The sequence below is a fragment of the Lynx rufus genome, unplaced genomic scaffold (genome assembly GCF_022079265.1).
Source record: "Lynx rufus isolate CCGP_SWC_20201006 ecotype Redwood Valley unplaced genomic scaffold, mLynRuf1.p SCAF_4, whole genome shotgun sequence".
Taxonomy (NCBI): domain Eukaryota; kingdom Metazoa; phylum Chordata; class Mammalia; order Carnivora; family Felidae; genus Lynx; species Lynx rufus.
The window spans coordinates 16,651,700-16,940,057 of record NW_025814856.1 but is presented as its reverse complement, the minus strand read 5'-3'; the positions used below and the strand labels follow the sequence as shown (position 1 = coordinate 16,940,057).

Here is a 288,358-nt window from a genome sequence, read left to right as displayed (position 1 = left end):
CTTTCCCTTTCCTTCTCTCCTTCTCGCAAAAATAAATAAAAAACAGGTAAACATTTTTAAAAGTAAAATGTTTTCTGTCTTGATAGGCTGCCCTCTTTCTAGTCCTTTGGCTAAGGAGAACAGGTTTTCCTAAAGGCTTCTTGTTTCTTTGGGCTTGCTGCTGCCATCTCCTGATCTGCTTGGAACTATACATTTTCTACTACTTATGTTTGTCTCACAACTTTGTACTGTTTTTCATTGTTTAATGCTTATTTATTTTGAAGGAGAGAGAGACAGAGTGTAAGTGGGGGAGAGGCAGAGAGAGGGAGACACAGAATCTGAAGCAGGCTCCAGGCTCCGAGCTATCAGCATAGAGCCAGCCCTATGCAGGGCTCGAACTCACAAGCCGTAAAGATCATGACCTAAGCTGAAGTTGGAACCTTAACCGACTGAGCCATCCAGGCGCCCCTGTAGTGTTTTTTATTGTATCTCTAAATATTTTAATTCCTTTCTTTTAATTCAGACTTATCATGACCTAGTAAAAGTTTAGTTTTTATAAAACTTTCATCATCTCTACTCAAGTCAATTGCTCATAGTTATGGTTTGCTTTCATGTTATTTTGGAGCTTTACTAATATATCATGAACTTCCCTGTAGGTGAGTACACAAATGTAATTATTTTTATTTATTTTTAAAGCACTTGGGACATTCATTCATTCATTTTAAAGTTTTATCTTGAGAGAGAGAGAGAGAGCACCAGCAGGGGAAGGGCAGTGAGAGAGGAAGAGAGAGAATCCTAAGCAGGCTCTGCACTGTCAGCATGGAGTGTGATATGGGCTTGAACCCACCAACCACGAGATCATGACCTGAGCCAAAATCAAAGAGCTGGGCACTTAACCAGCTGAGTCCCCTAGGCGCTCCAGAGCACTTTTTTGAGAGGGAGAGAGTGAGCGTGCACACACTTGCGCAAGTGAGGGAGGGACTGAGAAAGAGAGAGAATCCCAAGCAGGCTCCAGGCAGTCAGCACTGAGCCTCAGGGCTCAGTCTCAGAAACCAAGAGTCAGATGCTCAGCTGACTGAACCACCCAGGCACGCCCATGATTGCTCCATTTTTATTAACTTGTTTATATATTTTGGCTTGTATTCATAGTTTTCCTGATTTTAAAACTATTCTTCATGAAATGTCATGTTTGGCTTATTTAGAATTGTTTTTATGTATGTGTAGTTTTCCTTCATTATACTATCCTTATATCAGGTTTTGGTATTGAGGTTTGATATTAAACATTGTAAAATAACCTGGAGAATTGCCCGTGTTTTCTGCAGCATGAAAAGGTTTGAATAAACACTACTCTTAAAAGGTCTACTAGATGACAGCCATGGAAACACCTAGGGCTGGCATCTTACATTTTATAATCTGCCTTAGTTACCTAATACTTGATGAACATTTTACTTTTTCTAATTAAAAGTGGAATTTGGGATGCCTGGGTGGCTCAGTTTGTTCAGTGTCCAACTTTTGATTTTGGCTCAGGTCATGATTCCAGGGTCAAGCCCTGCATGGGGATCCATACTGAGTGTGGAGTCTGCTTAAGATTCTTCTCTCTCTCTCTCTCTCTCTCTCTCTCTCTCTCTCTCTCTCTGTCTCTCTCTCCCCCCCCCTCCCCTGCTTGCACTCTGTCTCTTTAAAAATAAACTCTTTTTTTAAAAAAAAGTAGAATTCTAGGTTAAAGTGCAGGAACATTTATGGAACTTTGCATTTTATACATGCTAGCAAATTGCCTTCCAGAAAGCTTCTGGTTTATATACCTGTCAATATTCAGGAATAAAAAGAATGTATTTATTTGTATATTTAGAGAAAGTGAGCAAGCAGGAGCAGGGGAGAGGGAGAGAGAGAATCCCAAATAAGCTTCATGCTGTCAGCATGGAGCCCAATGTAGGGCTTGAATTCCCAAACCGTGAAATCATGACCTGAGCCGAAGTCCATAGCTTAACCAACTGAGCCACTCCAGTGCCCGCCTGCCTTTTCTCTTAATACTGTTCTTTTGATGAAAAGAATTTCTTGATTTTTAAATGTATTTCAATTAATCAGTCTTTTTTATTTATGTTTGGTGCCTCTTTTTTCCCTCTCCCCCTCACCTTTTTTAAGTAATATCTACACCCAACATGGGGCTTGAACTTACAACCCCAAGATCAAGAGTGGCATACTCTAAGGGCGCCTGGGTGGCTCAGTCGGTTAAACGTCTGACTTTGATCTCGTGGTTCATGGGTTTGAGCCCCACATCGGGCTCTGTGCTGACAGCTCATAGCCTGGAGCCTGCTTCAGATTCTATGTCTCCCTTTCTCTCTGCCCCTTACCTGCTTGTGCTTTGTCTCTCTGTCTCTCAAAAATAAATGTTAAAGAAAAAGAAATTTTTTAAGAGTGGCATACTCTACCAACTGAGACATCCAGGCACCCCCAAGCCCTGGTTTCTTTTAGTGGAAAATAGTATTTGGAGACCATAGTGTCCTGTAGGAATGTTCACTGCACGTCTAGAGCTTCTCAGTGGATAGAGCTAAGAAATTTATTTTAGATTTAGCCTTAATTTTAATTCCCCTTTTTAAAAAGGTGGGGAAGAAGAAAAACTTAATTTCAGAGCACTTCAGTTAGACACTGAAATAATAGGAGACCTAAGTCAGTGACCCATGCTCCCTTTATTTAGTCCAGATTCAATCAAATAAAAATATTTTATTTGCTAAATATAGACATGTACATGTCACCCTCCTCCCAGTGACATGTTCTAGGTGAAAGTTTTCAGAAGTCCTATTCAGAACCCTGGCCTCATTTTCCACCTTTGATTTGTTACAGATTCTACATCAGTCTTTATCCCTGGCATCTTCCCCAAAAGGGACCATTGAGAACATTTTGGATAATGACCCAAGGGACCTTATAGGAGACTTCTCCAAGGTAATTCTAGGCAGATGCAAGGAGAGCTGCTCTAGTTATGTGATTTAGGCTTTGGGTTGTTTCCTAGAATTCCCCCCCCCCACCCCCTCAGTCTTTCTCCTCTCTTGGGTGGCTCTTACAGTGTCCCCCAAGAGACACAGTTTGAAATTTTTAAAGATAAGAAACAAACACATGATCAGATGTATCTTGGTCTCTGTGGGACTATAGACCTTACTGGTACTGATCAGAGGAAGTAGGAAGCCACCTACCAGCCACCTGGACTCCAACCCAAAGGCCAGGCTCTTTGGGAACTGTGTTGCTGATTATAAAAATAGTCGTGCAGCAAAGTACAAAGAAGCAGGAATAAACCTATAGCCACACTACACATCTGTATATCAAAAGGTTATCTTAAAAGGTCCAAGGTTGAGACTGAATTTCTCCATTGTCCAAAGAAGCATAGCCTTTGAGAGAGAAGGCCCCCGGGGAAGTAGGGAGGAAGATCTGCTGATGGCCTGATATGTATGAATTTGCTGTGTAAATGAGTTGGCTGCCTTTGAGCTGTGGTGAAACATGAGGGTGGAACAGAGAACATGTCAGCAGCTTGCTAAGCCACAGAAGATGTAAAGGCTACCCGATCAATTTCTTACTCATTAGTTTAGCTAACATTTGTTGAAGCACTTGATGTTATGTGTTAGGTAAAGATTCCAAAATGAGACCCAGTTCTTCCCTCACACAACTTCCCATGTGGTCAGTAAGACCTGCTGTGCCACATACGACACGGGAAATTGAAGTGCATGTCCGTGCAATGCAAGCAGCCTTGGAGAAATAAAGGGAGGTTGTCTCGTCTAGAAGACTAGGGAAGGTATGAGTCTGGGCCATATTTCATATTTCAGCCAGGTGAGTGTTGAAGGAATAGGGACACATAGGGGGTCAAAAATAGGAGACAGTTCTAATCTGAAAGGAAGAGTAAGCAAAGACTGGGTGTGTCCTCATTGCTGGAACCTTCCACTTGAATTGAAGCTGTTGGTTATGTTTGTCATAATGACCTTGCATATGGCCATGGGGATGGGTGAGCTCTTGGTTCAGCCACTTGCCCTAGTGAGTAATTGCTGATGTGCCCATCTTTCCCCTCAAGGCCAGGCCAGGTCTCCTATTTTTCCCATTTCCAGTGCCCAACACCATGTTCCTCACAGTTGGCTATGGAGATGAAGGTTCCTGACAAAAGCAGGGAGGAAGGAAATTACCTGAGATTTCTGTATTTACGTTTGGCTTACTAGCTAGTAGTGAAGCCAGCTTTACATATTGGCTCGGCTTTACATTTGACAGTGAGGATAATACACCTTGTAGGTGTGTTTGAAAATGAAATGTCAGGATGTTAATGAAGTGCCTAGATGAGTAACTTGCCTATACTATTAGATTAAGGTTTGTTTATAAAGCTGCGTCTTATCAGGCAGGCAAGCAATATAACTGTTGCATTTATAGGCTTTCAGATTTGCTAAGTCTCTCTCTCTCTCTCTCTCTTTTTTTTTAAGGGTTATCTCTTTCATACGGTTGCTGGGAAGCATCAGGATTTAAAATACATCTCTCCAGAAATTGTAAGTCCCCTTTTTGGATCCTGTCACCCATGAAGTATTTGAATCTACCTGTTCCTGGCAGCCAAAGTTGATTCTCCTGGGCTTTCTCCCCACAGATGGCATCTGTTTTGAATGGCAAGTTTGCCAACCTCATTAAAGAATTTGTTATCATTGACTGCCGGTATCCGTATGAATATGAGGGAGGCCACATCAAGGTATGGGTTCCTGAGGCTTACTGGTGAGCCCTGCTATCATGGGAAGCGTAGAAGGAGCCCTGACAGGATCTGTGATTTTAAAAGTGGGGTGGTGACATGACACCTAGAAGCTTACTGGCTAATGTGCTGGTTCTGAGGACGTTTTCAAGCAGCCTTGACTCCTGGTGCACTAGAGAATATTCCCTGGCCTGGACTACTCTCCACTACCTTGTACAGTAAATGTTCTCTGTCCTGTGTCTTACACCTTCACCATCACAGGCATTTGTAGGTGGTACCACTGATTTCTAAGTCAGGCCTAAGCACCAAAGGGCTTTTGACCAGAAGCCAGCCTCTGGTGACATGTCCCAGTCTATGCCGGGCTTAGCGATGCCTCTCAGTTTGTAGTTGAATTAAGCTGCCTGGTGGAGGGCTGGTGTTGGGACACACTTTGCAGGGAAGAAGTTAACTGGTTATGCCAATTTAATCTTTTAACCAATAAACTAGTGTTGAAATCTAGTAATGGGGTACATTAATACAACAGTAGTGTTTGTCACTGTCTTAATGGCTTTTGAAAGTCCCAAATTCATAAATCTTTCTCAAGCCCACCATAGTCATAACAGAATTCTAGGGTCCCGATTACAGATGACTGTCACAGAATCAATCCGGCAAATATGATACACGCAGGTGCCAAGAGTCTCTATGCCTTCTTCACAGGGTGCGGTAAACTTGCACATGGAAGAGGAGGTAGAAGACTTCTTGCTCAAGAAGCCCATCGTTCCTACTGACGGCAAGCGTGTCATTGTCGTGTTCCACTGCGAGTTCTCTTCCGAGCGAGGCCCTCGCATGTGAGTGCTGCATGGAACTGGGCTCTGGGGCACGGGCCCACAGTGCTTTTGTGGGATGAGGCAGTGGATGGCTCACACTGGCGGCATACTTCACACCAAGGGCCTTCTCGCACGTCCCAAGTCATTTCCATGCCTCAGCCTACACACATGATGCGTAAATGTTCAGTTTTTTAAAAGTTCAAATTCATGTGTAGCAAATGTTTTCCCACATTCTTACCTATTGGGCAGTTTGTTGATTTGATGAACAGCTTTCTTGAGTGTGGCTTTTTAGGCTTGACCTCGCGGTTGCCAAGGGCTTTTGGCCTTATTCAGCCCAACCTTGTCTCTGAGGCTAGCATGGTCCTACTGGAAGGACAGACAGGGACAGCCAGAGAGGGGGTGGGGGCTGGGGCAGGGCGACTGCAGCCTTGACTAGGATGGGCCAAGGTAGACTTCTTGCCAGCCCACAGGCCTGGGTTCTTGTGCAGTCTTTTTATTTTGAACTGGTTCAAAAGTCAGGCCGTTTTTCTGCACGTGCTTCACCTGATTTTCCCAGTGGCTAATGTTGTGCCACATTAGTACACATACAACCACACATAAACAACTACACCAGGAACTTGGCTTACATGACCATCTCCCCATCTACCTCCTAAGGACAAGGACTTGCCCTGCGTTTAGCACAAAACCGTGGTCACAAGAAGTGGGATTTGAGTGAGGACTGATGTTCCTTCACAAGTGGGATTATTCACTCTACAGATACTAACTATTGCCTCTCATGTGCTGGTTAGTGTTCTGGTTACTGGGGAGAACAGCAAAATGTTGGAGAACAAAAAACCCTGCCTTCAGGGAGCTTGCATTTCAGAGGGAGCGGGAGGCAAATATGTCTGTCAGCTACTCCATGTGTTAGAGGTACTTCAGAGACATGACGAGAAGTGGGCGCTCCAGGGCAGGTTGGAGGAACAGCCGTGGGGCCAAAGTAAGCAGGCGGAGTGGAGAGAGGGGAGAGCAGCAGGGACAGGGTACCAAGGGGTGGGTGGGAAGGAGCCACTGGCCATGTGAGGGTATTGGGGAAGAGTATAGGGTGCAAGCAGGTGTCCTGAGACAGAGCAAGCGCAGCCTACTTAAAAGCTATAGGAAAAAAGCCACCAGCTGAGATGGGAGTTGAGGAAGGGACCCTGGGCAAGTTGTCTGGGGGTGTGGCAAGAGTGGAGAATGCAGTGGGAAGCTGGCTCAGGTGCTATCACTGCACAGGAAGTGCAGGTGGTGGCGGGGAGGACACTGGAATGGGGGCTGGGCAGTAGGTCTGTTTCACTTGGAGAAAGGGCAGTTGGGGAGAGACCGTCTACCTTCCACCACCCGTGAAATCTTCACGATCACATGTGGCCAGTAGCTCACAGCTCAACACTGATTGTTTCCAAGAATGAACGTGAAGTTGGGAAGACGTGTGTAAGGAGTCCTACTGCACCGCTGCTGTCACTGTGCTGTTGTCTCACGTCTGTTGTCTCTGTATCAGAAGAGCTAACCCTGCCGTGGCCTTCCTTCTCGATAGGTGCCGGTACGTGAGGGAGAGAGATCGGCTTGGTAACGAGTACCCCAAACTCCACTACCCTGAGCTGTATGTCCTGAAGGGCGGGTACAAGGAGTTCTTCCTGAAATGCCAGGTAAGCTGAGGTCCCTGGAGAGCACGGTCCACCCCTTACCCAGGTTGGACAGCTGGATCTGTCTGGTCATCATGGCTGTTTCTTGCCGGGGATCTGGGGATTTGCTGCGCACAACACGGGCCCTAGAAGCTGCTGCACAGATGCGGGGAGCTGGCTTAACAGCATGAGACAGGCACCCCCTGATCACCCTCTCTTGTCTGCAGTCTCACTGTGAGCCCCCCAGCTACCGGCCCATGCACCATGAGGACTTCAAAGAAGACCTGAAGAAGTTCCGCACCAAGAGCCGGACCTGGGCGGGGGAAAAGAGCAAACGGGAGATGTACAGCCGTCTGAAGAAGCTGTGAGGGTGGCGGGGCCAGACCGCGGCAGCCAGAGCCTCCCCTCCACGCCACCTCTTCCCTCTTTGCTGCAGAGAAACTTGAGCAAAGGGGCCAACAAGTGTGGAGAAAGGGCCTGGGGCTTGCACGCCTCACCCGGTCCCGCACTCCCAGGGTTCCTGCTGGCAGCGCCTCTTCTGTCCCCGTAAGACGTTCACTGCCTCAGGACTGTTTGCCAAGGCTGTCACTCGCCATACAGCACAGTTCCAAGCACCAAGCTAAGAAGTTCTGACTCCTCCCCCCCACCGTTGGACGAATGGCCTGGGGCCTTATTGGGCACTGTCCTCTCTCGTGAGAGGAGGGGTAGGAGAAGGAGAAGGAACGCGAGTGGAAATGCTGCTGGCCAAATACCAAAGACAGCCTGGGAAGGGGGATGGTCTCTGTGGGATAACCCGTATCTTTAATTTATTCAACTTCGTCAATCACTTTAATTTTTTTTTTTTTTTTTAACTCCTGGAGACTTTTATTTAACTGCTTCTTTAAGTCACAATACTGCCATTCTAGGTAGGGTTTTATCATCCCAGGGACTACCTCTGCTTTAAAAAAAAAAAAAGATGGGGGAGAAGAGGCAAACTTGTGTTGAGGGACAGAAGTAGGAGCTCTGTCACCCCAGGAGGCACTGTGGAACTGGGCTGCTGCTATTTAAAGCCAAGGACTGAGGCGCTGGTGGGAGCAGGCACTGGACTTGGACTTGGCCATAGGACATAAGCTAAACCTCCCAGACCTACCTCGAAGGCCACTGAGATCTATGGGTGGGGGCCAGGGGGGGCACCGTGTTCTTCCTCACCCCAGTTCCCTGTGACATTGGCTGGTATAGGAGTCACAGGAAAGCACTTCAGGCAGCTTCCATGGGGCCACCCCCAGGTCAGTGTTGGAACGTGGTAGTGTAGGTGTCCTAGACTAGGGGCGGCAGGGTGGGGGGGCTCTGGGATGGGGGATGGGAGCGTACACCGAGTGTCTTCTATTACTGATACTCTTGAATAGCTTTTAATTTTCTAAAAATAGTCATTTTATGAGTCAAGGAGTATCAAATCAGTGTTGGCTGGGCCACCCAAGGATGAAGAGATGGGCTGGAAGCCCTGCGCATTAGGAGAGGGATGTGGGTGCTGGCATGCAGATGACCATATAGAATGTGTCTCTCAGGAGGCAGCGTGGTGGATTTTGAAGGTAAAACTTTGAGTTTATCATGTTTGAATTTGAGGGACAGGGAGTGATGGCTCATCACTCGTTGCCCCCTCATCTAACCCCATGGAAATGGGCGTCTCAAAGGAACACCTCCTATCCAAGGAGCTGGAGCTGAGTTGGTTGATGCTGGACGTGCATATTTGGTTCCTGCATATGCCCACCCACAGGCACCAGCCTCCTCACCATCTCTGCTCTGTTGGGGCATAGCCAGGTTTTTCTTACACACAAGTGCCAGTCTCCCCTCTTCACTTCCTGCTCTGGAAGTGGGGAGGGAAGCAGTCATAATGGAGACGGCTGGTTGCTCTTCTGGGTTTGAGTTGTATTTGGCTATAAAACAATCTTGTTAGAAAAAGTAAGTGGGGAGGAGGGGAACAGGAGGAGAAAGGAAGGCCTCTTCCCCCTCTCACCACACATTGAGACACATCTCAGTTGGTCTCTAATCTTGTTTATAGGGATTCTGTTGGTTGAATGCCTAGAAAAGGAGGTGGGATGGCCTTCAGATTGTACCAGCTTAGCTAGCATTGCTGACCAACTGTTGCAGGCTCTGAAAATAAAAACAATCCTGAACCCATGCTCTCTACGTAGTTCTTGATGGATTTAAAGAGAATTGTGATTCCCTTCAAGGTTCTGGGACCATACTTGACTAAAACCAGTGGGGGCGGGGGGGGTGGGGGGGAGCAGCCATATTTCCTCAAGAGGCCAAAGGACTCCCATGTGCCATGATTTCAGAGATGGCCAGAATGATCTCTAGTTGCTACCCTGACTCCAAAAACTTGTCATTCAGATTGATTTGCAAGATGAAAGGCACAGCATATACAAAGCTTGCCTGAACCACTAACCTTTCTTTCCAAGATCTGTGAACTCAAACGGATGAAGCAACAGTGCAAAGGAAGGATGCTAAAGACAGGAGTTTCAGTTGTGCTCTGAAGGAGAGGATACTGCAGAAGGAAGTAGGACAGGTGTTGGCAAGTCATGGGCCCACACAACCACCAGAGAGACTTGGAGGTGTGATTGATGCTGGGGGCTACTGGCCAGACTGGATGGCAGCAGGAGCAAAAGTCTATTAATAAAGCAGAGTACACTCTGCATGGAAAATAACTTCTGTTCCTTTTACGTATACTTCAGATCTTCCCTAAACATGTGGTAAATGCTAAAACCTAAAAGATTTACCCTTGGTTCCACCTCCAAGTTAAGCTTCATTTAGACCTTGAATCCCTTCTTTTGCAGCTATAATAGACATTATTCCAGATATTTTTTAGAATTGTAAGACCATGCACGAAGAAAGGAAGTCTCCTATAATCCTGATCTCCAGTATTAGCCTGTTTATGTCAGACGAGAGTGGCGCCTGGCTGGCTCAGTGGAGCATGCAACTCTTCCCTGCCCCTCCCCCCCCCATGTTTATTTTTGAGAGAGACAGAGCACAAGTAGGGGAGAAGCAGAAAGAGATGGAGACACAGGATCCAGGCTCTGAGCTATCAGCAAAGAGCCCGAAGCAGGACTCAAACTCATGAGTTGTGAGATCATGGCTTCAGCCAAAGTCAGACGCCCAACTGACAGCCACCCAAGTGCCCTTGGAGCGCTCTTAATCTCGCTCCAGATTAAGATTGCAACTCTTAATCTCGAGGTTAAAAATTCAAGCCCCAGCTTGGGTGTAGCAATTATTTGAAAATAAAATGGGACGCCTGGGTGGCTCAGTAGGTTAAGCATCCAACTCTGTTTTGGCTCAGGTCATGATCTCATGGTTCATGAGATTGAGCGCCAAATCCGGCCCCTGGCTGACAGTGCAGTGTGTTTAGGATTGTTTTCTTCTCTCTCTGCCCCTTCCCCACGCTCTCTCTCACATTCTCTCTCAAAATAAGTAAACTTAAAAAAAAAAAAAAAAAAGGGATGGCTATAGTCTAATGTATCCCATATTGCAGTCCCTTCCCAAAGACAACAGTCCATATTCCTAGTGAGAAGATACAAAAGTTTTGATTAATTAGACTATATAAACTTTAGGTTTTCAGTGGAAATAGCTGATCACTACTTGTAATGAGTATTATCTGTACATATTTAAAAGCACATGGAAGGGGTGCCTGGCTGGCTCCAACAGACCACATGACTTGATCTCAAGGTCACGAGTGTGAGCCACATGTTGGGTGTAGAGATTAATTTTAAAAAAATAAAATTTAAAGCACATATAGGGGTGCCTGGGTGGCTCAGTCTGTTATGTATTCAACTCTTGAAACTGCTCAGGTTGTAATCTTGAGGTCGTGGGATTGAGTCCATGGGCTCTGTGCAAAGATATTCTCCTGCCCCCCCCCTCAAAAAATTAAATGCCCATATAAAATGTTAATTTGGATATGCTGCTTTTTCTCAATTTTTCAGGATAATTTAAACTCTTTAACATTTGTTTCTGGACCATATACTAGTTTTCCTTAAACACATCTTAACCAAATTATTTGTGAGGACAGTAACTTTCTAGTTTAGGTATGAAAAAGTTTATCCCAAGTGTCCATTCTTATAATTGGGATTTGATTTACTTGTCATGTAGGTGTATATGATTTCTACTATTGCTTTTTTTAATCACCGAGAACTCCAAACATGAATAACCCCTTTTCTGCCCATTTACAACAACTTCAGCAACATCTACTCAGAGCCAATTTTCTCTTCCTCACTCCTCCCTGACTTTGCTCTTTAAATTTACTCTGAGCAGGTAATACTTCTCTGGATTATTGCAAAAGCCAGCTGGTCTTTTGGCTTAGCCTATTGCCACAGTCAACTTGCTAAATGTCTAATTAGGTAGGCCCATCTTACCGGAGAGTTTAATGGCTCCTTGTTGCCTATAAAATCAAACTTGAACTCAAGCCCAGGGGCTAAGATATAACCCAAGCCTTTACCCTATGTTCCTCTTATGCTCCAGTAACAGCCAGTGTTCCATTTCTAGGATGCACCCTGTCCTCTGAGCCTTGCTTCAAAGTTCAGTTGAGAGCTAGTTACCTAAGAATCTTGGGTAAGACAACTCACTAATAAAGTTTGGAGGTAAGAGCGCCTGGGTGGCTTAGTCAGTTGAGTGTCTGGCTCTTGGTTTTGGCTCTGGCCATGATCTCATGATTTCCTGAGATGGAGCCCAGCGTCAGGCTCCATGCTGACGGTGCAGAGCCTGCTTGGGATTCTCTGTCTCCCTCTCCGTACACCTCCCCCACTCACACTGACTCTGTCTCAAAATAAATAAACTAAAAAAACATTGGGGGGTAACTGTGTGCAAGCCATGATCCCTTAGTTCCAATAAAAAATTGAGTTCGGGATCACCTGTCTGGCTCAGTTGATAGAGTATATGACTCATTCTTGGGGCTTGTGAGTTTGAACTTAATGGTTAACTGTCCAGTGTCACTCATTTCCCCCAAGGTAAGTAACCGTTGCCACTGGCATTATGACTGTTTCCCTAGCAAAGAGATATAGAATTGTTTTTCATGTTTTAAAACTACATAAATACCTCCATTTTGTGCACATTCTTCTGCATCTCACTTTGGCTTTTACTACTGTGCTTCTCACACCAAACCACATAGGGGCACTTGGCTCCAGGAAGGGCAAAGCTGGAGTCAGGGATGACTCACGGGCCACACCTCTCCAGCCAAGCAAACTGCAGTAAGTCCCTTCTCCCTCCCTGGTGCCTTTCCTCATAGTTAACAAAGGGCACTTGAAGTAGATACTCCACTGTGACTACTCTCATCCCAACATTCTGTGACTTGGGTATTTGGATGCCTCAATACCGACTTCAGATCTACTTGGAAGAAGGGCATCCATGGAAGAAGAGCTGTTTCTTTTGCGTGCTCATTCAACAAACATTTCAGTTGTGCTAGGTACTGAGGATGAGGAGGTATATAACAGGCAGACTTTGCTCAAGGAACTCACCAACTAGTGGGGGAAATAGTCACTTCAAGACCAAGAGCCCATGCGAGTGACACTTCCATGGAACAGAGGCTAGGAAAAAGGTCTAGAGCAAATAGGGCTTAAGAGGGATGGAAGGAAGCACGCCTCAGAAGAGGTCATGTTTAAGCCTGATCTTGAGTAGGAGTCTCAGAGACCAGGCATTCCAGGAAGAAGGAATAGAAGGGTGAAACAGCACGTATTACATGAATGTAGATGAGGTAGGGGACAAGCTTGGGAGGGTGGGGATGGTGGAGGGGGGAGGACACCAAAAATCTTGGATGTGAAGCTGATGAGTCTGTAAGTTTCAGGATCTCTGAGAGCAGGACTTTTCAGACTTAGCAAAAGAAAGACCTGGGAACTCATTAAAATGCAGATTCTGGTTCCATAGGCCTGGAATGGGGCTTGAGATTCTGTATTTTCTTTTTTAAGAATTTATGTTTTGGGGCACCCAGGTGGCTCTGTCGGTAGAGTGTCCAACTCTTGATATTGGCTCAGGTCAAGATCTCATGGTTCGTGGGTTCAGGCCCCGTATCAGACTCTGTGCTGAGAATGTGGAGCCTGCTTGGGATTCTCTCTCTCCCTCTCTCTGTCGATGCCCCTCCCCTGCTCTCTCTCAAAAAATAAATAAGTTTTAAAAACATATTAAAAAATTATTTTTTAAGTAATCTCTCCACCCAGCATGGGGCTTGAAGTCACAATCTGGAGATCAAGAGTTGCATGCTCTTCCGACTGAGCCAGCCAGGCACCGAGAGACTGCATTTCTATCAAGTTCCTGATGCCACAGATCCTGGACCACACTTTGAGAAGGCAGCCTGTGTGAGGCAGTAGTGGCTGAGGCTGGCTGGTTGGTGAGGAATGACAGGGGCAGAAGCCATGGGCATGGAAGACAAGGGTGCTGGGCACTAGGACCTGGTGGTGGCTGGATGATAGTAAGGGAGAAGGAGAGACCATGATGGTGTCTTGTCTCCTACCTGAGGAACTGGGTAGGCCACTGGCACTTAGAGCAAGAAATACAGGAGGAAAGGAAATATCTGCATTGGGGAACTTCATAAAGCTGCTGGCCTATATTCTTCATAAATGTCAGTGTCATATAGGACAGAGGGGCTGAGGAACTATTCCAGATTAAAGGAGACTCAAGAGACCTGACAACTAAATGAAGTATGGGATCCTGGACCAAAACAAAAAGAAAGTGCTGTAAAGGACATTTTTGGGACGATTGACAAAACTTCAATATGGACTGTTGATTAGGTTAAAATATTGCCTCAGTGTTGTTTCCTGAATTTGAGAATTATATAAAGATATCCTTATTCTCAGGGAATAACACTACAGTTAAGAAGTATGATGTAGGGGAGTCCCTGGCAGGCTTGACTGGTGGAGCCGACTCTTGATCTCAGGGTTATGAGTTCAAACCCACATTTGGGTGTGGAGCCTACTTAAAAAAAAAAAAAAAAGTAAAGGACTGATGTAATTTACTTCCATATGGAATAATAATAAAAAGATGCAAACGTGTGTGTGTGTGTGTGTGTGTGTGTGTAAGAGAGATACAGAGAAGAGAAAGCAAATGGCATAAATGTGAAAAATCAATGACTTTTTTCTTCTTTTTGAGTAAACTCTATGCCCAAGGTGGGGCTTGAACTCACCACCAGGAGATCAAGAGTTGCATGCTCTAACAACTGAGCCAGCCAGATGCCCCCCAAATTAATGACTCTTGATAAAGGATATAAGGGAGTTCTTTGTACCATTTTTGCAACTTTTCTGTAAGTATAAAATTGTTTGAAAACAAAGATTTCAAGAGGCGAGGACTGCGGTGTTCAGCTCCTGTGTGAACAGGGCAGGTGTGGGCAGATGCTTGGGTGGTCAGGGAATGAACATGAGGGAAATGCGCTGGAGAAATATCCAGGCCGGTGACAGCAACATGTCTCAAACACCCTAATGGCACTGGACACTGACTTGAACAGGTGTAGGAGGGGTGGGTGGGTGCAGGTGGGGGTGAGCCTAGGGAAGCAGCCAGAGGTGGGAGGGCAGAAGTCAGCACCCCCGGGGCAGGGACAGGGACAGGGATGGGAACACGGATGGGGAAGGGGAGTGGAGCCATGCGCCGGGCCATAGGAGGGCCTGGGAGATAAGAGAAAGTTCTGCAGGCTGGAGCCAGCACGTGGCCAATGACCTTGGTGAACAAAGGCTGCCCACACTAGGGTGGGGGTGGAGGAGTGACAAGGAGGGAGGAAGAAACGTCAGGGGCGAACAGGGTGATCTCCGACAGTTCTCAGCCTCGATGTGACTGTGACCTGGAGGGAGGATTGGGAGTGGGGATGACCTTGATGATTCTCAGATGTTAAGACCTCGGTTGGTCGTTCCGACTGCCAAATGGTGATGCCTGGACGTCGTGTAAAAGTTCAGTCTAGGGCTCGCTGCTGCACACTCCCACGTCAGGGGATCTCGCTCTTTCCAGGAGGTAGCCCCTTGCAGTGATGGCCAGAGCGGGTCAGCTCTTTTTCTGGCAAAGGCAGATGACGCCTCCACCCACAGGCGTCCTTTGTTCTCGCATTTCCCCCAGCTGGGCTTGCAGCTGCGACCGCTGCCACAGGCGGGTACGCCACCAGATGGCGGTAGTGCCCCAGCTTAGCCTCCCGTGGCGGCTTCCAGCTTCTCTTCCCCAGAACCAGTAACTGGGAGGAGCTGGGGTCTCCGCAGGAGCTCCCCACCCCACCCTGGCTTCCAGCTGCATTTAAGGGCATTTCGCCTGCCCTGAGTGCAGGCAAAACTGTGGCTGTTCCTTGTTCAGGCTGCAGTTGCCAATGCCTAGTTCAAGCACAAGAGCACTGAAAAGTGGAAACAAAAAGGAGGGGTGGGGCTGGATTATCAGTGTATATTTTTATTCTTTTAATAATTATTTCTTTAAGTAGTCTCCAGGCCCAACGTGAGGATTTAAATCACAACCCTGAGATTAAGAGTCATGGGCTGTACGGACTGAGCCAGCCAGGTGCCCCATCAGTGTATATATATATATTTTTTTTTAATTTTTTTTTTCAACGTTTATTTATTTTTGGGACAGAGAGAGACAGAGCATGAGCGGGGGAGGAGCAGAGAGAGAGGGAGACACAGAATCGGAAACAGGCTCCAGGCTCCGAGCCATCAGCCCAGAGCCTGACGCGGGGCTCGAACTCACGGACCGCGAGATCGTGACCTGGCTGAAGTCGGACGCTTAACCGACTGTGCCACCCAGGCGCCCCCAGTGTATATTTTTAATAAATACAGCAAAGTGGTCATTATGGAAGAAACGTCAGATCTTTGTTGGGTTTCTTTCTTTCTTTTTTAAGATTAAAAAAAAATTTTAATGTTTATTTATCTATTTTGAGAGAGAGAGAGAGAGCCCGCATGAGCAGGGGAGGAGCAGAGAGACAGGGAGAGAAAGAATTCCAAGCAGGCTCCACACTGCCAGCCAGCACAGAGCCTGAAGTGGGTCTCGAACTCACAGACCATGAAATCATGACCTGAGCCAAAATCAAGAGCCAGACGCTTAACCAACTGAGCCACCCAGGCACCCCAAGACTTTATTACTTTTAAGTAATTTCTATACCCAACATGGGGTTTGAGCTCACTACCCTGAGATCAAGAATCCCTCGTTCCACTGACTGAGCCAGCCAGGCGTCCTTTGTTTGGTTTCTTTATATTTCATTCATGGTTTATTTTGGATGACAGAGGGTGGGAATCATCTCGATCTTTTCAATGCCTAAACTCCCCCTTGGACGGTGCCAAGCAATTGCTAGGCCCTAATCAAGAAATAAGAAGGCCTACAGTCCAATTTTGGTTTTATTCCCAACTTGCTGTGTGACTCTGAGCAAAACACTTACCTTCTCTGGATTTTACAGGTCTTTTCTATACAGGATGAGCTTGGGCAATACCCCCAACCCTCCAACCCAGGCCTCCTGTGCCATTCCTGCACACATGTCCTCACCTTTGCTGACACTTCTAGGGAACGCCCTTCTTTGTACACAGAACTCATTATTCTTGTAAAAATGAATAATTATTGAAATCTAAAACTCAATTGATGGGTTAAGCTACAGATTAGACCCAACTGAAGAGAATCCACTGGAGAAATATGTTAAGAAATTATTTAGAACACAGCAGTGGGGCGCCTGGGTGGCTCAGTCGGTTAAGCGTCCGACTTCAGCTCAGGTCACGATCTCGCGGTCCATGAGTTCGAGTCCTGCGTCAGGCTCTGGGCTGATGGCTCAGAGCCTGGAGCCTGTTTCCGATTCTGTGTCTCCCTCTCTCTCTGCCCCTCCCCCGTTCATGCTCTGTCTCTCTCTGTCTCAAAAATAAATAAAGGTTAAAAAAAAATTTTTTTTTTTTTTAGAACACAGCAGTAAAGCATAGACTTATAATACATGTCAAGAGAGCCAAAAGAAGTGGAAAGAGAGAAACAGAGCATAATGAGAAGGTCCAGCTGCATCAAATTTGAGTCCCAGGAGGAAACAGTAAGAGAATGGAGGGAAGACAAATTTTAAAGAAAGAATGCCTGCCAGGGGCGCCTGGGTGGCTCAGTCGGTTAAGCGTCCGACTTCAGCCAGGTCACGATCTCGCGGTCCATGAGTTCGAGTCCTGCGTCAGGCTCTGGGCTGATGGCTCAGAGCCTGGAGCCTGTTTCCGATTCTGTGTCTCCCTCTCTCTCTGCCCCTCCCCCGTTCATGCTCTGTCTCTCTCTGTCTCAAAAATAAATAAAGGTTAAAAAAAAATTTTTTTTTTTTTTTAGAACACAGCAGTAAAGCATAGACTTATAATACATGTCAAGAGAGCCAAAAGAAGTGGAAAGAGAGAAACAGAGCATAATGAGAAGGTCCAGCTGCATCAAATTTGAGTCCCAGGAGGAAACAGTAAGAGAATGGAGGGAAGACAAATTTTAAAGAAAGAATGCCTGCCAGGGGCGCCTGGGTGGCTCAGTCGGTTAAGCGTCCGACTTCAGCCAGGTCACGATCTCGCGGTCCGGGAGTTCGAGCCCCGCGTCAGGCTCTGGGCTGATGGCTCAGAGCCTGGAGCCTGCTTCGGATTCTGTGTCTCCCTCTCTCTCTGCCCCTCCCCTGTTCATGCTCTGTCTCTCTCTGTCCCCAAAATAAATAAACATTAAAAAAAAAATTAAAAAAAAAAATAAAAAATAAATAAAAAAAAAAAAAAGAAAGAATGCCTGCTGAAAAACTTGAATCCACAAAATTGAGAAACTCATAACTCCTAAGCAGAGTAAATGAGAAATCTGCACCTGGGCCCATAACGTGGGCAGAGTAGCAAGGGCATGGGATCTTAAGTACTTGCTGAAGAGAAGGCCAGAGCACTTACACAGGGACAGCGTGGTGGCCGCTCACCAGCAGCAAGTCGGAGACTGAAGCCTTCAGAACACTACGCACAAAGTGCCGAAAGTCTGTCTGAACTAGAAGGATGCAGCCGGCAAAGCCACCTTATAAGAATGAGAGTAAAATAAAGAGAATCACAGATAAATGAGAAGAACGAGTTCTGCACCAAGAGAACTGAACTAGATGAACTTCTAAAGGCTACACTTTGGGGTGCCTGGGTGGCCCAGTCTGTTAAGCGTCCAACTTTGGCTCAGGTCATGATATCACAGCTTGTGGGTTCCAGCCCCGCATCGGGCTCTGTGCTGACTGCTCAGAGCCTGGAGCCTGCTTCAGATTCTGTGTCTCCCTCTCTGCCCCTCCCCTGCTTGTGCTGTCAAAAATGAAAAAACATTAAAAAAATTAAAAAATAAATGATATGCTTCCAAAGCACGGGGAAGAATCCAGAAAGAAGGCCAGTAATGCAAGAGGGGACAGGGAACAGGCACAGTGGTAAACCTAATACAGATGCAAGCTCAAACAGACCCTCACTTCACTCTGGTGAGAACAGGGTAGTGGGCAACCCTTGCTCACATGTCCCCTCTAGGCCGTGTGCTCCTGGAGACCCGGGACAATGAACGAATAACAGACAAAGTAACTCTGAGGGTGCCCCACAGCATCCTGATACTGCCATTCGAAATCCTTTCAAGCATTTTCCAAACCTATTTGCCCATGGAGAGTCTCATGGGACTTAGGTTCCTGAGAGCTGACTTGAGGGATGCTGGTTTTTCTTCTATGGGTCCATTCTCACTTGAGTCTCACAGAGTGGGATTTACTCCCATTTTCTGGCTGGGAACATTCTAGCTCAGGGAAGTGGGTGAGTTTCTTTTGGTTACTTGGCTAACAAACAGCAGATTCCAAGTCCAAGGACTTTCCTGACTTTCTCTTCATTCAAGCCGCATCCTAAGATGCACACTGCCGAACCCACTTGCAGAGGGTACACTGACTGGTACAGAGTTGGAAGCAAAGGTTTCCAGAGCCACCACCCCCGGAGGTGGGGGGTGAGCTTTGGAGTGAGTGATTGGGACAAAGCTTCGTATTGGATTTTGCAGGCTTCATCCAGGTAACTCCTGCTGCCACCCAAACGGGGAAGTGAGGGCTCAGCCTCCGAGGCCCTCTCACCTCTGCCGCTGGTCCCACACACCTCACTGTCAAGGCTTGGTCTCTGGCCACAGGAAGGTGAATGGGACATACAGGTTAGGTGACAGACTTCCACGAACACCAGGGTGAGAAAGCAGCTGGGGAGCCTGCACCCCGAGTGTGCAGGGGATTGTGAGGAAAGAGGCCCACAGAAGAGGACCTGGAAAGAAGTACCCTAAGGCCTGACTCATTGTCCCCTTCCTGCAAGGTGCTGCCCCCACCCCCCTCCAAGGAGCACAAGGCTCCTGGGATGAGTGGGAGATTGTTTTCAGGGTCCTTTGTAGCATTCTTCACCTATTTTTGTCTTCTTTTTCTGTTAGAGGTCCTTTCACATGGGACACTTCCTTCCTCCTACACAAAGCAACACAGGGTGCTGGGAAGGGCAGGGCTGGTGTTGGCCGGCTCGCTGAGGACGGGACGAGCCACCCCTCTTGGGCCTTCAGTTCTGTGTTGGGGCTTTGGCTTCTTTTTTAAAAATATTTTTTTTAGTATTTGTTTAGTTTTGAGAGAGAGAGAAACAAAGTATGAGCAGGGGAGGGGCAGAGAGAGAGGGAGACACAGAATCCGAAGCAGGCTCCAGGCTCTGAGCTGTCAGCACAGAGCCGGATGTGGGGCTCGAACTCATGGACTGTGAGATCATGACCTGAGCTGAAGTCAGATGCCCAACTGACTGAGCCACCCAGGAGTCCCTGGGCTTCAGCTTCTTGAGCTCAGAAGCCATCTCTGGGCAACAGCAATGTTGCTGAATTCCCATGAGTCTTAATTCCCTAATTTATGCTGGGAAGCTTGCTTTCCCCCTCTTCCCTGGGCTCACGATGGGTCCCGAATGGTTCAGAACAAGGGGAGAAGTTGGGGCACTTGAATCAAGTTTGAAGAACGAGATAAATTGTCCCCTGCACCTGGGTAGAGGACACCCCTCTGGGCTCAGCTTCAAGGATACCATGTCTCTCCCTGGATCCAGCTGGACACGCACAGGCTCTTGTTTTCTTCAGAGTTCCAGTTCTAGATGAGTTAACATCGTGATTCATTCAGCTGCCGTCCAGTCTCAGCAATCCTGAGCCCGGGAGACACCCTGTCTCTCCCCTGCTCCCTGCCCCACGCCTACCTTGAGGGCAAGGGCAGCCAGGCCGGCGGAGAGCTGCGGCTCCTCACCTGCCTGGCATTCGTCAGCACCCAAACAACAGGGGAAGAATGATGGGCCTTGGCAGCTGCCGGGCTATCCAGCAGGGCAGGGAAGGTGGCCAGGTGGGGCTGAAACAGGGCGCGGCGACAGGCCTGGGAGCTCCAAGGCCTGCCCAGACACCTGGCTGGCCCAAGAGGCCTGGGTGTGTTGATAAGTGTGGGCTGACCCAAAGCCAGGCTACCGAGCACCCGGTGAGCACAGTCCTTGGTGGGCAACTGAACAAATAAGGCAACGGGGGATGGAAGCCTCTGATTGGTTATTTGCAAGATGCAGATAACAGCAGGGTGGTTTGGGAATGAAATGACTTGATACATATAAGGAACTTAGAAGAGTTCTAGTAAGTGCTCAAAAATGCCAGCTATGAGTCTTATGGGCCCAACACATAGGGCACAGCAGGTTCAGTGTCGGTTCATCTCTTATCCTCCACATAACTAAAAAACAACAGATGAGATCAAGATAGCCACAAAAATCACTGCACACTGAGTCCTCACGAAACCCTATGAGGTAAATGTCATCATTGAGCCCACTTAGTCGATGGGTAAACAGTCATGGAGGGGCTGTGACTCACCACGAATCACCAGCTGAAGCTGACACATAGCAAGGAGGTATGGAGTGGCCGCCCAGTGGAGGACCTGGTCCAGCCCAGCTCAGGCAGGGCTGGTGTCTTTCCTTCCTCCGCCCTCTCCCGACACCCACTACCTAAGAAAAGCCTGCTGAGGCAGGTATGAAAATCTGCCTTTCACAGATGGGGAAACATGGCACCGAGAGGTGAGAAGCTGACATTCTTTCCTCAGGTGGCCTCCACCAGACTCTGTCCTCACTCCTGAGCCCATGCCCCACTCGCCCCAGGTCACTTAGGCCTCTCTCACTCCAGGAAACCTTCCCTCCCTGACTCACCTGACTGGGAAGGAACACTCTCACCCTGGGCGCCATTACAGAAGTGCATGGAGCCCCTTCCTTTCTGCGTGACTTTGGTGAACCAGAGAGACTGGGAGTTACTTCCGGAGGGTGTTGGCCAAAGCTAGGAGACTACCAAAAGAATTACTTACAGAAAACTTCATCCAACAGCTATTACTAAGCATCTGCCAAGCATCAGACACATGGGCCCCACCACGGAGAAGCCTCCGTCTGGGGGTTCCTTAACAGGTGGCTTGTTTCAGGTGTTGAGTGTTATGATTTCGGGTGGTGCTATGGTGGCCCAAAGAGGGGACCCAGGTTTTAGATCTTAAGATCAAAAGAGAGAAATTTTTTTTTCTTTTGAACGTTTATTTTATTTTTTTAAAAACTTGTTTTTAATGTTTATTTATTATTGAGAGACAGAGAGACACAGAGCATGAGCAGGGGAGGGGTAGAGAGAGGAGAAGATGCAGAATCTGAAGTAGGCTCCAGGCTCTGAGCTGTCAGCACAGAGCCCGACGTGGGGTTCGAACTCACAAACTGTGAGATCATGACCTGAGCTGAAGTTGGTCGCCTAACCAACTGAGCCATCCAGGTGCCCCACGTTTATTTATTTTTGAGAGAGAGAGAGAGAGAGAGAGAGAGAGCGCGCGCGCGCGCGCGCATGGGGGAGGGGCAGAGAGAGAGGAGACAGAGGATCTGAAGCAGGCTCTGCACTGACAGCAGAGAGTCTGATGCAGGGTTCAAACCGACGAAACTCAAGATCACGACCTGAGCCAAAGTCAGATGCTTAACTGACTCAGCCACCCACACCCAGACACCCTGAGAGAATTCTTTAATAAACTCCAACTTGCTTCCTTCCATGTGAGAGGGTCTTCACCCTCAAGGGGGTGCTATGTCTCTGCCAAGGTCCCTTCAGTCCTGCTCTCTGCTCACGCAGGGCTACTAGTGTAGAAGAACCACGGCTGTGTCGTGTCTCCATCTGTAAAATGTGCACGCAGTGTGATGGAGAGAAAATGCTTATGAAGCCCCTGGGCACAGAGTTGGCACTCCAAACACAGCTTTATTTCTCAGCACAAATGTTAATTTCCTTTTCAAATGCAAACTGCTCAACCTCCCAAGCAGTTTGGTCTCTGTCTGAAGGTCACAGCCAGGTCCGGTTTTGCCCTGCTGGCCTTTCCAGCCTGTTTCCTGCCTCCCATGCAGCCAACTTGTCGGGCGTTCCTCTCAGCAATTTGCTCAAAGCTTTTTGTCCCTGAATATGCTGTTCCCTTGTGTGAAATGCCTTCCCTCCCCTGCTTTGCACAGCACACTCCTGCCGATCCTTTTCACTTGGTTCAGTTCTCCTCCTCCACAGCTTTCTCAGACTCCCCTGGGCAGCATCAATCACCTCTCCCTCTGCTCTCTCGCGATGGCTTGTCCATGCGATGATTTTGCTTATCCTAACTGCCATTTCTCTGGTTCTTTTCCTATTTCTCTGGTTCCCCCTAGTCTTAATAGCTCACCTGAGAGAAACTGAGGTGGATAGAAGACTTGTGTACTTTTTAGGGTATCAGAGCGTGGGGATCAGGATGACCTTCTTTTTTTTTTTTTTTCCAACGTTTATTTATTTTTGGGACAGAGAGAGACAGAGAATGAACGGGGGAGGGGCAGAGAGAGAGGGAGACACAGAATCGGAAACAGGCTCCAGGCTCCGAGCCATCAGCCCAGAGCCTGACGCGGGGCTCGAACTCACGGACTGCGAGATCGTGACCTGGCTGAAGTCGGACGCTCAACCGACTGCGCCACCCAGGCGCCCCTGGATGACCTTCTTGAACCCACAGCTCAGGCAGGGCCCTGTTTGTTGGAATGCTCAAGGTCAGACTTGATGACTCCTCCCAAAACTGGTGCCCCTGGAAGGGCCATATCCTGCCTCTAAGTATCGAGGCTCCCACTGCACTGGGGGTGACCAAGTCCCAGTGAATCCTGCCCATGCACTTGGACAAGGCAAGGCTGGAGGCTTGTGTCTCTATGCCTGGTGCAAAGTGAGGCCTCCTTGGCCAGAAATCCACCTGAATGCCTTTGGCCCTCCGAAGTCTTGGATCCTGGCTTTGAGCCCCCATAGGGGCTCTGAGTCTTGGCTAGAAGGATTCTTAGCTCTTTAATTAGGGCTAAACATATATACAGGTCTCTCCACCCACCCAGATTCAGGGCAGGACACGGAACATCTGGCATCCTCTTTGGCTTCCAGAATCATTGAATACTCTCCTGCTCTGAATCCCACTCCTTCAGATAGAAGGTAGACCTTCACTTCCTCAGTCTCTTTATAGCTAGAGCACCGCAATGACCTGGGCTCTGCTCCATTATTGGCAACTAAGAATCCAGATGGACACAGGCATCGTCCAGATGCAATACCTTGTTCTGGGAAGGCTCCTAGAGTATGGAGATGAGTCAGAACAGACAATTCTAATAGGGCATCCAGGAAAAGACTACAATGAGGGGAGGCGTCCAGGGCTATGAGAGCATCAGTTTTGGAGACTTGCAGGGAGAAGTCCCGTCTTACTCACTTATTAATTGCCCTGTCCTTCTGGCAGTGAGGTGTCCTGTAAAATAAACTGGATTTACTATCTGAAGACTTGAGTTTAAGTCTGTTGTGGCACACTTTAGTTGGTATCTTGGGCAAACTGCCACATCCTCAGAACCTCTGTTTTCTTATCCTCACCTTGAAGGATGTGGGAAGGTTAAACAAGGCAATGTGTGCAAAAGAGCTTTGAAAGTGGTCCAGCACTGCATAAATTGTCACTTTTTCTTTTTTTATAGTGCATTTCATAGGTTCTGGCACACTGTTGGCACCTGAAAGTTTTTACTGAATGGACAAGTGAACAAACAAATAGATGATCAGATGGATAGCAGGCACGCAGGAAATGCTTAAAAATAAAACATAGGGCACCTGGGTGGCTCAGTCAGTTGAGTGTCCAGCTTTGGATTTCAGCTCAGGCCATGATCTCATGGTTTGTGTGATTGAGCCCCACATCAGGCTCTGTGCTGACAACATAGAGCCTGCTTGGAGTCTCTCCCCTCCCCCCTCCGCCACTCTCCCCTGCTCTCTCTCTCTCAAAATAAATAAACTTTAAAAATAAAAATAAAAGTAAAACATGAACAAGAAAAGTGTCACTTTTGGCACACGTATTATCAGTTAAGGAGCCATGAACTTCACATACACTCTTTCACTTTTCATGGTAACCTTGGGAGATGATTATTACCAATTGATCGATGAGGAAACTGAGGCCCAGAGATGTTAAGTAACTTGCCTAAGGTCACACAGCGAGTAGATGGCAGAGCTGGGATTCATAGTCTAAGAACGTCCACTTGCTATAATCTTTTCCACACTACAGCAAATGCCCAGGCATTTCCCAACAGTTTAGCCTAAGTCCCCCAAACTTTCATTACTACATAAAAATGTAACTTTAGACCATCGCTTTGATGCACCTCTTTAACTCCTGGTGTGAGGCCACTGTTTGACTTGGCAGATCTGGGGAGCCAGTCAAAGATAGCAGTTCCTGAGAAGCTGTTTCCCTGAAAGGGTCCTTGTTTCCACCTTCACTGGGGCTAGGAGCAAAGTCTTTCCAGTTCTCTGAATCCCTCTGACCAGGGAGGGGTCCTTAGCACCAATGATTTTCACAGCAGGTACCCCCCCCCATGTCTTCCTATTATCCCTAGAGACTGGCAGAATGCAAAGCATCACCCCCACTGTAGGTAAAAGGCCTGAAGTCACAAGCCTACACAGGAGCACAAACCCAGATCTTTGGGCTCTGAGTTTAGAACCCTCTCTACCAAATGATTTGGCCTAAGATTTTTTTTAATGTTTGTTTATTTATTTTTGTGGGGGGGGGAGGGGCAAACAGAGAGGGAGGAAGAGAGAATCACAAGCAGGCTCCACACTGTCAGCACAGAGCCCTGCACAGGGCTCGATTGCACGAATCATGAGATTATGACCTGAGCTGAAATCAAGACTCAGATGCTTCACCGACTGAGCCACCCAGGTGCCTATTGGCCTAAGATTTGAATCCAGAAACTGGCTGGACACAGGAGAGGTTTACTGGAACTGGAGAGGGGAACTGGCTCGGGACAAAGGGCCCTCAACAGCCTTTGCTCTATCGATTCCTCTAGGGCCCTTGCAAGGGACAGTGTATGTGTGCAGGTTAACAGCTTTGGCGCCATGTGGTAGATGGAAGAGCTTGGAAGTGGAGCAGGAAGAATACTTTCCTGCACAGCAGCCGGGATGTCTCTGAGATATAAGGAACGGAGCCTAGGTGCTTTAGACGCGAAGACTTCCAAGCCAGGGGAGCTGACTGGCAGCAAAGAATCAGGGGGCTTTGGGGTAGAAAACCAGCGTCTGGGTCCTCAGTTTGTTCTAACTGCTGTGCACACCGAGGATGCTACTTTGGGACCAGACAGTGCGTCATCCACAGGGACACTGCAGGCCCAGTGATGCACAGGAGGGATGAGAAGCCCCAGGACTTTCAAGAGATCTGGGTCAATCCTGTTTTCATTCTCTTCCCAGCTGGCTGCTTTGAGCAATTTAATTTAACTGAAAGGCAAAAGCCTTTATTCCCCAACCCTCAATCCAGGCATAAGTTTTGGGGTAACGAGGGGGAGGGCGATGACAGTGGGTAAGGTGAGGCCACAGGGTGGAGGGGCCCGGGGAGGGCTCTGAGTTTGGTCTCAACTGGTTAGCTTCTGGTAGGAGAGGCTGGGTTCTCCTGTTAGCCCTTTGGAATCAATCCCTTGCCTCATACCTCTAGTGGCATTGGCTACAGACACCCGGAGGAGTGGGGAAGAGTCTTGGTGAATTAGGGTTTATCTTTAAAAACAGCATTTGAAAACACATGTCCACACAAGGGCTTGCACATGAATGTTCACAGCAGCATTGTTCACAATACCAAAAACAACTTTAGCACTCATCACGGATGAGTGGATAAACCACCGTGATATACCCATAGGATGGAACACTACTCGTCAGTGAAGAGGGATGATTTCCTGACACGTGCTACAAACACGGATGAACCTCAAAACCATTATGCTGACTGAAAGAAGCCAAACACAAAAGACCACATACTGCATGAGTCCATGTGAATGACCTTTCTAGAAGAGGCAAAACTTAGATACAGAAAGCAGACCAGTGGTTGCCTGGAGCTTGGAGTGGGTTTGGGGCCTGACCACAGATGGGCCCCAGGGAACTTTCTGGGGTGGTGAGAATGTTCTAAAACTGTATTATGGAGATGGTTGCACAATTCTGTAAAGTTACTAAAACTCATCAAGCATTTAAAATGGGTGAATTAAAAAAAAAATGGGTGAATTTTGTGGCAGGTCAAGTATGCGTCAACAAATACCTGAAGTCTTTTGCTTCTGAAAAGTCTGTCCCAGAGCTTCCCTATGTGCCAGGCTGGGAGTAGAGGGCACAACCCCACCCCCTCCTCCTCACAAAGGAAATGAGGGCTGTGGAAACTTTGTCTCACACAGTGGTTCTCAAAGTGTGGCCTCTGGGCCGCCCGCAGCAGCAGCCCCTAAAGGCTTGTTAGAAATGCACATCTCAGGACCTGGCTCAGAACTGCTGAATCAGAGGCTCTGGTGATGAAGTCCAGCGACTGGGGCTTGAACAACCCTCCAGGGGAGTGAGGATCATGGTCTGATGGAAGGGGAATGGACAGCAGGAAGGTCATCTATGTTGAGCACTTACCGCGGGCAGCCAGCCGACCGACAAGCCCTGAGTCACACCATCCTCACAGCAACTGTGTGATGTCAGTGTTATTATCAACCATGTTCTATTTTGTGGATGAAGAAACCAAGCTTCAGACAGGCTGAGAGACTCGTCCGTTAATAAGGGGGCGGGGCTGGGATCTAACACTCAACTTTCTGACTTGAAACACGCCTGCTCCATCACCCCATAGACCTTGTGAATGTGAGCAAGATTCACGGTGTCTGAAAGCCCAGAGACGGGACAGGAGACTTACAATAAATACAGCCCCCTCAGGTTCTATCTTGGAACAAAGCGTGGGTACAAAGAAATAAACAAGAAGCGTAGCACTCAACATGCTGGGTATTTTTTCCTCAAGGCTGAGGCAGCCGGCTTTGTTTAAGGTTATATTGTTTACTCCCAGGGGACAAGAGGGTGGGGGAGTTTAGAATTAGCTGCTTGGACAGAAGCCCAGGAGGTCCTAGCTCAGTTCCTTGGGAGCCTGGAATGTAAAGGGCTGGGGATGCAGAGGGAGGGGAACCTAGGGATCTTGCTCAGAAAGTAGGAGAGCCACGGGGGACCCAGGAGGGTGGGTCTGTGGTTTCCAGATGCACGGATGACATAACGTCTGCCTGCCCTGCATACACCAGTCCTGCTCAGAGTGGCCTTCCAACTGCATCGGGAACAGAGGCCCTTCCCCAGCTTTAGCCTGCTTCTTAGGGGTTAGGCTGTGTCCTGGAGCTGCTCAGGAAACTGAGACTGACCCATCTGGCCTCCCTGCTTAAACCCAGCACTGCCAGAAGCTAGGCTCGATGCCATATGTGTCGGGGAGGGGGTGGTGTCACTTTGTCACTTCTTTTGGTCATTCAGCACTGGCTGCTGCTGTCTGGTTGCCTTGCCTGGCCTTCCCACACAAGATTCACACTCACTGCTTTGCCCATCACGGTCACCATTGACCGTCAGCCTTGATCAAACAGAGAAGCTCTTCTAGCCCAACTGAGGGAAGGGACTTACCCTAAATAAAGGCAGAGCCAATACCGGAGTGCAGAACTCCTGGCTGTGGAGCTATTTCATACTAATAATCCCTATCATTCATGTAATTTCATCATATACCAAGTACTTTCATGTGGTATCTTCCTTGACTCTCTCACTAACCCTGTGAGATGGAGGGTTTATGACTGCTTGATTTATACATGAGCAGCTTAGGGTTTACAGAGTTTAACTGACTTGCTCCAGATCACCAACTGGTAAGTGACAAAGCCAGTGCTCATGCCAGATGCTTGGGCCCCAAGTTATTTGCTTAGCTCTTCATTCTTGATGATATGAGCAAGACTCCCCAGTGCCTAGGGCTCAGGGAGGAGCCAGAGGAATCATGTTAACCACAGGCCCATCAGGATCTATCTTGGAATGAAATGTGGGTATTTGTCTTGCCTGTCGGCCGAACAGGATTCTCTAAATTAAGCAGCTGTGTGTGTGTGTGTGTGTGTGTGTGTGTGTGTGTGGTGGCGGGGAGGGGGGTAGTGCTGGCTAATTCAGTTGGTAGAGCATGCAACTCTTGATCTTGGGGTTGGGAGTTCAAGCCCCATGTTGGGCATAGAGCTTCCTTAAAAAAGTAAAATAAAATAAAATAAAATAAAATAAAATAAAATAAAATAAAATAAAATAAAACAAAAAGAGCAGGTATGGCCCCAGCTTGAGCAAGTGACCTGGGCAAGAGCTGCTTCTGATGGTTGAAAATAGGGCTAGTGACTGACCTGCCTCATAGGTCCATGGGCAGCCTGGAAACAGCTTTCTGCTCCTGCCCACTGTGTTCTTGCCATCAGTCTTTTCTGCATTTTGCATGTTGTGGATGACAGAACACACAAGCTGTCATGGTCAACCTACTCTCCCCTCCAATTGAGCTCAAATATGATGATGATGATGATGATGAGGATGATGATGATGATGATGATATGGCCCTTGATTCCATTTGCTAAGGGCGTACAAGGTTCTGCTACCTTTTATACATCTAGAGGCCTCACAGTTGAAGGAGCCACGACTACAGCCCAAATACAGGGTGACTTTGGAGTGCAAAACATTATACTTCTCTCCCAGGCTTTTAAGGAAGGATGTGGAGCACACCCGTGGGTCTCAGGTCTGGGACAGGAGGGTACAGAACCTGGTTGCTGCTTAATGCCTTGTGGGATCTCAGCCAAGTTCTGTGGGGCAGGGTCTTCCTTCCATACACAGGTTGTTAACTGTTCTCACCTGGATGCTCTGGAGAGCCAAACCAGGCTGCCATGTCCCTTTCTGCAGGCTAGATCCTGGACACGAGTGCCAATTGTCTGGGATTCCCCACTGACACCAGTGCCGATCTCTGGCTGCGTTCTGGGGTGATGTGTGCCAGGAGAAATGCCTGGAGGTGGCTTTCACCCAACCGGCTTGAGCAGGGAGGGGAGTGGCTAGTCATGATGAAAGAGTCAGATGTGTGTTTTGAGCTTGGTGTCAGACTTCCTCAGTTCATCTCCTCTGACTTAACTGCCCCTTATTTTAAATTAAATTAATTTCAATTAATTAGTTTATTTATTTGAGTAAATTTGATGTGTAACATTGTGTAAGTTGAAGGTGTGCAATGTGTTAGTTTGATACATTTATACATTGATACATTGATACATTTATATGTCATAATACAGGCCCATTGTAGAACAAGGCAAAAGGACCCACAGGGACCACCCAGCTGAATGCACACAGGCTCATTAAGGGACCTACCTCGAAATAGCCATAGACCCTAACTGACCAATTACAACCAGGCACAGTTCCTAAGATTACCAAAAAAAACGGAACCTTCCTCAGGTCCTCATACTTCCTCACTCTGCCCTATAACTGTGGCCCCTCATCACTGCCTCCTTGCAGACAGTCTCTCCTTTGCTGTCCTGCCCATCACTCCATTATGGTGTACTCAGTATACTTCTATCTCTTCTCTTCTGCCTTGGGTGAATTCTTTCACTGCCTGCACCACCGGCCTGGAGCATCCCACGTTTGGTAGCCCCCCACCATCCAATTCGGGACACCCTATATCCATGTCATGATATTTATCATATTACATAATTAAAGTACAATGTCATTGTCTATATCCATTGTACTGTGCTTACCTGCCCCTTGCAATGGACTTTCCAGGCCAAGAAAGGGTGCTGACCTAAAGCTATATCCCTTCTCTGTCTAGAGAACACACAATCCACCCATTCCTGCCCAACGGACAGATGGAGTCTGGGTCCAAGGCTTCAAAAAGGCAAAAGCTATGTCATAGCCATGTGGAAGACCCATGTGAGCCCTTTCATTTGTAGAGAGAAACTGAGCCACTGACAGAAGAAGGATTCAGAATGTGAATGTTGAAGCATTAAGAAAAGCTCCAGTTAGGGGTGCCTGGGTGGCTCAGTTGGTTAAGCAACCGACTTCAGCTCAGGTCACGATCTCGCGGTCTGTGAGTTCGAGCCCCGTGTCAGGCTCTGGGCTGATGTCTCAGAGCCTGGAGCCTGCTTCCGATTCTGTGTCTCCCTCTCTCTCTGCCCCTCCCCTGTTTATGCTCTGTCTCTCTCTGTCTCAAAAATAAATAAAAACATTAAAAAAATTAAAAAAAAAAAGAAAAGCTCCAGTTATGCTCAGGGCAAGAATGCTCATAAAATGTTTATTTTTATAAAAAGTGTTAAATACATTCTGATGTAATTGAATGGGGGTCAGGGGTTGGGGGTGGGGATTAGGCATTAAAGAATAAAAAAAAAGAAAGTGTGAAATGGGGTATTACTCAGCCTTAAGAAGAAATGCAAGTCTGCAAGAAGACATGCTACAACATGGTTGAACCTTGAAGACATTAAGCTAAGTGAAATAAGCCAGTCACAAAAGGACAGAATGGACAAATTCACAGAGACAGAAAGAACACTGGTTACCAAGAGCTTGGGGACAGGGAGGAATGGGGAGCTAATGTTCAATGGGATGAGTTTGGGATGATGAAAAGTTCTAGAGATGGCTAGTGGTGTTGGTTGCACAAAAATGGGAATGTACTTAATGTCATTGAACTGTACACTTAACAAAAAAGATTAAAATGATAAATTTTATGTTATGTATATTTCACCACAACTTAAAGTGTTAAGAGAGCTTAATGCTTGAATCCAAACTCTACTACCAAGGATCCTTGGGAAAATAAACTGTTACTTCATCAGGTAAGTTTGTTAAGTAAAATGCTGCTCAGTACTTGTGTGAAACCCTACCTCTCATGAGACTTGGCACTGTAATATTGTGATTTATAATAAATATATGTTTGGTCTTCATCCCTGTTCCTGGCACAGAGCTCTTAAAACCCTTGGAATTTCCTAGGAGATAAGAATGTAAAGGTGACTTAGTATTCAAAATCTATAAAGAAGTTATCAAACTCAACACCCGAGAAACAAATAATCCAGTGAAGAAATGGGCAGAAGACATGAATACATACTTTTCCAAGGAAGACATCCAGATGGCTAACAGACACATGAAAAGATGCTCAACATCACTCATCATCAGGGAAATACAAATCAAAACCACAATGAGATACCACCTCACACCTGTCAGAATGGCTAAAATTGACAACTCAGGCAATGACAGATGTTGACAAGGACGAGGAGAAAGGAGAACCCTCTTCCACTATTGGTGGGAATGCAAACTGGTGTAGCTACTCTGGAAAAGAGCATGGAGGTTCCTCACGAAACTAAAAATAGAACTACCCTACGACCCCAGAAATTGCACTACTAGGTATTTGCCCAAAGGATGCAGGAGTGCTGTTTTGAAGGGGCACATAGACCCCAATGTTTATAGCAGCATTATCAACAATAGCCAAAGTATGGAGAGAGCTCAAATGTCCACCAACATATGAATGGATAAAGAAGATATGGTATATATGTATATACACACAATGGAGTATTACTTGGTGATCAACAGGAATGAAATCTTGCCATTTGCAACAACATGGATGGAACTAGAGTGTATTATGCTTAGTAAAATTAGCCAGAGAAAGACAAATATCATATGATTTCACTCATATGTAGAATTTAAGATACAAAACAGATGAACATAAGGGAAGGGAAGCAAAGTAATATAAAAACAGGGAGGGGGACAAAACAGAAGAGACTCTTAAATACAGAGAACAAAATGAGGGTTGCTGGACAGGTTGTGGGTGGGGAGATGGGCTAAAGGGGCAAGGGGCATTAAGGAAGACACTTGTTGGGATGAGCACTGGGTGTTATACATAGGGGATGAAACACTGGAATCTACTCCTGAAATAATTATTGCACTATATGCTAACTAACTTGGATGTAAATTAAAAAAAATAAAAAGAATGGAAAGGTGTCTTGATATTGATAACAAACTACAGTCAACCCTACCTGAGTTTATGTTAACAAAGTGCTTTTGGGGAGCACCTAAGAATGGGGGCTAGTTGCCAGGAAAATCAACCATGTGATTAAGCTGGAACTTTCAGGCCCACCTCCTGACATCTGGAAGGAGGAGAGGGGCTGGAGGTTGAATCAATGGCCAGCTGCCAATGATTTAATCCACAGTGCCTCTCCTCTGTCATGAAGCCTCCATAAAAACCCAAGAAAAGGATGGGGTTTGAAGAGCTTTTAGGCTGGTGAACATGTGGAGGTGGTGGGAAAGTGGTACCCTCAGAGAGAGCCTAGAGGCTCTGAGCCCCTTCCCTTATACCCTGTCTGATACATCCCCTCTGGGTGTTTGTAAGTTATATCCTTTTATGATAAACCAGTCATCTAGGAAGTAAAATGTTTCTTAGAGTTCTGTGAACTGCATTAGCAAAGTAATTACATCTAAGGAAGAGGTAGTTGGAACCTCCAATCTGTAGCTAGTCAGTTAGAAGAGCACGGATCACAATCTGGATGTGCAAATGGTGTCCAAAGAAGGTAAGGTGAATTGTAGGACACCCATCTGGTGTTGGGGAATTGCTTGATGGTATGGGGAGAAAATACATACTGCAACTCGTGTCAGAGTCAGAACACTAAAACAGGATGAGGTCTATTGACAGATATGATTTGACTAATTTACTCAGCATGTATGTATTGTGGGTGTATCCTGTGAGGAACACAGAGCTTGATGAAGGCTGTTTGGGGATGAGGACCCAGAGGGGGTCCCACTGGACCAGCCAAGAGGGTCCTTGGCTTTGCACAAGGTGGATATCAGAGAGCCGAGAGGAAGTTAGAGGAGAGTTTATTGAAGACATAGAGAATCTAGAAACAGAGCATCTGGGAGACTTGGAAAGAAAAGTGAGTCTTGGTTTTGCTTGGGGCCTGAGGGTTTTTTTTTTTTTTTAATTTATTTTAGTTTTTTAGTAATCTGTACACCTAAGATGGGGCTCAAACTCAGAACCCCGAGATCAAGAATCTCAAGCTCAGGGCTCCTGGCTGGCTCAGCTGTGACTCTTGATCTCAGGGTTATAAATTTGAGCCCCATCTTGGGTGCAGAGATTATTTAAAAATAAAATATTAAAAGAGAAAAGAAAAGAGTCACATGCTCTTTCAGACTGATCCAGCCAGGTGCCCTGGGCCTGGGGTTTTTATTGAGGATGATGGTCTTCTCAGTAATCCAGGAACAAAGACAAGTGTTTAGGTGTCTTCCATAAATCACTCATGCTCTGGACCAGGGGTCTTGATGAGTCAGTGGTTTTGGAAAATGGTTAGTGACAGGACCATTTCCAGGCACTCCTAAGATGTTATCTATTGTGCTGGAAGACTCCAATGAAATCACTAAATCCTTGACCTTTACAGAGAGGACAAACATTATCTGTTCTATAAGGTATGTGGAAGGTGGAGGTGTAAGTCCTAGTAAGAATGGAAGCAGGAAAAGGAGGGAATAAAGCAATTTTTCATGGGGTCCCTTTAGTTTCTCTGTTTCAGGCTGGGGGTTACTAACATTTTATTGGTTTTGTTTAATTAAGGATAGTTTACATACAGTAAAACACAATATGTATACAGGTCAATTAATTTTACCTACATATACATACAGTTAACCACTACCAAGATCAAAAAAAATTCTTACCACTAACCCAGATCAAGAAAGTTCACCACCCTAGAAAATTCCCTCAAGCATCTCCACCCTAGGCAATGATCTCCCCCAGAGGTGATTATTGTTCCAACTTCTATCACCATAGGTTAGTTCTGCCTGTTCTGAATGCTGTATAAATGGAATCACTTATTATTGTATTTATCAACTCCTCTGTGTCCACTTCTCTCATTCAATGTAATATTTTTGTGATTTACCTATGTTAGTGCACATCCCAGTAGTGTTTGTTTGTTTGTTTAGAGAGAGTGTGTGTGTGTGTGAGTGGGGGAGGGGGGCAGAATGAGAGAGAGAGAGAGAGAGAGAGAGAGAGAGAGAGAGAGAATCCTAAGCGGGCTCTATGCTCAGCATGGAACCCAATGCAGGGCTCAATCCCACAACCCTGGGATCACAATCTAAGCTGAAATCAAGAGTTAAGACACTCAACCGACCGAGCCACCCAGGTGTTCTGTAAGTTATTTTTTAAATTGTTGTGCAGTGTTCTGTTTATAACTATATCTCAGTTTGTCTATCCATTCCTTTGTGGATTTTAGGTAAGTTCTAGTTTGGGTTTGTTATGCATGAAGATGCTCTGAACATTTTTTGTAAGTTTTTTTTTTTAGTAATCTCTATACCCAACGTGGGGCTCAAACTCACGACCCAGAGATTAAGAGTCTTGTGCTCTTCCGACTGAACCAGCCAGGCACCCCTCTGAACATTTTTGTACAAGTCTGTTTGGGGCACATGCATCTATTTCTCTGAAGTGTGTGCTTGGGAGAAGAATGGCTGGATCATAGAGGAGTTGTATGGTGGATATTATTAGAATCTAATAGAGTTTAGTTCACAGACACTTCCTGCTTTTTCTCCCAGTTGGTATGCACCTCCCTGCCAGCTCCTAGCATTGCATTTGTTTTTCTCTGCTGGCATTCAGTTTGTCTTTGTTATATTATGGACAAGCCATTCACATGTTCATTTGCATAATGTACATTTCTTGAATGCTAACTATGCACGTGGCACTTGGTACACTGGCTGTGTGAATACAGTCATGAATAAGACATCCATCCCAAGGAGTCTACAGCAGCTAATAGGGGAGGTTATAAAAATAAATAATCATAATACAAAGAAGATGTTAAGTGGCCAAACTAAGGTTGAGATAAAGCATTATAAGAGTTCAGAGATGAGAAACATAATGTCCAGTGGGCACTTAGGATAGCTTCACAGAGGAGACAACATTTGGGTTCAGTGCTGATGGAGAAAAGTCAACTAAAACATGTTCAGGAGGTGCCAGTGTGGCTCTGTCTATTGAGCATCCAACTCTTGGTTTTGTCTTCCGTCATGATCCCAGGGTCATGAGATGGAGCCCCACATCGGGGTCCACTCTGAGCGTGGTGCCTGCTTAAGATTCTCTCTCTCTCTCTCTCTCTCTCTCTCTCTCTCTCTCTCTCTCCCTGTCTCTCTTTCTCGGGGCGCCTGGGTGGCTTAGTCAGTTAAGCGTCTGACTCTTGATTTCGGCTCAGGTAATAATTGATGGAGTTTCTGGGTGTTGGTGGGGTTCGGAGCTGAAGGCCAAGAAAGAATTTTGAAGACGTCTTTGGTGCAAAAAGATGATTTTATTAAAGCACAGGGACAGGGCCCGTGGGCAGGAAGAGCAGCACTGGGATTGTACAGTGATTGTTTATATACTGTGGAGTTGGGGGAGGTAAAGTCAAGAGAAGGTTTCTTAAAGGGATTTTCCTGTGCTAAAGAGGGTTTACAGATTACTGGAGGCCTAGCTATTGTCAAGCTAAGGTTGTTTTTCCTTCTAGCAAAGTATTATCAGTAAGATAGCAGGGAGTTCCTGGAGATTAGGCTATTGATAAGATTGCCTTTTTCTTGTAATATTACTAACATATTTGTAAACTGATGGAAACTCTATCAGTTTAACTGTTTGTTTTCTGTCCTTTCCTTTGTTCTTGGGCAGCCAGGAGTGTCTGAGGAATATCACACATGTCCCATCTTGTGTGTGTGTTGGGCGGGGTATGCTAGTTTGTGCCTGGCCCTCTGCTTGCCTTATGGTCCTTCACCAATGATCTCACCGTTCATGAGTTTGAACCCCACATTGGGCTCTGCGCTGACAGCATGGAGCCTGCTTGGGATTTCTCTCTCTCTGTCTCTTCCCCTCCCTGGTTTGCTCTCTCTCTCTCTCTCTCTCTCTCTCGCTCTCGCTCTCGCTCTCTCAAAAAAAAATACCTCTCTCTGCCCCTCTCCCCTGCTCTCTCTCTTTCCAAAATTAAAAAACAAAAACAAAAACATAAAACATGTTCAGAATGTAGTATAAGGGGTGGGCAGGGTTGAGCTTTCTGGATAGAGGGCACAATGCAGGCCAAAGCAGGATCTGTCAACGTTTGGAGTGTGTGACCCCTTAAACTCATGACGACAGAGCCCACGCTGGTCTAGCAGGCTCACTGCCGTATCCCTAGTGTCTGGCCAGGGCTGGCACACAGAAGGTACTCAATCAAAATGTATTTCTTTCAACAGTGAGTGGTTCAACTTGGCTGCAGCAGAGGGAGCTTGGAAAGAGTCAGTGGGGAGAAGGATAATGTCTTAGTTATCCACTGCTGTGCAACAAATTACCTCCAAACTCAGTGGCTTAATTCAACAAGAAATATTTATTATCTCTCACAGTTTCTGTGGATCAGGAATTCGAGAATGGTTTGGCCAGTCAGTTCTGGCCTGGGGTCTCAAGCCCTGCAAGCTTGTGTTGCCGGGGCCACAGTCATCTGTGGGCCTGACTGAGGCTGGGGGACCCCCGTGGGCCATGGCTCACTTGCACGCGTGGCAGGTTGGTGCTGGCTTTGAGAGCAGACCTCACTTCCTCCCTGCAGCGGCTTCTCCACAGCGCTGCTCAAGTGTCCTAAGGGTATGGTCACCAACGTCCCCCAGAGTGAGCCCTTCCAGAGGAAGGAGCCAGGAGGAAGCTGTAACCTTTTTATTGCTTGGCCTCCCAGTCAGAGCATCACTTCTGCCACATTCTATGCATTAGAAGCAAGTCACTAAGTCTGGCCCACATTCAAGGGGAGGGGAATTCGGCTCTACCTTTGAAAGGAAAACATCTCAAAGGAATTTTTGGATATATTGTACATCACCATGGTGATGGTGGGAAGATTTGTCTGCTCAGAACTCATGGGCTCTTAGGGCCGAGTGGGACCCTGAGGGACCCAGCCTCCTTGGGGGATCCAGTAGTCCTGCCCTGCTGTTATCTACCCAGTGGACCCTGAGCCCTGACAGCAGGTGAGGTAGTAAAATTAAAAAAAAATGAACAAGAAGCAAGCACTGTGCACTGTGGAGAACTCAGAAGTGGCTCAGACCAGGGCAGGGAGCACTTAACTCTCTGGGAAGAAGATAACTGGAGGACACAAAAGCTCCTTCCCCAGGAGAGTCAGGGAAGGCCTCCCAGGGGTGGCCTCTGAGCTGTGTTCTTCCAAAGCTTCTACCCAGCTCACAAGTGTGGTGCTGGGTACACCCACGGAAGGTTAAACATGCACAGCCCGCCTGCTTAGAGAGTGTCAGAGGCCTGGAGGGGCCTCCACCGACCATGGCAACAGACACTGTCCCTGCCCCACATATGCCGAGACCTTCTGAGGCCACTCACTGTTGGCATCCAGCCTTTCAGATGGGTACAGATTTTCCCAAGAGAGAACCGTGAGCCCTTCTGGGCAGTAAGTACCCTGGAGGTTGTGTGTGTGCATCCTTTACCCATCTTCCCCTTTCAAAGGTCCTTCACCGTGGGGTGCCTGGGTGGCTCAGTTGGTTCAGCGCCAGACTCTTGATTTTGGCTGAGGTCGTGATCTCACGGTTTGTGAGTTCCAGCCTCGAATCGATTGGTTGGGATTCTCTCTCTTTCTGCCCCTCCCCCTACCCATGTTCTCTCTTTCTCTCTCTCTCTAAAATAAATAAGCTTAAAAAAAAAAAAAAAGGTCCTTCACTGTGTTGGAATCCTCTCTCCCTCTCTGTTCCCGCTTCTCTGATGGTGCTTGCCCTGCATGCGCCTCGCCATTTCTTAGCTTCTTGACTCTGCATCTGAGAGAATCTGGAAGGCTCTCCCCGCCTATCTCTTTCTCCCCTCAGCAATTGACCCTCAAGGTAAGTTTCTGGATTTGCTCAGTGAAGGGGTGAGTCTGGGCAACTCCTGTTGTCTCTCAAGAAGCAACAAAGTCACCTCTGGGCCTTTTCCATTTGTTGCCCCAGACTGATGAGCAACACTCCACCGCCCCCCCCGCCGCCCCCGCATCTCCCTGTGTGTACTGGCCAGCCAGGACCCCTGGGCAGGCTCCTCAGGGCTGCTAGAGTCTATTTGTGGGGATAATAGTTAGTGCTGGGTGCATAGAACACAGTGAAACTGTTCCTTTTGATACATTGGTTGTAATTTTTTGGAAGTGGCTGTGTGACCTTGGGCAAGTTATTTAGCCTCTCTGAGCCTTAGATTCCTTATCTGTCAAGGAGGGAACATTGTGAGAATTAAAGTTGATGAGTGTAAAATTTCGGGCTATCTCTGAACTCTGTGAAGGTTGAGAAACTGGGGCATTTCTGTCCTGTCCTTCTTGCAGGGCTGGTGTGAGGACTGGAAACAGGGGCTGTGGCTGCTGGACAAAGGAAGGCTGTGACTATTCAGGTAGGTCACTACATGTCCTCTGTGAGCTTTAGGAAATAGAGGGAAGGTGTGGAGGAGAGAAGCTGGGCACCTGTGGTACCCGAGGCTCAGAGACTCCTGATTTGCCAGACTCCTGACTCTTTCAAGCCCAGCCTGGATCAGCCAGGAGCTGGAGCTGGACACTGCAGTGACAGTGACACTCCTGACTGGGAGGAAAGAGACAAGACTATGGGGCTGTGATCAGAAAGACACCTGCAAGTCAAGGGGAAAAGGCACATTTGAAAGCTCTAGAATCCTAGCCACTAGATCACCAGGGGGCTGGAAAATGAATGTTTGAGAGCCTGGAAAGGCTGAGGTCGTGATCTCATGTTCACGTGAGGCTGGTTGCAAGAAGACCAGAATAATGGGGCGACTGGGTGGCTCAGTCTGTTAAGTATCTGACTCTTGGTTTCGTCTCAGGTCATGATCTCTTCGTTTCGTGGATTCAAGCCCCGCATCAGTCAGTGGGGAGCTGACTCCACACTGTCAGCATGGAGCCTGCTTAAGATTCTCTCTGTCTCTCTCTTTCTCTTTGCCCTGCCCCCACTCACACTGTCTCTGTCCCTCTCAAATAAATAAATAAACTTTAAAAAAAGAAAAAAAAAAAAGACCAGAATAGAGAAGTCTTGAAATTGGGAGGAAGCATGGAGGACAAGCAGGCCAACAGAACAAATTTCTAAATGAGGAGTTCCGACTCCCAGTGTGTTCTTGCTGACGGGTGAGCTGCATCTTCTGGACTGTGGCTGAGGGTCAGAGGGCAGGTCAATGGACAGACTACAGCTTCAAAGGGAAAAGGAAGTCTTGAATCCACGAAACTGAGAGATCATGACCTATGTGGGGCTTGATCCCATGACCCTGGAATCATGACCTGAGCTGAAATAAAGAGCTGGATGCTCAACTGACTGAGGCACCCAGGTACCCCTGCCTTTAAAATCTTATCTTTCAGGCTGATTTCCTAAGATTCCTCCTCTAGGAGACTGCCCTTGACCCCTGCTACCATCCATCCCCAGCAGAAACAACTTCTCCATTACACCATTTATCAAAGTCTGACTTGAATTATACAGCCCTGTCTCCTCACTCACAACATTTTATTATGAAACATTTCAAATGTACAGCAAAACTGAAAGAATTTTACAGTTAACACCCATTTCTCTAGCATCTTGTTTCTACTCTTTAACTCTTTATCAAGCTTGTTTTTATTACGTATCTATTCATCTTTCCATGCTGCTATCCACCTATTATTAATCCATGTTTTTTGATACAAGTCAAAATAAATCTAGACATCAGTACACTTCTCTCTAAATAATTCTAGATGTAGGGTGCCTGGGTAGCTCAGTCGGTTAAGCATTCAACTCTTTTTATTTATGTATTTATGTATTTATTTATTTATTATTAAATTTTTAAAAATGTTTATTTCTGAGAGAGAGAGCGAGAGAGCGAGAGAGTGAGCATGAGTGGGGGAGGAGCAGAGAGAGGGAGACACAGAATCCAAAGCAGGCTCCAGGCTCTGAGTGCTCAGCATAGAGCCTGATGCACGGCTTGAACTCACAAACTGCGAGATCGTGACCTGAGCTGAAGTCGGACACTTAACCGACTGAGCCACCCAGGCACCCCTCTTTTTTTTCTTTTAATGTTTATTAAACATGAGAGAGAGACAGAGAGAGAGAGAGAGAGAGAGAGAGAGAGAGAATGCTAGTGGTGGTGGGGGGATGGGCAGAGAGAGGGAGATAGAGAATCCAAAGTGGGCTCTGTGCTCACAGCAGAGAGCCTGATGTGGACCTTGAACCCACCAGCTGTGAGATCATGACCTCAGCCCTAATCAGACACTTAAACTGTCTGAGCCACCCAGTGACCCCAAACATCCAACTTGTGATCTCAGCTCTGGTCTTGATCTCAAGGTTGTGAATTCAAGCCCCCCACTGAGCTCCATGCTGGGTGTGAAGACAAAAAAAAAAAAAATTAAAAAAAAAAATAAATACTTCTAGAGGTATACTATTAATCAGAGCTCTTTTTTACAGTTTTTTTTTTCTATTTTGATGTGAAATCCGTATACAATGAAATACACAAATCTTAAGTGTACATTTGCTGAATTTGGACAAGTGGATACACCTGTGCAATCCACCCCCTATCAACATATGGAACATTATCATCATGCAGAAAGTTTCCCAGCAACCTCCTCCCTGCCTCCACCCTGGGCAACCACTCTTCTGATGGCTTTTCCTGTTTTAGAACTTCATATAAATGAAATCACAGTGTGTACTCTTATGCAAGGCTTCTTCCACTCAGCATATTTTAGACCTGTTACATAAAAGCAGTTGTTTGCTCTTTTTTATTGCTGAGTAGTATTCCATTGTATGGATGTACTATAATTTTTGTTTATCCATTCACCTGTTGATAGATGTTTGGGGTATTTCCTGTTTGGGGCTATTAAGAATGTTGTTGCCATTGTCAACTATAATTAAAAAAAAGAATATTGTTGCAGTGAACATCCTTTTTTTTTTTAAATGTATGCTTAGAGAGAGAAAGAGCAGGAGCATGAGTAGGGGAGGGACAGAGCGAGGGAGAGAGAGAGAATCTGAAGCGGGCTCCCAGTTCTCAGTGCAAAACCAATGTGGGGCTCAAACCCACGAACCGTGAGATCATGACCTGAGCCAAAGTTGGATGCTCAACCGACTGAGCCACCCAGATGCCCCTACTGTGAACATTCTTGAATGAAGCTTTGTATAGATGTATGTTTTAATTTTCTTGGCTAAACGTGGAATTAAGTTGGTCTTTTTCTTCCTCTGGATTGTGAACTTTTTGAGGGCTGATTTAGTCTCTAGCCCCAAGCACAATGCCTTGTTACATGGTAGGTTCTCAGTAGACATTTGTTGAAATGAAACATAATTCAAGCACTACATAATTTTCTTATATTCTATATAATATGCACCTCTCATTTACTATGAGCCCAGTAAGATATGAGCATTATTCCAATCTTCCATTGAGCCTCTGAGGTAGGAATTATCCCATATTCCAAGTTAGGAAACAGGCCAGGAGAATCTAGGTGAGGTGTTGGAAGTCACAAAGTAGGTGAGGGGAAGAGACAGGATTTGAAAGTGATACTGTTTGTGTGAAGCATATTCCTCTATGCTGCTTTGCTTCTCTGAAGGTCTCAGCTCCTTTAAGTGGAATCCTTGGAGTGACTGTCCCAGTTCACCCTTTATCTACTCTCAATGACTAGGCAAAGCAGGCTCTTTCCCTTCCCTCTATTCCCATTAGTCACGTGGAACTCCAGATCTCACATACCTTGACAGAGGCCAAAACTGCACCCCTCCGGATGGAAGGCATACAGTTTACCTCAAAATGCTGAGTGTCAACAGGTAAATGTGGACAGAGAAGTGGAATGGAAAGACCACCACTATGCAACCATCACAGTAGAGACTGGTTTAGGCAAGACTCATGAATGGATGTGAAATCTAGGGGATAATTTTGATGAGGAGCAGGATGTAAGCATGTCTTAAAGTGCCTCTCCACAGATTGCTTATTAGTTCCAAGGGGAAAATACAACAACAATACACTGGAAAAATCAGAAAACACCGTAACTTGATGATTGAAATTCATATCACTAGTGAGGGGCAGATGGACACCACATGCCTCCTGATACGATGCCCTGAGGAGGACATGGCATCATTTCTACTGTATTCTAGACTGAATCTAACCATGAGAAAACATCAGACACCCACATGAAGTACATTCTATTTTTTTTAATTTTTTAATGTTTATTTATTTATGAGCATGAGAGAGACAGAGCACGAGTGGGGGAGGGGCAGAGAGAGAGGGAGACACAGATTCCGAAGCAGGCTCCAGGCTCTCAGCTGTCAGCACAGAGCCCGACGCGGGGCTTGAACTCACAAACTGCAAGATCATGACCTGTGCCCAAGTCAGATGCTCAACCCACTGAGCCACCCAGGTGACCCTAAATGAAGTACGTTCTAAAAGAGAGAGAGAGCGAGCAAGAGAGAGCACTATATTCTTCAAAAGTGTTAATTTCATAAAACGCACATACATACACATGCACATACATACAAACACTGTGAAAATGTTCCATATTAATGAAACCTACAGAGACGTAGCAACTGCATGTAATATTTAATCCTAGACTGGGTCCTGTTTTGGAGGAGAAAAAAATTAGGGACACTACTGAGTCAAGTGACAAAATTGAAATACGGATGGTAGATTGGATCAAACTCCTGAGTCACTTTTAACTTACTGAGTTGATATCTGTATTGTGGTTATAAGATATATATTTATTATTAGAAATGCACACTGAAGTATTCAGGGGTTAAAAGCCATCATGTATGTGATCTACCCTCAAATGGCTCGAAAAATATGTTTTTGTTGTGTGTGTGTAGTACATAGAGCAAATGGGGAAAACGTTGAAAAGAAGTGAATTTTGGTAAAGGGTATATGAGAGTGCTATATACCATTTTTATCCTTGCAGCTTTTCAATGAGTTTGAAATGGTTTCTAAACAGAAAGTTTGGAAAATGCTCTACTGCAAGGTCCCTGGAATCCTAATTCAGTCAGTGAGGACTGTGCTGACAAGAACTCCATGGACATGAGCATCTCTTTTCTAAATATGTTAGTTTGTTCCAACCTGCCAAATGTGTGATCTCAAGCTAAGTGAAAAAGTGCCAAGGACCTACGGCGGGCATCTTCTAAAAGAATCCCTTCATCTTGGTCCCCTCTCAGAACATCTTTCCCAGAGCAGGCTCTCACTAGAGGCTTGTTAAATCAGCTGGGTTGCTTTCGGCTTGTGAGTGATGGTGGTGAGCTCTGAATGGGTCTGAGGGCTGGGTCCTGCCTCCTTCTCTCCTATTGATCTGCTGCATGATGTCAGTCTCCTTATCCATGGGTGATGGGTTTGGACCAGAGCAGAGGTTGTAAATTGGCAACCTGAGAGCCGCCAGTCCACAGACATTTGTCCTACATGGTATTTAATTTAATTATTATTATTATTATTTTTATTTAAGAGAGCGAGAGAGAGACAGAGAGAGAAAGAGAATCCACACTTAGCGAGGAGCCCAATGTGGGGCTCGATTCCACGACCCTGGGATTGTGACCTGAGCTGAAATCAAGAGTTGGACATTCAACCAACTGAGGCACTCAGAAGCCCCTTTTTAATTAATCAATTAATTTTTATGTCCTACATGGTACTTGCTGACATTCAACAGCCAGGACACTGCACATAAAAGTTTCCTCCATCTTCTCCAACCACACAGGGCCCACATTTCCAGCAACTGGCAGCAACTGATTGGAGTTGGGGCATGTGCCCTGTGCTCTCCACAGTCTCCAACCCACTCTTTTTTTTTCTTAATTAAAAAATTTTTTTTAATGTTTATTTTATTTTTGAGAGAGAGCATGAGCAGGGGAGGGGTACAGAGACAGAGGGAGACACAGAATCTGAAGCAGGCTCCAGGCTCCGAGCTGGCAGCACAGAGCCCACTGTGGGGCTCGCCTCGAGCCCACAAACCGGGAGATCACCACCTGAGCCAAAATCGGAGGCTTAACCGACGGAGCCACCCACGCGCCACTCCAGACCACTCTTTTATAACTAATCAGCTTTCTCATTTACAGTTTCTGCTTGGTCTTTGGCCTGGAAGCCCTCAAAGGACCTTCCAGTTCCCATCTTCTCTGACCATATCTGATCTCTTTAGGGATTTCACATGATGAACAAGAGGTTGGATGGAGTGAACAGTGAGGTGCAGAAGAATAACAGAACCAAAATGAGAGTTGTGTCAAGTACAGCGGCTTACAAAGGGCCAGACCGTGGTTCCAGACATTGACATAACCACTGGAGTTCCAGATGGGATGGGATGCTTGGAGTCAGAGTTGGGAAGAAATTAGGAGGTTGTATTTAGGACTGAGGGTCAGGACAGAGGATGGAAGAAGAATTGAGGGAAAGCCAGGTTCCTGGGGAGAGTACCAAATCCCTGGAACTGAGGGCATCACTGTGTGCAGTCTTGGGGTCACAGCTAAGAGCAGTTATGATTTGTAGCCAGGAAGTGGATCCTAGAGAGAAAAGGGAAAGGGAAGAAAATTTCAAAATCAAGGTACAGTGGCAAGGAATGAAATGACGTGGTGTTTAGTTCCAGATCTGCCACCTACTAATTGCGTGATCTTGGGCATATCACGCCTCATCCCTGAATCTGTTTCCTCAGCTTCAGAATAGGGATGACAATACAAGCCCTGCCTAACTCAGAGTTATAGAAGGGCTAACCAGCAGTACCAGAGAGCAAAGCACTTAGTAACTGGGGAAGCACTATCCCAAAGTGAGATAAAATCTAGAAGGTGTAATTGAGCCTTAGAATTCTGGAGCTTGAAGCTATTAGAATTGAAAAGAGTTCAGCAAGGTTACTACATATAAAGTTAACATACAAAAAGGAATAGCATTTCTATATACCAGTAATCATTTACAAAATGTGATAGGAAAAAAATAAAATCATTGTGGTACCTAGGAATTAACCTCACAATAGGGTTGTAAGACTTCTACAGAAAAACATAAAACTTTACAATTTTTATTTTTTTAAATATTTATTTATTTTTGAAAGAGGGGGGAAAAGAGTGCAAGCGGGGAGGGGCAGAGAGAGGGAGACACAGAATCTGGAGCTTTCATTGTCTGCAACGCTCTCATTTGATGAACAGTGAATTTGAGGCCCCAAGAGGAGAAATTACATAGCAAGTTTAGGAGAGAGGGGGGCACTGTGCTCCATTAGTTTTAGAGTAGAACCCCCTTCTGAGCTCCCTCTGGGAATAGGTGAATAAAACTAAGCAAAGGAAGAGGAAAAAGGGAGCTAGTTAGGGGGATTTGTGTAAGGGAATGCCCCCAAACTGTGTGTTTTATCACATTCGCTCGAAAGGGACAGGTCTTTGTAACTAGTCCTGTGGTTACAGGAACAAGGAAACACTTAGGGAACCTTGAAAGAGGTAGTCTCATTTCGAGGGAAAGGAGGTCCCCCATTGCACATTACATAGCATGCACAGTGAATGAAATCACAGAAGTGAGAGGTGAGAAGACCATCTTGTTCTACCTCCCGTGATAGACATGAGGAACCTGAGGCCCAGAGATGGGAAATGGCTTGCCCAAGGCCATACAGCTTGTTCCTGGAAGAGCTGGGACCGTAACAGGGTTTCTTAACTTGTAATGCAGGGGTTTTACTCCATGTGCCAGTTTGGATTGCGTATCCAGCAAATAAGAGACTGATGGTGGCTTATACCATTGGAGACTTATTGATGAACGATGGCTTTCGGAGATAGGGGTTACTTTCCTCACTTTACAAGAGGTCCAGAGGGGGACAGTCAGATAGGTGTAGCTGCCAGAGGATGCTAAGGACCTAGTCTTCTCCTATCTTCCCACTCCTCACCTTCAGCCCATGACTTTTGTCCTTACCATCGTAAGATGGCTGTATCACCTCTAGGCATTGTGTCTGTATTCCAGGCAGCTGAGTTTGTCTTTCTATAAAGACTTACCTGAAAGCTCTGCTCCATCCACTGAGGCACATAGCAATCCCAACTGCAAAAGGAGTCAGGATAAGTGTCCAGGCACTAAAGTAGGAGGTGGCAGGGGACTTTTGAGTAGTTAGTATCTAATGTTTGCTGCATCACTATGCTACACCATTTCATCTCTATCTATCTATTAAATATTTTACTTTTATTATCTTTTTGTTTAAAAAAATTTTTTTTGAATGTTTATTGATTTTTGATAGAGAGAGAAAGAGAGAGACAGAGCATGAGAGGGGGAGGGGAAGAGAGAGAGGGAGACACAGACTCCGAAGCAGGCTTCAGGCTCCGAGCTGTCAGCACAGACTTTATTTTATTTTTTTTAAGTAATTTCTACACCCAATGTGGGGCTCAAACTTACAACTCCCAGGATCAAGAGTTGCTGACTGAGCCAGCCCGGCACCCCTATGCTACACCATTTTATTTTATTTTAAAATTTTTAATGTTTATTTATTTTTGAAAGAGAGAGACACAGTGTGAGCAGGGGAGGGGCAGAGAGAGAGAGGGAGACACAGAATCTGAAGCAGGCTCTAGGCTCGGAGTTGTCAGCACAGAGCCTGACGTGGGGCTCGAACTCACAAACCGTGAGATCATGACTTGAGCTGAAGTCGGACGCTTAACTGACTGAGCCAGCCAGGCACCCCTTTGCTACAGCATCTTAAAGATGAAAGAAGGGGTGGGTGCAACAAACTCCTGCCTGAGAATCAGAAAATAGGTTCAAGTTTGGATTCTGCCACTTATTTGTGGGTCTTTGACATGTATCAGTTACCTCACCTGAAAATGGTTTGGGCTAAATGACCCCAAAAAACCCTTCTGGCTCTTAATTCTATGACTCTATCCTATTCAAATCCTAATCCATGTACTTTTATTTCCCTCTCCCTAGGGAATTCTAACATAAACATTGTAAATTATGATAATTGGTATGTAAATATTGCGTATTTATCTGATAAGTGTTTGTACCAGGAAATTTCAGCCAGAGGTCCCTACCTTGAGAGCATTAAGGTATCTCCATAAACGTATTTTCTTCTAAAAGTTGTAAAGTTTTGGGGCGCCTGAGTGGCTCAGTCGGTTAAGCACCTGACTTTTGATTTCATCTCAGGTCATGATCTCACGGTTGTGAGATTGAGCCCCATGTCAGGCTCCACGCTGAGCACGGGAGCCTGCTTGGGATTCTCTCTTTCTTTCCCTCCACCTCTCTCTCTGCTCCTCCCAAGAGCACATGCATGTGTGCGGGCTCTCTCTCTCTCTCAAAATAAATAAACAAACATTAAAAAAAAAAGAAGTTTATGTTAAATCTGGAGGTGGGGAAACAGAATGAACCTGTACTTCGAGAAAAAAATCTACTAGGGCAGATGCATGTTTACACAAAAATTACCACATATGTGGTGAGTGCTGTGATAGGCAGAGAATGGGTGCAGGACGATGTGTATGAACTGGAGAGGGTGGTGCCTAAATTGTGTAACTTGGACTGAAGCAGGTGGGAGGGAGGGCTTGGAAGTAGCTGTGGCAGGAAAGAGAAAAGGGACTGAACCAGAACAGCATCAGTGTTGGTGGAGATGTTTCTGAGGCAGAAGGAGTATCTGGTAGGCCTGAGGTGGGGAGAAGGGAGGGAATAACTGAGAATGACTTTTGAGTGTCTAGCTTGGGATACATAAAACATGGTGACTTTATCACCTTAAAGAAGGAATGGAAGATTCCAACACTTTTGAATTTTCCCAGCCATCTGACTTCTAAGGAGCTCACAGCTTATTCTATTCTTGAAGCCCCAGGACAGGCATTGGGGCTGGCTACTCCAGGCAGCAGGAAGGATCAGAGTAACTTTTGAAGCTCCCACCTGTGTGTTTTCCTTATAACAGTAAAGTGCATGCTTGGACAAAATCTGTGGGCTTTGGTATGAAATAATGCTAATTTCATCAGGACAGGAAACCTATTTTATTTACCTTTTTATAAATGCCCCTCACTGTGTGGCCTTTTCTGATGTGCAGATCATCATTCAGTATCTGTTGGATGAATGAATTCAGGCTTGCAATGGTAGTTCCCCTGCTCTGGAGTCTGGGTGTGAAAGAGGGGAAAAACTTTGAGTTTGGTCCCAGGACACCTGCCTTATTAATTAGTCATTTCAGTTCTCCGTGATTGGCCTAAAGTTCTTTCCAGGGCTCCAAATTCATAGTTCTATACATTTTCCACTTATCCTTTTATCCTTCATTCCTTCATATTTGTATAGGCTATAAATGCTTCTTTAAAATCATTCTGAGTAGTACTCTGTAAATGCTTGCCAAGTGCTAGGCACCAAGCTAAGTACTTTATTTATATCAACACATTTGATCTGCCTAACAACCCTAATAAGGTAGGTGTGACTATTATTCATTTTACAGTTAAGGAAACTGAGGTACAGAGAGATTAAAAATCTCCCACAAGCTCACATAACTTGTAGGTTGCAGTTCCCAGATTTGCACACAGGGACTCAGGGTCCAGAGTCCAAGTTTACCTCACTATGCTACCTCTAGGTCACCGTAACAGGGGCTATGACAGGCTGGTGACTTGCATTATCTCATTTTTTACTAAGGCAATTAAAGCTTAATTTCCCAAAGTTACACACAAAGTAGCAGGGCTGACCTTGAACCAGGGCTTTCAACCAAGTCCAGTGTTCTTTCTGGTAACCAGCCTGCTCTCTAGGTTAAATGACTACATGTCCCAGTGCCTGGTTGCCTGAGTTAAAAGCACCACACTTGATTGCTGGCTTGTGGTCATTAGATAAATTACTAAACTTGTATTTGTTTCTCATCTGTAAAATGAGAATGGGACCATTGATACCAATTATAAAGCATTGTTTTGGCAACTAAATGAGTTATTGGGTGTCACGTACCTACAAGAGTGCTTGGGACATAATAAGCACTCAAGAGGCGTTAGCTGTCCCTTTTCCTTCTGAACCACTGCTATCCAGCAGAAATATATCGCGAGCCAAATAGGGATTTTAAGTTTAGCGGCCATATTTTAAAAAGCAAGCAAACAAACAAACAAAAATTATTTTTAAAAATGCTTATTTGTTTTTGAAAGAGAGGGAGAGAGGGGCAGAGAGAAGGAGACAGAATCCCAAGCTGGCTCGGCGCTCAGCACAGAGCCCCACCTAAGGCTGATCCCCAAATCATTTTCCTGGTATCAAGGCTTGAACAGAAATCAAGAGGAGGCTGAATCGATTGAGCCACTCAGGTGCCCCATGAAATTATTCTAAATGTGTTTTATTTAACCAAATATATCTAAAACTGTAACCAATTTTGTAATCAACTATCCAGTTTATAATCAATATAAAATTATGAGATTTTTATATATGTTTTCTACTAAGTCTCGGAAATTCGGTGTGTATTCTACACCTACAGCACATTTCAACTTGAACCAGCAACGTCACTTGTGGCTGGTGGCAGCGCAGCCCTGGAGAGGCCCCACACCCGCGTCCCTGTCCCCCTACGGTTCCTTCCCGCGACCAGCTGGCCCGCGCCCTAGGCCCCGCCCCGCGCCCCTCCCAGGTTACATCACAGAGCCCGCAGGCCCCGCGGGCGGGGAGACCCGGGCCCGGCCGCGTGTGCCCGGCTGCTCGCATCCTCCCAGTTCCAGGTACCCAAGTTCTGAAAGAAAGCAACGTCCAGCACAGGACAGCGGCGGCGGTCGCTGTGCCCGCCGGCCGCCCGGGCCCTAGCGGGCGGGAGAGGGGAGTCTGAAGCCCCCATGCGTACCTCGCCCCAACGGCCCTTCGCTCGCGCCGCTACCACTGCGAGGTCGAGGCGGCGGGGCCGGCGCCCATTGGCTTGCCACAGCCCTCCGCCCGCCCCCTCACCGCGCTTATTGGTCGGAGCCGCGGCGCCCGCGGGATAGGCGGTGGCGGCGCCCCGCCCCCGCGCCGGCCCTCAAGAGAGCGACGAGGAAGCGGCCGCCTCCCTGCGCCCCGCCCCACGGGCTTGCTCGGTGGCTCCGGCTCCTCCCGACTTCTCCCGGCTCCTCCCGGCTCCTCCCGGCCCTCTCCCGGCTCCCTCCGGCTTCGGCTCCGACGCGGCGGCGGCGGGTAGGTGCGGCGACAGGCGGGGCCCGATCGGAGGGGCGGCCTCTCCATTCTCCTGGGGGCTGCCCGAGCCGCTCTCTGCGGCTGCCCCGGACCCCGCAAGGCCCGCCCGGGGCGGGGAAGGGCGGTGGCCGCGGGCCTGCGGGACGCGGGGGCGGGAGGGCAGGGGGCCTGAGGGCGTGATCTTTCTAGGCTTCGGGGCGCGATCCCGGGGCCCCTTGGGGCCGAGCGGGCTGAGAGGACCGGCTTCGGGCGTCTGGAGCGTGGGGCTGAGCGGCACGCCTCGGGCTCGGGATGGGGCTGCGCTCGGGGAGCGAGGGTCGGCTGCGGTCTGGGGCCCTGGGTGGGGCTCGGGGACGTAGGAAAACTCAGAGGTCGTTCCGTGAGGCTTTGTGGGGGTCAGTTGAGGTGGAGCTGATGCGAGCTAGAGAGCGTGCCCAGTCCCGGGTTACGGGCGGGGCTGAGGGGCGGTCTGGAGAACCGGGCCCCAGCCTAGGCTCCCTGCGTGCGTCCTCTCCGGCACTGGGCAGACTAAGCGTTGGGTTGGGGGACTAAGTGTGTGGCTGCGAGACGGCGAAGTAAGTATGGGGATGGGAGGATTGGGACTGGGACCGGGAGGGGGCAGTTGGAAACGTTACTCCGAACCGAGATGGTGGTTTAGCACTTGGACCAGGTTCTCCGCTGGTGTGTTGCCTGAACTCTTTTTGGTGAAATTACCCCGTGGGGGAACGTTGGGGTTTTTGCTTCCACCCAGGAACGTGTAAATTAAATGCATTTACTTCTTTTCGGAGGAGGCAGTGATTACGCCTCGTTTTGTGTTTTAGGACCCAAACCTGGGGTGAAACGTGCTTCTCGGGAAGGTTAGTGTTACCCAGCTTTCTTCTGGAAACCCCCTTTCTCCTTTTCCTCCTCTGGTTCGGTTACAGTATTGCTCCCTAGGGCCTCTCGATTCCCTCTCCCTGGCTGCATTGCATTGCAGTGTTTCGTGTGTGTGTGTGTGTGTGTGTGTGTGTGTGTGTGTGTGTGTGTCTCCCGCCCGTTTCCCTGCTGCTGAGCTTTTGGCAACTGCCACTGCGCTTTCCCAGGGATGGTTGTGGCATTGCATCAGGGGATATTTGTGCTTGTAATTTGCTCACTCAGCCCAGGAAGAGGGAGAATAGTATGCTGCAGAGATGGGGGGGGGGGTGCCGTCAGCTCGGCTGGGTAGGCAGAGAAATGGGTGTGGTGAGGGAATACAGCTGCTCTAGGCCTATAGGGTAACACTGCCCAGTCATCAGCTCAAAGAGATTCAAAGAGCAGCAGCAACAGCTATTTTTATAAATCAGTCCTGAATCCAAGCTGAGCACATGGATTTAGAGTGAACAGTTGTCATGCTCTAACTATTACCGGCTGGGTGTTTGGTAGACAACATTGGAGTTGCTAAGCGAGAACTGTACAAGGCAGCCGGTACTTGCAACTTTTTAACTTTGCTCTTCTCACACCTCTCTGGGATGGCACATCTCCCCCCCCCCCCCCCCCCCCCCCCCCCCCCCCCGGTGTCTTTCAAAACTTGAAGTGGTTTGATGGTTCAGGCTACTTTTCAAATGAAATGTTTCTCTATCACTGGTAGTCTTCCTCTCACATTTGGCTTAAAAATAATAAAGCTGTCACCTTTTGAGCACTTGCTATCTTCCGGGCACTAGTAGGTATTTATTTACAGATGGGGAAATTGAGACTGACAGGAATAAGGAGTCACACAGATAGTTAAGTATCAGAAGTGGCATCCATATCAAGGTCTCTCTGATCCTCTCTGCCCTCCCCTCCCCCCAGTAGTTCAGAAACTTGAAATTTTTGATTCACACTGGGGTGACTCAAGTGCTTGAGAATTTATTCATGCAAAGTAATCTCGCTAGAGACTGATAAACCAGATACCAGTTTATTTACATGGAAAGTATAAAGTGCCATGTACACAATTGGAATTAATTATCCACTGGCACCTCCTTTGTTTCTGGGCAGCCAAATCAGTAATAAAAAGGCAGTTGATTATAGAATGGGAACTAAGGGCCCTGGATGTTTTTAGGCGGATTTTTTTTTTTTTTAATGTTTATTTATTTTTGAGACAGAGACAGAGCATGAATGGGGGAGGGTCAGAGAGAGGGAGACACAGAATCTGAAACAGGCTCCAGGCTCTGAGCTGTCAGCACAGAGCCTGACCCGGGGCTCAAACTCATGGACCTCGAGATCATGACCTGAGCCGTGGTCGGCCGCTTAACCGACTGAGCCACCCAGGTGCCCCTTTAGGCGGATGTTTTAATCAAGTTACTGAAACCTAGTGAGTCTTCCTTCTTCTCCCAATTGTGTGAACACATATATTGATGTTTGACAGTGCTGGGAAGATTCTAAAAACGTTTTCCCACTTTGTCTCAGTTGTGTGTGTGTGTGTGTTTAAGTTATTCTCTTCATATATTTGTCATCTCAGCATATATTTATCTGTGTTAAAATTCTCAAAATTACAAATAACCTTACATTACATGTTAACATCATTTTCCATTGTTTGCTTGACAGTGAAGGAAGCACCTGGATTTTATTATGTCTAGGTGGCTTAGCTCTATCTTTACTTTTTGTTTTTTTGAGGGTATGAAAACTTTTTTAATTACATACTCTGGCTTTCAGGGGAGAGTAGGACAGGTTTCCCAAGCTTGCTTGAAATGGTTTGAGAGCTGGGAAAGATACTGCCTTGTGATATTTATTTCGGTTATGGATTGGGGGTATGTATGGAAGTATGTGTTCCCCTGTGTGAAGGGGGACTTGTGTGGTTTGAACCTCTTTCTTACATCAGGTTAGGTGGGTTAGCTTTAGTCAGAGAGAGTGAGTTCTTTTTGATTTCAGTGTCTTGTTCTTTTTCCCAATTTTGTTTTTGAATTTGGCGATCCGTCTTTTATCTCTTTAAATTTGTGAGGTTTAGGGGCGCCTGGGTGGCGCAGTCGGTTAAGCGTCCGACTTCAGCCAGGTCACGATCTCGCGGTCCGTGAGTTCGAGCCCCGCGTCGGGCTCTGGGCTGATGGCTCAGAGCCTGGAGCCTGTTTCCGATTCTGTGTCTCCCTCTCTCTCTGCCCCTCCCCCGTTCATGCTCTGTCTCTCTCTGTCTCAAAAATAAATAAAACGTTAAAAAAAAAAAATTTAAATTTGTGAGGTTGACACTTCAAATTTAGGCATTGCTTTTCTCCATTGTCCTCTTCCTCTTTCTCCTTCTCTTCCTTCTTCTCCTCCTCTTCTTTTTCCCCCCGTTTTTATTATTATTATTTTAAGTAATCTCTGCCCCCAACATGGGGCTCAAACTCATGACCCTGAGATCAAGAGTCATGTATATGCTCCACTGACTGAACCAACCAGGCACCCCCTTCTTCTTTTTTTTTTTCTATTATTTTTAAAAAAATGTTTGTTTATATTTGAGAGAGAGAAAGAGAGAGAGAGAGAGCGAGCCAGTGCTAGCAGGTGAGGGGCAGAGAGAGAGGGAGACACAGAATCTGAAGCAGGCTCCAGGCTCTGAGCTGTCAGCACAGAGCCCAGTGCAGGGATCATGACCTGAGCCAAAGTCAGACATTTAACTGAATGGGCCACCCAGGCACCCCTCCTTCTTTTTTAAAATATTAAGCATGGTTAGTTGATGTGCAGGTTTTATGTTTCCTTAAAATGTAAGAAAATCTTGAGAAGCATTTTGACCCAATGGAAGTCATCTTGGTGGTTCATTTGATTTGGTCCATTTGAGAAGGAAACTGAGGCAGGCCTGGGTGGCTCAGTGGATTAAGTGTTGACTGTTGATTTCAGCTCAGGTCATTTCATGGTTCTTGGGATTAATCCCCGCATCAGGCTCTGTGATGACAGCACGGGGGCCTGTTTGGGATTCTCTCTCCCCTTCTCTCTGTTCCTCTGCTGCTCACGTAGCATGCACACTCTTTCTCTCTAAAAACTTAAACATTTAAAAAAATAAAAAATATTTTATTTTGAGTAACTTTAGGTTTACAGAAGAGTTGTAAAGATAGTACAAAACTGCATCTAGCTTTCCTTAATTTTAACATTTTTTGTAACCATGATACATTTATCAAAATTAAGAAACCAATATTAGTTGGGGTGCCTGGGTGGCTCATTTTTGTTAAGGGTCTGACTCTTGACTTCAGCTCAGGTCATGATCTCATGGTTCATGAGTTTGAGCCCCACCTCGGCCTCTGCACTGACAGCCTGCTTGGGATTTTGTCTCTCTCTCTCTGCCCCTCCCCCAGTTGCTCTCTATTTCTCTTTCAAAATAAATAAAAATAAACTTAAAAAAGAGAAATGAGTATTAGTTCCATATTATGAAGTAAATTATAGGCTTTTCTCTCATTTCCCTAGTTTTTCCAGAGTGATGCTCTTTTTCTATTATAGGATCTGATCCAGGATACCACATTGTATTTAGATGTCTTATTTCCCTAGTTTCTGACAATCTGTGACAGTTTCTTAGCTTCTCCTTGACACCTTTGAAGAGTAGCAGTTATTTGTAGAATGTTCCTGAATTGGGTTTTCAGGTATTTTCGCATGATTAGCCTGAAGTTGTGCATTTTGGGGAAGAATACCAGAGATGGTATGCCCTTCTTGTCACATCATATTGCATATCAGGGGATATCTGATATCAATGTGACTTATTACTGATGTTAACCTGATAATTTGATTAAGGTAGTATCTTCTTGGTTTCACTAAAGTGACTGTTTTTCCATTTCCTTACTTTATTTGTTAGAAGCTAGAAATGAGTCATCAAGTCAAGCCCATTTCTGGGGGAAGGAAATGAAGCTCTACCTCTTTTTTTTTTTTTTTTTTTTTTTTTTTTTTTTTTTTAATTTTAATGTTTATTTTTGAGACAGAGAGAGACAGAGCATGAACGGGGGAGGGGCAGAGAGAGAGGGAGACACAGAATCAGAAGCAGGCTCCAGGCTCTGACCCATCAGCCCAGAGCCCGACGCGGGGCTCGAACTCACGGACCGTGAGATCGTGACCTGAGCTGAAGTCGGACGCTTAACCGACTGAGCCACCCAGGTGCCCCTGAAGCTCTACCTCTTGAAGGAATGAGTGTCAAAGAATTTGTGTCTGAGTTCAAATCACCCACAGTGATTCATAACTATTTTGGGGGAGGTTCTGTGAGGCTATACAAAGATCTGAGTTTCATCCACTAATTTTAGCATTCATCAGTGAAATTTGCCTGCAGCAGCAATTACTGTGTGATTGTAGTGGTGACTTTCTATTTCCCTCATTCCTTCTACATTTATTATTTGGAATTCTTCTGTAAGAAAGATTGTACACTCCCTTCTACCCCTGCCCCTGGTTTATTTAGTTACTCATTTATATCAGTATGGATTCACGAATATTTATTTTTTTCTTTGGGTTGTAATACTGTATGTTGTTGCTAACATTCTTCTGGCTTTGGCCATTTGACACTTAGGTGTTTTTGATATGTTCCTCTTTTCTTTTTTTTTGGAGCACTTTTTACTTCCTGATGCTGCAAGGTGCTCCAGTCTCATCTTGTATTTCCCTGCCCCAGCCCTAGAATCAGCCATTTCTCCAAGGAGCCCTGGTTTCTTTTATTGGAAGAAAATATTTAGAAACGAGGATCTGGTTTCTGAATGAACTAGGTGTACTCACTAATGCTGAGCTGTCACTGCTTCTAGGCCATCCTAGAGGGCAGAGCTAGGAAATACGTGTGTGTGTACTGGCCCAGGTGTACATACATATTTGTGTTTATTTCCATATCTGTCTGGATATGAATGTGAACATGCACTCATACTGGTCTCTCTGACTCTAGTCCAGTACCACAGGTTTATTCTAGCATTCCTCTCCTTGCCTCTTTGTAACTTCTTTCTCTGACAGTGAGAAACTTGGCTCTTGTTATTTATAATAGATTTATTTAACTATTCAGCCTTAGTGTATGTGTAAAGTAGGAAAATGCAGTTTTCGTTATCACATAAAGTAAATTTCCCAAGTATTTTGCAATCGTTAACTAATTCAAATTATACTCCTGTAATATTGGTATTTTAAATTATTGTTTTTTAGCTTAAGTGGAGAGGTGATGTCATTTGCCCTTGGCCAAACAGGAAGTGAGTGACGGCAGCTGGAATTGATGACCTAGTCTCACTCCTAGTGCTATGCTTGATCCCATGCAAAGCAGACTCTTCCTATCAAGTATCTTAACTACAGGTCCTCCTTTATCCCTTCTTGGTGGGATTGCTCCTTTTAATTAAAGAAGTTCCTGGTTTTTAGATTTTTTTTTTTAACTTTTGACAATGTTGACAGCAAGTATAATTCCTTTTCTGGAATTATTTTGTCTCACTTAAGTTTTTTCCAGACTAAACAGTTTTTTCCCCTAGCCACCTCTTATGAAATGTGCTTTCTAAACCTTTTATTATGTTGGGCATCGACTTGTGGACATGCTACAGATCGTATGGTCTGATCCAGGTATTGTGTTAAGCCCTAGAAATGAAGTGATTAAGGAATTCAGAATGATCCCTTCCCTTGGGGAGCTTACCACTTTTTCATCATTGGTGCCTTAAAATAATTTTTTTCAGGGCATCTGAGTGGCTTAGTTGGTTAAGCATTGGACTTTGATTTTGGCTCAGGTCGTGATCGCACAGTTTGTGGGATTGAGCCCCACGTCACGCTCTGTGCTGACAGCACGGAGCCTGCTTGGGATTCTCTCTCTCTCCCTCTTTCTTTCTGCCCCCTCCCCCACTTGCACTCTCTCTTTCTCAAAATAAGTAAACGTTAAAAAAAAATAAGTAAAATAATTGTTTTCTTTCTTTCAATATCCACTTTTCAGTGTTAGCTTATACTTAACTTGTCAGTAAACTCACCTCTAGGTCTTTTTCTCTAGAGCTGTGTTAACCCAAATCTTCATTCTTTTTTTTTTTTTTTTTTAATTTTTAAAAAATGTTTATTTAAAAAAAATTTTTTTAATGTTTATTTGTTTTTGAGACAGAGAGAGACAGAGCATGAACGGGGGAGGGTCAGAGAGAGAGGGAGACACAGAATCTGAAACAGACTCCAGGCTCTGAGCTGTCAGCACAGAGCACGATGCAGGGCTTGAACTCATGGACCGCAAGATCATGACCTGAGCCGAAGTCGGACACTTACCAACTGAGCCACCCAGGCGCCCCTAAAAAATGTTTATTTTTGAGAGAGAGACAGAGTGTGAGTGGGGAAGGGGCAGAGAGAGGGAGACAAAGATCTGAAGCAGGCTCCAGGTTCTGAGCTCTCAGCACAGAGCCCAACACAGGGCTCGAACTCACCAGCCACAAAATCATGACCTCAGTTGAAGTGGGATGCTTAACCGACAGGCACCCAGGTGCCCCCCAAATCTTCATTCTTGATTGGTTGGCTTTCTGATTCTGTGTTGGACTTTTTTACACTTATTTTCTTTCTGTAAGTCCAATTTCTGTCTATTGTTCCAAAGGAGACTTTTTGAATCCTGATTCTATTATCCTGTGCCTTTGTTACCCTTCCTATATCTGTAATTTTGATATGTTCTTTCTATATTTTGATTTGAATAAGTTAAGAAAATGTTCACCTAGAGAGTGCCATGATCAGTTCCTAGTAGTATGTAATTAGAGACAAAACTTAACTTTATTTTCTTCTTGCTTCTGACTTTTATTACTTAAGTGTTTTCAAAGGTTTTGGTTCTCAGTTTCTACTCTAGTTTGTGTGCAAAATAATAATTAAAATATTTCACATCTTAAACTCTGAAGTCACAGCTAGTTATTTCTAATGGTAGTTATTGATTATTGATTGAAGTTAGGCTATATGATTGCTTATTATCACAAAGTATAGGTTCTGACTTATGATTCACATGTAAAATAGTTATGCCTTTTATCTCATTATCTCTCCCCTTCCCCCCATACATGTTGAAACTGTTGTGGAAAAACTTAAAGCTCTTAGGGAATATAATTTAAAGAATGAAACATTTAGGGAGATTGGGGATAGTGGTGAGTGGGAGTAGAGGTTAGAGACCCTTAAGAAAAATGTTGCTTCCTAAAGTGACTCCTCTCTCTGAGCTCTGTTTTTGTTAAACTGAAATTCTTATTCAGATGTTCATTTGGTTAACTCATTTTCTCTGTTAGGAATAGAAATACACTGGGACAATTCAAGAACCCTCGTTCATTTTTTTATAGGTAGAACATATTTTCATTGAAATAGTTTGTATTGGGCATATAAATGTTCCTTTGGATGATAGGTAAATGATTTCTGAATTTAAGGAGGAGTGGGAAAGGGAGAGGGTATGGGGTAAGACAGACTTACAGACTTTTTTCCATGGTATCAGCTCAGGTATCAGCTTTAGAAAGCCTTTCTGACCATTTTCTTAGTCTGGTCAAGTATTCCTCTTCGGTGTTTTCACCAATATATATCTTTGGGCATATGTTATTCTAGGTTAAAAAAAAAAGGTATAATTCACATCATAAAATTTACCATGTTAGAGTATACAAGTCACTTTGGTTTTTGGTGTATTCAGTGTTGTGCAGCCATCACCACTATATGATTCTAGAACATTTGCATCATCCCCAGAAGAGATCCCAAACCCATAAGCAGTCATTTCCCATCCTCCTCCCACTTCCATCCCTGGCAGTCACAAGTCTAATTTCTGTTGATGGATTTGCCCATTCTGGACGTAATCTATAAATGGAATCATACAATATATGGCCTTCTGTGTCTGGCTTTTTTCATTAGTGTGTTTTCAAGGTTCATCCTTCATTCATATTGTAGTACATATCAGTACGTCATTCCTTTTTATGGCTGAGTAATACACCATTGTATGGGTGTTTTGTTCTTTCATCAGTGGGTTGTTTCCACTTTTTAGCTGTTATGATAATGCCTCTATGAACATTTATGTACAAGTTTTTGTGTGGACATATGTTTTTATTTCTCTTGGGTATATACCTAGGAGTGGAATTACTGGGTCATATGGTAACTCTGTATTTAACCTTTTGAGGAACTGCAGACTGCTTTCTATAGTGGCCATACCATTTTATGTTCCCATTAGCAATATATGAGGGGTCCAGTTTTTCTACATCCTCACAAATACTTGGCTATTATAGGTCTTTAAAAAATTAAAAACTTTTTTTTTTATTACATACCGTATCCATTAATGTGTCTTTACGCTGAGACAGTTTAACCTATCCAGATTTAATCTGTCAATAGAAAAAAAAGCCTATTTTAAAATGGCTATGACAGCCAATATCCTTGACTTGGTGCTGGGTAGTGTCTGAATTCTAATAGCTTACGGTTGTTCAAAATATTTCTCAGTTACTCTTTACTGCTTGCACTTGAAATGATTCCTCCAGATTTGTTAGTCACTTTTTGCTCGCTGGCCAGTCTTGTTCATTAGTGTCTCCCCTCTTCCTCCCTCCCTCCTTCCCTTCCTTCCTTCCTTCCTTCCTTCCTTCCTTCCTTCCTTCCTATCATTATCATCATCATCATCATCATCACCTTTTGACCCCCTTCACCTATTTTTCCCACCTACCACCCCTCTGCCTCTGGCAGCCACCAATTTGTTATATGTTTTTGATTCCATCGTAGTGAGTGTGAAGTGATACCTCATTGTGATTTTGATTTCCCTGATGACTGATGTACTTATTGCCTATTTGTAGATCTCCTTTAAGGAAGTAAGTATTAAGGTCCTTTGCCCATTTCGAGTTAGGGTCTTTGTTTTTATTTTGGAATTATAAGAATTCTTTATATTCTAGACACACGTACCTTATTAAATACATGATTTGCAAATATTTTCTCTATTCTGTGGGTTTTCTTCATTTTTTTATAGTATTCTTTGAAGCATAAAACTTTGTAGTTTTTTTTAATTTTTAGTTTTACTTATTTTTCAGAGAGGGAGAGAAAGAGAAACTTTCTAATTTTGATGAAGTCTATTTTATTTGTTTCTTTCATGGTTGCTTGTGCTTTAGGTGTCACAACTAAGGATCTCTTGCCTACTGTAAGATCACAAAGATTTCTGCCTATTTTTCTTGTATAGTTTTAGTTGATACATTTACGTTTTTGGTGCATTTTGAGTTATTTTTTATATATGATGTAAGGGAGAGGTCCAAATTCTTAATTTTTTTGCATGTGGATATCCAGTTGTTCTTGTACTGTTTGTTGAAAAGACTTTTCTTTCTCATTGAATTGTCTTGGCACTCATTTTGAAAATCTCCTGACCTTAGATGTGGGGGGTTATTTCTGGACTCTGAATTCTGTTCCATTGACTTACATGTCTTATGCCAGTACCACACTGTCTTGATTACTGTAGACATTATAGTATGTTTTGAAATCAAGAGGTGTGAGTCTTCCAACTGTGTTCTTTTCAAGATTGTTTTGGGTATTCTGGATCCCATGCATTTCTGTATGAATTTTAGGATCAGCTTGTCGATTTCTGCATAAAAGACAGTTGGAATTTTGACAGGGACTGCATTAAATTTATAGATCACCTTAGAGTGAATTGCCATCTTAACAATGTTGTCTTCCAATCCATGGACATGGAATATCTTTCCATTTATTTACGACTTCTTTAATTTCTCTCAGTAATGTTTTATAGATTTCAGTGGACAAGGCTTGCACTTTGGTTACATTTATTGCTAAGCATTTTATTCTTTTTGATGCTTGGTAAATGGAACTGTTTTCTTAATTTCATTTTTGGATTGCTAATTGCTAGTGCATAGAAATACAACTGATTTTTGTTTATTGATGTGGTGTTTTTCAAACCTTGCTGAATTTATTATCTTTAAGAGTTTTGTGTATGTGTGAATTCTTTGCATTTCCACATTATTTTTTTACTATATATGCTTTTCACTGGATCAAGATCCTCTTGAAGTCAGAGACTGTGACTTGTATTTCATTTTCTTCCCCCATTACCAAATGTATAGTCAGTTAACAACTCTGGGATAAAAATGCCATTGTAGTAGAGTTCATTGTAGCATAATGTCGTAAAATGGCACAGAAGAAAAGTGGGGTATTGTTAAGACTATTTTTACTTACTATAAAATGTTTCCTGAGGTTCAAGAAAGTTAATTCTTCTTACTTCTGTGTCTCCTGTGTACACTTGCCTCTAGTTACTCTTTGTTACTTTGTTAACTCAGAAGTTTTTTTGTTTTTTAACTTAAATTTTAGCTAGTTAACATACAGTGCAGTATTGGTTTCGGAGTAAAATTCAGTGATTCATCACTTACATACAACACCCAGTGCTCATCATAGGTGCTCTCCTTAGTACCCATCACCCATCCATCCCAACTCCCACTCACTTCCCTCTGTCCACCCGTAGTTTGTTCTCTATCATTAAGAGTCTCTTGTGGTTTTTCCCCCCCTCTTTCCCATATGTTCATCTGTTTTGTTTCTTAAATTCCACATATGAGTGAAATTACACGGTATTTGTTTTCTCTGATGGACTTATCTAACTTACCAAATGCATTCTAGCTCCATCTATCTCATTGCAAATGACAAGATTTCATTCATTTTTTAAAAATTAAAAAAAAATTTTAACGTTTATTCATTTTTGAGAGAGAGCAAGAGAGTGAGTGCACAAGCAGGGCAGGGCCAGAGAGAGAGGGAGACACAGAATGTGAAGCAGGCTCCAGCCTCTGAGCTGTTAGCACAGAGCCTGACATGGGGCTCGAACTCATGAACTGCGAGATCATGACCTGAGCTGAAGTCAGATGCCCAACTGACTGAGCCACCCAGGTGCCCCTTAATTTTTTTAAATGTGTTTTTAAAAATTTTTTTTAATGTTTATTTATTTTTGACAGAGAGAGACCGAGGATGAGTGGGGGAGGGGCAGAGAGAGAGGGAAATACAGAATCTGAAACAGGCTCCAGGCTCTGAGCTGTCAGCACAGAGCCCGACACAGGGCTCGAACTCATGAACTGTGAGATCATGACCTGAGCTGAAGTCGGACGCTCAACCAACTGAGCCACCCAGGCACCCCTTAATTTTTTTAAATGTTTATTTATTCTTGAGAGACAGAGTATGAATGTGGGAGGGGTGGAGAGAGGGAGACACAGATTCCAAAGCAGGCCCCAGGCTCTCTGATCTGTCAGCACATAGCCCAATGCTAGGCTTGAACTCATGAACTGTGAGATCATAACTTGAGCTGAAGTCAGACACTTAACCAACTGAGCCACCCAGGCACCCCAAGATTTCATTCTTTTTTTATTTAAAAAATTTTTTTTAAAAATGTTTTTATTTATTTTTGAGACAGAGAGAGACAGAGCATGAGCAGGGGAGGGGCAGAGAGAGAGGGAGACACAGAATCCAAAGCAGCCTCCAAGCTCTGAGCTGTCAGCACAGAGCCTGACGTGGGGCTCAAACCCACAGAGTGTGAGATCATGACCTGAGCTGAAGTTGGACGCTCAACCGACTGAGCCACACAGGCGCCCCAAGATTTCATTCTTTTTGATAGCTGAGTAATATTCCTGTGTGTGTGTGTGTGTGTGTGTGTGTGTGTGTGTGTGTGTGTTTATACTACGTCTTCTTTATCCATTCATTAGTTGATGGACTTTTGGGCTCTCCACAGTTTGGCTATTTTTGATAATGCTGCTATAAACATTGGGGTGCATGTACTCCTTTGGATCTGTATTTTTGTATCCTTTGGGTAAACACCTAATAGTGCCATTGCTGGATCATAGGGTAGCTCTATTTTTAGTTTTTTGAGGAACCTCCATACTGGTCTCCAGAGAGGCTGCACCAGTTTGCATTCCCACCAATAATGCAAGAGGATTCCCCTTTCTTTAATAAGGTTCCGCTTTCTCCGCATCCTTGCCAACATCTGTTGTTTCTTGTATTGTTAATTTTAGCCATTCTGACAGGTGTGAGGTGGTATCTCATTGTGGCTTTGATTTGTATATCCCTGATGATGAGTGATGTTGAGCATCTTTTCATGTGTCTGTTAGCCATCTGGATGTCTTCTTCGGAAAAATGTTTATTTGTGTCTTCTGCCCATTTCTTAACTGGGTTACTTGTTTTTTGGGTGTTGAGTTTGATAAGTTCTTTATAGATTTTGGACAGTAACCCTTTACAGATATGTCATTTGCAAATATCTTCTCCCATTCTGTAGGCTGCCTTTTAGTTTTGTTGATTGTTTCCTCTGCTGTGCAGAAGCTTTTTATCTTGATGAAGTCTCAATAGTTCATGTTTGTTTTGTGTCTAGTAAGAAATTGCTCTGGCTGAGGTCAAAGAGGTTGCTGTTTTCTCCTTCAGGATTTTGATGGTTTCTTGTCTCACATTTAAGTCTTTCATTCATTTTGAATTTATTTTTGTTCATGGTGTAAGAAAGTGGTCCAGTTTAATTCTTCTGCATGTCGCTGTCCAGTTTTCCCATCACCGTTTGTTGGAGAGACCGTCTTTTTTTCATTGGCTATTCTTTCCTGCTTTGTTGAAGATTAGTTGGCCATATAGGTTTCAGTCTATTTCTGGGTTCTCCATTCTATTCCATTGATTTCTGTGTCTGTTTTTGTGCCAGTGTCCTACTGTCTTAGTGACTACAGCTTTGTAATATAGCTTGAAATCCAAAATTATGATGCCTCCAGTTTTGTTTTTCTTTTTCAGGATTGCTTTGGCTATTTGGGGTCTTTTGTGGTCACATACAAATTTTAGGATTGTTTGTTCTAGCTCTGTGAAAAATACTGGTGGTATTTCGATAGGGATTGCAGGTTTTTTTTTTTTTTTTTTTTTAAGTTTTGCTAAGTAAAATTAAGTAATCTCTACACTCAGTGTGAGGCTCAAACTCATGATCCCAAGATCAAGAGTTGCATGCTCTTCCAGCTGAGCCAGTTAGGCACCCCCAGAATACTCTATATTATAAACTTCTGTGTGTTGGAATGGGAATCTTAATTTGGTTTTATGTATTCTCTATGGGATACATGTTCTGGAAATGTGTTCTGTCCTCATTCACAGAATTGTTCATTCATGAACCTAGGAGTATTTAAGATAATATGATTGGTTATGTTGGTAATTTTCTGTTTGCATTATTTCTTGGGTAAACTTAAGCTTGCTCATTTTCATTTTCCTTCTTATCACTAAATCACAGAGAGACAAGAAAGACAAAACATTGGTTGTCAAAGGGCAGGATCTGACCTGTTCTATTTTTATTGTTCTGTCTACCTTTCATTAGTAGATATGAAGAAATGCTTTTAAAAAGCATTCTCTTCTTCAAAAAAGGGAAGAGTAGCAAATTTATATTATTAAAGTGATTTCTTGAAGAATTGCAATGGTAGTGGTGAATAATATATGTAAATTATGGGGTTGCTGAGAATTACTGTATTCATTGTTAAAAATTTAGTGCTAAAATAAATTTAGTGCCAACAGCAATCAAGATAACTATGGTGGCTAGGCCAAATTAGAAATTTCTGAAAGTAGCCACAGGCTGCATGGTTATATGGATGAAGAAAGCAAGAGCATGTAATTGTTCCTTCTCTAATCCATTTCTCAGCACTAGTAGTGAAGTAAAGGGATATAGGATATACCTGTATTATTAAGTCTGCCCTATTTAATTAAGATGTGATCTATGGGGCCACCCAGGTGCCCCAAAGATTAAATAGCTTTTTTAAAAATACATTTTTTTAATGTTTGTTTATTTTTGCGAGAGAGAGAGAGAAAGGGAGAGGGAGAGAGGGAGAGACACATAGTGTGAGTGGGGAGGGGCAGAGAGAGACACACACAGAATTGAAGCAGGCACCAGTCTCTGAGCTGTCAGCACAGAGCCTGAGGTGGGGCTCGAACTCAGGAACCGTGAGATCATGACCTGAGCCAGATGCTAAACCAGTCCAATGCTTTACCGACTGAGACACCCAGGTGACCCAATAGCTTTTAATAAATATGGGTTTTGGCTCAGGTTGTAATCTGTTTCATGGGGTTGAGCCCCATATCAGGCTCTGTGCTGAGTGTGGAGCCTTCTTGGGATTCTCTGTCTCCCTTTCTCTCTGCCCCTTCCACACTCGTGTGCGCTCTCAAAGAAATAAACTTTAAAAAAAAACTTTAATCTTTAATGGATGCATAATGTTGCATCATATTGACAGGTTCTGATTTACTTATTTTTTCCTTGTTATTGCATAAAGACATGTTTTTCATCTTGGGCTGTTTTATGCATAAGGATCTGTTTATATTTCAGATTTTATTATGATAGATTTTCTTTTTTAGAAACATTTATTGAGATGATTTACACAACACAAAATTTACACGTTCATTGGTTTTAGTATATTTACTAAGTCATTCTATCATCATTGGTATCTAATTTTTGAATATTTCATCACTCCAAAAGAAACTTAGTATGCATTAGCAATCACTTCCCTGCCTTCTCCCCCATAACCCCTGGCTACCACTAGTCTACTTTCTTTACAGATTTGCCTATTCTGGCCATTTCATGTAAATAGAATTATAATAGGTGGCCTTTTGTACCTACATCTTTCAGTTAGCATACTGTTTTCAAGGTCGATTCATCTTGTAGCATGTGTCAGTACTTCATTCCTTTTTATGGGCACATAATTTTCCATCGTCTGGATATCTACATTGTGTTTATCCATAAGTTGATTGATATTTGAATTGTTTCTATTTTTAGCTATGTGAATACTACTATAAACATTCATGTACAAGTTTTTGTGTGGATGTATGTTTTCATATCTCTTGGTTATATACTTAAGAATGGAATTGCTGGATTATATGGGAATTAATGCTGTTTCATCTCTTCAGTAACTACCAGACTAAAAGTGTTTTTAAAAGTGGATGCACCAGGGACACCTGGATGGCTCAGTCAGTTGAGCATTCCAACTTCAGTTCAGGTCATGAGCTCATGGTTCATGAGTTCGAGTCCCACATTGACTTGCTGCTGTCAGCCAGCACAGAGCTCACTTTGGATCTTTTGTCCTCCGCTCTTGTTGCCCCTCCCCTGCTCATGCTTTTTCTCAAAAATAAACATTAAAAAATAAAAGTAAGAAGTAAAATAAAATGGGATGCACCATTTGACCTTAACAGCAGTAATGTGTGACGGTCCCAATTAGATTCCAGTAAGTCTCCATATTGTGATAGATTCTTAAATATATATTTAATTACTGGGTCAGAAGGTACGTAAGTGTAAAGCTTTTGGTGCATTTTGCAAAATTTCTTTCTGGAAGACTGCACATTCTTACTTAAAGACCATCTCATCAGACCCTTGTTAGCATTGAGAATTATAATTTAAAAAATTGCTCATAAAAAATTGCTATTTTGATGGAAAAAATTCACTTTAAAAATTTTTATTTATATTTATTAAAATTTTTTTCTTTCTTTTTCTTTTCCTTTATTTTTTTAATGTTTATTTTTGAGAGGGAGACAGAGTGTGAGCAGAGTATGGACGGAGAGAGAGGGAGACACAGAATCTGAAGCAGGCTTCAGGCTAGCTGTCAGCACAGAGTCCGACATGGGGCTCAAACCCACAGACTGGGGGCCAAAGTTGGACACCCAATTGACTGAGCTACCCAGGTGCCCCTACTTATTTATTTTTTAATAAATGTTTATTCATTTTTGAGAGTGTGAGTGGGGGAGGGGCAAAGCAACAGGGGGACAGAGAATCCGAAGCCGGCTCTGCGCTGACAGCAGTGAGCCCGATGTGGGGCTCAAACTCACAAACCTGAGGTCATGACTTGAGCTGAAGTTGGACGCTCAACCGACTGAGCCACCCAGGCGCCCCAAAATTTCACTTTTAACAACATCTGCTTTTCACAATAATGACATCAGTATTGCATAGTCAGATACCTAATAGTTGAAGACAAGATTGGATCACTAAGAATGAGGTTCTCTGATACAGTCAGTTGCCTTATACTCTATCACTGTCTGTTTAGTGTAATTCTCTTGAGCTGTGTATAAGTTAGAAGTGCATGTCAGTAGGCTACTTAGGCATGTGTTCTTTAGCAAGCTAAAATGGGGGTGACAATAATAGGAACAAAAGAAATGATTGAAAGATATTGTGAACAGTTGTGTATACTTAATATGGCTGAGGCTTGCTGAGGTCCCTTATGGGCAAACCAACCAGCTTATTAGTTCATTAGTTCAGGGATGGGGGCCACCTTTGAACAACAAATTGCTCTGGGTCTGAGGTAGACTTGTCACAATTAACAAACTGCAGTTACCGGTGGCAGACAGTTATATTATGGTATTAATGGTACTGGACCAGATGTCAAAGACCAGGATTTGGGTCTTCAGCTATCACATAATAGCTAAGAGGTCTGGGGCAAATCAGTGAATCTGTTTATGTATAAAATCAGAGTGCTCATCATACCTTCCTCACAGGTTGTTGTGAGAATTAAGAGGTATGTGACGAGGATAAGTACCTTTTAAAATACTAATAAGGTATTGTCTAATAATCCAAGTCAAAGAATAGTTTTGGTGCATATGGATTTGATGGTATATCGGTGTTTTCAGTGGAAAATGCATTGCCTCTAGGTTTAATTGAATATTATATATATATATATATATATATATACATATATATATATACATATATATATATATATATATATATATTTACACACACACACAGTAAATTGGCTATTGAAATTCATGGACTTAAGCAACCACTTTGAGGCCCAGAATAATTTTTTTCTTTTTGAGGTCACATCCCGAATTTGTAGCTGAATCAGGACTTGAACTTTAATCTTGAGTATTGTTTTTACTACATCCAGTTTCATACCACGGTTATTTATATATCTCCTAGGTGTATAGCAGATAAGCGCTGCAGATGATTTTAAAAAGTAAGTTGTAACATAGAAGAGAGGACACACACTGACTGTTTTATTTTTTTTTTTTATTATTATTTTTTTTTTATTTTCGGGACAGAGAGAGACAGAGCATGAACGGGGGAGGGGCAGAGAGAGAGGGAGACACAGAATCGGAAACAGGCTCCAGGCTCCGAGCCATCAGCCCAGAGCCCGACGCGGGGCTCGAACTCACGGACCGCGAGATCGTGACCTGGCTGAAGTCGGACGCTCAACCGACTGCGCCACCCAGGCGCCCCACACTGACTGTTTTAATAATGGTGTCATGATTAGACTGTAAATGTTCTACAAATTTGACTAAGTGGATTCATATGGATGCCTTATGTATTTCAGGGGTGCTTTGTTGAATTGACTCATAACCAAAGGTTCAGGTCCTTTCATTAAGTTTTAATTAGTAGAGCTGAATATTTATCATTAACTGTTCTTTAAAGTAGTTCTTCACATGCTTCTTTGTTGACTTTTAAAAAAATACTTATTTAAGGAATCTCTACCCCCAGGGTGTGGCTTGAACTCACAATCCCGAGATCAAGACTTGTATGCCCCTCTAACTGAGCCCCAGACATGCACCCCTGTGCCTTTGAGATTATTCAGTCAGGTAGAAGCATGAAGATTATAGATTCTTAGGATTAAAAATATAAGGACCCTTAGAGGGGAACATAATACTTCATACCTTCGGTATTGTGGTTATTTTTCAGAGCCACATTTTCAGAGACCTTGATAATCTAGAGCCTATCCAGAGGAAGACAGTCTGGCTTGTGATAAAAGTAGAAATTAAGTGACTTGAGGCCCTATTTAAGGAATTAAGATGTTTCACTTGGAGAAGAAGTATGTTGGCAGCTTTTTAAAAAATATATCAAGATCTGGCAAGTGGAAGAGGGATTAGTTTTAGTATTTTGTTTTTTTGGCAGAACTAGAACTATCAAGTAGAAGTTAAAGAGAAAAGCGGAATGGAACTTCCTTAGGTGGTAGTTTCCTGTGACTACTCATGTTAAAGCAGAGCCTGAGTGGTATTTTAGGGATACTGAGAAGCTGGTTAGGTTGAGTGATTCTCAAGATTTTGGTAAGTAAGTGGTTCTTTATTTTATTTTATTTTATTTTATTTTATTTTATTTTATTTTATTTTATTTTATATTTTATTTTATTTTATTTTATTTTATTTTATTTTATTTTATTTTATTTTATTTTATTTTATTTTATTTTATTTTATTTTATTTTATTTTATTTTATTTTATTTTATTTTATTTTATTTTTTTTCAACGTTTATTTATTTTTGGGACAGAGAGAGACAGAGCATGAACGGGCGAGGGGCAGAGAGAGAGGGAGACACAGAATCAGAAACAGGCTCCAGGCTCTGAGCCATCAGCCCAGAGCCCGACGCGGGGCTCGAACTCACGGACCGCGAGATCGTGACCTGGCTGAAGTCGGACGCTTAACCGACTGCGCCACCCAGGCGCCCCAGTGGTTCTTAATTTTATTGGGTACAGATCCCTTCAAGAATTTAACCTACAGAGGTGCCTGGCTGGCTCACTGGTAGAGCATGCCCTCTTGATCTTGGGATTGTGAGTTGGAAGTCCCACACTGGGCATAGAAATTTCTTAAAAAACAACAACAACAAAAAAACAATCTAACCCACAACAAAGACTTTGTCCACAAAAAAGCTTCTAAGTGTGCATATGTGTATTTTGCTGTCATTCTTGAAAAATACTTTTTCTGGGTATAGAATTGTAGGTTTTCTTTTATTTTTTTCCAGCATATTGAATTTATCATTCCAGTATCTTCTGGCTTACATTGTTGCTATTTTGCAGTTAGCCTTGGTGTACATTTCTGTCAGGTATTCTGTAGCATTACTAGTTGGCGATTATCCCAAACTAGGTTTACAATTTGAGGGTCCTTGGCTTATCCAGATTTATGAGGGTGCCAACGCACATGAGGGGTATTCCATGGCCATAATTTCTTAGGAATTTTTGGTTCTTTTGCCACTAAGGCAGGCTTTTGTATTGTCTCCTGTGGTTGTGGGAAGTTTAGGCTTTGGTTTAGATCTGATTCACCTTCAGAGATATAGTGGGGTATCTCCTTATAGGAAAGACAACCTTGGGAGGGCCCTGATTTCTGTCCTGCCTGCCCTGTGTGGCCCCTGAACTGAAGCTCTAGATTAGGGCTTCTCAGATTTTAGTGTGCATATGAATCTCAGGATCTTGTTCTAATGGAGATTCTGAAGGTTCAGAGGGTGGACCAAGATTTTCCATTTTTGATAATCTATGAGGTGATGCTGGTCCTGCTGGTCTACAGATCACACTTTATATACCAAGTTAGATTGTGTTATAATTAGAAGTGTTAGTGGTATTAGTGAGACTAGTGGTGGTAGTGAGATGGTACAGTAATGTATAATCTATAATAACATGTACAGTAATAATGCAGAATGAAGAGTTTTCCAGTATGTGGAGGTGGTGGTGGTCGTGGGTTGTTTGTTTGCTTGTTTGTTTGTTTTGGTGGGGGGAGTTTTGGGTTTCCAGAAAAATGAGTGGGAAGTGTACAGTGTTTCCATATATACAGCCTCCTGCCTCCTCCTCTGATGACCACCCTCCCAACTCAGTTTCCCCTACTTAATCTTGCATTAGTGTGGTACAGTCATCAAAACTGATGAGCCATAGGGCACCTGACTGGCTTAAGTAGAGGATGCAACTCAAATTAGGGTCTTGAGTTTAAGCCCCATTTTGGGCTTGGAGCCTACCTAAAATAAATAAACAAACAAAATTGATGAGCCAGTATTGATACATTATTAGTTTTTTAAAAAATGTTTATTTATTTATTTTGAGAGAGAGAGAGAGAGAAGCAGAGAGAGAGAAGCAGAGAGAGAGGAGAGGGAGAATCCTAAGCAGGCTCCATGCTGACAGCACGAAGCTAGGGCTCAGTCTCACGAGCTGTGAGATCATGACCTGAGCCAATATTAAGAGTTGGATGCTTAACTGATTGAGGTACCCAGGTGCCTCAACTACTGAGCTTTTTACTGTCTCTGTAGTTTGTTTTGCCTTTTCAAGAATGTCATATAGTTAGAATCCTATAGTTTATAGTCTTTTCAAATTGGCCTCTTTAATTTAGCAATATTCATTTAAGGTTCCTTCACATCTTTTCATGGCTTGAAAGCTCATTTTAAATTTTATTTTATTGTAAGAACACTTAACATTAGAATTACATAACAATTCTTAGAATTAGAATTACAAAATTTTAAGTGTACAATACAGTATTGCTAACTATAGGCAAAGTGTTAAATAGCAAATCTCTGGTAGCTCATTTCTTTTTCTTGCTCAATAATACTCCATTGTCTGGGTGTACTATAGTTTATCCATCTACCTTTTGAAGGACATCTTGGTTGCTTCTAAGTTTTGACAGTTTTGAATAAAGCTGCTATAAACATTCATGTGTAGGTTTTTGCATGAGTGTTAGTTTTCAGCTCATTTAGGTAAATACCAAAGAGTACAATAGCTGGGTTGGATGGTAGTGGTATGTTTAGTTTTGTAAGAAGCTGCCAAACTGTCTTCCAAAGTGTCTGTGCCATTTAGCATTCCCACCAGCACTGAAAGAGAACTCCTGGGGCATCACATCCTTGTCTGAGATTGGTGTTGTCAGTGTTCTGGATTTTGGCCTTTTTTTTTTTTTTTTTTTTGAAGTGGGCTCCGCACCCAATGTGGATGGAGCTCAGTGCAGGACTTGAACTCATGACTCTGAGATCAAGACATGAGCAGATATTGGGGTGCCTGGGTGGCTCAGTTGGTTAAGTGTCCGACTTGAGCTCAGGTCATTATCTTGCAGTTTGTGAGTTTGAGCCCTGCATCGGTCTCTGTGCTGACAGCTTGGAGCCTCAAACCTACTTCGGATTCTGTGTCTCCCTCTCTCTCTGCCCTTCCCCTGTTCGTGCTCTGTCTCTCTCTGTCTCTGTCTCTCTCTCAAAAGTAAATATTAAAAGAAAAAAAAGACATGAGCGGATATCAAGAGTCAGATGCTTAACTGACTGAGCCACCCGAGTGCCCCAGGAGCATCTTTTCATACTCTTATTTGCCACTATATATTTTCTTTGGTGAGGTGTTTTTTGTTCACATCTTTTGCTCATTTAAAAAATCTGATTGTTCATTTTATTACTGTTGACTTTATTTAAAAAATTTTTTCTTGGGGCGCCTGGGTGGCTTAGTCGGTTGGGCATCTGACTTCGGCTCAGGTCATGATCTCGCGGTCCGTGAGTTCAAGCCCCGTGTCGGGCTCTGTGCTGACAGTTCAGAGCCTGGAGCCTGTTTCAGATTCTGTGTCTCCCTCTCTCTGACCTTCCCCCGTTCATGCTCTGTCTCTCTCTGTCTCAAAAATAAGTAAACGTTAAAAAAAAAAATTAAAAAAAATATTTTTTTTCTTAATGTTTGTTTATTTTTGAAAGAGAGAAAGAGTTGGATGTTTAGCTGACTGAGCCACCCAGGTGCCGCTCTTTTTTTTTTTTTTTTTTTTTTGAGAACGAGAACGCATGTGCATGCACAAATGGGGGTGGGGGGAGAGAGAGAGAGGGAGAGAGAGGGAGAGGGAATATCCTAAGTAGGCTCTATGCTGTCAATACAGAGCCCAATGCAGGGCTTGATCCTTTGAACTGTGAGATCATGATCTTAGCTGAAACTGAGTCAGATGCCCAATTGACTGAACCACCCAAGTGCCCCTAAGTGTCTGACTCTTGATCTCAGGGTCGTGACTTGAAGCCCTGTGTTGGGCTCTGCACTGGGTGCAGCCTGCTTCCCATTCAGCCAGACCCAGTTAAAATCGAATACACTGATCAAAGTTAGGCAAGTAGAAGAAGAATTTCAGTCTGGAAAGCACTTGGAAGTGGATGGGTATACATAGTGTTTATGTGTGCTTTTTGGTTCTAAAGAAGCACTGCTTTATGCAGATTTTCACGTTACATACATAGTACTTGTAAGCTATACAAGCTTGCTTGCTTTTTAACAAGCCAGCGATAAATTGGCTGAAATGATGAGGTAATATCTTTCTAGCTCATTATAGTCTAAGAATGAGTCACTGTTCTCTGTGAAAAAACTCCAGGAAACCTCACTTTCTTGAAAGCAACTTTTTTGCACTTGAGTTTTAAGGTGTTCCTTGATTTAAAGCCAGTGAAATGGAACTGCTAGGTTTTTAAGCATCTTATATTTTTGAAGTGCTTATATTTTCAATCTAATTCAGTTAGTATTTGTTGACTGTCTAATATGTTCAAGGTTTTAACTTAGGTACTAAGTACATAAGGATAAGTAACTCATAGTCCTGCCTTTACATAAGGATAAGTAACTCATAGTCCTGCCTTAAGTCTAAATATTTAATATGTCAGTTTTTAATGTAGTTTTTTTAAAATTTTAAAAAGATTTTATTCTTTTAAATTTATTTATTTTGAGAGAGAGGGAGAGCTCTAGTTGGGCAGGGGCAGAGAGAGAAAGGGAGAGAGAGAGAGAATTCGAAGTAGGCTCTGCCCTGCTGACACAGAGGCTCAAACCCATGAGCCATGAATCATGACCTGAGTCGAAGTCAGACGACTCTACCGACTGAGCCACCCAAGTGGCCTCCTAAAAGATTTTATTTTGAAGTGATCTCTACACCCAACATGGAGCTTGAATTTACAACCCTGAGATCAAGTCACATGCTGTACTGACTGAGCCAGCCAGGTGCTCCTCAATTCTGTTTATTAAATTCTGTGTGTTTTTTGTTTGTTTGTTTGTGTGTGTATGTTTTGCGTTTTGAGATAATTACAGATTCACATGCATGTATTAAAATTTTTTTTAAATGTTTATTTGTTTTTGAGAGAGAGAGAGAGAGAGAGAGAGAGAGAGAGAGAGAGAGAAAGGCAGAGTGCAAGCAGGGGAGGAGCAGAAAGAGAGGGAGACACAGAAGCAGAAGCAGGCTCCAGGCTCTGAGCTATCAGCACAGAGCCTGATGTGTGGCTTGAACCCACAAACCATGAGATCATGATCTGAGCCAAAGTCGGGCACTCAACCGACTGAGCCACCCAGGTTCCCCATGTTTGTTTGTTTGTTTTTTACGTTTACTTATTTATTCTGATACAGCATGAGCGGGAGAGGGGCAAAGAGAGAGGGAGAGCAAGAGAATCCCAGGCAGCTCTGCACTGCAAGGTGCGGAGTCTGATGCAGGGCTTGAACTCATGAACCCCGAGATCATGACCTGAGTTCAAGCCAGTAGTCCTATGAACCCCGAGATCATGACCTGAGTTGAAGCCAATAGTCAGATGCTTAACTGACGGAGCCATCCAGGCACCCCCACATGCAGTTGTAAGAAAACGATATAGAGAGATCCTTTGGACCCTTTACCCAGTTTCCCCCTGTGGTAATATTTTGCAAAACAATATTACAACCAGAGTATTGACATTGAAACAGTTAATAGTAAATGGTACAGCCACTCTGGAAAACAGTTTGGCTCTTTGCCTAGGAGTGCAGTTGCTGGGGCATATGGAAGTTGCATGTTTAGTTTTTAAAGAGATGCCATGTATATTGATACAGTATGGTGGAAATCCAGGCTTTTCACTGACAATGCAGTTACCTTATTTTACATGTCTGCAGGGATGAAAGTCCTGGCTCCCTTCCTTGGCCTTCTCTGACTCTGCTCTGGAGGGGTTGTTGAGTGCCTCATTCCAGCATGGAGAGGATGGAAGTTGGCTCCCCACTCAGCCTTTGCCGTATGGGTGGTGTTGGGCCACCGTGTTTTGTATGGTGTTTGGCTGGAACACAGTGGCTGTTGTCTAAAAGTTTTGTCTTGCTTTGCTGGTGCTTTGGTTAAAGAGAGTAGGGTTTTGTTGGGGTTTTTCTTGTCTGCACTCAGGCATTTCTGGGTTGCCAGATTCGTCAGTTCCAATGATGAGATCTATAAGGAAAAAAAACAAACCTAAGGAACTTGTCACTGTATTATTCTTCCGTTCCTGAGGTCCCTAGCCATTCTGCCTTCTTCTCTCCACCTTGTTTTATATGAAATGTTAGGTGTGGGAGGAATAGTGAAAAGTAGATCTCTATCTTCCCCAAAGCAGAAGAATTTTATATAGATGTCTTTTTTAAGATTTTGTTTTATTTAATTTATTTTTTATTTGTGTGTGTGTGTATCAGAGAGAGAGAGAGAGAGAGAGAGAGAGAGAGAGAGAAAGAAAGAGAGAGACATGTGGGGGGAGGGGTAGAGAGAGGGGGACAGAGGATTCAGTCTGCTCTGTGCTGACAGCAGAGAGCCCAGTGTGGGGCTTGAACTCACGAACCGTGAGATCATGACCTGAGCTGAAGTCGGACACTCATCCAAGCTGTCCAGACATCCCAAGATACTATTTTTAAGTAATCTCTACACATTACGTGGGGCTCAAACTCACAGCCCCGAGATCAAGAATTGCATGCTCCACTTAATGAGCCAGTACATATAAAAGTACATATTTAATGGAGAAAATTTAGTAAGTACAAAAAGTGCAGAAGAGAATAATACTTTTTTCTAGCTATATTCTGTGAATATGTATACATATTTTTCTTGCCAAAATAAGAACTATTTATACTATTTAAGAAATTTCCACTTAACTGTATTATAAGCATCATTTCTTGTCAATAAATACTTATGTATAATGCCTTTTTTTTTTTTTGTAATACCAATTAAGTTGTAATGTGTACGTTCAGGAGATAATTAGTATCTGTTACTTTCTTAGGTTAAGTGCTTGAGAGTTCCTGCGCAAATAAAGAATATACTGTTTCACATGAGTCTCAGTGTTTAGGCATTGCTTTTTTTACTGAAGAAGTCTGAAGTAGACCAGATTTAGCCATTAGTTTCAGAAATTCTGGGTGTTGGGTAGGTATTTATTTAAATTTTAAAGTTTAAAAATAAAAGTATCCACATGTCTTTAAAAATGCTATTTTCATAAGAATTCTTGTTCATATTTTCCATAATATCATGAGGGGTTATTACTTTGTAGGAGAAAATCAGAGATAATAATGGCTTTCTTGTTTGTTCTTGGAGGAAATAGGAGATGCTAGCAGTGTTTGTTTCAGTGAACCCTAGCATTAGTTTTCTGCTGGAACTGCAAAACATAAGCCAGGATGACTTAAATCTTTTTCCATAGTACAGCTTATTCTTTTTTTTTTTTTTAATACTTATTTTGAGAGAGAGAGAGTGCGAGAGTGGGGGAGGTGCAAAGAGAGAGGGGGAGAGAGAATCCCGAGGAGGCTCTGCACTGTCAGTGTGTGTGTGTGTGTGTGGGGGGGGAACGTGATCCCACGAACTGTGAGATCATGACCCGAGCTGGAATCAAGAGTTGATGCTTAACTAACTGAGCCACCCAGGTGCGCCCCATAGTACAGCTTACTCTAGTTGTTGTGCAGGAAACTTCCACATATTCAGATTTATTGGGGAGTTTAGATTTCATAGATTGGGATTTTTAGTATTAGTTATCCAGGTTCATGTAACAGGTCTAATAAAAAATTATTACTCTATTTCATTTTTTTCTCACTTTGTGTATATTTTTTCTTAGTATGATGTGAATAGCTTCAGTGTAAATCAAATCGAAACCAATATATAAAAATATTATAAAATCACTTTACAAATGAACATAGATCTAAAAGTACGGTATATGATAACTTTTAGTTTGTACTTCTTGAAAGATGAAGGTGCATATGTTATTTGTTTAGATAGCTATCCTTTCAACTTAACGTGGAGCCACTGATTAAACATGAATTATGTTATTGATTATATTTTAAAAACTTACAACTATATTTACTGTTTCCTTTGCAGAAGTGAGAAGTTATGCTGTGAAAAAAATTTTCTTGTGGTGAATATAGCATACTGTATAAACTTGTCAAGTCACTAAGTTGTACACTTGAAACTAATGTAATACTGTAAGTTAACCAAACTCAAAAAAAGTTAAATTTAGAAAAAGAGAGGGGTGCCTGGGTGGCTCAGTCAGTTGAGCATCCAACTCTTTTTCTTTTTTTAAATTTTTTTTTAATGTTTATTTATTTTTGAGAGACACAGAGAGACAGAGAATGAGCAGGGGAGGGGTAGAGAGAGAGGGAGACACAGAATTTTAAGCAGGCTCCAGGCCCCGAGCTGTCAGCACAGAGCCTGACGTGGGGCTCGAACCCATGAACCGTGAGATTATGACCTGAGCCGAAGTCAGTTGCTTAACCAACTGAGCCACCCAGGCACCCTGAGCATCCAACTCTTCATTTCAGCTCAGGTCATGGTCTCAGGGTCATGAGATTGAGCCCCGGGTCAGTCTTCGTGCTGAGCGTGGAGCCTGCTCAGCATTCTCTCTCTCTTCCTCTGCCCCTCTACCCTACTCATGCTCTCCATCTCTTTCAAATAAATAAAAATGAAAAAAAATAAAAGAAATTTAGAAAAAGAGAAAAACTGAAATTACTAGTTTTCATATTCTTTTACAAGAGTTAACCATCAAAGAGATAACCATTGAAAATAAATAAATAAATAAACATTAAAAAAAAAAAAAAAGAAAAGAAAAAGAGTTAACCATTGAGAAGTGCTCAGCAAGCCCTCTTTCCTTTTCACCAGTCTCTGCATCTTGTGGTTTGGGATGGTCATTGCTACCTGACATTGGACCCCAAATATCCCAGATCAGCTTCATCGAGATCATCTGGAAGGTCTTTTGTTTTAAAGTAGGCTCCATACTCAATGCAGGCTGACTTCAAGGCCCTGAGATCAAGACCTGAGCTGAGATTTAAGAGTCAGATGTTTAACTGACTGAGCCAGCCAGGCACCCCATCTGGGGGGTGGGTGATATTTAAAAATAATTTTGGCTTTCTAAATAAACTTAGAAATAAAAGGTGGCACCTGGCTGACTCAGTCCACAGAGCATGCAACTCTTGATCTCGGGGTTTGTGAATTTAAGTCCCATGTTGTGTGTAAAAATTACTTAAATAAATAAACTTAAAAAAATTTTTTTGACTTTCTGCCTTTGATTCTGATTTATTATATCTGAGGTAGAGTCCAGAATCTGAGTTTTAGAAAAAGATTTATTGAAATATAATTCACATACTGTGGGGCACCTGAGTGGCTCAGTCGGTTAGGCCTCTGACTTTTGGTTTCGGCTCAGGTCATGACCTCATGGTTTGTGAGATTGAGCCCCACATTGGGCTCTGCACTGACAGTTTGGTGCCTGCTTGGGATTCTCTGTCTCCCTCTCTGCCCCTCCCTTGCTCTCTCTCTACCTCTCTCTCAAAATAAATAAATAAACATTAAAAAAAAATCATACTCTAACATTTCAACAGCCTAACTCTATAAAAAAAATAATTTACATACTGTACAATTCACCCATTTTAAAGTATACATTTTAGGGGTGCCTGGCTGGGTCAGTTGATAAAGCATGTATCTTTTGCAGGGCCATGAGTTCAAGCCCCACATTGAGGATAGAATTTACTTAAAAGCATTTCCCCCCTAAAAAACAGTATAGGAGCAGCTGGGTGGCTCAGTCAGTTAGGCATCCATCCGATTCTTGTTCTTGGCTTATGTCATGATCTCAAAGTTTGTGAGATCAAGCCCTGCATTGGGCTCTGCACTTACAGCGTGGAGCCTGCTTTGGATTCTCTCTCCCTGTCTCTCTGTCCCTCTTCTGCTAGTGTGTGTACTCTTTTTCTCTCTCAAATAAACATTAAAAAATGTTTTAAAAAGTATACATTTGGGGCGCCTGGGTGACTCGGTTGAGCGTCCAACTTAGGCTCAGGTCATAATTTAGCAGTTTCTGAGATTGAGCCCCACATCAGGCTCTGTGCTGACAGCTCAGAGCCTGGAGCCTGCTTTGGATTCTGTGTCTCCCTCTCTCTCTGTGCCTCCCCTGCTCGCCTCCTCTCTCTCTCTCTCTCTCTCTCTCTCAAAAATAAACATTAAAAAAAAAAAGTATACGAGGGCGCCTGGGTGGCTCAGTTGGTTAAGTGTCCAGTATCAGCTCAGGTCACGATCTTGCAGTTCATGAATTGGAGCCACCTTGTCAGGCTCTGTGCTGACAGGGTGGAGCCTGGAGCCTGCTTTGAGTTCTGTATCTCCCTCTCTCTTTCTGTCCCCCCCCCCCAAAATAAGTAAACATTAAAAAAATTTTTTTAGAAGTATACATTTTAGTATTGTTTAGTATTTTCACAGGATTAAGCATCCAGCACCACAATTTTAAAAGCATTTGTCATTAGGCTACCCTCCCCAACCCTGCCGCCTTGGCAGTTCACTATTTCTTTCTTCCCCTTCCTTACCTCTAGGGAATTACTAATCTACCTTCTGTCTCTATAGATTTGCCCATTCTGGACATTTCATATAAATGGAATCATACAATGTGTAGTCTTTGTGACTGACCTTTTTAACTTAGCATGTTTTAAAGTTTCATTTGTGGGGTGCCTGGGTGGCTCAGTCGGTTAAACATCTGACTTCGGCTCAGGTCGTGATCTCGCGGTTCGTCGGTTCAAGCCCTGCATCGGGCTCTGTGCTGACAGCTCAGAGCCTGGAACCTGCTTCAGATTCTGTCTCCATCTCTCTCTGCTCCTTCCCTGCTTGCGCTCTGTCTCTCTCTTGAATATAAATAAAACATTAAAAAGTTAAAAATAAAGTTTCATTTGTGTTGACTACAGTATTTCATTACTTTTTATGGATACATCATCTTACAAATATCATCTTATGGATACCATGTTTTGTTTATCCATTCATAGGTTGATGGACATTTGGGTTGTTTCCACTTTTTTGGCTATTATGAATAATGCTGTTATGAACATTCTAGTATATGTTTTTAGGTGGATATTTGTTTTCATTTTTCTTGAGGGAATTTCTGGATCATACGGTAACTGTGTAAACTTTTGAGGAACTGCCATATTATTTTCCAAAGTGGCTGTACCATTTTCAGTCCCTTTAACAGAATTTGAGGGTTTCAGTTTCTCCACATTTTATTGTCAACACTTATTATCTGTCTTTTGATTATATATTCATCCTAGTGGGTATGAAGTGGCAGAATCTGAATTTAGGAAAAAAAAGTTTCTCAAATGATTTTGATGGTCTGTAGTAGTAGTTCTCAGTAGTTCTCAGAGTTCTCAGTGATCTTGCCCTCTGGGGAACATTTGACATTGGAGACATTTTTCATTGTCACAGCAGGGAGAGTGGTATTGTCACCTGGTGTATGGCCAGGGATGCTGCTGAACATCTTACGACGCATAGGACAACACTCTACACAAAGAATTATCTGGTTCAATATGTCAACAGTACAGGGATTGAGAAACTCTGGTCTGGAAGAGAATTAGATTTAACAATTGAAATATCAAATTTTTAGCCCTCACATTGGCAGTAGGATATTATCTTACATGATAGATTTATAATTTATATCAAATCTTTGAATTTATTTAGGATATACAGATGAATAGAAAAGGGAACCTTTGGTACCTAAGAGACTTAATCTAGTTTAGTGTAATATAATATATACTCACTGAGAACAGTGGATCGTGGCCCAGAGTCTCATTTGGTACATATTTGTTGAATGAGCAAGATTCGCGGTGATAGTTTGAACTACAATGATTTAGTTATTCATAATTGATGAATGTCTAGATGGGCAGACTCCACATAAGCTGTATTGACTGTTTCCTCCCTAGTCTCTCCACTTTGCCAAAAGCAGTAATCACATAAAAGAATGTACAAGGGAATCTGATTTTATTGTTTATTTCAAATAAGTTGTTTTAATGGAAATCACTTTAAAAGTCTCAGCAGCCCTGTAAGTGAAATTGGAGACTCTCTGTGGTATGACTCACTGACAGAGGATATGTGAATGTATTTGAAATCTTGTGCTTTTCAGAGGTGATAGTATTTAATCAGACCAAATATGGGTCCAAGATCTGTTGGTCTTCCTTCCCCTCATCCCTCCATTCTTTTCTCTATGTTTCTCAATTTTTGTATTATATCATGTATGGTGATGTGAGGGATTAAAGGAAATGCAGAAGTCATCTCTTAAATTTTACAACTTTATTGAGAAAAATCAGACATCTAATTTGTGAATACTATAACAACTTTTTTCTTGTAGGGAAGAGACAGTGATTTATTGAAGTGGATTTTACAGTTAAGCCCACATTTGTGTATGTATATGTGTATGTATGTGAGCTCTGCACCCAGTGTGGGGCTTTAACTCATAACCCTGAGATCAAGAGTCACATGCTCTACTGACTGAGCTAGCCAGGCACCCCCTAAACCCACTTTTAAAGATAGTTACAAAGGTGAAGTTTTCTAAATTTTCTAGAATTTTCTAGAATTTTGACACATGCTGAGTGTTTTTTAAAAAGTTTGTGATAAATTAAGACAAGCGATACTAAGACAGTAAAGCAGGACAGGAATATTAAATGCAAATGGAACCTTTCTAACTGATAAGTGAAAAATAGCATGTCACTATTTGTACTATTTTTTGTAAATGAGAGGTCAAATATCTCTTCATAAATTCATTAAACTTTTGAATTCCTTGAAGAGTTTGTGTCCTGGGCTCATTTGTTGGTTAGGTTTCTGTTGGGTTGTTATTTTTCTTATTTGTTATTTGTTTGTGAGAGCTCTTAGTATATTATAAAAATTAGCTCTTTAAGTATTATTTGTATTAAAACTATTTTCCCCTTTTTTGTTGTTTGCCTTTTGACTTTGTTATTTTTATTTATTTATTTATTTATTTATTTATTTATTTATTTATTATCTTTAGAGAGAGAGAGTAAGAGAGTGAGCAGGGGAGAGGAGGAGGAGGAAGGGGGGGGTGGATAGCTCAAGCAGGCTCCATGCTCAGTGCAGAGCCTGACATGGGGCTCAGTCCCATGACTCTGGGATCATGACCTGAGCTGAAATCAGGAGTCAGATACTGAACCGACTGAGCCACCCAGGGGCCCCATTATGTTATTTTTCTTTAATGAAAAAAATTTTTTTAAATTTTTGCCTGGCCAAATTTTTCAATATTTTGATTTTTTGGGCTTAAAAAGAAATGTGTTTATTTATTTAATTAAATTCTACACCCAATGTGGGGCTCAAACTCATGACCCTAAGATCAAGAGCTGCATGCTCTTCTGACTGAGCCAGCCAGGTGCCCCTCATTTGGGGCTCTTAAACTTTGATAAAGTATTTCTCCCATTAACACAAGGATAATATGTTTCTGAGAGCGTTCTTGATAGGAGAGTTTACAATTGAGGATTTAGTAAGACTTTAATGATTATCCTCTTTTTTACATATGAGGAGAATTTGCTCTGGGCCACCATGGTTCCCTCCCCACCCCAAAACAAGAACTGTGACTCTGCTTTGCCCTACCCCGTGGCTTTAGGCTGGATTGTTTGGCAAGGAAAAGGGGTTCAGATTTGATTTTTAGGGCGATGATTCTGGTGACTTTATGGAGAACTGGGTGAGAGACTGTCAGAGAGGTCTGTTTCAGAGGCTGGTGCAGAACCTGGAAAAGGGAGAGGGTTTAAACCAAGGCACATGGGGATCAATAAGGATTATCAAACACTCTATAGTTTATGATGGTGATATAATTAATTATAGAGGTCATCATTTACTGAACACTTGTATGTACTGGAAATAAAAAGTACTCTCTATGGACTCAACTCTTATAACAACTCCATGATTGCAGGCTTTAAATTTTTATTTTACAGATGAGGAAACTGAGTCATACATGGAGAGATTACATAATTTCCCAAGTTTACGTAGTTGCACAGAGAAGAAGCCAGGATGGGCACGCAGTCGGATTCTGGAATCTGTATTCTTTTTTTTTTTTAATTTTTTTTTCAACGTTTATTTATTTTTGGGACAGAGAGAGACAGAGCATGAATGGGGGAGGGGCAGAGAGAGAGGGAGACACAGAATCAGAAACAGGCTCCGAGCCATCAGCCCAGAGCCTGACGCGGGGCTCGAACTCACGGAGTGCGAGATCGTGACCTGGCTGAAGTCGGACGCTTAACCGACTGCGCCACCCAGGCGCCCCTGGAATCTGTCTTCTTGACTATTATGTCAGTTTGGGGGTTTATTTTTCTAATCACTGGAGCTGTTCAGCAGTGAGAGAGATGCCCTGTGAAGCATCACTTGATGGTCCCCGGTCGTCTACACCAAGGGTCCACATATCCTCTATGGTTACATTAGATTACCTGAAGGAGTTGCTTAAAGTATTGAGATTCTGTGATTTGATATACAGTAGTCCTTGACTTGTGTGGTTGTGATACAAATTTCACTTACCGTGATTTAGTCAAATGACACTCGTTCCCAGATTGCACACTTCAAATTTTACATAGTATATTAGCTGTAATTGCATAAACTTACAAAATTTACTTTTAGCTCTTTTATCTACAAATTACTATATAATTAACAGGTGTGCATCACCACTAGTGATCTGTCATCTCACTTATTTTTAAAAAATATTTATTTATCTATTTATCTATCTTTCTATTTATTTACTTATTTATTTATTTAGAGTCAGAGACAGCACTAGTGGGGAAGGGGTGGAGAGAGGGGGAGAGAGAATCCCAAACAGGCTCCATGCTGCCAGCACAGAGCCTGACGCAGGGCTCGAACCCACGAAACTGTGAGATCATGACCTGAGCTGAAATCAAGAGTTGGAGGCGCAACCGACTAAGCCACCCAGGAGCCCCAGTATTTTATTTAAAGTAGGCTCCACACCCAACATGGGGCTCAAACTCACGACCCCAAGATCTAGAGTCACCTGCTCTACCAACTGAGCCTGCCAGGCGCCCCTCACTTCTTTCAAAGCCTGTTGGTGACTGGTCACTGCAATTTGTTACTCATTTCATGCACAGACAGCCAAGTCTGCAGTTGTGTTGCCTCCACATCTCTCAGGGATGAACCATATAACACTTCACAAAAATGGATCATTAAAGAGGGGGCTGGCCAACAAAGACGAACGTGCAGAAAAGAACCAAAAAGTAGTAACACTGGAAGTCCAAATTGGTCAGAAATGGAGTTATGGAAAAAATAGTTTACTGTGGGAATGACGTTACTGCCATTCAAAGACTCTGGCTATGCAGCTGGAGGAGGTGAAGGTGAGCTTGTCTGAGTAAATGAGGAAGTGGTTTGGTGAAAAAGATGAAGATGAACCAGAGGAAGTGATGCTGGCATTTCAGATACTTTGTGGCACTAAATTAATGAAGGATAAAATGCTGGAAGCTGATCTAAACTTAGAAAGGAGTAGGACAGCTTGCCAAGGCATAGGAAAGATGCCCATTCCAGATCTTAGTTCTCTGATCAGAAGAAGAAGGCTGGCACTGTTCAAACTCCTCTTGGTAGTAGTAGACTTTTTTCAAAGTGATTATGCACTGTAATTTTCTGTGTGTCTGGTGTTTTACACTGTACTGGTTTTTTTCTTTCTTTGTTTTTTTTCTTTCTTTCTCATTTTCTTTCTTTTTTTTTATTATTATTTTTTTTTATAATTTTTTTTCAACGTTTATTTATTTTTGGGACAGAGAGATACAGAGCATGAACGGGGGAGGGGCAGAGAGAGAGGGAGACACAGAATCGGAAGCAGGCTCCAGGCTCCGAGCCATCAGCCCAGAGCCTGACGCGGGGCTCAAACTCACGGAGCACGAGATCGTGACCTGGCTGAAGTCGGACGCTTAACCGACTGCGCCACCCAGGCGCCCCTCTCATTTTCTTATACAACTATAACTGACAGAATTTTTGATGTTCCAACAAAATTTTTAAAGATTACAGAACAATTATAATTTTACTTATTGATTATTCTGATCATTTTTCATGATTTCAGTCTGCACTTTCATTTTTCTGGTCTTGCACTACTGTGCAAAACGAAACCTGCCTATACTTAACTGTCAAAAGTTTTTTTTCTTCAGCTTCTAGTGGTACGTTCTAGCTTTTCCTTGCAGAAGTTTGTGTATGCATGCATCTGACAACAAAGCACGTTTTTTTTCAGCAGGCTTTGCTTTTGGGGGGAAAATTCTACTTAACATAAAGGAAATAAGATATCTATCTTCTGATAATAGGAAGAAAGGAAATAGCATGAAGCTAGTATTCAGGATAATCTCATAGGAAGGAAGATGTTAGTTTCATGTGTGTGGTTCTCTCAGCAGTTTTATTGAGATATTATTCACGTTCCATACAGTTCACCCATTTAAAGTGTGGAATTCAATGGTTTTTAATTAATTAATTTTTAAAAGATTTTATTTTTAAAAGTAATCTCTATACCTAGTGTGGGGCTTGAACTTACAACCCCGAGATCAAAATTAGTATATTCATAGATATGTGTAACCATTACCATGGTCAGATTTAGAACATTTTCATTACTCCCAAAAAAGAACTCTTATTCTTTAGCCATTATCCCCTAATTCTTTCACAGCCCCCACTACCCCCCAGCCTTTGTCAACCACTGATCTTTCTATCTCTATAGATTTGCCTATTCTGGGTGTTTCATAAAAATGGAATGATAGTGTAAGTGGTGTTTTATGACTTGTCTTTTTCACCTAACATACTTTTAAAGTTCATCCATCTCGTAGTTTGTATTCGTACTTCATTCCTTTTTATGGATACTTAATATTCTATTGTATGGATTTACCACAGTTTGTTTATTTGTTTATCTGTTCAGACATTCGGGTTATTTCCACTTGTTTTTAAAGATTTTTTTTTTCTGAGTAATCTCTATACCCAGTGTGGGGCTGGAACTTAAACCCTGAGATCAAGAGTCACATGCTCTACTGACTGAGTCAGCCAGGCACCTCATGGTTGGTTTCCACTTTTTAGTTATGAATAATGCTGTTATGAACATTTGTGTTCAAGTTTTTGTGTGGACATATGTTTTTATTTCTCTTGGGATTATATCTAGGAGTGGAATTACTGGGTCATATGGTAACTCTGTATTGAACCTATTGTGGAACTGCCAAAATGGCCACGCAATTTTACATTTCCATTAGCAGTATATGAGGGCTCCAGTTTCTCCACGCCTTTGTTGAAAATTAATTAACTGTAAATGTGAAGATTTATTTTTGAATTTTCCATCCTTTTCTATTGATCTTTATGTCTGTGCTTGCACTAGTACCACATTGTCTTGATTACTGTAGCTTTTAAAAAAAAATTTTTTTTAACGTTTTTAATTTATTTTTGAGACAGGGAGAGACAGAACATGAACAGGGGAGGGTCAGAGAGAGGGAGACATAGAATCTGAAACAGGCCCGACGCGGGGCTCGAACTCACGTTCCGCGAGATCATGACCTGAGCCGAAGTCGGCCGCTTAACCGACTGAGCCACCCAGGTGCCTGATTACTGTAGCTTTGTAGTAGATTTTGAAATCTGGAAGTGTGAGTCCTCCCCATGTATTCTTCTGATTTCAAGATTGTTTTGGCTACTCTGGGTCCTTTGGATTTCCATACGAATTTTAGAATTTAGCTTGCCAGTTTCTGCAAAGAAGCCAGTGGGGATCCCCTATCAAAATAGGGATTGTGTTGACCCTGTAGATGAGTTTAGGTAATAATTGCCATTTTTAACAATGTTAATTAAGTCTTCTCATCCATAAACTTGAGATGTCTTTCCATTTGTTTAGATCTTTAATTTCTTTCACCAGTGTTTTGTATTTTTCAGAGTAAAAGTTTTACCTGTTTCATGGTAAATTATTTCTAAGTGTTATTTTTGATGCTGTTGTAAGGAGTTATTTTCTTAATTTCGTTTTTGGATTGTTCATTGCCAGTGTTTGGTGCTCTTTTGATATTGACTTTTTTGAATTTAAAATTTTCAGGAATCAAAGGTCTTCTTACTGGCTCGTAATTACAAGAAGTGGAGGCTTGTAGGGTGCTCTTAGAAAGCTTTTATTTTACCATTGGCTTTCAAACAGTTTGTGGTCAGACTTTGAGCTATTACTTGATTGCTTTTGAGTTATAGGCCAATTGTACTTAGGAGTTCCAAACTGATGACTACATATGCCAGTTGTATGGTCAGTGTGACTGTTTTTCAAAAGCCCTTTCAGTTATAAAGCAAATGACTTGGCAACAAAAATGCCTTTCATTCATATCATTCTTTTGTTTTCTTGGTGTGAAGAGCTGTAGTTAAGAGGAATAGTTTTAGATTTTGGTAGTTTACCAAGTTCCATGAGAGGAAGTCTATAAAAGCATTGTTGAGCCTGACAGCTTTCAGATTAAAAACCAATCCATTAGCAAGGCAGGAACCTCTTACTGATACTTCCAATAACCTGTAGCTGAGTGTGGCCATGTTTCTGATAAGTACATCAGAACCATTGAGGGTAGTTTGAAATGCAGATTATTGGGCCTCTATCCAGATTTTCCAAATCAGATTCTGGGATTAGGATGCTGTAATCTAATTAAAGCCATCTTCCCAATGATGTCTCCATTAAAATTTGGAAACTGTTTAAAAAAATATATTTTTTAATGTTTATTTTTGAGAGAAAGAGATAGAGTGTGAGCAGGGGAGGGGCAGAGAAAGAGGGAGACACAGAATCTGAAGCAGGCTCCATGCTCTGAGCTGTCAGCACAGAGCCTGACACGGGGCTCGAACTCACGAACTGGAAGATCATGACCTGAGCTTAACCAGCTAAGCCACTGAGGTGCCCCTGAAAACTACTTTTAATTGTGTATCTCCATTTCTTAAGAGATTGTTTTTTGCTAGAATTGAAATTTTGAGATTGTGGGTCACCGGCAGTTCTTAAAAAAGAAAAAAAAAAAGAACAGAAGACATTGGTGGGGTTTTGGGGTGATAGTGGGGTTTGGAACCAACGACTGGCCAAGAAAGAATTTTTGAAGACGTCTTTGGTGCAAAAAGGTGATTTTATTAAAGCACGGGGACAGGACCCTTGGGCAGAAAGAGCTGCACTGGGGTTGTACAGAGTAACTGCTTATATACTGTGGAGTTGGGGGAGATAAAGTCAAGAGAAAGTTTCTTAAAGGGATTTTCCTGTGCTGAAGAGGGTTTACAGATTACTGGAGGCCTAGGTATTGTTAAGCTAAGGTTGTTTTTACCTCTAGCAAAGCATTATTAAGATAGTAGGGAGTTCCTGGAGATTAGGCTATTGATGAGATACTTGTAAACTGAGGGAGACTATCAGTTTAACCATTTGTTTTCTGTCCTTTCCTTTGTTCTTGGGCAGCCTGGAGTGCCTGAGGAATATCAAACATATCCCACCTGGGAGGGGGGTGGTTTTCAGGGTATCAGCTTGCCTTATGCTCCCTCCTCAGACATCAGTACATTTTATATAGTAAAGATTAGTATTGATTCACGGAACTTCAGTTCCATTTATATGTGTATGTGTGTGAATTTAGGTCATTACATAAGATGAATTTTTTTTTACCTGTGGGTTGTGGTCAAAACAGAAAAATTGAAGACCTCAGAATTAGAAAAATGTACAACCTATTTTATTTTACATTGTTTTGTATCTGCCATGCCCCTGGACTGGGAAAAGTGCTGGTGAGCATGCAGAGATCACTGAAAATCCTTGCTCTTGAGCTCACAGTTTATAAAGAGTAATAGGCCCATAAATAATAGTTTGCCAGTGGTGGACTAGAAGCTCATAACATAAGGAGTGTTCTGGAAGTCAGGAGGTTTTCACAGAGATGGAGCTAGTTGAGGTAGGTCTTGAAAAGGTGAAAAAAATTGAAGTTTTAGTTATTAAGCAAGAGACAGTTATTTTAGGATTGAAGAGGAAGAATCGATACTAAAAATGACTTGTGATTCGGTGTACTGAGATACTTAACCCACTCTTACTCCTATGTTACCTGCACTAATCCTGGTGTAGCTCCTAAGTGCTCCAGAAATTGAAATGATGTTCTAGAACTCTTGTAACAGCCTTGCCTCTTCCTAAAGTCACTCTTTCCTTTCCTCAGAACTTTGTTTATTGGAGTTTACTTGTTTCCTTTTCAGATTTTTTTTTTAAAAAAAGAATGCTCTGAAATTTGTTTGGTCACTGCATTTTTATTTTATTTTATTTTTTTATAAGTAGGTTCCATGCCCAGTTTGGGGCCCAAACTCATAACCCTGAGATCAAGAGTAGTATGCTCTACTGAGTGAGCCCACCAGGTGCCTCTCCTTTTAAGATTTTATTTCATGTTGGTGCTTATATTACTGTCTTCACTGAATATATTTGGAGCCACTAAGCATCCAAGACAGGGTGGGGACATGTACTTGAGGTGGGGGGCCAGGGAAGCTTTATGCAAACTATATCTGCTTTTGTCTTCAGAACACTTTTTTAAAAAAATTTAATTAATTTATTTTTTAAAATTTACATCCAAATTAGTTAGCATATAGTGCAACAATGATTTCAGGAGTAGATTCCTTAGTACCCCTTACCCATTTAGCCCATTCCCCCCCCCTCCCACAATCCCTCCCATAGCCCTCAGTTTGTTCTCCATATTTATGAGTCTCTTCTGTTTTGTCCCCCTCCCTGTTTTTATATTATTTTTGTTTCCCTTCCCTTATGTTCATCTGTTTTGTCTCTTAAAGTCCTCATATGAGTGAAGTCATATGATTTTTGTCTTTCTCTAATTTCACTCAGCATAATACCCTCCACTTCCATCCACATAGTTGCAAATGGCAAGATTTCATTCTTTTTGATTGCTGAGTAATACTCCATTTTATATATATACCACATCTTCTTTATCCACTCATCCATTGAGGGACATTTGGGCTCTTTTCATGCTTTGGCTATTGTTGATAGTGCTGCTATAAACATGGGGGTGCATGTGTCCCTTTGAAACAGCACACCTGTATCCCGTGGATAAATGCCTAGTAGTGCAATTGCTGGGTCGTAAGATAGTTCTATTTTTAGTTTTTTGAGGAACCTCCATACTGTTTTCCAGAGTGGCTGCACCAGCTTGCATTCCCATCTTCAGAACTCTTCTCAGGCTACAGTTCAGTAATCTAATTTAGTCTATCTCTCTGTAGGACATATAGCCATCTTTTTGTTTCATCATATTGTAGGACATACATTCACCTTTAGATGTCAGAGAGCTGGTACATAAACCAGAAGAGATTACCTTACCTTTTGTTCCTTATCATTGTCTGCTGTAGATTCCTTTGTTTAAATTAATCATCTCTAGTCTTTTGATTCTCTGCATGCTTACTGACACATGGAAATTTAGGAAGATTTCACTCTAAACAGTGCTCTTGATCTATTTTGTGTTTCCTGACTGTTTTATTAAAAAAAATTTTTTTTAACGTTTGTTTATTTTTTGAGAGAGTGAGAGAGACACAGAGCATGAGTTGGGGAGGGGCAAGAAGAGAGAGGGAGACACAGAATCCGAAGCAGGCTCCAGGCTCTGCGCTGTCAGCACAGAGCCTGATGTGGGGCTCTAACTCACAAACCCGCGAGATTATGACCTGAACTGAAGTCGGTTGCTTAACCAACTGAGCCACCCAGGCGCCCCGAAAATAAATAAACATTTAAAAAAAGAATTTAAAAAATAGGAATAAAGTTAATCGGCGATGAATGCTAATGCATAACAATTGTATTTTTTTGGTGGACGTTGAGAGAAATTACATTTTGGGGGTCAGGTCAGTGGTGGTTTTGGTGAGAGGAGCTAACCAGTTACTGGCCTTCAGGATCTACGTTACAGTTTTTAACTTTAGGTACTGAATTTTCAAATGAGACTGACATTGTAGTGATTAGAATGCTCTATTTTCCTGTTGCTTTTCTCCTCCCTCCCAATAAATTGGACTAATCTAAAATAAGCCCAATCTTGGCTTATTTTAGATGGGAAAGATGCTGGGTGAGCATGGATTTAGAGCAAGGGAATGAATATAGTTTGGGCTTTTTCACCTAAACTTGAGGAGAGCTAGACAAAATGTCTGTTTTCACATAGCAGGGAATACTCTAAGTGACTGGATTGCTTATGCTCTCCAGATCCTTCGATACTAGTACAGCAATAGTAAGATTTTGCTTTTCTAAGCACTTCCTTTCCCCCTTATCTTTCCCCGTCTGGTACATCTAATGTCATAGGGCAAGAAGTCCTTATATTTGCCTAAATACTGGCCTGCTCATTTACCCATTCCTACTACTGCTCTCTATACTTCTCAGTTTTGGAGGTGTCTTTTTATCTGTTTTAGGGGCTGGTAGGTGGAGGTGCTGGAGACAGTACTTAAATTGCCTCTGCATTTTCAGAGTGTTTCATGATCTTTTAGCTCTGCGTAGAGCTTACTGTAAAAGTTGCTGGGAGAGGCAGTAGTTAAGAGTAGGGGTCTACCACTTTACTAGCTGAGTAACTTTAGGCAGGTTATATAACCTCTAAGTTCCTTGGTGTCCTCATTTTAAATAGGGATAATAATATACCTATGTACTAGAAGTGTTCACCGTAGTCATTGAATTAATATATATAAAGTAATTAGAATAGTATCTGGAATATAAATGGAGAGGATTTCTTATTTTTTATATAGATTGGACCCAAGGTAGGTTCATTATTTGGACCAGAATATGAAGTTTGCTTTTTAATTGCCACAATAATGACTTTTTTCCTGGCATTAAACAATTCTGAAAGTCTTTCTCTTTGTTCCTCTGTGGTCAGACACCAAAGAAAGGGGAAAATTCTGTAGAATCAGTGATTTTTTAAAATGGTCAGTATGTGAGCTGTTTTTTCCCTGTGATTTTTTTTTTTTTCCTTTTCCTTGCTCAAACAAAAATAGCTCTGGTTTCCTGGGTTATCACAGCTTGTAACAAAAAGCTTTTTGATAAAGTTGGCTGTTGGGTCAGTAGAATGAGATCATTCCTTCCTAAGTAGTTTGCAATGTCTCAAGTATTTGTTGAAACAAAAGCTGGCTGGGTAGGCTAACCACACAATAAGCCTGACTGTGGTTATGTTCAGGGCAGGAGTGTGGATTTTCTTTGTGATAAAATACTACTGATGTGTAGAAGGTTAAAGGTACTTGGCACAGTACCTGCTCACTCTGGCTGGCCACGTGTAGAAAGAGATTACAGTGGTAAAGAGGCTCAGGATACACTTATGATTGGAACCTGAGTTCGGGCCTTTTCTTAAGATGTGATAAATTACTTGAAAACACAGCGGCTCTTTTACGTTTGGTTTAGTGCCTCTCTAATTAAAAATATTAACCAGGGGCACCTGGGTGTCTCAGTTGGTTAAGCGTCCAGCTCTTGATTTCAGTTCAGTCATGATCTCATGGCTCATGGGTTTGGGCTCTGTATAAGGCTCTGTGCTGTGCTGACAGTGCAGAGCCTGCTTGGGATTCTCTATCTCTCTCTGCCTCTCTGCTTCTCCCCTACTCATGCATTCTCTCTCTCAAAATAATTAGATAAACTTAAAAAAATATTAAAGACATTTTGAAACTAGACCGAAGTGGATGCCACAGAATTGCACACTTTATTTATTTATTTATTTATTTATTTATTTATTTATTTTTAGGTTTGTTTATTTTGAGAGAGAGAGAGAGAGAGCGAGCGAGCATGAACAGGGGAGGAGTAGTGAGAGAGAGAATCCCAAGCAGGTTCTGTGCTGTTAGCACAGAGTCTGATGTGGGGCTTGAATTCACACACTGTGAGATTATGACTTGAGCTAAAATCAACAGTCAGACACTTAACCAACTGAGCCACCCAGGCTTCCCTAGAATGGCACACTTTAAAGTGGTTACTTGTGTGTTACGTAAATTTTACCTCAATAAAAAAAGAGAAAGACAAATTATTTAATTTTAAAAAAATGTTTATTTACTTTTGAGAGAAAGAGGGAAGAAGAGACAGAGGCGTGAGCAGGGGAGGGGCAGCGAGAGGGAGACAGAATCTGAAGCAGGCTCCAGGCTCTGAGCTGTCAGCACAGAGCCCAATGTGGGGCTTGAACTCACAGACCACGAGGTCATGACCCGAGCTGGTCGGTCGCCCAACTGACTGAGCCACCCAGGCACCCCAAGAAAGACAATTATTAATGACAACTGGGAGGAAAGCTAATACAGTTGACCCTGGAACAACACAGGTTTGAATTGTGCTGGTCCAGTTATATGTGATTTTTATTTGATAAATAATAGTACAGTACTGTAAATGTATTTTCTGTTACTTACAATTTTTTTTCTGTCTTTTTTTGATGTTTACTTATTTATTTTTGAGAGAGTGTGACTGAGGGAGGAGCAGAGAGAAGGAGACAGAATCTGAAGCAGGCTCCATGCTGTTAGCGTAGTGCAGTCCCATGTGGGGCTCCAACTCATGAACCATGAGATCACGCCCTGAGCTGAAGTCGGATGCTTAACTGACTGAGCCACTCAGACGCCCCTACAATTTTTCTTAACGTTTTCTTTTTCTCTAGCTTACTTTATTGTAAGAATTGTATTGTAAGAATATAATGTATTATATAATGTAATATAATGTATATATCATACAAAATATGTGTTAATTGACTGTTTATGGTGTCAGTAAGGCTTCTGGGCAATAGTAGGCTATTAAATTTTGGGGGAGTCGAAAGTTATATACGGAATGTTGTCTGTGTGGGGATCAGCACTGCCAACTATAGTACTAACTTTTAAAATACCATGTAAAATGCCATTACACTAGTGGTCTGTAGCTGTACTACATAGGATTTTAAACCATCGAGATTACCATTTTAGGAAATATGACTATGCATTCTTTTTTTTTTCTTGAGTATGCATTCTTGCTCTTTAAAGCAGACATGTCAGAACACAGCTTTTCATGTCATTGACCACAACTCTTTTTTTTTTTTTTTTTACATGTTTATTTATTTTTGAAGGAAGGAGAAACAGAGTGTGAGTAGGGGAAAGGCAGAGAGAGAGAGGGAGACACAGAATCTGAAGCAGGTTTCAGGCTTTGAGGTGTCAGCACAGAGCCCAATGCGGGGCTTGAACTCATAAACTGCGAGATCATGATCTGAGCTGAAGTCGGTCGCTTAACCGACTGAGCCACCCAGGCACCCCTTGACTACAACTCTTGAAAGAAGAGTTAGTGATTATTGCTTTCTAGGAAAATAAAACGTTTTAGATGTGTGAATTGAGTTCTGATTGTGCTCATAGTATGGGTTTTTTGTTTTTGTTTTTAATTTTCTTTCCTTCTCCCATCTTTCCTGTCCAGTGACTTTGTGATTTAGTTAACCCCAGCCACGAAAACAGAGCCAAAATCCTACAACCATTAGGGACTGTTTAGAATTGATGATGACTTAAATAGCTCTAGTGCAGGAGTTTCTTACTTAAACTCCTACAGCATCCTGGCAGTTAAAGTGAATGAGTTGAAGCTGGCTTAGAATAAGACTATGCTGCATACACTGAGTGGGTGTCTACAGAAGGCATTTCTTTCTCAGCTCCAGTATATTATTGCTGAGTGGGAAGCAAGTTGGTTGTCTGATTGTATCATTTTTTGAATGTATATTTATTTTTGAGAGAGAGAGAGAGAACACCGGGAGAGAGCATGAGCAGAGAAGGGGCAGAGAGAGGGGGACAGAAGATCCAAAGCAGGCTCTGTGCTGACAGTAGTGAGCCCAGTGCGGGGCTCCCACTCATGAACCATGAGATCATGACCTGAGCCGAAGTCGGACACTCAACCGACTGAGCCCCACAGGCGTCCCACGATTTTATGATTTTTTGAAAGAAGCTATGAATTGGTACTTCATGCAAAAATTCCTGGTTTTTGAGACGTTGGCATAGTTTTCCCAAAGCAGTCAGCAAGCCAATACGTGGAGGGCCTTGTTTGACCTAGCATTGCTACTTTATGAACTCTGAATGAGTGCCTCTCTTGCAGGTTCAGCGAGTATTCACCCTGTAGAGCGAACTTTCGGCTGGGTGGGAGATGGAAGACTTTGGTTCTGATTTTAGCTTTGCCACTTATTAGCTGGATGTCTTCCCAAAGGGGAAACCTCTTTGTTTATTTTTAATTAATTAATTAACTTCAGAGGGAGGGAGAGAGAGTGCCTGGAGTGGGGCTCGAGCTCACCTGATGTGGGACTCAAACTCCTGAAGTGAGATCATTACCTGAGCCGAAGTCAGATGCTTAACCAACTGGACCCCTCAGACCCCCCAGAAGAAACTGCTTTGGATCTCATTTGACTAGTTATGAAGTCTGAGAGTAAACTGGATAGTTTAAGTTTCCCTCTTATAAGTGAATAGTAAATTGTAATGTGATGAAAGCTGTATTGAAACATTAGAGCTGATAGTGGAGTATTTTCGTAGTTATGCAGGGCATATCATTTTTATAGTTTGATTTCTTTCCTTTTTATTTTTTATTAAAAAAATTTTTTAATGTTTATTTTTGAGAGAAAGAGAGAGAGAGAGAAGAATGTGAGTTGGGGAGGGGCAGAGGGAGAGGGACACAGAATCCGAAGCAGGCTGCAGGCTCCAAACTGTCAGCACAGAGCTCGATGCAGGACTCAAACTCACGAACTGTGAGATCATGACCTGAGCTGAAGTTGGACACTTAACTGATGGAGCCACCCAGTTGCCCTTGTTTCCTTATTTTTAGTTTAAGCTAATCAGTCGATGGCCATTGTGTATGAGAGTAATGATGTGTCTAGTTTCATTGCTTAAAATCAACTGCATAAGATTGCGGGATGACTTATACCATGTACTCTAACAACAAAACTGGAATTTGAAAAACTACAGTTAGGAATTTATTTTATTTTTTTTTCAATGTTTATTTTTTTGGGACAGAGAGAGACAGAGCATGAACGGGGGAGGGGCAGAGAGAGAGAGAGAGACACAGAATCGGAAACAGGCTCCAGGCTCTGAGCCATCAGCCCAGAGCCTGACGCGGGGCTCGAACTCACGGACCGCGAGATCGTGACCTGGCTGAAGTCAGACGCTTAACTGACTGCGCCACCCAGGCGCTCCTACAGTTAGGAATTTAGAGAGAAGATGGTTATCTCTTCCTTTGACTTCAGACTGTTTTTTTATCCAGAAGGTGGTTTTGTTTGGAAGATTACGATTCTTCTAGTAAAATATTAAAGGCAAAGGAAATAAATTTTTATACTTGTTTTAATTTTTTAAAAATTCCAATTAGTTAATATACAGTGTGATATTAGTTTCAAGTGTACTGTATAGTAATTCAGCACTTCCATATATCACCCTCATTTTTCATACACTCTTGGGAATACAAGTTAATGATATTCATTTGACATACTTAGGTCTGGTGCAGTGATTTTGTAAAAAGTATGTTGATTTGGTTCTTAGCACTGTCTTTGGAAGAGTGTGTTGTTATAAGGGATTTAGTAAAAAACAGACCTCTATCATGAGGTCTAGTCTAAATTTCTGTTTTGTGTGGATGGGAAAAGTTTTTAGAAAAAATTGTGTTTGAATGGGATGTAATACGAGCATTCATGATTTAGTCTTTCATGGGAATGGCTATTTACAAGTAATGTAAATACTCTGTGAGCCCAAGGCACTTAATCCTAAATCTTTAAGCAGAAGTCTAAACTGACAGAATGATAGGTAGGATTTATGTTTACACAGCAACTGCAGCAGTTTTGGCCAAAATATTTGCATTAGTATTCTGATCTAATATTTTAATTAACTGAATTTGTGTAGTGTCTTTGTAAATAGCATATAGCTGCAAGTAGTCAGGAAAAGAGGATATGTAAAAAGTTTCTCTCTTCAGGGGCGCCTGAGTGTCCCAGTCGGTTAAGTGTCTGACTCTTGATTTTGGCTCAGGTCGTGATCTCACAGTTCATGGGATTGAGCCATGTGTCAGGCTCTGCACTGACAGTGCGTAGTCTGTTTGAGATTCTCTCTTTTCCTCTCTCTCTCCCCTCCCCTGCTCACACTTGCTCTCTTTCATAATAAATAAATAAAATTAAAAAAAGTTTTTCTCTTCAGATGTATAGATTTTGCTCTTTAGCTCTAATGACAACAGTTCAGGAACCCCTAAATCAGCATACTCGTTTTTCTTCTAAAAAAAAAATGTGTATATACATGCCAAAATAATTCAGTACTTTTTTGAATGCAGCAAGTGGCACTTAGGATTAGATCAAGCTATATGAAAATGCGGTTTTTATAGGTAAAGAACAGTAAAATATCAACAATTTTATTTGGTTCTGCCTAATAAATATTTAGTACATTTTATTGACCTGACCAGAGTCCAATCATAGGACGGAAGGCTTACAAAAGGACTTCCTGGAGAATTCTTGTCTTTTTATAGAGCTGATTTGTCAAAGGCTTTATATCTAGTTTATGGCTGAGGTAAAGAGAGGCCAGATGATCTCCCAATGAGGAATTTAAATCTGACTTGAGTTATTGTTAAAAGCTTGGGGTTTTTTTTCCTTCTCTTGTATTAATAAAGGCCTAATCAGAAGCTTTATATTTGACCACAGGCCTAATGCCCAATACTCTTCATAGAAATACTCACAAATAACCAGTTTCACATGGTATACTTAGATAGACCGTTTAATACTTTTCAGATATTCCTTACAAAATGAGGGTGGTAGAGTAACAAATTATAGCAAATTTTATGTAATTTATTGCTCTGTTGTTGGATGTAAAGTTTTTAATAATTCCAGCCAAATTTTACTGATATAAGTCAGAATGTGAGAGTTAGTGTCGGTCGTAATATTTGAGATGGATGCCTCTGAGATTTTCATAAGCATTTTTGTAGAAATTTAAGGTTCCTCATCTTTATGTGAGAAACTGTCTATCTTGCTGCCTTTTTGTGGCCTTCTAACAAATATTCAGATAATAATTTAAATTCTAAATTTAGCATGGAAATCTTTTACTAGGTAAAAGTTCCCTATGGAAAGTCAGGAGACATGGTATTCTAGCAACTAGTGTAATTTTTAGAAAGTCACTTTGTTCATCATTTTCTTTTTTTGTAAAATGTGGAGGTTAGATAGTAAGATCCTTGTATTAGGGTAATTAATGCTATCTGCTTTAACATATCTAGCATTTCAGTGGCTTAACACAGTAAAAGTTTATTTCTTGCCTCCTGTGATGTTTGAAGAATTCCATCTCCTTCCATCTGGTGTCTTGGAGTCTTCCAGTGGATCCTTTGTATTCATTTGCAAAGAGCAAATGAGCAAAGAGCAAAGAGCACAACAAGGAGCATCTCATTAATGTTTTGTGTTAAAGCATATTACTTTAGCTGTGAGTCCATTGACTGGAACCCAGTCTTATGGTCTCAACTTGTAACTGTAAGGGTGGTGGGAAATGTTGTGAGTACCCAGGAAGAAGAAACAGGATCTAAGAGCGCTGAGCACATCTCTGCCACACTCCTAGTTAGGTTGTACTTTCTTTAATTTTGTGTTTACCACCAAAATTTTTCTCCTATTGTATGTTACCTTTTGTACCTTTGATTACTCAGAATTTACCTCCCAATTTCTTGGAAGAAATATAGTTTGGAAGCCTTTGCAATTTTGTTTAAGAACTCTTCGGTGCTTGCTGTATTTAGGAGAGGTTTTTTCCCCGTCAGGATGGTTATATCTTGTTATTTTCTTTTGTAATTTCAACTGTGGTTTAAGCTTCTCTTACCTCATTATGCCTTATTTTTGAAGGATTAAAAATGCATCTATGGCAAAAATCTTCCAGTGCTGTACAAGAAATACAGTAGAATATTGAATATAGCCAACATCAGAGCCACCAAGTCATGGTCCACCCATGTCCAGTCTATCAACCCACTGGTAGAAGGGAGAACAGACAAACCTTATACTGTCTTTTAAAGGTCAGCACATGCAGACTTGCAGACCAATAGAGAAGCACATTCCAGTGAGGAGGCAAAGTTCTTTTTGCCTTCTGCCCACTTCAGGTTAAATTTGGAGAGTCAGCAAAAGCCTTTCAGTTGATTTTGACTGCTGTTTTACAGTAATCTCTGTTCACTCTCCCTCCCTTTTTCTTTCTGTGATACGTAATATACACTCTTTCGTACCTAAGTATAAAACATATCATTCCTCATGGATCCATTCTGTGTTAGTAGATCCTAGCTGTTCCTAGGAATTTTTAAGAAAATAACCACTGTAAATGTTATATAAAAAATATTTTCCAGTTGTTTTTGCTAGTATGTAGAAATACAGTTGGGTTTTAATTTGCCTGGAGTTGAACAACCTTGCTAAATTCATTTACAAAATATAATAGTTTATTTCCTGTCTATATAGTTGTTTCCTACAAATAATGATAATGTTATTATGATTTTTTCTTCATAATCCTTATGCTCTTAATTTTTTCTTTTCTTGTCTCATTGTACAATATTGATTAGCAGCAGCAATATTAGACGTTCTTATTTCTACCCCATCTCAAGAGAATGATGTTTGTGGCAGGTTTTGTTTTGTTTTTTGTTTGTTTTGTAAATACCTTTTGTCAGATACAGGATCCTCCCATCCTAATTTATTGAGTCTTTTTTTCCAGAGGCTTGATTCTATTGAGAGATGAGCTTTTAGTTTCCTTACTTACTCCGTTGATATACTGAATACGTTGATAGATATCTTCTAAGATTTTTTTTTTTTAATTTTTTTTCAACGTTTATTTATTTTTGGGACAGAGAGAGACAGAGCATGAACGAAGGAGGGGCAGAGAGAGAGGGAGACACAGAATCGGAAACAGGCTCCAGGCTCTGAGCCATCAGCCCAGAGCCTGACGCGGGGCTCGAACTCACAGACCGCGAGATCGTGACCTGGCTGAAGTCGGACGCTTAACTGACTGCGCCACCCAGGCGCCCCTCTTCTAAGATTTTATTAGCCAACTGAGTTCAAGATATATCTTTTATACATTACTTGCTTTGATTTGCTAATATTTATTTTAGGATTTTTTTCATTTAAGTCGGGTCAGCAAATTATGGCTCACAGGTCAAATTCGGCCTACTGCCTGTTTTTGTATAATTTATGAGCTAAGAATGTTTGACACACTCATTCATATGTGTATTGTCTATGGAAGCTTTCACTCTATAATGGCAGTGTTGAGACCAGGAAGTTTTTACTTTGCACAGTAGTTTGGGACTGCAAAAAATGGCCGAGCAGGCTGAAACTGCAAAGCAAAGTTAATAATCAAAGGGGAAAATTATGATTGTGATCTTTAAAAAAATTTTAAAAGCTCTCTTGTCTTATATAAAACTTAGGGAAATGAAAAAATTGGAAAATTAATGTTTAGTACACTGTAATTCAAAACATTAAAAATGTTGAGAATTTAAATGTTTTTTTCTTTGTAAACTTACCAAGAATAGTTTGAACAGTGTCGGGGCTTCTTCTTATCGTAATTTATGATATGGACCCAGATATCTGTCTCTTCTGTGCCCTACTCCTTTCTAGGTTTAGATCAGCTTCCAGCATTTGTCTTTTGTGCTTTCATTGCCACAGAGTATCTTCAAGAGTTCTTGTAATGTGAGATTTCTTGCCAGCGGCACTTCCTGTAAGGCCTTTTTATTTTTTTCAAGAAGCCATTATCCTCATTTATGGAGATGAGCTTACCTTCACTGAGTTCCTCTGGCAGCACGTCTTTTGAATGGTGGTAGTGTCAGCATTCCCACAGAGAGCTATTTTTTCTAGAACTACATTTACATTTGATGTAAATTTCACTTCCAGCGTTACTACTTTTTGATTCTTTGCTGCACATTTATTTTTGTTGACCAGTTTTCTCTTTTGGTTACTCGTTTTCATAAAATGCCACACGAATTTATCACTGGGAGATGAGGAGGTAGCACCACTGTTTATGCATGAACTGAATAACAGATGCTCAGCGACCAGTCACCAACAGACTTTGAAGAAGTGATGTGATAGGTCACTGATTTCCACGCACACTTGTTATTTACGTAGCAATTTGTATACTGAGGAGCTAGCAGCAAATTTTGTGCTTTATGCAATTATTCACAGTTAATATACCATGGGAGCTGAAACTTGAACCATGCTGTTGGGGGACTGGTATTGCTTAACTAAACCATGGTCACTGAAATTTGTGTGTATTAGAACTATGCAAAGCCAGGACTGCCTGTATTTGTGATAGAGTATAGGTGCCACAAATTTTAAACAGTTTACTCTCTGGCTCTGTACAGAAAATGTTTGCTGACCCGATCTAAGTTCGTAAGTTTATTTTTGTTTATAATTTCCCATTATTGTATTCTTCTTGTCTGGGTTTGGTAGTAGATGTATATTATCAATAATCATATAATCAATAGCAAATACATAAAACACACACACTATTCCAGGAACTATTTTATATATTAACAGATACAGAAAGTAGATAATACTGTTAAACACCCAGTTTACATTTGGGGAAACTGAAGCAAAAGGGTGAAGAAACTTCCTCAAGGCCACAAAGATACTAAGTGGTAGAACCCAACTTTGAACCTCTGGCAGTCAGGTTGGAATATGGGCCTCTAATCACTACAGATTACTTCTGTTAGCCTCATAAAATGATTTGGTGAGAATTCTTCTTCTTCTTCTTCTTTTGAAGGTTTATTTATTTTTATTTAATTTTTTTAACATTTATTATTTATTTGAGACAGAGACAGAGCATGAATGGGGAGGGGCAGAGAGAGAGGGAGACACAGAATCCGAAGCAGGCTCCAGGCTCTGAGCTGTCAGCACAGAGCCCGACGCAGGGCTTGAACTCAAGGACCGCGAGATCATGACCTGAGCTGAAGTCGGATGCTTAACCGACTGAGCCACCCAGGTGCCCCAAAGGCTTATTTGTTTTTGAGAGAGTGCAACAGGGAGGGGCAGAGAGAGGGGGACAGAAGATCCGAAGCGGGGTTCTTCGCTGACAGCAGAGAGCCTGATGCCGAACTCAGACTCACAAACGTGAGATCATGACCTGAGCCGAAGTTGTATGTTCAAATGACTGAGCCACCCAGGCGCCCTGAGAATTCTTCTGTTTTCTAAAGTTTGTGTTCGAGTTATCTTCACCTTGAATACTCAGTAGAACTCCTATAAAATCTTTGGGGTGTGTGTGTGGGGCGGGGGGGAGACTTAAAAATATTGTTTCAATTTCTTTAATTGATTTGGGACTATTTAGGTTTTTAATTTATTATTGTATTTTGATTCAGTTATTGTATGCTCTTTCAGGAATTTTTTTTTTTTTTTTAAGTTTATTTTTTTTTTAGTAATCTCTAGACCCAACGTGGGGCTTTGAACTCACGACCCCAACATCAAGAGTCCCATGTTCTTCCAACTGAACGAGCCAGGTGCCCTAGAATGGTCTTTTTCATCTGATTTTCATATTTGTTGGCATAGTTGTTTAAAATCTCTTTTTTCCTCTGCTGCATTTGTAGCGTTACAATTTTTCCTTCCTAAAATTGTTCACTTATGTCTTCTCTGCTGTTTGGGTCAGTCTTACCAAAGGTTTGTTAACTTTGTTACTCCTCAGAGAGAACTTTTGCTTTATTGATCTTCTCTTTTCTTTCTTTGTGCCTTATTCTCATTTAGGATTTTGTTTCCTTCCTTTGGTTTTCTTCAAATTTATTTTTACCTAACTCTTAAGATGGATTTTAACTAATTTATTTATATCCTTCTTTTCTATTACAAGCACTTAAGGCTGGAGACTTCCTCAGATTCTCTTTTTAAGTATATTCCACAAACTTTGGAATGTAATATTTTTGTTATTATTCATTTCTGAGTATTTTTTCATGTCTGTTATGATTTTAACTCATGGATTATTTGTAGTGAGTTTTAAAATTTTCAAATTTTTGAAAAATTCAGGTTTTTATTTCTAACTTATTTATGATGTTTCTTAAATGTATATTGTACAATAATGATTTTTTAAAAGCGTTTTATTTAACATACAGTGTAATATTAGTTTCAGGTGTACTATATAGAGATTCAACACTTCCATGCAACACCTGATGCTCATCATAAGTGCACTCCTTGATCCCCATCACCTGTTTTCACCCATTCCCCCCCCCCCCCTTTGGTAACCATCAGTTTGTTCTCTTACAATAATGATTTTTAAGATTTGAGATTCATTTTACGTCTTAGTATACATTTATTTTCTCTCTTTTTTTTTTTTTTGAGAGAGAATACATGTGAGTGTGTGTGCGGGAGAGGGGTGGAGAGAGAGGGAGAGAATCTTAAGCTCAATGTGGAGCCCTACTTGGGGATCAGTCTCATGACCCTGAGATCATGACCTGAGCAGAAATCAAGAGTTGGATGCTTAACTGACCAAGTCACCCGGGAGCCCCTAGTACACATTTATTAAAAAAAATGAACTGTTCCATGTGTGCTAGAAAAGTGTCTTCCCAGTGTACTCTCTAGTCCATTAGCTGAAACTTGTAGGTTGAGTTGTTCAGAGCTTGTATATACTTACTGATTTTTGTCTACATGATGTGTCAGTTACTGAAAAAAAGAGGTGTATTACAGTATCCCCCTGTGAAGGAGGACTCCTCTCTTTCTCCTCATTAAGGTTATTTTTATTTTTTGTTTTATTTTTATTGAAGTATAGTTGATGCACAGTGTCACATTAGTTTTGGCTGTACAACTTAGTTTCATGTCATACTGTGCTCACAAGTATAGTTACCCTCTGTCACCATACAGTGCTATTACAACATCATTGACTGTATTCCCTATGCTGTGTCTTTTATTCCTGTGACTTGTTCATTTCCTATCTGGAAGCCTGTATCACCCACTCCCATTCACCCATTTTACCTACCTCCATCCCACTTCCCTCTGGCAATCCAGTTTGTTCTCTGTATTTATAGGTCTCTTTTCTGCTTTTTGTTTTGTTTTTTAGATTCCACATATAAGTGAAATCTTATGGTATTTGTCTTTGTCTGACTTATTTCACTTAGCATAATACCCTCTAGGTACATCCATGTTGTTGCAAATGGCAAGAGCTCATCCTTTTTTATGGCTGAGTAATATTAAAGTGTGTGTGTGTGTGTGTGTGTGTGTGTGTATCACATCTTCTTTATCCATTTGTCTGTTGATGGACACTTGTGTTGCTTCCCTGTCTTGGCTGTTGCAAATAATGCTACAGTAAACATAGGGTTGCATATACCTTTTTGAATTCGTATTTTTGTTTTCTTTGGGTGAAGTTTTATGTCTTTTATTTTATTTTTAAAATTTTTTAAAATATTTTTGAGACACACACACACACACACACACACACACACACAGAGTGTTAATGGGGGAGGGGCAGAGAGAGAGGGAGACACAGAATCCAAAGCAGGCTCCAGGCTCTAAGCTGTCAATGCAAAGCCCAATGTAGGGCTCAAACCCACGAACCATGAGATCATCACCTGAGCTGAAGTTGGGCACTCAACTGACTGAGCCACCCAGGCGCATCTGTTTTTTAAATAGCTATGTTGGTAGGTACATACAAGCTTAATATTTAATATTGGTAAATCTTAGTGAATTAAACTTGTCATTTAATTTCTACTAATGGCCTTTTGCTTAGAGTCTGTCTCTCACACACATACGGCCCAATCCCCAGCTGTTGTGAGTGTTAGCAAGGGCTATACCATATAGGAGCCACCTCCCCCAGAGATGCCTAGGAAGTTATGTCCCTCCTCTTCACATGGTTCTTAGCCAGTGACTGCCTGATGAAGGTTACAAAAACGTGGCTCCCTTACCTCATGGTGGGACTGACTGGTGCGATTGTGTTTCATAGCTTCCCAGTCAGGAGGCATAGGCTAGACTTCAGCTGAAACCAGAATTTTGCTTCCTTTCTCTCCCTTACAGGTTTCTCCTGAAGGCACTCCCTCAATATTAACTTGTGTAAGAATCCCTGTCAGACTTTACTTCTAATAAACATAATCTAAAGCACCTACCTTCCCAACAACGGAGAACTTGATCTCTTTCTAGTGTTAAGTTTTACAAATTCTGTCTTTAATGTAGTAAGTGGATTGTTGATTAGTAGCTCTTAATTGTGGGTGCCCTTCAGAATCATCGCTTAAAAACTGAAATTGCCCAGCTGTTTCTGAATGATTCTGATTCAGTGGCATTTTACTTTTAACTCTGATCTTTACTTCCATTTCAGGCAAAATGCTAAAAGTTAATAATAGTTTGAAAGATTCCTTTGACTTTTCACCTTGCTTGTTCAGTTTTCACTTAAAATTGTTTTTACTTCTAGACTTTTTTTTTTAGTACTCCCCCCCCCCCCATTTGAAAGCATTTATAAGGCACTTTTATGTTAAAGGCAAGGCATTTACTACCACTAAGGTCTTTCTACAAAATGCCTGCTGAGTATTCCTATAGTTTATGCCTTCTTCTTTCCTGCTCAGAAGAGCTGGGCCAATGCACCCCAATTCTGATTCTGTGCCGAGGACCGACAAGGAAGAGCCAGGAGACTCCCTCCAGCTGGGCAGATGTCAGCCCTGGCAAGAGAAGGCTGTGTCATGATACGGAATAGAGCACATTCAGCAGGATGAATATACATTTGAGATCCTACCAGGTGTCACTTTATTGTATTAGATGCCCAGGATAAAAGGTGAAAAAGATGTTGTCCTTACCATCTAGGAACTCAGAGTCCACCGTGCGTTTTATTTTTTTAAGTTCTGTTAAACCCATTTATTTTCCCTTTTTAAAAAATGAGCCCTCTGCCCAAGGTGGAACTTGAAATCACAACCCTGTGGTTGAGAGTTGTGTGCGCTTCTGACTGAGCCAGCAGGGAACCCTTAGGAACTCAGCCCAGTGGGACTCTGGAGGAGACACACATTGTGTGTCTATAATAAATAATTATGGAATTATCAGCACAAATCCCCATCTCCTCTTAGTTCAGCCTTTGATTTTACTTCACTTTCACTGACATCTTAGATAATAAAATTTGGCATATTGTGGCTCTGAACTTAGGAGAGAAACTTCACTTGGCTTGATGGAGAGGTTTTTCTTAAATAGTTCTCAAAAGCCAAGAGCTGATCAAGTGTGAATACTTTTTGCTTTCACCCAATTTCCCCAAAACTAAGTAATCTTGAAATTACATGGTATATTTACTACTACTACACAGAGATGTGTGAGCTGATACTATGGAGATTTAACTTTTTAAAAATTAGAAAACTTTTAATATTTATACAATGATGTTAACATGATGGTGGTAGCTTATCTCTTCAGCAAAATGCTATTTGTTTCTGACATATTGCATCATGTTGTTGTGCTTTTCTAAAAGCAGAGGGCTATTTTTATTGCCCTGCCTAATAATGATAAGATGACCAGCATAGAGAGCTGGCTCATATAGTTACTCCTTGTTGGCTTTCTTTCCATGATTGCAGACAACATGATTGCTCTGGCATAAGCTATGCTTGGAAAGTGGAAGAAATTAGGTGAATATTCTTAATTAATGATAAGCCTTCAACCTTGAGTATATTTATTCTTTTTTTCAGTTCTGAAGAGTTTTTGTAGTTTTAACACCTGATTTTTTTTTTTTTTTAATTTGAGAGAGAGAGAGAGAGAGAGAGAGGGAGAGAGAGAGAGAGAGAGAGAGAGGGCGGGCAGGGAGGGATAGGGAGCGGGGAGAGAGAATCCCAAGCATGCTCTGCACTGACAGCAGAGAGCCCAGTGCGGGGCTTGAACTCATGAACTGTGAGATCATGACCGGGGCCGAAGTCAGAGGCTTAACTGACTGAGCCACCCAGGAGCCCCAACACCTGAGTAATTTCAAATTAGACATGCTTTTTATTAACTTCAATCATACCGTTTTAGGGGCACCTGGGTGGCTCATTCAGTTAAGTGGCTGACTTTTAGTTTTGGCTCAGGTCATGATCTCACAGTTCATGAGTTCAAGCCCAGCGTCAGACTCTGTGCTCACTGTGCAGAGCCTGCTGCAGATCCTGTCTCCTTTCTGGCCCTCTCCCGCTAGTGCTCTTTCTCTCTCTCTCAAAAATTAATAAAAATATTTAAAATTTTTTAAAATATTAACTTAGATCAATCATACCATTTTAGAATTCTGTTTAGCTAGCCCCTTTGTTGTTTTTTGTTGTTTTGGCCCATCTTCTATGTAAAGTAATCTGCTAGGGGAGGGTATATACATTGCTTAGACATGGTCCTTCCTCTTTGGGATCTAGCAATTATAGGAGCCACTAGTATATAAATGAACTGCAGTACAAATCAGACTGTACTGTTACAATAGAAGTACAGATGATGTGTTAGTTCTCAATGGCACTGGGAGAACAGATTTGAAAAAGAAACAGGAAAGGTGATAGTTGATGTGGACCTTGATTTCAAGACTTTGAAGTATGAAGAGCAAGATGAGCAAGGGTATTGGTGATAATGTCAATGATATGCCTATAAAAATGGCAGCTGGTCCCGTGGGACTAAAATATAGGGAGACCCTACATGGAAAACTGCTGTCGGTTGTGGTAGGTCATAGGGCTGGGCCCTGTAGGATTATGTGACCTTGATGTTACACTAAGGAGTTTGGGGGCTTTTTTTTCTTAATAGGGATTGGGGTCCTTTTAAGTCAGCTGAGATTTTTTTTTTCCTGATGTTTAGGACTCTTCCTAATTTTGCTTTCATACTTTAAGAAGAAAAGGTACAGCAAAAAAAAAAAAAAGATTTTGAAGGATAGTGATGTCATTGTGTCAGATAAAAGCAGAAACCATAAAATTCCAATATTTTGTCCATTATATCATATGCTTCTTGTGCTTCTGGTGTTTGCTGACTCTCGCCTTAGTCTGATCCTCAGTCCAGCTTCATTTATAAGTGACTTGTTTTTTCTGGTTCTTGTCAGTTGTTAAAATGAGGGAATTGGATCCTGGATTATTTGACCTGGTGTTTTTATAAAAGTCCTAAATGTTTAGGAATAATTTTTGGATAGGTGTAGGCAAACTCTGAATAGTTTTTGGTCTTAGACTGAGGAGGAATAAGTGGGATGGAGAGTAACGTTTTAAAAAATACTGTTTTTTTTTCCAAATTTGGAAGGATCAGGTATTGAGAATCATCCTAAGATTCACTTTTTTTTGTTTTTAATTGAGATAAAACTGAAGAGTCACTCTGAAGGATGGTTATAGCAGAAATGTAAGTGCTGTGTCATTGTCGTCTCTTGTTTTGGCGCACATAACCAGACTTCAGCACACATCATGCTGTCTGTATCACATGGCTCACAGTGGGAGGTATCTAGTGTAGATTATTCTTCTTGGGGAAATAGGTTTAAATTCACTTGGACATAAATGTGGCAGACAGGTGCCTGTTTAGAGGTTCAAAATACATTTGGTCAGGACTGAGCACAAGCTGCCTGGATAGTTCCCGTAAGTAAGCAAGCTGGGCTTTCAGCCTTGTGCTTCAAGGTTTTATGTATTTGAATATGTGTGTGCATATGTATGCAGTGTTTTTATATTTAGAGGTTAGGGCTCCCTAAAAAAGCAGTGGGAAAAGGAGCTCTTTGTTTTTTGGGACTGTATGGAAGTAAAATCCATGTGCTCTTTCATATAGGAATGTCACTGGGCAACAGCTTCTGCTATTCTAGTAATCAAGGGCTTTCTCCTGTCGCTAATCCTATGATGAACAGGACAAATGGTGGTTCTGAACAGAACCCTGCGGAGGCTGCAAATACCATCAGTTCATAATAGTACAGCTGTTGTCCTTGAAGTGTTTAGGGAGGTACCTGGGGGTAGAAACTTAATATATTCAACAGGGGGGTTGGAGTTTATTGCTAGGATAGTCAAGTTGTGGCTGAGTTGTGTGTTGCCATTTGCCAGTCTGGATCTGGGGAGGAGCAGGAGAAATTCAGGTTAGCTTTGGGGATCCCATGTGTCTATGAGCTGTGTAAGATGGTAGCTGATTCCCATACAGGTTGTTGGTTTTACTCTGAATGAAATACCATTTTGATTGAAAGTACAAATCAAACTACTTTTCTAGTTAATTACAAGCAGAACACAGACATCAGACAAATAAGGTTCAGCTTGATATGTAATAGGCCTCTGAAAACTTCATTAAAACCAATCTGAGAAGTAAAGTCCCCATGTAGTAACTGAAAGCTTGCTAGACAAACTCAAAAAATCTCATGTTGAATATGAAATCTTTATGGTACACGCTATACCACTAGCCATGTCAGGTTATAAATGGTCTCTGGAACTGGCTGGGACACTGGGTTTCTTCCAAACCTGAGGAACAAGCATTGCATTTTGGTCACAGCACTCTCACTAATGTCCTGGGATAGCAGCTTAGTTTTGGCCTCAGAATTCTCTGTCATTTAAATCAGTCTTGCCAAAAAAATTAAAAAAAGTATAGAAGAAAATATTAGTCCACATGTCTTTTTAGTTGTATGTCTTGTCCATCATTCACCCCTCTACTGCCATTCCCCCCCAAAACTGACAATATCAATCATGGAGAAAATTTAAGTGAGCATTATGAGCGGTCTTCTGCCTTCAAGAGCTATTATTATTATTATTATTATTTTTAATTTAATGTTTATTTTTGAGAGAGGGGAGAGACAGAAACATGAGCAGTGGAGGGGCAGAGAGAGAGGGAGACACAGAATCCAAAGCAGACTCCAGGCTCTGAGCTGTCAGCACAGAGCCCAACACGGGGCTTGAACTCATGAACTGCAAGATCATGACCTGAGCTGAAGTCAGATGCTTAACTGACTGAGCCACCAAGGCACCCCAAGAATTATTATTAAATGTTCATTTATTAAGTTGGTTATTTGGAACTCAGAAGCATTTCCTTTAGATAAACAATGTTAGGGGCGCCTGGCTGGAGCATATGACTTTTGATTCATTCAGTTGGTGGAGCATATGACTTTAATCTCGAGATTGTGAGTTCAAGCCCCAAGTTGGGTGTAGAGATTATTTAAAAAATTTTAAAAGGTAGGGGCGCCTGGGTGGCTTAGTCGGTTAAGCGTCTGACTTCGGCTCAGGCCATGATCTCGCAGTTTGTGCGTTTGAGCCCCACGTCAGGCTCTGTGCTGACAGCTCAGAGCCTGGAGCCTGCTTCGGATTCTGTGTCTCCCCCTCTCTCTGCCCCTCCCCTACTCATGCTCTCTCTCCATCTCTTGATAATAAATAAAAAAACATTAAAAAATGTTTAAAAAAAAGGTAAACAATGTTATAAATGATAATTTTGTTTCCCAACTAGTCCAGGTGACTGAAGAAAGTTTCTTCCTTTCTTCTAAAACTGACAGGAGGTAATATTTTAAAAGATGTCAAGCTTGCCTTTGACATTGTATTACCTCTCTTTCTTTTACCTCCTAGGGCCTTGGGGCCCACATACCCTTTCCCTACTTTGATACCTTATACAGACCTATTTTGTTCCCTGAAATATTCTGTGTTGCTAAATTATTATTCTCCCTTTTCACACTGAAACCAAAAACTCACTTTCCATGGAATTGATCTCTGGGATTAAGAGGAAATTACTTCAGGGGCTCCTGGATGGTTCAGTCAGGTAAGTATCCAACTCTTAGTTTTGACTCAGGTCGTGATCTCACGGTTCGTGAGTTCAAGCCCCATGCGGATCTCTGCAGCAAGCAGTGTGGAGCCTCCTTGGGATTCTCTCTCCCTCTCTCTCTGCTCGTCCTCTGCTTGCACTGTCTCTGTCTCTATCAAAATAAATAAGTAAACTTAAAAAAAAAAATAGGAGGGGTGCCTGGGTGGCTCAGTCTAAGCGTCTGACATCGGCTGAGGTCATGATCTCGCCGTTTGTGAGTTCGAGCCCGCGTCAGGCTCAGACCCTGGAGCCTGCTTCAGATTATGTGTCTCCCTCTCTCTCTGCCCTTCCCTTGCCCTCTCTCTCTCTCTCTCTCTCTCTCTCTCAAGAATAAATAAACATTAAAAAAATTTAAAAAAAGAGGAAAGCTACTTCATAAGAACCAAATTTACACTATTCACACTAAGGTGGAATTATAGACCTTCTGGGGTGCGTGTTCCCTTACCCTTTTGAAATTGTGAAATAGGATTCTACACTTTTTAAAAAGAGAATGCTGGCTACTGCAAAAGAATCTTGGTACAGATTTGGCTAATGTGACAGAATGAAGTGAAATTATGACAGTGGTTGTGAAAAGTGTTTCAGTATGTTGGTGGGAATTAGGCTTCTGTTCTTTTTCATGAGTTTTCTTCCTCCACTTTACCTCCCAAGCAGCACCTTTGGGAGACAGGGTATGTCTGGAGTGGGGAGGGGGTGGGGGACACAGGAGGACAAAGGCAGTAACAGACCATTTGCAAACTGGATTGCTAATTTCTCATCAGACAGAATGAGCACAGGTCTGGAGTGACTAACTATAGGTAAGACTGACCTGAAATTTTCAAGAGGAATTTTTTTTTTTTCCACGTTTATTTATTTTTGGGACAGAGAGAGACAGAGCATGAACGGGGGAGGGGCAGAGAGAGAGGGAGACACAGAGTCGGAAACAGGCTCCAGGCTCTGAGCCATCAGCCCAGAGCCTGATGCGGGGCTCGAACTCACGGACCGCGAGATCGTGACCTGGCTGAAGTCGGACGCTTAACCGACTGCGCCACCCAGGCGCCCCTCAAGAGGAATTTTGAGAGCTTAAAAAGTTGGCCATACTTCTGTATATTTAAGTTAGATATGAACACTAATCTGTATAGACCTATATATTTCAGTTTAGGAGCTAACTCCAGAATTTGTAATCTAAAGTAAACCATACAAGGGGCACCTGGGTGGCTCAGTCAGTTAAGCGTCTGATTCTGGATTTTGGCTCAGGTCATGATCTCATAGTTAATGGGTTCAAGCCCTGTGTCCGTCTCTGTGCTGTGTCAGCACGGAGCCTGCTTGGAATTCTCTCTCTCTGTCTCTCTACCCCTCCCCCAACTTGTACGTGCTCTCTCTCTCTCTCTTTCAAAATAAATAAATTAAAAAAAAAAAACCCATGTAACAGAAGCGGGTGCTTTGTGACCTCATCATATCTTCTTATATACTTTTTATGAGCACATAGCTATTAATAGTAAGAGTGTAGTCAAGAGACCAAAATTCTTTTCTTTGCTTCATCATCTTGTCATGTCATTTCTTCTTATCTTTGTTCACCTATTTTCAAAACTCTTCTCACTTCAGTTTCACTTCAGGCATGTAGTCAGAATGAAAGATCAGATGTCCAAAGCACTATGCTTGAAAACTGTGTGTTGTCTTGGTGCCTGGTTAAATAATATGGGGCTTATTTTCTGGCAGAGTTGTGTAAGTCTCCTTTGATGTTAGCCAGAACTGGGTGGAGTTTCTTAAGCTCCAGTCAGATTTGCTCAAGCAGGGCCCTGTGCAGTGATGAGTTTGTTTTTAGTCTCTTCCTTTGCCAAAAAACTTTTGCCTTTTAATAAACCTGAACCCAGTTATAATTGGGAGTACTTGGTATATAAAAGTCACACATGCACATTGAGGGTCTATATGCAATTTGTTTGTTTATTTCTAACTTAAGTGATGAATCTAAATTATTAGCACCTTGGGGCGCCTAGGTAGCCCAGTCGGTTAAGTGTCCGACTTTGGTTCAGGTCATGATCTTGCAGACTGTGGGTTCGAGCCCCGCATCAGGCTTTGTGCCGACAGCTCAGAGCCTGGAGCCTGCTTTGGATTCTGTGTCTCCTTCTCTCTCCACCCCTCCCCCCACCCATGCTCTGTCTGTCTGTCTGTGTCTCTCTCTCTCTCTAAAATAAACATTAAAAAAAAAAATAAAAAGATTTTAAATTATTAACAGCTTCTGGAATAATCAACCTCAGGAATCATTTAACATACCACTCTCATTTTACAGATTAGGGAACTCAGCCCTGTAAGGTGACTCACTGAAAGCTATAGATTAAACTAGTGCTTCCGTGAAGCTTAGAAACTTCTGTATCCAGCTTTCTTTTCTTGCCCCCAGTAACAAATCCTTTTAAATTCAAACTTTGAACAAATAGGAAAGGAATAGTATAAATATTCAAGGAGAGATAATTTCTTTTAAGTACATAGTTCTCATTCACAAGAGTACATTTTTGGAACTTCCTGAATATCCATATTTGAGAATAACATTGTGTCATATCCTTTTGTCCATAAATTACATAACTAACCATTTTAAGGCATAACTGAGTATTAAGTGACCTTAAATGATTCTGTAAGTGTGGGATGAAGTTCTTTCGTGAATTCATTAAAATCAATTCTGGAATACTTGTAGAACCAGTTTAGCAAACCTGTAGAACACTTACAGAATTTATTATACTTGTATATTTTTTAGAATAGAATAACGATAAAATTGGGCAGTCTCTTTAATTTAATGAACACTGGGCTTTCTGGATAAAACCAGTACTTTCACTTCCAACACAACACTGGTATTGCCTTTACAGGATCATTTTCCATAAGTAGGGGTGTGTGTGTGTGTGTGTGTGTGTGTGTGTGTGTGTGTTTAAATCACACTTCTATTTATATGTAGTGACAAGAAAGGAATAGCTAAACTGTGTTGAGATACAGATGCTTGGGTGGTTGGCTAGATACACTCAGAGCCAAATGACCTTCCTGCTTTCCAGCTGTCTCATTTTCTGTCAGTTTTACCTTCTTAGGCTGAATTTAAGCTGCTCTTCGTATTCCATGAACCGCATGTCAGCCCAGGTAGTAGTTTGGGAGGTTGAGGGTGGGGGTGAACAGGGGAACATTACAGTGGATAAAGAGCTGCCCTTTGAGAATATGCACTCAGATAAATGACATTTAAAAGATACTGTTGATTTTGTCTCTATTTTTACCTGTGTCCTGAGTTAGGAAGTTTGAGTGGATTATATGAAAAAGGTATCATATGTGTATATTATGGAAACAAATAAAGCTATTGTTAAGGATGGTTCAGATGTCCTTTCAAGTGCTGTTTGACCATGAAACTGTTTAATTACAGACATCCTTTATTATTTTTGGTTCATAATAGGTTTCAAATGCTAACTGGTAATAATAGTCATCATAGAAAAGGGAAAAACATTTACTTTTTATGGAATTTATTGACATTAAATTTGTCAGGCTTTTAAAAAGTTCTTTAATGAGTCATTTTTCTGCATTTTTCCTGGTGGCATCTGGAGTGACAATAATACTTTATATGTAAAGTAGCTGGGTGGCATAGAGAGTAGGACTGCCCATCCATGTTCCTGTGTTGTAAATGGGTTATATGGGCGCTACTCCCTACTGATGACTATGATAGGAACTTGTGTGTAGAACACAAAGATGAAGATAGAATGACTGTACTTTTGGTGGGTATTTCTTTTTCCTTAGTAAATTTAGTTGGAGAGAGGAAGACAGTGGAGGACAGACAGTTTTAAAAGAGAGTCTTTAACAGTGGCTTAAATCGGGGTGCCTGGGTGGCTCAGTCAGTTAAGTGTCCAACTTCGGCTCAGGTCATGATCTCAGGGTTCGTGGGTTCGAGCCCCGCATCAGGCTTTGTCCTGACAGCTCAGCGCCTGGAGCCTGCTTTGGATTCTGTGTCTCCCTCTCTCTCTGCCTCTACCCCGCTCACTATCTGTCTTTCTCTTGTCTCTCAAAAATGAATAAACGGGGAAAAAAAAGTGGCTTAAATCATAGTAAAATTTGGCCTTTTAAAATTTGGGTTGAGGAAAGACTATATATATTATATATATATATATATATATATATATATATATATATATATATTAGTTGAGATTCTTTGGTTGCAAGCGATAGACTGACTAAATTAGATGAAAAAAAAAAATGGAAGGTTGCTCACTCAGACTTAAGAAAGAAGACAACCAGGGCAACTGAACAGCTGCCACTTGGTGAATCTTCCATCCAAGATGTAGTCATGAAACATTCCTTTTACAACCATCCTCTGCCTGGTCATGTGCCCAACACCACTAGGGTGACCATTGGTGTATATGGGGGAAGATAAGGAAGAATAGATTTCTGGGCAGACAGAAGCAATAGCTATTATTTCTATTTGATTTACCTTTACCTGGTCACAAAAGCTCATATGTTCATTTATCTTCATGAGTCTCTTGGAGAGTCTGTTAAGTTAGACTTTTTTTTTTTAAATGTTTATTTATTTTTGAGAGAGAGAGAAAGAGAAAGAAAGAAAACAGAGTTGGGGGGAGGAGAGAGAGAGAAGGAGACATAGAATCCAAAGCAGGCTCCAGGCTCCGATATGTCAGCACAGAGCCTGATGTGGGGCTTGAATTGACGTGGGGCTTGAATTCACAAACCGTGAGATCATGACCTGAGCTGAAGTCCAACACTTAACCAATTGAGCCACCCAGGCACCCCAAAGTTAGACTTTTTGAAGGACAGATAGTACCCTGCACATTTTTTTTTAATTTCCCACTGTGCTGTGTATGTACTAGGAACTCCATTTATTTGCAGGCCCTTTGGCACTTTTACTACACCATTTGTATTTTTTCAGCTCTTCACCTAACAGTTTTGCCTTTAGTAGGTTATACTTCTTAACGTCAGGTTATGTTTAAAAATTGAGAGCCTGATGTTCTGTAAAGGTGGTGATGTACATGGCCACAAAGAGGGACTGCACCCCTAACTAATCAGGGAACAGGTCTGTATTTTTATGCCAGCAGGGCTAGGCATGGTTTTGGTGGATGGAGCTAGCCTAGCTACAAGAGATTCATGAAGAAACAGTATTTAACCTCAACAAGATAGGGCCCATACTCACAGTCTTTAGTCAGGAGAGGTGACTTCTTTTGCCTGATAGTAATGTAACTTTTTTCATGGGAATATAATGTAATCTGACCTCCTTTTGTATATTCACTTAAGAATTATTCTGGGACATGATTTGGAAATGAAGATATATAGAATAATTAAAAAGTTTATGAGACTTGAAATCAAAAGACCTGATTTGAACTTTGGATACATTGGTGTTTTTTGTTTGTTTGTTTTTTTACACTTTATTTTTTCTTATTAATGAAAAGGACAAAATGGCACTTGGCTCTGTTTACCTCCCAGCTATGTGAAAAGAGGGTGTTTACTTTGGGTAAGACTGTTGGTTAACTGAGCTTTAATTTTCTAATCTGTCAAATGAGGGAGTCTCTTTTAGCTCTAACATTTTGGATTTTAATTCTTTTTTTGTTTAGAACAACTGAGAAGAGTTTCTAGGGATGTTTTTTCCTTTGCACAGTGCTCATCTGATGAAACATTTTTCCCTCCTTTACCAGGCAGTTGCAGTGGTGCAGAATGGCTGACCTCAGTCTTGCAGATGCATTAACAGACCCACCTCCAGAAATTGAGGAAGAGATAAAACGGGACTTCATTGCCACACTGGAGGCAGAGGCCTTTGATGATGTTGTGGGAGAAACTGTTGGAAAAACAGACTATATTCCTCTACTGGATGTTGATGAGAAAACCGGCAATTCGGAGTCGAAGAAGAAACCATGCTCAGATACTAGCCAGGTTGAAGGTAAGTAATTAAACCAAGCTGCTCAGAAAGCAGATTAGGGATGACGCTGTAGGTCATAATCTTAGAAACCTTGAGGAAACTGAGCTGACTTTTTTAGTATAGGATAGTCACTTTTCTCCTTATCTAAATTTCTTTCATTAGAAACCAAAGACGTAGGTTCGTTACCTTTTAGTTGAGTGTGTGTTCATGAGACTGTAGATTACTTTTTTTTCATTTAAAAAAAAAATTTTTTTTTAACGTTTATTTTATTTTTGAGACAGGGAGAGACAGCATGAACAGGGGAGGGTCAGAGAGAGAGGGAGACACAGAATCCGAAACAGGCTCCAGGCTCTGAGCTGTCAGCACAGAGCCCGACGCGGGGCTCGACCTCGCAGACCACGAGATCATGACCTGAGCTGAAGTCAGATGCTTAACTGACTGAGCCACCCAGGCGCCCCGACTGTAGATTACTCTTAACCCAAAGGTTTCTTCTGTAAGGTCTCAGCGACTGTATAATCTGCCTACTTTCCTGAATTAAATGGTCTGCTGTGCCTTGACTTTGAAAGTAGCTTTGTAAAAAGTTAGATAAACAAAATTCTGTATTTACATCAAGACTAAATTTAGAATGGAATCAAATACCACTTGTCTTTGGGTGTAATGCCAGGTAAGGATTAAACCATGGATTAAATCTTTTAAAAAGAGGTTTGCTGCTTTTATATATTGCTGGATCAGATTTGCTACTATCTGGTTGAGATTTTTTTTTTGTTTGTTTGTTTTGTTTTTTGAGAGAGAGAGGCAGGGAGAGGGAGAGGGAGAATCCCAAGCAGGCTTCGTGTTGTTAGCATGGAACCTGACGTGTGGCTTGATCTCATGAACTGAACTGTGAGATCATGACATGAGCCCAAATCAAGGGTCGCACGTTTAATCAACTGAGCCACCCAGGTACCCTTTGGTTGAGGAGTTTTGCATTTTTGTTCATGTGGGATATTGGTCTGTAGTTTTTTTGTGATGCCTTTTTCTGATTTTAGAATTGAGGTCATTCTAGCATCATAAAATGAGTTGGGAAATGTTCCCTCCTGTTTTCTAGAGTTGTTCATGTAGAATTGATGTTTTTGTCTTTAATGTTGGATAGACTTGGTCAGTGAAGCCATCTGGACCTGGAGTTTTCTGGGTCAGGTTTTTGTTTTTGTTTTTTTTAATTAGGAATTCAGTTTCTTTAAGAGATCTAGAACTGTTCAGGTTATCTGTTTCTTCTCAAGCCAGCTTTGGTAGGTTGTATCTTTCAGGGAATTGGTACATTTCCTCTAAGTTGTCAGATTGTTGGAGATAGAATTGTACTATTACCTGATTCTCCTAATTTCGGTAGGATCTGTTGTCATACCCCTTCTTTCATTCATTATATTGGTAATTTGTGTCCTCTCTCTTTTTTTTTTTTTTAATTGAGTCTGGATAGAGGTTTATCAATTACTAATGTTTTTAAAGATGAAGCTTTTGGTGTTGTAGATTTTTTTTTCTATTTTTCTATTTTCAATTTCTGCTCATATCTCTAATATTTCCTTCCTTTTGCTTACTTTGAGTTGATTTGCTCATTTCCTGTTTTTTTTTTAATTTTTTTTAAATGTTTTTATTTATTTTTGAGAGAGAGACAGCAATGAGTAGGGGAGGGTCAGAGAGAGGGAGACACAGAATCTGAAGCAGGCTCCAGGCTCCGAGCTGTTAGCACAGAGCCTGACGTGGGGCTCGAACTCATGGACTGTGAGATCATGACCTGAGCTGAAGTCGGACGGACGCTTAACCGACTGAGCCACCCAGGTGCCCCTCATTTTCTGTTTTTTTAAGGTGGCAGCTTAGATCATTAATTTTAAACATTTCTTTTCATATTGACACAAAATATTGTATTTAAGGTGTACAACATAATGATTTACTATTTGTGTATATTGTGAGATACCTACCAGAATACGTCTAATTAACATTCATCACCATACATAATTAACAATTTTTTTTCCTTGTGATGAGAACTTTTGAGATCCACTCTCATAGGAATGTTCAAGTATACAGTACAGTATTATTAACTGTAGTTATTACCATGCTGTACATTATGTTCCCAGGACTTTCTTATTTTGTAACTAGAAGTTTGTACCTTTTATCTACCTTCACCCATTTTGCTCACCTCCACCTCCACCTCTGGCAACCACTTAAAATAAGCTTTTGAATGTTACAAATTTCCCTCTAATCATGGTTTTATATGTGCCTCATAGATGTTGGTGTGTTATTTAAGTTTATTTATTTTTGAGAGAGAGAGAGAGAGAGAGAGAGAGAGCACGTGCGCGCGTAGGACAGGGGCAGGGAGAGAGAGGGAGACACAGAATCCAAAGCAGGCTCCAAGCTCAGAGCTGTCAGTGCAGAGCCCGACACGGGGCTTGAACTCACTTAACCATGAGATCATGACTTGAGTTGAAGTCAGACGCTTAACCAACTGAACCATCCAGGTGCCTCTGGTGTGTTCTGTTTTTAATTTTTATTCTTTTCAAAATATTTTCAGGGTACCTGCCTGGCGCAGTCATTTGAGTGTCCAACTCTTGATATCTGCTCAGGTCATGATCCCAGGGTCATGGGATCAAGCCCTGCATCGGACTCTGCTCTGTGCTGAGCATGGAGCCTGGTTGAGGTTCTCTTCCTCTGCTCCTCTTCCCTGTGTTCTCTCTCTCTCTCTCTCTCTTTCTTTTTTTTTTTAATTTTTTAAATTTATTTTTTAAAAATTTTATTTAAATGTGTTAGTTAACATACAGTGTAGTATCGGTTTCAGGAGTAGAAACCCTGTGATTCATCACTTAATATATAACACCCAGTGCTCATCCCAACAAGTGCCCTCCTTAATGCCCATCACACATTTAGCCCATCCCCCCACCCACCTCCCCTCCAGCAGCAACCCTCAGTTTGTTCTCTGTATGTAAGCATCTCTCATGGTTTGCCAGTCTCTGTTTTTATCTTATTTTTCCTTCCCTTTCCCTATGTTCATCTGTTTTGTTTAATTCCACATATGAGTAAAATCATATATTTGTCTTTCTCTGACTAGTGAATACACTCTAGTTCTATCCACTTTGTTGCAAATGGCAAGATTTCATTCTTTTTGATTACCATATCTATCTATCTATCTATCTATCTATCTATCTATCATCTATCTATCTATCTTTCAATCTATGGATCTCCACTCAGCACTCAGTGGACATTTGGACTTTTTCCATAATTTGGCTATTGTTGATAGCGCTGCAGTAAAATTGGGGTGCATGTGCCTATTCAAATCAGAATTTTTTTAAAGTTTATTTATTTTTGAGTGAGAGCACGAGTGAGGGAGGGGCAGAGAGAGAGGGAGACAGAAAATCCCAAGCGGGCTCCATACTGCCAGCACAGAAGTCGATGCGGGGCTGGAACCCACAAACTGAGATCATGACCTGAGCTTAAATCAAGAGTTAGACGTTTAACCAACTGAGCCACCCAGGTGCCCCCAAATCAAATTTTTGTATCGTTTTGATAAATACCTAGTAGTGCAATTGCTGAGTTGTAGGGTAATTCTGTTTTTTAATTTTTTGAGGAACCTCCCTACTGTTTTCCAGAGTGACTGCACCAGTTTGCATATCCACCAGCAGTGCAGAAGGGTTCCCCTTTCTCCGGATCCTTGCCAACATCTGTTGTTGTCTGAGTTGTTAATTTTAGTCATTCTGACAGGTGTGAGGTGGTATCTCATTGTGGTTTTGATTTGTATTCTCTGATGAGTGATATTGAGCATTTTTTCTTTTCTTTTTTTGTTTTTTTACTATTAAACAAATTTTTTTTAATGTTCATTTATTTTATTAAAAAAATTTTTTTTAATGTTTATGTTTGAGACAGAGAGACAGAGCATGAACGGGGGAGGGTCAGAGAGAGAGGGAGACACAGAATCTGAAACAGGCTTCAGGCTCTGAGCTGTCAGCACAGAGCCCGATGCAGGGCTCGAACTCACGGACCGCGAGATCATGACCTGAGCTGAAGTCGGACGTTTAACTGACTGAGCCACCCAGGTGCCCCAACGTTTATTTATTTTAGAGAGAGACAGAGTGGGAGCAGGGGAGGGGCAGAGAGACAGAGGGAGACACAGAATCCAAAGCAGGCTTCAGGCTCTGAGCTGTCGGTACAGAGCCCAATGTGGGGCTTGAATCCATGAATTGTGAGATCATGAGCTGAGCTGAAGTTGGACGATTAACCGACTGAGCCACCTAGGCGCCCCTCTTGAGCATTTTTTCATGTGTCTGTTAGCCTTGTCTTCTTTGGAAAGGTGTCTGTCTATACATGTCTTCTGCCCATTTCTTCACTGGATTATTTGGTTTTTTTGGGTGTTAGGTTTGGTAAATCCTTTATAGATTTTGGATATTAACCCCCTATCCAGTATGTCATTTGCAAGTATCTTCTCCTGTTCTGTTGGTTGCCTTTTAGTTTTGTTGATTATTTCCTTCTCTGTGCAGAAGATTTTTATCTTGATGAGGTTCCAATAGTTGATTTTTCTTTTTATTTCCCTTGCCTCTGGAGACATGTCAAGTAAGAAGTTGCTGTGGCTGAGGTTAAAGAGGTTGCTTGCTTTTTTCTCCTCTAGGATTTTGATGGTTTCCTGTCTCACATTTAGGTCTTTCATCTATTTTGAATTTGTTTTTGTGTATGGTGTAAGAAAGTGGTCCAGTTTCATTCTTAACATTTGTCACTGTCCAGTTTTCCCATCACCATTTACTGAAGAGACTGTCTTTTTTCCATTGGATACTCTTTCCTGGTTTGTCAAAGATTAGTTGGCCATATATTTGTGGGTCCATTTCTGGGTTCTCTATTCTGTTTCAGTGATCTAAGTGTCTGTGTTTGTGCCAGTACCATACTGTCTTGATGATTACAGCTTTGTAATACAGCTTGAAGTCTGGAATTGTGATGCTTCCAGCTTTGGTTTTCTTTTTCAACATTACTTTGGCTATTCGGAGTCTTTTCTGGTTCCATACAAATTTTAGGATTGTTTGTTTTAGCTCTGTGAAGAATGTGGTTATTATTTTGGTAGAGATTGCATTGAGTATGTAGATTGCTTTGGGTAGTATAGACGTTTTAACAGTATTTTTGTTCTTCCAATCCATGAGCATGGAATGTTTTTCCATTTCTTTGTGTCTTCTTTAATTTCTTTCATAAGCTTTGTATAGTTGTCAGCATACAGATCTTTTATCTCTTTGGTTAGATTTATCCTAGGAATCTTAAGGGTTTGGGGGCAATTGTAAATGGGGTCTATTCCTTGATTTCTTTTTCTGCTGCTTCATTATTGATATATAGAAATGCAACTGATTTCTATGTTGATTTTATAACTTCGACTTGGCTGAATTCACATATCATTTTTTTGGTGAAGTCTTTCAGGTTTCCCATGTAGTGCCATGTTATCTGTGAAGAGTGGAAGTTTGACTTCGTTGCCAATTTGGATGCTTTTTATTTCTTTTTGTTGTCTGATTTCTGAGACCAGGACTTGCAATACTATGTTGAAGAGCAGTGGTGAGAGTGGACATCCCTGTCATGTTCTTGACCTTAGGGGAAAAGCTCTCAGTTTTTCCCCATTGAAGATGGTATTAGCTGTGGGCCTTTCCTATATATGGCCTTTAGGCCTTTGAGGTATGTTCCTTCTGTCTCTACTTTCTTGAGGGTTTTTATCAAGAAAGGATGCTGTACTTTGTCAAATACTTTTTCTGTATTTATCGAAAGGATCATACAGTTCTAATCCTTTCTTTTATTAACGTGGTATATCACATTGATTTGCAAATAGATAAAATCTCTCTCTCTCTCTCTCTCTCTCTTAAAAAAAAAAATTTCTGGGGCTCCTGGGTGGCTCAGTCAGTTAAGTGTCTGACTTCGGCTCAGGTCATGATATCACAGTTTGTGAGTTTGAGCCCTGCGTCGGGCTCTGTGCTGACAGCTCAGAGCCTGGAGTATGCTTTGGATTTTGTGTCTTCCTCTTTCTGTCCCTCCCCCACTGGCACTGTCTCTCAAAAAATGAATAAATGTTAAGAAAATAAAAATAAAAATAAAAATTTCCCTTGTGGATTCCATTTGAGCCATGGGTTATTTAGAAATATGTTAATTTCTCAATATTTGGAGATTTTCCTGATATCTCACAATAATTGATTTTTAGTTTAATTCTGTTGTGGTCAGAAGACATCCTTTGAAATTTCAGTTCATTTCAGTTTGTCATGGTTTGTTTTATGGTCCATAATACGACCTGTCATGGTCAGTGTTCTGTGAGCACTTGAAATAATATGATGCTGTTACTGTGTGGAGTACTCTTTTTATGCCAATTAAGTCTAGTTGGTTGATAGGGTTGTTTAGGTTTTCTGTATCTTTACTGACTTTATATCTACTTGTAATGATCTCTGAGAGGGAGAGATGTTGAGGTCGCCACAGAGTTTTATGGATTTGTTTCTTTTTCCCTTCTATTCTGCCAGTTTTTATCTCATGTATTTTGAAGATCTGTTGTCATGTGCACATACAGTGTAGTTGACATACAGGGTTATATTTGTTTCAAATGTACAGTATAGTGATTCAGCACTTCCATATATCCTTTGACTTTCAGAGCATTCTTTATTAATATTTAATAAAAATGGGTTTCTTGTAGATGGAATATAGATGGATCTTGCTTTTCTAGCTGGTCTGAAGATCTCTGTCTTTTCATTGGTATTTTAGACTATATTTAATGTTATTATTGGTATGGTTGGATTTAAATCTGTCATTTTGATAGTTGCTTTCTATTTCTTCTATCTGTTCTTCTGTTTTTCTATCTGCTTTTGGATTAATTGAATGTTTTTTATGGTTGTGATTTTAATTTTTTTTTAATGTTTTTATTTATTTTTGAGACAGAGAGAGACAGCATGAGCAGGGGAGGGGCAGAGAGAGAGGGAGACACAGAATCTGAAGCAGGCTCCAGGCTCTGAGCTGTCAGCACAGAGCCTGACGTGGGGCTCGAACTCACGGACTGTGAGATCATGACCTGAGCTGAAGTCAGACGCTTAACCGACTACGCCACCCCGGCTCCCCATGATTATGTTTTTAACTTCAATATTGGCTTATTATGTATATTCCTTTTAAAATTTCTTTTATTTTTGACATACTGTTTACAGTGTATATCTTCAACTTCTTCTAATTTGCCTTCCAGTAATATTGAACCATTTCATATATAGAGTAAAATTCCATGCAAAACAGTAAATGTCCAATTCCTCTTTCATTTTTTTCTTTTACTGTCATATACCTAATTTTACATACGTTAATAACGTACTTTGTTACTCTTTTTGCTGTAGATTGTCAGTTATTTTTTAGATTAAAAATATGGGAGGGGTGCCTGGGTGGCTCAGTCGGTTGAGTGTCCAACTTCAGCTCAGGTCACGATCTCACAGTCTGTGAGTTTGAGCCCCGCCTTGGGCTCTGTGCTGACAGCTCAGAGCTTGGATCCAGCTTCAGATTCTGTGTCTCCCTCTTTCTCTGCCCCTCCCCTGCTCATGCTCTGTGTCTCTTTGTCTCAAAAATAAATAAAAACATTAAAAAAATATATGGGAAATAACCTTTTATAGTTACTCTAATTTTTACCATTTGGGGCATTCTTTATTTCTTTGTATAGATCCAGATTTCTATCTAACACCACACTTCCTGAAAGAATTCCATTAACATTTCTTTTTAACACAGGTCTTTTAGCAGTGAATTATTTCAGCCTTGGTTTACGAAAAACCAGCCTTCAATTTTGGAAGATATCTTTCCAAGGTATCATATTCTTTGTGACTTCTGTCTTTTATTTAGGAAAGTTAGCCTTCCTGCTTGGATAGTTTCTGAGAAATCTTTTTTAATCTTGATTTTGTTCCCCTTTTTCCCCTCTGGCTGCCTTCAAGATTTTATCTTTATCTTTGTTTTTTAGCAGTTGGAATATGTTGTATTTAGGTGCTATCTTGGTATTTGTTCTGCTTGGGGTTCTCTGAGCTTGATCTGTGCTTTGATGTGGCTCATGAAGTTTGGAAATTTTTTGAGTATTTATCTTTTAAATTACTTTGCCTCATTCTTTCTCTTTTCTCCTGGGATTCCAATGACATTTTTCTTAGATTTTTGGGTATTGCCTCACAGCTCTTGGATGCTCTTGTTTTTTTTTTCTCCTTTGTTTTCTCTTTGTGTCTCATTTGAGTACTTTCTTTTGACCTATTTTCAACTTTCCTGATTCCCCCACCCCTCCCACTGGCCCTGGTTGCATTGAATCTCATGATGAGCCCTCAGTGGCATTTTTTTTTTTTTTTTTTAGTTTATTTATTTTTAAGAAGAACAGAGACAGCACAAGCTGAGGAGGGGCAGAGAGAGAGAGAGAGAGAGAGAGAGAGAGAGAGAGAGAGAGAGAGAGAATGAATCTGAATTTAGGAAGCCGTGAGATCATGACCTGAGCCGAAACCAAGAGTCGGACCCTTAACCGACTGAGCCACCCAGGAGCCCAATCAGTGGCATTCTTTAATTTCTTTCTGGTTATAATTTTTAGCATTTCTGTTTGACTCTTTCTTATAGTTTCTATGTCTCTGCTGAAGTTCCCCATATGTTCATGCATATTTCTATCTTTTCCACTGTAGACCTTAACAGTATTCATTATTATTTTAAATCTCTTGTCTGATAGTTTGGGTCATCTGGGTCAACATCTGGGTCATCTGGGTCATTTCTCAGTCTGATTGTTTTGTCTCTTGACAATGTTTTGTTTTGTTTTGTTTTATTTTACTTTATTTTATTTTATTTTTTTGTGTTTTTTATGTGTCTCTTAATTTTTGAGTGAATGCTGGACTTCACATGTAAAACTGTAGTCACTGAGAGAAAACAATCTTTATGCCTGGAAGTGGGCATGTCTCTTCTTTCACTAGGTAATTAATACACAGCACTGAGTCCATTTAGGATAGAGTTGAACTAGGTTTGGGTTTTGTTGTTACTATGATTATCTTCAGTGTATTACTGGCTTGAGATTCCTCCATTCCTTGTGTTTAGAGTGGGGAGTGGGGTGCTGAAAGGTTTTTCTCAGTGTTCTTGTTCCACTCTTAGCTTTTGGTGTCCCTGTGACACCTGCGCCCCGAAAGGCTGGAAGGCTGTTTCTCCATGCGCTTGCCCCTCTCAGAAAAGTCCTAGCCTGGAAGTAGACAGGACTGTTGATATCTCTGGTTTTGGTCCTCGTTCAGGTGTGATCCTGTGTGCATGGTTGAGTCTTTCTCAGTAATACCCTCTTACAGGTGGTAGGGTCTTCTCACGATATCCTGCAGGGTCTTGGGTAGGACTTACTGCTCCCCTAGGGGAAGAAGGTATCTTCTTCTTAACTCTAATTCTTTCCCCAGCTACAGTTTGCCTTAGCCCAGGCCCTGGGACTGACTGGGTTTGACACACTTCTTCCCCCAAGCAGCTCAGCTTTTGTTTGCATGGGGTAGAAGGGCAGGGTAAGATTGGGGGTGATGGTCAGGACTTTACACTAGTTAAGTGGTGGCTTTCTCCCAGGTCTGCAGAAGGAGACTCTCCCACTTCGTCTCTAGTCTTACCAGCATCTGGGCAACATCTGTGCAGATGTTTGAACTTCCCTTGTGTCTGTGGATGCTAGGGACCCTAGACTGTCATACAGCCTTTCACTTAGCCTTTAGCCTATCATTAAACTTTTTAGTTGAATTCTTACCTGCTTGTTAAACCCAGCATCTCTCCCTCACATGCTCCGACATAGGAGAGCCGGTGCTTACCTCCCTGTCTCCTTGAGGGCCATGTCTTCCTTTGGATTTCATTTTTTCTTTTCCTTTGGTTGTGCGTTGTTTCCACCTCCTGGGCTTCAGCTTAGGTGGGTGAACATCGTGATGTGGCAGCAGTAGATTTTCTTGTGCTTCTTCATCTTCGGTGACTTGACCTGTGTTTCATTAACCCTAGAAGAGGAAAGTTTTTTAGAAACTATTTTGCTTATAAAAATTAAATTTCCCCTAATATTTTTAATATATGAATTAAAATTAATTTTATTCATATTTTAGTCTGGAAATTGGTAACAGTGTTTACTCCGGGAAGAAGTAGCTGGCTAGAGTGTAGAGGTGGGAGGGAGCCTTATTTTTACTGTATATCCCTTTGGACCACTTGGGTTTTGTACACATATATTTATCAACCTGTTCAAAAAGAATAATACAAAGTTTATAATTACATTAGAACTAAATTATAAGTTTCTAATTTTATTTTTATACCACCTTGTTTGTAGAAGATTTGGCTAAGAATAAGTGGGAAAAGGAGAGGTGGCTGTTGGGAGACCTTGAAGAAGAAAGGAAAAGAATTTCTTTATTTCGTCTTGTAGAAATCTGGGACAGTGAGTGAGTTCTCAGTGAATGGGGGCTTCTTTACTGTGAGTCTAACTTTTATAGATTATTCCTCTCATGGGTTTTGCCCAAATGATAGGTTGGGTTCATGTTTGTGTTTTGCTTAGAGAAAATTCTAAATAACATGTTTTTTTCTTCTGAATACTTCTTCAGAAGTGATGGAAGGGTCCTAGACTTCATTATCTTCATGTTTTACTATATATCCAACTTTAAGTTTGATTTTGTTATTGGGTGAGATTCATGAAGTTATCACTGGCGGTCCAGGTGTGATTACCAGCAGGCTTACTTAGGCCAGTCAGTGGAACGTTATCAACCAGTTTCCTGCGTCTAGAATAGAAAGGGCAGTTGAATAGGTTACAACATGTAATGGAATTCTTTGGACAGTGGTGTTTTTATTTCTTTTAATTCTCACATGCCTACCCTAATTGCCCACGACTTAAAAATGGGGGGTAAGCAAGCAGGCTACCTTTATGACACTTAACACAGAGTAGGAAAAGTTGCCTTTTTTCTCCTGACATACATTTCCTGCCCCAGACCTGGAAACAGTAAGTTCTCAGAGCCTCCCTCCCCTTCACAACGTGGGTGGGTGCTAGGGGTGCTTGTTGCCACTGGATTTTTCATTGGTTTAGGCCTTTTTTGTGGATATACTGTACTCTTTTCTCTTTTCCATTTTACCGCTATTCAGTTTTGTTTCCATGAATATTTTTTTCTTCTTCTTATTACCGCATAAAACATCTAAAGAACCAAATACCTGGAAATAAAACTGGTGTCATATTACTTCTGAAATGCCTGTCACCTTGCAAAACAGTTCTCAAAATACTTTTTCAGGATTTAGGTATTACTTGTTTTTTTCTTCTTCAGAAATGTTATCCACTTAATCATTGCTCATTATCACCTCTGTATGGCTCTATTTTCTAGGCCAGGGAAACAAAAGACAGCTTTCTTTTACACGTGAATAACAAAACAATAATATTTCTGTGACTTTTGTTCATTCACAACATTGTCGTAGATGTTTGAAAGAGCATCTAGCACATTGTTGATGCTTAGACACAAATAATTGGCAAATCTGTGCACAAGTCACTTAAGTTTTCTGTACTCTGTGCTTAATTGTACTTGTGAGATTGAGAGAATTCTAGGAGGTTTTGGGGGCTAAGAATTTTTTCTATTAAATGTTCTAACGTAGGACAGTGGTTTTCAAAGTGTGGTCCTTGGACCAGAAGTGATCCCATCATTTGGGAGCTTGTTAAGGTACAATTCTCAGGCCCACCCACCTGGAATCAGAAACTTTGGGTATGGAGCTCAGCAATCTGTGTTTTAACAGGCCCTTGCAGGTAACTTTGATGCACCCAAGATTGAGAAACATTGATCCAGGAGGGAGGGCCTAAGCCAAGTCCTGGAAAGAATGATAACTAGATACTGCAGATTCTTGTTTAGCTGACGGGCCTTCTCTTGCAGAGCCTCGCAACCAGCTTTATTGGCCACCAGAGGGCGATGTTGGAACAGGCCTGACTTTTGCGCTAGAAGGTGCCCTTGTGCCGAGATCATGCAGAATCTACCCCCCCCGCCCCCCCCCCACCTTTTGCCCAAAGCCGACTCACCGTGGCTGTCTTCCTCACAGCACACATGCCCTCTCAGGGTCTTGCCACTTCCCTTCTCTGTCTGATTTGCCAGCTGTGGGACTCTAAAATCACTTGTGAGAGAAGAGATTTAAAAACAAACAAACAAGAAAACCCCAAAACACAAAAATAAACCCAGTGAATTTGAATGTCCTTATTTCTCAGGGCGCGTGATTATTTAAAAATTGTGTTGTGGGGCGCCTGGGTGGCGCAGTCGGTTAAGCGTCCGACTTCAACCAGGTCACGATCTCGCGGTCCGTGAGTTCGAGCCCCGCATCAGGCTCTGGGCTGATGGCTCGGAGCCTGGAGCCTGTTTCCGATTCTGTGTCTCCCTCTCTCTCTGCCCCTCCCCCGTTCATGCTCCGTCTCTCTCTGTCCCAAAAATAAATAAACGTTGAAAAAAAAATTTTTTTAAAAATTGTGTTGTTTTCAGTGCAATAGGTGTTTAGCTGAGAAAGATTTCATTTCATGAAATGGATGTTCCTCTGAGGGAATTAGTGAAAGAAGGCAGTGTAGCATCTTTTGAATTAGGATTTACCCAGTAATGCACAGTGAACCTCTTTCTTACTCTAAAGCCTACTTATTTATTTATTTTTAAAATATTTATTTATTTTTGAGAGAGAGAGAGAGAGAGAGAGAGAGAGCATGAGCAGGGAAGGGGCAGCGAGAGAGAGGGAGACACAGAATCTGAAGCAGGTTCCAGGCTCGAGCTGTCAGCAAAGAGCCCGACGGGGGGCTTAAACTCACAAACCGCGAGATCACGACCTGAGCCGTACTCAGACGCCCAACTGACTGAGCCACCCAAGTGCCCCAAAGCCTACTTATTTTTATGTTGTAATGTTTTTCTTCCTCCCTCCCTATGTTTCCTTCCTTCCTTCCTTCCTTCCTTCCTTCCTTCCTTCCTTCCTTCCTTCCTTCCTTCCTCCCTCCCTCCCTCCCTCCCTCCCTCCCTCCCTCTCTCCTGGGCTTGGATTCTTTTTAGACTGTTAGGTGTTATGTGTATGGTAGAATCTCAGTCTCTCTTTTATTTTCTTCTAACCTCCTTATTTTGCTTTTTTTTTTTATTCTGGTAAGTTTCTTATTTCTTAGATGCACAATTATTAGTCTACTAATGTCACTTAAGCTAGATTTTTATATTTTTATGTTCTACCAAGGTTACTTTATAGTTTAGTGATCAGTCTGCAGTTAATCTACAGTTAGTGTACAGATTGATCAACTATAGATGATCATTGTTAATAACAATGGAAATAATAACATTTGTTAACATTTACATAACACTGTATAGTTGGCACAATACTTCCTCCAGTATTAGTAGATTTCGTCTTCTTGATAACCATGGGAGATAGATATTATCACATTTTTCAGGGGAGGCTGCTAAGGCTTAGAAAGCACAAGGGAGTTGGATTTGATCATTTGGTTAATAGTGACAGACCACAGCTGAACTCAGATCTTCTGATTTTCAACCTCATGTTCTTTCTATGAAACCACACCATCTTCACAGATGCATACTCTCTGCTTAATTTAATGTCTTATAGATGCTATTTTTCAAAACTAAACATTTACTTATTTAACTCAAAGACAAAATTATTAGACATATAAATATTATTTTCAGGAACTATAAATGAGTCTTATTTCATTTGTATAAAGAGCTTGAACTTTGAACCTGAGGACTCTGCTACTAATTCATATGAATTTGTAAAGTATTCCACTTTCTTAGGTGACTGTTTCACATCATCTCCTTTCTGTTCAAACCTCTAGCACTTGCCCTCCTGTTCATATTCTCAGCCAATGACTTTTACAACAAAGGATCAATAGACTCAGTCAGAAGAGAACTTCTGCACAGTCCCCCTGCTGCAGGTCCTCACCTACCTTCCCCCTCTGCCCTTTCCTCTGCTCTTCCTCTTGTTATGGGCGAACTGCTTTCACTTAGGGCACTGCTAGAGCCATTTTCTCTTCTGTTGCCTGCATCATCAGTTTCTCTGTTTCAACTGGGTCATTCATCAGCATCAAATAGACCATAATTTTTAACTTCCTTAAAAAAAAATCCTATCTCAGGGGCTCCTGGATGGCTCACTCAGTTGAGTGTCCAACTTCAGCTCAGGTCATGATCTCACTGTTTATGAGTTAGAACCCTGCATCAGGCTGTGCACTGACAGTGTTGAGCCTGCTAGAGATTCTCTCTCTCTCTCTCTCTCTCTCTCTCTCTCTCTCTCTCTGCTCTTCCCCAGCTCATGCTTTCTCTCTCTCTCAAAATAAATAAATATACTTAAAAAAAAAAAAAGTCCTTTCTCAACCCCATGCCCATCTCATTTACTTCTTTTTTTCCCTGTTCCTTTGAAAAAGATGTATCTACTACCTGTCTCCTTCTTTCTTGAACCCCTTCCCATCCTACAGTAGCCCATGCCATGCCACCCAAACCGCTCCTTTTACATTGCCAAGGATGAATCCCGGATAACCCCAAGGGTTTTAGCATGATTGACTAAAAAATGAATTGCCATCATCTGAGATTGAGAAAGCTCTAGAAAGAGTATTTTGAGGGGCACCTGGGTGGCTCAATCAGTTATGTGTCCAGCTCTAGATTTCGGCTCAGGTCATGATCTCATAGTTGTGAGATCAAGCCCAGTGATGGTCTCCTGTCCAGCGTGAAGCCTGCTTAAGAGTCTCTCTCTCTTTTTCCAAAGAAAAAGAAAAAAAAAAAGGTAGATTTTTAGAGGAATATAAGAAATTTAAGTCGAGAGTTGCTGAGCGTGAGTTACATGATAGTAGAGAAGATACCCAAGTGGAGAAGAGCAATAGACAGCTAGATAAGAGTCTGGAGTTCAGAGGAGAGTTCTGGGCTCGGGATACCAATCTGGAGGTTGTTGATATTTAAAGCTCTGGCTAAAGGAGGTAGTTGTAAAGCATGTCATTTTCAGAATGTTTTACTTTTGCCACATAAAAATAAGTTATGCTGCTCTTTTCAATGCATCCAAATGCTCCTAAATATATAGCATTTTGATTCTCCTCATCATGTATTTTAAAAATGTATGAGCAAGCTGTTCATTATCATTGGAAATGTAAATCCTTCTTTCGATTCCTTGAACTCTTATTTCTAGTCCATGTCTGTCATAGACTTTTATCTTAGAGTAATACATTTTTATACTGATAGGTTTTTCTTGATTGTTATTGTGTTTTTGTAACAAAATATGTATGTAAGCTTAAATTTTAATTTAAAAAGTTCCTGTAACCATAAGGCTTTAAATATTAACTTGATCCAGAAGAAAAGTTATTATCACAGTTACTAGTAGTAGTACACAGTTGATCGCATGTGTCATGATTTTTGGTAAATCGTTACTAACCATAAAAGTTGAATTTGGTTGGAAATGTTTTTGGGGGGTCTAATATTTTTCTCAATTAGGTCATGAATCTTTGGATAATTATTTTTTTGCTAGGATGAAAGAGGGTGTAGTAATTTCTATTCCTATTGGTTTTTGTTTTTGTTTTTAGTTAGCTTCATGCCAGTTCAGAGCCCACCGCAGGGCTTGAACTCTTGACCCTGAGATCAGTCAGGTGCGTAACCTACTGAGCCACCCAGGCGCCCCTCTCTTCCTATTTTAATAGATTTTAAAGTGAAAAAACTTTATTCACATGGCTAAGTGTGTGGGAATAGAAGTCTCTACGGAAATGTCCTCAATTCTTTGAGTTATATGTTAAGGATTCTGTAAGTCATTATTATTAGAAATTATTTTCAATGTCGTATCAGAAGGCAACTACATTAAAACTTCTTTAAAGTTTGATGAAAGCAAAGAATTGGAAACTACCTAACCTGGAAGATGATTTGTTACTCAGTCATGAGAGAATTTACTTTTCAGGGGCTTGCTTTTGTTTCATGGATGTGTGATATTTTCTTTATACCTTCTGAGGGAAATGAGGTAGTTTTTAAAAAAAGTCTCCTGTTTGCGGGGCACCTGGGTGGCTCAGTCGGTTAAGCATCCGACTTCAGCTCAGGTCATGATCTCACAGTTTGTGGTTTTGAGCCCCGTGTTGGGCTTTGTGCTGACAGCTCAGAGCCTGGAGCCTGCTTCAGATTCTGTGTCTCCTTCTCTCTGCCCCTCCCCAACTTGTGCTCTTATCTCTGTCCCTCAAAAATAAATAAATGTTAAAAAAAAAAGTCTCTTATTTGCTGTATCAACATTGCTTCCCTGAGTGATGTTTATTCTCTTTGAATGCGATGATGCCTTATTCTTTTGGTGATAGTTTCCCTCAGGTATGTGGCATTACTGTCTATTTGAGATTCCTCATGACTTTTTTTTTTTTTTTTACCACCTGCCTCTGACAGGGATATAGCTGTGCTGCCAGGTGGAGTGTGAGGGCTCCCCATTCGTTCTGGAGGTTGGCACAAGGCTGACTGTTGTGGGGTGAGGGAAGGAAAGTATGAGGGAAATGGGGACTGGCCTGGTAGCTTTTTTTTTTTTTTTTTTTAATTTTTTTTTTTTCAACGTTTATTTATTTTTGGGACAGAGAGAGACAGAGCATGAACAGGGGAGGGGCAGAGAGAGAGGGAGACACAGAATCGGAAACAGGCTCCAGGCTCTGAGCCATCAGCCCAGAGCCTGACGCGGGGCTCGAACTCGCGGACCGCGAGATCGTGACCTGGCTGAAGTCGGACGCTTAACCGACTGCGCCACCCAGGCGCCCCGGCCTGGTAGCTTTTAATGGCGCTCCCATCATGCCTGCTGTCCGAGTGCAGAAGACCTTGCAGTCCTGCTTTCCTGGGCCGCCTTTGGCCTGTGGTTTCTCCTTCAGTGTGATCCCATTTGCTTCAGCTTCTTGGATATTCCTTGTAATTTCTGGTCCACTGGATGGTAACCTTCTTGATTTCTAGGTCTTTTCTTACTTTATTCTTTTGAGCCATCTTTCCTGCCATGTTTAAGTATTTGTGGTAGTATGTTGAGGATGACCTATGAACTTCAGTTGGCTCTCTCTATCCATTCTCTTTTTTAATTTTAAATATGTAATTTTATTTTTTACCAAAATGGGATTGTATTGTACAAAATAATTTTGTGTAGTACAAAATAATTTTATTATTTTGCACATGTAGATTGCTAATTTACAAGTATGTTAATAAATATACTTCTACAACTTCGTTTTTAATGGTTAAATAGTGTTCTATTATAGAATTCTGTAACTATTAGCTGCTTAAAATTTTTTATTTTTTAATTTACATGCAAGTTAGTTAGCATATTGTGCAATAATGATTTCAGGAGTAGAGTCCAGTGATTCATCTCCAGTCTATAACACCCAGTGCTCATCCCAACAAGTGTCTTCCTTAATGCTCCTTGCCCATTTAGCCCATCCCCCCCACCCACAACCCCATCAGCAACCCTCTGTTTGTTCTCCATATTTAAGAGTCTCTTATGTTTTGTCCCCCTCCCTGTTTGCTTCCCTTCCCTACCTTAAAGTCCTCATATGAGTGAAGTCATATATTTGTTTTTCTCTAATTTTGCTTAGCATAATACACTCTAGTTCTATCTACATTGTTGAAAATGGCAAGATTTCATTCTTTTTGATTGCTGAGTAATGCTCCATTGTGTGTATGTATGTATGTGTGTGTGCGTGTGTGTGTGTGTGTATGTGTGTACACACAAACCACATCTTTATCCATTCATCTGTTGATGGACGTTTGGGCTCTTTTCCATACTTTGGCTATTTTTGATAGCGCTGCTATAGGCATTGGGGTGCATGTGCCCCTTTGAAACAGCACACCTGTGTCCTTTAGTTAATTACCTAGTAGTTAGTAGTGCAATTACTGGGTCATAAAGTAGTTCTGTTTTTAACTTTTTGAGGAATCTCTATACTGTTTTCCAGAGTGGCTGCACCAGTTTATATTCCCACCAATAGTGCAAAAGAGATCCTCTTTCTCTGCATCCTCACCAACATTTGTTGTTGCCTGAGTTAATTTTAGCCATTCTGACAGGTGTGGGGTGCCATCTCATTGTGGTTTTGATTTGTATTTCCCTGATGATGAGTGATGTTGAGCATTTTTTCCTGTATTGGTTGGCCATCTGGATGTCTTCTTTGGAGAAGTGTCTGTTCATGTCTTTTGCCCATTTCTTCACTGGGTAAGAAATGTTTTTTGGGTGTTGAGTTTGATAAGTTCCTTATGGATTTTTGGATACTAACCCTTTATCTGATGTGTCATTTGCAAATATCTTCTCCCATTGTGTTGGTTTCCTTTTACTTTTGCTGATTGTTTCCTTTGCTGTACAGAAGCTTTTTATCTTGATGAGGTCCCAGTAGTTCATTTTTGCTTTTATTTCCCTTTCGTCTGGAGACATGTTGAGTAAGAAGTTGCTGCAGCTGAGGTCAAAGAGGTTTTTAAAACGTCTGCTTTCTCCTCGAGGATTTTGATGGCTTCCTGTCTTACATTTAGGTCTTTCATCGATTTTGTGTATTTTTGTGTATAGTGTAAGAAAGTGGGTCCAGATTCATTTTTCTACGTATTGCTGTCCAGTTTTCCCAGCATCATTTGCTGAAGAGACTGTCTTTATTCTATTGGATATTCTTTCCTGGTTTGTCAAAAATTAGTTGGCCATACATTTGTGGGTCCATTTCTGGGCTCTCTGTTCTGGTCCATTGTCTATCCATTCTTTAAATGTCTATTGATTATTTTTTAAAAAGGTATAGTATTATTATTAGTAGTAGTATTACTATTTTATTAGGTAAACTGTATGCCTAATGTGGGGCTTACTTATGACTTTGAGATCAAGAGTTGCACACTCTACCAAGTGAGCCAGTCAGGCATCCCTACTCTTAAATTCTTTAATGTGCTCTGGGGTGCCGGGGTAGCTCATTCAGTTAAGTGTCCAACTCTTTGATTTTGGCTCAGGTCATGATCTCGTGGTTGGTGGATTCCAGCCCTGCATCAGGCTCCATGCTGGCTGTGCAGAACCTGCTTGGGATTCTTTCTCTCTCCCTCTCTCTCTGCCCCTCTATGTGCCTCTCTCTCTCTCTCTCTCTCTCTCTCTCAAAGTAAATAAACTTAAAATTTTTTTAAAGTATTATAAAATTCTTTAATGTGCTCAATTAAAACAGGACTTTGTGTCTGTTTAAGTCTTCCTTTTTTTCCTTATCTCTGGTTCCCCATCAGTGGTGTTTGGATATATTCTTTCATAATTTTTCTGGTTATTTGTGTGCGCGTGTGTGTTATAATGCTATTATGCCATATTTGCTTTTCTTTTTTTCTTTTAAGTAGGCTTCATGCCCGTGATGATGCCCAATGTGGGGCTTGAACTCATGACTTCGAGTTCAAGACCTAAGCTGAGATCAAGAGTCGGATGCTTAACTGACTGAGCCACCCAGGCAACCCTGGTTTAATTTTTTTCTTAATATGGTCTGGCATTTTCCCATATCAGTACATGAAGAGTTACCTCATTTCTTTTAAAATTGCATATTATTTCATAATTTAGTGAATCTGTCAGTGGGCATTTGTAACTTTTTAAACAATGCCACAGTCAACATCTCATTAACATTCATATTTGTGCACTTTTATGTCTTTCTCTGAACTATGTACCTAAAATGGATTGTTGAGTTAAATAAGTATATCAAAATTTGATAGACTGCCAAGTTGTCTCATAAAAGGTTGTTCCGATTTATATTCGTTGAGTGGTGTATGAGATTACCTGTTTTCTTACACTGTGCCAACACTGGCTATTAAATTGTAAAAAGATTTTATCACTCTCATGACCAGAAGATGGTATTTTTTATAATTTGCATTTTCCTATAATCTGCATTTTATTTTATTTTTTACAATCTGTATTTTAAAATGAGGCAGATTTTTTAAAATATGTGTTCTTTCTTGAGCTAAGAAGAATAAATTTTATAAATGTACTTTGTGAGGGTAAAAGGAAATTTATGCTAAACATGTTCTATCCCATATTTGGCATAAATGTGGGATAGAACATAGTTGGTATCTCCGGGTAAGTAAAACAGTATGTAAAGCCCTAGTATGGTACCTAATGCATGGTGGATATTCAATAAAAGTCTGTTCTCTTTCATTCCTTTATTTTCTCTTTCCTCCAGTTAATTGATAATCTCTTTTTGGTCTGCCTTGTTCTTTAGGTTTTCTGTAGTTGTTCCTCTGTTATCTGAGATAACAGAATGAAAGATATTTTCAATGAGTTTATGTGAAAGATTTCTGCCTTGGATCTGTGGGAGTCAGAAGGTTGGACAGTACAGTTTCTTGTCTTTCAAAGTAAAATCTTGCATTTTATATTTTTGTAGCATACATTCCAGATTTTTACTTGTTTTATGAAAAATATCTCTAGGGGCACCTGGGTGGCTCAGTCGGTTGGGCGTCCGGCTTTGGCTCAGGTCACCATCCTGTGGTTCACGAGTTCGAGCCCCGTGTCGGGTTCTGTGCTGACAGCTTGGAGCCTGGAGCCTGCTTCAGGTTCTGTCTCTCTCTCTCTCTCTCTGTCTCTCTCTCTTCCTCCCTCTGCTCGCACTCTGTCTCTCTCTCTCTCTCCCCAAAATAAATAAAGATTAAAAAAAAAAGAAAAAAAAAAGACAGATATGTCTGTTAAGTTCTTGAGAGGGACTCATGGGAAGCTCTTGGGTTGGCAAGCTGACCGCAGAGCTAGATGGGTTGCTGAAGTGTTAAATGTGGTCAAAGCCTTTAAGAAAAGGTTGTACATCCTTATACTCGTCTATGTAGTAACGCAATTTCATCCATGATATAGTAGAGCAAAGAAACTAGAATAACCAAAACAATTTTGGAAAAGACCCACTATAGAGGACTCACATGACCTTTTTGAAATACTGTACAGATTCAGTAATCAAGACAGTGTAGTATTGGAAAAATGGATAGACTTATAGGCCGGTGGAATAGAAGAGAGTCCAGAAATAGATCCACACATAGTATATGTAATTTTACTACAAAAATGCAATGGCAGTTCAGGGAATAAGGATAGTCTGTTCAACAAGTTATACAGGAATAATTAGATGTCCATAGGCAAAAAATACAGATCTAGACCTGTAGCTACACTATATACAAAATTTATCATGTATCATTGGCCTTAATATGGAGCCTAAATTTGAAAACTAGAAGAGTTCTAGAGGAAAACGTAGGAGAAAATCCTGTGGCCTTGAGTTAGATAAAGATTTCTTAGATACCTCACTGAAAATATAAGAAAGTATGAGGGAAAAATGAAAAATTGAATTCATCAAAATTTAAAGCAAAAGACACAGTTAAGACAATGAAAATACGGGTAAGACACAGTTTGCAAAGCAAAAGACACAGTTAAGAGAATGAAAATTCAAGTTATAGACTGGGATAAAATATTTGCAGAATTCATCTGATAAAGGGTTGGTACTTAGAATGTATAAGGAATCCTCAAAACTAATAATAAGAAAACAACCCAAAGAAAAGTGGTCAAAAAATTTGACCATTCAATTCACTAAAGAAAGGGATGGCAAATAAACATGAAAAGATGCTCAATGTCTTTAGTTATTAGGGAATGTGACACAACTATACTCTATCAGAATAAGTAAGATTAAAAAAAAAGTTCTCTGCTTCCAGTAGTGCTACTGGTGACTGTGTAATCCTCACCCTCAGGAGCAACGATGATGCCCTGGACTCTTTGTGTGGGAGTTCCAAATGGCCCTGTGCCCTTGGAGCACTGGATTTGAATCACAGATACAGAATCTGTGGTGCTTAATAGTGGTCCTAATTGAATACAATGGTAATCTTTGACAATTTACAGAACAGAAAGGATTTCAGTTTGCTTATTAGGAAAGGCTCTTCTATAGTGTAGAGTCTGGGTCCCGTAAAAATGAATGACTCCGTTGTGTTCTATATTTCTGGGTTTTCTTTTATTGGATCTTTAAATTTTGGACATATATTTATCTGCTTTAAGCTCATGCTATGAAGAGTGACAAAATTCTACCTAGTTAGGTAGTGTGGAGTGTGTTTTTCATACTGCTGTCTGTCACAGCGGCTAATTATTCTTTGTGGTTGTTGCAGGTACGCCATCCTCTAAAGCAACAGGGCTAGCCAACGGTGATCATGGAATGGAAGGGAATGATACTGCGGGTAAGTGGTTCCCCGGATTCCCCAAATGTGGAGGTGAAACAGTCACAGTAAACACCTTGATGAGCTTCTTTGAGGAAGACTGTTAGGGAGGCATGTGAATTATCTCTAAGGGTTTTGTTGTTCTTGTTGGATGTACTCAAATCCAGGGCATCTGCCACATAACATCTCTAACAACAGAAGAAAGAGTGGTATTGAATATTTGTTGTAGTTGTGCCACACAAGAGCTGGATCAATCTTAAAACTATGATTATAGATGCAAACTAATCATCATCAAAATATGTTATATTGGAGGCCTTTGGCCACTACAGCTCTTTACACAGGCTTTTCCCCACTGCACTTAGCTTGCTTGCCATGGCTTAATGTTAGGAAATCTGTGAGCCACACATTAAAAGTTCTTTCCTTTCTATTTTGCCCTCGGTCTTTTTCTCCCCGCCCACCCCCCCCCCAACTGTTACTTTTGAAATCTGTCTCTAACTTTAGCTCCAGCCTATTAATTACTAAGGCTTTGATATTCTGTCAGCTGGCACTGAGTTCCTATGGGTTTCCACCTCATAAGTAGCACCAGCTGTCTGACCCCAGAGCAGAATTCTCGAAGAAGTAGCAGGATCCATAGGGATGTACTGTGCAAACCTTCTCTTAGGTAGCCATTATGAGAGTCATGTTGTATTTTTATAAATAATTGCACTTTGCAGTTGTAATCAGGCTGACACTGTTGACCCAAATGAATAGACTTCTAATGGTCAAGCAAACTGTTCTTTGCAACAGAGCGTGCCCTTAACTGGGGCATAACATTCGATTCACATTGCTGCATTGGAGGTAAGCACTAGACACATACTGTGTCTGTGTTTCCCTTGTACGCATACCTCAGCCTTGAGAAGACTTTTCTTGAGCCGCCATACGATTTCTGTTTGTAAGGCTTCCAGAAAGCCTCCTCTTAGCAACAGCAATTATTCCAGGATTTATTTTTTATTCTGTGATCTTTCAAAATGTCCTCTCTATCTTTGTACCTCAGATTTATTGATGGCTGGTTTCCATTTGTTGTGAATGTTAGTTTTACCCACTGATATTAACATCCTTATTAGCAGCTCATTAACTTAGAAACTCTTTACTTTAAAAGCTAAAAACAACCAGAAGTGACACCTTATCTTCCAGTTTTGTGAACAGAAATTTTTGTATTTATTTGATAACCTTTGTTGTATTATTGACTGTTTCTGTGCCTGCTTTGAAAGCAGAGTCATCTATGTAGTATAGTTTTAAGGAAACACTTATGGAAATATACCTGTGATTAAAGGAGAAGCTTGAACATGAACTTTTAAAAAAATGTGTAAGTTCAGCTTTCTTTAACAAAGAGGCAGTGCCAGGGGAAGAAAAGGCTTGGAGGGGATTGATTTGATTAGCCAGTTGAAGGAGTGGATGCCATTTTCATCCAGAGAGGAAACAATTATCAAAACTAGAGTAGATTTCTTCCCCAGCAAGATGTCAAGTATGACCAGAAGAGACCCAAACTTTGGGTAGCAATTGCTCCCGATTGCCAACTCTTACTAGCACGGAAAAAATGGAACAGGAAAAACATGCAGCCTGGCCCTTACTGTTTCAAGACTTTTAGTTACCTGGTGGCAGAAAAGAACCCAGGGATTTATGAATTGCCCACTGACATGATGGCAGCCGGTAGAGTATGGTTTGCATACCTGGGAAGATGTGTGTGTTCTGAATTTGACCTTTTGAAAATATGCATGTTACACTGGGGGGTGGGAATGAGTAGGGAGGGGACAAAGAGTGCATGTTTTTGGAGCATGATGTGACCTCATTCTGATTTGGCCATTACTAACTAGAGCACATAGCTCAGTGCCATTTTGAAAAACTCCCATTTCTGTTTTATTCAGGATGTTGTCTCTAGTCCTAAGAGCAGACCAGCTCCGCTGATAGCATATAAAGGGTGTATGAGCATCTTGCTGTGTTGAACTTGCTGTTTACTAATGACCTGTGCTTTTCTGCCCTTTCCTTCCCCTTCCTACTTCTTCCTCCCTTTCTATTTTTCTCCTCCTAGAAGCCTAGCGTGTCTCTCCACACTGGGGCTGCTGCAACACCAGACCAGTGATCTTTCCTAAGCACCGTTACACTTCTAAAACCTGCAGCATTTTGCAGAGCTTTGCTTTTCCTTCCTGGACACGATGTAGAAGAAGCAGAGGGTAGTTCTTCGGGGCCTTTTCTGCTGCTGCCTGAGCAAACCACCTGCTTCCTCTTGTGCTCTGCAGGGCTTGATGGAACCTCCTTTCCCTTTGTGAGCACAGAGTACAAGATGAATCCTTGGGCATCTAATGTCTTTTATTTCTTGTTCTTTTTGAAAACTCATTTTATCATTTCATTCAAATCTCACATTTTTCTTTTTTTTTAAACATTTTGAGTTGGCCTTTTCCATGTGTTTTTTTCAGCTCTTCAGAATGAATCAGGATATTGTAACACCAAATGAGAACGTGTGCTTTCATAAAGGGATTGAGTCCACCAGTACTGCAGTGACCCTCCCTTTTCCTCTCCCTCCCCTCTCCCTCTGTGAGCTTGCTTTTAGGGAAGGGCAGTCTTTCAGGCTTACCTCTAATTCTCTCCACCTTACTAAAATCTGAATAACGATAGCTATTTTAATTTAGAGTAGCTCTGACTAAACTTTGAAAAGTACTTCCTCAAATTAAATCATCTTTTGTTATTTGTAAGTTGGGCTGAAATTGTTTTTATTATGAAATGATGGTTTATTTGTCTAGAGGCTTAGATTCTCTTGAAAATCTGACAACCTTTTATTGTGTATGAAATTTTATAACCAAAGTTACTTTCATAACATGATCATGAACTATCAAAATAAGAATTGAGAAGTTTAAGAAAGTGGAATCCTGTATAGACTACTGGGATGTTGATACAGAAACAACTTTTTCTGTAAAAATATGAGAATGAAAGTATATCGCAATTCACTGAACAACTACAACCAACTTATCAGGTTTCTAATGACATGGTTTTCAGATTGGATGCAAACTCTGTTCAGGTAGTGTTTTGAATCCCTTTGGTTTCTGGAGAAGCCTTTTTGCAGCATTCCAGGGGGACTGGTGGATCACGTGGGAAGACCTTTACAAATTAGCGTTTATACTCAGTGCGTTCTGAGGATTGTCCCAATGAGACTTTTTTTTTTTCCTTTTTAAGTTTATTTTACTTATTTTGAGAGAGAGGGAGAGGGAGAGAATCCCAAACAGGCTCTGCACTGCCAGCACAGAGCCCAGTGGGACTTTCTTAAACTTGTTCCTCGTTTTCCCACACTAATAGCTAAAAAATCTAGAAGAACTATTTGGGAAAAGTACTGTGGAGCTTTTCAGATAATAACCTTTGATTGGATTTTTAGCAGAGAGGTTTTTAGAGAATATAATACCTGGGCCATGGTTTGAAATCGTAGAGGAGTTCTGGCTTAAGAACCAGAATGTGAAACACTCCAGGTTTCTGTCCTCTAATTGATTATGCAGGTTGTCACAGTCAACCAAATTATTGATTGTTTTGGATTAAGATAAATAATTGGCACTAGATTCTAGGTAGGTTTTGAGATGTACGTTATTTTAGATCCTCTGACACAAAACTACTTTTGAGATGGAAAAACCAGAATATTATGAAAGTTTAAACCGAGTCCCTGCAATGACTTCTGGAATTCAGGAAGCATTCCCTCTTCTGCTCACAAGCAGGAGCTTGCTCCTCTGCCAGGAATTCCTTCTGTGAGTTCTTGGAAAAAAGACACTTAGAGGAAGTACATTTGAGGGAAGTTGCTTATGCTTACCTCTGAAGCAGTTGATAAAATATAAAACTCTTAACTGTAGGAGAGCACCCATCAGATAAAACCTAGCACTTGCCCTTTGGTGTGCATTTAGTTTTCAGTATGTGTTTTGGTTTTCTGTGTTTGTTTTGGTTTTGGTTTTTTGGCTAGGAACTTTGCAAAACTGGCAGTGCTAACTTTTAAGGATCAACTTTGACCTTTTCCTAACTGTTCTAACCAGTCTCTACAGCTTGTGCAAGTGACAGGTGGCTGGAGAAGCCCAGGGCCACCCTACTGTGGCAGTGGTTGAAGGGACACACTCAACACTCCATTGCTGACACTGATTTATTCCATTTTGGTTTCCATTTTGCTTTTTTTGTTTGACTCTTTTTCCCCAAATATGTTTTTTTATTTATGGAATTGAAAATTTCCACTAATGACAGCTAAAATTCCATGTACGTTGTTAGCTCTGTTTCTCTTGGATGTTTCATGTTGCTTCAGTGTAGCTTTGTACAAAGTAGCCAGTTCTGTAAGGATATGCTGTGTTGTCATCATGGGCGTACCTGAGTGTGAGGTTACCAGACTGGTCAGGTTGTTCTATTGAAATATGTTTCTTATTTGTAATCTTTCTCTCTCTTTCTCTCTCTCTCTCTTTTTTTTCTTCTTTCGCCCAATGTTGAAGATGTAGAACTTTGTTTATAAATAACATTTTATATAACCTCATTCATGCACCTGAGTTTATACTTTTTGTGATTTTAGACTATAACAGTTTGTATTTGGGGACATTTTAATGTGATCATTGTGCTAATAAATAAATTACACTAATAAACATCTTACATTAACACCTTACAGACTGGATTTGGTTGGAGTCTTAATTACTGAAGTATGATGTGACTAAGACATGAGTTTGGCAAATAAAGACTTGAGGAGTGAATTCTCAGTCTAAGCTTCTGATCCCATCCATAATAATTTCATAGTTGTATGGGCATTTTACTCTTTGCCAGACATTTTCATTTTCACTTACGTATCTTTGATTCTCAGAATAACTCCTTTTCATCCAGAATCTGTATTAGGTAAGCCCAAATGACTGATATTTTATGGTATCTGGTGAGAAAAACAGTTGGCAGAGTGGCAACATGCAGTTAATCCAAAAGAGTTACATGGCATATCAATTATTGTTCAATACCTTCTAAGACTACATGTGTGTGCTTAGTTTAGTCCAGTTAAAATTCAGGTTCACAGTCTTCCTAAAATGCCTTCTGAATTATCATTTGAAACTGTTACATTCAATGACATTTTAATTTTGTAACTTTATTATTTGATGATCTCTAGTATGCTGCTTCTGGGAAGAAGTCAACAGAATGCCCAATTCCCTACCCATTTCTGGGTTACTGTTTCTTTACAGTAGGTAGATTTGCAAATGCAATATGTTGACTGAACTAAGACATTGAAAAGATTCTATGCCAAAGGTAATTTGCATGGTATAAAGAACATTTTTCAGCTTGGCACATTGTTTACTAAGAAAGTTCAATTTAATGTCCTTAGGTTTCCCTGTGTGTGTGTGTGTGTGTGTGTGAGAGAGAGAGAGAGAGAGAGAGAGAGAGAGAGAGCACCTACATGAGCAAGTGGGGAGGGGGTCAGAGGATCTGAAGTGGGCTTTTTTGCTGACAGCAGATCGCCTGATACAGAATTCGAACTCACGAACCGTGAGATCATGACCTGAGCCAAAGTCGTATGCTTAACTAATTGCCCCCCGACCCCGGTTTTTTAAGATTTTATTTTTAAGTGATCTCTACACTTAGCATAGGGTTTGAACTCACAACCCCAAGATCAGGAGCTCCACCGACTGAGCCAGCCAGGCTTCTGCTTAGATTTTCTTTTATTAAGAGGGCTTAACAATCTATTCTTATGTTTAAAGCACAAGAATTTAAACACTATAAATAGTAATTCATAGTCCTGACTAACTTCTTATGAGTATGCTAGGATTAAAGGTTTTGGTGATCAGGACAATTCTTAGATCTTACTAGTGTATTCATTTTGATGAAAGTGAGATGAAATCTGGCTACTGTTGGATTCTTCCCCCTTGTAGACCTGATAATACATTGGAGCTGGAAGCCTAGAGAGGGTTCTGGACAAAGACATAGAACTGGTGGGGCAGGCACAGAATGTCAGCTTCATTTCTAAGTCACATGTAAGAGTGGATTATCCTCAATTTTATATTGATGCTGTTTCTGTTACAGTGAAAGCTTAACAAGACTTAATCACAAATTATTTGTGGAATAAATGTCTGTGCTACCATGGAGGCTAAGCTAGATGCAGTACACTAAGTCCTCCACAAATGGCAGTGTTACTGGTGGTTTCCATTATGAACAGGCTAGGTGGCTTTTTATTGTGAGAACTGTTCTGAATGTGATGTGATATCCGGTCATATCAACAGGGGAAGATGAAACTGCTTTGTTGGAATGTCCTGGCACAAATGATGTCCTAGGGGTTTCATCACTGTCTCCTGTAGCATCAGATAGAATGCAAGGAATTTAGCATTAGAAAAATTCTCAGGAACCATAAAGGTGAAATCTTAGCAGAAAAATAAATCTGTAATGTTAGAATTTCTGAGCAGCTCTTGTAACCAACCTCTAAGTTGGCATTATAACTTATAAATGAAGCCCAAACATAAAGCTGCACAATGTGTTCCTAGATATAGACATGGCAAGACCTCCTTTTCTCTGCCTCATCCCCAAATCCTGGAAACAAAAGTTTAATTACTTTCTTTCGTTTTCCAGATACAAATTGCATGTTGGAGACACATCAGTAAAATACAAACACCTAATGTTTCTTAAATTTTTTTTGCTTCATGGTTTTCTGATAAAGATGTAGAACTTCTCAGAAAACTCCACATATACCCATTAATACAACATGTTACATTCACTTTTAGGGTATTGAGGACTCCCTTGAAACCAGCTCATGCACTGAGCATTTCATTGTACAGTGAGCCATTCGATTTCAGTTTCTTTTGCAACTTGGTATTGAATAAGACCAAATAGCTTCTTCCTGAGGTTTTTGTGAATCCATTATTCTGATATGCTTTTTATAAAAAAAAAATTTTTTTTAAGAAAATTTTACAAACCTTTGTGTCAAGGGCTGACTTTCAGTAGATCGCAGCAAGGGAGCTGCTCTGCTGCGTATACAACCCCGACCCAGAAGTAGGTCGTCTACTCTGACATACTTAAAAAAAAAATTTTTTTTTTTACATTTATTTATTTTTGAGAGACAGACAGAGAGAGAGAGCACAAGCGGGGGATGGGCAGAGAGGGAAGGAGACACAGAATGCAAAGCAGGCTCCAGGCTCTGAGCTGTCAGCACAGAGCCTGACGCGAGGCTCGAACCCACAAACCATGAGATCATGACCTGAACCGAGGTCGGAAGCTCAACTGTCTGAGCCACCCAGGTGCCCCTCTGATATACTTTTTAAACCATAACTCTGTTTATATAATTTGCTTCTTTTTGTGGAATGAAACTCTACCTTATGACAACAGGCATATGTAGATATAGAATATTTTTCTTTTATTTGTAATTTCATAAGTAATATACAAGTACATTCTCCTTTCTTATAAAATGAAAGCATTATAGATACAGCCATACTGTATCCGAGACCAGAGGATTTTTGCTCAAAGAACTAATATTCACACACAGCTTCTGTAAATTGATCTTGTATTTTTACCTGAATGTAGACTTGAACAGATTTTTCTGATACATCTCATGAATGATAAGGATAACTGTCCTCTGTATAGCATATTGGAGTTTATTAACTCTTTCGAATGTATAACAGTATATCCATTTTTCATTTGAAGAAGTTGAAGTTAGGTTAATGATAGAACTCAAACTCAAACGTAGGCTGATGAGCCCTATGCTCTTTCTAACACAGCCTGACATATCACAGTGGGTCTTCTAAGTGCTAACAAAGTTCACAAAGGTAGTTGGAAGGAACGGACCTTTAAAGGCCTGTTTTTTTTTTTTTAAGTTTGTGTATGTATGTATGTATGTATGTATTTATTTATTTAGAGATGGTGAGGGAGGGAGGGACAGAGAGAGAGGAAGAGAGAGAAAGAGAAAGAGAAACAGAAATCCCAAGCAGGATCCTTACTGTCAGTGCAGAGCCCGATGTGGGCTCAAACCCACGAATTGTGAGATCATGACCTGAGCCGAAATCAAGAGCCAGGAACTTAACCGACTGAGCCACCCAGACGCCTCTAAAGGCCTGTTTTAAAGGCCTTTTTTAGTCTCTACTTTCTGGGAGAAAATCCAGGCTGAGGCAAGGGCTTTGTGTGTAGGTAGTTTATTTTGAGAAGTGATCCCATGGAAAAAAAGAGGAGACCAGGAAAAGTGAAATTGGAAAGAGGACAAGCCGATATGAAGAAGTATCACTAACTTAGTCACTTCTGTGGACAAAGGGGCCTTAATCCTGTGCCATCTCTCAGTTAACTGTTGTACTTCTGGGTTTGCACTTGTGCAGGGCCAGACTGCAGATGACTCGTCTCTGGCATCAAGATGATGTGAGGCAGAAAACTCTGGTTTGGTTGAAATAAAGTGCAGTCAAATCACACCTACATGCACCTGGATGCTGCAGTTATAGGTAGAGTGAAAGATGGACTTTTAAGGAGGATTGGGTACAAGAGGTGTCCAGTTAACCCAATAGATTAATTCAACAAAAGATTTATCTGCTTATGCCTTATTATAAGGAATAAGGTCCTTGAATTCTATAGAAGGAAATTTGAAGGAATTTCATCTATCATGGAACTAATTTCCCAAGCCTAATTGTTAGAAACTATATAACTAATTATATAAGTTACAAAAATTATTTCAGGAATTTCCAATCTTAGTGTTTTCTTCTTGAATCAGTTTCAGTAATAACTGCCTTTTAAGGAATTTGTCCATTTCATCTGTAGTTTGTTGTTGTGCCATTGTTTCTAATTTTTGCTTATAAACCCTTTTATTTCTGCAAGATTGGTGTTGATATCTCCTCTTTCATTTCCGAGTTTAGTAATTTGAGTCATATCTCTTTTACTGATCAGTCCAGTTACAAAAGTGTCAAATTTTGTTGATCTTTTCAAAGTATCAACTTTTGGTTTTGTTGTGTTTTCTGTGTACTTTCTTCTTTGTTTCATTTATTTCCAGTCTCGTTTGTATTATTTCCTTTCCTCTACTTGCTTTGCATTTAGTTTGCTTTTCTTCTAGCTTCTTAAGGTGTAAAGTTATGTTACTGATTTGTGATTTTTTTTTTACCCCTCTTTAATGTAAGTACTTATAGCTATAAATTTCCCTCTGAGCACTGCTTTAGCTGCATCTCCTAAGTTTTGGTGTGTTATGTTTTCATTTTCATTGGTCTTATTTTCTAATTTCCTTTATGACTTCTTTGACCTATTGGTAATTTAAGAATATGTTGTTAATTTCCACATGTCTATGAATTTCCCAAACTGCTTTCTGTTGTCATTTCCTAATTTCATTCCATTGTAGTTGGAGAACATATTTTGTATTATTTCAGTGCTTTTAAATATATTCAGGCTTGTTTTATGGCCTAACATATGGTCTGTCCTAGAAAATGTTCCATGTGTACTTGAGAAGAATGTATATTCTGCTGTTGTTGCATAGAGTGTTCTAAAAAATGTCTGTTAGATCTAGTTGGTTTATAGTGTTGTTCAGGTCCTCTATTCCTATTCTGTCTAGTTCCATTAATTATTGAAAGTGGGGTATAGTTCAGTGATTGAACTATCTTCTCAGTTTGGTTAGTTTTGACTCATATATCATCTATTCATATATATTCATATATGTAAAATATATATTCACATATTTTAGGACTCTTATCCTAATGTTTTAAAGGAGAAGTTTGATAATATAATTAACTCATATGATTTTTACATTGCTCACAGATTAATTCCTTTGAAAAATTCTAGAGTGTGGATAAAAGGATGTATACAGATGATTACTACAACCATGAGCCTCTAGGAGCTTCTAAAGCAGCAGTGAAATGTCAGTCACTGGTAGGAAGATTTAAAGTGCTTTTTCAAAAGATGACTTTTTTTTCTTTCAAAATTCAACCACTTTTTTTTTTTTTTTGGTAGAAATAGAAAAATCTGACCTAAAATTCATGTGGAATCTCAAAGGACCCTAAATAGCCAAAACAATCTTGAAAAAGATAAAGTTGGACGTTTCATACTTCTTGATTTCAGAACTTAATTGCAGTGTTACAGTAATCTAGGTCCTAGCCTAGACCAAAATAGACATATAGACCAAGGAATACAATAAAGAGCCCAGAAATAAATCCTTGCAAATATGGTCAAATGATTTTAAACAAGAATGCTAAGACCATTCAATGGGAAAAGATAGTCTTTTCAACAAATGGCATTAGGACAACTGGATACCTACACGCAAAAGAGTGACATTGGACTCTTACTTTATACCAAATGCAAAAATTAACTTAAAATGCATGAAAGACCTAAATATAAGAGCTGAAACTATAAAACTCTTAGAAGAAAACATGGGGCAGAAACTTGATGACGTTGGATTTGGCAATGATTTCTTGGATGTGACACCAAAACATACCACAAAAGTAAAAATAGATAAGTTAGACCCCATAAAAATTAAAAACTATTGTGCATCAGAGGATTCTATCAGTAGAAGGCAGCCCATAGAATGGGAGAATGTATTCGCAAAACATATCTGAACAAGAGATTAATATCCAGAATGTATAAAACACTCCTACAGCTCAACAACATAAAAACAAGATTAAAATGCATAAGGGATGTGAATAGACAGTTCCCCAAAGAAAATCTACAAATAGCAATAAGCACATGAAGAGATGCTCAACATCACTAATCATTAGGAAAATGCAAATGAAAACCACAGTGAGATACCACTTCACACCCATTAGGATGGCTATTATCCAAAAAATCCAAACAAACAGAAAATAACAAGTGTTGGTAAGGATGTGGAAAAATGAACTCTTGTGCACGATTGGTAGGAATGTAAAATGGTGCGACCACAATGGGAAGTGGATTGGTAGTTTTATAAAAAATTAGAAATAGAATTACTGAATGATCTAGCAATCCCACTTCTGAGTCTATGCCCAAAAGGATTGAAAGCAGAGACTCAACATAGTAGCATTATTCACAATAGCCAAAAGGTAGAAGCAACCTGTATGCTCACTGATGGATAGATGGATAGTTGGATGGATGAATAAAATGCATTATATACATACAATGGAGTGATATTCAGCCTTAAAAAAGGAAGAAAAGTCTGATACATGCTCCAGCACGGATGCACCTTAAAGACATTGTACTAAGTGAAATAAGCCAGTTAAAAAAAAACAAATACTGATTCCACTTATATGATTACTCTTACATGAGGTTCCGTATATAAATAGTCAAATTCATAGAGGGAGAATTGGGTAGAGTTTCAGTTTTGCAAGATGAAAAAAGCTCTGAAGATGGATGGTGGTGATGTTTGCATAACATTATGAATGTACTTAATGCTACTGAACTGTATACTTAAAAATGGTAAAAAAAAAAAAAAAAGTAAAGATAAATAAGCTAGCTCAGTGAAAAAGATGATTTTCAAATTAACCATCATGTACACTACAGACCTCTCTAGAATTACAGTAATGCTTTATTATTAGCTGTCTTGTGGCTTTTTTTTTCATTTGTACAGTTGCAGAGAATAATACACAAATATGTAAACATTACTTAAATGTTAAAGAGTTACAGGGAACATTTGGTAAGAACAGATGTGTAATAATGGTTAAATACCATGAGGAGGTTGGATGAGAACTAGTAAAATTTGAAATTAGAGCTTAAAATCTCCATTTGGATATAAAGTTGCCACCTCATTTGAGGTGTGGTAAACTGAACTGATCCCCACTCCCCCACCCCCCCCACCCCCACCCAAATCAAAACAAAAACCTGCTTCTCCATTCATTAAATGGAAATATAATGTTCTCTTAGTTACCTAAACGTTTGCAACTCTTTATCTTGTACCCCACATCTAATTTGGCAGAAAAATGGACCCGTGAGGTGCCTGGGTGACTCCGTAGGTTAAGTGTCTGACTCTTGATCTTGGCTGAGGTCATGATCTCACAGTTTCATGAGTTTGAGCCCCATGTCAGGTTCTGCGCCGACAGCACAGAGCCTGCTTGGGATTCTCTCTCTCCGTCTCTGCCCCTCCCCACTCATGCTCTGTCTCCCTCAAAATAAGTGAATAAACTTTAAAAAAATTTTTTTTAAAAAGAAAAGAAAAATCTACCTGGAACCTGACTACTTCTCACCACCTCCACTGCATTTTCCCTGATTGGAGCCACCCTCTCTCACCTTGACTACTGTAATAACCTCCCAAATTAGTCTTGCACCTTCCATTTGTTTGCTCCCTATAGTGTATTCTCTTGTTACTCTTTTGCTTAAAACCCTTCCAGTGGTTTCCCATCTCAAGGTAAAAGCCAGAGTCCTTACCAGTCACCGCAAGGCTTTACGATACCCCGCCAACCCTCTCCTTTGCTAACTTTGCTTCATCGCTGTTCTTAGTACTGTAACTGAAGAAACCAGGTAGGCCTTTATCTTGAGCTCTGAGCCCTGGCTGTTTTCTCTTGATTGTTCTTCCCTCAGATATACTCATAGTTCTCTGTATACCTTTTCAGTGAAGGCTTCTCTATTCTAAAATTGTACCTCTTCCATTTTTTTCTCCCGACTTCTCTGCTTTCATTTTTTTCATGGTACCTGTCACTTATAATTTGTACAGTTTAATTATTTATCTTGTTTATTCTCTGACTTTCCCCACTAGAAGATAAATATTATGACAGGGATAGGGTTTCTGTTTTGGTCATTGATGGGGCCCAGCACCTAGAACATGTCTGGCACATGGTACGTGCTCAGCAGTTATTGGATGAATCATCTTGTTGAATGTGTAATTAAACAAACAGACAAACAAACAAAAAGCAACTCTGAAGGAAAGAAACGTGATTCTGAGAAAGTCTGTCCCAAATTGGCAATCGTATTTGTACTGAGATGGAAAGGAAGTAAAGTAGGTGAAGGGGTGGAGGTTGGAAGGGTGCACTGATTGAGGCACTGATTAAAGCAGAGAGAAGAGCTAGAGTGCTCTCTCTCTCTCTCTCTCTCTGTCTGTCTGTCTTTAATGTTTATTTATTTTGAGAGAGAGAGAGCAGGGGAGGGGCAGAGAGAGGGAGAGAGAGAACCCAAAGCAGTCTCTGTACTGCCAGCTTGAACCCACAAACCATGAGATAATGACCTGAGCCGAAATCAAGAGTCGGACGGTCCCCCCAGAAGAGTTCTCTTTCTGGCAGTGGAGGGGTATTTCTGCCATTGCATACTTCCTGCTCGTTCTAAAGGATATCGGGACTTTCCCCTATAGATACTTTGCTGTGTTTCTGCAGCATGTAAGAAATGAAGCAGGCATTTTTTTTTAATGTATCCAGGATACAGATATATCCTCTTCTGTCTTTGGAGGCAAAGCCCAAGTATGTGTTACTGGTGTTACTGTCATATCCCTGAGCATGTGAAGCTTACAATGACTTGCCATCTCCCTCTTTATCTAACACATTTTCATGTCTAAAACTTTGTCACTGAGGTTGAAAAGAATTTTTGTAGTTAATAATTAAGCCTTGTACTATGATCTTTCTATGCTACTGAAAAAATTACAAACTCCTGTCTAGACATAATGACCGTTGTGTTCAATGAGCTATGGACCACCTTGCTATTTTATGTGTAAACAGAAAAAGATGATCTGACTTGAATTTTGTATATTGTTGATGTAACATAAGTAGTTTGGTCATCTCCCTTCTTTTCTCTAAACCAGCATTTTTTTCTCTGAGCATGTGGTTCTTTCTGTTGGTTACATGAGAAAAGAAAGTGAAGAGCAAGGCCAATATAATTGCAGTCTAGTTATCACTACATGTCTTTTTGGAAACAAGTTCGTCTTAGTGATTTGTGTAGATTCAAGAACGCTGTGGGAAGAGCAGGCATAGATCTTCCTCTGAGCTTGGCTCTCTTGGGCAAGTTATTTGCCCTCTTTGAGCTGAAGTTTCTTCCTCTATAAAAAGAGAACTAGTAATAGAAGAATTGTTTGGATTAAAGAAGAGAAAACAATTTCAGTGCTTTGTAACATGGATGAAGGAGTTAATAAATGTAAGATGATATTAGGATGATGATTAATGTCCACATTGAAAGCCTTTACAGGTTCAACCCAGGAACTGTTTTTGCCAATAAATCACTGTTTGGCCATCAGCCCCTTTTCCTATTTAGATGATTATATAACAGTATTTTAATTGGATGTAACTAGAACATGTCTGCTGTCCATTGTGTCTTTGGAGATGCTCTATTTCTAGAGGACAAAATTGAAGGTGGCTCTTTAAAAGAATTCCAGGCAAACTGAAGACTTTTGTTTCATGTGAGAAAATTAACTTAGGACTTCGTCACTGCAAAAACCCGGCATGGCTGGTTCTCCAGTAGGTTTTAAGCAATTTAAAATGAGATGAGAAGACATAAAGCTGTGCAAACTGTAAGTCTAAGTATTGACATAGATCCCCTGCAGGTCTTCATTGAGGAGTTCTGCTTTCTGCTTAATAGCAGTTAGTATTTCTGGTCTTCGGTTTTTCTGTGTAAAATAGACAGGTGTTCTGTTGTTGAAGCAGCTGCTGCTGTTATTGGTGCTGAGCAGCAAAGATACAGTATGTTCTTTTATGCATATGATAGCCTTTTAATTAGAAATTAACATGTGCCTTCTGATTTATTCTCTTTGGCTTAAATATCTTTCTTTTTCCCATTTAAGCTATCTCACAGTTCTTAACTCTTTCAGTATCCGTATCAGCTAGCATCTGATCAGGAGACAGAAAAGACACAGTAATTTAAACAGGGAATTAAAGGGTATTTAAAGGGCAATTAGAAGGTATTTAAATTTAAACAGGAATTTAAAGGGTAAAGAAAACTCTAAGAGTACAAGAATAGCAGATATAGGGAACGGTTAACTACCTCCAGGACTCAGGCAGAATACACAAGGAAGGAAAAATGTGAAGAGTGCTCTTCTCACCCAAGGCTAGTTTCTTATCTTACATGTCTTCATTGGATGGTAAAGATGTTTGTTGAGGTGCTGTAAGCCAAGATTGGCAAACAGGAAACTGTACATGGAGGTACTGCTAAATCACCAGATAGCCGGCTTTGGGTCGCTGGTGGAACTTGCTTGGGAAGATGCTCGTGTGAGTGCCCACTAAAACACCAGTAGAGCACCTTGGGAGCAAGAAGATAGAAAAGCACATAGGAAGCAAGAAGAGAAGCCCTTCCTCCAGCACCCTCTACTAAGCTGGTATACCAACTGACAAAGGAGAAACATTTACAGGGTCCAGCTCCATTATCACAAGCAAGGCAGTAAAGGGGAGATTTGAGTCTAAGAGGCAATACTTGGTAACTGTTGCAGTCTACCCCTTTGGCTACTTAGCTTCCATATGCACTTTTCAACATACATATGAGTGCTCATGTATCAATGGAACAAGGCTTACATTTCCATTTAACAAGCTAGAACTATCTCTCATATGATGAAGAAGCTCTCATCCTTTTCCCAAATGACAAGATGCTTGGTCACTATAGTCATTATATCCATTGCTGGACATGTTATTCACTCCTCAAATCACAGCTCGCTGAATATTCTATTGTCAAGAGACTGATTGTGAAGTTAAGCTTTGGTAACTTATAATAATGGAAAGAAGGAAGAGAAGAAGAAAATGGTTATACTATACAAATAAACACAAAACATAACAAAGAGAAAATATGCCAAGCCTTCAAAGTTCTCATTTCTGTAATTAGTAATGAGACCATAATTGATGTCTATGTCTTCTTTTACCATTTCCCTTGCCCTCAGCCAGAATCTCAGCTGATTGAAGTTCTTTATCTGGCAAGATGACCCAAACTTTCAAATTTTCATTTGTTTAGTAGTTTGGCCTTTTTTGGGCAGCTCTAGTTTTCCATTAACCTTATTATTAGTGTGGAAGTATTAGAGGTATCCCAATGAATCCCCTGGGTTCCAGACATAGTCTTCCTTCCTTTCATTGTGTAGCAGCAATCCAATTTCCCCTTGATAATCAGGCTCTCTCATTCCAGCCAGTAGAGTAACCCCCTTTTCTGCCTTTTGGTTCAGTGGAATAAAGAGTCCCAAATGGCCAGGTGGGAGTCTCATTTTGTAGTTCAATTGAACTGTTGTTGTGTATGCTGGTAGATACATTACTTCCTAAGGGACTAAGACCTTCAAACTAGGACATCTCAAAGTTGTCAGGAGTGGAAGCAAAAATTCTATGAGTGGGTTATTGGATAGAATAGTGACTCCCCTTGATTTCCAGACCCATATATTATCTGGCCTCTAAAGGTCTTTGATTCAAAGCATTCAAAGTAATATCCCATTTTTTTAGGATATGGTCTTTCAACTGAAAATGTAAGTGGGTCTTCACTAAGCAATTCCATCTTTTAATTAGGCCAAGCCATTCTGGGTGATGGAGTGTAGTAGTACCAGTTAATTCCATGGGCATGAGCCCATTTTTTCACCTCGCTGTGAAATGACTTTCTTGATCAGAGGCAGCCCTGTATAGAATGTCATGTTGGTGGAACGAGCATTTTGTGAGTCCATAGGTGGTGATGCTGGCAGAAACATTATAGGCAGAGAAGGTAAATTTATATTCAGAATACATGTGCATTCCAGTAAGGATAAATCTCTGCCCCTTCTACATAATGGGAGATGTTTAGTACAATCAGCTTGCCACCAGCTGGCAAATACTGGGAGGCTTAGTGTTGGTCTGTGCAATTGACAGATTAGACGCTTGGCAGTAGCTTTAGCCAGGTGAACCTTACTTAAGGGAAGACCATGTTGTTAAGCTCCTGTGTAACTTCCATCCCTGCCACCATGACCACTTTTTCATGATCCACTGAGGAAGCACTTTAGTGGCTAGGGAAAGATCTAGACTAATCTACATAGGTATGTCATTTTGTTGACCTGGTTATGAAGAGCTTCCTTCACAGTGATGTGACTATTCTTTAATGATTATTCACATGGAGCACAAGTATCTTAGTCGGTGCTCATTTTGTCCACATGTATTTTTCCCAAATTTCCTTGTCACCATTTCCCTCCAAGTCCTTAACCAATCAACAAAATCCCTAATAATTGTCCATAATCAGCATAAATCTGTGCTCTGACCATTACTCCAGGCAGAGGGGACAGTGTATGTACTGCTCAAGTCCTGCCCCCTGGGAGGGTTGTTCTTTACCACTGTCCTTCAGGGTTACCTTTACGTGGGACTATATCTGTATTAGCATATTTTGCAGACCCATGTATAAATCAGGCTTTGGTTTTTCTTCTTTATTCAGCTGATCTTTTTTTTTTTTATTATTTATTTTTAACAGAGAGTGTGTGTGCAGGAGGGGCAGAGAGAGAGAGGGAGACAGAGAACCCCAAGTAGGCTCTGCACTGTCAGCACAGAGCCCGATGTGGGGCTCGAACTCATGAACCGTGAGATCATGGCCTGAGCCAAAATCAAGAGTTGGTTGCTTAACCCACTGAGCCACCCATGTGCCCCTATTCAGCTGATCTTAATGGAACTCTTAGGAGGCTATTGGCATGGATTGAGGGAGAAGAGGCAGTGTGACAGGAGTCAGTTTAAAGGAGTGTGAGCTACCTGCTCATGTAGCTTACTCATATTTTCGGATCTGCTTGAATTTAGTCTCTTATGTATCTTGATGATAGATTGGTACTGGGTATGCCCAACTTTATGGCTAAGTGGGTTAGATAATATACAGTTTGTGATGAGAAGCTCAGGTCACATGGTCACAGTCTGCCCATGTTGAGGCATTTGGTGTCTACCAGCACCAAGTAGCAAGGCTGAAGCTATTTCTGAAGTTGTCTGAAGAAGATAACATAGGTTTTTCCAAAATTCTAGAAGTTTGGGCTGTGGTTTTCTCATTCTTGCTTGCTAGAGGCCCCATTCAGCATCCCTGTTTGCCATGGACACTTCAAGTATCATTGGATCTCCTGGATCATAAGGCCCAAATGGCAAAGCGGCTTGAACTGCAGTCCAGACTTGATGCAGAGACTTCTCTTGCTCCATCCTCCTCTAAACTGTCAACCTTTTAGCTAACTTTGTAGATGGATTAAAGAAGGACACTCACGTGTGGTATTTGTTGCCTACAAAATCCAAAAAAGGCCTACTAAACAGTGTACCTCTTTTTTCATTGTCAGTGATGTGAGTTGTTGCAACTCATCTTTTACCTTGGAAGGGAAATCTTGGGCCATTGGTTCCAAACACTTAATTGCTATGAAGGGCCCTTGAATTTTTGTGGTTTATCTCACATCCTTAGTTTGCATATGTCTTACTAAAGCATCTGTATTTACTGCTTCCTACTCATCAGATCCATTTAGCATAAAGTCAGTATAATGGGCTAGTGTGGTGTTTTTTGGAATGCCTTGAGGTTCAAGGTCTCTGGGGTATATTATGGAAGAATTGATGTAGTCCTGAGGCAACACTCATAGGCCTGTGAGAGGCAGGTAAAAGCAAAGTGCTTCCAGTGGTCTTTGCAAATTGGTGTTGGAAAAAAGACATTAGCCAGGTCGATAGCTGTGTACCAAGCACAGGGACCATGTTGATTTGCTGCGGTAAAGATGCCCTCGGGAGCATCAGCTACCTGATGGAATAACCTCCTAATTAAGTTTAAGATAGAGTTCACAGTCATTCTCCAAGATCCATCTGACTTCTGCTTCTGCCCAGGCCAAATCGGTGAGTTAATTGGGGATGTGATAAATATTACCACCTTTGTTTGTTTGTTTGTTTGTTTGTTTTTCTTTCCCAAGTCTTTGATACTGGCATTTATGTCTTTATTTCTCCTGGGGGTATGGTATTACTTCTGGTTTAGTATTGTGGTAGGGAGGAGAAATTCTAGGGGATTCCCACTTAGCTCTTCCTATGATAATGACTCTTGACAGTTGAGTTAGCCAATTGGTAATGTGTGGGTGGAGGAAGCCAGTGTGGGGTTATACCAATTGCCAAGTATGTCTGTTCCCATTTATTCATCCAGGAGCTAAAGAAATAACCACAAAATGGGTCCATGGAATGTCTGGGTCCAGTATGAGTTGGACTTGAGCTAAATAAGCACTCCATCTATAACCTGACTACCAGAAGCTGTCACTTTGACTGGTAAATGGCGCTTTGGGTCTCCAGGAATTACCAATCCCTGAAAGGCCTGGGTATTTCCTTTTCTTTAATCCAGTCACTCTAGTAAATGGCCCTAGAGGAAGCTTGGAGGAGGATTCACAGTTTGTATTTGTGGAAACTGCAGAATTTTTCCTCAAGGGTTTCTGGGTTTGTGAATTGACTTGGGTCTGGAAACTGGACTTTTCAGAAGTGGTTTTTACTACCTGAAGTAGGATTTTTTTTTCCTATTATATAGATAAATCCATGAATGTTGTGATCAATTAACTACCACTAAAGATCCCCAAGGCATTCTGATTACTGATACAACCCTGCCGCCTTTTATGGTAGGTGTACCCACCTTGTCTCTGGCTAGTAAGACCTGCCACTTGGCCTCTGCTATTCTAAGATCCCATACTCCCTAATGAAATCAGGAAACCCGCTTCCATGATGACAACCCCCATGGTTATACCTAAGGATTGTGACAGAAAGGGTGTAGCCTGCAAAGCATAAAATACTTGCATCTGATGCTTTACAGATAAAATTTGTCAACCCAGGTCTAGGGGGACAGGTACATACTACAAAGGAGAATAACCACAGAGCTTTTCAAGGATGCAGGTGCTCCCTCACTAATGTATTTCTTAATTCCTTAAAGGACTGCCTTCTGGGGCTTCTTGTGCATCTTAGGTCACACATGAAAAATCTGTTCTAACGCTTCTATTTCCCTAAGCCTTTGGATTCCCTCCTTTACATCTTGCCAGGGAAGCTTTGGCATCTCTCCCTCATTAAATGGAGTTCACTTTTGAGTCCAAATTTCAGTTGATTGAGTGAGCTGCTTAGAGCTACTTTGAGCTGCATAAGCTAACACATTAAATTTGGAATCTCTAGTGAGTGAAACTGTATCAATGTATTAGGCCCAGTATAGAATTATATCCTACTTTCTGTGGTCAAACATTCTTAGAATCTATTTTTACATATGTTACCCTGGTTTTATTACCAGCATCTTACTTTTTTTTTTTTTTTTTTGGTGCACAAGCTGTTTTCTTTGGGATCATATTGTATACCTGTCCTCCTATCCCCCTAGATCTGGGTTGGTAAACATTTATCTGCTGCAAAGGGCCAGATTTAAATATTTTAGCTATGCAGGCCATGCAGTCTCTGTCACAGATAGTCAGCTCTGCCACTGTAACACAAAAGCAGCCATAGATAATAATATATATAACAAGTGAGCAGGCTATGTTCCAGTAAAACTTTTATTTATGGACACTGAACTGTGAATTTCACATAATTTTCACATGTCTTTTAATTTTTTAAAACCATTTAAAAATGTAAAAACCCCTATGGACTTTGGGTGATAATGATGTGTCAGTGTATGTTCCTTGATTGTAGCAAATGTACCATGCTGAGCGGGATGTTGATAGTTGGGGAGGCTCTTTGTGGGAGGGGCAGAGGGTTTATAGGAAATCTGTATTTTCTGTTCAGTTTTGCTGGGAAACTAAAACTAGTCTTAAAATAAAGTTCAATTTTTTAAAAATGTAAAAGTCATTCTTAGGCCATGTACAGAAACAGATAGCAGGGCAGATTTGGCCCATGGACTGTAGCTTACCAAACCCTACCCTAGAGCATGCTGAGATTTCACCATAGTAATGGGCCTGGGACAACAGACTGTAGTTGTGTAGGCTGTGAGGAAAATGAGCATCTGCCCCACGTGAAATTTTCTCAGGGTTTTGAATCAGGGAGGCTAGTTAGTATCCTCAAGCACTAAAGGGCAAGCTCCTTCACTAGTAAGCAAGGCTCAGAGTGACTTGGGGTTTCAGGCTGGTCACTGTCACCTGCATGTAACCAGATGTCTCCATTCCAAGTATCATTATTCTGTTCTTTCCCAGTCAGTGTCCTGACTTCACATGAGACACTTGGTGAGACTGTGAGTTCAACAGACTTTGTATTGAACCTTTTTGTTTGATTTTTCTCAACATTTGCCTTGGGATTCTTTGAGTCTGTGATGTGAACTCTCTGCTCGGGTTCTCAAAGTGACTCTCAGAGCTTGAGAGACCAGAGTTTGCCATTTTCTTCCAGTAAGCACTCAGTGTGTTCAGTAGAACCGATTTCTACTGCAGTTGTAGTCATTATTGCCTTAACATTCAACTACAACAGTGACTTGGGCTCCCAGGGCACTTGCCTCAGTTTGCACGTCAGTCACAGATAGCTCAATTAATTGTGTTACTGCTGCATGCCATGTATCACTAGCATCCGATTTCCCATCGACAGGGTTCTCATTAGCATTGCACTTAAACCCAAAGGCCTGACCAAACCAGTCGCCATATCCCATGTTTGTAAGTTTATGTTCTGGGAGTGCCTGACTTTTGGTACTACTAATTCTATGTCAGGGTCCAGTCAAGAAACAGAAACATGGTAATTTGAATAAGGGAGAGTTAAAATAAACAACTAATTACTAATTGTAAGAAATTTAAGGGGTAGAAAGAGCTCTGAAGAATCTAGAAATAGCAAATATAGGGAATAGTTACTCCTTCTTGTGCCCAAGAGAGCGTATACAAAAAAGGGATGAATTTGGAAGAGAGTCCACCCAAGGTTGAGATTCAGACCCCTTTGAAGAAGATAAAGCTGTGGTGTACTAGAGTGTGGAGAAGGTCCTGCGACGCCACAGGCTGGGGCTGGCAGGTAAGAATACCACTTTTTGGGCAACCAGCAAAACTCCAGGAAGCCGCCCTGGGTGGTGATGAAACTCACTAGGAAGCTAGCTGGGATGACAGCAGAACTCACATAAAGCCACGTGTGGAGTGCCACTGAAATTTATGGGGGTGAGCACCATTGTGTGTCTCACATACCAATTAAAGCACCACAGGAGCAAGTAGAGAAGAAAATAACTGGAACTGGACACATAGTATAGGTACTTAAGTGACTATTTGAATAAGTGAGTCCAGCTCAAGATAAAATTATCAGTATCTTATGGTTGATTCATTCAACTTAGTTAAAGAAAAACTGCAGTTTGACCTCGTCAACCAACTGAAATGGATAAATGTGAAATTCTCAATGGTTGAGTTAAAAGGATACCTTACTTCATTTAGTTTAAAGAAAATTGGTCACCTTTTAGGGCACCAGTGGACCCCTCTTCTGAAGACTTGGTAAATGTTTGCATGCACTGTTAACACATTCTTGTAAGTAGTGGGCCATGGTTATACCCAGTGACCACAAAGGACAACGCTTGTGTTTTTATTGCATTTTTGGGGTGAAGAGAAAGCTATGGCATCAAGTTCCTGCAGTGATACCCTTTTAGGAGGCATTAGTAAACCAAGGAAGTAGAGGTTCATCTGATCTTGGAGGATTCTGGCAGATCATTTGGTCTGGCCTCCCTTGTATGGTAACAGGATGTGAGGCAGAGTAGGAAGGAAATGTGCCTACGGTTGTGTTGAGTGAGAGGACCAGGGATTGAAACCTAAACTTCTACCTGAGTGGATGGTTCTCTCTGTGCTGCCTCAGGGTGGAAGATCTGGCCACCTGTCTGACTGTGCGCCAGGATAAGGAATGGATGCAAAAGTAATGGGAAACCAAACTCTCCCAAGGACCTTCTCTGCTGACAAACTTACCAGAGTGTGAAAAAATCATTCAGAATCTGAGGGAACAAGAAACAGGAAGAGAATAATATGTTTGGACATTGATTTCCTTTTTTTTTTTTTTAATTAAAAAATTTTTTTAACATTTATTTTTGAGAGAGCACAAGCAGGGGAGGGACACAGAGAGAGGGAGACACAGAATCTGAAGCAGGCTCCAGGCTCTGAGCTGTCAGCACAGAGCCCGACGTGGGGCTCAAACCCATGAACCGTGAAATCATGACCTGAGCTGAAGTTGGACGTTCAACTGACTGAGCCACCCTTGATGGCAGGCGCCCCTTGATTTCCTTTTTTGATTCATTTGTGTTTTCATGTTCCAAATAATATTCTGTAATGAAAAGAGTAAGTATCCATGAATAATTTGCCCTACTTGGTAAAGTAGTTTTCATCCTTAGTTTAGAGCTGGATGTCAGTTACCCAGAGCTGTTTGGAAGAAATGGGCAGAATGAGTAGAAGTCATTGCATTATGGGTGTGGACATAAATGTGGTGTCATGTTCATGTGTGATGTCTACCACAGTTGAATTTTGTATGTGGCTGCTTGTAAATTGTTGTTGTTGTTGTTGTTTTGCTTTAAACCAAAATCTTGTTAATATCTGCCATAATTTAAATATTTACATATTTCCAACTCGTTTAACAATGTGAAAATAGAGATGGAGTTCATTGTGAGTTACTGACATTTTATTTTTTTTTAATATTTATTTTTGAGAGAGAGAGAGGGAGGGAGGGAGGGAACAAGTGGGGGAGGGGCAGAGAGAGAGAGAGAGACACACACACACACAGAATGTGAAGCAGGCTCCAGGCTCTGAGCTGTCAGCCCAGAGCCCAACACAGGGCTCAAACTCACGAACTATGAGATCATGACCTGAGCTGAAGTTGGATGCTTAACCGACTGAGCCACCCAGGTGCCCTGGGTGCAAATATTTTAATTCCTATTTTGTCTGAAGAGCCTAGTTTTTATATACCTCTAATTAGGGTTGCTATATATCATGTCATAGGTATATGACAGTCGTTGTTGATTGTTAATTGTTGTTCTGACCTAATTATTAATAGTTGTTCCTTTTACTCTCAAGTGTCTTGGCCTACTCTGACCAGGCAGATTGAAGTCTTTGAATGAGCTGATTTAGTTTAATGTTAATTTCTACTGTTTAGTGGCCCTGAACATTTAGAAAAAGGAAATTATACACTGATTATAATATTTTAATATTCAGCAAAGATATAATGTGAATAAAATTAAGTAGAACAAAGGTATTGCAAAAAGTAGAATTTAATTTGTAGGTTGTATCTTTAAGAAAAACCCAGCAGGGTACCAGTATTTGTATCTCCAGATAGATTTCTTTCCCTCCAAATTGCCGTCATTTGTTCATTCAACAAAACCATTTTCGGGGCACCATGTAGGTGTCAAGCACAGTATATAGTGCTGGGAATACGGACTCAGGAGGCACAGTCCTTATTCTCATGTGACTAACCATGGAGTGAACGAACCAAATTTGTACTCAGGCATTTAAGAGTGTGCATGCGCTGCCATTGAGAGAGGGCCTTGAATTTATAAGAGACGGTGGTACATGGAGATACTTCCTAGAGGGGGGATCCTAAAAGGAGGGATGAGTAAACCTTGGGCAGTCCGACTATGAGAGGAGCTAAGGAAAATCTTCTAGATAGATAGAATAGCTTATGTAAAATGATAGAGGGGTGTGAAGAAGGAATAGTGTGGTTAGCTGGGGGGGGGGGCAGTGCATGAAGGTGGACTGGATGATTAATGATGTTGAAACATTAATTGAGACTGACTTGTACAGAATGTTGTGTGAGACAGATTTATCCTGTAATCTGTAGGTTACAGGGAAACACTGAAGAATTTTAAACCAGGGAATAATATAAACAAGTTCTTTATTTAAGAAGAGGGTCAGATTGGAGGCAGAGACTCTTCATTGGATTTTTCCCTGGGCAGTTTTACTTCATCTATTCCCATACTCCCTCCGCCCAACTCTAGATATTGTTTTGAAGCAAATCTCAGACATCTCTAAAAAATGATTCCTTTTAAAAACATAATTATAGTACCATTCACACACACACCAATTCATAATATCAAATGTCCAGTCAGTATTCCATTCACCAGTATTTTCCCCAGTTGTCTCATTTTTTTAAAAAAATTTTTTGATGTTTATTTATTTTTGAGAGACAGACGCACACGTGAGCAGAAGAGGAGCAGAGAGGGAGGGAGACACAGGCTCTGAGCTGTCACCACAGAGCCCAATGTGGGGCTCAAATTCACAAACTGTGAGATCATGACCTGAGCTGAAGTCAGATGCTCAACCAACTGAGCCACCCAGGTGCCTCTCACTTGTTTGTTTTTTAATAACTAGTTATTTGAAATTAGAATGTAAATTTGTTTTAATCCATAGATTCTTCTATGGGAGATTTTTTTTTTCTTTAATACAATTTGGGTTTTGTTTGTGTTTTAAAGATGCTAGAGATTTAATTATGCTTATAGTCAGAGGAGGAAAAGTAAAGAGAGAAGGGATAAAAAAAAAGCCAGTCACAGGGGTTGGAAGACTGGATGGCAAGGGAGAAGGAAAGGACATACTTGCATAAGTGGTATCCTTGGAAAAGAGAATGACCTGTATTTCTCATATTCTCTGGTTTAGCTTTTTTTTTTTCAAATAAAAAAAATAAAAGTGGAGGATTATACTTATAAATAGGTAAGAAAAAAGTAATGAGGAACTCATGTAGGTAAGTTTGTGGTAGAGGAAAGGGCAGTTGAAGAATATTCTTTTCTGTAAAGTAAGAGCTTATATGTTGGCATGGAGGCTGCTGGAGAGGAGAGTATGTAACAACCTCTTTGGAGACTAAGAAAGGAAGTATAGAGACGCGTGCTTTTTAGGAACAGTGTACATTCGGTATAGTAGTAAATTCAGTGTCACAGGAGGTAAAAGGAACAACTAAAAACAGTGTAGTGTTTATAGCTAAAAGACTGCTCACCTAGGATGTACTCTGGCCTCACAGTGGCATCCTTCACCTGTGCCCACTGTGGGAAGCACCTGGCAGGATTTATAGTTGAAGCAAAAGAAGCATATCATGTGATCTCTTAGGACATTTCTAAGACCAGTGTGCTGGTTTGTTTTACAGTGAACCAGGGGCGCCTGGGTGGCACAGTCGGTTAAGCGTCCGACTTCAGCCAGGTCACGATCTCGCGGTCCGTGAGTTCAAGCCCCGCGTCGGGCTCTGGGCTGATGGCTCAGAGCCTGGAGCCTGTTTCTGATTCTGTGTCTCCCTCTCTCTCTGCCTCTCCCCCGTTCATGCTCTGTCTCTCTCTGTCCCAAAAATAAATAAACGTTGAGAAAAAAAAAGAAGAAAAAAAAATACAGTGAACCAGAAAGAAACTTAACACATAGTCATAATTTCCTTCCCACTCGAGACCTGCAATGCTTCATGTTTTCAAATATTATTAGTACTATGAACTCCTAAAAAAAAGTCTCCCATCCATTTTAGGTATGTCAAAGATTGTTTAGTTTCAGATTAGGAAGGTTGGTGGGCTTTTATTGTCTATTTAGTACAAAGACATCCTAATATAGCTGGATATGAATATTTAAATCTATTTTATTATAAAAATTGGAGTTGGCTGAAAGCCTGAGGAGTTGGCTTTCTTCTGTTGCTTTTTTCTATTTATAGAAAATAGAACTACTGAAATTTTTATTTTGAAATAATTTCAAAGATACAAAAATGTTGAGAGAATAGAACAAATAAGGAACTTATGTATGTTTTTCCAGATTCACCAACGAATAACATTTTGCCACAATTATTTTACTATTCTATAATATATGGGTATATATGTGCTATTTGCCTGTTCAATTTTGTTTTATCTTTGTAATAATAATCTAAGACTTTCTCAAATGTGTTATTTACATTGTTAACAGTAATTGAAAATACCATATTCAGAGAGGGTTGCCTGGGTGGCTCAGTTGATTAAGTGACCGACTTTGGCTCAGATCATGATCTTGGGGTTCTTAGTTTGAGCCCCATATCAGACTCTCTGCTATCAGTGCAGAACCTGCTTCAAATCCTCTGTCTCCCTCTGTCTACCCCCCTTTCTCTCTCAAAAATACATAAACATTAAAAATTTTTTTTCACTTAAAAAAAAACCATATTCAGAGATTGCCCCCTGTCTTTTCTGTGAAGCCCTCTTGCCAGCATTAATTTTCTTACTTCTCTTTTCATGAATTTTAAACACCTTCATGGTACAGTTTAGCTCTTTGTAAGATGTTGTATTATGTATTTCCTCATTTCGGAGATGGCTAAGTTTGTATCATAGAAGCATTATGAAGCTTGAACTTTATTTTGGACTTCTTGATGCTTGGAGGTAGGGGAGTTGGGGGAGTTGTAGAAAGGAGCTAGAAGAGTGATCATGCTTGGAGGTGGCATTGGGAGAAAGAGCTAGAAGAGCGATTGTTAGCTTTACACATGAGTCTACAGTGTGTGTGTAGGGATGTGGGCTAATGGCCTTTTAGAACTGAAGGGAGCTAAGAGAGCAGATAGATACTAGTACAGTCCTTTCATTGATATAAGTGAGATATTGAGGTTCAGAGGAATTAACTGAGTTAATCCAAAGAGCTGAGTTTTTCTGCTCCAATCAGTGCTTCTTCTTTATCTTTTTTCTTTGTCTTTCCAAATAAATAGCAGTATTCTGTAGAGGGAGAATGTCTCCAATATGTCATCAGTTCTCAAACCTATTGATACCAAGACAGCTTCATGGCTTAAAAAGTAGGAAACTATGAGGCGCCTGGGTGGCTTAGTTGGGTAAGCGTCCAACTCTCCATCTTGGCTCAGGTCATGATCTCAGGGTTGTGCAAGTCCCACATTGGGGCTCCATACTGGGCTTGGAACCTACTTAGGAAAAGGAACAAAAGTAGGAAACTTTTCAGGGTGATGAATATGTTCACTCTCTTGTTATAGGATACATATGTTGAAATTTACCAGACTGTATACTTTAATTCTGTGCAGCTCATTATCAGTTGTATGTTTACAAAATTATTAAGGACCCCAAAGAGCTTTTGTTGATATGGGTTATCTCTGCCAGTATTTATCAAATTAGATATTAAAACTGAGAGACTGTTAAAAAGATTTATTAGTTTAAAATAACTAATAATCATTACATGTTAACTTTAAGAATTTTAATAAGTAAAAAAAAAATTAGTATAGTTTCAAAAAAGAGTTTAGTTGGAAGGACTGTGTTGTTTTACGTTTTTCTAAATGTCTTCCATGTCTGGTTTAATAGAAGACAACTGGATTCTCAAAGTTGCCTCTGCATTCAGTGTGTCACAATATGTTGTTTGAGTTGAAGAATATGAAGAAAATCTGTCTCATATATGTAGTTAAGAGGAGTATTTTGACAGTTCCTTTTCAGGTAACTGGATATTCTTTGATTTGACATTAAACTTGACAAGTAGGGACATCTGGGTGGCTCAGTTGGTTAGGCATCCAGCTCTTGATTTCGACTCAGGTCATGATCTCATGGTTCCTGGAATCGAGCCCCATGTCGGGATCCGTGCTAACAGCACGGAGCCTGCTTGGGATTCTCTCTCTCCCTTTCTCTGCTCCTCCCCACCTCAAAATAAATTTTAAAAAAAGTTACAGGGGTGCCTGGGTGGCTCAGTCGGTTAAATGTACGACTTCGGCTCGGATCATCATCTCATGGCTTGTGAGTTTGAGCTCTTCTTCAGGCTCTGACAGCTCAGAGCCTGGAGCCTGCTTTGGATTCTGTGTCTCCCTCTCTCTCTCTCTGCCCCTCCCTGCTAGTGCTCGGTCTCTCTCTCTCTCTCTCTCTCAAAAATAATAAATAAAAACTTTTTAAAGAAGTTATAGGGGCGCCTGGGTGGCGCAGTCGGTTAAGCGTCCGACTTCAGCCAGGTCACGATCTCGCAGTGCGTGAGTTCGAGCCCCGGGTCGGGCTCTGGGCTGATGGCTCGGAGCCTGGAGCCTGTTTCCGATTCTGTGTCTCCCTCTCTCTCTGCCCCTCCCCCGTTCATGCTCTGTCTCTCTCTGTCCCAAAAATAAATAAACGTTGAAAAAAAAATTAAAAAAAAAAAAAAGAAGTTATAAAAAATCGACAAGTGGTAGTTTCTTAAAAACCTTATCAGTGAATGTTTTGTATTCTGTTATATTAAAATCTATTGGTCTTTCACTTGGAATGGATCTTATCTGATAGAATTGTTCTGGCTTTGATATATAGATATTACTGCTTGATTAGTTGGCACTTTTAGTATATAACCAGTTGCCTTTACTATTAAATGATCTAATTTCACAGTAGAAACTGGCCTGTATTTTTTCCCATTCTTGAATCGTTTATAGGAGACCCAAGGTATCTAGTGTTATTTCCATTGCTTTATGTAAATTGATTCTTATTTAGAATTTCATCTTTCATTTTTTTACTGAAATCAGTGTCTGAGTAGATTGCAGTTATGCTGGAAAAAAATTTTTTTTATTCTAACGGTTCCTGTAAGGGAGTTTGCCTGCTTTTGCTGTGGAGTTTTAAGAAGGAAATCTAGGTCAGTAGCATTGAATGAAGATGTGGGAGTGAGCCTCTGTTAGATTTGCTCATTAATAATACTGTTGGCTGGAGGCTGGCTCTTCTCAACATAGCTCCCCAGAGAGCCACTTTAGGCTGTGCTGCCCCATCACTATGGGGGGAAGATAACCAGTGCCTTCTGCATCTTAAAATGAGAGATGCATGTTTCTTCCCTAGAATGTCTGAAGAAAATGTATTCACATCTCTGATTGAAAATTGTGGGTTTTAGGGGTGCCTGGCTGGCTTAGTAGAGCATGTGACTCTTGATAGCCCAGTAGTGAGTTCAAGCCCCAAATTGAGTGTAGAGATTACTTAAAAATAGAATCTTAAAAAAATTTTTTTGAGATGTTTTTGTTTTTACCACAGTGAAGTATCACTTCATACCAGTTAGAATGGCTAGAATTAAAAACATGGGGGGTTCCGATCAGATGAGGGGCCACCAAATGTGGGGTGTCCCAGTTGGTTGGGGGCTGGCCGTGTGGGCGGTGAAAGAATTCACCTAAAGCGATACAAAAGAGATAGAAGTTTAATGAATACATTGTCCTGTGGGCAGGACAGCAAAGGAGAGAGACTGCAAGGAGGTGGTGGTGAGGGGCCACAGTTATAGGGTGGAGTGAGGAAGTATGGAGACCTCAGGAATTTTCCCTTTTTTGGTAATCTTAGGAATTGTGCCTGGTCGTAATTGGTCAGTTAGGGCCTATGGCTATTTTGAGGTAGGTTGCTTGAAGAGCCTGTTTGCAGTTAGCCTAGTGGTTGCCGCCTTGGGTCTTTTTGCCTTGCTCAAGTTTCCATTGCTCAAGTCTGTTGCCTAAAAGCAGTCTCTACAAAAAAGACAGGGAACGAGTGTAGGCTAGGATGTGGAAGAAAAGGAACCCTTGTGTAGCCACTGTGGAAAACAGTATGGAAGTTCCTCAGAAGATTAAAAATAGAAATAGATCCAGTTATTCCGCTACTGGGTACTTACCCAAAGAAAAGAAAAACACTCATTTGAAAAGATATATGCATCCCTATGTTTATTGCAACATTATTTATGATAGCCAAGATATGTAAGTAACCCAGGTATCCACTGATAGATGAATGGATAAAGAAGATGTGGTGTGTGTGTGTGTGTGTGTGTGTGTGTGTGTGTGTGTGTGTAAAACAGTACTACTCAGCCATAAAAAAGAACAACAACAACAAAAAAGTTCCTCTGCTGTCCTGCCCACCACTCCCCTGCCGTGTATTCGGTAAACTTCTATCTCTTTTGTTCTACCTCAGGGGAATTCTTTCACCTCCCATGCTGTTGGCTTCCACCTAATCCTCACCCTGCATTTGGGGGCACCCATCAGATCGAGAGACCCCCCCCCCATCTAGACACCATACTTGCCAGTTGTGACAACATGGTTGGATCTAGAGGGTATTATACTAAGTGAAGTAAGTCAGAAATACAAATTACCATATGATTCCACTTGCATGTGGAATCTAAAAAACAAAATAAACATCAAGCAAACTCTTAAATACAGAGAACAAACTGGTGGTTGCCAGAGGGTAGGTGGGTTGGGGGGAAGGACAAAATAGGTGAATGGGATTAAGAGGTACAAATTTCCAGGTATATTGGGGCTCCTGGGTGACTCAGTTGGTTGAGCATCCTACTTTGGGTCGCGTCATGATCTCCCTGTTCACCGGTTCAAGCCCCATGTCAGGCTCTGTGCTGACAGCTCAGAGCCTGGAGCCTGCTTCAGGTTCTGTGTCTCTGTCTCTCTCTGTTCCCCCCATACTCACTCTCTGTCTCTCTCTCAAAAATAAATAAAAATGTTAAAAAATAAATAAGTCACAGAGATGAAAAGTACAGCGGAGGGAATATAGTCAACAATAATTGTAATAACATATGACAATAGGCAGTGACTACACCTACCATAATGAGCAGTGAGTAATGTATGGAATTGTCAAATCAGTATGTGTACACCTGAAACTGGTAAACATTGATGTCACCTATACTGCAATAAAACAACAACAGCAACAACAACAACAACAAAACCCCCTGAAATTATGGGTTTCTTTTTAACCAAAGGGTAAGCAGAATCACTGGTCTTCTAAAATTTATTTTAGACACCATAGGCTCTTGTGTAAAATCTCCTGGGGTTCCTTATGCTTTCTCATACTAAATGTAAATCACTTTCCAAGCAATTTTATATATAGTATGAATTTATTAACTTAAATAATCCTGTCCAGAATAAGGACCTTGTGATAATTTTGATAACAGCTTATTTATCAAATGCTGTTCTGTGTCATGCAGTGAGCTAGGCCTTTTGAAGAAATAAAGTAATAGAAACATAGTCTTTATTTTTCAAAGAAACATATTAATGGATTGGAGCAACAAGATTAATACATGTTAAGTAATGAATTATTTAAGTGATGAACATACTTAAAGGTTTAAGTATTTAAGAAGTAAAAAAAAAAAAAATTAGACTAATAAGGAAATATGTGTTCAGGGACTAAATTGTTTCCTAGGAACAATGAAGGTCGAAATTGCTAAGAGGAGGAGACTAAGCATTAAAGTTATGACAGAAGCTGTGTGGAAACGGACACCTGAGTCATGGCTCTGGGATGTGAGTCCAGCAGTGGGCAGAGGTTCATCTGATGAGCACAGGCACTGGGAGGGGTAGGAGAAGCATGGGCTTCGGCAGTGGCTGCGAGGGTCTGGCCTGTCTGGAGTGTGACTTTCCTGTTGAAGTAGTGGGGAATAGCCCTGCCATCGGTTCATTTCAGCGGATGAGGAAGAGTGTTAGATTAGCATCCAACGTTTACGTTATTCTGGGAGAAGCATTTGTCATGTTGAAGCCCTAAACAAATTGCCTTTATGAGCTTTGAAACAGTAGATGGTGGGTGCATCTTCTCTAATTCAGGAAGCAAGCCAAAGATGGAAGTTCTATGGAATATAAAAATATTAATAACATGCTTTTTATTGTAATAAATATTGTAATAAAGAATAAATATCCTTTAGAGGTCATTACTAAGACCAAGAGAGACAAAAAAGCCGTCCCAAATTTCTACATTTAAGCTTTTGATCAGAGCAGGGTCATCCCTTTGTTTGCTTGCTTACTTGTTTGTTCTATTTTCCTCCCTCCTGCCTTCCCTTTCTGTTGTTTAAACTCTGCTATAGATTTATTAAAAGATTTAATAATAAATAAGGGGAGGGAGGAAAAATTATTCTGGAAAGTAGCCAAAGACCAGGGTTTGAGACTGTTGCTTATAGTACTATGGAGTCAGTAACAGATTGATTCTTAGCTTCAACTTCAGAGAATCAGAAAACTGTCTTCTCCTATCATTTTCTGGTTAATTTCTTTTTAATAATCCAGAGTGGAACTCTGTTGTTATATTTGTGCTTTTGTGATGTGAGAGGTAAGATAATGTATTATTTATATTTTTATTGATTTTAAGAAGTGTTTATCCAAATATTTGCCACCTTATCTTCTTCCCTCCTCCATATGCCACTTGTGAACCCCAAGGACATTGTGGGTTTTTTTTTTTTATTTATTATAATCTTTTTGGCTTAACAAATGTCCAAGTACTTCCATTTAACCAGTAACTTCTGAGTACTTGTATGTAAATTATATTTTACTAGATTTTTGAGGCATATAAAGATGAATGGATGTTAGAGGTCTCACAATTTAGAGTTAAAATGCATTTTAAAAATTGTGTATCACAACCTTTTTTTTTTTTTTAATTCTAAGTTAGTATAGTAGTCTGTGGCTCTACAAGTCTTGAAGTCATGCCCGGAGTTAAGTGGCAGCCAGAGTTAGAGCCTGGATCTCCTCATTTCCAGTCCAGTTTTCTTTCTTTCTACTTTCGGTTTAGATTTCTTTTCTGTCCTTTGAAGAAACCTTCAGACTGTTATAGACAAATTATAGATTTCTTAAGTTTTTGGACATTTCCTCAATTTGTCTCCTATTCTAAGAACTAGGGACTGTACATTTATGTGTCTGTTGGCTGCCTACAGCTAGATTTTTTTTTTTTTTTTAACACCTAAAGGCTTTTAGAATCCTACTTGGCTCATAAGTCCCTCTCTTGCTTTTCTGTCCTCCCCTTGTTCTATCTCTGCTTCACTCACTCACTCACTTACACTCTGCCTTTCTCCTTTGCCCTCTCTTTGGCTTCATTCTCAGGCAGGCTCTTTCAAAGTGGCAAAGAGGGCCACTGGCGGCCCAGTATGTCATTGTGGCTCAAGATCCAAAATGTCAGGTCTGTGTATCAGATTTCTCCAGAGGACTTTTGGCCTGAATGAATGAGTCCCAAGTGTACCCCTTTGGTCAGTGAAGCAAAAACTCCATGATAGACCACTGCACCAGGCCCATCTGGAAGGGAATAGAGTGGTTCCCCTTTAGGAGGGATACAGGCAGATAAACCTTGGGGTCTACTTTTTTGGCCTTCGATGTCCTAGCTATTCTCTAGCAGTCCTTTGTGAAGAACTGTAGTCCTCCACAAGGTTTTTCTATTCAAATTGGTGTGCTCCTTATTTACCCATTCTTACCCATGGCCTCAACTCATATTTGGCTCTGCTGAATGTTTTCTCCACTTCTCCAGCACTGTGTAAAAACAAATATGTGGTCTCTATAAAATTGGGCCTATAAGTCTGCTGAAATAGTGATGAATACATATTAAGTATTACAGGAAATTATAGAAAATTAAACCCCACAACTAATGCAGTTTGACTATAGTCAGCTCTGCAGAACTTCCTTGTGTTGAAATGCCATTTAAAGTTGGCTCTCTTAAAGCTAAAGGGTGGCAGAAAAGAGAAAGCATACAGGGTGGGGGGGGTGGGGAGAGACCAAAAGGAGGAGGAGGTGCTTGGAGGAAATGGAGGTGATGCATTCAAACCTCTGGAGATGCTTAGACATGAATTTACAGGACCACATTACAGTACCGGGTGTTCTTGTCCCTGCTGCTTGTAGACTCCGTATCTGAACTGTATTGCTAAAATTTTTTCTTCTCCCTGGCCCCAAATTGTACCACAACAGGAGGCATTTACTTTTGTCATTTAGTGAGAGTTGACCTTGGGAATAGCTATGTGTGGAATATCTATATTGTCCATTGTAAACATCACTGATGAAAGACGATTATGACAATCAGTTCCCATGTGAAAAAGGCACTGTGACAAACATTGCTTAAATTTTGGAAAAAATCTGTTTTGAAGAAGTGATGTTTCCTTTTCTTATAAGTTAGAGCAGAAGTTTCTTAGCTGCATGCAGGTCAGTGCCCATAACCACCAGAGAGAAACCACTCCTGCTAAAGGCTCTGGTTAACACACAGAACCCGGGAGCGTTAGCCGTTTACTGTGTTAACTCTCCATCCAGCAGATGAGTTTCTTAGGGATTATGTGTTTTATTTATGTAAGAAGAGTTTTAGTTAGAAAGTGATAATTAAATATCTTATTTAAAATTCTAGTATATTATCCACCTCCCATTCTTGTAGGCATGGGAAATCACTTAAAGTCCACATATTTATTATGTGTGAGTAAAAACATTTATAGAAAAAAAATCTTCAGATAGCCAAGATCCTCCCAGGAGATGTTCCTAAAGGACCATTTTAGAAAATGCAAATTGAGGCATGCCTGGGTGGCTCAGTTGGTTAAGTGTCCTACTCTTGATTTTGGCTCAGGTCTTGATCTCAAAGTCTGTGAGATCGGCCCTGCATCAGGCTCTGCCCTGACAGTGCGGAGTTTGCTTGGGATTCTTTCTCTCCCTCTCTCTCTGCCTCTTCCCCTACTCATTCTCTCTCTCTCTCCCTCTTCCCCCCCCCAAATAAATTAGCTTAAAAAAAAAGAAAATGCAAATTTAGGTTAAGTGTGTTTGTTTTATTCTTCTTCTCTCCTTTTCCCCCCAAAGCACTTCATGTAGGTGAAATCAGATTTAAATGATTATATGAAACATGAAGATAAAGGGCAACCTTGAAGGGGAACATTTACACCTAGAGGCAGCCTAATGAGTTGGCTACTAATTAAAGAGGCATCGTGCCACTTCCACCCCCTGTTCGCCTTGAGGTTAGCAGTTGGTGTGTTAGCAGCCATAGAAATGTTTATAAGTACCTTGTAGCGGAGCCTTCTCCTTGCAGCCATGTCTTCCTTAGGTCTTAGTCTGTTTTCCAGAAGGAAGACAGTAGGGAAACTTTAAACTTTGGTACTGTGGCTACTCAGCCTTCCAAAACTTCTTTCTCATTGACTTTTATGCCCCTCTCAACCAAAGTTCATACCCCTAACAAGGAAGTATATACTAAAGTCACCCTAATCCATTTTTAGAATATTTTTATCACCCTCAGAATTCCCTTGGGCCCATTTATGCTCAATTCCCATTCCTACCTACAGTCTAGGCAACCACTATTCTATTTCCTGTCTTTATAGTTGTGCCTTTTCTAGAAAACTCATGTGAACAGAATCATAAAACATGCAGTCTTTTGTGTCTTGCTTTTTCTCACAGATCACAATGCTTTTAAGGCTCATCTGTATTGTAGTGTTTATCAGTAGTTCATTCCCATTTATATAGCCAGCTGCATATTATTCTACTGTATGTATGCACCGTATTTTGTTTATCCATTCACTAGTTGATGAACATTGGGTTTCTGATTTTTAGCTATTATGAATAATGCAGCTGTCAACATTAATATACTGGTTTTTATATAGATATATGGTTTCATTTCTCTTTCAACCCAGGGTTGAAATTATTGGGTCATGTGGTAAGTGTGTGTTTAACATTTTAAGAAACATTTTAAGAAACTGTCAAAGTCTAGAAATAAACTCTTACATTTTCCAACAAGGGTGCTAAATAAATCAAGGGAGAAGAACACAGCAGTACCCCCTCATCCGTGGTTTTGCTTTCCATGGTTTCAGTTATCTATGGCTAGCGGCTTTATGGAAGCAGATGGTTCTCCTTCTGACAGATCAGGTCAGCAGTAGCCTAACATTGTGTTACAGTGTCTATGTCGTTCACCTTATTTCATTTCATCACAGGCATTTTGTCATCTTATATCATCACAGGAAGGGTGAACATAGTACACCAAAATATTTTGATAGAGAGACCACATTCCTATAACTTTTGTTTATAGTATATTGCTATAATTATTCTATTTCATTATTAGTTATTGTTAACCTCTTGGTGTGCCTGATTTATACATTACACTTTGTCATAGGGTATGTATGAATAGGAAAAATAGTAGTATATGTAGGGGTCAGTACTGTTTGCAGTTTCGGGAGTCCATTGGGGTGTCTTGGAACATATCCTCCACCAATAAGGGGGGACTGCTATAGTCTTTTCAGCAAACGGGGCCAGGACAACTGAATATCTATGTGCAAAAGAATGAAGTTGGCACCCCTACCTCTATTACCACATAAAAAAAAAAAAAAAAAAAACAAACTCAAAGTGGATCATAGACCTAAATATAAGAGGTAAAACTATAAATCTCCTACAAGAAAACCTAGGCATAGATCTTTATGACCTTGGATTAGTCAGTGGTTTCTTAGGGCTCCAAAGCACAAGTGACAAAAGAAAACCAGATAAATTGGACTTTGTCCAGGCACTTGGCTGGTTCAGTCGGAGTGGCACGTGACTCTTGATCTTGGTGTTGTAAATTCAAGTCCTATGTTGGGTGTAGAGATTACTTACAAATGAAATCTTCAAAAAGAAAAATTGGATTTTATCTAAATTAAAATTTTTTTGTGCTAAGGATATCCTCAAGAAAATAAATCTTGGATGGATCTCAAGGGTGGAATGCTAAATGCAATAAATCAGAGAAAGACAAATACAATATGATTTCACTCATATGTGGAATTTAGGAAACAAAAGAACAAAGTAAAAAAGCAAAAAGCACACTCTTAAATACAGAGAACAGACTGGTGGTTGCCAGAGGAAAGGTGGGTGAGGAGATGGGTGAAATAGGTGAAGGCAATTAAAAGTACATTTACTGTGTTCCTCAAAAAACTAAAAGTAGAACTACCCTATGACCCAGCAATTGCACTACTAGGCATTTATTCACAGGATACAGGTGTGCTGTTTCGAAGGGACACCTGCACCCCCAGGTTTATATAGCAGCACAATCAACAATCGCCAAAGTATGGAAAGAGCCCAAATGTCCATTGATGGATGAATGGATAAAGAAGATGTGGTATATATATACAATGGAGTATTACTTGGCAATCAAAAAGAATGAAATCTTGCCATTTGCAACTATGTGGATGGAACTGGAGGGTATTATGCTGAGTGAAATTAGTCAGAGAAAGACAAAAATCATATGACTTCACTCATATGAGGACTTTAAGAGACAAAACAGATGAACATAAGGGAAGGGAAACAAAAATAATATAAAAACAGGGAGGGGGACAAAACAGAAGAGACTCATAAATATGGAGAACAAACAGAGGGTTACTGGAGGGTTTGTGGGAGGGGAGGATGGGCTAAATGGGTAAAGGGCACTGAGTCTACTCCTGAAATCATTGTTGCAATATATGCTAACTGATTTGGATGTAAATTAAAAAAAAAATTTTTTTTAAAGTACATTTACTGTGATGAGCACTGAGTAATGTATAGAATTGTTGAATCATTGTATTGTACACCTGAAGCTAATAAAACGTATGTTAACTATGCTTGAATTTAAAAAAGAAAGTGAATCTTGCATCTCAGTAATAATTTAAAAAACCCAAATAGCTCAATTAAAAAATGGGTAAATGGTTTGAATAGACATTTCTTTTTTTTATGTTTATTTTTGAGAGAGATTTGCAAAATGTTAAGCGTAAGAGTTGCTGTATGACCCAGAAATTCTGTAGAATTGGAAACATATGCAAAAACCTGTACCTAAATGTATATAGCAACGTTGTTTACAATAGCCAAAAAATGGAAACAATCAAATGTCAACAGATGAATTGATAAACTATGGTATATTCATACAATGGAGTATTATTTGGCCGTACAAAGCTGTAAAGTTCTGACACACGCCACAACGAGGATGAACCTTGGAAACAGTGTGCTTAGTGGAATAAGCCAGTCACAAAAGGCTGCATGTTGTATGATTACATTTATGTGATATATCTAGAATAGGAAAATTCACAGAAACAGAAAGTAGATTCATGATTGCTAGGGGCTGGGGGAAAGTGGGAAAGGGGAATGGGTATAGGATTTTGGAGTTAATAAAAATGTTAAGTTAGATAGTGGTGGTAGTTATGTAACTCAGTGAATATGGTAAAACCCACTGGATTCTACACTTTAAAAGGGTAAATTTAGGGGCTCCTGGGTGGCTTAGTCAGTTAAGCATCCTACTCAATTTCTGCTCAGGTCATGATCTCACGGTTTGTGAGTTCAAGCCATGCGTCTGCCTCTGCGTGGATAGTGTGGAGCCTGCTTGGAATTCTCTCTTGTCCTTCTCTCTGTTCCTCCCCTACTTATGCTCTCTTTCTCTCAAAATAAATAAATAAAGCTTAAAAAACAATTTAGGGTAAATTTATTATCTCGGTTAAGCTGTTAATAAGAAAAGGAAGCCATCAGACTATTTTCTTTAAAAAAGTTTTTTTTTTTTTTTTAATGTTTATTCATTTCTGAGAGACAGAATGTGAGCAGGGAAGGGGCAGAGAGAGAGGAGACACAGAATCTGAAACAAGCTCCAGGCTCTGAGCTGTCAGCACAGAGCCCGAGGCAGGACTCAAACTCACAAACAGCTAGATCATGTCATGACCTGAGCCGAAGTTGGACGCCTAAATGACTGAACCACCCAGGTGCCCCAGACTATTTTCTAAAGTATTTATTTAGTATTTACTTAAAGAATTTAACATTCCCTCCAGGAATGAAAGAAGCTTCCTTTTTCTCTATATCCTCACAAACTCCTGGTATCATCAGTCTTTTGGTTTAGCAGTTCTGTAGTGTAGTGGCATCTCATAGTGATGGCAGTTTGCATTTCCTTATTGACTAATGATGATGAGCTTTTTCTCGTGTGCAAATTACCCATTTGTGTATTTTTCTTGATGAAAATGTCTGTTGAAATCTTTTCCCCATTTAAAATTGAGTTGCTTGTGTTATAACTGTGTTGGAAGAGATTTTTTCCAAGTCTTAATTTTTTATCATTAGACTTAACAGACAAAGAATAACATCTTAATAAATATGATCAGAGCAAACAAAGTATAAGGGAAATTAAAGAAAAGTTTACACATTGTTCACAGCAAGTATAAACAAAACTAAGAGTGAAGTCGCTTTTCCTCCATATTAAATGCTTAAACACAGTTTTGAATCCACAGTATGTACCAATATTTAAGTTACTTATAAATATATTAAGTTTTTAATGTGATAAGTGAACTGTTTCTCTCTTATTAAAACTTAGCTAATGTAGATTATGTTGTAACAGATTTTGATCTCTTCTGAATACAGGTCCTTTATCAGATTCATCCATTTGCAAATATTTTCTCTCAGTTGGGGTCTTCTCTTTTCATATTCTTAATGGTATCTTTGAAAAGCAAAAGTTTTACATTACCATGATGTACAGTTCATCAGTATTTTTTTCTTTTTTGGATCCTACCTTTGATGACATGTCTAAGAAGTCTTTGTCTAATCCAGGGTCACAGAGATTTTTCTCCTAGTTTTCTTCTACAAGTTTTTAGTTTTACATGTTTATATTTAGGTCTTTAATCTATTTGGAGTTAGATTTTGCATGTGGTGTGAGGTAAGTGACCAACTGTTTCTGTATCACTGGTTGAAAAAAATTATCCTTTCCGCATTGAATTCCCTTGGCACCTCTGTTAAAAACCAGTCATCCACAACTTAGGTTTCTTTCTGAACTCCGTTCTGCTCCATTTATCTAATGTGTGGTCCGTACAACACTGACTTGGTTATTGTACATTTGTAAAAGTAACTTTTGAAATCAAGTAATGTAAGTCCTCCAATGTGCTTTTCTTCAAAATTGTTTTGGCTGTTTTGTGTTTTTATGCATTTCCATTCTGACATCTTCAAAAAATTTTGCTGACACTTTTAATTGCCTTGAATATAGTGGTCAGTTTGAGAATTACCATCTTAACAATATTGAGTTTTGCATTGATGAACGTAGTATGTCTCCGCATTTATTTAGATCTGACTTTTTTTTTTTTAATTTTGGTGACTTGAAATGATTGCTGTTGACAGTCTTGTCCCAGTTGGTTTTTAAAGTTTATTTATTTTGAGAGAGAGAGAGAGAGAGAGAGAGCGCGCACGCGTGAGTGGAGGAGTGGAGGAGGGGCAGAGAGAAAAAGGGAGAGGGAGAATCCCAAGCAGGCTCTCCATTGTCAGCACAAAGCCTGATGCAGGGGTCAAACCCACAAACTGTGGGATCATGACCTGAGCCGAAATCAAGAGTTGGATGCTTAACCGATTGAGCCACCCAAGCCTCCCAGTTTTGTCCCAATTTTATACTTGTTCCTTTGTGGATGAAAATCACTAACCTTTTCATGTATCATAACCAGAAGTCATCCTATGATGTTTTTAACCTTATATAACAACCTGTGCTTCCAGCATCTTGATTGTTTTTCTGTCTTAATAAAGGGAGAAAAAATGGTCTTCAAATGCACTAGCTAGGTATGATTTTGTCCTATGGTACTAGCTCTAATGCTTGTAGAAACTCAATTCTAGTGGAAGGGAAGACAGTAGTATTTTATAACTTTTGTTTTGTGTTTCTGTTTGAAGGGTCTCCAACTCCATTCCTTGACGAGAAAATGACCTTCCAAGGATATCAGAACATCCAGAACTGGCCAGAAAATACAAACTTCTGCTTCGAACCTGAACAGTTGGTGAATCCTACCCAGACTGGTAAGTGCAGTCTTGCCTGTGGCTGCTCAGTGTGAGTGGTGACATAAACATGAATAATTTACAGCCACTGCTCACATAGAACCCTTTAGCCTAAGTATAGCTTGTCAGGTACAATCAAAGTGTACTCATTTACCCTGAAAATTTAGTTGACCCTTTCTCCTCTTGATCCCTTCATCTGAGGCACACACCCCTCTAGATTTAAAGCCTGTTCTGAGTAACTTAACTGAAATTCATACTCATTGAAGACTAATGGTCAGTAGTACCTTAGAACCTAATTCTTCCAAAAGGAATTACTACAGTAATAATAGCACCATTTGTTGAATATCTGTGTTGTGCCTGGCACAGTGCTAGAGCCTTTCTATACATATTTTCTGTGTTTCTTACCTAACTCTGCCAAGTACATATGATCCTCATTTGACAGAAGGGAAAACTAGGACTCATACCCCATTTCTTTTTTTTTCTTCACCTTTTTAAAAAAAATTTATTTATTTATTTTGAGAGAGGAGGGGAGAGAGCACGTGAACAGGGGAGGGACAGAGAGAGAGAGAGGGAGAGAGAGAGAATCTCAAGCAGGCTCCAATGCGGAGCTAGAACTCACAAACCATGAGGTTATGACCTGAGCCGAAATTAGGAGTCGGACGCTTAACAAACTGAGCCACCCAGACGCCCTTCATACTTCATTTCTTTTTTTTTTTTTTTTTTTTTTAAGATTTTTTTTTTTTTCAACGTTTATTTTTTATTTTTGGGACAGAGAGAGACAGAGCATGAACGGGGGAGGGGCAGAGAGAGAGGGAGACACAGAATCGGAAACAGGCTCCAGGCTCTGAGCCATCAGCCCAGAGCCCGACGCGGGGCTCGAACTCACGGACCGCGAGATCGTGACCTGGCTGAAGTCGGACGCTTAACCGACTGCGCCACCCAGGCGCCCCTCATACTTCATTTCTATAAAATCAAACTAATCTATAGAGACAGAAAGCATATGTGTAGTTGGCTAGAGCTGGAAATGGTGGCAGGAATGGATTGCAGAAGGACCTCAAAGTGATAGCATCATTGCCGCCACGCCAGGTTGAGAGCTGTTGTCTTGTTTGCACTTATATATGGCTTCTTTTTTGCCATCCAATTAATAAGGAGCTTATAACTGGTTCCAAATAATCTAGTACTTGATGTTCTATCCATTTTCCAATTATTGGCTAGGCTAGATATATAATTTTTCAAAACAGCTTTTTTTATTGAGATATAATTCACATACCATACAATTCACCCATTTAAAATGTATAGTTCAGTGGATTTTTAGTATTACCTCAAAAATAAACCCTGTGTTCTTTAAATATCACTCCCTATCTCCTTATCCACCCTGGCCCTAAGCAACCACTAATCTCTTTCTGTCTCTCTAAATTTATCTATTCTGGACATTTTATGGAAATGGAATAATATATGGTCTTTTGTGACTAGCTTTCTCACTTAGCAAGTGTTCAAGGACTCGTGGTTTGTGGCATGGATCAGTACTCCATTCTTTCAGAGGACCTCATAATACTGCATTGTATGGATATACTACATTTTGTTTATCTGTTCATCAGTTGATAAACATATAGGCAGTTTCCTTTTTTTTTCTTTACTGTTGTCAGTAATGCTGTTTTAAAAAGGGTTTTGTGTAGTAGACATACACTTAAATTTCTCTTGAGAGAAATACCTAGACTGGAATTGCTGATCATATGATAACTCAGTGTTTAATTTGAGGAATTGCCCAACTGTTTTCCAAAGCACCTGTACCATTTTATATTCCCACCAGTAGTGGATTAGGTTTGTAATTCCTCCACATCCTTAAAAATGCTTGTTTTTCTTTTTCAAAAATTAGAGCTAACCTAGTTGGTATGAAATGGTATCTTGTTATGATTTTTGTTTGCATTTTTGTATTGGCTAATGGTGTTGATTATCTTTTTCACTTTTCGTGTGTTTGTTGGCTATTTATATATCTTCCTCAGAGAAATCCTCTGTCCCATTTTTAATTGGTTTGTCTTTTTGTTGTGTCCTGTACGAGTTCTTTATAAACTAGACCCTTATCAGATTTATGATTTGCAAATGCTTTCTCCCATTTTGTGGGTTGTCTTCTAATTTTCTTGATAGTGTCCTTTGATGCATAAAAGTTTTTGATTTTGAAGACCAGTTTATCTTGTTTTTCCTTTGTTGCTCATACTTTGATGTCATACCTAAGAGCCCATTGCCAAACTGAGGTCATGAACATTTACCCTTATGTTTTTCTCTAAAATTTTTATAATTTTAGCTCTTGCATTAAGGTCTTCGGTCCACTGTAAATTGGTTTTTCTATATGGTGAGAGGTAGAGGTCCAAATTCATTATTTTTCATGTGGATATCCAGTTGTCCCGTCTCCAGTCTTTGGAAAGACTATTCTTTCCCCATTGAATGGTCTTGGTATCCTTGTTGAAATCTGTTAACCATAGATACATAGTTTTGTTTATCAACTCTTAGTTCTGTTCTATTGATCTATATGTGTGTCCTTAAGCCAGCACTATACTGTCATGATTACTGTTGCTTTGTGGTAAGTTTTGCAGTTGGGAAGTGTAGATTTTCCTACTTTGTTTTTTCTGATGATTATTTTGGTTGTTCTGGGTCCTTTGCATTTCATATGAATTTTAGAATCAGCTTGTCAATTTCTATAAAGAAATCAGCTGGGATTCTGTTAGGAATTGCATTAAATCTATAGATCAAATTGAGGAGTTTTGCCATCTTAACAATATTATCTTCAAATCCATAAACATAGAATGTTTTTCCGTTTATTTATATCTTATTCCTTCACCAATATTTTGTAGTTTTTAGAGCATAAATTTTATACTCCCTTTTGTAAAATTTATTCCTAGTATTTTATTCTTCTTAATGCTGTGAATGGAATTGTTTTCTTAATTTCATTTTCAGATTGTTCATTGGAAGGATGTAGATACACGAGTGATTTTTGTATATTGATCTTGTATCTTCCAGCCTTGCTGAACTCATTAGTTCTAATAGTTTTTTAGTGGATTCCTTAGGATTTTCCATATGTAAGATCATGTCATTTACAAATACAGTTTTAGTTCCTCGTTTCCAATCTGGATGGCTTTTATTTCTTTTTTGGCTTAATTTTCCTGGCCAGAGTCTTTAATACAATGATAACTAGAAGTAGTGAGAGCAGACATCCTTATTTTGTTACTAGCCTTAGAGGGAAAGCATCTAGTCTTTTGCCATTTTTTAAGTATGGTGTCAGTGGTGGGTGTTTTATAGATGCCATTTATTAGATTAAGGAAAATGCCTTCTATTCCTAATTTGTCAAGTGTTTGATTTATCATGAAAGGGTGTTGGGTTTTGTCAAGTGATTTTTCTACACCTATTGAAATGATTGTGTGGTTTTATTATTACTTTAAGTTTATTTATTTATCTATTTATTTTTTTTGAGAGAGAGAGTGGGAGTAAGCAGGGGAGGGGCAGAGAGAGAGGGAGAGAGAGAATCTCAGGCAGGCTCTGCATTGTCAGCGCATTGCCCAACGTGGGTCTCAATCCCACAAACTGAGATCATGACCTGAGCTGAAACCAAGAGTCAGACGTTTAACCTGACTGAGCCATCCAGGTGCTCCCATGTGATTTCATTTTTTATTCTACTGATATGTATGTATTACATTAATTGATTTTGGGGTGTTAAACTAATCTTGCATTCCTGGGATTAATCTCATTTGGTCATGGTGTATAACTCATGTTATTTGCTGGCACATTCATAAACGTATTGAACATTTTGGAATCCATGTTTAGAAGAGATACTGATCTGTAGTTTCCTTCTGATGTCTTTGTCTAGTTTTGGTATCAGAGTAATATCAGAGTTATACCATTCTATGGTGATACCAACCATAGAATGAGGAAGTGTTCTCCCCTCTTGAGTTTTAGTTTTGGAAGAGTTTATGAAGAATTGGTTTTAATTTTTCATTAAATGTTTGGTAGAATTCAATAGCGAAGCCAACTTAGGAATTTTCTTGTGAGTAGTTTTTAATTACTAATTCAAGTCAGGAAGGAGAGGAACCAGCAAGGGTAACTTCAAAGGAATTGCTGGTTTTGATGTTGGGGAAAAGCCAGAAAAATATAATGTCTTGAAAGTCAAGTGTGGTAGTCCACCCCCAAGATGGTTCCAATGAACCCCACCTCCTGGTATTCACAACTTTAAGTAGTAACTTCCCATTGTAGCAGGGTTGGTCTGTGTGACCAGTAGAATAGATGACAGAAATAATGGTATATCATTTCTAAGATTAGGTTATAAAGGACACTGTGGCTTCCATCTTGGTCATTCTGGGTTTACTCATCCTGGGGATAGCCAGATGCTATGGAGAGGCCCACATAGGGGAGGAACAGAGGCTTCTAGTCAATATCCATGTAAGTAAATCATTGTATAGGTAGGTTCTCCAGCCCCAGTCAAGTCTTCTGATGATCACAGTCTTGGCCAATACTTTGACTACAACCTGTGAGACACCCTAATCATTGAAGGTAGGGAAAAAAAACAGGTTCTGGGAGACATTTTGAAGGTCAGATCAGTTGAATTTTCTTATGAATCAAATTTGTATGAAAGAGAGAAGTCAAGGATGACTCCAGTGTTTTTGACCAAAAAGATAGAATGCCACTAGAGATGGGAAGATTTCACGAGGGGTAGTTTGGGAAACATACTACATTTTAGCTTTATTTTATACATTAAGAGTTGGCAATTTGATATGAAAGTCAAGAAATAAGGGGTGATATCTAGATGGCTCGAGGTACAAATTTGAGTGTCATTAATTTATACACAGAATTTTAAACTGTGAGATTAGATGAGATCACTAAGGGAAGGAATGCAGATAGAGAAAAGGTCTTCCTTTCTCTAACCACTTAATTAGTTCTTTAGTTCTCAGCTTAAATATTTATCAAGGGAAGATCATCCTTGACTTGAACTAAAACATCCCTCTGCTAAATGTTCTCAACCCTGATCTTACACATCTCTGGGTTTTTAGAGCTCACAGAGTCTGCCATATTAGAGGCACCCACTAAAAAAGTAGTAAGAAAATGACAGAACTTTGTAGAAACCACTCATTTTTACATGCAAGTTAGCAGTTTCCCATCCTAATGTGCAAACCATACAGCAGTTACTCTCATTGATGGTTTAAGCTTCCTGTTTTCCTTCAGTGGAAGCCTGAGGAGCAGAGCAAGCGGCAGCATTTCAAACGAAGTGATCCTGGGGAGAGTGAATGGTTAGAATCTCTCTCCTCTCCCAGCTCCCCCACTCTTCTGGAGAAGCAGCACTAGGGCCTCCTCTGTCTCCAGCAGCTTCTCAGTTTGCTTTCTGCTTGTTCATACTTCCCAGTGACATGGTCTCCCCTGCTTCTGACATCCCTTACTAGAACAGGGTGGTCCAGCTGCCTCAGAGCCACAGGAATGAACATTCTCCCAAGGCCTAGGTTTTTATGCAGCTGCCTCTGACAAATGAAGCACCTTACGAATCTACCAAGGAACTAGTGAGAAATGCAGATTCTTAGGGCCCAGCAATCAGTGTTTCTTTAAGCCTGCAGGGTGATTCAGATGTGTGCTAAATTTTGAGAAGGCCTTCTTAGAACCAAATTCTTGCTCGATCTGACTGGCTTTGCTCTTTTTTTCATCTAAGAAGGCACAGAGTTTCCCTGATGTTTTGAGTGACTTTATTTATGGCAACTCCTGATTCTGGAGCTCATTTCTCTTCTTCAGACGCCAGCTGTTTACCTTGTCTCATTCAGACAGGTTTTGAAAAGTAGTTTTCTTCATGATGCCCACATGAGGTGAAAATGTCTTTTTTACTTGCCTGGCTATCTTTTTTTTTTTTTCCCTTAATAACCTGAAGTGAATGTCTAAATATATATTGAAAGTTTAATCAAATCTGTACTTTCACCTCTTAGCATGTTATAGAATTGACCATTAGTTGTGTTTTTAGTTTGTTATTTGTTGACTGATTCAGATAATCAAATCGTAGGAAATATGAGATTACATACTCTTAACTTGTAACAAAGGAATTCGTGATTCTCTACCATTTTCAGTCACATATTATCTCAACTTATTTCACTTATATTGACAACACACATGTAACCAATCAATATTCATCATAGGCTAATAAGGAATGCTAATCATTTTAGTTGTATTCACTGGGAATGAATTTTAAATTCCTTCTTTATTCCAGATCCCTTTAAGATGCATCATGATGATGGCCTGGAAGATTTTCTCTTTCTCCCCAGTGGAACAACCAATGCTTCAGCATTTACAGAACAAAATGATCCCCTGCAAGACAGTTACGGTATGACTTCTTCAACTGGATTTATTGCTTAACTCCAAACAATTAATGTGGCCTTTAACCCATCACCTTTGAAGTTAACCACTAGGCAGTCATGTTTATTGGCTCTGGCTGTAACAAGTCTCTTTCTAGATTGGTCACAGGAGAGAGTTCACAGTTGGGCTGCTCAGAGTCTGATCATATCCTCTCGGGATCTTGAATACACTATCATAGGGCCAGATTCTCTTTCCACATTTTACCAATTCATTGTCTTGGGCAAGTTATGTCCTCTGTAAACTTTGATTTCTTTACCTATAAAGTGGGGCCAGCACTAGTTCCTTCCTTAAAGATGGGGTGATAATTAAGTAAAATTTTGTAGAAGCACTTCTTACAGCATCCGATACGTGGTAAACATTAAACAGATCTTAGATCTCAATTAGTAGTGTCCTTATTCCTGGTTTTGTTGTATCACTTGTAACATGAACGTGGCCAGGGTACTGTGGGGGAGGTGAAACTTTACTTCTTCCCATCTTAGGTTTTCTGCTGGGACTTGTTAACGACAAGATTAACAGGAGACAAACAGTTTGTCAACATGCAGCATCCATCACATGGGAGAAAAGTAATTCAAAATGGTAGCTTAGAAGTTTGGTTTATATAGCATCTTCAATGAAGAACCATAAATTGGTAGAAAAATGACAGGAAAAGGAAAGCAGTTTTAGGCTTCCAGGAGTGGCTAACTGTGGGAAGAAAATGCATGGGAGGAACTAATGGAGTAAGGTTTGCTTGCCGATCCCTCTGGCGCCCTCTCTGGGCTGACAAGAGTCTGCCTCCAGGAAGAGGAGAATTTATATCCCGCCTTTAGGCAGAAAGGGGGAAGTTTTTTCTCGGGTTGCTACTCCCACATTACCTTCAGCTCAAAATAATTTTTATGTCAAAGAGGCATATTTTGGGGTGACATTCTGGTTTCCTTCAGTAAGTCCCTTCAGTGAAGTTCCTTCACCAATAAGTCCCACTTCAGCAATGCTTATAATTTTGTGTTTGTTAAGATCCTGGCTAATAATATGTTGCATTTATGCTTTTGTTTGGACTGAATATCTCTAGGAGGAAGGATGTTAAGTGATGCTATCCATGTCGTCTCTTAATACTTTGATTGTGGCTTTGACTTCTGTTCTGTCAGCTCACCAGCTAGTGAGTCATTTAGTCTCATTGGCTTCTTTCTTTCTTTCTTTCTTTCTTTCTTTCTTTCTTTCTTTCTTTCTTTCTTCCTTTTTTTAAATTAAAAAAAATTTTTTTTTGTTTAAGTTTATCCATTCATTTGGAGAGAGAGCGCACAAGCAGGGGAGGGGCAGAGAGAGAATCCTGGGCAGGCTTCGTGCTGTTGGTACAGAGCCCGATGCAGGGCTTGATCTCATAAACCGTGAAATGATGACCTGAGCCAAAATCAAGAGTCAGACGTTCAACCAACTGAGCCACCCAGGCTCCCTTAGCTTCTTTTTTTTTTTTTTTCAACGTTTATTTATTTTTGGGACAGAGAGAGACAGAGCATGAACGGGGGAGGGGCAGAGAGAGAGGGAGACACAGAGTCGGAAACAGGCTCCAGGCTCTGAGCCATCAGCCCAGAGCCCGACGCGGGGCTCGAACTCACGGACCGCGAGATCGTGACCTGGCTGAAGTCGGACGCTTAACCGACTGCGCCACCCAGGCGCCCCTTTTTTTTTTTTTTTTTTAACAGCATCTTTCTTCTGTTTCTTTATGTTCCCACTACTCCCCTGCCACACAACACACTCCCCTGCCTGGGCCACCCCATGTAAGCCCCTGTCACTACACTAGACACCTAGACCACCTCGGTAGGACTCCTGCTCCCTTTTAAATTCATTCCAAATATGCCTGCTGCATTTGCCACCAAGGCCCTATTCTGTATTCATCATGTCATTTTCATTAAGACCTTAACACACCCTTTCTCTCTCTCTCTCTCTCTTTCTCTCTCTCTTCAAATCTAAATTTCTCTGGCTTTCCAGATCCTTCTTCCATTGTTGGTCTTAATTCTGTTTTCCCTCTCTGGTACGCAAAATCCACTTGAATCCAACTAACTTCATAGTTGCAGAAACATTCTTGTCCTGTTGGCATCTTCATACTTTGCTCAGGGTTCTCCATCTTTGAAATTGACTGCTCTGTCCTCTCTTTCTGCTCTTGCTTCTCCTCTGAAGCCTTCTGTGGCTATTCTGGTCCTCATAATTGTTTTTAAACTCTTAGCCCACTTAGTACATACTATAGACTATTTGATACATGTCTGTCTTGCCTTTCTAGCTAAATCATAATACTCCTGATGGCAAGGACCACGTGATATTAAATCCCCTATTATCTGATGACGGACAGCATAGTAATAATCCTTTACATCTGTCCTAGTTCTTAATAATTTACAAAACATTTTCACAAAACTGTCTTGTTACGTTGCAGAGTGAAATATTGATCTCATTTTACAGATGAGGAAATCAAGACTCACAATCCCTTATTATACTTCAGTTGCGATATTAGTGCTTGCGTTCAGTCTTTGGTATTTTGACTCTTTGCAGTGCACTGTAGGAGGCTGCCAACCAATGCTGATTATAATGACATGACAGCCATTTAAAAAATTTGCCCAAACATAAAGAACATTAACAGTTTTTCTTTATACTTCCTTTGTTTTTCACTGGTGCTTAGGTTCGTGTCATTATGGCAGTGTATAAAGCTGATTTTAAATGTCAGATGCCTTTTTTTTCCCCATTGTTGACCCAGTTTCAACAATCTGTGTGTTTGTGTTTCAATATTAGGTCTGTTTCCCTGTGACACATTTGCTCCTGCAAATGTTGTGCCTCAGGGGTGGCCTGTGGAAGCCCCAAACTCTCCACACCCGGAATCCTTCATTTCCCCGATGGCTGTGACACAGCCTTTGCAGCCCACGGCAGGTAAATTATTAGAACCCGTCTTCACTTAACGGTTACGGTATCATAGTCCGTTTAAATCATCAGACTTTTTGATTAGCAGTGGACAGCAGTATAGATAAAGTTTCAGAACTATCACAAATGCCTTTATTACTTCAGTTACTGGTTTCACAGCTGGAGAAATGAAGGCAAAATTGAAATACAGCACTTGGGGTTCGTGGGCAGAGAACATCCCTTTTCAGTTCAGTGCAGACTTGGAACTCTAAGGTTTTTTTTCTGGATGTCCCACAAGTTCCCATTCTCTCTCTTTTTTTTTTTTTTTTAACATTTTTGTTTTTATTTTTGAGACAGGGAGAGACAGAGCATGAACAGGGGAGGGTCAGAGAGAGGGCGAAACAGAATCTGAAACAGGCTTCAGGCTCTGAGCTGTCAGACAGAGCCCGACGCGGGGCTCGAACTCACGGACCACGAGATCGTGACCTGAGCCAAAGTTGGCCACTCAACCAACTGAGCCACGCAGGCGCCCCTCCCATTCTTAAAATAACTGTGTACCCGTGTTGTTGTTATTTTTAAACCTGTGTTTTAACTCTTCTTTTCCTTTCCTCCTCCACGATTTATTCTCTTAGTATCCTATTCTTCGAAGTATTGGGACTATCAAAGAGTGGGCACAAATACATCAATTAGACAGCTTCTTAGTTATGTTTAGGGTGTTGTGGTCACAAAATCTAGATACTCTTATGCTCTCAGAAAGTAAGTTTTGAATGTAGACCTATGAGCAGACGATGATGGGTTCTAAATTTCCAACTTATTTCCCTTAGAGCCAGCTGAAGAAGTAGAAGTGAAGAAGGGAGCAGAAGAGAGGGCACCAACAGAAGCACTGGAAATCATGATGGGACTGAAGGCTGATGACATGGCACCATCTAGAGAAACAGAGATGTCTCCAGCCAAGGACATGGCACCAGCCACAGAAACAGAGCTGGCATTGGCTAAAGACATGGAACCTTCTATCAAATCAGATGTGACACTGGCTAAGAACATGGAATCATCTATGGAATCAGATATGGTCCTAGTCAAGGACATGGTACTACCCAAAGAAACAGAAGAAGCCCCGGTGAAGGATGCTGTTTTGTCCACAGAAACAGATGTATCTTTAGCCAAGGATATGGTATTGCCCACAGACACAGAGGTAGCCCCAGCTAAGGATGCGATACCATTCAAAGAAACGGAGAGGGCACCACCTATAAAAATGGATTTGTCCCCAGATGAGGGCATGGTAGCACCCACAGACAGACAGATGACCCCAGCCAAGGGTGTGGAATCACTCTCAGATATAGAAATGGCACTGGCTAAGGACGTTGTGTCACCCACAGAAATATCCTCAGCCAAAGAGGCAGCCTTGTCCTCAGAAACAGAGGTGGCCCTGACTGGGGATATGGCACTGCCCCCAGAAACCAAGATTTTCTTGACCAAGGATGAGGCACTGCCCCCAGAAATGGAAGTGGCCCCAGTCAAGGATATGGCTCCACATCCAGATACAGAAAAGGGCCCAGTGAAAGACATGGCTCCGTCCCCAGAAACAGAGGTACCCCTGGGCAAGGATGTGCTTCTACCCCAAGAAACAGATGTGGCCCTGGGGAAGGACCTGGCTTCACCTGTAGAAACAGAGATGGCCCTGGGCAAGAATGTGGCTATGCCCCCAGAAACAGAAGTAACCCTGATCAAGAATGTGCCTCAGCCTCCAGAAACAGAGGTCGCTCTGGCTAAGGATATGGCTCTGCCCCCTGGGACAGAGGTCACCCTGGCCAACAATGTGAGTCCAGCCAAGGATGTTGCACCACCCTCAGAAACGGAGGTGGCAGCTGTTCCAGCTAAGGACATGGAAATTGCGCAGACACAGGAAGAAGTACGTGAGGAGGCCCAGTTAAAATCTCTCCGGGATGAGGGGCCATCAGCTGCATCTACTTTTATCATTTCACCAGGTATGGGTTTAAGTTTACTCCTTATTTCTGTCTACCAGCGTGTAGTCTCCAGAAAGGTGAGGGACACACGTTGTGCCAGATAAAATACAGACACTTACACTGTATTTTACAAGTCTACACACATCCCTGCTCTTCTAGACAGTTCTTTCTCACCTTCTCTCCCTCCTCCAGTTTCTAACACCTTCCTCCTTATTTCTCTGCTGGTCTGTTTTCCTTGTTGATAACTTAAGCCACAAAAGAGAACCTTCACAAACTTGTGCTACCTCATCTGCCTACTTGTGTGCTGTCTCCATAGTCTCTGCCTCCCTCCTGTTGCTGTAGGTGAACTGTCCCTGCTCCTAGGTGTGGCCAGTCTCTCCAGGTTGCACTAGCTCCCATCTCCTCTCGCCTACTTAGGCATGCTGCCCTAGCCATTCTTTCCTTTCTTGCCTCTCACCAATCTTTGTCCCTCTCCACTGGCTCATTCCCACCAATGTACAAATATCTGTTATTTTTCCCCATCTGAAACAAAACAAAAACTTTCCCAACTTCACTGTCTAGCTACCACTCCATTTCTCTGCTGCTCTCTGAGGACCATCGCTCATTCCTCAAAAACCATTCCTGAATCAAGTTTCTGAAAGGTGGAAAAACAGCTGAAATCTTGCTGCTCTAAAACTTGTGTGGTTTTTACTGTTACATCCAGAACCATTGACAGCTGTGGGTCAGAAATACAACGTGCCAACAGATGAGGATTCTGTGTTAGAGAAACAAGACCAGAAGAAACCTGTCAGTAGTCAGCCTTCTGAACTTTCTTCAGAGAGCTCAGGTAAGTTAGGGTAACAAAGTGGACTCTTGGAAACCACTTCAACTGGGAGCAATGGGCTGATGGTGGATGTTGTCCCTGATTTCTGGTGATCAGTAGTATTGTTTAGGAAGTCTGTTCTCTGTCTTGGACAGATTTGGTCTTGTTTAGGCAGAAAGTCAGCTTACATATTTTCAAATTACTGCTACATCGACTCACGACACCTAAATTTTAACCCAGTTCAGCTGTCCACTATGCTATCTTGTGTAATCTCAGGCAGGTTATTTAACTTTCCTGTGTCGCTGTTTATTCAGCTATAAGAGGAATGCACTGGTCAAATGTTATGGAAATCTTTACTAGTAAGCCCTTGCTAGTTAGTGTGTTTCATGGCCCAACAGCATCTGCATTGCTTGGGAGCCTATTAGAAATGCATCATCTTGGCTTCCACTTCAAACCTTCAGAATCATAATATGCATTTTAACAGGTTCTCCAGATAATTCTTATGTACAGTAAACTTTGAGAGGCACTACTCCAAGATACTTTCTGACTTGGAGTTTGATCATTCAGTGAACTTTAAGGTTACAGGTTTTTGATGTAAGCCAAAAGCATGTGTATATGATTAACCACTTAATGATTCTCTGCTTACTTTTCTGTGACTGTGATTAGAAGGGGAGCTTGAGGGCAGGGACCCTGACTTATTTCACTGAGAATCTTTAGTGCTTGCATACTGTCTAGCCCCAAGAAGGAGCTAAATAAAGTTTGGTTTTTTAAAATGTTGTTTTAGTGACTCAACATAGCAATAAAGATTTATCAAGTCCTTATTGTGTATGAAATATGCCATGCTAAGGCACACAGATATTTAAGTCTGGGCCATTGCCCTTGTGTTGTTATATCATAGCCTGGATGGTGAGGAAAGTTCCCAGGCGCATGAACTCTGAAACCAAAGTTTTATATAATAATTGAATAAAATAGCACCAAATAGCTGCTGGTTAATTGCCAAATGAAATGTTATAGGTGTTGTGGGGGTACTAAAGCCTTGCAGTTTTTGAGAGAAGCAGTAATTGACCTGAGGTGTTAAATATAGGGTAGCATTTGGAGGGTAAAAAAGAGCAAAAGTGCTACTTAAGTATATTTTAATGTTCTCCGAAGTCATTTCACTGGGTTGTCTTAGACCTGCTCTTAGTGACACTTTTCCCAGGATCTTGAATCCATACTGCATCGACATAGAGACAGGAGGTTGGACCAGTTGATTTCCTGAAACTTTTCCAAGGGTGCTTATCCTAGTTGTTTTAATTTATAACCCTACTGGGCATTATGTTTATCTTTCTCTTTCAGGAAGAACATTTAGGAACAGAACATTGAAATCTAACACATTTGTCTTTCAAAGTAGAAGGTTTTGGTTCCGGAATGATGAAGATTTTTCTTTGGCCAAATTACTAATTCAGTATCTTTTATCTTCTTCCTTTTTATTCTCCCCAGTAGCATAAGTCTGGCCTTCTGGTCTGTTTCCCAGAGTCGATCTGGTTAGCTTGACAAGTAATTAGGATAATATTGGTGACAGACTCTTAGAATTATAAATTCTGTCCAAAATCATATGTATTTCATTCAGTTAATTAACAAATGTCACCAAAGAGATAGGAGCTTATCATCTTGTAGAATCATCGTGTTGTAGAATTGGGATTTATGTACCTATTAAAAATAATGACAAACATAAATAAGGATCTGATGAGATTTACAGGCAGTACTTGTTACAGAAGGTTAGAAGATCTCTGAATTTTTTTTTTTCTTTGCCTGAGATGATGATCTTTGCTAAGTATTTGCTGATCCCAGCTGAGGGTGAGAAATGTTTTGGAAAAAAACTGTAAATAGTATGTAGGTTGGTGAAAATAGACTTAACTGAGTCAGTAAATGGACTTTTTTTAAAAAAAGAAACAATAACAAGGAGTTTTCTGTTTGGAATTTTGGCCAACTTCATGTATTGCAGGTACCCCTCCCATACAAGGCAAACAAGTGTGCAGACCCAGTGACCGCAGGTCTACTCGGCCCAGGCCTGCCAGGGTCCCTCCTGAGCTGCTGGGAGTCTCTTCTCCACGGAAGACTCTTGATCCTGGGCTGGGACCCTGCTCTCTGTCTGAGTTGGGTTGGGTCTCTGGTTCATCTCCCTGTGGTGATCCTGGGAACCAAAGGAAAACTGTTCATGTTGACTTCCTTGAACCCAAGAGAGATCTTGGCAGGGAGGCCTGGGATATAGAAAGCCCACCGATGATGATGAAGAAAAAAAAGAAGAAACCAAAGCAAAAGAGATATTCTCAACCCCGGGCTGGGGGACCTTGGGATGATGACAGTGTAGACGACCGTAAAGGTCATCCCTTTGCAGCTGACACGCAGCAATCAGGTGTTTTCCCCGGCTTATCTACCACTATGGGCATGGAAGGTGGACTGGCATCCAGAGAAACCTTAAAAAAGGACTGTGAGATGGATTCCACAGCCGCCAAACTGGTAGCTGAGACCTTCATCTCAGAAAGTCTCAGTGTTCCTTTGTGTCCTTTGGAAGACACAAAGTCTTCCCCCACAACTGCAGGAAGTTCTCAGCCCAAGCCAAGAATAGAAGCAGAGGTCAAAGATAACAAGTCAGTACCACTGGGCCAGGACCAGAAATCACTGCAACAAGAGGAATGCAAACCACAGCATGCACCCCACCCGAAGACCCCTGTGGATAAAAGCCAGACAGTAGGGTCGCCCGATCTAAAAGGACCCCTGACAGAATGTTCTGCACACAGAGTAGAAATTCCTTTGGAGATCAGACCCAAAGAGAGTTGCTCTCCTGCCTTGGACCAAGAGTCTGTGGATGGGGGTTCCAAACCCATAGCAGGAAAAGTACTGCCTACTCTCGTGCCCACTTTGCCAGCTGGTGCCTCGTTAGGAAGTAGTCTAAAAGAAGGGAATGATAAAAGTAAGGTGACTGAATTGCAGAAAGACAGACAGAAAGGGTTTTTGGAAGGAGCTGAAGAGATTAAAGAACTAACAAAGGAAGCTTTTCCCAAGCAAAGACAAGAGATGAGCATCTTGGCTTCCAGGCAGCCGCAGGACGAGGTGTTAGTTCAGGTACCTGGGTTAGGGAATGAGCCATCTCAGAGAATGGCAGGGGACGGCAGAAACAGGAAGGGAAGGGCAGGTTCTGGGAAGGTAAGAGCCAGTTCTGGGAAGGGTAGAGCAAGGTCTGAGCCACCGTTTCTTCTGGACAGCTGGAAGGATGGCCCAGCTGTTCTTGCACCAAGCGAGTCGACCCCTAGAACTGAAAGAATGACTGCTGGGCTGAAGTGTGAGGAGCTGGGTTCTTCAAAGCCACCAGGGACCGCAGCGGATCTCCCTGAGGCAGTGGTAATGGGGAAGCCTATGGAGACAGCCGACCCTAGGGGGGCAGGCACCTCGCATACATTAGTTCATTTGGGAAATGGGGCAGGCGTTACTCAGACTTCCGGAGCTAGAGCAGAACAAGGAGCCACAGCTGTAGATATGGGTGTCAGTAACCAGAGCAAGGAAGGAAAGTGTCCTTGGATGGATGGTGAGGCAGCTCCCTGGATTTCTGAAAAGCCTAAGAAAAGGAGTAGTGAGGGAAAAACGAAAAAGTTCAAAAATAATTATCCCACACAGCCTGCTCGAATGGAGAGCAAGGAAGAAATCCCCAGCCCATCTTTTGTAGGGAAAGATGGAGATACTGGTAGCACTCCTCATCAGAACAAGGATTTAGGACTCCCTTTCCCCTTAACTCATGGTCCTCTGTTCTCACATGCATTAGCTATTCCCACAGTGGAAGTAGGTGACCGAAAGGGGAGAAACGTTGAGGTTAATTCTTTTGAGCTTGGGAACAAAGCTCTTGGTGGGAACAAAACAAACACAGTCAAGGACTCTGCTGTTATTGAATCAGCTACCAAGGTGACAGATGTGAGCTGCCAAGACCAAATCCAGGGGGCAGGATTTGTTCCTTCAGTAGTGTCTGAGGAGAATAAGACAGATGCAGCCAAGGGACACACTGCAGTGGCTGACAAACCAAATAAAAGGAGCAATGATGGAAAAAGTAAAAAGGTTAAAAATAGTTTTCCCGAGAAGCATCTTCTGGAGAATAAGATAGATGCAACAAAAATACATGTTCCCATGGAAACCACAGGGGACCACAGAATTGAAGGAATGGGCTACGTGGATGAAAATAGAAATATTACGTTTACCTGCCCCAGAACACCACCAGGGTTGATGAATAAGTCAGCCTCTCCAGAGGCTCGGGAGTCAGCAGCCTGTGAAGGACCACCCACTCCTGCTTCTCAAGTAGTAAAGGAGGGTGTTTCTTTTCCAAACTCCTTGGCAGAAAGTGGGCAAGAGACAACTCCAGCCCAGATATCCACATCATTAGTGGTGGATAACCGCAGCAAAGATGGAGTCCCAGATCAAGAAAGACCCAAGGCCCCCTCCGTTGTTATGCCTTCTACAAGCACAGGAGGAGTTACCCTAACTTCTACAGCAGCCACAGAAACAGTTAACCATCAGGGGGGTAGCTGTCTTAAGAATAAAGGTGAGCTTGCCGATCCCGTGAAAACTGAAGCAGGGATAGAGGGAGGACATGTGATAGGAGAATCTGAGTCAGTGCCCAGTGGTGCATCTAAGCATTCAATAGAAAAAATCACAGAGCTTGCAAAGGAACACTTTCTTTCCAGAGTGCCAGTAGAAGACCAAAGCCTAACAGGTGAGGTCAGAGTCCTAGAAACGTGTGCGGAGAGTAATAATTTTCCAACACACCCAGTTACTAAAAAGAAAGAGTCTGAGGGAAGTGCTGCTCCAGTTCAAATCCCTGACTTATTAGGAGACAAAGCACAAAAGCCCAATTTGTGTGAGGACCAAAATGCTGACAGTAGCGATTCCAAGGACCCAGATGGTTTGAATAAGGAGGTAGATAGGGCTCTTTTGCCTCCGAAAAGTGAAGAACATAAAGTGGAAGAAGTTAGCCTGGCTTCTCCAGTCACTGAATCAGAATCGATTTCCTTGGCAACACCAGAATTCCAGTCCGATTCCTTGGATGGCAAAGCTGCGACTACCCCGTTGCAGGTGGTAGATCAGTTAATAGTGACTGCTTCCGAGGATCTTGAACTCCCAGAGCCCAAAGATAAGATCTTGGAGGCACCTGACACAATGACTGAAAAGTCTGAACCCAAGGCACCTGGAGAAGGGAAGAAGGAAGATAAAAGCAGAGTGGCAGAACCGATGAAAGGCTACATGAGACCTACCAAGTCCCGAGGCCTGACTCCACTTTTGCCAAAGTCTCCCGTCCAGGAGCGAGAGAGATCCAAGCAACTAAAGTCCAGCGGTATGACCCTGCCATGGGGCGATGTGTGTGCTTGTGGCTTTGAGTCAGCATCCAAAAGGCACAGAGCTTGTGCTTCGGTTCCGTCCAGATTCTAATCATCCTTGTTAATCATTGGTTTGTTGGCATGAAAATGTGTAATTGCTAATGACGTGTTTTCTGCAGCCAGGGCATGCCTTGTGTCCAGCTTGAGGAGGCTGGTGACTTGGTTGCATGCCTTTTTTACCCAGCACTGAACCTTGAGCTTTAGAGGAAGTAGAATTTCAAACAATAAATTGTTTAGCAGAAGGCCTGTCACCATCCACTATTCTTCATTAAAAAAAAATTTTTTTTTTTGCCTCCTGTGTGTAAAGCTTACAGCCAGATTTAATCATTATTTTGTATAAGGATTCACAGGAGGAAAGAAAACATTTCAAGTTCAGCTGTATGCGTGGGATTTTTTTTTTTTTTTTTTTGTCTGTATATATTTGTAGCTTGTGCTGGTGGGACTGAATATCCAAATTGCTTTTAGAATCCGTGAAAATGGTCTTCCCCATACGAGGACCAGCATTGGTAGGCACAGACTTTGTGTTTCTGAGTAGCGGGAAATGATCTGTCAGTGTCGCACCACATCTTTTACCACTTTGATGCTCACAGCCATTGACTCCAGGTGCATGTTGGGCAGAGCTTGGGGCATCAGTTGTTGTCCGTAAAACATACTCTACATCTACGGACAACTCATAAAACTTGCTAGTGTGCGATTCCTCATAATTTTGCCCTTTTTGGATCTCATCAGTCAAGTTATTGGAATGAGATTGAGCAAGATGATTCCTTTGAGATTTAGAAATGTTTTCTTTTCTTTCTTTCTTTTTTTTTTCCCTGAAAAGTATACATCTAATCATAGCTTCCCGGAGCCTAACATTCGAAAAGATGTTTCCTGGCGTTTGAGTTTTTTCAGCCTACAGATGATGCTGTTTCCCACCTCGCATGATGCAGCTACTAACTCCAGAAATTAAAATAACACCAGTTGGCCCTGGGGTTTTGGAGAGGCTTCGTCAGGGGATGATGTGCTGCATGGTGTGGACTTGTTGTTTGAGGTCAAGCTTGTGATTTGCATGGATTTGTACCCAGTGAGGAACACGTGCTGTGTGTGTAGAGAATACTAAAGGTCATTTATCTGCGTAAGACATTCTCGTCTTTTCTGTTCTTATGTTTCTTCTGTTAGCTACCCTATTACCGAGGCAGGAAATGAAGTCATATGTAGAGGGCTTTCCAGCCTTCATTAACACTTCTGGTTCTTTACTAGAGTTTGTCTAGAGTTTGTAGACTCTTTAGTTTCAAGGGTAATGTTTTCCTGAACTCTAGCCATTTCTTTTTGCTCAGTATTTCTAAAGAAATGTAGCGAGAGGATTTGTTTTGATTCTTGAGCAAGCAAAGCAGAAGTTTGAGAACTGTTAGGGCCCAGCCTTGGCCAGGCCAGGACCAGAGACTTGGGTTAAGGGTGGCCTTGCAAAGGGGCTGAGGAGAGAATGGTGGGTTTCAGGCAAAATTTGGTGTTTCTGCTAGATTTCGATCACACCTTTTCCCTAAGGACAACCTATACTTTTTTAATGGATAATTTTTTTAACTAATTTTTGAATGTTAGTACATTCCCATGGTACAAAGGGGTATACACTTAAATGTAAGTCTGCCTCCCTCCATCAGTCCCCATTCAAGTTTCCCTCTCCAGAGACACCCAGTGTTAACAGTGTCTTACACATCCTTCCAGAGAAAATTTACACATAAAGAAGCAATAGCATATATATTTGCAGATTTTATACAGATGAGACATATAATACATACTGATGTGTGCCTTGGTTTATAAACTTAACAGTTATTGTAAAAATCTTTATAAATCAGTACAAAGAAGGGGACCTCATTCTTATTTAACAGCTGTATAGTATTGCATCATGTGGATATACCCTAATGTATTTTATCACTTCTTTATTGATAGACATCTAAGCGTTTCCTAGTTTTTCTTTTCTTTTTTGTCTTTTCAAGTTTATTTATTTGTGAGAGAGGGAGAGAGAGAATCCTAAGCAGGCTCCGTGCTGTCAGCACAGAGCCCAGTGTGGGGCTCAAATTCAAGAACCATGAGGTCGCGACCTGAGCCTGAATCGAGTCAGGCACTTAACTAACTGAGCCACCCAGGCACCCCTCCTGGTTTTTCTTTATTAGAAACAAGGTGCATAGACTGTCCCTGTACATACAGAATGTCATACTTGCATACTTGTGCAAGTACATCTGTGTAATAAAAGGGACCTCTGGAGTAGACTCTCTGGTTTGAAGAATGTGTTCGTAATTTTGACAGGTGTTGCCACATTGTTCCCCACAGGGCCACAGAGATGTACTCACCCTCAGTGTATACCAGTACCTGCTCTTCTGGCCTTCCTCCACTAGTGCACATTTTTTGTTTGTGTGCTGATCTAACAGGTGAACAGTGATTTATTGGCGTGGATTTATTTTGGGTTTTACTTATTTAGGGGCTTCCTTGTGTATTACTGAGTTTATAAAAACCATCCCTACTCTGAGATTATAAAAATAATTTCTGTTTCTAGTTTTTCACATTTTGAATCTTTGATCAATCTAGAATTTCCTGGCATGTGTGTGTGTGTGTATTTATGAGATGTGATATAGAATTACTCGGTTGTCCACCAACATGTGTCTTAATCTGTCTCCCACTGAAGTGCTGCCTTTGTCATGCTCTAAATCCCTGTAGTTGGTCTATTTCTGGATTTTCTTTTCTGATTCATTGGTCTTCTCGTTGAAAAGTATATTTTCATATTTCATAGTATATTTTAATATCTAATAGGTCTAGTCCAGTCCCACTCCTCACCCTGTTAGTGTTTCTTAGAGTTTTCCTGACTCTCCTTGCTTATTACTACATAAAAATTTGAGAATTGACTTGTATAGTTTTGTAAAAACACAAAACAAAACAAAAATCCAGTCACTGTTTTTCTTTGAATCACATTAAATGTGTCAGTTATCGGGGGAGAGTTGTTGTCTTGTATGGTGAGGTTTTCTATCCAACGACACAGTAACATGCCATGTTCAGTAACTTCACATGTTCAGGTTTACATGTCCTTGTCCCTCACTGGTATTTTGATGTTTTCTTCTTGCAGATCTTGTATCTTTCTAGTAAGGCTTATTCTTTTTTTTTTTTTTTTTTAAATGTTTGTTTATTTATTTTAAGAGTGAGAGAGTGTGCAAGAGGGTGAGGAGCAGAGAGAGAGAATCCCAAGCAGGGTCCCTGCTGTCAGCACAGAACCTGATGTAGGGCTTGATCCCACGAATCATGAGATCATGACCTGAACCAAAATTAAGAGTCAGACACTTAACCAACTCAACCGACTGAGCCTCCCAGCGCCCTTAGTGACGCTTATTCTAAGGTGTCCAAGAAGGAGGAGAATGTGCAGATACAGAGCTTCAAGTAAGCCTGGAGTCTGAGGCAGGAAACTGAGTGGAACAGGGAGTATAGTGATTTGTGATAGGGGACGGGGCAGGGTAGGCCCTCATACCCAACTACCACTGTTCCATGTAGGCTGTGATGTTTCATCCACAACTGGTTGTAGGCCTGGCCTTATTATATTTTTTCTTTGTTTTTCACTTCAGATCATTCGTGTTAACTGCCTACTCCTAGATTGCTAGCAATTAATAGTAACTACCATCTGTTAATATCATGTGCCTAATTATCTATAGGTAGGTAGGTAGGTAGGTAAGTAGACACACACACACGTACACACACACAAAACAATACTACGTAGTATTCTCTCCATTTTATAGATGAGAAAAATGGAGACTCTCCACATTAAGGTCATACAGATAGTATAGTGGCAGAGGCAGAATTTGAACCGAAGTCTTTCCAACTCTAGGGCCCGTCATTTTCTCATTCTTTTCTCAGAGGAACCTTCCAGAAGTTTTAGGTTCTTAAAAAGAAAAAGGTGGAAAATTAGTCATTATATTTTCTTAATGTCTAAGCACTAAGTAAGTACTTTTTTTAGGTAGAGAAGTGGAAACACCTCATGAGGACATACATTTTGAATCAGAGGCTAATTTGGGATTGGGATCTAGGTCTTTTGACTCGGTCTAGCATTTTATTCTCCAGGCAGAATAAAATGTGTCTGACTTATTCATGTGTTTTCCCTAACACATAGTATTGAGCTTTACATACATATGATGCCTGATGACATATTAAAAATTATAAATGAATTATCTTTTGTGAGTCTTAACCCTCTTTGGAAGTAGGGAGAGTGAATAGACTGCTAATGTCTCTTTTGGCTTAGTGTTCCCTCGCCTTTTATCTTTTCATGCCACTTTCAAGTTTAGGGAAACTTTACCAGAGGGCTTCTTCACATATATTGCATGTTGTTCTAGGCAGGGAGGATTGTGATACTTCAGGTAATCTGAGCTCACCTTGGCAGAAAAGGACTTCCTTTGGGACTTTTTTGTGAATGGAAGAGCCAGTTTGAAAGAGCCTCCCTCTACTGGACTCTAGTCAATGCTGTCACTTCACCGGCAGCCAGGTAGAGCTGTGAGTGACTGTGCACTTGGCATGTTGTTCCCTAAGTGCGATAGTTATCACGGATCCCTGTAGACAGGCCCTTCCCTTTGCCAAAGTTAGAACCTAGCCTCCTTTTTTCTGGCTTCATTTTCTTTAGTTTGCCTGAGCCCATCATCCAACAGCTGGGAAACGTCGGTTTATGGTGGGAAGTTCTCTTGGCATGAAACTTGAAGTAATTTATAAACCCCAAATCCTAACAGTTTTACAAATAAAATATGCTCGGCAGATGAGAAGATTACATTTGTAATCTTAAAACTTGCTACAGTTTTACAACTGGTAAAGTATCGATTAAGTAATATTTCTTCTTAACTATAGTGCCCTTCCTATAGTTCCTTTCCTTACCGCTTTCTTCCCATTTACCTGCTTATTCTCTGTTGTTGGTTTTTTAAATGCTGTTTGTTAAAGAAATGTAGTGGAAAATTGTATATGTCATACAACTAAAAATAGCTACCATTTTAAAAAAATGTTTATTTAGAGAAAGAGAGAGAGCAAGCACAAGCAGGGAAGGGGCAGAGAGACAGGGAGAGAGAGAATCCCAAGAAAGGTCTGCACTGTCAGTGTAGAGCCTGAGGTGTGGGGCTCAATCCCACAAACCAGTGAGATCATGACCTGAGCTGAAAACAACAGTCAGATTTTTTTTTTTTAAGTTTATTCATTTTTGAGAGAGAGAGAGAGACAGCGTGAGCAGGGGAGGGCCAGAGAGAGAGAGGGAGACACAGAATCCAAAGCAGGCTCCAAGCTCTGAGCTGTCAGCACAGAGCCCCTGACGCGGGGCTCGAACTCACTAACCCCAAGATCATGACCTGAGCCGAAGTCATACGCTTAACCGACTGAGCCACCCAGGTGCCCCAAATAGCTATCTTTTTTTTTTTTTTTTGAAATTTACTATATGTTCAGCACTCTTAAACTCTCTCAACCCTCAAAGAACCTGTGCTAATGTTTGCCTCATTTGACCCAGTGCATGTAAATATTCTTTGAAATGAGTCCAGCAGATATTAATTTTTCTACTTTAAAATGAGGTTGGTGGGGCACCTCGGTGGCTCCGTTGCTTAAGCGTCTGACTTCGGCTCAGGCCATGATCTCACAATTTGTGGGTTCAAGTCCTGCGTCAAGCTCTCTGCTGATAGTTTGGAGCCTGGAGCCTGCTTCAGATTCTGTGTGTCCCTCTCTGTCTGCCCCTCACCTGCTTGCTCTCCCTCTCTCTCTCTCAAAAAGAAATAAACACTAAATTTTTTTGTTTTTCTTGATGAGGTTGGTTCTTCCGCTCACACTCCCTTCACTGGTCACTTTTGTCCTCTGGTGACAATAGCATTGGCAGATTCAGAAAAAAAAACGATAAAACAATTTAGCTTCTGATTTTTGGTGTTGCAGATATATCTATTTCTTTAAAATATGAAGTGGACAGGTGTGCCTGGCTGGCTCAGTCAGTAGAGCATGTAACTCTTGATCTTGGGGTGGTAAGTTCGAGCCCCACATTGGGTATAGAGATTACTTGAAAATAAAATCTTAAAAAAGAATAGTAATAAAATAAAGTAAAATATAAAGTGGACAATAAAGAGATCTTCCCTTTATTCCCCTTACCTCTTATTTTTTTATTATTAAAAAAATTTACACTTAATTTAACATTAATTTTAATGTTTATTATTTTGAGGGAGGGAGAGACAGAGTGCAAGCAGGGGAGGGGCAGAGAGAGAGAGAGAGAGAGAGAGACAGACAGACAGACAGAATCCGAAGAAGACTCCAGGCTCCAGGCTCCAGGCTCCAGGCTCCAAGCTGTCAGCACAGAGCCCAAAGCGGGGCTCAAAATCACGAACCCGCAAGATCATGACCTGAGGTGAAGTTAGATGCTTCACCGCCTGAGCCCCGCCCCGTCCCCCCCTCCCCCACAGCGCCCCATCCCTTACCTCTTCTTTTTAACCTAAAATGTTAATGCAGGCCATCTCAGCTGTGAGCAGGTTGAAATTGGTAATTTTTAAACTGTTTAGCAATGATAACTTGTATAAGTTTAAATTTTTTCTTTAATGTTTATTTATTTTTGACAGAGAGAGAGAGACAGAGCATGAGTGGGGGAGGGGCAGAGAGAGAGACACAGAATTCGAAGCAGGCTCCAGGCTCTGAGCTGTCAGCACAGAGCCCGACGCAGGGCTCAAACTCATGGACCGTGAGATCATGACCTGAGCCGAAGTCGGATGCTTAACCGACTGAGCCACCCAGGCGCCCCCATAATTTGTATAAGTTAAACCAAAATCTAATTATCATACAATGTTCCTGTTACACTGTGAATGGTGGACACTCAAAATGATTTGGACTTTTTAGTAATTTAATTCATTCATTCATTCATTCATTCATTCATTCAACAGACACCAGGTAACATTACTCCCACATTCTAAGGGTAGATTAATGACACATTCTCTGCTTCTCCAGCATTCTAGAGTGGGGAGATAAACACAAACATAATTTTACTCTAATGAGAGAAGTTTTATAATACAGTGTGAGCTAAGAGTTTATAGAGCTAGGTCAGGTAAAACATTCTAGGGGATAGACTGCGTAAAGGCATAGTGAAGTACAAATGCCTGGAATATTTGAGGAGTAGCAAACATTTTGGAGTGACTGGCATATAAGTCAAGTTTGGGGAGCAGGGAGATCTGTGAAACATTTTGAGATGAGATTGAGAGAAGGAATACAAGCTCTCAAAGGGTCCTGGGAGTTGTCTGTTGCCTCCGTAAGCAGAGGATATTAGACTTTATGCTGGAAGTGATGTGGGACGGGGGGTGTTTACCTATTTTAATTGGATGATTCTCTTTTCTTTCTTGAGGCCATGGGAAGGTCAATACTATGCTAAAAGAACAAAGGGTTAGAATTTCCAAGTCATACTTCTTGGGGGACTTTTCATCTATAAACATTTTAATGCTTAAGGGTGTCAAATGACAAAAATAATCCAGTTTAGATAGGAGTTTGATGTCCTTTATTCAAAGGAAAACAATCCATGGATTGGGGGAGTACAGTGCCTAACAAGCAGAGGTGCACTTTTCCCGAGGAATTTGGGGCAAGAGCGAGTTTTATAGAGCATTAGAAGAGGCACTGCATGACAGCATGAGTGACTAAGAGGTTGGGGATTTCCTTATAAGACTAGCAGGTCCTATTTTCTAGGGTAAGGTAAGCTAACTAAAGCAGAGTTGGAGGTTTGTGATTGGTATATATTAGGTTACCTTGACAGGCATTTCCCAAAAGTGCAGGCTGTTTTGGCTCTAGATTTGTGATAGGAGCCAGACCTCCATTTTTTGGGTCCCAGTAGGTGAATTACTTTTATCAGGAGTCACATAAGTTAGATTGCTGGTTTCATTTTTTAAAAATCCTATCTATTTCCCAATCTTTGAAACTCAATTAGGGAGAATCACAGTTTTCTTGAGTTAAATATGTACTAAGAAACATTTCTGAAATTCAGTAGAATATGGCTTTGAGATGGTTGTGCGTATATATATATATATATATATATATATATATATGTATATAAACACAAACATTATTTACTTTCAGGTAAGAAACTTAGATTGCAACTTTGTAACCTTCAGGTTTTATTAGTAAAGAGTATCAGTCATTGTAATCAGTGGAATTACTGACTGTCATTATAATGATAATTTATTAGAAATTGTTTTCTGGAGACAATATCAGGGAACATTTGGTCAATCTGGAAAGTAGTTTTGTTGCCTTGGTAATGACTAGGAGAGATGCAGAGGAACCAGTTGTGGAACATATCAAAACCAAGGCCCTGAACAGGTTGGGTACTAGCTGAAGGTACAGACGAAAACAGAAACATCTGCCGGTACGTCTGCTAAGATCAGAGACCTTCAGAGACCTGCAAGTTGTGCCAGCACCCTTGGAGGCTAGACATGTCGTTATATGGTCTCATAAAAGAGCCTTAGAGGGGCACCTGGGTGGCTCAGTGTGTTGGGCATCCGACTTCAGCTCAGGTCATGATCTCACAGTTCGTGAGTTCAAGACCCACGTCAATCTCTGTGCTGACAGCTCAGAGCCTGGAGCCTGCTTCAGATTCTGTGTCTCCCTCTCTCTCTCTTTCCCTCGTTCACACTGTCTTTCTCAAAAAAGGACTGTCAAAAATTAAATAATAAATAAATAAAGCCTTAGAAACCACCACTGACCAGACACATGGGTGTATCTATGTACTTTCCTTAGACTCAGAGTGGAACTTAAAAATCTTTAACCCAAAGGACCTTCCAAATTGGAACCTCTCTAGATGAGTTTAATGATGGGAAGGGTCAAGTCAAATTATAGAGTCTGTATTCAAGGAATCCATTCATCCTTCTGCTAAGCAGAACTTTTCTGAGAGCCTACGTACTGTATCAGATTGCTGGTCACCACCATGGCAAAGATGGACTCATCATTTTCTTGCCTTCCGGTAGCTCCCAGGAAAGGCACATAAGTAAACGATTATGGTGTAGTTTCCAAATAGAGTGTGAGCAAGTATGATATTGTAAAAACATGAATGAGCCGGTTTGGGGGTGGGGGTCTGGGAGACTTCACAGAGGTGACATTTAAGTGGGTTCTGAAGGAGTAGGAGTGGAACCAAGAGGAAGGAATTCCAGTGGCAGCTGAGTCTAGAATTGAAGCCTTCTGGTTCTTAAGTAGATTTAATTTCTTTTTGCCTGGATGTGCTCAACCTTTTAAGGTATCATGTAAGTTTGTCATCTAAGAGCCTGATAAAGTATCACAGAAGCTGGGGAGATTTGAGTTCCTTGCCACAGCTGTCTCCTGTGGGGGAATGTGCATTCCTGAGTGAAACTCTGTCTATAATTCTGAATTGGACCAGAGCACTGACAGAGCCTCAGTTTTTACTAATTAGTCTGTCCTAGATTTTCCCCATTTTTCACGAGCCAGATAGCATTCACCTCATTTGGCAATCTTTAAACCCATTAATTCTTGTTCCCTGTGATTTCTTCCTTGGTATGTGTTACAAAAGCAATAGTGTAGTCAAACTATAATCCACTCTGTCCCCTTCCCTATGTAAAAACCTCTAGATCTCTACTTTTTTCTATGGAAGCAGGACCTGCCTGCCTATGCAGAAGCACCATGAAGGGGAAGCTCACAGTGTTGAGGAGCTGTGAAAAACCATTAATGTAAATTTAAGTTCTCTCAGAATGGAAACTAATAACCAGAGATCACTAAGGAAGAAGTTGCTCACACCTTCCTCATTCTTTGTACAATGAAAACAATACCATGATAAAGGTATAAGATGGACACTAAACCTTAATGCAGTTGCTTCTTTGTCTCCTTTATTTCAAGCTTGTTTTGCCCCCCAAACACACATACACGTATACCACACGTGTACACATTGTATACTAGTTTTGGAAGCTTTGAATTAATCACAAAAATTGTAAATTAAAGTCTGTAGTACTTTTCTTTACTGAGCAAAAAAGAAACAATGAAAAGGAGAGGCAACCAGTGACTAAGATCTAGTTTTGCTCAGTTGTGTGGGAAGCCTGTCAGTCAAAGACCAAGCATCTTCCACATGGCTCTTCCATTAGCTCACCATTTGATCTTAGGCAAACCATTTCATTTTCCCCCCTCTGGACCCTGTTTCCTCTTCTGTAAATTGAGAAGATTAAGTTAGAGGAGTTCCAGCGTTCGGATCCTGTACCGTAGCACATACGTCATTGTCCTTGCAGCACTGTTGTTATAAAATGACCCTTGTCCACTTAAGAAACAAAACAAATGAGCAAAGGAGAAAAAAAGAGAGAGACGAGCCAAGAAACAGACTGTTAACTACAGAGAACACACTGACGGTTACCAGAGAGGAGGGGTTGGGGGGGATGGGGAAAATAGGTGATGGGGATTAAGAGGGCACTTGTGATGAGCACCGGTAATGCAAATTAAAACTTAAAAAGACGATAATAAAAATTTCAAAACAGAATAAAATGCTTTTGTCCTAAAAGAGACTTGGAGAATAGGATATTATTTTCTTTAGGCAGTTTCTCCGATTTTGAGAGCCAGCTTTTCTTTTTCTCTTGCGTGTTATTGAAATTAGCATTTGTATGGTGTTTCTTGGTGGTGGTGGTTTGTTTATTTTTGCCTACCTTTATCAGAAGGATTGTCATGCAGTAATTCTCCAGTCCAGGGACTTAATACTTTATCGTTTCACATCAAATTCCCTGTTGGAAGCGGTAAAACCTACTTCATACGTGAATACGTTTTCTTAGTTTTTTTTTTTTTTTTTTTAAGCTAGCATCAGCGGGTACATTATGTTAGTTAGCTACCTTGTTAGATGGTTTTTATCTTCTGTTGCTTCACACCTACACAAGAGATGGATTCTGTGGGTGTCCCCATATTATGCCTTATGTTCTCCTGTTGTACTCAAACCCAGACCCCTAGGTGACACCAGGCTTATGTGCAAGCTTGAGCATCTAGCTGACGTGATGTCTTGGGCACTCGCCTGTACTCTGGGCTTCCTGTCTGGGCTTATACTTCTTGGCCACTGACCTCTCTGATTTCTTCTTCAACTCTCTGACTCTTGAGCCCTCGAACACTGAGGCCTCTGCTTGGCACAGTAACCGAACATTGTCTTCTTGCAGGCTGACCACATTTCTGATGTGTAGTAGGAACCACAGTCTAGAATATGTGCTTCTTTGTGACCAGCCAGCTTCATTCTCCTGGTTCCTGCTCCTGGTCTTTGGCTGACTCACAGTTTGCAGTTTGCTATTTATAGATAGAGTTGTTGAGACAAGATACACGGGATTTGAAGATACCAGGGACTTAACAACTATAGTTACTGCCTTAGCTTCATTTGTTTGTTTCATTTGTTGTTGGTACCAGTGGGAGGCTCTGGATAGGCTGGCTAGAACTAAAAATCATTGGACCCTAGGGGCGCAAATTTAAAAATCATTTGACTCAGAGGAACAAGTGTCCATGCTTGTTCTTCACCTAGGCTGTCTCTGCCCTTTCAGAATATGGCAGCCAACTCAGCCCCTCTTGTCAGACTTGCAGCTACATACATCACCTAGGTAGTCCTCTACCATCAGGAGCCCCAAGTTAAAATCAAACCACTCTGAGTTGGACGTAGCAACAGACCTGTGAGTCCTTGATGCATGTTTCAGCCTTTTCATTGAGTCGTAAAGGTGTTAAAACTGTGACACTGGAAGGCACCTTAAAGGCCCCCCTCATTTTACGGAGGAACAAACCAAAGCCAGGAACAGTTAAGTGTGTTGCTCAGAGTCATAACTAGTAAATGACACAGAGAAATTTTAAAACCTGGTCTTTTGACTCCAAACCAAATTATTTTTTTCCCCACAAACCAAAGATAGAAGGTGTCAGTAAATTGGGGCGCCTGGGTGGCTCAGTCGGTTAAGCGCCAACTTCAGCTCAGGTCATGATCTCGTGGTTCGTGAGTTTGAGCCCTGCGTTGGGCTCTGTGCTGACAGCTCGGGGCCTGGAGCCTGCTTTGGATTCTGTGTCTCCCTCTCTCTCCACTCCTTCCCCACTTGTGCTCTTTCTCTGTGTCTCAAAAATAAATAAACATTAAAAAAATTTTTTTAAAAAGTGTCAATAAATTGAGGCTGTGTGTGTGTGTGTATTAGGGGTGGGGAGTGACTAGTTTCTCAGTGGATGGGGTTGTTGAGGCATACCTAATTTCTAAGGCATTTTCTAAGATTTGCATCTGGCATGTTTGGACTGCATTACAACAGCCTCCTGCAGGCGTTCATAATTTTCATCCTATATTATGCATACATAATTGTATTATTCACTTATAATGTATGTATAAAAAGATAAGAAAGCCAGAATTCAGCTATATTTTATCACTAAGCCTTTCCGTACCCAAGACTCTCCATCTTTCTTTTTCCCTAATTACTTAGTAAATCATGACCTTTGTGGTAGAGTAAGGTGACACTGGTTCCTTGCCAAGGAACCTTTGTTGGCTTTGACATGTATTGCTATTAAACTACTTAAGGTCAAGAGGAAGGAGAGGCTCAGTTTATGTTCAGGACAAAGGTTAAATGGAAAAGCACATTTTTTGAGGCTTTCAACCCTGCCACTCTTGACCATCAACATAGCCCAGTGTTACGTACTGAAGTTAATGCAGAAAGCGTATACAGTTGGCTTCTGCACTATGGTTGGGGACTTGAGAGAAGTGATGTGAGTAATGTGAATAGTAGAGAAAGGGTACTTGGCGACAGAGGCTCCAGTTAAGGAAACTTTCCTGGGCTGGGCTTTGGTAATCTCATCACATTTTATAGATCAAAGAGAGCAATCTTAACTTGAACTTTTTTCTTTTTTTTTTTTTTTTTAATTCAGGTTAGTTAGGGGCACCTGGGTGGCTCAGTTGGTTAAGTGTCCGACTCCGGCTCAGGTCACGATCTCCCAGTTTATGGGTTCGAGCCCCCTCTTGAGCTCTGTGCCGACAGCAAGGGAGCCTGGAGCCTGCTTCAAGTTCTGTGTCTCCCTGTCTCTCTGCCCCTTCCCCGCTTACTCTCTCTCTCAAAAATAAAATAAAATAAATAAAATAAAATATAAAATAAAATAATAAAATAGGGGCACCTGGGTGGCTCAGTCGGTTAAGCGGCCAACTTCGGCTCAGGTCATGATCTCACGGTCTGTGAGTTTGAGCCCTGCATCGGGCTCTGTGCTGACAGCTCAGAGCCTGGAGCCCGTTTCAGATTCTGTGTCTCCCTCTCTCTCTGCCCCTCCCCTGTTCATGCTCTGTCTCTCTCTGTCTCAAAAATAAATAAACGTTAAAAAAAATTTTTTTAATAAAACATTAAATTTTTTTTTTAATTCAAGTTAGTTAACATACAGTGTGTCTTGGTTTTAGGAGTCGAACCCAGTGATTCATCTCTTACATGTGACACCCAGTGCCCATGCCAACATGTGCCCTCCCTAATGCCCATCACCCATTTAACCCATCCCCCCCACCCACAGCCCCTCCAGCAGCTCTCAGTTTGTTCTTCATATTTAAGAATCCCTTATGATTTGCCTCCCTCTGCCCTTTTTTCTAAAAGAATTATTAAAAAATTGTAGCCAGATCAGTGTAGTTGATAGCAGATGGCTTTAAAACAATCCAGCCTGAATTTTCTTCATCTTGGAAAAAGGCATCTGGTGTATTCCTCCTTGATAGAATATTTTGGAGTATCCTATGTTAGCCCATAATAGTGACTTACAGGTGAAGCAACAAAACTCAGCTTAATTTAAGGTAGAATACGGCCTGTCTTCTCAGTGTAACTTTTTTTTCCCAAGAATTTTCTTTTCTGGATATTTCAGTCCTGAATGTACAGTTAACAAGCTCAGAGGCCAGCACAGCAAAGGACTGTGCTGGATTAAACAGGGGCAGGGGGCTGTGTCACAGATTGCCAGAGTCCCTGTGTTCCAGAGGTCAGTGTGTTCACATGGCAACTAAGCGATCGGCTGGCTAGAAAAAGCAGGGCTGGTGCAGTGGAGGGGGGGGGGGGACCCGGCTTGTCCAGGGAACTGGTGGGGAGCAGGGTCAGGAGTAAAAGTGCAAGGGGTATATTGTCACTCAAATGTCTTGTAACTAGAATACATGTCTCTAAAGCCCTGATTGCTGAGATCCTGGGAGGAACCCTTTATTAAACTCTTCCATAGTACAGAACTACAGGTGAAGCTCTCACTGAGATTTGGGGACTCCACTCAAATCAGTTTTCAAGTCAATTTGGTGAGTTGCTGTGACAGCAAACCCACTCATGCTCTGAGAAATGAATGCCTCCAATTTTGACACTATAGTAAGGTCTTTTTTTTAAGTGAAATTTTGAGCCATTTTCTGAAATCATTGTTCTTTAAGGGTTATGACTGGGGATTGGCAAATGAGTCTTGACTATTTTTAAAACAGTATTTTGAGTGGGTGAATGAGGAAGTGTGGGCATAGTGTCAGATAAGTGAACGTGTGGGTATACATGTATCTATATCAGTAAAAGCGGGAGTAATTACTATCCTCAGTACCCAGATTGGCACCATACCGTGTTATAAACTGCAGATCTAAACAGAGTGCTAGCTAACAGGAAATTACACTTCCAGTTTAACAGTGGCATTTGTGCAGAAAGTAGCAGGTTCTTTCCTTTCTCTTTCTTTTTCGTTCTTTTCTTTCACACTAGTAAATACATTTAGCACCCAGCTGCTAGAGGAGAGAGGATCTTTGGGGGGAAGACAGGTTTGTCATGAATACTGGGGACTTGGTGTGATGTCACTGCCAGCTCTGTGTGATCGTAGGTGGTGTTAGAGCTCCAGGAGCGAGGGGGGAGAGCAGTCGAAGAGACGATGTCGCTCTCAGACAAGCAGCCTGCCTCTCGCACTGCCGCTTACAGCCAGCTCTGTAAGGGCAAGCCTGCAGAGTGCCGAATGGACCCCCCAAAAGAAATCAACCAAGCTGGATTTGAGTGGCAGAGGACAGAGGGCAAACTGAATGAAATCGGACTGAACGTCAGCATGGACGGGCAGCTGAAAGACGGGCTTGTGAAGAATGCCAGCTTCCTGGAGCAGAAAAAGCTCTGCTTCTTTGAGGGGAAGCTAGACAAAGAGCTCAGCATTGAGGTGCAGGACGAGGAGTGTCAGGCAACCTCGGGTCACCTTGAGAGCAGGTATGTGATTTCAGAAACCTGCCATTCCTTGGAGGGAAACTCGGTACACCAGAAGACAGCTGAGTTCCGTGTGGGACCCGGAGAGGGGCCAGATGAGAACAAAGCCTCTACAGTTCAGGGGAAGGTGGCAGGGAAGAATGGGCCAGAGACCAAGAGCCAGCCAGATCTGGATTTCCCTGGGGCTGCTGACATCCCCACCCGGGATGTTGAGCAAGAAACCAGTGTTTGGAACCCCAACTTTCATCCAGTGGCTCAGGGCTTGAGGGAAGCAACTCCGGGAAAGGAGAATGGCATCACTGCTGCCTGCCGGGTGCCTGGGGTGGTGAATGATCACTCTGGGCTGCTCGAATGTAAGCCCTCACTATCTGAGGCTATAGCGCGCCCAGCCCCCACTATTGAGCATTCACCCACTGCCATTCCACCGATCACTATGGTGGAGTTCACCCAGGAATACGTAAATGACAGCTCTCATGACAGAGACCACGAGAAGGAGCTGGAGAAATTGAATTCTCCCGAAGAGGGGGCTTTGCTCAACCAAGTACCCCAGCAGAAAAAAGCAATGCGCCGGGCCCTGTCTGAATGTTCTCACCTCTCGGTTCCCCCAGCTGTCAACCTTGCAGAGAAATATCCTGAACTCCCTGCCCGAGAAGAGCTTTCTTCTGGCCTGCTGCCTCTTACCAGCAGCCCAATGCCAAGTCCTACGCCCAGGAAACTGGGGGCTCCTGCCATAAAGCGCTCCATGACGGTGGCTGAGGAACAGACAGCTAGCTACAAATTGATCCCTGGGGAGTTGCCCATCCCATCTACTGAAGAGGTACCTCCTTTTATCTGTGAGGAACCTGTGGCCAAGAAGAGAGAAGAACTGACCCCCGTCAGCAACAGCAGCGGCAGCAGCTCTGGGAAGAAGGAACTGGGCACCGCTGGATTGCATCTCCATGGTAAGCTGGAGCAGATTCCTGAAGTAAGCAGCAAGGAAAAAGGACATGAAGATGTTAGTGAAACCAGAACGGATTCATGCTCCCCAGTCTGCCAAGGAGGTGAGAAACAGCCAGGACAGACGGCTCTGGCAGGGAAGAAAGAAATTGAGGTCACTGCAACCCAGAGCACTCCAGCGTTCCTGTGTGAAGAGACCCCACGTGATGGTATGTTTCTAAATTTTGCCTCCATGGGGAACAAGCAGACAGCAAGGAGGGAACCAAAGTGACAGATTACCGGCAGGAGCGTTAGGCGGCTTTATTACCGCTGGAGTCTGTGTGCCGGGGAAAGCAGAATTCTTTGCATTGGAAGGTTGCCGGGAGTGAGGCGAGAAAGTAGACAAAGTGAATCCAGCTAGGTCAGCCTGAATGTCTGCTGGCATGATGGATAGTGGGGACTGAGGACGTGGGCTGATGGGGTCAGAGGGTGGTGGACATAAGAAATAGACCCCTTGCTTGACCTCATGTTACCCTACCCACCCCATCCCCCATCCTGCCACCCCCTCAGCTCCCTGTTGGCTTGAACCAGATGATTCCTGAGCCCCAAATCATCCAATCACAACTGATTGATTTCCTTGCTTGAAAATCCGCCACTGTGTGGACTCACAATGGGCGTATCAGCACTAAACCTCCTCTCGTTAAGTAGCACAGCCTGGGTGCAAGCTCTGTTTTCCATTTCGCTTGTGAGAACATTTTACTTTTGTTCAAGTGGAAAAAGAGCCTTTTAAAGCTGGCTATTTAATATTCTCTTCCTGTTCTTCATGTTTGACCCAGTCTTGCTTCTAGTCTTCTCTTTCTGCATGCAGGTGGGGAGAATTTGTGGGGAGAAGGGAAAGGAGAGAGAAGGAGAGACTTGCACTTAATAAACCACTAAATGTCACAGGCTTTGTGGCTGCCTCCTGTGTCTTTCTTCCTGGCCCTCCTCTTCCCCACCCCCCAGCCCCCCATGGAGCTTATTGTTGGTGGTCTACAAAAGCTGGTTTTCCTCCCAGTCCAGTTTGAGCACAAAGGACTCTGATTCACAAGCTGGTTCATGGGGATTTAAACCATGTGTTTTGTTTGTAAAAAATCGCCTCTTCTCCTAATATTTATTCCTCTCTGTACGTTTTCATGAAGTTTTTTTACTCATTTTCAAGTATTTTCTAGGGGAAGGGTAAGTGGAAAAGCCCTAGAAGACCAACGGGGTTTTTTTGGGTTTTTTTGGGGGGGGGGGTTTGCTTTTTTTTTTTAATGGAGGTGGACAAAGAAGCTTCCTATAAGCTTCCTATTTCCTCTGTGATGTATGTCTCCAGGATGACAAGCACGCAGATACTCTGTGTCGTTGCTCACTTCTAGCTGTGGCAGAACTGTAAGCCCCTTGTGAATAGGGTTCTGTCGTCTTCCTGTTGATGGGCTGGTTCCCGGTTTGGTGCCCTATACCTTCTAGGTGGTAATGAGTGCAGATTTTTGTTTATTTCAAAGCAAGTTTATCCTAGTTCACACTAACAGAAGTTCATGGTGGCAGGAAAAAATTTCAAGTAACCTGCAAACCTCACTAATGTGTGCACCTAATAAAATGTTTAAGTGTCAACTCTGCTAAGCGCTGTGTAGTTAAAAACAGATAAAGATTCATGCTTACGATATGTCAGTCACTGTCTAGGCGCTGGATATTGCCCACATTCTCAAGCAAGTTATGATCAAATTGGGGTGGGGGAAAGGAGCAGTGAGAGAGTCGTGAATCATGGAAACTACCTGGAGGAGGTGGTTCGGAAGCCCTGGTGCCTAACTTTGCAAGGGAAAGCCTTCCAGGCAAAGGGACTCACGTAAGGGAGCCTAGATAGCTCATTGTTAGGTAAAAGAACAATGGCCAGTATTCATAGGGTACTCTTGTAGGGATTATTTAATTTCAAAGAACGGAAACACACTCAGAGGAACTCAAATTTATAAAAAGGTGTTTATTGACAGGGAGTCTCAGGGAATCCAATTGCAGGAAGCGTAGTCGGGCTGCAGCCATTATGTGCCTCTTAGGACATTTGCTTCACCCTAAACATTGTGTTCCATTCCCTTCCCTGCTGGAAACTGCTTTCTCTGCCATCTCATACATTTTCTTTCCTTGGTGACTCTGGTCCACACAGACACTGGGTTGCCATGGTTTGGGCTCTGTGCTCTACTTTATGCTACCTTACATCCCTTATATCTGATCACCTCATTCACCTGGAGACTTCTTGGGAAAAGAATGTGGGTTGAGCAAACATGTCAAAGCCATCCATACATATGTGGCCGGAAATAATGGGAGAACACCTCTAGAAAATTATTTGGAACCCAAACTTCAAATGCCCCTTAAGATGTTTTAAAAAACTGCTGGCTACCTATAACAATGAAGTGGCCCAAAGTCAGCTTTGGGATGACTCAGTAGACAGGATGAACTGGAAAACAGAGGATTGAAAGCAGAAATCCTTGTGACAATAATAGCTTGTCTCATGTAGTCGTTGCAAGTGAAATACTGATGACATGAATGGGGAAATAGAACAGGTGAAATCAACTTGAAAACTGAATGTGGAAGGTGTGTGTGTGTGTGTGTGTGTGTGTGTGAGAGAGAGAGAGAGAGAGAGAGAGAGAGAGAGAGAGAGAGAGGGAGAGAGAGAGAGAGAAAGGAGTTGAAGCTAGTGCTATTATACTGAGCCTGGGTTTCCCAGCAGGTAGTAACGCAGATACTGGAAAGATCCAACAGAAGGAAGTAGTTTTGTGGAGCAGTTACAAGTTCTGTTTTGAGCATTATTTTTCAAAACTGTAGGGACATTTGGGTAGTGGTCTCTAGCAATTGGCTGGCATAGACCCCTGAGCCAAAGGTGGAGGGTCATGGTGAGAAGCACCGTCTGGGAGGGAGGTAGCAGTTTCTGCTTCTGTGTACGTCAGGTGTTTTCCACTGGGTGGCAGCGATGTAGGTTGAGGTGTTGCATGCTTATGTCATAGGCAGTGGGACTTTGTGTAGATGTTTATTGAACAATCCTGGGCCTGCTGAAAAATGTGCATAGTGATCTGGGGCTAATGGCAACATATCACACATTTGGTAAGATGTTCTTTCAGCTTGCTATAGAAAAAAAGACATTCACCAACCTTGTGTATTTTTCTTTTCTTTCTTCATATTTTTAAAACTAAGCAAATTCAGTTTTGACTCATAATACATAGAGTTTCAAACATCAAAAAGTACAAACTGCTATAAATTAGAAAATCTCCTACCAAGACAAGACCACTTGATTCACTTTTTCTTGCTTCTTTCCTCTAAGTACAGCTAAATACTCTGAAAAGAATTCAGCAGACAGTTATAAAAGGAATCTGAAAGGTGGAAAGGGGAGGACGGACTGGGTAGGGAACTCAGGGCTTAAGGAAGGACAGTGTACATTGAGACCCCTGGGTTTTCTTTCTAATCTCCCCTGTACCCAGGGCTGGGCCCTGGAGAGTGCCTGCAACCCAGAAGTGCCAACAAGCATAGATGCCTCCCCGCTCCCAAGCCTCCCCCACCAAAAAAAAAAAAAAAAGAAGAAGAAAGAAAAGAAAGAGAAAAGAAAGGCGAAGAGAAGGGAAAAAAGAAAGAATAAAAAGCCTACTTTCTCTTGCCAAAAGACTAGGAAAGGGAAGCCATATTCCCCTACTCATATCCAGCAGCAGTAGTGGGCTCAGTCCTGCTGAGCAGTGCTCATGAGGGCCCACCTGTCACCTGTTCCACACCTGACAGCAAAATACAATCCATCCACACTGGCAGGAGAATCTATCCCTAGTCCCCCACAGGTGACAGCACCAGTGACACCTATAGGCCTGATGTCTTCTAGCCTTCTATCCAGGAACAGAAGGGGACCTTGGGAGGTTTCCTCCTATACACCCTTCCCTCCAGCAGCAAAAGGCCAGGTGGGTGCCTCCTGCTCCCAGTGGCACCTGCAGAGATCGAACAAGGAGTATGCCAGCACCAGGCAGCCAGAGAACAGGCCAGGAGAAACTCTCTGCATTCTGTGGGTCTGGCATCACTCAACCCTCACCTAGTGAAACCATCTGGCCCAGGGAGGTGGCTTCATCCCTTGCTGGAACTACCAGCCGGGACTGAGTGACATTCTCATGAAGCCAGAAGAACACAGCAGTCCATAGTTGCATTACAAGGGCTCTGGAGACTAAATTGTTATTGAAACTACAGCCAGAACATGCACACTAAATTTAAACAATGATTACCTGATACCATACAAAATTAGGATTGTAAAGCAGCCATTATAAAATTGCTTCAACAAGCAATAATGGATTTTCTTGAAACAATGGAAAAACTAGAAAATCTCAGCAAAGAAATAGAAGTTATTAAAAAGTAGGAGATGGAAATTATGGATAGGAAAAATACAACAATCATATAAAAAAACATGTCTGGGGGCGCCTGGGTGGCGCAGTCGGTTAAGCGTCCGACTTCAGCCAGGTCACGATCTCGCGGTCCGGGAGTTCGAGCCCCGCGTCGGGCTCTGGGCTGATGGCTCAGAGCCTGGAGCCTGTTTCCGATTCTGTGTCTCCTTCTCTCTCTGCCCCTCCCCTGCTCGTGCTCTGTCTCTCTCTGTCCCAAAAATAAATAAACGTTGAAAAAAAAAAAATTAAAAAAAAAAAAAAACATGTCTGATGGGCTCAATAGTACACTGGAAATGTCAGAGAATAGAATCAGTGAACTTGAACACAGATCAATAGAATATAGTCCATCTGAACAAAAGAGAGAAAATAGAAAAAATTACAGCTCCTCAGAGCCTTCTATAACAATAACAAAAGATCTAACATTTGTATCACTGGAATCCCAGGAGAGGAGAAAAAATGTGAGGCTGAACAATTATTTGAAGAAATAATGACTGAAAGCACCTCAAATTTGTCAAAAGATATAAACCTAAAGATTGGAGAAACTGAATGAACCTCCAAGAGAAAAAACCCAAAGAAATCTACACCAAGACATATTATAATTAAATTCTGCCAACTGAAGACAAAGAAAAAAGATCTTGAAAACAACTGTAGAGAACTAACATATCTGTATTGGGGAATAGCAGTTCAAATGGCGTCGTGATTCTTACCGGAAACCATGAGGGCAGAAGGAAGTAGCACAACGTTTTTCAAGTGTTAAAAGAATAGTCAACTGCAAATTGTGTATCTGGCAAAACCATCCTTCAGGAAAAAAGGGAAAGTAATGACATTCTAAGAGGAAAACTAAGAGGATTTTTGCTTGCTGACATCCCTTTAGAGAGTGGCTAAAGGAAGCTTTCCAAAAAAATAAGATATCATCACAGAAGGAGGCTTGGAATTTCAGAAATGAAAAAGCAATTAGAACAATGGAATGAGTAAAAATAGGAGTAAATATAAATAGACTGTCCTCATGAAGTTTAAAAATCTTATTTGATGATCGAAGCAAAAATTGTACCATCTGATGTGGTGCTCGATGTCTGAGAAGGAAATACCTAAGAAATTACATTTAAAAAGCAGGGAGGATAAAAGATCCTAAATAGAAGTAAGTAAAATGGTACACTCAAAAACATTAAAAAATAAAAGTGGAATTTTAAAAAATGTTCCAGTAGCCCACAGGAAGGCAAAAGAAACAGAGGGAACAAATAATAAAAAACAGAGCTGCCCTCTGTGCCCTCCTCATTGACACCATGCTCCAGTTGCTGCTTGGAATTACGTGTGGCCCCCTAGTTGGAATGTATCTGGTCCAGAACCATGACATAGCAAACCTGGTTTAAAAACTTGAAGGAATTAAAAAGGACTTGGATACAAGAAGAAGCCCCCTGCTTTATGAGGCGGACTCCAGCACTGCCTTCTGGATTTGCTGATTCTGCTGTTCTGGAGGGCCTCCTTACCATCTGAGCTGAAAGCTTTCGTTTTAAATTCCGGCCTCAGAGATTTTCCTCTCTGCTCGAACCTGCACTGCCTCTGAGCACAGATGGGGCCACAAGTTAACATCCTCCTTTTCCAACATCCTCACTTCTTCCCTTCCTCTTTTCCAGCCGCTTGAGATGGACTAAGACTGGAATTATGGTGCTAGATGAGTAAAGGTGACCTTTAACTAGTTCTTTGGGATTTCTACCACCTTTTTTCTAAAGAAAAGATTGATGAGTTTTGTATAGCTGATCAGATTTGAATAATGCCGATTACACTGTTTAGCAATTATAATGGATGCTTAAACATTTGGTACTAAATTATGTTGTTTCCACGTAATTAAAATTAAAGTCTAGAGGGGGGAAAACACCCAAACACCAAAATGACAATGTAAACCCTAACTGATCAGTAATTACTTTAAATGCAAATAGTCTAAATACTACAATTGAAGACAGAGATTAGAAGAGTAGATTTTTAAAAAATGACCCAAGTACACGCAGTGTACAAGAAATGTATATCAGGGATGCCTGGGTGGCTCAGTCAGTCAAGTGTCTGACTCTTGATTTTGGCTCAGGTTATGATCCCAGGGTCGTGGGATCGAGCTGGGCCTGGAGCCTGTATAAGATTCTCTCTCTCTCTCCCTATCTCCCTCTGCCCCTCTCCCCACTAGCGTGTGCACTCTTTCTAAAATTAAAAAAAGAAAGAAATGTATGTCAGTCCTAAGGAAGGTAGATTGAAAGTTAAAGATGGAAAAAGATATATCATGTTAACATTAATTTTTTTTTTTAACATTAATTTTTTTAAGTGGCTATATTCTTTTCAAGCACCTATGGAACATTTGCCAAGATGGATCCTAGGCCATAAAATGAACTTCAGTACTTTATTAAAAGGTTAAAATCATACAGAATATTTTGTCTGGCTATAATGGAATCAAATTAGAAACCAATAATAGGCCACAGGAAAATCTTCAGTCATTTGGAAATTAGAGTACACATCTTTTTTCTTTTTTTTTCAACGTTTATTTATTTTTGGGACAGAGAGACAGAGCATGAACGGGGGAGGGAGAGGGGCAGAGAGAGAGGGAGACACAGAATCGGAAACAGGCTCCAGGCTCTGAGCCATCAGCCCAGAGCCCGACGCGGGGCTCGAACTCACGGACCGCGGCTCGAACTCACGGACCGCGAGATCGTGACCTGGCTGAAGCCGGACGCTTAACCGACTGCGCCACCCAGGCGCCCCTAGAGTACACATCTTAATAGTCCATGGTTGAAGAGGAAGTTATCACAGGAAAAATTAAAAATAAAATGAGGGGGTCTGGCTGGCTTGGTCGGTGGAGCATGCAACTCTTGATCTCAGGGTTGTAAGTTTCAGCCCCATGTTGGGTGTGGAGATTACTTAAAAATCTTGGGGCTCCTGGGTGGCTCAGTCAGTTAACGTCCCACTTCGGCTCAGGTCACGATCTCATGGTTTGAGCCCCACATTGGGCTCGCTGCCATCAGCACAGAACCCGCTTCAAATCCTCTGTCCCCCACCCACTCTTCCCCTCCCCTTCTCGCACTCTCTCAAAAAATAAACATTTAGGAAAAAATTTTTTAAAAACAAATAGAATGAACTTTGTGATGAGCACAGGGTGTTGTATGGAAATGTTTAATTGTACACCTGCAACTAATATTACTCGGTATGTTAACAAACTAGAACTAAAATAAAAACTTAAAGGGCACCTGGGTGGCTCAGCTGGTTAGACATCTGACTCTTGATTTCATCTCAGGTCATAATCTCATGGTTTGTGAGTTCTAGCCCCACGTCGGTTCCACACTGATAGTGCAGAGCCTGCTTGAGATTCTTCCCCACCGCCCACCCTCCCTGCCCCCCCCCACCTCCTGGCCTCTCTCTCCCTGCCCCAAATATATAAATGTTAAATAAATAAAAATTTAAATTAAAAATAAAATGAACTGAATAAAAATGAACATAGAACATCTCAAAATCTGTAGAATGCAGCTGTAGCAGTGCTGGGAGGGATATTTATAGCCCTATGTGCTTACCTTAGAAAAAAGATCTCAAATCAATAACCTAAGTTACTACATCAAGAAACTAGAAAAGGAAGAACAAATAAGTCCGAAGCAAGCAGAAATCAGTGAAATTGTAAACAAGAAAACAACAAAGGAAATTTATTAAGCCAAAAGCTGGTTCTTAAAAAATACCAATACAATTGGTAAATCTTCAACAAAATTGACAAAGATAAAAAGAGGACACAAACCACTAACCTCAGGAATAGGGGACATCACTATGGCAATTAAAAGGATAACAAGTGAGCACTGGAAGCACCTTTACACTCCCAATTCAACAGCTCAGAGGAAATTCCTTGAAAACCACAAATTACCAAAACTCAACCAAGATGAAATAGATAACCTGAATAACCATTAATAAAATTGGATTCTTAATTAAAAAGTTGCTGAGGGATTGATTCACTGTAGGGGTTCATCCTACATTTAAAGAATAATTAACACCAATTTTACACATTCTCTTCCAGAAAATACGAGAGGAGGCAATATTTCTGATTCATTTTATGAGGTCTGTATTTATCTGATACCAAAACCAAAGACAGTATACAACAAACTACAGACCAATATCTCTCATGAATGTAGATGCAAAATATTAACATGTCCAGCAATATATAAAATTACCTATACACAACAGCCCAGTGGAATTTATTCCAGATCTACATGGCTAGTCCTGTAATCAAAAACCAATCAAGGTTATCCATATCAACAGTCTGAAGAAGAAAATTCATATAAGTGCAGAAATGCATTCAACAAAACTCATGACCCATTTATGAAAAAACACTCATCAAAGATAAGAGGGAGAACTTTCTCAACTTGATCAACTTCCTCACCTACAGAAAACCTACCATAACATCATACTTAGTAGTGAAATACTGAGTGCTTTCCCTGTTAAGACTAGGAGCAGGGCAAGGATGCCTGCTCTCATCACTCCTACTTAACCCAATACTGGAAGTTCTGTTTAGCACAATAAAGTAAAAGGAAATAAAAGGGCATGTAGATTAGAAAGGAAGAAAGAAATCTGGCTCTCTTTGCAGATGACATGATTGTCTATATAGAAAATTCCGAGGAATCTACCAAGAAAAAAAAAAAAAAAAAAAACAACCCTTCCTGGAAGTAATAAGTAATTTCAGCAAAGTCACAGGATGGAGTTAACTGCATGTCCATACACTAACAGTGACACTATTTTAATAAAAGTCCTGTACATAAATGTTTGTAACTGTAGCAGGTGAATGGTTAAACTGTGGTTAGAGCTGTACCATGGAATATCTGGCATATCATCAGCAGTCAAAAGGAACTAACTACGGATGCATACAACAACACCAGTTGTTGTAACATCTCAAAAGCATTATGCTGGGTGAAAGAAGCCAGACAGAAAAGGTAACATACTGTATGATCCATTTACGTAATAGTCTTGAAATAATGTTATAGGGATGGAGAGCAGATTAGTGGTTGCCAGAGATTTAGGGATTAGGAAAGGAAGGAAAGGAGGGTGGGGTGGCTATAAAAGGGTAACAGGAGGGAGCCTGTGTTAATGGAACATTGATCTGTCCTGATTGCTAGTAGTGGTTACATAAAGCTCCACGTGCGAAAATTGCATGGCACCGCATATGTGCGCACGTGCACACACACACACTCTCACACAAATGAGTGCTGCATGTACAACTGGAAACGTCTGAGCAAGCTCTGTGGGTTGTACCAATATCAGTTTCCTGGTTTTGATAGAGTAATGTGCTAATGCAGGGTGTCAGCGCTGGGAGAAGCTGGAGGAAGTGTACACAGGACCTCCCTGTACATTTCTTTGCAACTTTTAATCAATATAATTTCTTCAAAATGATGTTTTAAAATGTTTAAAATAAAGCCTCCTGCCCTCTTAATTCTGTGCCCCATTCCCCCTTCCCCAAATTAAGGTGTTTTTAGAATGCATGCACAAGTGTATTTCCATTAGAAATCTATTTTGCCCTGTTCCTTTCTCTAGACAGATGGTTTCATGTTGCCTTCCTATTCTGCACCTTCCTTTTTTCTTCACTTAATAGAGATGATTCCGTATCTGTCATGCTTTATGTTTTCAGATGCTGAGATTATCTGATACTTTGCCGTGATGCTTTGACCACTTTTCTATTAACAGACTTTGGCTGTTTCCATTTTGTGCTGTTAGGAACAATGCTCTGATGAAAGGCCTTATACATTTGCCATTTTGCTGCTGTGTGAATATATCTCTAAGATAAATTTCTGGAAATTGAATTTCTGGATTAGAATTTACAGTACAGTTTTCAGAGACACTGGTAGATTGCCCTGCATAGGAACTGTACCATTCCACACGTTCACCAGCCCCAAGTATCCTCATATTATCCCCATTGGCTGTCTTCACATTTTAGGACTTTTGACAATATGTTAGGTTAAAAATGACATCTCAGTGTGGTTTTAATTTTCATTTCTCTGAAAAATTGGGCATCTTTTATTTTCAGTTTGTATTTCAGTTTGTATTTCTTTTTCTGTAAACTGTGTTCATATCCTTTGGGCCATTTTTCCAGTGGGTTATTGGCTTTTGTAGAAGTTAGCGATTTGTAGGAGTATTTTATATATAATAAGCTCATTGTCTTTGATGTGAGGTTCAAAATTTTTTTCCTGTTTATCATTTGCCTTTTGGCTTTTCTTCTTTTCTTTCTTTCTTTTTTGTGGTCGTTGAAGTTTTTGAAACTTTTTCCTTAGACTGATCTTCTTTGGCTTCTGGATTTTGTGCCAGTTAGAAAGGTCTTTCCCACACCCAGGTTATAAATTTCATGGTATTTTAATGCTTTCAGGTGTAGCCCTATTGAAATCTGGAATTACGTCCCCACAGTGGTGCTGCTGGGCATATAGCCTTAGGTGGTAGACTATTTCTGGCCTTGGGTCTGATTTCATGGGTCTCCTCGGCCTTATTGGAAATCTGGGTCACTGCTAGAACCAGATCAAGTTAATCTCACATCCTCCATAAAGTGGTGCTTTACAGGGAAAGGAAATAAGGGGAGGACATTGGGTGATCTTCTGGCTCTTATCCCATCTTTCAGCAACCTTTATTCCAAGAGATAAACTCTAGTAGAAGAGGGTTTTGTCCCCTGTGTGCTCCGGGAGTTAGTGGTTGGGTGACAGAGCCCCTTTGCTGGTCTCCAGGGAAGGGAAACCAAACTTCAAGGGCCATTTCCTTCCATTGGTCATCTGTGCAAATCCCACTTAGGTTGCTTCTCCACAGGGACAGGCTGCCTGAATCTGTGGAATCTGAAACGGTCCTGACACAATGAGAGGAACTCGGGAGTCTTATCCACATTTCAGAGCACAGCCCTGTGGATTTTGTTCAGATTGAAGTGCTAGTCAGTGTCTGTCTCCACTAAGACTTGCATTTTCGAAATGGGTATGAAAAACATTTGCTTAGCATAACTGTTCCCCCTCTTAGGAATAAGTAAGCCTGAAGAAGGACGGCCTGCTGGGAGTGTGACCGGAAATGACATCACCGCCCCTCCAAACAAGGAGCTCCCACCAAGCCCAGAGAAGAAAACAAAGGTAGGTGCCGGAATGCTGGGTTCTCTTCTACCAATATCATTTTTTAAAACCATACCTTCTGCTACTGTTGCTTGGATTGTGAATGGAATTTCTTTTTTCTGAGCTATTAGTAGGTCCTTCCCCAGTTTTGGACCTTCTTAGAAAATATTTTATATTCCTATTTTACCATAGTAGCCTAACTCAACCCTTAAAATCTCTTCCCTTGACCCCATTATCTTGAATATGTGTAGAAATATTCTGTAGAGGGTGTTTCTGCTTCCCTTAACAACAACAATAAAGGGATTTGCAAAACTATTTGGAAATAAATTCTGCAATCTGCATTCATGAAAAGGGAAAACAGATTTTTAAGGTGGATCAAGGCTTCAAACACTTACTGGTACTTACTGCAGAGTAGAAATGCTACACTTCAGTGTGGTCCTAAAACGATGCTGATGTTGCCTCATCAAGGTACAAATAATAACAGCTTAATCACCTGCTGGTGGCTTTTCCTCCTAAAACTATTATAGCAGCCACCAAAAGCTACTTAATTGTTTAAAGCTGTCACTGAATTTAAGTCTTCAGGTGCCAAACTGCTAGAATTTGTGAGACAGTAAGAATGAATTCCCAGTTTTCTTTCTCTCATGGTTTCTTTCCACTATTTACCAAGCTCAGAAGAACGGAATGCTGCTTTTCAGTTGCATAGATCCTCATTGCTTATAATTTTACTTTGAATTGTGCAATTTATACTTTTTTTTTAAATTTGTTTTTATTTTTGTTTGTGTGTTTGATGTTGACCTTTAAAAAAAAAAAAACCACCACCAACAAATCAACTTAAAGCCTTTGGCCACCACTCAACCTGCAAAGACTTCAACATCGAAAGCCAAAACTCAGCCCACTCCTCTCCCCAAGCAGCCGGCTCCCGCCACCTTTGGTGGGTCGAATAAAAAACCCATGAGCCTCGCTGCGGGCTTAGTGCCGGCTGCCCCGCCCAAACGCCCTGCCGCCACCACTGCCAGGCCTTCCACCTTACCTTCAAAAGACGCAAAACCTAAGGTAAGTGGCCACCTAAGCACTCTGCCAGGGAAAAGTTCTCCCCTCTGAGTGTCCGATCGGCTCTCATTGCTCCCAGACAGCGGAATCAAGCTGCTGGAATTGGGGGAAGTGGGGAAAGGCAACTTGAAAATCATTTGGGGCCCAGGATGCAGCCATAACATCTGAAGGCCTTTCGGACCTTGTACCTTCCCCTGCCCCTGCCTGGAGGCAATACTGCATCTGCTTGGGTTTCTTTTCCTTTCTCCCAGACCCTCCTGCTCTTCACGGTTTGAACACTTGTTAGCCAGTTTGCCCCACTCCACACCCCGTTAGATTAACCCCTGTTTGGTAGAATTCTCCCATCAAATTCCTAAAATTTGGTTTCTTGTCTCTCTCTTTAATCCTCCTACAGAAGTGATTTTTACCCATTACTTTTTTGGATAAAGCTCTTCTGACTGATCTCTGTAGGTTCCAACATCATGTGACAATTTCCTTTGCTTTTGACATTGGGCCCCCTCTCTCCCTCTGCAGTTTTCCAGTTTTTCAGGTCACCCACATTATTGCCTAGAAATCAGTCAATTTGGGCAGCAGTGGCTTCACAGGATTGTCCTAGAAGGGCAGATGGTGTCTGTGGCTTTCTTCCTTAACATTTTGTTTTATTTGAGAAGGGCCTTTAGGTCAGCTTGGTGTTATTCTTTAAATTCATGGTGGGAAATAGTTTCCCATGTTAAAATGGTAGTGTACCAATCTAATCTTGTAAAGAAAATTGGTGGAACCTAGGAATTGTAGAATAGGCTGGAACCTTGGCCAAGAAATTGCTATGGCCAAGAATTTCTATGAGAAATCCTATCATAGATTAAGAATGATAAAATCTCATGAAGCTTTCTGACCCTGATTTAGCCAGTTGACTGCTTTTCTTAACTGTTAGAAGACAATTTATTTGCATAAGAGGGCAGAGGGAAAGGCACCTGGGTGGCTCAGTTGGTTTAAGTGTCTGACTTCGGCTCAGGTCATGATCTCCCGGTTCATGAGTGCGTTCAAGCCCCACATCAGGCTCACTGCTGTCAGTGCAGAGCCTGCTTCAGATACTCTGTCCCCCTCTCTCTGCCCCTCCCCCACTGCACTCTCTCAAAAATAAACATTAGGGGCGCTTGGGTGGCTTAGTCGGTTAAGCGTCCGGTTCTTGATTTTGGCTCAGATCATGATCTCACGGTTCATGGGTTTGAGCCTGGCATCGACTCTGCACTGACAGTGGGGGAGCCTGCTTGGGATTCTCTCTCCCTCTCTCTGCCCCTCCCATGCTTGCACTCTCGCAAAATAAATTTTTAAAGTTGAAAAAATAAATAAAAAATAAAATAAACATTAAAAAGAGAGAGAGCGAGTAGAGGGAAAGTGACTAGAGCTATGGTACAACAAATCCTGGGGCTGACAGGACAGTGGCAGGGGCGCAGTGTATAGTGAACTTTTACTCTGCAGTAATAATAAAAACGAAGTGCAGTTTACTGGTATCTTTATGCCTGTTAATTCCTTCACTCCTCTCTCTCAGCAACCCATGATGTGGATAATCATCTTCTCATTTCATGGCTCAATGAAATAACCTTCCTAAGGTCCAGTGCCAGTAAGTCACAGAGCTAGTATTTGAACTTGGGTCTGACTCCAACACTGATACTTGGGCCTCCGTCAGCACTGTTCTTTCTTGTCCATGCAGCTTTTATTTTTATTTTTTATTTATTGACTTATTTTTAAAGTTTGCTTATTTTGAGAGAGAAAGAGAGAGAGAAAGGGTGCAAGCAGTGGAGGGGCAGAGAGAGAGAGAGAGAGAGAGAGAGAGAGAGAGAGAGAGAATGAATCTCAAGCTGGCTCCACACTGTCAGCACAGAGCCTGACGTGGGGCTCGATCTCACCAACTGTGAAATCATGACCTGAGTTGAAACCAAGGGTTGGTTGCTTAACTAACTGAGCCACCCAGGTGCCCCTCATGGCCATGCAGCTTTTAGACAGCATTTTGAGACACAGCTGATCTGAAAAGGTGATCTGCATTACAATTACAAACTTGTTTTTTAGACAAGAAACAGATAAAAATATTTGGAGAGATTGATAGAAATAAAGCCTTAAGAAATTTATTTTTATCTTTATTTTGGTAGAAAGATTGTAGAAGCAGACAAAGGAGGAAAAACTTACTCAGAAAAAATAAGCAGATCTAGGACTCTGGTAGAGAAGAAAATATGAATTGAGAAACAGCAGAGTAAGGGCAGTTACCAAAGCAGGCTGGTTCTGTAGCTTGCTGAAACCAAGAGACTGGCAGCTAAAGAGTGTCACATTTTTAAGAGCCTTCTATCCTTAATAACCTTTTTTTCCAACTTATTTTATCACCATTACTTCCACTAGCAAAAGAAGACCCTACTAGATTATTCTGAATCACAGTCAGAATACTGAGAATTTGAAGGAGACCTCAGAGTATCTGGTTTAGTACTCAGAGTTTTGAGCAGACAGGAGGGAGCCCCTCTGCACAAAATCCTACGATGTATTCCGAACAGAGCTGGTAGCTGAACAGTTCCTCTTATTCCAGTCTGAGGGTTCTTCGTACCATACTTCAGGGACTTCATTTGTAGAAGTGTCCATTACCCTGCATTTTCAGTTAGACTTTAACTGGATGCCAGCCCTTAATTTCTGAGCTCCTCCTAAGCTGATTTTCCATTTAAGCAGTGTCCTGCTGGTCTCTGCCAACACACTGCCCTGTGTGGCCATTTCTCTTGGAGCAAAAGAGCTGGATCCACTCTGTCTGTGTTTTGGCTTCCTCTCTTGAGGAAGGCTTATCAAAAGAGTGTGTCCTTCTCCTATTCCTGTAGAAACCAGGCTAAATTGATCCCTTCCCTTCCTTACTAGTAAGGCCATGCCCCGCCTCCACGGAAGAGGAACGACCGGGGCCCAGGTGCCAAGCACCTACACTTGAGAGAATTTTCCCTTTTGCTGTCACATTTTCCCTTTTGATGTCACAGCTGACATCGGTGCTTCTCATTCTCTCTGGTCGTCAGGCCTGCACCCTCCACCTGCCCCCTTCTCGTCGTCTCTGTGCTCTGGTCCCCACAGATCCTCTGGTCCTGACCTCCTTTATCCAGATGAGGAAATAAAGCCCATAGAGGTTCTGTGATTTTCCCAGAAACACACTGTGAGTTGGGGGCCTGACTGGGGTTGGAGCTCAGGCTTCGGATCTAACTGGTTAGGCCAGTGTTCCCTCCATCTGCAGCCCTATTCTGCTCAGCACTCACTGGGTGTATCTTAGCCAAAAGAATGACTGAATTTGCTTAAACATAATTTTTAATTTTTTTGTGGTGTTTATGTATATTTGTCTTTCATCAGGTCGTTAAATACTGATGTATTTAATGTATTAAATACATTCGATCCTGCGGCAAACTTCGTTTGTGATGTGGTATACTTGACTGGTTTGTTCATTCTCACCGGTTCAGGTTGGATTGAGATAGTTAGACTCCCCCATCTCCTGACTCCAGCTGGCCCAGCACCCTACATGGCCAGCTTCTCACTTTGTCTGAAGGACTTAGATCTCAGCAGTATAAATTTTCCTACCAAGAAGTACCAAATCATAGTTCCCCTGTTTTCTGCTGTCCTTTAACATGACTTCCTGGGGCTCTTGCTGACCTGCTGCTCTTATTCCCACTTCCGTGTTACCAGCCTATTGCAGAGGCGAAGATTCCTGAGAAGCGGGCCTCCCCATCCAAGCCGGCCTCTGCCCCAGCGCTCAGGCCTGGCGCCAAGAGCACCCAGACTGTTCCAAAAGCCACAGCAGCTGCAACTCCTGCCTCAGCTGGGCCAAGCAGCAGGAGCCCCCCCACACCTGTGCCCAAGAGGCCCACCAGTGAGTACTGTCACCCTTCCTTCCCATGGGAACCAGCGGGGAGACAGGAGAGATCTGTCTCTGTGCACCAGACCTTAATGGGGAACACTGATCTTCACATGCAGTTAGCCAGTATGTCTGTTCAGAAAACTCTTGAGTGAAAGGGATTCTCATGAATTCCCAGGTAGGATTACTATTCCCTTCTTAGTAACTTCACATTACTCAGCACACTGTGGTCATGGGCTTACATGATAGGAAGTCAGTTGTTCGGTTCCGCAGGCCTGTACTGGTAACCCACTTCCAAGGCCGTGTGGAAGGCACTGTTAAGATTGTAGAAAAGAGTAATGATACAGTGCGTGGCCTTTTGTACTCCATAAGGGCCCAGTCTTTACCTGGCTGTCTATTTACTCTTAATCTATTCCAGAGACGAGCACAGCCCATGGCCCAAAGGGGACATTCAGTAATTGTTGAATGAATGAATGAATGAATGAATGAATGAATGAATGAATCTCAGTATTGGATGAGCCATTCACTAGGTCACTTTGTTAAACATTAAATAGTAAAAAGTGTTATGTTTGTGCAGCCATCAAGACTGAGGGAAAGCCTGCAGACATGAAGAAGACGGCCACGAAGTCTGCACCAGGTGACACCCGTCCCCCACCTCCTGGGACCCTAATTTAAACCCCTACCTCTTTGCAGCTTCCAGGCTCCCTTCTGCTGTCTCCCGCTGAACCCCTGTCATCTCTTACTTCTTTGCAGCTGACCTGAGTCGCCCCAAGAGCACCTCCACCACTTCAGTGAAGAAGAACACCACTGCCCCCGGGGCAGCCCCCGCAGCAGGGGTGGCCCCCGGCCGAGCCAAGCCCACACCCACCCCTCCTCGGCCCTCTGGGACTCCTTCCTCGGACAAGAAGCCCACGTCAGCCAAGCCCGGCTCCTCTGCACCGAAGCCGAGCCGCTTGTCTACCAACGCTTCCACCCCTGATCTGAAGAACGTCCGCTCCAAGGTTGGCTCCACGGAAAACATCAAGCATCAGCCTGGAGGAGGCCGGGTGAGTCCTGGAGCTCGTGGTCCTTGGCATGCTAGCCCTTGCTTCCCTCCCTGCCACGCCACACCCCTGGGCCCACCGAAGCAGAAGGGTTGTCATGACGTCGGATTCAGTGTCACAGACTTGCAGCCTGGGCTCCACGTCCACCCGGCAGCAGACTGTCTCCTCCCGTCTCTATCAGGGGGGCTCCTGGTGTGGATTTTGGGCTTTAGGCTTACATTTTGGTTTGGAGGCAAAAGGGTTCTTGTACTTAACAAAACAAACAGGGAAGCCCTGGCCTGTGAGACCTGCTGGCTGTGCTCCCCACCTCTGTGCTGTGAGCATCAGGACCTGACCCGCAGGAGGGGAAACCTGGGCTTGGGAGAGGCATGTCTGCCTGAAAGAAGTTAGGGTGCCCCCTTGTGGCCGGGGTGACTGCCCGCTGCAGGGAAGAAGGGCTGTCAGAAGGGCTGTGGTGGGGAGTGCTGTTGAGGGCCAGGTGCTTCACTCTTAAGGATTTTCTGTTTACACCCACCGCAGAATTGTCAGCTGTTAGCAGGGATGGGACCTGGTGTAGCAAACGGTGGTGGCGAAAGTCCCAGTTTGGGTCCATGGAGCAGTAACCTCATTTCCTATGTGATTCTCTAGCACTTAAGACACCACACCTCCCATTCAGGGTAGGATCCTTAAATTGCTTCAACCCCAGAGCCTTTAAAACATTGAACAGGGCCCAGAATGAGGCAGAATCCTGGTACTGTTGGAAGACACTGATGGCAAACTGGGATTAGTCTGGAATAAGGGCCTAAGAGTTGCTTTTGCTAAGAGGCTGTGGCTCTGGTGTACCCAGATGGTGTGACCATCCCCCCCTTCCTGTGCTCTTCTTACGCTTTCGTTGGGCAAAAATTGCAGGAGGTCTTGGTGAGGAGTTGGGTGACTTGGCCTGGTGAGTGGTGTGACACTTCCCGTCATCAATAGTGGCTCCTGTGACTACAGCAGCTTGCTTGGGGCGAGGACATTTGAGTGGGGGAGCATTGTGACTGGAAAACACACTCTCGGAAGAGAATCCCTAACTTAGCCCTCCTTCCCTCCTTCTCTCCGGGAATGGTGTCTCGATCTTGTCCTCGTGTCTCCAGACTATGGTCTGCAGCTCCTCCTTCTGGCTGGTTTGTCCCGGGAAACGGTTTGTTCCTAGGAGCAAGGGTGACCTGCTTCTGCTTGGTGGCCTGGCCTGGATTCGAGTCCCCTACAGCTTTCTTCCCTTCTTGGCATTTGGGCTCTTACCCTCTTGGTTTGAAATTTGCCCTCCCTTTATCTCCATCCAGGCCAAAATAGAGAAAAAAACAGAGGCAGCTGCTACAGCTCGAAAGCCTGAACCCAATGCAGTCACTAAAACAGCCGGTCCAATTGCGAGTGCGCAGAAACCACCTGCTGGGAAAGTGAGTTTTATTTAGACTTTTACCTCTTGAAGGTGAAAGATGATAAACTGTTTCTTCCAGCCTGAGTCACTTTCCCTTCTATCGCACTTTTTTCCTATCCTTAACCAGTTTCTACTTCGCCCCCGCACTCCCTCCTCTCTGTTTGATGACTCAGCCATCAGAAAAAAGTTTTGTATTAACCCTGACAGTTAACAGATTTGGGAGCCCATTACCCTTTGGGGAATATTTATTCAGCTGGACAAAATGGATCCAAAAATTTTCAGCCACTTCCTTCACACTGACCTTGATGTGAAACCTACCCATTTTGTGTGCAAACACACACACAGCACCCATGTTCTTCCTCAGCAAAACATGGGATTGGTTACTCTGCTGCGCCTGGAACCCTGGAGCCCTGGTGCTTGTAATTGAACTAGAAGGCCCCTTTCGTAACCTGCTGGTTATGGAGATAGCTTTATTTGCCCTGGTTCCCCATGTCACCTCCTCACTGAAAGTTTAGGTGCTCGTTCCCACTGGAAGCCCGCTCAGCCTAGGGATTGCATACCACCGGCAGGGCACAGGTAAACAGAAACTCTAGGTTCTTTCCTCTTGCCTCCACACCCTGGAAGCAGGCCCCTCCTGCTTGCTGTGAGAACCTTCTTTTAGCTGTGGCAGGTAGGTCATCTGTCCATCCAGGGACTGCCAGAGAAGCCGTAACCTCCAGCCCTTAGGGACCAGGATGGACAGTCTCAGTGCAAGGAATTTGTACCTTTGGTGAGGCTTCTGGGTGACTCCTAGAGGCCCTGGAGGTCTCTAGTTCAGAGCAGGGTTTCACTGGGTAGTGGTTTGCTGACCAGTTATTCATCACTGACATTATAAAGAAGGCACGAATCAGTGAGGTATTTGGGCTGGAATCTCTCAGGGTGGATTTCTCTGTTCAGTGGAAAACTCTTCAGCTTGGGGCCTGCTTCATTTGTGAAGGGCTCTGAAGCAAAGGAAGGAAGGAAGCTGGCAACTGTTTCTCCTTGGGAAGGCTCAGAAAGAATTCTTTGTTCCAGCCCTTAGAGCCTGGGCCTTTGTGTGGCCGCATTCCAGGGAGAGCCATTCATAAACACGACAGTGTGCTTGCGCATCATTGCAGCCCTGCTTGGAGCTGGTTCTCTCTGCGCATGAAACTCACAGGGCACAGGACTGGGCATCTGGAGGATGGGAGAGGTGTTTTACTGTCGAGTTGAAAAAAAAGTCTAGACCAGAAGCTCACTCTGGTCCTGTGCTTTCTCGAGCCCCCAGACGCACGGGCTGCTACTTGTGGAGTGTGGAGCTGCTGAGGCTGTGGCCCGCGCTCCCCCTGGTGTCCGGATTCTGCATGGTGGCTCCAGCGGCCTCTGGCCCATCTGCATTTATAACTGAGCTATGCTGTCCCTTCCTTCCTGTAGCATCAGATCTGTGCCCTGTGAGCCAGCTGCCCAGCACTTCTCTGAGCAGCCGTTGCCTCCCCGAGTGGGTCTGGCTGCTGCAGTTCCCAGCCTCAGATTTAAGGGAAGTGCCAAGCTTCAGCGAAGACCAGTCCAGATAAGCAGGATCCTTGCAGAGAGCAGTCCCAGGACACTGTCTCAGCTCTCAGGGAGAGCAGGCGGGAGCGGGGCCATGCCTGAGTGCGCATCCGGGGCCTGCAGCTGGCTGGGTCTTGTGCACCACGGCCCAGCCCCAAGGAGCAGTGATGAGGACCGTGGAGCCCTTTTGCGATATGTGCTTCTGTGCTCGTGTTGTTCGTTCACGTCTTCGCTCCCTGTCCTGCCACTTCAGATTCCTTCCCCTGTGCTTTTCCACAGCTGCTCTCCTGCAGGCGGGGGCGGAGTTGTAACGGCACCCTGTGTCAGTCATTGTGATCACGTGTGGACTCACTGCCTGCCCTGTGTTGGTTCTAACCAGCCCTCTCCCTTTGTGTTGTTTTTTTCTGTTCTCTAACACTCCAGGTCCAGATAGTCTCCAAAAAAGTGAGCTACAGCCATATTCAGTCCAAGTGTGGTTCCAAGGACAATATTAAGCATGTCCCTGGAGGTGGTAATGTAAGTATGAGCTCTGGACAGCTGGTGTCTGAGCCGTAGCCCCGTGGGGCACCGGGGAGAGGGCCGCTTGCGCTCCCAGGACCACAGCAGCCTGACTCGGGGCTTTCTTCCAGACACAGGCCAGCAAAGTGAGAGGAGGCTCAGTGCTCCTGTGTGTTAGGACCAGCTGTTTCTGGGGAACCCCTGACCAACACCCTGGTGATGCCCATTTGGCATCTTTTCTCATCTTCTCTTTCCCTTCTGCTCTCTTTCACCCACTTTCCCCTGTTCTGTAGTCCTTCTTCCTCTTACTCCCTCAGCCCCTCCTTTTCTTTTTGTCCCCTTCCTCCTTCCATCCAGACAACCTTTTATCACGCTGCCCTTCTGTGCCAGCCCTACGCTCTGTGTTGGGGGCACAGTGACTCCAGCTAACAGGCCCTGGTCTAATGTTAGAGAACACCCTGTTCACCTTCCACGTGTCCTTGTGACAGTACTCAGGCAGGCGGGACCCCAGCATGCACCAGAGGTGTGTTATGGAGAGGCCACATGCAGCCTCTGCCTTCGTGGCTTCTCCCCTGCTTCTCTCCCCACCCCACAGTCAGGGAGCTCATCCTGCTCTGTCTCTCTAGGTTTCATTCAGTTCCTTCTCCTTACTGTCTTGAACTGGACTGAGTTCTGCTCTGCTCACCCTTTTCATTTTCGGCTTCTGTCCCTCCTGTCCCCTCAGTGGCCATGCCATCCTGCCTGTGGCTTACAAACACTCCCCAGCCCGGTGGTCGTATTGTGAGGAATCAGCCTCAGGTTAGCCCTGTCTTGCCCCACACAAGGCCCCTTCTTGCACCTCCTTCCCAGTCACTTCGCACCAGTGGCTCTTCTAACGTGGGTAGAAAGCGCACTCTTGACGTGGAGGTGGGGCATACTCGGCCGGCCTGGTAGCTGGCCAGACGTTAGCCAGCCTGGTGTGCGATGAGCTGAAGTGGGTGAAGCGTTTAAAGACAGTATCTGGTTAAGGTGATAAAGATCCAGCTTATGAGGGCCCGAGGTAGGCACCGGCCTCAGCTTTTCCTTTCAGGCTTTTGACCTAGGTGAGAACAGGAGGTGAGCAGAGATTATGAAGGAACTGGTCATTGCGTGTGTGACACAGAAATACATTTGTGTATAGTGTGCAGTTGTATGTACAAGCTAGGAAAATAGACATGTATTTTTTTTTCAAAGTTTGTTTTGAGAGAATGCGGTAGAGAGCACACATGCACAAGTGGGGGAGGGTCAGAAAGAGAGGGAGAAAGAGGATCCCAAGCAGGCTTCGCACTGTCTGCACCGAGCCCAACTCAGGGCTCGATCTCCCGAACCATGAGATCACGACCTGAGCCAAAACCAAGAGTTGGACGCTTAACAGACTGAGCCCCTGGGCGCCCCAAAATAGACATCATTTATCTATCACTTACTGTGGTCTTGGCACATTGCCTACATGTGACTTCCAAGATTTTTTTTTAAGCATTGTATTGTAGGAGGCTTCCTTAAGCAGCCTCTCATTCGGAAACCTGCCTGTGAGCAGTGTTTCCAGGTGGGGAGATGAAGGTAGACGGCCTTGACTGAGGGGCCATACTTGTTTCCCTCAGCCCCTCCATAAAGCCACCACAGATAGACACGCAGCTGAGAAAGAGTGGGCCCGCTGGCACAGGTAGAACAGCGTCACACGTCACCCGCAGACCCCATCCCCTCCTGTATAGAAATTCTGAAGTTAGCACCCGGATGAGAGGCTGGAGCAGGGTCCCAGTTAGTGCTGCGCGGCACCCCCGTGTACATACAAATGTCCCCTTTTTTGAGAGCCAGGAGGACATCAGGGCAGGGCACGTAGCAGATTTCCCCCCAGTTTAAAACTTTGTGACAGTTTTTCTTCCATTCCACCCCCGTGAGGGGGGATATGTGCGCGTCATGGGTTCTGAAGCCTGGGGGCACTGCCACCTCAACAGCCCGTACTGCTGTCCACAGCAGCCCGCGGGTCCTCACAGGCCACTGGGGCAGATTGCGGAAACGGCTGCAGCGAGGTTGAGGTACCGTGCTTGCCGGGGTTGGTGTGTGGGAAGAGGACCACGGAGACAGGCATGGCTTCTGCTAGCTGCCGGGCTTTGCCGGGGAGAGGACCTTTGAGAAACACTTCATAGGCCAGAGAAGCAGCACGTGGCTCCCTAAAGCTTTGAGTGGAGGCGAGTGGCCAGGGGAGGGAAGGAGGGGAGGATTGTTTGGCAGTTACTATGGATTCTCTACATACCAGCCCAAGGAGGCAGAGTGACCTCTCAGAGGTGGTGGGTTAAGTGAGGGGGACACAGTTCAGCTTTTTAAAACGTTTAATCATAGGCATTTTTCAAATACATGCAAAAGTAGAAAAGAATCCTACAATGTACCCAGCTTCATTTATTATCCTTGTGGCCAATCATTTGTTTGTTTTAAATTTTATTTATTTATTCTGAGTGATTTCTACACCCAACTCACAACCCTGAGATCAAGAGTCACAGGCTCCACTGACTGAGCCAGCCAGGCGCCCCTCCTGGTAGCCAATCTTATCTTCTGTGTGTTCCCACCCTGATTATTTTGAAGCCAGTCCCAGATACATCATTCATCTGTAAATATTCCATTCATAACTTTAAGATAACTCTTTAATGTACGTGTGTAAAACCCCTACTGACACTCAGATACAAGTAGGGACCATAAATTGTGGTTGGTTGATGCGTCTCTTGTCTCTTATAACCTTAGGTTTCTTTTACTCTACAGGCACCCTTCAGTTTTTGTTTGTAGCAGCATTTTATAAATGAGTAAACTAAGTGGTTTATCCTAGAATCTGGCTTCTGCTGCATATCCCCGTATTTTGATTTAATATACTCCTTTGTCTCTCCATATCTTTAAATTGATTCAGGTTTGATTTTTTTTCTCCCCCAGCTCTTTGCAAGACTTTTATAGGTAGTGGTGGTGTTTCTGTCAGGAGGCATATTGTGTTTCACTGTCTGGTCCCCCCACCCGCCCCCACTCTCTGATGGCCGGTACCTAGACCCACGCGTTGAGTAGGGGTATACTATGGTGAGGCTCGAGTTCTCCCATTCCTTCTTCATTTATTGGCTGGGACACATCCGCAAAGCAGAATTTCCCCTCATCAACTATTCTTTACCTGAGAACCAGGCAGGAGGTAGAGAAGCAGTGGCTTCGGTCGCAGAACAGTCTCAGGAAATGTGCAGGCCCCAGGCCTTGGAGGGTGACCCCTGGAACCCCTCCCAGGTGTCTCAAGGGTGGCACAAGATGAGCCTGCCACCATTGCTGCAGGACACATGTTGTCTTGGTCTCAGTAGCTGGCAGATGTTTGGTTGGGAAAAGTACTTCCCTGTGTCCCTGTTGGGAGAATTGTGGCCTTGTTGGAAATGTGAGGCAAAGTGGAGGCTGTTGTGTTGAGATGGTAATTGTACTTTGTAAATGATTACTGAACGTGGAAGCAGTCAGTGTCCTGCTGAATCTGATGTCCCTCCAAAGGGTGGAGTGAAGAAGAGGTGGAGTGAAGCCAGAGCCTTTGAAGAAGGTGACCTTTGAAGGGCTTTGAAGGATGGGGAGGAGAATGCAGTGGGCTTGCTTGGCTAGGGAATAGTATGAGCAGAGTTCTGGAAACAGTGAGGATGGCTCAGGCAAGCTGATGATTATGGGAAGTTACTCTGTGCCAGGCCTTGGGCTGCGAGTGGACGTAGAACGATGCAGTAGACATCACATGTATCCTCTTGCAATACGATGGAAACCGTATTTCCTGACACTGGAGAAAGGAAGACAGGGTCCTAGAAGGTAGCCATTGAACGGCACTGTGATGAAACCCCACCAGAAGGGCATGACACCTGCCGGCAGGGCCCCGTGGGCCACCGCATGAAGGACTTGATTGTGGCGGAAAGCCAGGCTCTTCCACAGAACCAAGGAGCGGCTGGGCCACTCACGGGAACTGTGGTATTTTCATCCCAGAACCCAGTGCCCCTCTATAGATGACGTCCTTTCCTAATTTAAACACATGTCATCAGTCGTGGTAGCAAGATGTTTTTCCAGGGCTCCTGGGGGGCAGACCTAGATGAAAGTCCGTTGGCCACCTCAAAAGTAGGGGCAAGTGTAGAGGACACCCAGACAAGTCTCCATCCCCAACGGGATTCATTTGTATAAAAGGCCATTCATCCTCTTGATTGCTCACCAAATGTGGACAGGATGGCAAATCTGTGAAAGGCCTCGTGCAGCCTATAGTCGTGCACAGTCGCGGCAGATGTGGAGCTCCAGGCCACCGCGCTGAGCCCATCGTGCAAATGCTTAGTATCCTTAATAATGAGCAGAGCAGCCAAGACTGGGCCTCTTTCACGTATAAATCAGCAGAATTTTGTTGGCGGTGGGGTTTCTTGTTTTCACTTTTATTTGCATTTATTTTATGCAGAATTTACTCCCGGGCCGTAAGTTTTTGTTCCTTCAGTCTCTTCTGGGGCATTTTTTTTTTTTTTTTTTTTTTTTTCTGTGCAACTTCCTCTTCTGGTTTAGGAATAATCTGCTCTTTTCCAGTAAGGATCGTCTCTCACTGTGGCAATCTGACCATGAGCCCTGTTAAGTTCTACGCCACATCTTGGGGGCTTTGTCCACTTGGATGTGCAGTGACCAGAGGATCTACATCTAAACCCCTAAGTTCAGCAGTACTCTCTGCATTTTTAAGCGTGTGCAGTAAAATTACACACTCTCTTTGGGCCACTGACGCTGTGTCCAGCCCCGCTGTTAGGCCTGGGCACACCACTGTCTCCACCATTGTAGCAACAGAATGGCACATGTTGCTTTTGCAAAGTGACATCATTCAGTTACTTTGTGGCATTTCAGATACATGCATTCTTGATGGCCTGGAGTATTTCACGTGTGTTCTTAAATTGAACATGAAGAGTTGAACCTCTTGTGTGATTTTGTAGGGTTTTCTGGGTCAAGTAAATAGCGAACTGTTTTCAGAAATCACCTTCAGCCACTCACGGGAAGAGCGTTGTTGTTGTTTTTAATGGGAATAGCCAGGGCTGGGAGGATATGGAGACAAACCACGTAAGCTCTCTGGTGGGGGTCCGTTGTCACATTCCTGGAAACCCGGCCTCGTGCTTCAGGAACCTTAAAACAGTCCCAACCTTTGACCGGGTAACTGAAGGTCTGGGCATTTTGCTTGAGAGGTCATCAGAATTGCCATGACTTCTGTTCACAAAGATATTTATTGCTGCCAGAGTTTTAATGGTGAAAAATTAGAAAAAAACAAAAAAAAACAAAAAAAAACCTTAAATGGTCCCTATCTGGCGTAGGTTAGGTTTATATAAGATCTTACAGAATGGATTATGTGGCCCCTTCTTAACATTTCCCAACTTTTATGGGGAAAATGCTTATAACATGAATTAAACAGGAATACAAAATCATAGACACATACGTAGAAATCTGTGCTGTCAGCCATGAGGGGAAAATGCACTGAAACGAACTAAGAGGAAAACACCAAAACATCATTCCAGGTTATCTCTGGGCCAGTAGTTGATGGGTGAGATTTCAGGTGGAAGAAGAGGACATTTCAGGAGATGGGGGTCCAGAAAAACCGGAGAAGAGCTGCCTGGCAGGTGCCCGGACAGGGTGGGAACATTGTGGAGCGTGTGGGAACGTTGGTTCAGTCTGGCAGGAGGTGAGTTCAGAAGCTGCAGGGGCGGCAGGATGGATGAAGCGTTCGTTTAAGCACTTGGGGAGGTGAGCCTGACCTTGAGCAGACTGAGGTAGGGCCTTACACAGGGAGAGAAGAAACTTGAACGTGGAGATTGTCAAGGGAACACAGGTTTGGCCCTGAAATATATCCTCTCTCTGAGGCAATAATATTTTGTGGTTTATTTCTCAGGTTCAGATTCAGAATAAGAAGGTGGACATCTCTAAGGTCTCCTCCAAGTGTGGGTCCAAGGCTAACATCAAGCACAAACCTGGTGAGTGCAGTCCCCTGCTTCCCCCAGGGTGCCTGGGCCTCGCCTGGGCTGGGTCTCCCCCCTGTGCTTTTGTCATTCCATAAAGATTCCTGGAGGCCGCCCCCCCATCCCCCCACCCGCCCCAGCTGGCGGAGGGGACAGTTCAGTGCAGTTCAGTGCCTGTCGGGAGGGGCGCCCCAGGCGCTAACCTCTTAGTCGCATCCGGAGGAGGGCATCCGGAGGAGCGGGTGGTAAAGGCCGCTGTCCCCACGGGCATCACCGCACCCCTATTAGCGCGCCCGGAGCCAGTGCTGGGGGCGCCGTTCGACTGCGGGCGGCGGATATTCCCAGGCAGTGACGCACCAGCTGTGAGCTCCCGCAGGACAGAGTCGTTGGGTAGCGCTGCCCAGGCCGCGGGTGAGGGTCTTGCTGCTGGGGCGGTGTGACTTCCTCCTGGCGGCGTGCTCCCGCCTCCACTGTCATCCCCTACAGCCGCGTGTTCTGGTTCTGGGTGACAGTAGACCAGGGCTAGGGCACTTCCCCTGCAGTGGCAGGCACGTGGCTGGCAGATCTGGCTCCTTGGAGGTCAGGCGCCAGGGGCCACTTAAGGTGAAGGCAAGGAACTCTCGGCAGAATGTGTTCTGTTTAAAAGGGTCAGAACAGTTTGGCCCTTAACTCACCTCATCTCCCCCCTTTAATCTGGAAAATCCACTCTTGCGCGATGCCACCTTCCCCGGTGCCGCTGACTGACCCCGAGGCTGGGTGTTTCGGCGGTGGGGAGGGGTGGGCAGGAGTGTAGGACAGCTGGCCAACTTGGCACAAAGCCGGGTGCTCTGGTTTGTGACGCGGGCTGAGGAGACGGGCCTCCAGAGGGGTGGGCCTGGGAGAGCAGGGCAGCCCCACACCCTGTGGCCACACTGTGGCCGTGAGTCCTGAACCTCGCCCTTGTGCACTGGCCGCCCGAGCGCGCTGGGCCCCGGGGCTGGTCCGGTCCGTGCCTGTCCTTTCTCAGCTCGGTGCCGGGACTACTCCCACCTCTCCTCCTTTTCCTCCACGACAGAGAAGCCTCTTTCCATTTGCCTTCTCTTCACTACAGTGTGGCTCATGCAGCAGCACACAGACCCCGCTGCCACCCTACCTCTGGCCATCGCCAGCCTGGCGGTGACTTTGGGCAAGTCACTCCTCTTGTCCAGCACCCGCTCTGGCGGCTGTAACACAAGGGTCCTGACCCTGCCGGACAGGGCGTTCCTGCACTGCACGGAAGCGGGCGCCCTGCGCCACCCAGTCAGGGGGTCGTGACGTTGGCTAGAGAACCCGAAGCAGACACCATCTCGGCGCCTTTAGAGGCTTGGCTGGAGGCTGTGCTGCGGGCCTGCGGTGGTGCTGAGGGTGCCTTTCTTCTCTGTGGAGGTGTTGCCGCTGGCCGGATGCAGACTGTCAGCCCAACTTTGAGAAGACTAGCCCTGTTTGACAAACATGTCCACTGTCCTTTCCTCCTCCTCTGTGCTCAGAGCCACGTTCCCCATTTCTGTATTGGGCACATAGCCAGTCCTCGGCCCAGCTAGGATTCCTGGTCCCACCGCCTGGCTTTGCCTGTGTGACCGGTTGTATTTTGGTACCAGGTGGAGGAGATGTCAAGATTGAAAGTCAAAAGTTGAACTTCAAGGAGAAGGCCCAGGCGAAGGTGGGATCCCTCGATAATGTGGGACACCTGCCTGCAGGAGGTGCCGTGAAGGTAGTGAGTGGGTCACCAGGGGGACACGGCTTGGGCCGGGTGGGAGGGGTTATGCAGCCGGAGTCTGGGTCCCAGGTACTGGGCGCCTGTCACCGCCCCTCAGTATCTTCAGGAGTCTTGTGTCACCCACACCATTGTGTTTTCCCAGTGTCCTTCATCAGTCCTGAGTGAGGCAGGAGAGGTAAAGAGGCCCCAACCCAGCTGCCTCTCACCTGTCCAGCTGGAGACAGAACCTCTCCTAACAGCCATGGCCCTCCTTACTTTTTGAGCCCATCTCAGCCATTTCCAAGGGGACTGTGGGCTGGGGCACAGACTCCCACAAAGCACGGTTCTCCCCAGCTACCTCATGAGGGGGTCCAGGCTCCATGCCGGGCTCCATTCTGGGCCTGCTGGGAGCAGGATGCCACATTTGCAACTCCTGGTGACACCTGCCTCTAGAGGGACTGCCATGGCCAGGGCTCAGGTGGGCAGGACTTCCCATCCTCTGGACTGGCTGGGCCTCTCCTCCCTTCCCTCCCTGTCTCCTTCCCTCCCTCCTTCCTTCCACGGCACTGTGAGACCTTTGTGTGCCAAGATGTTGTCTGTCCTTCGTTCTGTGTTGGGCGGTTGGGGGGGGGACACAGGGGGCGGCACCTTGCAGGCTTCTGTGCATGACCACAGCTGCAGCTGCTCAGGGGAAGGTGAGCCAGGGAGAGGGACACAAGAGCAGCGGCTGGGGCCTTCGCTTCTACATCTGATGCCTAGCCCAGCCTCTGTCCCCTCTTCCCTCCTTCCCTCGGTGCTCCGGTTCAAGGCCTGACTGGCTTCTGTGAATGTGTGGGGTCCTGGCTCTGTCACAGGCTCCCAGTCCACGCCTCCATACCTTTGAGGAGCCACTCCCCAGTCTGTGCTCCGGGGGCCCTAACTCGGATGTAGTCGCTAGTCCAAAGCCACATGGCAAGTACATGTAGACCAGGGTTTACACCTGCACCTTTCTGACCCCACGTCTTAAGTTCTTTTTTTTATTCACATCATCTCCCTTAATTATTTCTGGAATTGTCTTTCTGATACAGAGGCCCGTCTCCTTCACTGTTCTGATTAGAAACCACTGTAGAGTCTTCCATTGCCACCTTTTGGGTGTTCCGGGGCACGGGTGGCCTCCCACTGGCCTCCCCTCTTCTGTCCACCCCATCCTCCTCCCGCAAAGCCTTGCAGGCCCCGAAGTCTCCCTGGTCCCCCCTCCCTGGACCCCTTCCTCCCTCCTCTGTGTCCCCAGGCTCCGGAAGGGTGCCCCGCACAGAAGAGGTCTCGGTGTCTGGGGAGGGGTAGATGAGCAGGCAGGGCTCATGAGTTCCCAAGAGAGCCCCTTTAGCACCCGCTGGTGGGTGTGGTCTGGGACTCATCAGTCCGGTCCGAGGTGGTGAGCTGCACCCCTTGGGAACTGACTCCCAGCTCCCAGAGCTCCTTAACTGGCCTGCAGCACCCCCGCTTCCTGACCAATTCCAGACCTGCTGTCTAGAGAGCGTTCCCAGGGTTTTTTGCCAGTGATCAGATGTCACGGCTGTTTGGTGTCGGCCTTGCTGAGAAGCCCGCACCTCTCCCCTCAGAAAGACCGCGTGAAACCGTGCACTCCACAGAGGAGCCCCCCAGGGTGTGTCACTAGCCAGGCTGCATGCTGGGCCCGAGGCTGTGTTCTTGCCCTACACTGGACGCCCAAGCCAGGGGTCCTCTCACAGGCAGAGTAGGGATGGGGAGTACCTGGTTTAGAGTCTCCAGATGACTGTGCCTAAATCCAGTGGCCGGGGAGGGGTGGCGGGTGGGCAGGGAGGGGCTGTGTGTAAAACCCACCATCACCCATCCCACCTCCTCCCCGACTGACCCTACACTGTCTCCCCCACTGTTTCATTGTAGACTGAGGGCGGTGGCAGCGAGGCCCCTCCGTGTCCGGGCCCCCCCGCTGGGGAGGAGCTGGCCAGCCCTGAGGCAGCGCCCGAAGCTGGCGCCCCCACTTCAGCCAGTGGCCTCAGTGGCCACCCCACCCTGGCAGGGGGTGGTGACCAAAGGGAGGCCCAGACCTTGGACAGCCAGATCCAGGAGACAAGTAAGTGGCTGGGCTTGGCCTGAGGGCCAGCCGGGGGCCCTGCCACTGTTTGCAAATTGAAACTCCTTTTTTTTTTTTTTTGACTAGAGTATGGCCTAAATTTTAACCAAGCAACCTTTTATTTTCCAGGCATCTAATGATGACATTCTGGTCTCGTCTTCCGTCCCCTGTGTTCCTCCTCTTGTGTCCCTTGTTCCCCCCTCCCTTCCCTCCTCCCGTGTCACTGCAGATTGAGACCTACAGGCTGACGTTCCGGGCAAACGCCAGGGCCCGCACCGACCATGGGGCTGACATTGTCTCCCGCCCCCCCCACTTCCCTGGCGGCCCCAGCTCAGGCACCCGGGCCCTTGGCTCCCTCACCCAGGCTGCTCTATAGACCCCACACGGCTTGGGTGCTGGGCAGTCCTCTGGGCCCCCGCCCCATCCCCCTGCCTTGCTTGCCCATGGCAGTAGGCCCGCCCCCAGACCTCCTCCAGTCCCTGCCCTGGGCCCAGCTCCTTGCTTCCTTCCTGTCCCATCATTGCTCACTGCTCCGTAGACGAGGTTGGGAGGTGAATGGGGTGGGGAGGCCAACTTGGGATCTTGTGGGATCTAGGAGGGGGGGATCCAGATTCCAACCTCGTCTTTGGGTTTTTCGGACCAAACCCAAGAGAAACTGACATACGCGCCCTCCTCGCCGGGTCCACCTGGAGGGAAGAGTGGAAGTGGATGGCCACGTGGTGGCAGGGTGCTGCCCACATCCCCTGGAGCCCACTAAGCCACCGCCTCTCTCTTTGACCCCACAGTGGTGCCCACCACGCAGGTGGGGCCAGGTGCCTCTTGCTGCCCTGCCCCAAGTTAGTTAGGGGTTGGTTCTGCCTGTCCCCGCTGCTTCCTGTACCTGCCTAGCTGCTGCCACACTTCCCTTTCTCTTGTTTTATCCTTTTTTTTTTTTAGTAACCTAAAAACTGGTAGAGGAGTTTTGCAGGTTGAAGCCATGTCTAAATGAAAGTTCTCAGTAGGTGTTAAAGGAAATGGGGAGGGGACATCCTTAAGCCTCCGGCCGGGAGGTCAGGCATCGGGGGCTGCCTTGGCCTGGGCAGCTTGGGGCCCCAGAGTGTGTGGGCAGGGCGGGTGAGATGCAGGGGCTGTGGCCTGGTGAGCATAGGGCACACTAGGGGCTGGTCAGAGCGTGGACTGGTTGTTCTGGTATTTTGTGTGTATGCTGCTTTTCTTTTCTAACAAGAGGCTGGTTTTGGTATCTCTATCTGTCTCATTCCCTGGGATCTAGTGGGAGATATAAGCTCGGGGCCGGAGAAATAGGGAAGGGCTGTGGAGGTCAAAGTTCTCCAGGCTTGCAGGCCTAGGACACTAGAGCCCTCAGTGACTGGGGTGCCCCAGATGTCCAGAACTCATGTGGATGATGGGGAATCACGTATGGAAATTTAAAAATAAAAGCATGAGACAGGCCACCTCCCTTCCCTTACAGCCTGACTGGAGAGTGGGGAGAGGCAAGGCCAGCCTGTGGAGGGGTGTCCCAGCCAGGGCCGGTCTTGGGATGGCTGCAATGATGAGAAATCCCGGGAATTGTATTGACACGGAAGATTCTTATTGCACTTGTATTTTTTTTTTTTTTTTTTTGTATTAAAGTTTGCATGGTTTCTAATAAAGGATTAAAATGTAACAGTTTGTAGTGAAATGGCCGGGGAGTCTCCCAGGGCTTCTCCTCCGGAAGAGCATTTTCTGCAGTGCAGACTTGCCCCGAGGAGGTGGCCACAGACTCGGCCCCTCGTCTTCCCTGCCGCTGCTCCCGGTGACCCTTGGAGCTGAGAAGGTAGGGGCTCTTGACTTAGGTTCAGATTTGATCTCCGTGTAGAGGGAGGGCATCTGGGCCAGCAGGTTCTCCCACTTCTGAGGTAGCATTTTCCTTGGGGAGGTTTGACGCCACATCCCCAGCTCCCCAAGCACATACCGTGGGGGGGCCTGTGGAGAAAGTGTTCCCCGAGCCAAAGACAAGAATGCTTTGTGCCAAGGACATTGGGGCACCCGTGTTTTGTCAGCAGGAGGAAGCGGCAGAATGAAGTAGTAGTGCAGGGCCCGAAGGTACCTGTGCCCTTTATGTTAGTTCCAGGCCCACACGGATGCTGAGGTTGACAACTGGCTCTGGGTCCACAGGTAGGAGTAGGAGAGGTGACCCTAGTAGAGCGCTCTCTAGGTGGGCTGGAGTGGTCGTTTTTCTGAGGGGTGGTCTTGTCCCAGCTCCCTTGAAGTGTCCCCCAAGCCAGAGAAGCGAAGGCTGCCCTGACAGCTGGGGACCAGAGGCCCCTGTGAGCTGTTACTACCTGCAGCCGTTTGGGGGTGTGACATTTCTGTACTTCCGGTTTGCTTATGGCTCAGCTATTGCCTGTGTCAATCTGATTCCGTTGTACCGATTTCAAGAGTAAATAAAGCTCGTGATGTCCCACCACGCAGGCCCCGTATCTTCTGTGTGTCCTCGTTGGTCTCCGCTAGCCCGTCGCCTTGTATCGGGAGACTGATGTGTGCACCGTGCAGTCTTGACGACCGTAGCCTCTCATCTGTGAATTTGTGGATGCAACCAAGGGGAAGTCCCAGCTTGTGGCAGGGCTGCCACACAACCCGAGGCCCCTTGAGGGTTAAGGTTCAGGTGCCCTTAGCTGCCTGAGGAACTTCTCTCCCAATTCTGCTTGGGGCTGGGAGGTGGCAGCCAGATTCCACGAGGACACGCGCTGTGCACGTACCACTGGCCCGGAGAGGGAGACGTGAGTGAGTGCATGCTCAACACCTGCTGTCCCAACCCGCAAAGGCAGGGATGGCGCAAACAGGCTGCCTGCCACGTGGGCGCGGAAGCAGCTGTAGGACCAGGCAGGCCCCCGGGACGCAGGCCCCACACCAGCTAAGCCCCTCCCTCCCATGACCTCAGGCTTGCAATAAGCGGGAGTTTGGGAAGCGGGGGATGCTGGGGCCCTGAGAGAGGAGCCCCCAGCGGAGAGCAATGCTCACAAGGGATAAATAGAACTTTATTTTAAATAAACATTTGCACTCTGTACACAGCCCCAGCAGACACGGGGCTCAGTCATCGGCTGTCTTGCGCACGTCAAAGCTGCCACAGGGCCCACGCAACAGCTCCGCCAGCAGGGCGAGCAGCTGCCCGTGCTCCTGCTGCACGCCGGGCGGGAGTGCGGCCAGCTCACTGCGCAGGCTCCGCTCCACCATGCGGCCCAGGGCCCGGCGCAGCTCCCTCAGCAGCCGCACGGTGCGGGAATCCCCCTCCAGCCTCAGCAGGTCACTGTCACTCAGGGAGATGGTGGCCCGGCGCCCATCATCTGGGGGAGGGAGGAGGCGGCAGAGGGCTAGGGTGAGGCCAGGCCCCGGTGGATATAGACCGGCCCGAGCCGCAACGGGGGTGGGGGTGGGGGTGTGCCGGCACCCACCACGTATGTGGACGTCCCCGTCTGTCAGCAGCAGCACGGCCAGCGGGTGCACCTGGGAGGAGTCCCGGACGAAGACGCTGCCATTGGACTTGACGGCCATGAAGTACGTCAGCCATCGGCTCCGGAGCCGCGTGGCCTCCCTGAGGAACACAGGGCTGGGTGAGGCTGCCCTCCTAGGGAGCACGCCCACTGCTCCTCCCCTGCCCTGCCTGCCTCCCACCTGTTGATGGTCGACTTATGCAGCAAGATGTTGCCTGATTTGGTCCTGTATGTGACGCTGTTGGGCTTGAACTTGCCCTGCCGGGTCACCTTGCCCTGCCTCACCTGCAAGGATGAAAAGAAAAGACCGGCTGAGCAAGAAGCCGCGGATGAATCCGCGGAGGCCGAGGCCCCCCGGGCCCGCCCCGAGGCAGCACCTGGATGAGGTTGGGGTAGAGGCCGGCCATCAGTACGCCCTTCACCAGCTCCTCCTCCTCACTGTACTCGTTGCACTGGGCAGAAGCCAGGGTGCAGTCCGAGGGCTTTCCCACCAGGAAAGCCTCATAAATGTTCTCTGAGAACTGCTTGATGAGTCCTGGGGAGTTGGGGGCGGGTGAGCCTGCGGCCCCCGAAGCCACGAGGCTGGGGGACGACACGCTCCGTGGTGCCTCAGCCAGGGGGGTGTGGGCCGGGAGGGGCTAGAGACGGGGTGAAGCCCACTGACCGTGGATGAAGCGCAGGCTGGGTGCGTACAGCAGGTTCTCCTCCAGGTAGTTCTCCCGGGAGCTGCGGTCCTGCCAGCGCAGCACCTCCTCCCAGCCGGCCACGGCCCGCACGAAGGCCAGGTGGTCGCTGCCACTGTCGTGGCTCAACAGCGCCTTCACCTGGGAGGCAGTGGGAGGGCGTGCGGGGGTCACAGGGGGAGGGCTGGCGGTGGCCGCCTCGGGACAGAAGGTGGGGGTGGGCCGAGAGGAGGAGCAAAGGGCCACGGGACGGGGCTGGGTCTGACCTTGTCCACCTCCGCCCGGTTCTGCAGGCTACTGCTGAAGGGGTCCCGGGTGAGGCAGGAAACGACCACCAGCAGCGGGTGCAGGCAGCGGAAGATGGCAGCCAGCACTATGGCCTTGGCCAGCCGGGGGTCGGTGGAGATATGGGCCAGGCGCTGCCCCAGGGTGGTCAGGTACTCCCGCTGGTCCAGCACTCCTGCAACAGTTCGGCATCAGGATCGCCCGTGAGAGCCATGCCGTGACCCCCGCCGGGCTGGCCCCGCCACACTCACCGATCTCCTGGAGCAAGATCACGGCCTCATCCACTGCCTTAATGTTCGGACTGTCCACAGCCTTGGAAAGGAATTCCACTGCCTGCAGCAAGAACCGGCCAGAGCCTGCCATGAGCCCGAGTCCCGCCCACGCCTGACCACGTACAGCCCATGCCCAGCCCCGCCTCCGGCGCACCGTCTTCTCGGGCATGTGGATTTTGGCTTGTAGCACCAGGTTCTCAAGGGGCGTGCGCAGAATCTCCGGCACTTGGAAAGGGACCATTTTCTCCAGCCGGCTCCGTGGGAATAGGTGGTAGGCAAAGCCTGACTGGCAGCGGCCTGCCCGGCCCCGGCGCTGGATCACATTGGCTCGTGACACCCACACAGTCTCCAGGCAGGACACCTGGGGGAGGGGGTGGGTGAGCGGCGACACAGATGCCAACGCGCCTTCCTCAGTGCTCCCCCACGTCTGGCCTTCACCTCACTTAACCCCTCAATGGCCCCCCCCCCCCCCCCCACAACAGGGACACCGAGAGCCCATGAGTGTGGCTTCTTCCAGACACACAGGGCAGCTCCAAGGCCCATCTGGGCTGGGGGCCACCCGGAACTTGTCGTTCTTCCCCCAGGGGCTGGCTAGGCCCAGGAGATGGGTGCCACCTTGGTCTTCAGGTCATAGCGTTCCTCCTTGTGCAGACCGCTGTCCACCACGTGCACAATGTCATTGACTGTAATTGAGGTCTCCGCGATATTGGTGGCCAAGACGATCTTGCGCACCCCAACTGGCGGCTGCTGAAATATGGCCTTCTGGTCCATCATGGGGATGTTGGAGTGCACTGGTGGGCAGCAAGAACACGCTGGTTATGGGCACTGCTCCTGCTCCCTGTGATGAGGGCACAGGGCAAGGATTTTGACCCCATTTTGATGAAACTGAGGCCCAGATCAAGAATATGCCCAGTAAAAGTAGAAAAACAAAATTAGGGCAGCCTGGTCAGAAACCCAGGCCCCTCGAATCCCCGTTGGGTCAGTCCCCAGGACAGAGGGCAAGACTGGTGTGTGAGGGCAGAAGGCCTCACGTGCATGCTCTCACCTGGCAGGATCAGGTACTTGCTCTCGTGCATGCCCAGGGCCTCCTGGAGGCGTTGCTGCACTCCTTTGATCTCCTGCCACCCAGGCAGGAAGCAGAGGATCCCACCTGTAAAGGGGCCCTGCAGGCATGAGCTGTCACTCTCCGGCAGGTGGAGGTCAGGGTGGGGCCGGGGCAGAGGGGAAAGCACCCACCTGGTTCCCCTCGGGCATCAATGTGCAGAACCAGGTCCGTCACGAGGTCCAAGTCAAGTGCACATTCATCCTCAGACTAGGTTGGGGGAAGACAGGCCACAGTCACAGCCCCAGGGAAGGACACAGTCACTCTGTGACTCAGTGAGGCCCAGGCACTCAACCTGTCACCTCCAACCCTCACCACACCCTTGCCCAGAAGCCCCCCTCCTGCCGCCCCCCCAATCATTTCATTTCTATCAAGGAAGCAAGCTCGGGAGCATTAACTCACCCTAGGCCACCAAGCCACAGGGACAGGGAGGAGGGGAATCCAGAGGGAAGGCCGGGGAGGGCTGGGGCAGGCACGTCCCCTCACCTCGTGGTGCCGGTGCCGGTGCGGGTACTGGTGCTTGCCCAGCTTGGCCAGAATGTCCTCCAGGTAGTGCTCCTTGACGGGGTACATGAAGCCTGGCACCTTGATGACAGGGCAGCCACCAAAGTAGCGGGAGAAGCGCTCGTTATCGCCCGTGGCGCTCATGAGCACCAGCCGCAGGGCCGGGTTGAGCCGCTGCAGGCCCTTGAGCAAAATAAGCAGGAAGTCTGTATTCACGTCCCGCTCATGGACCTCGTCCACGATGACATGGCTCACGCCTTCCAGGCTGGGGTTGCTCTGCAGCTTCCGCAGCAGGATGCCCACGGTGCAGAAGAGCAAGGCCCCACCTCGGGCCGGGGGCTTGCTTTCCAACCGCACCTGGAAGCCCACGTTCCGGCGCAGAGAGGGGCCCAGTTCGTGGCTGACCCGCTGTGCCACCGACACAGCGGAGATGCGGCGCGGCTGGGTGATGATCACATTGCAGCGGGCACCACGGCCCTCGGTCACATAGCGCTCTAGCAGCAGCTGGGGGATGCGTGTGGTCTTTCCACAGCCCGTGTCCCCAGAGATGACCACCACCGGGTGCTGCTCAATGGCATTGAGGATTGTGTCCCGATGCGGGTCCACAGGGAGCTGGGGGGCCTCCTGCCAGACTGGCCCTCGCCGCCGCCACAGCTCCAGCAAGTTCTGGCTCAGACGGACCTCCTCTGCTTCTGACAGGGGCACGTAGGGCTTGCCTGTGATAGGGTCACTCAGGGGCCCCGAGTCCTTGCCCAAGGGCAAGACGTCATCACTCTGCAGCCGGAGTTCTGGGGTGATCCATGAACTATCCACAGGGTACTGCAGGATGGGAGAAGCAAGCAAAATGATGAGACAGATACCTTCTTCCTCCTTCACTCACAAGCCCTGCCACACAATTCACCTGGGCCAGATGCCATGGCCCAGCCCGCTGGCCGGCGAACTCAGTACACGACTGCCCAAGGACTCTCGTGGGCAGGACTGGGCTACTCAGGGCATGGGTGCTCCCACACTCCAACCTCCTCAGGGAAAACGGGGAGTCACTCCTGCCGGTTGCAGGTAGAGACCCAGTGCAGGGAAGACTGAGGTGGGGGTGGGGGGCGGGTTGCAGAAGGGGTTCTCCTGGTTCTCTTACATGGTTCAGGAAGGTTTCTATCTTGCGGAGGATGGGCTCAGGCACCTGGATGGTACACGGCCGGCGCTGGGTCTCACCCAGCTCACGCAAGGAGGCCAGGTTATACATGGCGTGGGTGAGCGGCTCGTTGTTGCGGTCCACCAGGCCCAGGCTCTGCAGAGGGGGAAGGGGGGACACTACAGGTTGATCTACGCCTCTGCCTCTCCAGAACGGGCCCAGACAGGCTCAGAAGCTTGAGAGAAATTATGCAGAGCAACCTCTTTCCTAAGAGATTTTGCTTTTAAGTGGATGTTGTGCAGAAAAGAGGAATTCCAGGAAAATGTAACTCTTCACCCCTGCCCCAAAACTAGTAAAAATCAATTCAAGAAAAGTAAGACTGGACCTGCCCGAGAGGAATACCCCTCAGAAAGTTCTCCTTGAGCAGCCAGGGTCCCCACAACAGCCCAATCTCACCTCTATAAATTCCCAACATGGACATCTCAGCCAGGCAGGCCAGGCCCTTAATGACCCCATCACGACCTCACGAGCACCCTCTGTGTTCACTGCCTCCAAAGCACACCCCACACCCCCGCGACCTTTCCATTCCAGCTGCCGCCCCACCCCGTCTCCACAACACCCTTTCTATCTGTGACCCCTTTACATGAATGTACACAGAATTTCTTGGAAATGTCTACTCATAGAATTCAATAAACACTGCATCTTATTTTCCTACATGTCTAAAGCCACCTCATCAGACATAAAACAAGGCATCCCAACACTTCAGGCAAGTGTGCAAAACCAGTCTTTTTCCCTAGTCTCGTGTTCCTGTCACCTGTAACACCAGGATTCTACTCGCCCTCTGAAGCTCAGATCAAATACTCCCTCCTTCAAGCCTGCCCCCACAGGGCCTGATCCCTTTCCTCTGGCCTCCCGTCAGGTCTCAAAAACAAGGATCTAGTCCCTGGACCAACTCGGCCACCTCACTCCAGGAAAGGCCTGAGAGTTTACCTGTGGCCTCTGACAAGCGGCCGGCAGCGGGAGCACCGCTGCCAACAGGGGGCCGGCTCCTTTCCGAGACAGGGCTGTCCCATGCCGAGAGCCTCCTGATCCTCAGTACCTGTGTCTGTCAAGTTAAAATTCAGACCTCTGCAAAGTTCTACCGATTAGCCCCGGTTTGGTCTCCTGAGCCACAGGCATTTGTATCTCTCCCTCTCCTATTCTCTGGGCTCTCATTCGAAAACGTGGTTCCCAGAGCCGAACACACACCAACGGTATATCTGACCAGAGCAAAGCAGGCCCTCCTTGCTCTCTTCCTCTGCAAACTAAACCTGTACTGGGGTACCTGGTGGCTCAGTCCGTTAAGCGTCCAAATGCAGCTCAAGTCATGATCTCGCGGTTCGGGAGTTCAAGCCCCACGTCAGGCTCTGTGCTGACAGCTCAGAGCCTGGAGCCTGCTTCAGATTCTGTGTCTCCCGCTCTCTCTGCCCCTCCCCCACTCATGCTCTGTCTCTCTCAAAAATAAACATTTTTTAAAAATTAAAAACAAAAACAAAAAAACCTAAACCTGTACTGATGTGGGTTCAGATCCCCCACTTCTCCAGCAGGCATGGTAGCGATGGCTCCCACTGCTGGGCACAGCTGGCCTCCGAGGCCTCTCCAAGGGAACTGCCCACTGGAGGCCCCACTGTGCACACCTTGGGGTTAAATGAATCTCCAATCTCCATCCCACATAAACATCTTATTACTCATTTCGCCCACAAAGCCCAGATAACTAAGATCTCTCTAGACGCCAAGCCTGCTGCTCGGCACAGCACCATTCCTCCTGCTTTTTGCTGTTCACAGCAACAGGCATGTCCCCTCCCGGCTTCACCCGGCTTTGGGCAACAACACCAAAAAGGCTGAGCTCGCAGGCAAAGCACCTTCTGAGAGAGTGAGGGATTCCTAGAAACAGCAGTCATGTGGTCAGAGAAGCAAGGCTCGGACACCAGATGCTATTGTGCTCAGGCTTTCAAAGGCCTAGTGTGGTGGGTTTCATTTCCTGGAGACTTGGGCCAATTTGCCAAGGGTAGGGGAGCTCTAAGATCTCCCATGCCTCACACCACGGACCCGCCTGGACTCACCTTCAGTTTCTTGCAGGCCAGGGCTGCTGCCTTATTCTCAGCCTCCGCTTTGCGGCGCCCTTTGGCGACAAAGGTCATAGGACAGGGCCAAAGCAGAGTGAGGGTAGACAGCTTGGTCTTGGTGCCCACGGTATGAAACTGCATGAGGTTCTACGTGGAAGGCAAGAGAGATGATTATGGAAAGACAGAGAATGCATCCTCAGAATGCCAAGGAACCCAGTCATGGAATTAACCCCCATCTTAGCAGGTGCCAAACATCAGCCACGTGAGATGGGCCAACGTACAGGCAGAAGGAAGCCCCTCTAGGGCTGCAGATCCCTAGGCCTGGGCTGGCTTCTCTGGCCATCCTATGGTTTCAGAGAAGAAGACAGCCTCTGGACAATGCCGCCACCCACCCTCCTAGCCTAGTGTGCTCTCAGCACCTTTGAAGACAACAGGGAGGGTGGCAGCTGTGGGGTGAGCAGTCGGCATGAGCCAGAACCAGGCACATCCTGGGGGTGCGTGAAGGCCTTACCCCTGGAGAGAAGCTGTGCTTACTGAAGCCCTGAGCCCGGCCACAGAGATGAAATTCATGCCTCGGCAAGACAGCGCCACACACACCCCACTCCTCCCAGCCACCCTGGACCAAGCTTGGGTCTCCGGCTCCCGCGGCACCAGCCCACCCGGAGCTCCTACACCGATGTCTATTCCGTCCTGGCTGCTTCACACTCCTCACAGGCCAAGAACCCCAGACCCGTGACTGGCCTAGGTACGGGCTGAAGGTACAGGTATCCTCCACCATCACACATAACCAAGCCAGCTCCCCACCCCACACACTCCAGGATACCCAACTCACCTTAGCTGTGGAGGACGATGTTGCTATCTGAATCACTTTGGCCAGAAGGTTCTTGGGAAGTGGAAACTGGGTCAGAGCCCTAATAGCACTGTCGTCGTCTGTCATTTCAAAGGAACCCCCCCTGGGAGGACCAAAAGTTTAGGTGAAAAAGCTCTATCTCTTCCCAGGCCAAGTTCCCCTCAGGCTCTGAGGCCCACGGGGGTAGGACACTGCAGTGGTGCAACAGGCAGCAAGGAGGCATGGAAAAGATGGCAGGCCAGGCATCTTCGCTCAGCATGTGATCCTCTCAGAAACACAGCATGACTGACGCTCCCTCAGTTTCCCCAAACGGATAATTGAGGACAGGGGGCAGGGGCCCAGGGGCAGAGTAGTGGCTGGGACTTGGAGGGACCCAAGTGTGAGCTGGACGGAGGGTCCACGCTGCCGTTTTGCATGAGCCCAGCCACGCCGTACAAGACCGCTTTCCCCAGGAACGGCAGATGTACCAATGAACAATGGGACTCACAGGCTGAGGTGAAGCGGGGGCCCTCCCATCTCCGAGAAGGCTCCCAGGGAACATCTCCCATCCCCACGTCAAGGCGCAACCAGCTTCCCTGCATCCCCCACGTCCAGCTCTACCTCGAGTCCCTGAGTGGGGTGTGGGAGTCCTGCTGGGCCATGGACAGGAAGTCAGTGACATCAATGGTCCCCTCTTCTAGCTCTTCCTCCTCATCCTCCTCTTCCTCCCGGCCCAAGGAGCGGGACAGGCCCCCAGGTCCCCCTGGCCGGATGCTCTCGGGATTCAGCTGCCGCCAGGAAGTAGGTGGCATGGTGGGTTCTGGGCGCCACCAGCTGTCAGCCGGAGAGCCAAAGCGATCGGCTAGCACACGATATTTGGCTGCATCAAACAGCTCGTTTCGGGGACCCAGCAGGCCCCAGCCCTGGGGGGGTGGGGGCAAAAGGCATGTCGTGAGGGTCCATTCTCACACCTCAGTCCGCCCAGAACCTGCTCCCTTACACTAAAAGTCCCCTATGCAGGAGCCAAGCCCCTTTGTACCTGTCTGCCTGCTTCAGCCCCAGGTCCAGGACTAGACATCAAGAGAGCCCTTAACATGTCCAGCACTGAGGGTGCCTGGGTGGCTCAGTCAGTTAAGCGTCTGACTCTTGGTTTCAGCTCAGGTCATGATCTCATAGTTCATGTGTTTGAGCCCCCATGCTGGGCTCTGTGCCAACAGTGCAGAACCTGCTTGAAATTCTCTCTCTCCCTCTCTGACTATCCTCCACTTGTTCTCTCAAAATAAATAAATACACTTAAAAAAAAAAAAAAAAAAGTCTAGCTCTGAAGGGGTGCCTGAGTGGCTTAGCTGATTCAGCATCCAATGACTTGATTTTGGCTCAGGTCAAATCAAAATCTCATGGTTTGGGAATCCGAGCCTTGAGTCAAACTCTATGCTATCAGAGCCGAGCCTGTTTGGGATTCTGTCTCTCTCTCTCTCTGCACCCCCCTCCCCTTAAGATAAACAAACAAATCTAGCTCTGACACATGAAAAAGACAAAGTAAGCTCTTACACCTATTAAACAAAAAACTGAAGGGAGAAAAAACCCCCAGGGAATGGGGAAGCAGATGCATTCACAAAGTGATCCAAAAAGCTTCAGTGAATATAGCAGTTAGGGAAAATGGAGCCCACACCAGAAAACAGATCTATCCCTGACATAAGAATCCTACGCTAAGAATGTATTCTAGAAATAACCTGGGATGCTTATAAAGCCATTCATGCAAAATCCATTATTTTGAAATAAAGCTTTATTCTTTTCTAGACAGAGTACCAAATAAAACATGCTGACTCTCTAGCACATACGAAGCAACACGCTGGTTACCCTGAGCACCATTAGAAGAGATGGAACCTGGTCCCTGCCCCCAAGAAACAGAATCCACGAGGCAGAACAGAAATGCAGATGACCAGGGTCTAAGGAACCACAAAGTGAGAAGCTAGATGAAGACAGGTAACAGAATTCCAATCAAAGTCTGGATAAGCTTCTTGCACGCTTGCCAAGCACACACGCAGTCACCTCTGTGTTGCTGGCAACTGGCACCAAGCACAAGAGCAATGCTCGATGATCTGGTTTGGGGGGGAAGGAAAGAGCCAAGGGACGTGAGTATAGATACTGGGGAACGAAAAGGCTGGGTGCCGCAGAGCACATAAAGGACTCCTATAACAACAAAAACACTCCGATTAAACAACAGGCAAAGAACTTCAACAGGCATTTCTCCAGAAAAGGTAGACAAACGGTCAACAGCACAAGCAAAGCATTCTCAAAAACTACAGCTCTCTGCAGCATGGCATAAAATGATACCTACAGGCACAAATCCTCAAAATGTGCTCCCTCCTGATCAAGGTACATTTGGGGGAAGAATTCCCCCAGAGAAGCAATCACTGTATTTTTGACTGTGGAACTTAGTTTTCCACAAACTCCTCGTCAGCGTGGTTTCATATTGCTCTAGGGCATTTGCAACATTTTTAACTTCATCCGGTCAAAAAGAGTGTATGAAAGCAGTCCCTTCTCAGAAGGAGGCCCCACCTGGCCCAAGTGCAGCTCCCTGTAATTTGTAGCTGTGCATTTCTCAAGGGGAAGACATACAAAGGATACGGTGAGAGAATATGCTTATGGCAGCTGTGAAGAGCCGACATACCGCTCTTCTGACAGGGACAACAACTGGAGATGGAAAAGCAAGCACTGCCTTTTGCTGCATTCTGTCCTTTTTAGCTAACCTATACGATGTTTTACATACTGGGAAAACAGTGTGCGGTTAACACAAATTTAGGAATTTACCTTAAAAAAAAAAGAGAGACGGAGAGAAAAGGTGATTAACATCAGTACTCATTAGGGAAATGCAAACCAAAACCATGAGATACCACCTTGCACCCATTAGGGAAAACAACAGACAGTGCTGGTAAAGATGAGGAGAGACTGGAGTCCTCGTGCGCCGCTGGTGGGAATGTGACATGTTACGGCTACCGTGAAGACAGTATGGCACTTCCTCCACCTGGACTACCATACTACACAGCATGCCATGCTACATGCTACACACATACCATATTACCATACCACCGTACGATCCAGCAACTGAAAGCCACGTCCCAAAGAGATTATTTGGACACTCATGTTCACAGAAGCATTATTCACAATAACCAAAAGGTGGAAACAACCAGAGAGGCCCTTTGATGGATAAATGAATACACAGAGTCTGGTGTATCCCTCTGATGGAGTATTATGCAGCCTTAAACAGGGGATTCTGACACAGGCTGCACGGACGGGCCTTGAGCTCACTATGCGAACTACGATAAGCCAGTCACAGAGACAAATACCGTACAATTCCACTGGTGTGAGGATATGAAGTCTCTGATGGAGTCACATTCACAGAAACAGGCAGTAGAATGGTGGCTGTCAGGGGCTGAGGGGGCAGGGAACAGGTGTTTATTGTTTAATGAGTATGGAGTTTCAGTTTTACAAGGCGACAAAGTTCTGGAGATTGGCTGCATGAGGTTTAATACTACCGGAGTGTTCACTAAAAAACGGTCCAGACAGTACATTTTATATTTTGTGTAACTTACCACAATTCAACAAACGTATATGCAAAAAAGAGGCTATGAGCTGAGCGTAGATCGGGAACAGAGAAAGGGCTGGGAGGAGAGAAACGTGACCATGACTTGCTGCATATAGGCTGCCTTCAACATCCAGAGAAGGATTTCTCACCCTCAGCATTAAGGACATCTGGGGCCAGGTAATTCTGTTGTGGGGGCCATGCTGTGCATCCCCGGCTTCATGCCAGTAGCACTCCTCTGGTTGTGGCCACCAAAAATGTCTCCACACATTCCCAAATGTCCACGGCAGTCAAAATCACCCTCCCCGCAGGAGAGATTCCTGGAGGTAGAGCTGCTTGGAGAGATGGAGGTGTCTGAGAAATTCGGCAATGAGGCTGACTGAACCTCTAAGAGACAAGCTTTCCCCCAGGAAGAAGGGACAGAGAAAGAAGAAATGTTCACAGAGAGTAGGAAAGGAAGAGGAGCCTGTAGTGACCCAGAGAGGAGGAGAGGGAGAAGTAATCCAGGGGCTGAGGAAGCTATGCCCGAAACATTCAAGCAAAGCGAGAACTGTGAAAGGCTGGCCTGGAAGAGCACTGTTCCAGTCCATCAACAATCGCCTGGTGACCACTGCTATTTGTCACGCACTATGGGGAAAAGGCAACCAGCAAACAGGACAAGGGCCACAACAATGCAGTGGAAAAAATGCAAGCCATGGGCACAGAAAGCTGTGTGCTTTCTGGAAACCATGGGAGCAGGGCCGACGGGAGGGATCAGGACACTGAAGTATGCGTGAAGCCCACTGAAAAGACTCAAGAGGAAGGATCCGACAATTAAATGAAAGGACAGGAGAGGGGATGGAGAAGACACAGAAAGGGGATAGAGAAAAGAGAAGGGTGGTGTGGGGGGCCAAGGCTGGGAAGAGGGCCTTTCCTCCTCAGATGCAGGAAGGAAGGAGGGATGGCAAAGGCCTAGGGATTCAGTGGGAGAGAATCTGAAGGAATATGCATCCTACAGCTTTGTCCTCACTGGAGCAGAAATGAAGACTGAGGAGCCTAAGGAAGAGCAATGGTTGGCGCAGCCACAGAGGAAGCCAAGTAGGGATGGACAGAAAGGCTGGCAGGCAACACTGAAAGTCTAGTTAAATACCAGGTAATCGAGAACCTAAAAGCGGCCCATGCCCGACCACCAGGAAGTGAGGGTAGCAACAACCATGCTTCCATTACAAGTAAGAGAGAATTGTGTGGGTGCAGCGAAAACACACACAAAATAACGCAAAGTATAGCTCTGGTGCTGTACAACGGGAGTATTTTTCATAAAGAGTTCTCCTGTCTTTTCTGAAACCACAGGAGGTAGGTAACCACAGAGGCAAAAAAAACAAACCAAACCAGCAAATATTCCCTTGCTGGCTGCGCAGCAAGGAAAGAACCACAAGGTGGGAAGGACGGGTGAGTGAGTGGACACTGTCAGCTTCCACCTACATGCACGTGGCACCAGAAAGACCATCAGAGCCAGGGGCAAGGAATTTCCCAGGGTGGATGGAGGTCTGTCTGGCTTTTGCTAGGGAAGGGTCACCTTGAACAGCTGGCAGGCCGCGGCCGCAGCCTGTCGCTCAGCGTCGATCTTCTTGCTGCCATAGCCTTCTACCTCCACGCTCTTGGGCCACTTTATGTGGAGGGTGACTTTCTGGGAAAGAGAAGAGAGAATGAGGATGGTCGCCCTTCCAGACTGCAGAGCTGCTGTAAATCACACGGAGTGCGAACGGCACAGCTGTGGGCCTGCGGGCAGCAGAGCCGAGTGCAGGCAGCACCCCACGCCCATGGCTAACCCCCGTGAGGCTCTAACCTTCCCGTCCTCAAGCCGTTCATCCCACCTCAAGATGTTTGGCTTCTTCAAAGTGCCATGTTCTAGCCAGAGAGCAAGGTGGGACCCATCTTTATTGTTAAAAATCTTCATTCAGAATGGTTTGCCTGCATGCTTCTGTGGGTCCCAGGACCTACAAGACTCTAGGAACAGGAATTTTTATCAACTCTAACCCTCTGCAGTCCCAGTTAGTCAACAGGGGACCAAAACCAGGGATCAGTACAGAGGCCTGACACACACAAGATGAGAACAGACTCCTCGCCTCACCTGCCCTGAGTTCCCCCTTCTCTAAACCAGGCTCTTTTTCAAACCTAGCTTTGCTTTGAGATTCTCTGCTGACCATGTACAATTCGCAAAACCCACTCTATGGCCTCCTTGACAAAGAAACCTGAGGGAGAAGACAGCAGCCAGCCTCCTTCCTGAGAGTCAGACCAACACGTCTCCCAACCACCAGTGAGTTACCTTTTTCTTCGGTCCATTCGTGTGCACGTAGACCAATTTGTCTTTTGCATGTGAGATGCCGAGGGCTCTTCCAATTACACTGTTGAGAAGGTTTTTGGGCTGTGGGAACTCTTTTAATAGGTCCCTAGAAGCTAAGAAAATAAGAACAAAAGCATTATAGTTTTTTTTCTTTTAAAAAACCCATGGGGTACGTATCAGGACAACCCTGGGCTGGATACTGAGGATGTTGGCTTGTGACCCCAAACCACCCGGGAGCATCTTGGAGAAGGAGGAACGGCTTCATGGTTTTCAGGGACAGTGCGTGACCAGACCCACTTGCACAACCGTTTCCAGAAGAAAGACCAGTGAGCCACACACCACAGAGGAGAACCAGCCAGCATCCTCTTCCCCACAAGCTCCTGATTTAACATATCAGCTACAGAAGCCTAGGTGGCAACACATCCCCCTCGTCTGATGTCTCAAAGAAGGTACCGAACAAAAAACGAAACAAAAATCCACCACACACACAAACTGGAGATAAGACAATGCGAGGCCCCTCCTAAAACAAAAGACACACAAAGTCTGAACACCAGGCCCCAGCCCTCAACTGTACCTCGGCACCCTGCGAAAGGCCTCTGAGAGCCAGATTATGTGTAGGGATATTGATCAGAGGTCTCCACAACCAAGACCTCTGCATAAGCTATTCCTCCCCCAAGTTCACTGGAGTCAAGTGGAGGCAGGATGCAGCAGGCATCATGAGAAGTACCTCGCTTGTTTTTCACTTGTACTTTGGATCAATCCCAGAGCGCAAATGGGTGAGATGTCCAACTAGAAGCAGCTTGTGCCAGACACCAGGCTTAGCTGGGAGTGGCTAAAATCAGAAGTAAGGGCCCCAAAGCACCAAAGTGGCCCTTCGAGAGATGCAGGGTCAGAGACTGGCAGAGGTGACAGGAAGCCTTCTCATTCTCCACCCACAGTCTCTGGTGTTATATTCAGCTTTAAACCAGCCCCCAAAAGAAACTTTGTTCATGTGCACCTGCATGCATCAGTCATAAATCACCTAGGGACAGTTTTCAGAGCAAGTGGCCACCCTGATCCTCATCAGACACTTAGGAATGGTGGTGATGTTGGGGAAGCCACTGTATTTTGACAAAGCTCCTCCAGGAGTTCTGACGTAATTTTATTCCTGAGCTGAGACTGTTTCCTTGCAGCAGATGACTGTGACAACTGGCCATGAGGGAGAATTCTGCCTGACCATGCATCCCTCTAAAGAACTTATAAAGCAACTGAGATTCAAGCGTTCAGACCGCTATTTAAATAGGCTCAAAGGGGTTCCCACAGAGGGACCCAAAGTTAACAGGCCCGCCAGACCCCCAGGCACAACAGATGCGCACTGGTGCCCCCTCCAGCTCTACAGGGCCGGAGGAGGCTGGCTCTCTCTATCCATCGCTGCTAGGCAGGGATGCTCTCACCAGTCTCATTCCTGGGCTATTCAGGAGACACAGCGATGGGAATCGTTCGGTCTCTACCTCAGGTCCTCAAGTACCAAGTGTATTTTGGGTTCTTTCTCACACTGGTGAGCGTGTGCTTACCCTCGATGTTCTAACCCTTGACCACCCATTCGGGCGAGAGACGGACGTTCTCCTGTTTTTCCCCGCGCCCTCGAGGTACCGCGCCTCTCACCTATTCTTGCCAGGTGCAGGCGCTCCAATCCCCGAACCTCCGCGCCGGGGGGCCGTTTGGGCCTGTGCCACACTGAGCTTTACAACAGCAGCACTGCGGCCCGCCGGCGGCCGGCGGTCTCGGCCCCTAGCAGAGAGGGGCCCCGGCCCGCCAAGCCCGACCCCGGCACGCGCCCCCAGCTCTGCAAGCCCCGGGAGCCAAGGGCGTCGCGGCCCGACCGCCCCCGCCCTCACCGTTCACCATGCTTCCGTCGCCTTCCCCGGGCCCGCTGGGGGCCACCCCTGCCTCGGCCTCGGCGGCCTCCTTCGTGTGATCGGGGCGGGCGCAGCCTGACGACAGGCCGCGTGAGCGTCCCTGTCGCCCGGCGGCGCGGGGACCCGGCGGTCGCAGGCGCGGAGCGACGCCGGCAGCCAGCGCCATGAACCTCCTGGCGGCCGCCATCGCGCTCCCGCCGGCCCCCGCGGGCGCGGAGCCCTGCAGGGATGGGGCTGGAGGGTGGGAGCAGCGACCCGAACGCCCCCTGGCGGCCGGGAGGACCGGCGGTGGGGGCCGGCGGAGGCGTTCTCGGAGCCCGCGCTCCCCGCCCACTCAGCCGGAGCCTCCCGCGCCCCCCGGGCTCATCACCTCGTGGGCAGCCTGGGACCGCTGGCACCTAGGTGAATTCACTCTCCCGGCAAACGCAAACGCACAGGCTCGTTGTCTGAATCGGGGGCAGGGAGACGTAAGGGGGCTTTTTGGGAAAAGTTCATCGTCCATCCAAGGAGATGAACTCCCAAGTTCCTTCTAGGTCCCGCCCACTGCTCATAAATACCTCTCACGTGCCCTGACAAACTGCTTGCACTCCAGACCTAAGAGTGAGGATAACTGCGAAACCAGGGCACCCCCATCTCATTTAATGGCTTACAAAGTAACCCTGATGGAGAATCTGCATCCAGGACAGGCAAGACCTCTTGAACATAAGACCAGTTTTAATCCCAGGGCTGGAGTCAAAGTGAAAAATACCAGACTTGGAAAGCGTGGCCAAGAACTGAGATGGTCCAGCAGTGCGAGTCTGAGGCTGCTGTTTTTTTTACTTGTTTGAAAGCCAAATGGAATTCTGTTTCCAAACTACAATGCCTGGGTTCTAGCCAGGCTCGTTCCCCTTCTGCCTCGTATGGCACTGAGGAACAGAGATTTGGCTCGGCTAGGAATGACACAGAATCTGCATGTTGGGGCAGTGACAGTGACAGGGAGGGGCTTAGAGGTTGGCAGTGCAGCTGGGGATAAGCTGCGAGGGCTGGGTTTGTTTGTTTGTTTGTTTTATAATTCTAGATCTGACTCTGATGACTCCTGGAGAGCTTGTGAAAACATTACTGGAAGCCACCCCCCGCCCCACAAGGTTTCTTATTCATTAGGTCTGTAGTGTGGCCCAAGAATCTGCATTTTTAACAAGTTCCCTGATGATAATGAGACTACAGGTCTGAGACCACACTTGGAATTGCTGGCCTGTGTCAAGAACATGGGATTTAAGTCTTAATATTTGTGCTTAGTCCAACCTCTGCCACTTGCCAGCTGTGAACCTTGGGCAATTTCATCAGTTGGGAAAATGAGGACATAGTTGCTCTACTCATTTGGTATGGCTCTGGTCAGGATGAAATGGGAATGTCTAGAAGGCGGCTCTGCACAGCGCTCTAGAGAAGTCCCTCCACTGAGGTCTGAGACAAGAGAGGACAGATCCCTTAAAGACAGACCCAGGGCAGGGTGGGGCAGCTTCAACTCCAGTTCCTCCCTTCCCTCCTCAGAGAGCTTCTAGCAGCAAAGGGGCAAAGGGGAAGGTGGCCTTGGCAGCAGTGGGCTGACCTCACAAGGGGATACCACCATCTGTATCAAACACCCCTATCTAGATCATCCACATTGAGGTGGCAAGACCGTTGGGGCAGAATACAGTTCTACAATTGCTTTGAATTTGGGCAAGTGGCACTCTAATTTGCCAAAAGCCAAGGCATCCACCCAGCTTCAGGATAGTTTTCAAGGACTGTTATCAGCCCAAATTCCCTCAAAAGAATCGAGAGGCTTACCAAGACTGGTCATGGCATTAGGGGCTGAGGCCAAATTTTGAAAACTGTGGTTTCTGAAAGCTGAAGGAAACAAAAGTCTAGACAGAAAGACATTCCCTGACCCCCCGCCCCGCCCCCCCCCCCCCCCCACACACACCTGAAAGCAGGCCCTGGGCCCATCATGGTGCTTCATTCAGCAGGCCCTCAGTATAGCACTCTGACAGCCACTTAGGCTGAGGTGAGAATGCTATGATTTCTTGGATCTGCTCCCAAAGGGGCCAAAGTGGAGGGAGAGACACCCTGTTCAACCAGGGTGATAAGTGCATGGGTGGGCCAAGGGGGTGTTACTATGCTATTTTATCTATTTCAAAAAACATATTTCAAACAGATGTTTGAAATTTTATGTTTAAAAAAAGCATCACGTGATACCAACCAACTAGTTGGTCCTCAGGGACCTTGTCCCCCTTTTCTATTTCACTTACTGCACCTGGGCTCTAATAGCTGGTATCACCTAGAGCAAATATTTCACTTCCATAAACCTCACTGCCTTTTGTAAAATGAGGGTAACCCTTATACTAGCTCTTGAAAACCTTCTGGTTTTGTGATCTTCTCCCCTTTGGTCTAAAGCAGAGGCTGCACAACTATAGTCTGCAGATCAAATCCACCCACTGCCTATTTTTATAAATAAAGTTTTATTGGAACATAGCCATGCTCATTTGTTTATGTATTATCTATCACTGCTTTTGCATTATAACAGCCGAGTTGAGGAGCTGCAAGAGAAACCATATGACCCACAAAGCCTCGAATATGTGTTTTCCAACCCTTAAAGAAAGTTTGCCGACTCCTGCCTTAGAGAATCTTGAAGAAAGTTAGAAGGGCTCAGGTATGCCCTCTTGCTTTCCACCAAAATTAAAGACTTCTCCTCCACTCTCCATTCTTTGGGGAGTGACTCCTTTGCCTGTGAAAAGGAAGAAACTTTTGAAAAAAGACGTTTCACTGGCTCAGGGATCTCGCTGTTCATTTCTGAATCAAGCATGACATCTGGTACTAAATATGCTAAACAACATCTGGCAGTGTGGAATTAAAGTGTAAAGGATCTGCTGAATACACAGGAGGATGTTTTAGGACCCTAAACTTCAGAAGCCCCAGGAAAAAGCAATTACGAGGAAGCCCAAGGGGCACCTCGGTGGCTCAGTCAGTTAAGCGTCTGACTTCGGCTCAGGTCGTGATCTCACTGTCTGTGGGTTCGAGCCCCGCGTTGGGCTCTGTGCTGACAGCACAGAGCCTGGAGCCTGCTTCAGATTCTGTGTCTCCCTCTCTCTCTGCCCCTCCCCAGCTCATGCTCTGTCTCTCTCTCTCAAAAATAAACATTAAAAAAAAAAAAAAAAAAAAAAAAAGAGGAAGCCCAAGATAGTCCAGACTTCGGGCAGACCGGAGAACTTCTGGAGAGAAAGTGAGAAGGAGTGTCTCAGCCAACATTTCGTCAATGGACTCAACCACAGATTTTGTGGATGATCAAAATGGCAAGAAATGGTCCCTTTGGCTGGCAACAAGAAAGGCAAAGGTAGATACAGGAGCCAGGTGGCCACCCTGACCACACTACCCATCCTCACAGCTTTTCTGTCCATATATGTAAAGCCACAGCAGGGTCCCCAAGGTAAATCTATCGCACCAAGAAGAGGGGACACATTTGAATGAGGGAATGAACAGGAAGGACTAGTCCTGTGGCCCCAGGATCCTGCCAGAAGGGGTGTTATCCCTTATTACTTTCCAGTGCTCTATGTCTCACAGCCGGGTAGGTGGGAAAGACTGGCAGAAGAGGCTCTTAAGTTCTTCCCCCTTTACGAAAGAGGCCTTGGTAAGAGGTTGGCAGTAGAGTGGGGGTAGACCGCGAAAGGAGGTGATAGCTCTTTCCAATTCCAAATTTGACCCTGATGGGACCAAACCTATTCAAGTGGCCACCATTTCTGAGTGCTGTTTTCCTATCTGAACACCAGAGAGACCATTTCTGCCACACACTTCCTTCTTAAAGGCAGAGGCACCAGTGAGGCCTCCAGGGAATCAGAAAGCATGGCAGAAAGGTCCAACAGTCAGGGGTGGACTAAGAGGTCTGTTGCCTCTGGGATGAAGAAATGGAGGCAAGAAACTTTTTTAGGGAGAGAGGGAAAGAAACAGAGAGACAGAGAGACAGAGAGAGAGAGAGAGAGAGAAGGGAGGCAAAGATACATACACCCACAGATGCCTTCTGGAGGCGCAGCTGTGAGGAGACAATCGGGCTCAGGGGGTCTGTGTTCCTCCAGGGAAGACAGTGCAGGGACTGTCCCCCACCAGGAGCAGCTGCCTCCCTTTCCCCACCCCCACCAAGCACAGCAGCCTTCTCTGCATGTGCTCAAGGAGGCAGTGCCTAGTCATGCGGCCTGGTTCATCCCACCTAACCATCTTTAAGCTTAGCCACAGCACATCTGACACTCTCAAAGCCACTCACCTGCCATGTTGGAAATGTTAACGTTCAGCCTTTTCGAGTTACAGGGCATTTTAAGAAAGAAAAAAAAAAGGGCAATCAACTCTTGTTTTGGTAATGGTAGGGGGGTGGCATTTCTCTAATATCTAAGTCAAATGGCCAAGGGGGCTGGAAATATTTATTTCTATGCTGCTGTGTGGAGTCAGGGCCACTGCAGCAGGAGGGCATCACATGTGGAAACTGCATGGGAATAGGGCAGCAGCATGTGCTGTGCAAACTGAGGTGCCCTGTGTTCCCCGACCCTTCCTGAGCTCCTGACCTTCAAAGCACTTTACAGACAGAACCTAAAGTGGAATGCTGTCTCCACATGAGGCAAAGACTCTGTGATCTAAATTAGCGTTCTTCCACTAGGCAGCTGGGGTAGGGGTGTGAACAGGCAGCCAATGGGGCAGAGAAGGGCAGCTGTCAGGACAAGCAAGAAGCCACCAAGAGCACTGGTCTTAGCAGACCTGGAAAAGAGCTAAGTCTGAGGGAAGAGAGGAGACGCTCACAGGCAGAGATGCTTCCCTGGGTCCTATTCCTGGCCCATCCCTGGGTTCCAGTGGAACCTGAGGTGAGTTATCACCTGTCTGGGTGCTCTGACATTCTCCCCAATCAAAGGGAGAGCCTACCCTGCCATACAGACTAAAAAAACATTTTAATGTCAGTAAAGTGCTTTGAGGAATGGGGGGTGATAGAAGGGGATCTTCCAGGCATCCCCAAAGCCTCCAAGATGGAGGACACTGGGCCTGGCTAGGGCTTTCTGTTCTGGCCCTGCTACCAGCACCCTGCCCTTTCTAAACCACCTTAGCCAGGAACTGCCTAGAAGATCCAAGCCCTGCAGATTCTCCACACGAGTGCTGAACACCCAGACTGAGCCTAGGCTTTATGCCTGGTCACACAAGGAGGCCTGATGAGACCATAGGGTCTAAGCCACGTGGCCAAGGATCATGAAATAACCCAGACCTCTCCAAATGATCTCTCCCCTGAGGGTTCCAACAGCTCCACTAGCCCCACTTCTCACTTGGTCTCCAGAGGACCATGACCCTGGTACCTGGGCTCCCACTACCACCCACCTCCCCACAGACCCTGGACCAAGTTGATGCTGGAGGCAAGGCTCCTCCCTTACCTCGAGAGATGGTCCCTCCAGGGGCAGGGTTGACACACATGGGTGGAAGGCGGGGTGGGGGAAGTTTGCACTGACGCTGCCTGTGCTGGGCCCGATCTGGGGAAAGAGAGAGGGCATCAGGGTGACATGTTCTCACCCCTCCCAGTTACAGACCCCTGAACAGACTCACTCCAGAGCATCTGTGAGGAGCTCTGGGCAGCAGGGCTGCTGGACGGTTTGTTGAGCCAGTCACAGGTTCTGAGAAACAGTGCCACCAATTCCACACAAAAAGAAGGCAATTGTTTTATATGGATGTGATATAGTATAGCTTTGTAGAGATCCCTTCCTGACTCTCAAAAGAGCCCTCAACTCTCCCTGTTTGCAAAGCCACCTTATATGACTTCAATACCCATCCCACATCGTCCTCTATAGTCTTGAATTATGAGGATGAGACAGGAAAACAATTAAAAACTGAAAAATCATGGTACCGTGTAAATCCCCTTATCTGTCATCCACTTACGGTAGCTCTCCCTGTATCTGCTGTGGGTTCCCAGATGACCACATTAGCTACCAGATCTCAAATTATTCTTTCCCTCTAAGAAATGGGCAAGAGAAGACCAACTGACTGCTGGGGTCCTCCCTGAAAGCCAAGACCAGACCCACACTTACCAGTCTTCTCCCTCTTTCTAAAAGTTAATGACTTGCCACTCCAAACACTTTCATTCATTTGCAGATTAAATACTACTTGTAGGTCAGTGGCCTACAAAGCACATTTTTAAGTTCCAAAACTTTGATATACATGAACATCACTGTCCCGTGGGAAGGTGGGCATGTATGGGTAAGTAAGGCTCCATGTGTTTAACATCACCTACATGGTGACAACACCAGAGAATCACTGGGTCTGGGGGAAAGGGTGCATGAGTTCTCTGCTTTCTTTGCCCCACTAATTTCAGTACACTAAATGGAGCAGGAAAGGAGCAGAGAGAGACAGCCACACACACTACATGCTTAAGCAGCAGTCTGTTCTGCTACCGTGATACCCATTTCCATAATGCAAATTGGCTTGTACACAGTTGGTACATAGGGGAATGATAACAGTAAAACAGAACACTTGGTTCGAATGTTGAGTTTCCTAAGGCAAGGGGACTGAAATAGCAGAAGTAGAATTATAATTTAGAGCAGGAAAACAAAAGACCCTTCCAACTGTATTTTTTAAAAATTAAAATGGAGTGCCTATAGGGAATCGAGGTGATGGACAGATGGGTGTTCACTATACAATGACTTCAACATTTCAGTAGTTTTGAAAATTTCCATAATAAAATGTTGGAGGGAAAAGCAAGTACCTGCACTGAGGTCCTCCTCCCCCACACTGCCAGCTGCACACACTCCTTAGTGGCAGCCCCACGGGCTCACAGCTCCACTGCCACCTGCACGGCCTCAGCATCTGCCAGCTCTTCCCGTTAGAACGCACTTTGCACATTTTTAGCATCACGTTGAGCTGCCTGCCTCGGCAGTCCAAAGCATCTTCCCAGGTGCCAGGGACTGCTGCTTTCACACTCCGGCCATAAACGTGCAGCTGTATTATTGTCTCAACTCTGTCTTTCCCACAAGCCCTCTTAGAGTATCAGAGGTGCGTGATTTTGCAGAAAACACACACCCAGGGTTACAGCAGAAATGCCTGTAGGGTATTCTGGAACAAAGTATCTAGGATCAAGGTTTATCTTGAAACTAAGGTGGAAAATGACCAGCTCAACCTCTCCAGTCCTGTTTGAGCAGGATTCTCATTCATATCCAGGGAGGCTGGATTGAAAACAAACAAACAAAAAGAATAAATGATTTGATGATTATTTGTTTCATTAAGCATTTTCAGTAATGGGGGGGTGTTATAATCCTACAACATCACTGGGCCCTCTTCTGACCGTGGAGCTGGAGGAAAATTGCACATTCTTGCTGTTGATCTAGTGTTTTTCAAAGGTTTGTGCCGCCTGTAAAAGACTCAGCTTGTTCTTTGAGGCCTGATTCTGATGGCATTACTGCTGACAGACAAGAAACTTGTGTTGGGATGTTGGCAAAGACAGTAACAGGCCACTTACCAGGCACACATGCACACTAGTTGGGAGGCATTGGCAGCTCTGTTGAATTACGTAAGAGAAAAGACAGTAACCACAGACCCAGGGGGCCACTGTCCACAGTGCTGCAGGGAACTGCTATGGCTACTGCCTTCGGATCCATCAAATGACCTATCCCACTGAGACTGTAAGCTCCCGAGTACAAGAAAACATCATTGACACATAGCTGTCTCCGCTCTAGCGTCTCGTACATAGGTGATCAATCGTGCAGCCACACAGCACACCGCATGCTGAGGCCAGGCTGTCACTCTCCTGCAAAACACCGGCTACAGGGACGCCTGGGTGGTTCCCTCAGTTAAGTATCCGACTTCAGCTCAGGTCATGATCTCATGGTTTGTGAGCTCGAGCCCCGTGTCAGACTCTGTGCTGACAGCTCAGAGCCTGGAGCCTGCTTCGGATTCTGTGTCTCCTTCTTTCTCTGCCCCTCCCCCACTCACACAGTGTCTCTCTGTCTCTCTCTCAAAAATAAACATAGAAAAAATTAAATAAAAATTAAACAAACAAACAAAAAACACTGGCTACAGAGCTGTACCTCAAATAGATCAATCTATTCACATGTATCAAGGGCCTGCCAACTCAAGATTGAGGGCTAGGGACAGATCACACCCAAGTGCTTTTCTTATATTATCCCTAATCTTCATTATACCTCTGAAGATAGAGGCTGAGAAACAGGATCAGGGAGTTTCCACCTTGCTAGTGTGAGTGGGGACCAGATGCGAACCCCAGCCAGTCTGACTCAAGCTTTCCACTATGTGACGTTTCCCTTCAAGATTCGTGACACCTTATGGAGCTAATAATCTCATCATGAGGAGCAAAGAAACATAAAAACTCCGTGAGAGATAAAGAACAGTCCTACACAACAAGAAAAATGTCACAAGGCCACACATGACCAGTTGTCAAGGTTATGGTGCAAACCACAAGTGATACCAGCCTTCAGAAGACAGGAAAGAGCAGTCAGCCTTATAGTCAGAAAAGAAAAGGTACGTTTGCCTGAAGGAAAATATTCAAGGCAGTAAACTTTCTGATTAATGGTTTACCCTGAGACCTTCAAGCATAAAATGGTTGTTGTTAAGAATATAACACTTACCTGTGTGGAAAGTAAGGTCCTAAATCAGACTATGTCTGATTATTACATCCTGAAGCTACTTAGTACCATGGCTTGTGAACTTACCAGGTGTCAGGCCCTGTTCTAAGCTCTTTACACGTATTAACTCATCTGATCCTTAAAACAACCCGACGAGGCAGGTACTATGATCCAACCCACTTACATCGTGAGGAAACGGAGGCATAGAGGCTCAAACACCTGCCTCCAGCCTTGGCCACCAAGGGTGTAGAAGTGTGACATGAACCAAGCATCTGGCTCCAGAACTTTTGCTCAGTGAGGCTGTTGTCTCCCATGAAACTGAATGCTAACCGTGTCACCCCTGATGAAAAGCCTCTTGAACAAATCAATCCCCAGCCTAGAAAGAAAAATCACAAATGCTATACAGGAATTTTGCCCCCAAACTCTCTCACTCTCACCATCTCCCTATCATGGGGGAGTTAAGTAATGCAGAAAAAAGAAGGATTATGATTCCATGGGGCTCCTACCTCTTTACAAAATCAGTGCTGTCCATTCAGGCACTCCCACCATAAGAGAACTTATTTGCATCCAACTTTCACAAGTGGGTGGAAAATGAAGCCCACTGATTAACCAGTAAACACAAGGCAATTGAGTGTACTTAATTTTCAGCTCAAAATGTGCTGTGCACACTAATCTCAAACCCAATGTTTCCCTTTTCAGATAGTTAACCAGCAAAACCAAGATGACAGAGATGAATTTTTTCATGCAATATGAAAACAGACAAGGTGGCTAAAAACAAACAAGGAGGCAAGAAGAGGCTGCTCTGAGCTCCGGTATATCCAGCCCTCCTTCTGACCCCATTCAACAGGCAGCACTAGGGCAAGGTTTTCCAGGCCCGTAGGAACATAAGTGGGAGAGGAGACACAATGGGGAGGACCTTTTTAATCAGCAGTTATGGAAGGCCTGTATGGCGTTCATTGATTTGTAAAATATGCTAGACAGGTGCCTGGTGGTCAGCTTCAATAGAGGCAAAGGACTTTTACTCACTGTTCCCTTAAAGAAGAAAAGTCATGCTCCTAAGATATGCAAAGCTCCCTGGGGTACGGCCCTTGAAGACTTCACCAGCTACAGCACTTCCTGAAAGCAGGAATGAATGCTACCCTTCGGCCCAGCCATGGCTCAGTCCTGACACTGCTTATGCAACCCTTTTACCCAATCTGCTGGAGAGCACTGATTCCAAAACTTGCCAGCTTCTACAACCACTAATATAAAAATGACTCAATCCGCTTCCACCAGCATTTATTGACACCTACCCTGTGCACAATGCTGTGCCAGGTACAACGGACGATGAAGGAGCCCAACAGGCCCTGGCTACAGGGAGCTTCTAATCTAGGGATGCAAAGATTAATTAAGAATAGACTAAGCACAAGAAAGTACAGATCTGGTGCTGAGGAAATCAGACAGAGGAGAGGTTGCATTTGGTTGACAGAATCAAGAATGGTTCACAGAGGAAATGGTGTAAAACGCTGGCTTAGAAAAAGAGACGGGATTTCAAAAAGCAGTGAGTGTGTCTGAGAGGATATTCGGGGGGAGGGGCGGCAAATGAACACAGGTACTCTGACAAGGACTCAGACACAGGTTATAAGCCCCGTGCGAGAGGAAGGCAGAGAAAGGACTTTGGAAAGTCATACAAAAAAGGGGTCTAAGGACTACACACTGGTGAGGGATCTTCATAGCCCTCACAGCTGCCTGTCACAGGGAGGAAGAGCATGAGGTCACCAGCACAGCTACATTCTTACCTTTTCTGAATGAGTCCAGGCTGAACATTTCTGGCCAGGAGGGAAAGCTGGAATCCTAAGAAGGAGGGCAGAGAGGCAATGGTTACTATTCTTGGTCCAGGATCCCACAGAGAAGACTTCAATAACACAGAGAGCACTTTCCAGAAGGTGAGAAAAATGAAGCTCTTCACTGTTGAGTCCCAACTGCTGCTCCCACTCTTAAGGATGGAAGGACCATCTCCACTCTAGAGTAATTACATGTCTTTGTTTATTACTCATTAAGAGCTTTCTTCGTTTCTCTGTCCTAAACTCCCTGAACCCTGCTAAACAGAACGAGAGGTATTTTATCCTGAGAGACATATTTCCACTTCATCACAGTACTTGCAGCTTTCCTGGGACTTCTGGGAAGAAAGGAAATTCTACATGGACCCCTTTCCTCATGTGGTATCAGCAAATGGGACTAACGAGTGCCTTATAGACAAACTGGTTTACTGGGCTTTCACACAACTAGGTCAAGCCCCTAGGGGTGGGACCGGACAGCAATATCAAGAGTAACTACCGTGATTCAAGATACAAAGCTTTTCTTCACGGTAGAGTCTATGAGATAACAAATACTAAGTTGAAGTTCAACTCTTGAGCAAAACTTTTGGTGCATTTTGATCATTTAACTGAAGAGTACACCTAGAGACTTAAATCATACACGCATACAAATAAATAACACCTCCAGTTTATTGATTTTGTTTAAAAAATACTCAAACTCACTTATAGATGTTCTTAATAATGTAGTACTCCTGGGCTGGTGCATAACCTTATGTGGCCTTAGTTTAAAAATATCTACACAAGGCTCCTGGGTGGCTCAGTCGGTTAAGTATCTGACTTCAGCTCAGGTCATGATCTCACGGTTCATGGGTTCAAGCCCCACATTGAACTCTGTGCTGACAGCTCAGAGCATGGAGCCTGCTTTGGATTCTGTATCTCCCACTCTCTCTGCCCTCTCCCACTTGTGCTCTGTGTCTGTCTCTCTCTCAAAAATGAATAAACATTTTAAAAAATTTAAAAAAAAATCTACACACTGTTTTAGCAAATCAGGATAATGTCCAATATTGCAAGGAGTCTAATGGGGCCTACACTTTTGCTCCTGACTGCCTTCCCATCTCATTCTCAAATCGTGGGGGATAGGGGTGGAGGGCTGACCTGGGGCCGAATCTTTCAGGTCCATAGCAGGTCTGCCCTGATGGCCTCCTCTCCCCCAGGGATGCCGGAAATTTCAGCCGATAGGATATGGTAGCTCAGAGAGGAAACTTCAATACAATATCAACAAGGACACAATTCATTTTAAGAAGTTACATTCTATAGACTCCTTCTACCCAAATTAAAAGAAAAAGGGTGTAATTTGAGATTCTAATCTTAAAGAAAACCTGAGTACTATAAAAATCCAAAACATGTAAATGATTATTATTTGAGACAATACTTTCTTGCGAAGAAAGAGTAAATCAATTTGCTTGTAAACAGACTCTTAGTTTTGCTTTTAAAAAGTCCCTGACCCTCTCCAAGGCTCACATAATACTATCTTTACCTGTATTGGCCTAAAAAATACATATGATATTCAAGATAGGATGTTTCAGAGATATTTTACTGAACTCTAGAACATTTCATAGAGATTTAAAAAAAAAAAAAAAGCTGTGTTCCTTGAAATATAATTATATTGGAAACTTTTATGATGCAGAGTTTCTGTTAAATAATTCAGAGATAAGTAAAATAATGTTATGTCAAGATTTCTTGCATAATGAAACACTGCTTAATTCCAGGTAGAGTCACTGTGGGATGATTCAAGGACAGAAAGATTCCATAACGACTAACTAATGTCTTCCAAGATAGTCACAAGTGGATTTAATGCATGCCTTTGCTTTACAGTGTGGCTGAGCATGAGATCCACCACTGCTATGTGTGCATGGCTAAATCAACTTACCTTACAAGAGCAGTGACAGTCTCAGATTTTGTAGGCTTTTGAACTGGAGCTGAATTCTCTCCTTGCTATTCCTCATCACGAGGCTGGGCCTCCTCCTAGAAAATAGAAGCCTGGGTCACTAGAGTGATGGGACCCGCAGGGAAAATAAAGTTGCTGCAGACAATGAAATTCATTACTAACTCTAACAACAAGGACACATTTTGTTAATAGCGTGAAACACACACTGGACACACTGGTCTCACTTCAGGACCTGCCATGACCCACTCACGACCCATCAAATCGTGAGCTACCCTACACCAGCACCTGCAAAGATACCAAGAAAGAGATGTCATGGTAAAGAGGGGTTTGTAGTCCTGAAAATATTTTCTCTGAGCCCAGAGCAAAACCTGCTTCAGTTTTTTTTTTTTAATTTTTTAATGTTTATTTATTCTTTGAAAGAGAGAGCGAGAGCATGAACAGAGGGGCAGAGAGAGGGAGACACAGAATCTGAAGAGGCTCCAGGCTCCGAGCTGTCAGCACAGAGCCCGACACAGGGCTTGAACTCACGAACCGCAAGACCATGACCTGAGCTGAAGTCGGCGTTTAACTGATTGAGCCACCCAGGGACCCCAACCTGCTTCAGTTTTGAGTTCTAATCCTATATTGACTCTAACACAACCCTATCTAAGGTAGATCAAGCTCTTCCAGATGAAGAAAATAACAACTAGACATTGAATATCATTTTTATAGTTCACAAAGTACTTCCATAGATTTTATAGCAGTTAATCTATGTAACTACCCAGGGAGGCAGAAATGATCTTTCCCAGAGAAGGAAATAGAGGCAGATTTTCCCAGAGAAAGTCACACAACTTGCCCAAGATCCCATAGCTGCCTCAGGGCAAAATGGAAACCTGCAGTTGGGTACTGGACTCCAAAGCTTCACACGCTTAATACTGCAGTATTTTTATTATTTCCGTGATATTATGCTGTTGCCTAGATGTCCCATGGTTCATTCTTGGAAATAATATTTCATAGTGACACAAAGGTTGAAAGGGGAAAGAAGGGTCCAACTGATAAACTTTGGACCATGGCTACATAAGCTAAAACGCTTGGGAGAATAAACATCTTTTGGAGGCAAAGGGACAACCTAACACAGATAAAAAATACAGTGAAGGATGTGTTTCCCGCATCTTAAACAGTTATACAAATAAAGAGCACTCCCATAAACTCCATCAAGAAAAGAGGCCTCCCTCCTGGAAACTCCAAAACTCCAAGATTTAATTGTAAGATGTAGTCAAGACCCACAATGACAGTGGCTTTATTGCCTTCAAAGAAACACCAAGGGAAACCATCAATGTCTCCTTTCCCTGTGGCCAGTAAGTTGCAACCAAAAACAGTTTGAGAGTCTGCACCTGGCCATCTGCAGTCCACCTGCCACAGTGTACGGCAAGCCCCTGTGGACTGGGGTTGCAAAGTGGGACAATCTCTGCCTTGCAACATCACAATTACGGTGACCAATGTTGCTACCCGAGGATTAGCTAGACAGCATGCTGACGCCATACTCGGGGCTTGGGGGTTCTGAGGACCCCTGGGACTCCAGTTCAGTGCAAACAAAGGACCCAACATGCATTAGGTCTTCCCCTGCGAAATGGGGCAAGTCACCACCAGCAAACAAAGAACACCTCACCCCTTGGCCTCCCCCAGTGACAAGGTGGGTGCAAAAAGGGGCAAACGAGGGGGACCAGAATGCACCAGGCCTCCCTTTGGACGAACGGTCCAGGCGGCACGGGGTACAGACAAAGGTCCCGGGGCACTCCGGGGGCTTCCTCCAGGCCCTGCCTCGGGGAACGGAGCATCCCCTGAGGCGGAGGCGTCGTTGCGCCAATGAAGCGGCCTCTCCCGCGGTCCCCGCGGAGCCCCTGGCTACCAGGCCCGCCCCGGCGGACCGGCCTGGCCCCCGCCCCCGCCCAGGCTCCATGGCAACGGCAGGCCGAGGCCTGGCTGCCCACGGCTCGGCTGGGCCGGCTTCGCGGGCAGGCCTAGGATGCCCGGCCTGCTCCTCGGGCCCGCCCGCTTCTCCGCCCCACTCTCCGCCAAGCCGGCGATCGGACCCGGGCCCCTCCTCGCGCCGACCACCCCCGGCCACGGCAAGCTCCTCAAGGGGACACGAAAGGGGAGAATAAAAAGCCCAATTCACCTGTTGTTACAGATGTGAAACAAGCCTCGGTGCACCGCGCATGAGCCGCGGGCCCCCCCAACCACGGCCGGACTACAACTCCCACCAGCGGCGGCGCGGCCCCTTCCGGGTCCCGTGGCGGAAGTCCCGCCGGTAGCCCCGACGCTCCCCGCTCCGCCTCCCGCGGCAACCCCGCTTCTGAGCGGGTCTCCAGAGGGTCCCCCAGCAGGGGCTCGCAGAAGCCTTCCAGGGCTCACGCCGCCGGACGGCCAACCCGCGGCGAGACCCCGGCGCCGGGCCCAATGGGGGGCGGCCGCGGCGGGCGCAGGCGGGACTTCCGGCAGAGCCGCCGAAGGGGTGGGCGCGCGGGTAGCGGTGGGGCCGCTGAGGGAGCGGGCTTGGGCGACCGGGGTCTTGCATGGCGCCCCTCTCGCCGCGCCTCAGCCCCTCGCAGTGTGAGAGCTGGAGGGCTCTCGCGTCCTCTGCGCGCCCGCCCCACGGCCCCCGGCCGGCAAGGGCTGAGCCAGGAACGAAATCCAGCTCGGGCTCCGGACCTCCACTCGCCTTCCCCGCCACAGCTCGTTGCCACGCCTCTTCTCCTCTCCATCTCCCCTCCGATCTTCTGTTTCTTTAGGGAGGTGAGAATTTCTGCCTCACGACATTGTTAGGAGGAGACCAACGCGATGGCACGTTGTAAACTGTGCGACGCTGGGAAAAGGACAAGGTAGCCCTTGCTGGTCCGAGTGCCGTCGGGTCTGGAGGTCTCGCCCCGGCCCCTGGCCTCGCCTAAGTGAGCAAGGGCATTGTCCCAGACACATGCTGCGGTCCTCTAGATGAGGCTCCGTGGGAGTTCAGTGGACTTCCAACTAAATAAACGAGAGAACTCAGTTGGGGTAGCTCTGAGGCTGGGTCAAGACTTTATAGCTGGAAAGACCTAGAAAATGCTTTTAAGACGTGGCCTTTTGGAATAAGTGAAGAATTAGTGACATATCCCGTCATTTTTACCCGAGCAATTAAATGTAACAAGTATTATTTTCTTTCTCTCTACGTTGGACAGAAGGGCGGGGGTGGTGGGTGTGGAGCATTGTGCATTCATGCAAATACTTGACACCTTTTCTGAGCAGGGCATGGTGCTGTGCTATGCTCTATGGGAAATGATCCGTGTGCACATATTTGAGTCAAGTGTATAACAATTGTTGTAAGCAGGTTTGAAGACACAACGACCTGTCCTCAAGGGGCTTAGGGCCTGATAAACAAGATGAAAACATTGTGTGAGGCAGAGAGAAAGTGATAAATGCTGGAGAGGAGGTATGAAGGGTTGAGAGGGAGGAATAGTTACTCAATGCCAAAATCAAGGAGAAGGAACCGCAGAAGCAAAGACAGCCAGTGGAACAAAAGGCAAATTCTAAAAATATAAGGTAATGCAGTATGACCAGAGGGTTGGATATGTGTACAGGTTTTAGAGGCAATGGAACAAAAAAGTATAGTTATGAATGCTGTGCTGAGGGATATTGACCTTATTTGTATGCAATTATTCTTGCATGCAAATTTGTATGCATTAGTTTTATAATTCTAAGTAGGAAAGTAAAATAACTGTCCGATTTTAAGAAGGTTATTCTGGAAGTGTGAGGGTAAGATTGGCAGGAAAAATAGGAGTTAGGGTACTAATGAGAAGAGGGGTACTGAGGGATTCAGCTATGCTCAGCAGCAAAAAGGGCAAGAAAGGAATGACAGGGTGATGGCAGAGCACCTTGCTTGTCCCTGGCCACAGGTGTGTGGAGAGGTGACTGAGATCTGTGCCCAGGGGCTGGAAAAATTGCACACTGTTAACATAATTAAGGGACAAGGAAGTTGTAGAAGAGGCATGCAGATTATGTTTAAAATGCAGTTGTGAGGGCACCTGGGTGGCTCAGTCAGTTAAGTGTCTGACTCTTGGTTTTGGTTCAGGTCATGATCTCACAATTTGTGAGTTGGAGCCCATGTCAGGCTTTGTGCTGTCAGTAGGAAGCCTACTTGGGATTCTCTCTCTCTCTCCCTCTCCCCTGCTTGCTCGCTCGCTCTCAAAATAAATAAACATTAAAAAAAAAAAAAAAGAAATGCCGTTGTGAATGTTAAGTCTGAAGATGTGGTCCCTACTGTAAAAGACATTCTGACAGAATGAGAAAAGCGTGTAAGCGAGTCTTGAAACCTAGAGGAAGCACTGCGAAAGAGACAAGTGAAGTATTCTAAGTAGTTTTACTTCCTGCAGATTTTCTGTTTTTAGTTTTCTTTCTAAAGGTCCTTTCCTTTTTCTTGAGCCTTTAACTATTCTTAATGAATGGTTGTATCTGGTGAAAGTTGATAAAGTGATGCACTTTATAATAGGATGAGTGCCAGTTAGTGTCTTTTTTGCTTTCTCCCACATCTTTCATCTCTTGTTTGCTGTTCATTTCCTTATCACTACCTTATTTTCCTGGGTCCGGTCCGTAGACCTCATTCTTTGCTAACATCTCTGTCTAGAAACTTCACTTCAGACCGTTGAATGCCTTTGAATTTCTATGGCAGTTTATTTTTCTCCGTGGGGCAGCACTCCAAGGTATTTCTTTGCTCCATCTTCCCCAACTAGAACACCAGCTTCTTTGTGTTATATTTGAGTCCCCAATACCATGTTTGGATAATTACCTCCCATCAGATTATTGTCCTGTGGATTCATGCCACTCAGGTTACTTTTCTTCAGTTTCTTAAAGTTGAAGTGTTGGTAGAACCAATTTTATTTTATATATTGAAGTGGAATTTGTGGCTCAAGGCCATTGAGCCACAGGAAATAGGGTAGAAGAACATAATTTTTGTCATGGGATCTACGGCCATGAGGAGTGAGATCTAGGACCTCTGTTACACCTCCAAGCTAATGTCACTGTGTGCCTGTGGGAGATTCTGTGTTGCTAGCCCTGCAGTATTTCTTGGATTCGTTTAAACCTGCCCACAATTTGTGTCAATAGCCTCATTTGTAAACTCTCTTCAGTTGCCTAGTTTGAGTGGCATTTTCCCCCCTTATGTTTACTACTCCAGACTGAGGTAATTTTGTGGGTACTTCAAAGTAGGTTTTCAAAAAAGGCTAAACACTCCCTTTCTGTGCTTTGTCAAAGTCAAAGGGGACATTTAGCAAGATATACTGTAGAATTAGAAGATTCTTAAGTCAGAACAAAGTTGAATGAGATGACTTTTAAGGCCATTTCAATTCTGAAATTCCATTACTCTAAACAATTCCATTTACAGTGAACTGGTACTTTTTCAGATCTCTATGTAAATATGGAAAATTCCATAAACTGGTTTTCATTAAGGTAGGGAATTAATTTCCTTAATATGCTGAGTTCAAAGATTAATTTTTTTTCAGTTTATTTATTTTAAGAGAGCGAGAACACAAGTGGGAAAGGGGAAGAGAGAGGGGGAGAGGGAGAGAGAGATCCCAAGCAGGCTCTGCACCACCAGTGCAAAGCCTGATATGGGGCTTGAAACTCAAGAACTTCGAGATCATGACCTGAGCCAAAGTTGGACGCTTAGCTAACTGAGCCACCCAGATGTTTCCACAGATTAATTTTTTAACATCCATAATTCAACAGAAAATGGGTATTGATGGGGTCCCTGGGTGTGCCTGGTTAAGCATCCGACTCTTGGTTTCGGCTCAGGTCATGATCTCACAGTTCACGAGTTTGAGCCCCATGTCAGGCTCTGTGCTGACAGCTTGGAGCCTGAAGCCCACTTCGGATGCTGTGTCTCCCTCTGTCTCTGCCCTTCCCCTGTTTGCATTCTGTCTCTATCTCTCAAAAATAAACATTAAAATTTTCTTTTAAATGGGTATTGGGCATGAATAGGAAGTGAACAAAAATACATTGCATAATGACCATTAGGTCTAGGAAGAGAAAGTTCAACTTTACTTTTTTTAATGTTTATTTATTTTTGAGGTGGGGGGCAGAGAGGGACAGAGGATCTGTGCTGACAGCATAGAGCTTGATGGGGGCTCAAACCCACAAGCCATGAGATCATGACCTGAACCAAAATTGGACGCTTAACTGATTGAGCCACCCAGGTGCCCCTACCTTGCTTTTTTTTTTTTTTAAATGTGTTATCTTTTATTGTAGCAAAATATGCATGACGTAAAATTCAACATTTTAACCATTTTCAAGTGTACATTTCAGTGGCATTTGGTACATGTACATGTTGTTCAACCATAACTACTCTCTAGTTCCAGAACATTTTCATTACCCCAAAAGGAAGTCCCATATGTACCTGCTAAGCAGTTTCTCCCCATCCTCCTCCTCCCATCCTCCCCAGCAACAGCCCCTGGCAACCACTAAACTGCTGTTTCCATGGATTTTCTCATTCCAGATATTTCATATAAATGAAATCATATAACATGTGGCCTTTTATATCTGGCTTTTTTTCAGTTAGCATAATGTTTTAAGATTTATCTGTTTTGTAGCATATGTCATTGCTTCATTTTTTTTATAGTTGAATAACGTTTCATTTTGTTCTATTCATATATTGTTGGGCATATGGGTTATTTCCACCTTTTGGCTATCAGGAATAGCACTGCTGTGAACATTGATGTACGCATTTTTGTCTGAATACCTGTTTGTATTTCTTTTGGGTACTTAGCTAGGAATAGAATTGCAACTTTGCTTATTTTTTAAAGATACTTGGAACTATGAAACACACTTAGCATTCTTTCTTCAAGTACTGGTAAGATTTGTTTCCTCTCTTCATCTGGGTCTCTGCTCAGATGTTATCTCAAAGACAACTTCTCAGACCACCTTGTGTATTTATTTGTGGAATCCTTATTTATTGCTGGTTTCTCCCCTAGAATAAAGATCTTGAGGGCAGGGACTTAATTGTCATCACTGTCTCATTAGCACCTTGTACAATGTCTGGCACTGTCAGAAGTAGGTGCTGAATACATGTTGAATGAGCACTTGCACATGGGAGACAAGCATTCACACACTATTGTGGGAACTGTAAATTGGTAGTATTTATTTAGAAGTCAGTTTGGCAGTATCATATTTAAAATGTGCATGCCCTGGGGTGCCTGGGTGGCTCAGTCCATTGAGCATCCAACTCTTGATCTTGCCTCATGTCAGGATCTTGCGGTTTGTAGGTTCAAGCCCCACATCTGGCTCTGTGCTGACAGTGTGGAGCCTGCTTGGGATTCTCTCTCTGCCCCCCCCCACCTGTACACATGTGTGTGCACATGCTCTTTCTCAAAATAAATACATAAACTTAAAAAAAATAAAATATGCATGCCCTTTGACCCATTTCACTTCTAGGAGTTTATCTCACCATACCCCCATATGTGAAAGAAAATTCACTGCTGATTATTCATAATGTTTAAAAAAAAAAAACCTCCTAGGCACCTGGGTGGCTCAGTCATTAAGCATTACTTTGACTTAGGTCATGATCTCATGGTTTGTGAGTTCGAGTCCCACATCAAGTAAGCTTGAGCCCTGCTTCAGGTGAGCCCTGCTTCTCTCTCTCTCTGTCTCTCTCTCTCTCTGCCCCCCTGTGGAATTTTCTCTCTCTCCCTCTGTCCCTCGATCACTTGCACTGTCTCTCTCTCCCTCAAAAAATAAAAATAAATACATAAGTAAACCTACCTATTCCTTATTATGGGGCTAGTTGAATTAAATAGAATATATCTGTATTGGGGTGCCTAGGTGACTCAATCGGTTGAGTGTCTGACTCTTGATCTCTGCTCAGGTCATGATCTCACAGTTTGTGGGATTAAGCCCCACATCAGGCTCTGCACTGATAGCCCAGAGCCTGCTTGGGATTCTCTCTCTCTGCCCCTCCCCCATGTTCTCTCTCTAAATAAACTTAAAAACAAAAGGAATATATCTGTATTAGTCTCCAGATGTCATTATGAAATGCCACAATCTGGGTGGCTTAAACAACAGAAATTTACCTTTTCATAGTTCTGTGGCCAGAAGTCCAAGATCAAGGTGCCATCAGAGTTGCTTTCTGCTGAGGCCCTTATCCCTGGCTTGCAGATGGTTGCTGTCTTGCTATGCCCTCACATAGCCTTTCCTCTGTGCTTGTGTGGAGAGAGAGAGGTCTCTGGTGCCTGTTCTTTTAAGGACACTAATCCTATCAGATTAGAATCTCACTCATGACCTCAATTAACCTTAATTAACTCCCTAAAGACCCTATTTAAATACAGTCATGTTGGGGGCTAGGGATTCAACATGAGTTTGGAGGAGACACAAATCAGTCCATGATAACATCAATTAAATGAAGTAGTATGCAGCAATTTAAAAGAATGAGTTATGGGGCGCCTGGGTGGCTCAGTCAGTTAAGCATCCAACTCGATCTCAGCTCAGGTCTTGATCTCAGGGTTGTGAGTTGAGGCCCTGCATTGGGCTCCAATAAGTAAATTAATTAATTAACTAATTAATTAATGAGTTAGATCTAGTGTGAAAACACTGAAAAATATCCAGGAAATGTTGAGCATAAAAAGGCATGTTTTGTGATAGTATGTTTATGATTCCAACTATGTTTTTAAAAAGACCATGTGTTTATACATATGCTTATGTAAGCATAGAACATCTCTGCAAGAATATATCAGAACTGTTGTTTTTTGTTTTGTTTTTTTAAAGTAAGCTCTACAGCCAATATGGGGCCTGAACTCACAACCCACGGATCAAGGGGTTTCATACTCTACTGATCAAGCCAGCCTGGTGCTCCTATATTAGAATTATTACCTGTGCAGCTAAATTAGAGTCTTTTAGTTTCCACTTTATACTCTTCTACATTGTTGGATTTTGGGTGACCAAAAGTATGTATTCCTTTTATGATAATAAAAAAACAAAGTATCTGGAATGTGTAGGGTTCCTGAGAAAGAAATTTATAGTGTTATATTTTATAACGGTAGCCATTCATGCATTTTCAAATATATTAGACTCAGATGTATGTTTCTTTTTAAAACATTTAGAAGTTTATTTATTTTGAGAGAGTACACACAAACAGGGGAGGGACAGAGAGAGGGAGAGAGAGAGAAACCCAAGCAGATTCCACACTGTTAGTGCAAAGCCTGATGTGGGGCTTGAACTCATGAACCACGAGGTCATGGCCTGAGCTGAAGTCAGACGCTTAATCGACTGATCCATTACTTTCTATTATAATTAGATAAGTTTATAGTAATTTCAAAATACACAAAAGTGATGAGGTAGTATATGTTATGTCATGGACCTTAAACATCCCTGCAAGTTCACGTTGGATATACCAAGAATGCATGGCCCTACCTGCTCTTTACCTAGACTATTTTTCAGGGCTGTGTTTTCAGCAGAAACCTGGAGAGATGAAGTATTGTCTCCCCCAGGACAAAGAGCAGATTTAACTTCCACTTGCTATAAAAACAATCTCCCAAATTCAGTGTATCTCTCTGATAATGAAACACTATGTGAGCAGACAACTATGGTCAACATTTTCATATTATACCCAGGAAACTTGGGGGGCATAGGAACTGTTATGAAGCTCGGCTACTCATGAGGCTCAGCTACTGCTTTTGCTGTGACTGAAGTCCTTTGTGTCTGATCCAGGAGTCTTGTGTATTCTGTCAACACCTACCAGGTAGTAACAGGGTAACTACCAGTTTAGCTTGTAAGTGGGGTAAAATTCCAGACCTGCACCTGCATAGTTCCTGACAGTGATCCAATGTCCACCACCCTGGATTTTAAAAATCAGATTATAGCATTTCATTTGTAATTATACCAAAGTGCATCTCTATAAGATTTCTTTTACTCAAACTTATCCCTGTCCTTTGCACCAGTATTTTAAGCTTTGTATCATTGCAACATTGAAACATGAATATATTTCATTTATATATGTACTTCTTTCAAAGCCTTGAGTTCATTTTTGTCCCCAAACTGCAGAAATACGGGGATTTGGGTAATGGAGTATCACATTTTTCATTATGCACACTGTTATATATCAATTATGTTTTTAATGTTTATTTATTTTGAGAGAGAGAGAGAGTGCACGTGCATGCACGCGCAGGGGAATGGCAGAGAGAGAGGGAGTGAAAGAATTCCAAGCAGGCTCCATGCTGCCACCACAGAGCCCGACGTGGGGATTGAACTTACAAACCATGAGATCATGACCTGAGCCGAAACCAAGAGTCAGACGCTTAACCAACTGGGCCACCCAGGTGCCCCTAAATACTTTATTTTTAAGCAATCTCTTCACCCAACTTGGGGCTCGAACCCACAACCCTGAGATCAAGAGTTGCACGCTTCACTGACTGAGCCAGCCAGATGCCCCTAAATCAGTTATTTCAGAAGCAAACTCTAGCTAGTGTCATTGGCCAAATTGCACAAATCAGTTATTCATTTCAATCTAGAAAATATTTTTTGGTAAAACTGGAAAGAGAATGTATAGCTCCCAGGCTGCCTTTTAGCTATCACTGTTAACCATGGGGTACTGCGAAAGTGCCAACATACAGTCTTTTTAAAAAATGTAAATGAAACTGGGCTTCTGGTCAAGGTAGCCTTGTACACACTTTGATGCCACTCCCTTTGTTTCAAACACATGGTAAAATTAATAAAAGATTAATATTACATATCCGGGGTTGCCTGGGTGGTTCAGTTGGTTAAACATCGGACTCTTGATTTCCACTCAGATCATGATCTCACAGTTTGTAGGTTTGAGCCCTGCGTGGGGCTCCAAGCTGACAGCACTGAGCCTGCTTGGGATTCTCACTCTTCCTCTCTGCCCTCCCTACACTTGCATATGCATGCTCTCTCTGGCTCGCTCACTCTCTCAGATAAACTTTTCTTTTTAAGTTGTTTTATTTTTTTTTTAATTTACATCCAAATTAGTTAGCATATAGTGCAACAATGATTTCAGGAGTAGATTCCTTAGTGCCCCTTACCCATTTAGCCCATCCCCCCTCCCACAACCCCTCCAGTAACCCTCAGTTCTCCATATTCATGAGTCTCTTCTGTTTTGTCCCCCTCCCTGTTTTTATATTATTTTTGTTTCCCTTCCCTTATGTTCATCTGTTTTGTCTCTTAAAGTCCTCATATGAGTGAAGTCATATGATTTTTGTCTTTTTCTGACTAATTTCACTCAGCATAATACCCTCCAGTTCCACCCACGTAGTTGCAAATGGCAAGATTTCATTCTTTTTGATTGCCGAGTATATACATTGTATATACATACCACATCTTCTTTATCGGTTCATCCATCGATGGACATTTGGGCTCTTTCCATACTTTGGCTATTGTTGCTAGTGCTGCTATAAACATGGGGGTGCATGTGTCCCTTCGAAACAGCACATCTGTATCCCTTGGATGAATGCCTAGTAGTGCAATTGCTGGGTCGTAGGGTAGTTCTATTTTTAGTTTTTTGAGGAACCTCCATACTGTTTTCCAGAGTGGCTGCAACAGCTTGCATTCCCATCAAATAAACATAAATAAATAAATTACATATCCATATTAAAAAGCAAGACAAAATTTTATGTTGGCCAGAAACAGAGTTGTAATCTTGGACTATATGGATCTAGAAATAGAGGCAATTTGAAGTTTATAACCTATAAGGTAATGTGATTGAGTGGGTGGGGACAAGTGCCCCATGTGATGTGGATAACTGGGCCCAGGATTACTGCATGCATTTAGGAATTTAGGTGGGGTTCCCTGAACTTAACAGAGACTAGAAAAAAAATCCATCTATGCCTAAAATGTAGCTTACATGAAATTGTATACCTAGGAAGTAGACACAACCTTGAGTCCAAACCTAAATCCAGCTACCCTCTCACTGGATGTGTAGATCTCCTGTCTCCCAAATTTTACAGTGGAAACGGAGTCTCAAGTTACTAATGTAAGGCTTGTTTCTGGTTGGGGTTCCTGGAGGATTGAGTAGAGATTATCACAAAACCATCAGGGAAGGAGATACATGTGTAAGGGAAAAATTCCCATTCATGAGTTGTTTATAAATCAAGCTTCCAAACATACAAGAAAACCTATCCAAAAGAAAAAACCAACAAAATCAACATTAAGAGATGAATTCACTGCAATTAAAATGAAAATAATGGAGGGGGTGCCTCGGTGACTTAGTAGGTTAAGCAACCAACTTCAGCTCAGGTCATGATCTCAAGGTTTGGTTCGTGAGTTTGAGCCCCACATTGGGCTCTGTGCCAACATCTCAGAGACTGGAGGCTGCTTCAGATTCTGTATCTCCCTCTCTCTCTGTCCCTCCCTGGCTCACTCGTTTTCTCATTCTCTCTCTCTCTCTCTCTCTCTCTCTCTCAAAAATAAAACATTTAGGGGGCACCTGGGTGGCTCACTCGGTTAAGCGTCCAACTTCGGCTCAGGTCTTGCGGTTCGTGAGTTTGAGCCCCGTGTCAGGCTCTGTGCTGACAGCTCAGAGCCTGGAGACTGCTTTGGATCCTGTATCTCTCTGTCTCTGCTCCTTCCCCACTCGCATTCTGTCTCTGTCTCTGTCTCTCTCTAAAAAATAAAAAAAAAAAAAACATTTAAAAAATCCTGTTTTAAAAATAAAATGAGGGGCGCCTGGGTGGCTCAGTCATTTGAGCATCTGACTTCAGCTCGGGTCATGATCTCACGGCTGGTGGGTTTGGGCCCCATGTTGGGCTCTGTGCTGACAGTTGGGAGCCTGGAGCCTGCTTCAGATTCTGTGTCTCCCTCTGTCTCTGCCCCTCACCCACACTCACTCTATCTCTCAAAAATAAGTAAACATTTAAAAAAATTAAAAATAAAATGATGATGGAGTAACCTAATAACTTGAAAATACATATTTTAGAGTATCCAAAGATATAAAGGAAGGATATCTGTTTTAAAAGAATTACAAATTATGAAATAAAAATTACCAGGAATGAAAAGTTGACAGGTAAATATTTAAAGAACCAAATGGAAATCCTAGAAATTAAAAATGCAATTGTTGAATAAACACAGATGTCATGAACTCCAGATAGGTCTTAGTGGAAAGAGGTTTAGTGAGTTGGAAAGTTATGTTGTATTCTGAGTGCATAGTTTATTGGTAAGAGAAAAACAAAACAGAACAATTAAAAAACATGAAGACTAGGAGGGCCTGGGTGGCCCAGTCAGTTAAGTGTCCAATTCTTGATTTCAGCTCAGTTCATGATCTCATGGTTCGTGAGTTCAAGTCCCAAGTCAGGCTCTGCGCTGACAGCACAGAGCCTGCTTGTAATCCTCTCTTTCCCTCTCTCTCTGACTCTCCCCTGCTCACTCATGCTCTCTCTCTCAAAATAAGTAAACTTATAAAAAAAGACTAGATTGAAGGGCTTTAATATAAGTGTATAAGTTGCAAAAGATTACACTAGAGGGACTGCAGAGAAGTAATCCTGCATTTAACATGACGTTTAGAAATGTTCCAGAATTGAAGATGCATACCCTTAGAACAAATGTGCACACTGAATGGCATGCAAGATAAATAAAAATAATCCCCTAGACCCAGTGCAATGAAACTATAGATATTAAGGATAAAGAAATCTTACAAGCTACTAAAGAGAAAAGGCACAAAACCACAGTGGAAAGCAATTTAACAACATTCTTCACAATAATAAAAGAAGACAGTGGAGTAATCTACAATTTGCTAAGAAATAACTGTCAACTTAGAATTCTATATCCAGCTAAACTCTTTGTAGGATGAGGAAGTGATAGATTTTCAGTTTCATAATGAGTAAGAGATGATCTCAGCCAGTGACCCTTACTGAAAGAAGAAACTAGAGAATGTACTTTACAGAAGAAAAGATAACCCAATGGGATACAATAAACAATGACGAGAACTAATATTAGAAAAATAAATTGGTAGGGACCCCTAGGTAGCTCAACCGGTTAAGCGTCCAGCTCAGGTGAGATCATGACTTTGGCTAAGGTCATGATCTCACAGTTTGTGAGTTCAAGCCCCATGTCGGGCTCTGTGCTGACAGCTCAGAGCCTGGAGCCTGCTTCGGATCCTGTGTCTCCCTCTTTCTCTGCCCCTGCCCCGCTTGTACTTTTTTTTTCTCTCTCTCTCTCAAAAATAAATAAACATTAAAAAAAATAAAAATAGGGGTTCCTGGGTGACTCAGTTAAGTGTCCAACTCTTGGTTTCGGCTCAGGTCATGATCGCATGGTTTGTGGGTTCGAGACCACATCAGGCTCCACACTGACAGTGCGGAGTCTGCTTGGAATTCTCTCTCTCCCTTTCTCTCTCTGCCCCTCACTCTCTGTCTCAGAGTAAACAAGCTTTTAAAAAAAGGGTTTTTTTCTTTTAAGATTTTATTTTTAATTTTTTTTTTTAACGTTTATTCATCTTTGAGACAGAGAGAGACAGAGCACGAACGGGGGGAGGGTCAGAGAGAGGGAGGCACAGAATCCGAAACAGGCTCCAGGCCCTGAGCTGTCAGCACAGAGACCGACGCGGGGCTCGAACTCCCGAACCGTGAGATCATGACCTGAGCTGAAGTCAGACGCTTAACCAACTGAGCCA

At 43.3% G+C, this 288,358-nt stretch overlaps 4 protein-coding genes across 19 annotated transcripts in view; 2 read left to right on the top strand and 2 right to left on the bottom strand.

Annotated features, from left to right (window-relative positions):
• The window catches only part of CDC25A (cell division cycle 25A), a 23,377-nt gene extending 14,944 nt beyond the window's left edge, over positions 1–8,433 (top strand). For both annotated transcript variants that reach the window (XM_047095901.1, XM_047095900.1), the window contains 6 exons: positions 2,821–2,919; positions 4,431–4,493; positions 4,589–4,687; positions 5,381–5,511; positions 7,040–7,151; positions 7,355–8,433. In XM_047095901.1, coding sequence (XP_046951857.1) covers positions 2,821–2,919; positions 4,431–4,493; positions 4,589–4,687; positions 5,381–5,511; positions 7,040–7,151; positions 7,355–7,495 — 645 coding nt within the window. In that variant the 3' untranslated portion in view covers positions 7,496–8,433. The remainder of the gene's footprint in view (positions 1–2,820; positions 2,920–4,430; positions 4,494–4,588; positions 4,688–5,380; positions 5,512–7,039; positions 7,152–7,354) is intronic.
• Positions 8,434–49,965: 41,532 nt separating this feature from the next.
• LOC124522956 (translation initiation factor IF-2-like) lies at positions 49,966–51,228 on the bottom strand. Its single transcript, XM_047094660.1, has 2 exons — positions 51,131–51,228; positions 49,966–50,647 (listed from the first exon to the last, which is right to left on the bottom strand). The coding sequence occupies exons 1-2, from the start codon at positions 51,226–51,228 to the stop codon at positions 49,966–49,968; spliced, it is 780 nt and encodes a 259-aa protein (XP_046950616.1).
• Positions 50,188–245,654, top strand: MAP4 (microtubule associated protein 4). Of its 10 annotated transcripts, XM_047095991.1 has the most exons (21): positions 50,219–50,262; positions 51,084–51,119; positions 115,867–116,108; positions 138,092–138,160; positions 179,011–179,133; positions 185,342–185,455; positions 188,242–188,376; positions 189,171–190,331; positions 191,014–191,136; positions 193,097–196,468; positions 223,972–224,078; positions 224,895–225,110; positions 228,780–228,963; positions 229,526–229,585; positions 229,702–229,994; positions 231,293–231,406; positions 233,359–233,451; positions 239,333–239,414; positions 241,016–241,128; positions 243,019–243,208; positions 243,338–245,654. In XM_047095991.1, the coding sequence occupies exons 3-21, from the start codon at positions 115,886–115,888 to the stop codon at positions 243,343–243,345; spliced, it is 6,780 nt and encodes a 2,259-aa protein (XP_046951947.1). In that variant the 5' UTR covers positions 50,219–50,262; positions 51,084–51,119; positions 115,867–115,885; the 3' UTR covers positions 243,346–245,654. The 10 variants fall into 10 exon arrangements, with proteins under 10 accessions (XP_046951943.1, XP_046951941.1, XP_046951945.1 ...); XM_047095987.1 differs by lacking the exon at positions 51,084–51,119 and having other exon boundaries at positions 50,188–50,262; positions 243,438–245,654; XM_047095985.1 differs by lacking the exon at positions 51,084–51,119 and having other exon boundaries at positions 50,188–50,262.
• Positions 245,655–246,204: 550 nt separating this feature from the next.
• DHX30 (DExH-box helicase 30) lies at positions 246,205–276,026 on the bottom strand. 6 transcript variants are annotated; one of them, XM_047095996.1, is made up of 24 exons: positions 275,900–276,026; positions 273,724–273,818; positions 272,949–273,055; positions 271,776–271,830; positions 266,806–266,901; positions 265,662–265,690; positions 259,479–259,609; positions 258,729–258,839; positions 254,209–254,510; positions 253,591–253,711; positions 252,756–252,905; positions 250,657–250,809; positions 249,507–250,343; positions 249,155–249,230; positions 248,964–249,068; positions 248,534–248,709; positions 248,073–248,279; positions 247,898–247,979; positions 247,628–247,821; positions 247,343–247,502; positions 247,056–247,213; positions 246,860–246,963; positions 246,640–246,779; positions 246,205–246,531 (listed from the first exon to the last, which is right to left on the bottom strand). In XM_047095996.1, the coding sequence occupies exons 3-24, from the start codon at positions 272,971–272,973 to the stop codon at positions 246,278–246,280; spliced, it is 3,666 nt and encodes a 1,221-aa protein (XP_046951952.1). In that variant the 5' UTR covers positions 272,974–273,055; positions 273,724–273,818; positions 275,900–276,026; the 3' UTR covers positions 246,205–246,277. The 6 variants fall into 6 exon arrangements, with proteins under 6 accessions (XP_046951952.1, XP_046951954.1, XP_046951953.1 ...); XM_047095998.1 differs by lacking the exon at positions 265,662–265,690 and having other exon boundaries at positions 275,900–276,025; XM_047095997.1 differs by lacking the exons at positions 265,662–265,690; positions 272,949–273,055 and having other exon boundaries at positions 275,900–276,025.
• Between the last annotated feature and the right edge of the window lie 12,332 nt (positions 276,027–288,358).

Excerpts from the sequence above, each read along its gene's own strand:
- LOC124522956 (XM_047094660.1), bottom strand. The coding sequence starts at position 51,228 with ATGCAGCCAGGGAGAGGGAATCGAGAGGCCCTAGGGAGCAATACTGTA. Across the intron at positions 50,648-51,130 it reads GGTTTCCAGAAGAAAGCTGG|CCTCACGGAACGACCTCTGA; the intron begins GTAACACTAACC and ends ACCCCCACAAAG.
- MAP4 (XM_047095985.1), top strand. The coding sequence starts at position 115,886 with ATGGCTGACCTCAGTCTTGCAGATGCATTAACAGACCCACCTCCAGAA. Across the intron at positions 138,161-179,010 it reads GGAAGGGAATGATACTGCGG|GGTCTCCAACTCCATTCCTT; the intron begins GTAAGTGGTTCC and ends TTCTGTTTGAAG. Across the intron at positions 196,469-223,971 it reads CAAGCAACTAAAGTCCAGCG|GAATAAGTAAGCCTGAAGAA; the intron begins GTATGACCCTGC and ends TCCCCCTCTTAG.
- DHX30 (XM_047095995.1), bottom strand. The coding sequence starts at position 261,581 with ATGGCGGCCGCCAGGAGGTTCATGGCGCTGGCTGCCGGCGTCGCTCCG. Across the intron at positions 250,344-250,656 it reads TAGAAACCTTCCTGAACCAT|TACCCTGTGGATAGTTCATG; the intron begins GTAAGAGAACCA and ends CCCATCCTGCAG. Across the intron at positions 248,280-248,533 it reads GCTATGACCTGAAGACCAAG|GTGTCCTGCCTGGAGACTGT; the intron begins GTGGCACCCATC and ends CCCCTCCCCCAG.